Below are 240,678 nucleotides of genomic sequence, written 5' to 3' on the forward strand. Positions count from 1 at the left end.
CATAAGATCAGAACCACTTGTGTTTCGAACATGGTCCTGTTTTATCAATTGCTGTGCTGATCAAGCTTATTACCTCTGTCAAAATAATATGTAGCTTAAAGTTATGTTTGTACTTCTATTTCTTTTTGCAATAAAGTTGAAGATGCAACAATAATACACAATTACAATATAATAATACACAATATAATGATACACATTTACTATATCTAAAAATACATACAGCCAAATTATATATACTGCTCAAAAAAATAAAGGGAACACTTAAACAACACATCATAGATCTGAATGAAAGAAATAATCTTATTAAATACTTTTTTCTTTACATAGTTGAATGTGCTGACAACAAAATCACACAAAAATAATCAATGGAAATCCAATTTATCAACCCATGGAGGTCTGGATTTGGAGTCACACTCAAAATTAAAGTGGAAAACCACACTACAGGCTGATCCAACTTTGACCAACTTTGATGTAATGTCCTTAAAACAAGTCAAAATGAGGCTCAGTAGTGTGTGTGGCCTCCACGTGCCTGTATGACCTCATTACAACGCCTGGGCATGCTCCTGATGAGGTGGCGGATGGTCTCCTGAGGGATCTCCTCCCAGACCTGGACTAAAGCATCCGCCAACTCCTGGACAGTCTGCGGTGCAATGTGGCGTTGGTGGATGGAGCGAGACATGATGTCCCAGATGTGCTCAATTGGATTCAGGTCTGGGGAACGGGCGGGCCAGTCCATAGCATCAATGCCTTCCTCTTGCAGGAACTGCTGACACACTCCAGCCACATGAGGTCTAGCATTGTCTTGCATTAGGAGGAACCCAGGGCCAACCGCACCAGCATATGGTCTCACAAGGGGTCTGAGGATCTCATCTCGGTACCTAATGGCAGTCAGGCTACCTCTGGCGAGCACATGGAGGGCTGTGCGGCCCCCCAAAGAAATGCCACCCCACACCATGACTGACCCACCGCCAAACCGGTCATGCTGGAGGATGTTGCAGGCAGCAGAACATTCTCCACGGCGTCTCCAGACTCTGTCACGTCTGTCACATGTGCTCAGTGTGAACCTGCTTTCATCTGTGAAGAGCACAGGGCGCCAGTGGCGAATTTGCCAATCTTGGTGTTCTCTGGCAAATGCCAAACGTCCTGCACGGTGTTGGGCTGTAAGCACAACCCCCACCTGTGGACGTCGGGCCCTCATACCACCCTCATGGAGTCTGTTTCTGACCGTTTGAGCAGACACATGCACATTTGTGGCCTGCTGGAGGTCATTTTGCAGGGCTCTGGCAGTGCTTCTCCTGCACCCCCTTGCACAAAGGCGGAGGTAGCGGTCCTGCTGCTGGGTTGTTGCCCTCCTACGGCCTCCTCCACGTCTCCTGATGTACTGGCCTGTCTCCTGGTAGCGCCTCCATGCTCTGGACACTACGTTGACAGACACAGCAAACCTTCTTGCCACAGCTCGCATTGATGTGCCATCCTGGATGAGCTGCACTACCTGAGCCACTTGTGTGGGTTGTAGACTCCGTCTCATGCTACCACTAGAGTGAAAGCACCGCCAGCATTCAAAAGTGACCAAAACATCAGCCAGGAAGCATAGGAAAAGAGAAGTGGTCTGTGGTCCCCACCTGCAGAACCACTCCTTTATTGGGGGTGTCTTGCTAATTGCCTATAATTTCCACCTGTTGTCTATTCCATTTGCACAAAAGCATGTGACATTTATTGTTAATCAGTGTTGCTTCCTAAGTGGACAGTTTGATTTCACAGAAGTGTGATTGACTTGGAGTTACATTGTGTTGTTTAAGTGTTCCCTTTATTTTTTTGAGCAGTGTATATATATATATATATATATATATATATATGACCTCCAGCAGGCCACAAATGTGCATGTGTCTGCTCAAACGGTCAGAAACAGACTCCATGAGGGTGGTATGAGGGCCCGACGTCCACAGGTGGGGGTTGTGCTTACAGCCCAGCACCGTGCAGGACGTTTGGCATTTGCCAGAGAACACCAAGATTGGCAAATTCGCCACTGGCGCCCTGTGCTCTTCACAGATGAAAGCAGGTTCACACTGAGCACGTGACAGATGTGACAGAGTCTGGAGACGCCGTGGAGAACGTTCTGCTGCCTGCAACATCCTCCAGCATGACCGGTTTGGCGGTGGGTCAGTCATGGTGTGGGGTGGCATTTCTTTGGGGGGCCGCACAGCCCTCCATGTGCTCGCCAGAGGTAGCCTGACTGCCATTAGGTAGCGAGATGAGATCCTCAGACCCCTTGTGAGACCATATGCTGGTGCGGTTGGCCCTGGGTTCCTCCTAATGCAAGACAATGCTAGACCTCATGTGGCTGGAGTGTGTCAGCAGTTCCTGCAAGAGGAAGGCATTGATGATATGGACTGGCCCGCCCGTTCCCCAGACCTGAAACCAATTGAGCACATCTGGGACATCATGTCTCGCTCTATCCACCAACGCCACATTGCACCACAGACTGTCCAGGAGTTGGCGGATGTTTTAGTCCAGGTCTGGGAGGAGATCCCTCAGGAGACCATCCGCCACCTCATCAGGAGCATGCCCAGGCGTTGTAGAGAGGTCATACAGGCACATGGAGGCCACACACACTACTGAGCCTCATTTTGACTTGTTTTAAGGACATTACATCAAAGTTGGATCAGCCTGTAGTGTGGTTTTCCACTTTAATTTTGAGTGTGACTCCAAATCCAGACCGCCATGGGTTGATAAATTGGATTTCCATTGATTATTTTTGTGTGATTTTGTTGTCAGCACATTCAACTATGTAAAGAAAAAAGTATTTAATAAGATTATTCCTTTCATTCAGATCTAGGATGTGTTGTTTAAGTGTTCCCTTTATTTTTTTGAGCAGTATATATATATATATACACACACACACACCGGTATACATCATTTTTTATAGCAGGACACTGTAAAGTCCATTATCCTTCTGAAGAGTATGAATTAGGCTGTTTGAGAAGGTTTGAATCCTAAGCAACCTGCCTACACATAGGTTGAAGTACAATACCAACCTTGCGACTATAGTAGGTCAAAGCTGTGTGCTGGAAAACCTTGGTAGAGCATGGATGGAATAAGCATTGTAGTGCTCATGTGAATTTCCTTTCTCTTTCGGCTTCAGACCAATACCTAGTTCTCACTTAAAACATCATTTTTTGTTTTTAATTGCCATGGTTTTTACACCGGAAGGTGATTACGGAATATTAATATACAACATTATAATACAGCAATAAAAGTTAAGTATAAGTAAACAATAATAACAAATGGCAACATAAATAATGTAGTTGTTAGTATGTATTTAATATTAACAGTTGATTTTCCAGAGGGAAGCAAAAAAACAGAAACCCATTTAAACCAATATGGAGTAAACTGGAAAAAAACAGATTTGTCTTAAGACAATTGAGCAAGAGCCTTAAAAATACACAAATAATCAACATGTACCCATTAACTATTTACATGAAAATGTACCTTAACGTTTACTGAAGGCCTAGCACTTCATTACCTGTAAACAAAAGTGAGTTATTACTAAAAAATAAAATCTACAACATTCATCAGTTCTTCAGCCATTCTTGAGCCTGCGACCAAAAACAAGCTACATATGGACAGTACCAAAACAATTTATCTCATGATTCTGTCTCTTCACAGCAAAATCTGCAGAGTTGGGATGGTTGTATCCCCCATATATATAACATTCTACTGTTTACAATAATGTTGTATAATAATTTAAAGTTTTGAATCCGGCGTCGTTCTGTGTGTAAGTTCATAAACCATGTGTCATGGAATCAGTACATCGACAATCTCTTCCCAGCTATTTTGCAATCTATATGGCACAGCTGTACATGTTTTGGTCCTTAAATTAAACTGGTGTACTTTTTAATATATCACATTTTTTCTTTAACAAATGTGGTCTTTAATGCAGGGCCAGCAGACAAGTTCCTTACCTCCTCCCCCTTCCACTTGCCTCTTCCATTTTTGTTGTAATGCTGCAATTAGTTGGTTGTAATTTTGTGTAGAGCAGACATATCCATACATTTTTATTAGCCTCATGTGTGACATAACTCCACCAGTCCTATTTATGATATAATTTACAAAGATTATACCGTTAAAAAAGGAAATCCCCAAAAAGTATGTTTTTTTTAATCAATTAGTATATTGGAGTTTAAACATAATATTTGTTCTGTCTTTTCTGGTTGATTAAACTGAAATTGAAACCAGCTTTCTTTGGCTTGTTTTAAAAAATAGCGATAAAACAACCGAAAGCGAAAGGTTGTAATCTGAATAAAGGGGAAAAGGCCATTCTTGAACATGGGGTTAGACATTCTTACTAATCTGCTAGAGAAACAGTTCAGATTTATATTTCACTTTTGTATGACTGAAGCCTTTAGTGAGAGGTCTAATGCTTTAAATGTAATAATTTCTGCCCTCTGAATTAATATTTATTATATAAATAGACCCGTTTAATTTTGTCTGGCTTGCTGTTCCAAATAAAATGTAATATTTTTTCATATAATCATATAATTTCAAAAACAAGTCGCAAGGCGTAGGCAAGGCCATAAGCAAATAAGTAAACTGGGATATGACTAAAGAGTTAAATCAGGGTGATTTTTCCATAAATAGACAGGTAATTTCCTTTCCATGGTAGTAAGATCTTATCTTTTTTTGCTAACTTTCTATTAAAATGTATTGTAGTGAGATAATTTCTTTCTTTTTATTGGTAAACGACACAGTAATGTAAAAGTTACATTTTTTTGTGATCCAATACGTAATATAGTACACATCATTTGGTTGTAATCCTTGAGGTTAGAAAAGTTATCTAGATCCTCTATGAGGCTGTGGAGGGATCCAAATTGTGGATTTAAAATAAAACATGAATCATCAGCATACAATGATACATTTGTTTTTAAGCCCTGGATTTCTAGCCCCTTGATATTATTGATGGATCTGATTTTAATAGCTAACATTTCGATGGCCATAATAAATAGATATGTCGATAGTGGACAACCTTATTTCACTCCTCTTGACAATTTCTGAGAAGTAGACATTATTTACTATTTTACACCTAGGATTACTTTACATAACGTTAACCCATTGTATAAGATATTCCAGGCATTTCTACATACATTCCAGTCGTACTTTATCAAAAGCCTTTTCAAAGTCAGCTATGCCTGGTTTCCCCGATTTTTCATAAAGTTCTATTGTTTCCAGTATTTGTCTTATATTATCTCCAATGTATCGTCAATGTAAAAAACCTGTCTGATTAGGATGAATATCCGACAATACCTTTTTAATTCTATGCACTATGCATTTTGCTAGATTTTTTGCATCACAACACTGAAGTGTAAGGGTTCTTTATATTTACCACTTGGGTCCTGTTTCAGTAAAAATTCAATCAGACCTTCTTCTTGAGTATCTGATAATCTACCATTTTTATAGGAGTGAATACAACATGCTAATAACTGTCCTCTGATTACAATGCCACACAGTCAGGTCAATCAAGGTGTGGATGGAGGACCACCAGATCAAGACCCTGTCATGGCCAGCCCAATCTCCAGACCTGAACCCCATTGAAAACTTCTGGAATGTGATCAAGAGGAAGATGGATGGTCGCAAGCCATCAAACAAAGCCGAGCTGCTTGAATTTTTGCGCCAGGAGTGGCATAAAGTCACTCAAAATCAATGTGAAAGACTGGTGGAGGGCATGCCAAGACGTATGAAAGCTGTAATTGAAAATCAGGGTTATTCCACCAAATATTGATTTCTGAACTCTTCCTAAGTTAAAACATTAGTATTGTGTTGTTTAAAATGAATATGAACTTATTTTCTTTGCATTATTCGAGGTCTGACAACACTCATATTTTTTTGTTATTTTGACCAGTTGTCATTTTCTGCAAATAAATGCTCTAAATGACAATATTTGTATTTTGAATTTGGCAGAAGTGTTGTCAGTAGTTTATAGAATAAAACAAAAATGTTCATTTTACCCGAACTGTGGTCTTTTCTGTTTTTCTAAAGCTGTATATCTCACTAGGTCAGGATATTTAACCCTTCATGTATCCACTAGTTCCAATATATCCATGATATTTGTGATGTCCTTAAGTTCTATGAGGGTGATAGTTTGTACCGTGATTTCCTTTACGGTTTATTGAGGTATTTAAAACCGTATTATAATCTCCCACCATAATAATAGAGTCTTGTATTGTTTGTAGGCTTGACAAATTATTATATATATTTTCAAAGAAGCGTGACTCATCATAATTTGGACCGTATAGATTAATGAGCGAAATCTGTATGGTCCAATAACATATTTAAAAGACTCCATATACCTTGCAGAGCTGTTTGGACAATTCGCACATTCGCATCAAAATTACTGTTAATTCATTTCTTCACCCCTTTTGAGTTTCTTTTCCCATGGGAGAATTATATTTCATCCCCCCAGTCCTTTTTCCACACAACTTCATCTAAAATTGTTGAATGACTTTCCTGTAAACAATAGATATTATATTCCTCTTTTAGCCAGGTAAATACTGATCGTCTTTTCTTATTATCTGCTAAGCCATTACAATTATAACTGGCTATACTTATTTCACCACTTACCATAATGAGATACAAGTTTCAATTATATTTATATGTTTGTAAACTTACCAATAATAAGTACCATAACGATTGAGTGTCCATATAGCTGTATGATGATATTTGCACTGCTACTGAGTGAACATCCAATTGTTCTCCACTATTCCACCCGCTAAAACCTTCCCCCATCCCAAGTCGGGTTGTCGTCCCAGTGACGGGCATACCACCCCTGTCCACCTGGATCCTAGGGCCTTTGAGAGATTGGGACCCATCCTTTAAAAAGAGCACACAGTGCCACCCACAGAACAGAAGCAGATTAACTGCCAAAAGCATTTCCAATGCCCTCACCTCGATTCTATTTTATAGTTATATTATATTTCCATAATTAACAAAATAATATATGTAATAATGTGAACAGTTCATACGAAGGATTGTTACCTATAACCGGGATTGGCATTACAAAAAAAAATACATTTTTAGCAAGCAATTATTATTTTGGCAAACAATTATTGTGATTTATCCTATATTGTCCCTAACATCATTACCCCATAGCAACAGATGTGGGACGCACACGCACACGCTTCCCCAAAAACAACCACAAGTACAGATGTTCAACAGTTGTTCCACCCCAGAGCCCAACTCAAGAGAAGACTTGATGTGCGAATGCATATACAATTGTAGCTGTTTGAGAAGGCATGCACAATTTTGCAAGAATGGGGAGATTTGATTAACCAATGTCAAGTCCTAGCTGATAGAGCTCAGATACACCCCTTTCCCCTGAAACACGCTGGTCCCCAGTTGTGACCCTTTTCCCAAGCATCTCTGTGCAGTTGGACCTTTTGATTATTTTGTGCCACCAGGGCAGGGGCACAATAATTTGCCCCCTCTCTGATTGGCCGAGTGTGACCACCTCCCAATGGGTTACTACAGCTATTGTTGCCAGCACTGCCACTACCTGAGTGGGGGCACCCCACCAGAATTCCCACTGGCTAGGTACAAGGTCGTCAAGGTTCTCATTAGCAGCTTTGAGAAATGTCTTGCATATTATGCTCACCCATCCGTGGGCTTTGGCTTTGTTGGACCAACCCTGCCAGGCAGGCTCAAACTCTTGAGGGGGTGGTGTTGCTTTAGTGGGTATCTTATTGTGTTTATCTTTCTGTCTTGGCTGCGTATAGGATACTTGCAGTAGGCCTATAAAACAGATAAGGACTTCTCCTTAGTGTGTGGGTCGCTCAGGTGGGTGTCAAGGGTACAGGTGTGGGGACTGTTCCATCATGATAGGACAATAAATAAATAAACTATATGTGACCGACAGCCTTGATTCGGTCTTATGTAGCAAAATTTGAAATTGTGTTTTTTACGTTAGATAAAAGCAGAGACACAGAGCTACAAAATGGCATATCATACACTGCATCTGAGGAACAATGGGAAAGTAATTATGCTTTGAAAGTTGATAAACTTGTAACCTCACTTTTGGAAAATGGCCTTTGGATATTTTGGTACTTTCTGGAGAGCTCTCCTTTGTCTACACCCATTCAGCATTGTTCACACCCTCTTAAGCCAGCCCCACACATCTCTTTAAGAATTCACATGTGAGGTCATGTGCTAAACAGTGAGTAGTGTAGTAAAGATTAAGAATAAAAGTAGTAGCCTACAGTGGTTCTTCCTGTAAAAGTTGTGTCATACTGCAGTACACCTGGCTGGCTGCCGCAGAATTATATGGCAAATTATTTAAGTGTCAGCCATTGTTGCCATTAATGCTAGTTAGTGCTAGTTTGACCACCAGAGGGTATCTTTGAAAAGCATTTGACTTTTTGTTATATTACTGTACTAGAGAATTTAAAACCTTTTTTTGTAAGAACATAGTATATGGGATTGATTTTAAGAAATGTAGCTTAATTAATTTGATTGATATTATGGTGTTTCTATTCCAAGAAAAATGAAAAATGAAACCCTCAGGTTTACTCGTGACTGGTCGGGAATAGGTTAGTAAGAGCAAAATAATCTTAACATTTCTACACCCTAATTGTAGGCTAACCAATACCCAAATGGAGATACAGTGAAAATAAAAATCGAATTGATTTATCAAGACCAGTCCCCACGCTTGTCCCAGAGCAGTGCGAAACGGTGCTGAAATAGCTGACCACATACAGGTAGGCTATTGCTTCAAATCCTATTGCTTCTGTCTTCAATACGCTTTAACCTCTAGGGGACCCCTTCCCATTCTTATCCCGTTAACGGGATTGATTTTGACAACAGCCAGTGGAAAATCAGAGTGCCAAATTCAAAACAGCTATTATCTCATAATTCCATTTTCTCAAACAATCAACTATTTTACACCATTTTAAAGATAAGACTCTCGTTAATCCAACCACACTGTCCGATTTCAAAAAGGCTTTACAGTGAAAGCATACAATTAGATTATGTTAGGACAGTTCCAACACAAGAAAAACCACACAGCCATTTTCCTAGCAAGGACAGGTGTCACAAATACCAGAAGTTCAGCTAGAATTATGCACTAACCTTTGACGATCTTCATCAGATGGCACTCCTAGGACATTGTGTTACACAATACATGTATGTTTTGCTCAATAAAGTTAATATTTATATCCAAAAACAGCATTTTACATTGGCGCGTAATGTTGAGAAATCTTTTTCCTCCAAACCTTCCGGTGAATGAGCACAATGAGCACACATATTACAGAAATACTCATCATAAACTTTGATCAATATAGAAGTGTTATGCACAGAATTATAGATACACTTCTCCTAAATGTAACCGCTTTGTTAGATTTCAAAAAGGTTCACGGCGAAAGCACAATTTGCAATAATCTGAGTACAGCCCAGAAGACACCAATAACAACCAAACAGAAACCCGCCATCTTGGAGTCAATAAAACTAAGAAATTACATTATAAATATTCACTTACCTTTGATAATCTTCATCAGAAGGCACTCCCAGGAACCCCAGCTCCACAATAAATGTTCGATAAAGTTCATATTTATGTCCAAATAATCCATTTTGTTTGCGCGTTAGGTTCACTATCCAAATCCACAACGCGCATGCTTACTTAGTCCTAAGTCACTGTATACAGTCAAGGCAATCACTTGAAAAAACTACAACCTCAGATTTTTCACTTCCTGCTTGACTTTTTCTCAGGTTTTTGCCTGCCATATGAGTTCTGTTATACTCACAGACACCATTCAAACAGTTTTAGAACCTTCAGAGTGTTTTCTATCCAAATCTAATACTAATAATATGCATATTGTAGTATCTGGGCCAGAGTAGTAACCTGTTCAAATTGGATACGTTTTTCATCCGGCCGTGAAAATGCTGCCCCCTAGCCCCAACAGGTTTTAAATGCCACAATGTCACAAATATTTGAACACACACAACTCTTATAAATTTGAGAAGGGTAATAGGAGGTGATCTGCACATTAAACTGACATTCTTATTGCTATATTCCACGCATTACTGTGTGTGTGTTTCGATCTTCTCTCTCTCACACACGTGCACGCACTTGCTGTCTTGACCTCTGAATGCTCGGCTATGAAAGCCAACTGGTGTTTACTCCTAAGGTGCTGACCGGTTGCACCCTCTGTAACCACTGTTTATATTATTTGACCCTGCTGGTCATCTATGAATGTTTGAACAGCATGAAAAATTATCTAGCCTTTATGGCCATGTACTCTTACATTCTCAAACTAGTTCGGATTTAAGTATAACTTTTGTACGACTGACGCCTTTAGTGAGAGGTCTAATGCTTTCATATTTATGTCACATCTGCTCCTGCTCCTCCCCTCCGGAGTACGACATCGCCAGAGTACTGACCACCAATCCTGGGATTCATCATTACGCACACTTGGCGCTCATCATTACGCGCACCTGTTAATCATTATGATTCATACCTGGACTCCATTACCTTCATCAATTCCTCCCCTTTATATCACTCTCCAATGTTCACTCACCAGTTGGCATTGATCTTGTGTATCGGTGTTCTGCCTTATGTTAGTGTCGTGTTCTTGGTTTTGTTGTTTTATTAAAACGTTTCACCTGCACCTGCTTCAGACTCACCGCCGCATCATTACAGAATACAGAATCATTACAGTGGAGTGAAGTGCTAATATTTATTAAAATTTACAGATATTGAATATTACGTTTTAACTTGAGGAATTCTTACGGCATTCTGCACCGCTGTCTTTAATCCGTCATTTTCTGCAGCTGGTTTGTTTGTGGTGCGCGCTTTGTGCATATTTGTTTGTGCTCTGATTACATGCAAGTGTCTAGGACAGCAGTTTACACATGATGTCTTTGGCCTTATATGAAAAACCTTACTTGGCAAAATATAGCTAGCTATATAGCTAGCTTTCCTTGCTTGTTGGTTAGCTACCTAGCCAACGTTAGTTCTCATCTGACTGGTATAACATTACATTAGCTAGCTAGATAGCAAGCTAGCTATCTAACTAATCAAAACAAAACCACATTAATTGGCTAGCTACCTTTCTTTGCCTGTTTGTTAGCTAGCTAGCTTTCAGCTGACTGGTGTCAGTTTGTTTGTATTCATTGAATAAACTCAGCTTGAATACCACCATATAGCTAGCTATCTACAACAGCCTAGGTTAGTTCCCCATATACTTCTTATGACTGGCAGCCTGGTGCAAGCAGCTGTGTTGTTGCAGAGCAACTGACCCGGTGTTAAAACTCTGAGCTTTGGCAAAAAAAATACGTTAACATTGTCAGAAATGCTACAAAAAGGTACCACATCATTGGTTCTTAATGAACAAAAACAAGAATGTGAGAGCAATAAATTATACAAACGTATTCAGTTCGAAAGGTGGCAAGTCTAAAGGTCACACAAGTCTAAAGGTCTCGTTCTTATCCGATGCCTAAATATTGAGCTAGTTCTGGGAGAGAAAAAAAATGGTTAAAAATCAGGTAATGGTTCTCGGTAACGGACATATGGCTCATGAAGAGAGGAGGGTAGTGTGCTGTGTACCTTCAAATAAGTTGATTTTTAATCGAGATTGGTATCATATTGGCTTAGATATGATGGTATTGCCCCCACAATAATGTGTATTAGCACCAAATCCACAAATTCTGTTTTGGTTGCTATGGAGATACAAGACAAAGAAAAAACTATTAGGCTGTCAAGCTGTTAATTAAAACCCATGAATGTGAATGAAGACATCAAGACAATAGATAAACTAGTTACTGCAACCTGGCTACATCCAAACCAACAGTCCTGAGCTATATAACCCATGACAAAATCATAATTATAAAAAAGGGGTGGTTCGAGCCCTGAATGCTGATTGGCTGAAGGCCATGGTATAAGAGAAAATTATAAATTGTCTCCACCAACACTGTGTATAGACAGCCGAGCCAGAACAATACCTACTTATCCAGTCACTACCTTGCCACCACCCGCTGAGTTCCTCCTGTGTCCTCTCCTCTCTCTCTCATTGCTAGTACAGTAGACTGCTTTCCACATTGCTAAAGACTGATTTGTCATTAATAATGGGTTGGTGGACTCCCTGACAAAAGCGCTGGAATTAAGAACTATAACTGCATAGTGGAAGGGATGCACATCCAATCTACAACCCTCCAAAGAAACACACAGCATCTTTAACCCAGATTCCTGGTCAGATTAATTGTGGAGGCTACTGCATGGCTCTGAGTTCCAAACTTACACTGAGAGTTTATCCTCTGAATATGAAATGGGTTAACTTCTCCCCAGTAATTGCGAGCCGTTCTTGTGAGGAAACACGACGCAACAATTAACCCGGAGAGTCAACCGCGCTGCCCCCTCTCGCAAGAGGCCCCTTGGATAGGCCTGTCTTCCACATGACACAAGCTAGCAGGCCACGATGCAACTAGCCAGCAGAATACTAATGTGACTCGATGTGAAATAGGGCTTCCACAAAGCAGGACACTTCATCTCCCACAACATTACTCCAGTACCTTCGTGACCTACACTTCACAATGTGTCACAACATCTTGGTTCCTCTACTTTAAGGAAATACAACTATAAAGAGTGACTCTTCACAACAGCAATCTTTAATTTTCTTTATTTCATGCAAAAGAGAATACAAGATAACTGACCCTTCTGTTCTGACAGCCCTCTCCTGGAAAGTAAAAATATGTCTGTTATTCATAATTTAGAACAAAAACATTACCATGTAAAGCTCTATGGCTGCAAAGCCAAGGGTTAGTTCTTTAAAATTATTATTATTATTTTTGTGTAATTTTTACCCACTTTTTCCTCCCCTATTTTGTGATTACGATCTTGTGTCATCACTACAACTCCCCAACGGGCTCGGGAGAGGCGAAGGTCGAGTCATGCGCCCTCCGAAAAATGATCCGCTTCTTAACACCCACGTGCTTAACCCGGAAGCCAACTGCACCAATGTGTCGGAGGAAACACTGTTCAACTGAGGTCCAAAGTCAGCCTGCAGGCACCCGGCCTGCCACAATGAGTCGCTAGAGTGCGATGAGCCAAGTAAAGCCTCCCCAACCAAACCTTCCCCTAACCCGGACGACGCTGGGCCAATTGTGTGCTGTGCTATGGGACACCTGGTCATGGCTGGTAATGACACAGCCTGTGATCGAACCCCAGACTGTAGTGACACATGAAAACACTCCGATGCAGTGCCTTAGACTGCTGTGCCACTCGGGAGGCCTAAGGGTTCGTTTTTATTCATTAGTCTCAATGTTCACCTGTCTTGAGGAAATATTTTTGAACTCTTCACATTGTATCCATTGAGTTTATTGAATGTACTTACGATTCAGTTTACCTGTTAAAACACACCAGTAAGGCAAAATATTATAACTACTATTACCCTACAACTGGGAACAAGGCTAAATAAAAACCATAGAGCCCATTAATACAGAGTACCTATTACAGCACCATTATATAACTGATAAAGTAAATGTTTGATGTAAAAAACTGTTTATATCAGGTTGCCAATGGTTGGCATTGGTTGCCCAGGTACAATAAACGTAATGACATATTTTTGTTCAATCTGGTGATGGGAGCACGGTTGTCTTCAGCATGAGCTGCTTGTTAAACTGTTTTTGTTCAATGTTTTGTTGATGCTCATTGAAATTAAGTGACACTTTTTTTTTGTAGTGACAAGCATTTAAACAAAAATAATGACTTGTTTTCGAGTAAAACACAAGTGAACCAAAAAGCGTGTGGATAGTGGGATAACTTTTGGAGGAACATATCTATAGCATACAAACAAGTTGCATCCCCGTAAAAAATATTTATAACTAAATGTACATTAGTATAACAATTATTTCATTGTAAAACCCCATATGAGATTTATCCTACATCATGATCAAAGAACCCATTTAAGTATTAAGAACGATTAAAGTATTAAATTCATATATTTTTATTTGTGTGATCATCTAATGTACATATTAATAGGGAGCTTAGTTAAGCACCAACATTTGCATTTTTCAATCTCTCTGGGTTGCCTGTTTGCTTATCTGCCAGTCTGCTCCATTCCTTCATTAATTTATAAATTTACTCTGCTCTACTGCAGATGAAAAAAATAAAAAAATCCATACTTAATTGTCATATTATTTTTTTATTCACCAGAGACCTGGCTAGAGCCTCCTGAGTCCCATTCTTACTGGCAAGCGTAACATTCCTCATCATTATGGGTTAAGATCACTTGAAAATATATTTATCTTCTTTATATATTAACTTTGAAGGCATCTGGGTTTTCATTTCTATCATTTTTGTTCCGGCATGGTAGAGCATCTGTTGCCCCGACAAAAATGGACAGAAAGAATGCCCTCATTTAAATAAAGGGCATCTCTCCAAGCTGCACTTTGGAAAAGGGCAGAGAGTTGGAAGCTACACTAAATAACTAGTGAACTAACAAACTGTTAACATACAAATTAATTAACTAACTAGCTAACAAATGAAATAACTAACTAGCGACTAACTAACTAACTGACTGGCTGACTTACTATTTTCAGCACTATGGAATTTTGCTGGCTTTAATTCATCCAGGTTTACTATGTTTGTTTAAACTTCATGCAGTATGAGTTACTGCTTATGAGATAGAGCCAATGAAAAACATGACGCAAGAATATTTCTAAAAGAGGATTAGATGGCTGAAGGACTGGGAAAAAGGCTCTGTAGGCACAACAACCACTAGAACAGTCCCCCTCAACGTTACAAATATTTCCACCTGACCCTCCCCTTGAACTGTAAAATACATTGAACACCCTCCCCCCATTTATAAACACAGCGACCCTGTGTTTATAAACGTCGATATCTACTATGCTTTTGTGGCACAGTCGATGCCACGCAGGGCTATGGGCCAGAAGGTTGAGGGTTCGCCGACCACCACAGAGGAGCTCACTCACTCTCCCTGCCTGTTTTATTAACTTACTTCACATCAGAGCCAGTTGCAGACAATTATGAGCTAGGAGGAAGTCTGATTTTTAACATTTTGATGCCATATTTAGAATTATCTAAAATATATGCAACAAATTATTCAGCAACAGGTTTCTGTGCCAATGCACCACACAACAAATAAACAAAACATACCGACTTCGGGCACTTCAATATCATACTTTGTATTTTCAACACCGCAATGAATATACTGTGTCAATCTCAACAACAACAAAAGAAAACACAACCCTCCCTACCTTGTAGGCTTACCCAGTATTGAAGGCTTGGCTTGACATTCTCTGAATGTCATTAAATGTGTTGGTATTTGTAACAGATGTCTCTTTCCATTCATCAAATTGCTGCTGCAGCTTGGATTGATTAATTGGATTTGTCCGGGGAAAAAAATACATACATTGCCTTCGGAAAGTATTCAGTCCCCTTGACTTTTTCCGCATTTTGTTATGTTACAGCCTTATTCTAAAATGAATTTAAAAAAAATCCTTAGCAATCTACACACAATACCCCATAATGACAAAGCGAAAACAGGTTTTGAGAAATTGTTGCACGTTCAGTAAAAATAAAAACAGAAATACCTTATTTACTTAAGTCTTAAGACCCTTCGCTATGACCCTCGAAATTGAGCTCAGGTGCATCCTGTTTCCATTGATCATCCTTGAGATGTTTCTACAACTTAATTGGAGTCCACCTGTGGTAAATTCAATTTGATTGGAGATCATTTGGAAAGGCACACACCTGTCTATATATGGACCCAGTGCATGTCAGAGCAAAAACCAATCCATGAGGTCAAAGGAATTGTCTGTAGAGCTGTGAGACAGGACTGTGTCAAGGCACAGATCTGGGGAAGGGTACTGTGAATAGGTAGTGCACATAAAAACAACTTTTAAGGTTAAATTCCAAAATAAAAGTTAAATGGGTTTCCATCCCATTCAGTTAAACGGGTTTCCATCCCATTTTCAAGTCTAGGCCTACTGAAGGTTTTGTCACAAACATTTTTGCAAAGGTATAGTGAATGTGCTAACTCTGGTATTGGCACGGGCAGTCACACCAACCTTCGCTTTGGCTCCCCCCACCAGTCCAGCTCAGGCATTCGGCGTCACCGGCCTTCTAGTTGCTGCCAAACCTGCTGCTGGCAAACGCCCTTCACTCATCAATCCCGGATTTGTCTCGTCATCATTACACACACCTGGTCTCAATCCCCACTCTATCACTGTATATATACTCCCTCTGTCATTTGTCTTTGTCGGTCATTATAGATGTTGCTTGTTTTCAAGAGATGAATCTCTCCTACTATTTTCTGAGTACTTTATTATTTTGCACTTTGGGATTCGTCCCGCTTTTATATATGGTGCTTTAATAAATTCAGTAGTTCTAAACCTGTGACTGCCTGCTGCCTACTCCTCTCTACACTTGTGACAGAATGACCGACCCAAGAGAACAAGAAGTAGCAGGACATCCCGACCTCTCCGCTTTAGGAAGTTCCTATAGTACGACTCGTGCCCGGAGCACCTCGGGACTGCCATGGACGAGGTGCTCCGGACTGTACGCCAGCTGCTGGCTACACCATCACCTTCCCAGCTCCCCGCGGTCGTTCCAGCCACCCCACCACCATCTACATCACCGGTCCAATCAGCAACGTCCACCTGTCCCTCCCGGAGCTGTTATACTGCACCCCAGCTAACTGTAGGGGGTTTCTCCTGCAGTCTGACCTCCACCTTGCCCGTCATGCCGGGACAGCCTCCGAGAGGGACAAGGTGGCCTTGGTGATCTCAGTGCTGACAGGCGGGGCTCTGGAGTGGGTGCACGCCGTCTGTGAGAGGGACGGTCAAGAAATGCAGTCCTATGAGCGCTTCACCCAACTCTTCCGTGCCGTATTCGACCACCCTACAGAGGGCCGAGAGGGAGGTGAGCGTCTACTCCGTCTATGCCAGGGGTCCAGGACAGCGTCTGAGTACACTCTGGATTTCAGGACGGTGGCTGCGCCCACTGGCTGGAACAACCAGGCCCTGTTGACGTTTTTCCGCAGTGGGCTACAGGCGGATGTCCAGACCAAGCTGGCCTGTCATGATGAGGACCTCACGCTGGACCAGCTCATCGTTTTGGTCATCCGCCTGGATAATCTCCTGCGTGCCCGTCGTCACCCATCCCGGGGGTTCGGGTCTCTCCCAGGAACCTCCAGTGAGACTGAGCCCATGGAGGTAGGCACGACGCACCTTCCCCCAAAGGAACGTCAACGTCGCCGTCAATAGGGTCTCTGCTCCTACTGCGGGGAGTCGGACCACCCCTGGAACACCTGTCCCAGAAGGAGAACCAGGCGACAGGCCGAGCAGCGCACCTGCACCTTCTCAGGTAGGCGTGGACGTGCCTTACTCCTCTCTGTCCACCCAGCCAGTCCTCCTTCCTGTCACCTTCCCGGACTATCCTGGCCCCCCACTGAGAGGAGGTTGTTGGGTTGGTCGCAGGAGTGTCAGGGGAGGTGTCTCTCTGTGTCTATCTGTGCCACCTCCATGGAAAGTCCGGACCAGGCCACCCACGTCCCTATCCCGGAGGAATACCAGGACCTACAGGTAGCTTTTTTGAAGACTCGTGCCACGTGCCTGCCCCCTCATCGCCCATGGGACTGCACTATCGACCTACTCCCTGGTTCTACCCTCCTGCGGGGGCATATCTACCCTCTCTCGCATGCAGAGACCGAAGCCATGGAGGTCTACGTCCAGGAGGCGCTGGCCCAAGCATTCCTCCGTCCATCCACCTCTCTGGTCTTCTCCAGCTTCTTTTTTGTGAAGAAGAAGGACGGAGGTCTCCGCCTCTGTATCGATTACCAGACACTGAATAAGGCAACTGTTAAATTCAGTTATCCCCTGCCTCTCATATCCACTGTTATCAAACAGATGCACGGTGCTCAGTACTTTACCAAATTGGATTTACGCAATGCCTACAACCTGGTGTGTACCAGGCACTACAAATACAGGGTATTGCCCTACGGCCTGACAAATGCACCCTCTGTGTTTAAATCCTTCATTAACAAGGTGTTTAGAGACATGTTGGGTCACTGTGTAGTGGTGTACATAGATGACATCTTGGTGTACTCCACTACATGCGAACAACATGTCCCTCAGGTCAGGTCCGTTTTGGAGAGGCTGTACGCCAAGGCGGAGAAATGCCTTTTCTTCCAGCAGGGGGTCCCCTTCCTGGGCTATCGGATATCCACCATGGGAGTGGAGATGGAAGAGCAGAGGGTCAGTGCAGTACGGTCGTGGCCTGTTCCATCCAACATAAAGGCGGTGCAGGGCTTCCTACGTTTTGCCAACTATTTCAGGCGCTTCATTAGGGGTTTCAGTACAACGGTGGCCCCTCTCACCTCCCTCCTGAAGGGAGGTCCTCGACAGCTGTGCTGGACTGAGGAGGCCAACGAAGCCTTCCGTGCGCTCAAGGAACATTTTACGAACGCACCTGTTCTGGCTCATCCTGACCTGTCTCTGCCCTTCATCGTGGAGGTGGATGTCTCCAAGGTTGGAGTAGGGGCTGTTCTCTCCCAACGCACAGGATCACCGCCTAAACGCCATCCATGCGCCTTCTACTCACAGAAGCTGTCTCCTGTGGAGCGGAATTACGACGTGGGGGATCTTGAGTTGCTGGCCGTCAAGAAGGCGCTGAAAACATGGCGGCACTGGCTGGAGGGTGCTTAACACCCATTCCTGGTTTGGACGGACCACCGGAACCTAGAGTATATTCAAGCAGCAAAGTGGCTGAACCCACGTCAGGCCAGGTGGGACCTATTCTTTGCCAGGTTTGACTTTACCCTCTCCTACCTGCCTGGATCTAAGAACGTCAAGGTCGATGCGTTGTCCCGGGTGCATGACACAGAGCATTGGAGGGAGAAAGTGACACCCATTATTTCCCCTGTCCCAGCTCCTGTCGTGTGGAATGTGGACGCAGACATCCATTGAGCCCTGAGACAGGAGCCCTCACCTGCCCACTGTACCGAGGGACATACCTACATGTCCTCTGATGTGCGGGCTATACCCGGGTGCCCCAACACAGGTGCTGGGTGTGCTCTTGCCTGGGCACACACAGCACCTGTGTCGGGGAACCCAGGTATAGCCCGTACTATTGACTGTTTCTCCGCCAAGAACTGGTGGCCCACCTTGGCCCAGGATGTCTGGGTTTAAGTCTCTTCCTGCTCCACCTGCGCACAGAGCAAGACACAGAGACACCTCCCCTATGGCAAACACCACTCGCTGTTGGTTCCACAACGACCCTGGTCCCATCTCTCCATGGACTTTGTCACAGACCTTCCCCCTCGCAGGGGCACACAACCATCCTGGTCATTGTGGACCGGTTTTCCAAAGCCTGTGGTTTGATTCCTCTGCCTGGTCTCCCTAAGGCCGTGGTCCTCAGTTCACCTCCCGTGTCTGAAAGGCCTTCATGGAACGCCTGGGGGTCACGGTCAGCCTCACCTCCGGGTACCGTCCCCAATCTAATGGGCAGGTGGAAACGGTAAATCAGGAACTGGGTAGGTACCTTCCTAGGTACTGTCAGTACCGGCCAGGGGAGTGGGCTGGATTTCTGCCTTGGGCAGAATACGCACAAAACTCCCTCCGTCACTCTTCCACTAACTTAACACCCTTTCAATGTGTTCTAGGCTATCATCCAGCCCTGGCACCCTGGCACCTGTGTCAGATCGAGGCTCCTGCGGTGGACAATTGGTTCTGGTGCGCCAAGGAGGTATGGAACACAACGCATACCGTCTCCAGCGCGTCGTCCTCCGGCAGAAGGTGCAGGCCTATCGTCCCGCAGTGTGGCCCCGGTATTTCACCCCGGTGACAGGGTCTGGCTTTCTACGAAGGACCTGCCCCTCCGCCTGCCATGCCGGAAGCTGAGTCCGTGGTTTGTGGGTCCGTTCAAAGTCCTGAGGAGAGTCAATGAGATGACGTACAGATCACAGCTCCACGTCAATTACCGTATCTCACCCTCATTTCATTTATCTCTCCTCAGGCTGGTAGCATCTGGTCCCTTGGCTAGTGCTGGACCCCACGACGCACTTCCCCCTCCCTTGATGTCGCGGGGGCCTCAGCGTACTCCGTCCGCAGCCTGTTGGACTCACGGCATCGTGGGGGGTCGCTCCAGTACCTGGTTGACTGGGAGGGGCACGGTCCCGAAGAGCGGTGCTGGGTTCCGGCGCGGAACGTCCTGGACCGTTCTCTCATTCAGGACAACCACAGGCATCATCCCGACCGACCCGCACCGCGTCTCCAGGGTCGTCCCCAAGGTCAGCGGCGCCCTGCTGCTGGAGCAGCGCCTCGGGGTGTACTGTCACACCAGCCTTCGCTTTGGCTCCCCCTCCTGTCCAACTCAGGTGTTCGGCGCCGCCGGCCTTCTAGCTGCTGCCGAACCTGTTCACTCATCAACCGATTATTTTTATTTGTCAAATGGCAGCCAGGCATGGATCATCTTGTCAGCAGAATATGACCCTCGATATTTATTGAAAGAAGCATCAACCTTATCACTGTGCACTTTCACCACCCCGTGAAATTCATCATAACTTATTTCATCTGTAGTCTAATAACTGCATGCTTTCCCATGTGGTGCCATTTTGTATCAGATATGTAGGCTACTTCAATCACATAAAAAGGTTGGATGGAAACTTGGTTAATGTCAAGCCATTTTGAGGATGCTGGAATTATGCAACATGTGCACACCTACAGGAGACTTTTGAAGTATCCTAATCAGATTAAAACATTGTGACTAGTTGTGGTTATGCCTCATATAAAAGGTAATACATTTTAAAAGTTAAATTATAAATATCTACGCTATAGTGAAGCGATAGGTTCTAGGTGCGAGAGGAATAGAAACTCAGGCTGGTGAAGAGGCAGAGCATGTCTTAAGCTTTCCTGAATAACCGAGCCTGCCGGGAGCATATGTGGCCACATTATTATAGGACGATTTGGGAAAATGATGATCTGCAACAGACAGCACATACAGTATCAGAAGTAAAAATACATCCAGACTGGCTACTGTGCCTTTCTAGACATTATAAACTGTACAGAGTAGACCCACAACTGATCCAAATCAAATGAAACATTCAAATGTTTTGCATTGTTATTCAAATGACATTTCCACTGTAGCCTAGAGTAGAATGTTGTACTCACTTGAAAACAATAATGCAATTATTCATTGCATTGTGGTGTTGTAGGTCGTCTAGGTAGGATAATTGTATTGTCCCTAAACAAGATCAATAAGGGAAATTTTTTAGCTGTGTGTCTCATGTCTTCACTGTTCTTTCATGCGCAATGATGCACCTGGCCTCTCCGCTGCCTATCAGCTATTCCTATTTGTTCTTGTCAATTCATATTCAAAGTTAATTCAGCTTTGAATGTTTTTATGCATGGTATGATTACTAGTTAGCGTATTGCAGATCTGGACAAACGATCCACCTACCACTGTTGTCACTCTGAATGGTGGATAGAGGGCAGGATAAACTGTTACACTGGTAGACTATACTGACCTGTGATATAGTAAAAGTTAGTACATGGAAAAGCCTAGTGCATAAGGGAAATACCAAAACACCTTGATATAGGGGAGGCGCATGCAAGCACATGAGGAAATTTGGTTAGGATGGAAGAAATGTTATAGCCTAGTAAAACCTGCAAAAGAGCTAATGTAAACCAGGGAAAAAAACTCACTACCCTCCCTGTGCCCAATAAAAAAAAACACAACCCTCCAAGCCTAGCATATTTCGGACCCCCCCAAACAGTTTTTATTTGTGGAGGGCTGAAACAAATACAGGCTGTGATTCAATCCAACACAGATTAACGCACAGTAGACTTTTAAAGGCGATTTCCCACATGTTCGCAGAGATTACACTCAATGTAAATGTTGGGGTTGCCGGCTCAAGCAGAAATCACCTTTAAAGCAATTGCAGTGCACAGGTTCTTTATCTGCGTTTGTTTAAATCTTGGTGTGCGATCTATCTAGGGAATCTTATTTAAATAATTCATTTATAATCAGAATACCTGCTTTCAGTGTAGAACCATTTTGCAATGGATAACAGTAACATTAAATAGTTATATGCATTACGGGGATTTTATCATTGCTGTGCTGGTCAACAGTATTATTTTAGCTTCACCCTGTGCCTTTGACTGCATCACAACCGTGCTTAAGTCCCCCACAACGCACACCTTCTCGTGTCCCATTGCATTGTCAAACTTTAACTATATACTGAACATATTTTCAAGGAGAGTCGTTGCACAATTTGGAGCGAGAGGTTCTCTGTGTCCATAGCCCCCACAACATGGAGGTGAAGGAGGTGAGACATTCATTACTATGCGCCATGGAGAGGCTTTTGGAAAGGCTTTTGGTTGACTACTGTGGTGGTTTTCATCTGAATGCATGTAATCCCTGCAGCTTCCAGACCTCTCCCTTCAGTATGGTACATCTATTGAATGAATGATGGCTCCCTGCACCCTTGATCAAAAACTCTCGATCCCTAATTAAACCTCCCCTACTTGCCACTCACTCTGAAAACTCCACCACTGACTACATACGCAGCTGTGATATTATTAAGTTAAGGAATAGTTTCATTGGAAAACACTTAGTGTTTGGTTTCCCGAACCCAGATTGAGCCTGCTCCTGAATAGGCAGCATACACAATGGAGAATCTCCACTGAAAGTGCTTTATCTAGGTGCTCTGAATATCAGGGTACAGGAGCTTTAGGGTTGGGCACAAATGCTTAACCACACCTGAATGCCCTGCTGTGTTACAGGATGCAGGCTTTCAGTAAAAAATGGAAGTGCTGAGGCTAGATTTCTGCTACTGCTGATACACTCCGTTTGTTTTGGCTAGGCAATGAATTATGACTTGGATGCAGGCTAATTATATAATCAAAAATGTTCCCAGAATCAGTTTATATGGTGCTCTAGGGAATATGGACAATCTATTAAAGCAGGTTTTGCATGTGATCAATAAAGCCTTTTTTTTTTTTTTACACACTCCCTTTTCAATGTTAGGTCAATTGATGATTGATGCGTCTGTTAAGGTACACCGCTATCAAAGCACTATCAACATGCCTAGATTATGTTATGCTGGCTCCAGGGTTGAGCAAGTATCTAGACATATGCTTTTTGCTACTGAAGCATTGAGGCTGATTAAAGGTAATTGGACAACAGAGGGGAAAGAAAATGACTAAAATAAGGAGTCTTCCACCCTATGGACTATTTGTGAGGTGAGAACATAATTGACATTTCACTACTGCATGTATTTAATTGTAGCTCTTATTCTAAGGTATTGAAATACATTAAGTTCTACCTGGTCTCATGTCTTGTAGTCAGTCCTATATTGACCTCAAATTCATACTATTTTCCAGATAATTACTTTTTGGTAAAATATCACAAAGGCACATTTCTGACAAAAGACAAGTAAATAATACGTTATTATTGTGAAATGGCCATTTTACTTTGTAAATTTTAAGCAAATACATGGACTATCGTTGAAGCATACATCCCTATCATCCACTGTACATTTTGCTTCTTTAGAAACACAGCGTAGTGGACGTTTCCTTCCATTTTCACCGACCAATACTTTGTCATGCACTGGCTGACCATGGTATACTGGTGTTATCAGGGGTGAAAGTATATTTAATTTATTACCCGTACGTGACACCCAAGTGCGCGCACGCATTTTTTTGAATACTACAAAAATGACAGGCTAGCCTATCTCTGCTGACACTGACAAACAGATCAATAAAAACGATGTTGTCTGAGACATATAATCGGCCTACGAAAAGGGGAGACACAAATACAATATGACGTCCATCTAACCTGAAGGAGGAAATTATTGTCCAAAAACAAACAAAAGTGGCACTGACCCAATGATGAAGACAGTGAATATGCACACTCCCAGGGGATATGGCAGATGTTCTCCGCTGGTGCAAATAAGTTAATAATTTTGATAGGCTAGCTAAAAGAGATTGGAGTCTTTATAGTGTCGTCTCTTTACAGCAATAGCCATTTGCTTTCCAAACAGTTTTTTCCGTAATTGTACTGTATTTTTTAATATTGCGGTATGCCTGTGTGTTGGACAGGCCAACAATTTCACACTCAAGCCTGTCTCTGATTTTCACTGACAGTTGCAACTCAACAATCATCTATTTGCGCGCTGCCCAAAATGCGGGCCCTTCTGACCAATCGTGTTTTTTCTTTAAGCTAATGATCCTCTGTGGACAAATCATGCTTTCTGGTGTAGTAGCCTATTTTGAATGATTTTATTTATTTCTGTAAAGACATAAGCTAATTAGGCCATATAATTTTGCCAATTTAATTACATTTACTTTAGGGAAAGCTTCCCCTAGCCTTAAGCACACGCCGCCTAAGCCTTTCAATGTGGCATAAACCCAACCAGTCAAACAATCACTTAACAAAGGCCCTCATGTAGGCTACCCGCGCACATTCTGTATTAATTGTGATAATCTCACGTTTTACAGGTATGGAGTAGCCCCACTATTTATTTTGCCAGGACGCTGTACCAGACATTACCGCCTTACTTTCACCCCTGGGTGTTATCATTAATTGACAACTGATAGGCCAAAATGAATGGCATTACTATAAAATTAGCACCATTACACTCAGATGCAAGAGGATTTCTCTTTAGTGTTAGTAGGCAAATAGGGCCCATGTTATCATGGATGCTGTTTCAGCGTTCAAATCTCTCTCTCTTTCCCCCTTTCTGTGTGGCTGTCATTAAACATGCTCTTTCTCAGCCATCTTTTCTTCTCCATGTTCACTGTCAAGCAGGCATGACATTGTCTTGTGCAAACGCCTTTCAAATATAGATGTTCATCTGCATCAGAGGTTCAAATAAGTATGTGGCACGAAAGCCCTACGACAGGGAATGAGGGGTTGAAAGGGTCCTGTCGATGTGAATAACCAAGAACTGCCCGTTCCCTCCCCTCACTAATAATTCCAAAAGAAACCAACTCATGTATCTGCTTTCCTAAAGGGCTTGGGTACAGTAGTAGGACTACTTAATCTTGTTCTGGGATCAACAACTTCTCTGACTTCTTCCTTGACCTTTGTATTTTTGATCAGAGGGCAGGTTTTTCGATATGTCTCAGCATAATCTACGGCACCTCAACAGTTAGGAATAGCAATGAGGCAGGTTTCATGGTCATGTCTGACGGCACGTTGACTCAGCTCGTCTTTGAAATCCATTCAGCCCTTTGAGTTTGACATTTAATAAGCCAGGTCTTAAATTAAAAGCCTGTTAATGCCACTTAATCGGCCTTCTTCCCATTCTCTCACAGCCGTCTCTCTCCTTCCACAGCGGATTTAGCCGGACTGGGAGTCAGTGCGTGCGCGTCTTACTAAAGGTATTCACACGAAAACTATTAAAATAATGGCCAGCCATTTACATTGTCTGGCCTTACCTTGAACAGTAGTCTGGCTTCAATGCAGCCAAATATTTTCAAGACATACTGGGCCAGAATCATTTTGTACGGAAGTGTTTTCTAGTGTGGGTAGTTTGTCTCAAGAATGACAAAGTGTCGCTCTGCCCATTGTTTCAAAATACATCAGAGGATGATAATACATTGTGGCAGATCCAATTTGTCAATGTGCAGCAAACATTTCAACAACTTCAATAGCTGTGCTTCCACACAGTGTTTCGTGATATGATTCAAAATAAAACAAAGTAGATAATGCATGGGAAGAAAAATGGATCCTGTTTTTAATTATGTCCATTGGTCAGAAATTGACAGGTATTCCAGGCCCAGTTTACTGAGTTAAGTTCTTTCAGAAACAAGGACATTTCTAAATGACCCCAAACTTTTGAACGGTAGTGTATGTAAATGTGATATTGCAGTTGTTTTTTTATACCTTTACAGAACATTCTAAAAACCTGTTTTTGCATTGTCATTATTGGATATTGTGTGTAGATTGATGAGGGATTTTTTTAAAAATTAAATCAATTTTAGAATAAGGCTGTAATGTACCAAAATGTGGAAAAAGTCAAGGGTTACAAATACTTTCTGAATGAACTGTACATATGGGTTAAGATGTTTGAGAATTTCTTAAGCTGAATAGAATACTAGTGTAGTGTGTGTGTGTGTGTGTGTGTGTGTGTGTGTGTGTGTGTGTGTGTGTGTGTGTGTGTGTGTGTGTGTGTGTGTGTGTGTGTGTGTGTGTGTGTGTGTGTGTGTGTGTGTGTGTGTGTGTGTGTCACTTTCCATCCATTCAAATTTCTACTATTTTCTCCATCTGTGGTTAAAACACCTGTTATGAGGGCAGGATGATAACACAGTAATTGATCAAATTCTTAAGGTACTAAAGGGGGACTAACTGTTCTCACCGTGTAAAAGTTAAAATTAGAATAAAAGAGAATGTCAGCGCTAATAGCCTTACCACATGTTTTAAGCCATTCAACTGCTTGTTGTCAGAAAAATGTCAGTCCGAGTATCTCCTCCCAGTTTAGACATTAAGGGAAATCATTTGAATAGAAGAGAGTTGGGGGATTCTCCCAGTACTTTCACAGCACATTTCACAGCATCAGAACTGCCTCAGGGCATGATATTGAAAATGGCAGACAAGCAAGGCTCTCGTGGAGCAGATAAGGTGAACCTGAGTCTGGTTAAGTGCATATAATGACTTTCTTTTGACACACTGTGAATACGAGATCACATCAGGGCTAGGCAACCACTTCCTGAGTGCCATGATTCCTTGTCATATACTATAGATTTTATCTATAGGGCCCTTTGTTTTTGGCATATACAGTTTCAGTTGTGCAAGGCAGGTCATTACACTCTTTGAAAAAAAGGTGCTCTCTATGAGTTCCAAAAAGGGTTCTCCTATGGGGACAGCTGAAGAACCCTTTTGGAACCCTTTTTTCTAAGAGTGTAGTGATCCGTGTCTCATTCCCCACTGCACCTGAAAAGGACGGTAAAGCCTATTTAGGCTCTTGGGAATATTTCATCTCCATCAGAGCTCAGCAACTTGCACTTGCCGATATTGAGCAATCTGCTCAGCCAATAAAATGGGAGTTGTTCAGTTATTTGCCTTGATTTATGCCCTGCAAAGTTATCCACCCTCCCTTTGGCAACAGCTTTGTCATAAGTTCAATAAAAGCTTAATTTCTTTTCACGAGATCTATGGACATCAACCTTGAAAACACCAAAATACAACATTTGGACCAGGAATTTATCTCTTAGTTTCCAATTAAATGAATTTGCTCATCAACAAGCATCAACTTCAATAGAACTGAAGGGAGTGGTTTTACCGATGTAACAACAGTCTTTAGTGGTCGTCTACTGATTTTGACTAAAGGCTCTGAGTGACACACATGATTGAAATATATCAGATACAATTTTGAAAGGTAACGGACAAAACCAAAAATATTAACTGATCGAATTTCCGCTTTTATTAATCGTCCTTGTGAATCAAAAAGCTGGCATGAATAAACTTCAGAGCATATGTCTCAATCTAGTTGCTCATGACAGTTTCCCCTAAATATCATGATTTGGATAATGAGTTTGATTTGTAATGTTGCAATTGAAACTTTGTTATGATTTAACTAATCAAAAGTGTGTTGTTTTGATTTGATAGGGCTTTGTTTTGGAAGAAATCACCAGCTGTGTGCTGATGAGTTCTGCAGTAATGATGATGTCAGTGCAACAGGGGAATGAGCTATACTTACTCGGGACACTACTACCATTGTTTCTACTCTAGCATAGTATAACAACTAAAACAACATGGAGAGCTCTCCCAAAATGGGTTGCACATCTTAGTATTGATAATGAGGAATGAGTCATCTTAGTATTGATAATGAGGAATGAGTCATCTTAGTATTGATAATGAGGAATGATCATTGTTCATCAGTACTGTATTGAACCTTGCCTAGGCAGACCTGCTAATCACTGCTCGGGGGGCGGAAGGTAGCCTAGAGGTTAGAGCCAGTAAATCAAAAGGTTGCTAGATCGAATCCCCACGCTGACAAGGTAAAAATCTGTCATTCTGCCCCTGAGCAAGGCGGTGTTCCCTGTGTGCGGTGGATGTCGATTAAGGCAGCCCCCCCGCACCTCTCTGATTCAGAGGGGTTGGGTTAAATGCGGAAGACACTTTTCAGTTGGAGGGGATTGTAACATTCCTACCTAGGCAGTGGTTGCAGTACTACTTATCTTGCCAGTATCTTTATCTTGCCAATTCCATATGCAATGGTATCCCCCTTCGGTGTCCCCCAATGGTATCCCTCTTTCCAATAAGGGTTAAACCTTTTGGGGGTGGTTGTAACATTCCTACCTAGGCAGTCGTTGCAGAACTACTGTATCCTTATCTTGCCTGTATCTTTATCTTGCCAATTCCATATGTAAGGGTATTTATTCATGTTTTTAATTTTATTTGTAAATGTCCCATCAATGCCTTTTAATGTTGCAGCAGTAATAAGATATTTTTTTATATTAATATTACTAAAGAATTTGAAGCCAATTATCAGCCATTCATACATCATTTGATTTTCTCTCATTACAATGTAGTGAAATAAATGATATATACAGTACATACTGTACATTTCTGTTCTGTGGGCTGAGTTAACAGGGAACTTTTGAGATCCTCCCAAAGAAAATGCATTGGCTGGAGGTAATACCTAGCTCTAGTTAGAACATCAGTGAAGCATGGCCATTGATAATATGCTACCCTCTTCTGTTACCTCCTCAGTGACTTCCGTAACGTCTGCTGTTACATGTGGTATTACAAATAAATGGGGCTTATAATAACTTCTGTGAAGAATAACGATCTCTACCGTATGAAATCACGACAAACAACAGCAATGAACGAACACTGGCAAGAGACAATTATCACCCTATAAAAAGCCTATTCATTCACCCTTGTAATTGTACAAACAAAAGGTGTGGATTTATATTCCAACTTTGAAAACACTGCAATTAAACGATGCTTTTGAAATTAGGAAGTTAGTATTAGTTCTAAAATCAATTAAGGGGAATTCAGTTGGAAAATGAGAAGGCAGTTCTAAGGGGTTAAACCATTGATCTGTTGTATTTGTATTTTTGCCACACATAATGGAACGCACTCTGCACAGACCATATAATGGTGGTGTCAGAGCTAGTGCTTATGGATGATTTAAAACACTGAGTCAAAAGACTATCTAATTTTTAATGTTATAAATCAACTAAAACGTACAGCCTGTAAGACAACTGATATTGCTGCTCATGGGTTATGGTGAGCTTGTTGTCAGGGGCGTCGTAAAGGACAGACCAAGGCGCAGCGGGTATCGTGCTCATCTTCTTTTTTATTTCGAGTGAACACTTAAACAAAATATACCAACGCCAAACGACAGTTCCGTAAGGACACAAGGACTATACGAAAAACAACCACCCACAAAACCCAAAGGAAAACAGGCTGCCTAAGTATGGCTTCCAATCAGAGACAACCAAAGACACCTGCCTCTGATTGGAAACCACACTCGGCCAAACCTGGAAAACGGAACATAGAAAATGAAAACTAGAACCAAAATCCCCTAGACCAAAACACACAAAACAAACACCCCCTGCCACGCCCTGACCATACTACAATGACAAAAGACCCCTTTACTGGTCAGGACGTGACAGTACCCCCCCCCCCCCCCCCTAAAGGTGCAGACCCCGACTTCACCTCAACAACAAAAAAAACAACACAAAACAACCCCAACCCTAAAGGGAGGGAAGGGAGGGTGGCTACCGTCAACCACGGTCCCTGTGCTACACCCTCCCTTCCCAATCCTCCCACTACGGAGGTGGCTCTGGCTCTGGGCGTAGCTCCCGTTCAGAAGACTCTGGGCTGCGCGGCATTGCTGGAGGCCCCGGGCCGTGGAGGCGCACCAGCGGTCTAGAACTCAGGGCTGACACACCCCGTCCTGGCTGAGTGGTCACTGTAGCCCGGCACGGGCGGAGCGCTGGCACAAGGCGAACTGGGCTGTGCGTAGAGCAGGCGCAGGGTAAGCTGGACCAAGGAGACGCACTGGTGGCCAGATGCGCTGCGCCGGCTCACTTCTCCCTGGCTGCCAGCCAACTCTCGCCCGGCAACGCTGCGGAGCCCGTACTGACCGCACCGGACTGTGCGTGCATATGGGCGACACCGTGCGCATTTCTGCGTAGCTCAGTGCTCTCCTCGTCACCCGCTCCCCATGGTAAGCACGGGGAGTTGGCTCAGGACTCCACCCTGACTCTGCCCAACTCCCTGTGTGCCCCCCCATATTATTTTTTTGGGGGGGCTGCCTCTCAGGCTCCTCTAGCTCCCTTAACTTCTCCTCCCAGAATCGCCGTTCCGCCTCCCAAGTCCATTTGTCTCCACGCTTCTCCTGCTCCTTACCCCGCTGCTTGGTCTTCTTTAGGTAGGTGGATCTGTCAGGGGCGTCGTAAAGGACAGACTAAGGCGCCCCCACAAAACAAACACCCCCTGCCACGCCCTGACCATACTACAATGACAAAAGACCCCTTTACTGGTCAGGACATGACACTTGTTATGAAGCCAAGAGTGCTTTACTGTGTTTCACTGCGGTTGGGCTAGAAAATGTTGGCAACTCAGTACTTTCCAGGACATCACCGTTATCTTATGAAACTTACTTGTCAAAACGTATTTCTCATCCCATCCCCAGAAACGATCTATCTGAAAGTACAATTCTCCCGTGCTACATGCATATTTAACAAGGAAGCAAAACATTTAAGAAATTGGTTTACCTGTCTGGTGAAATGTTTATTCTATCTACGCAGGCCTAATACTTACTTGCGATATGCATGTGTGACTAACTCGAATTTTCATGCAAATCTCCCATTGGCATCTATGCATGATTTATGTGAAACAGTGAAAGTGAGAGTTGCACGCATGAATCTCAAGTTAGAATGTTGTCCCTGTATGATCTAAGAGAAAGTTGAGATGTGTGCATGCGTCGCAAGTTAAGATAACGGAGAGTAAAGCTTTAGCCTACCATAAAGTATTTGGGGTACGCTTGATGTTTAGTTTCACTGGATGTTAGAGTTTCATACAAAATATTGGACTTAGCAAGCTGTGGGGGAAGAATAGCCACAGGTCACTGAACTCTACTGAATCCCGGAAAAAAATATATTTTTTAATACTTTTATTACGGAGGGGCATTGCCCAGGAAAAACATTTTATTTCACAATTACAGCATCAATTGTCATTGAAATAGTTAATTAAATAAATGAAACTGCATATCTCTTGGGCTTATAAGGGTGAACTCTGGTATTGTGTTTTATCCATGCAGTCACAAATTAACACTTTTAACCCCTTTGGACAATTAAACAATTACATTTTAATAACAAATGTTTTAATTGTTAAAATGTAATGCAGTTTTATGAGTAACTTTGATTCACTAGGCTTTTTCCAATATGAAAATACTGACGTTGAAGTTATCATTTGGACGTTGCCATTATAGTCGGTGTAAAGTTATTATTTGGAATGCATTCTGATTAAGTTAATTTTTGAAATCAGACCACCTCTGTTATGCTTCACCCCCAGTTAAAATTATTAATGTTTCTAGCTTACAAAACTGATACTTTTTAGGGAACAGCAAATACTCATGAATAATTCACACACACTCACTGGCTCACAAGTAACAGCTTGTCTGTATTAAATTGTTTAGAACTTGGCGCATAATGTACTGTTTGAGTAGTCAAAAGTTTCCATCAGGTATGGGTTTTTGTCAAGTGTTTTTGCTGCAAAGCTTGTCAATTTCTTATTTTGTAGGTTTAATATTTGAGAAGAATGTCATTTAATTGTCTGTATATTTCTATGTATACTGAACAAAATATATAAACATAACATTCAACAATTTCATTGATTTTACTGAATTACAGTTCATATGAGGAAATCAGTCAATTTAAATAAATTCCTTAGGACTTAATCTATGGATTTCACATGACTATTGGTCACAGATACCTTAAAAAAAAAAATGGGCCTCACAATGGGCCTCAGGACCTCATCACGGTATTTTTGTGCATTGAAATTGCCATCAATAAAATGCAATTGTGTTCGTTCACCGTAGCGTATGCCTGCCCATACCATAACCCCACCGCCACCATGGGGCACTCTGTTCACAATGTTGACATCAGCAAACCGGTCACCCACATGATGCCATACACGTGGTCGGCAGTTGTAAGGCCGGTTGGAGGTACTGACAAATTCTCAAAAACAACGTTGGATGTGGCTTATGGTAGAGAAATTAACATTCATATATCTGGCAACAGCTCTGGTGGACATTACTGCAGTCAGCATGCTAATTGCATGCTCCCTCATGACTTGTGATATCTGTGGCATGGTGTTGTGTGACTAAACTGCACATTTTATAGTGGCCTTTTATGTCCCCAGCACAAGTGCACCTGTGTAATGATCATGCTGTTTAATCATCTTCTTGATATGCCACACCTGTCAGGTGGATGGATTATTTTGGCAAGGGAGAAATGCTCACTAACAGGGATGTAAACAAATTTGTGCACAGCATTTGAAAGAAATAAGATTTTTGTGATCTTTTATTTCAGCTCATGAAACATGGGACCAACACTTTACATGTTGCGTTTATATTTTTGTTCAGTGTAGAAAGGCAGCAGAAGTCACAATGCTGTTGTGTTTTAATATTGATTGTAGCTCTAAAGTGCATGGAAATACAATATAGATCATAAGCCATATAGCATTTAGAGATATGTGTGAAATTCCATGTTTCTAGGCAACATGAGTGTTATTTGAATTAATTGCTCAATTATTACTGTGGAGTTGATATAATTACAAATACAACAATACATACTACACATTTCTATGTTGTTTCCTATGCAATTTATTCCCCCTTTATTCTGAGCAGCAAAGTGCTACTCCCTGCTTCTTACTGTACTTGAGTCCCTTGATATCAATGGTGTTCTTGTTGACATGGCTTAATACATCATCTGCTTCTATAATAATTGCTTGGGCCAGTGGAAACATATCATCTGTGATTTGAGAAGACATGTACAAAACCTTGCATATTTTATTCACGATAGCCTCACACCAGACAATTAAATTGTCAAGTGATACAATTGAACAAGTAGCCATCGCTGTCATTCTTAACACCTGCCCATAATTAAAACAAAGTGTGTTGTTTCAAAAACAGCCCCATGGAGCAGTATTTCCATGTCATCAGCATGCTCAGTGTTTTTGAAATAATGTGACAGCAGTTAATTTTTCGCTTACTGGTTGAGAGCCTTGTCCAACAACAAACCCAGCACAATAAAACCACTTTAAGGCCTGACAGAAAGCAGTGCACACATGCTGGGGCTAAATGTGGCGCGCACAAATCAGGGTCACGCAGTGTAAGAGAGTGCGTTGAATCAGGGTCACGCAGTGTAAGAGAGTGCGTAACTGGCGGCAGGGAAGTCAATGGAGCAGTTTTATTCATAAAACCACCGGAAACCAGAACAACAAACAAATGGGTACAAAACCCGTCGTGCACCAGAGAAAACGTGCACTTACAATAAACAATTCCGCACAAAGACATGGGGGGAACAGATGGTTAAATACACAACATGTAATGAGGGAAATTGAGACTAGGTGTGTGAGAAGACAAGACAAATAAAATGGAAAATGAAAAGTGGATCGATGATGGCTAGAAGACCTGCGATGCCGAGCGCCGCCCGAATAAGGAGAGGAACCGACTTCGGCGGAAGTCGTGACACGCAGAGTGTTTCTTGGTAGTCTTAAACAAATCTACTTTGACACAAAAGTATATACCTCTCACACATGGTTATGGGAACCTGTACCATGTCAGATATAGAGTTGAAATGTATACAATTTTGAGTTTGCATCCCATTATTACACTTTATATACATCACAGAAGACTGAAATATAACAAAACCATTTGACATAGAAACACCAGCTTTTCTGAGTTTAATTTCTTTTAATGTTTATTAATAATAATTATGAAATTATGAAAAATATTATCAACATTCAACCCATGAGGCCACTAGGTCATTTGACTGCAGGAAAGGGCTACCAAACTCTGCTTGAAGTGAGCTGCATTTGAAAAAGATTGTTGAGTAAAATTACAAATTCATGTGTGCCTTTGGAAGGCAACACATTTTTCTAAACTAATCGAATCTGTTAGTAGTTGGATTTTTTGCATCCGTTACTGAGATGACTGTTCCAGTTTACATGATTTAGGCGGTCTCAATAATCAATCTTCGCTACCCTGGCAGTCATTCTCAATGCAGGTCGTGTGTGATTGAAAGTTCAAACTGTTGGATATCCTCACTCTGGCTGGATTCCAATGGGAATTACATATCACTTTTCAAGCCAGCGTAATGTTACTTGCAGGCTTGATGTGGCCTGTAAACCAGGAGTTTCAGACCATTGCGTTAGGGTTTAACTAGGCTATTCATGCTATTTTGTTGAGCAAACACACAATCCTATTGCAGCTTATTGCCTTACAAATTATTATTTTTAATAGAAATGTGTGCCAATGTAACAGTATGCTGCTTATAGTATATCTTCCTCTACTGTTTCTGTCCCGATACAGGGCTCAAACTAGTGATCCTCTGTTCACAAACGAACATGACCGCCTTCCTCGACAACGTGCAAACCGAGTGAGTTATACAAAAGGGACCAATTGGATAGCTCCATCAGCAACATTTCAAGTTAGCTGTGGAGTGAGCATAACTCCGTTACACCAAGCCAATGTAGAGAAATTACACATTGGTGGGGAAAATGTCAGCCTGCTCAACTCCTTACTTGGAAGCTATCATTCACCCTGTGTAGTAATTGTGCTAAAGCCCAAAGTGAACCTGATGCTGAACCATTGGAGTAGATACGAGTAGGTTAGATTCTGTGCTACTTAGAATAAGCAGGTCGTTCATGGGAGAATCCATTTTCCACCAGGTACTAGATTACGGGTCATATTTGGGTCACAAACAAGATCAGGGAGAATGTTTGGGACACACACACTGGAGCAGGGGGGGGGGAATGTATTTGTTCAACCATCCGTCAGAGTGGCACTATCACAGTGAGGATCCATTACCATGGAAGAAAGCGGGCCGTCTGGCATTCTCTAATTTGTCACTTGGCTTTTCGACGACGGCGGAAAGCAAACCAGGGCGTTACAGAGTCGGCAGAAATAAATCTGACAGTGAAATTAAATGTTCCAGATGTTACATTTTGGATCCATGAATAAGCAAAGGGATTCAGGGCTTTTGGCACAGATCTCCCCATGTTTGGATGGCCTCATTGGAATAGGCCAAGCAGTGTGTCATCATGTCTGTCTTGAGAGTTTGGACTAAAAATAGTGACATACCGAAGAAAAAATTTAAACAAAGACCTGAAGAGTGTCCTCATGTAACCGATGTGAAATGGCTAGTTAGTTAGCAGTGGTGCGCACTAATAGCATTTCAATCGGTGACGTCACTCGCTCTGAGACTTGAAGTAGGGTTTCCCCTTGCGTTGCAAGGGCCGCGGCTTTTGTGGCGCGATGGGTAACGATGCTTCGTGGGGTGTCAGTTGTTGATGTGTGCAAGGGTCCCTGGTTTGAGCCCAGGTTGGGGTGAAGAGAGGGATGGAACCTATACTGTTACACTCATACAAGGCCACAGATATTAAGGATTGGCTCAGGTGTTCAGAAGTTCCACAAACTGACTTCTCACACTGCAGAACTAGCAGGCCAATAATTTACTGGTTCCTTTTTCCCACCAACACATACCAAGATTACAAGTGGAAAAATTGTGCTGGCATTGCAGCAATTCATCAAGAGTCCTGTAAAGAATATTGGTTTGGAAGAAGTTGGTCAACTGCAGCATATGCACAGCTGTAAATCCAAGCTGTTATTTTATGTGGGGAAATATAACAAATGGGCAGTGGTACGATAGCGAGAGGGGTACCAATATTCATGACATTGAAATATAGTCGTTATGCATGCATCCACTGGGGCCACACAGTTAGCGACAAATGCACCCAGCTGTTGTTAGGTGGGAAGAATTTGTTAATTTAATGTTTGGCCCCTATTCAATTAAACATGGTCTCCAATTTAACCCCAAAACATGATTAATCTAGCACAGGCAGCAGTAATAAATGTGTAGACACATGTAGACAAACAGAACAACATTTACAGTCATTACGGGAAACCCAGCCGTGAGCTGCCCAGTGACGCGAGCCTACCAGACGAGCCAAATCCCTTCTATGCTCGCTTCAAGGCAAGCAATACTGAACCATGCATGAGAGCACCAGCTGTTCCAGATGACTGTGTGATCACGCTCTCCATAGCCAATGTGAGTAAGACCTTTAAGCAGGTTAACGTTCACAAGGCCGCAGAGCCAGACGGATTACAAGGACGCGTACTCAGAGCATTCGTTAACCAGCTGGCAAGTGTTTTCAATTACATTTTCAACCTCTCCCTGACCAAGTCTATAATACTTACATGTTTCAAGCAGACAACCATAGTCCCTATGCCCAAGAATGACAAAGTAACCTGCCTAAATGACTATCCACGTAGAATTCACATACACTACCGTTCAAAAGTTTGGGGTCACTTAGAAATGTCCTTGTTTTTGAAAGAAAATCAATTTTTTGAGTTGCAAAGATAAAGCCATATCTCAGACTGGCCAGCATCCCGGAGTCGCCTCTTCACTGTTGACATTGAGACTGGTGTTTTGCGGGTACTATTCATTGAATCTGCCAGTTGAAGACTTGTGAGGCGTCTGTTTCTCAAACTAGACACTCTAATGTACTTGTCCTCTTGCTCAGTTGTGCACCAGGGTCTCCCACTCCTCTTTCTATTCTGGTTACAGCCAGTTTGCGCTGTTCTGTGAAGGGAGTAGTACACAGCGTTGTACAAGATCTTAAGTTTCTTGGCCATTTCTCGCATGGAATTGCCTTCATTTCTCAGAACAGGAGCAGGTCAACATCATTAGGGACCTATCATGGTCCAAACACACCAACACACGACAACACCTCTTCCCCCTCAGGAGGCAGAAAATATTTGACATGTGCCCTTAGATCCTCCAAAAGTTCTACAGCTGCACCATTGAGAGCATCTTGACTGGCTGCATCACCGCTTGGTATGGCAACTGCTTGGCATCCGACCGTAAGGTGCTACAAAGGGGGGTGCATATGGCCCAGTATATCACTGGGGCCAAGCTCTCTGACATCCAGGACCTCTATACTACTAGGCGGTATCAGAGGAAAGCCCTAAAAATTAGCAAAGACTCCAGCCACCCAAGTCATAGACTGTTCTCTCCGCTACCACACAGCAAGCGGTACCGGACCGCCAAATCTGGGACCAAAAGGCTCCTGAACAGCTTCTACCCCCAAGCCATAAGACTGCTGAACAGTTAATCAAATGACTACCCTGATTATTTGCATTGATCCCCTTTTTATTTGTACTGACTCTCTTGCACTGGCTTTATGCACACTCAGTGGACTCTACCCACACACTCACACATATTACACTGACACTCGAACACACACACACGCACACGCACACGCACACACACACACACACACACCACACACACACACACACACACACACACACACACACACATGCATATTGACGCCACACACACAAACACACACTCACTTATAGACAGAGTTTCACACTATTCACATACACTGCCGCTGCTCTGTTTATTATCTATCCTGATTTCCTAGTCACTTTTAACCCTAGCTACATGTACATATTACCTAATTTACCTCACTACCTTGTAGCCCTGCACATTGACTCGGTACCGGTACTCCTTGTGTATAGTCTCGTTATTGTTATTTTATTGTGTTACTATTTCCTTTTTAATTTTTTGCAAATGTTTTTTTAACACTGCATTGTTGGGAAAGGGCTCGTAAGTAAGCATTTCATGGTAAAGGCTACACCTGTTGTATTGGGCGCATGTAACAAATACAAATGTATTTTATTTGATCTATGGGCATATTGGCTTTGTTCCAATGCGCTTTGATACAGTAACTGTAGTAACTGTCATTCCTTGTCTCCTCTCCTTTGATATTTGATCTCCTGACGTTTGATCTTTTGATAGCAATATGGTGGAGACCTATCCATGAAAAGGAGGCAAATTTTGCATCATTGACATCCTAGTTCATGTATTGTCTATTGGTTGAAAATTGAGCACTTTCAGGCCTTTATTAGTCTTCAACACAGTAAATGCAATTACAGACCTCCTGCCTGACTTCTCCATAGATGAGAGATGTACATGATCATATGCCTTTTAGATGGTCAGAGATATCTTAGACAGTGTGTTAATGTGTAGTGTTTCTCAGTTTCGCAATGACTTGCATAAAGCCAATGATCATATGGATCCCACTGTTGGCTAGTTTATATGACTGTGAAAGGGATCACATGCCTTTCTTTTCTCTCTCTTACGTACAAGCGCACGCAAGCGCACACACACACTGCCATGGTACATCCTGCATGCAACCACTTCTGTCATGGGGGCGCTCTGTTCCACACACTCCTCTCGCCAAGAAAACTCAGAAACAACATAAGCACAGGAAATGATGCAATCTCACTGACACATTCACCGATAGATGTTGAGATTGGAGAAGGCAGCCGCCTATTTTCTTGCTCAACAGAACCACGCCTCCTCTCCTTCTTCTCCCAGGTTGGGATGATGATGGCGCGAGCTATAAAGGCTGCTTTGAATAAAAAGGAATATGAAAAGGAATTGGATATAAGGCCCCGTGAAGAGAGGAGTGTGGAGATGGAGAGCTCCCCTAAGCTGTTGTATAATTAGATAAAGGTAGACGCTGCGATGCCTGTCCAGTCCTGTCGAGAATTCCCGTGACCCCGCAGGTCAGCCTGGAGATAGAGCTGTGGGGAATCGCACAATGTTGCTTGATATTTGTCAAGGTGACATCACCTCACAACAATTAGGGGGAGAGAAATAAGTGCCTTGAAAATTCTCTTTGAGTAATCGACCGCTGTGTTCTATCATGAAAGATACATCTATGCGGTATGGTTGTTAAAACATACACGTTCCTAGCTACTCTCTTCACACCTTCCTGCTTGCAGCAGAGCTACATGTCCCAGTTTGCTTAAAGCCATGTTGGGAATAGCAGAGTATATGTTAACTCATTTGACGGGGAAGTTTATATGCTTTTATCTGGTACTTTTATGAATACCTTTGTTCCAGTGCTGTAGGTAGTGATAACAAAGTGAATCAAATCATTTGTGCTTTTTGTATGAAATAACTACTAAATTAAGTGAGGAAATACCATGATATTTGTTTCCATAGTACACTGCTATGTAGAACCTAAAACGGTTCTTCAACCCAATCACTGAAGCTTCGTAATGGCGTATAACTCAACCATTTGAGCTATTCAGTATTTGTCACATCATATCATACTGTGGTCTTTTCCAAGTCTCATCAAACCATTGTTGCGTTATAGAATTGAATTCCAATCTTGATTCCTAATAATTTACCCCACCTATAACTAATGCCCAAAATTCACATTTGATATTATATGTACATAGTACCTGTATACATATTATTTTAGAAAAACCCTTTGAAGAAACCTTTTTGGTTCCGGGTAGAACCCTTTTTGTTCCAGGTAGAACCCTTTTGGATTCCATGTAAAACCCTTTTCCACAGAGGGTTCTACATGAAAACCAAAATAGTTTTTCTACCTGGAACCAAAAAAGATTTTCCTATGGGGACAGCCGAAGAACCCTTATGGAACCCTTTTTTCTAAGAGTGTAGATACTTTTAGTTGCTGGAATTGATGTTCTGGACTTTCTTGTTCTATTTGGACATTAAGGCTGGGATTCAATCTGAGCCGTGTTAAAAGCGCAGGTCACTATACAGCCGACAATGCAGCTTAAATGCTTTTTCCCAGAGAGATTAAATTTATGGTACATGCTGCCTATAGTCAGGTCCAAAATTATTGGGATCCTTGATAAAGTTGGGTAATGAATACTATAAAAGAAATAAAACAAATACTCAGCTATACTGTATGTAAAAAAAATGGGGGAAATTATATTATTGTCTACTAATACAATTGCTCAAAGAAAGAGATTCTGTAATAAATTAAGAATAATTTGCGCCTCTTTTTTTCAATGCCTTTCAATACCTCACCTTGTACGGATAACGGCACTGAGCCTTTTTCAAAAATGTTTTATGAGATTGGAGAACAAATTGGGAGGGATCTTAGACCATTCCTCCATACAGAATCTTTCCAGATCCTTGATATCCTTCATGTATGCTTATGTACTGCCCTCTTCAATTCAAACCACAGGTTTTCAATGGGGTTCAAGTCCGGAGACTGAGATGTCCATTGCAGAATGTTGATTTTGTGGTCAATTAACCATTTCTTTGTAGATATTTTTTATTTTTGTAACTAGCTTTTTATTTAGTTTATACATTTTTCATTAGGGGGTTACAGGTACAGGTTTAACATTCAACATAATATTAATTCAGATATATTCATACATTCAGTTATTTGCATTTCTTATTTCATACTTTCCTGTACCTGTGGACTGACACTCGAAATAGTCCCCCTCCCACCCATCCAGCTCCTGAGTCTCTCCTTACATTCCCCCCAATCCCCCCACTCTCACCCACAACGACGAGAGAACTCCCCAAACCCTGCTGGCGAGAAGCATACCCATAACATGATGCCACCACAATACTTGAAAATACAAAGGGATCAACAACATTGCATTCACTTGACATTACTGGCCTGTATGTGAAAAGAAGGAAGCCTGTGCTAAAAAATCCACTCCAAATCATCCATTCTGTTTTCAACAAGGCTGTTAATTAATACTGCAAGGCAACATGGCAAAGGCATTCACTTTTTGGGCGAAATTAAAAACTACAGGTTAGGGTCAAATCTAAAACAACACAACACAGAGTGAAACCCTCTGTATTTTCAAGTATTGTGGTGACAGCATCATGTTATGGTTATGCTTGTTATCAGCAGGGGCTAGGGAGTTTGTCAGGATCAAAATAAATATGAAAGGAGCAAAGCCCAGTTAAAAAGTTAAAGGAAAGCTCGCCTCAGTCTTTTGAAAACCTAACCCTGGGATAGAGTTTTTTATTTTTCAGCAAGACAATTAAACACATTTTTATGCCAAAGGAACAGAATGGCTTTCCATGAGGTGTTGAGTGTTCCTGAGTGGTCGAGTCTGAGTCCTGACTTAAAGGTTTGAATATTGCTGTCCATCAATGATTCTCAAACAAATGTACATAAACAATGGGCATAGGTTGCCCTAAGAGTTGTGCAAAGTTGGTAGAATATTATTCTAAATGATTTATTGATATAAGTAATACCAAAAATGCTTCCACATAGTAGTAACTTTGGAGTGTGAAGACATACGCATTCAAAACATATTTGTTTTTTTAATTAATTTTGAAAATGTTCTATAGGCCTCCTGAGTGGCGTAGCGATCTTAGGCACTGCATCACAGTGCTAGAGGTGTTACTACAGACCCGGGTTAATTCCCAGGCTGTGCCACAACCGGCCGTGGCCGGGAGTCCCATAGGACGGCGTACAATTGGCCCAGCGTCGTCTGGGTTAGGGGAGGGTTTGGCCATGGGGGCTTTACTTGGATCATCACACTCTAGCAACTCCTTGTGGCGGGCCGGGTGCCTGCAGGCTGACCCCGGTCGCCAGTTGAACTGTGTTTCCTCCAACACATTGGTGTGTCTGGCTTCCGGGTTAAGCTGGCGGGTGTTAAGAAGCTAGATTAGGCGGGTCATGTTTTGGAGGACGCATAACTCCACCTTCGCCTCTCCCGATCCCGTTGGGGAGTTGCAGCGATGAGATAAGATCAAAATTGCGGAGCCAAAGGGGGGTCAATGGATACAGTAATAATAATAAATAAATAAACATGTGGAGTAGGTTGTGTAAATCTGTAGGAAATGTAAACCCTTTTTTTAAATTAAATTTTAAGATGTAAAGACTGTGCAAAGGGTATATAGACTTCCACTAAGCACTGTACCTCAAATAATTGAACACAATAGGTAGTGGTAGGCAGCAGATTAAAGTTTTTCTTATTCCATCTTGTTCTAAGGGCAGCTCAACCTCAAGGCAAGAAATTAATGTAATTGTTTAAGTAAGCAATTTCAGCACATCACAGTGGTGAGAGAATTCACGTGGCCAAAGGCCCAAAATAAAATCTTCAGGATTTTCTGACAATTACGTATCCCCCACCACTCTGACGGTTACCGTGTCACTACACCACAGAACAAGTTGTCCTATTATGCAGATGATGACAAAACGATAATATTAGCATTAGTCTTCTTTAGTAGTTAGTAATGCCATAAGTGCTACATACCCACCTGGCTTTCCAGTTATAGTAGCAGGAAAAATGTGCTGCAATTTCATGGCTTCTCCTTGTCCTCACTGTGTTGGTTGCTATGAAAGCTGGTTAAAGTTTTTGTCACTTCTCTTGCTACTACTACTACAAACTACAGTTACTACAAACAAATTCTGTCTGCCTAGTAACGCAATGACTGCTACACCTATGTGGTTAGCTAGCCACAGTAGCGGGACAAATTGTCTGCAGTTTGAATAATCCAGTGCTTCTTGGGCTGATCACACAATCACGATTAGTTGACTCACTTGGCTGCTGCCTTGCCATTGAGCCAGCATCCTTCTAAAGCAGTGCCCAGTGGGTAAACTAGCTATGAGTTGAACATACAATATTTGTATGAAATAGTCGGCAGTTGTTGCTTCCCATGGTGTGTAAATATACAGTTGAAGTTGGAAGTTTACATACACTTAGGTTGGAGTCATTAAAACTCGTTTTTCAACCACTCCGCAAATTTCTTGTTAACAAACTATAGTTTGGCAAGTCGGTTAGGACATCTACTTAGTGCATGACACAAGTCAATTTTCCAACAATTGTTTACAGACAGATTATTTCACTTATCATTCACTGTATCACAATTCCAGTGGGTCAGAAGTTTACATACACTAAGTTGACTGTGCCTTTAAACAGCTTGGGAAATTTCAGAAAATTATGTTATGGCTTTAGAAACTTCTGATAGGCTAATTTAAATCATTTGAGTCAATTGGAGGTGTACCTGTGGAAAAAAAAATTGTAGACCTCCACAAGTCTGGTTCACCCTTGGGAGCAATTTCCAAACACCTGAAGGTACCACGTTCATCTGTACAAACAATAGTACGCAAGTATAAACACTATGGGTGTCACGTCCTGACCAGTAAAGGGGTTATTTGTTATTGCAGTTTGGTCAGGACGTGGCAGGGGGTGTTTGTTTTATGTGGTTCGGGGTTTGTTGGGCTATGTACTTATGTAAGAGGGGTGTTTGTTTTATGTGTTCCGGGGTTTTTTGGTCTATGTTCTATGTTAGTGTATTTCTATGTTCAATCTAGTCTATCTATTTCTATGGTTAGTTCATTGGATTGACCTTCAATTGGAGGCAGCTGTTCATCGTTGCCTCTGATTGAAGGTCCTATGTATAGGGGTGTTTTTGTAATGGGATTTGTGGGTAGTTGTTTCCTGTTTTGTGTCTGTGCACATGACAGTACTGTTTAGTGTCGGTCGTTGTTTTGTATACGTGATTTGTTAGTTTTTTCCTTCTTTTGATTTAATAAAGAAGATGAGTATACACGTTCCCACTGCACCTTGGTCTAATCCTTACGACGCCCGTTACAATGGGACCACGTAGCCGTCATATCGCTCGTGAAGGAGACGCGTTCTATCTCCTAGAGATGAACGTACTTTGATGCAAAAAGTGCAAATCAATCCCAGAACAACAGCAAAGGACCTTGTGAAGATGCTGGAGGAAACAGGTTCAAAAGTATCTATATCCACAGTAAAACGAGTCTTATATCGACATAACCTGAAAGGTCGCTCTGCAAGGAAGAAGGCACTGCTCCAAAACCGCCATAAACAAGCCAGACTATGGTTTGCAACTGCACATGGGGACAAAGATCGTACTTTTTGGAGAAACATCCTGTGGTCTGATGAAACAAAAATATAACTGTTTGTCCATAATGACCATTGTTATGTTTGGAGGAAAAAGGGGGAGGCTTGCAAGCTAAAGAACACCATCCCTACCGTGAAGCACGGGGGTGGCAACATCATGTTGTGGGGGTGCTTTGCTGCAGGAGATACTGGTGCACTTCACAAAATAGATGCCATCATGAGAAAGGAAAATTAAGTGGATATATTGAAGCAACATCTCAAGACACCAATCAGGAAGTTAAAGCTTGGTTGCAAATGGTCTTCCAAATGGACAATGACCCCAAGCATACTTCCAAAGTTGTGGCAAAATGGTTTAAGGACAACAAAGTCAAGGTATTGGAGTGGCCACCACAAGCCCTGACCTCAATCCTACAGAAAACATGTGGGCAGAACTGAAAAGGCGTGTGCGAGCAAGGAGGCCTACCAACCTGACTCAGTTACACCAGCTCTGTCAGGAGGAATGGGCCAAAATTCACCCAACTGGGAATTTTGTGGGAAGCTTGTGGAAGGCTACCCGAAACGTTTGACCCAAGTTTACATTTCCATTTCCATTTCCGTCATTTAGCAGGCCCTCTTATCCAGAGCGACTTACAAATTGGTGCATTCACCTTAAGATATCCAGTGGAACAACCACTTTACAATAGTACATCTATATATATTTTTTGGGTGGGGGGGGGGGGGTAGAAGGATTACTATATCCTATCCCAGGTATTCCTTAAAGAGGTGGGGTTTTAGGTGTCTACGGAAGGTGGTGATTGACTCCGCTGTCCTGGCGTCGTGAGGGAGCTTGTTCCACCATTGGGGTGCCAGAGCAGCGAACAGTTTTGACTGGGCATTACATTGTTTAAGGCAATGCTACCAAATACTAATTGAGTGTATGTAAACTTCTGACCCACTGGGAATGTGATGAAAGAAATAAAAGCTGAAATAAATAATTCTTTCTACTATTATTCTGACATTTCACATTCTTAAAGTAAAGTGGTGATCCAAACTGACCTAAGCCAGGGCATTTTTACTAGGATTAAATGTCAAGAATTGTGAAAAACTGAGTTTAAATGTATTTGACTAAGGTGTATGTAAACTTCTGACTTCAGCTGTAGCTAATCAGCTGGCTGTAGGCCATGTACCCAACAACAGCATAAACTCAGAGTCCAACTAAATTAGCTTGCTAGCGTTGTGAATTAACCAGCAATAACCACTGCACCATGCAGACCTTACTTGCTACGAAGTTACAGAAAACTGAACCAACAATCAAACAAACCAAAATTGGATACATTCTAAATGCAGGACCAACGAGGGAAATTTAGCTAGCTAGCATTCCTTAGTTTATGCAGAGACATCTTTGTTGCAACATCTTATGGTGAGTGATAAGTTTGTGGTTACTACTGGTTATGGATCCAAGACGAGATCCATTTTCTGCCATGTTTTTTTGTTTTGGTCAGGACTTTGAGTTGGAATATTGATATTATGAAACCTGGCATAACTTCCATAGTGCGGATAACATGGAATTGTCAATGGCTTGGAACCCCATTTCAGTCAATCACATGGCAGATTTTCTAAGTTTAGGCAAGTTATTCCAGTTGGTTAAGGTTAGTGTAAGGGGTTGGGTTAAATTTACTTGCAACCAGACTTTCAGATAATTATTAATAGATTCTTGAATTGAATCCCAAAGAAACAAAAAAACACCTTTATTTCATGATACTGGACATACTATTTTTCCATGCCATTTCAAAAATACATATCACTTTAAAAATGTAATCCGGGAAATTATGTTTGATGTCGCAATCATGTGTTGTGTGTAGACAATGCAGCACTCTGGAAACTTGTTATAAAGACAGGGTTTATCTGCTGAAGGGTTGCAGCACTTTGTGGGGAGGCTAGAACTGTGGGTTCCTGTTTCCATGGCAACCATGTGAGTGAGTGTGTGTGTGTGTGTGTGTGTGTGTGTGTGTGTGTGTGTGTGTGTGTGTGTGTGTGTGTGTGTGTGTGTGTGTGTGTGTGTGTGTGTGTGTGTGTGTGTGTGTGTGTGTGTGTGTGTGTGTGTGTGTGTCGTTCAGCGGATGCCTGAGGTGAGTTCAGGATGCAGAATCATTTGAACCATGCAAGATTTTCTATTAAATAATCTGCACTGTTTATGTCATTTTAGTACTGTGCCAAATCCCTCTATGGTATCTTATTCAGAAAATCATGGCTTGCGTGGGACCCACCCCCTGAGCTGTTCGCTAACCACTAAGTACAATAAATGTGGATGGATACAGTGATGAAGGCAGACAGACTTCATCTACTTTTTTGGTATATCCTTATTTTGGCCAGCAGGCCATGAAGCATTCTGTACTGTCACCTTAAATTAAACATTTGATCTCAAATACAAAATGCTGGAGTATAGAGCAAAGTTGAAAATATTTGCTTCGGTGTCCAAATACAAATGGAGGGGAGGGGAGTGTAACCTACTGTATGAACACAGATAGAAACGGTATGAATGTGGTAACTAGTATCTAAATATTCATGGTAAATTGATCGCATAATATATATTGCACCTTTGCAAGTCCAACACAACATTTTCACCCAGTAAGGCCTTAAGGAACAAATGTCAGTTTTAATTGTGAGTGTGCATAATAAGATTTGTTTTAGTGACATACTTTTGCGCCTTGATCACGTTTTATTGGGTAATTAGTTCGCAGTGCCAGTGCCTTTTAACCTTTGGCTAGTGTTACTCTGTAACCATGTAGTTTCAAGTCTGGTTCCACCATTGTTTTTGTTCATGCATACAGGAAACAGCCCACACAACAAAACACCACTGAATAGAAGAGGCGAGGAGGGCACAGGCTCTCGCAGGCCTGAGGGAACATGTGGAAAGATATGGCAACCACAGTTTCCCCTCCAACTAAGTACTTGTGCTTTTCTATTATTGACACCGCATGTTCTCGACAAAAAGTGATCTTCCGAAATGAACCACAAAAAACATATAATGGATTTCCCTTCTCTGGTGGCCATTATAACCTAGAATAGCCTTTTGGCTAGAGGTGGAAAAACAAATATTTCCTCTACCACTACTCCTTCTTGGCCTCATTATAGGCAGATCTCAACTTTATGGTTTCGGAGGTAATAACACTGCATGTCAAACAGGACCTGAGGTTGGGAAGATGCTCAAGGCATGTTTTGAAAATTCCATACATTTCTAAGGCCTCTATTAAAACAAAACCTGATAAGGGATGAGTTTGCAATGTAAACAAACAATAGTTTTCAATATAATTGGTTCTATTCCATGTGATGTATTCCAAGGTCTCTTCTCACGGATCGATTTGATTTAGGCAGTGGTTGCCCAGCAAATATGAACTTGACATCCTTGTTCGGGCGGCGTTCAGCGGTCGGCGTCACCAGTCTTCTAGCCATCGTCGATCCATTTTTCATTTGTTTTGTCTTGTTTTCCTACACACCTGGTTCTCAGTTCCCTCATTAAGTGTTGTGTATTTAACCCTCTGTTCCCCCCATGTCTTTGCGTGGCATTGTTTGTTGTAAGTGCTTGTGCACATGTTTACTGGTGCGCGACGGGTTTTGTACCCATGTTTGTTATTCTTATTGGCGTTGGTTTTGCAATTAAACTGCTCCGGCTATTACCTAGTTCTGCTCTCCTGTGTCTGACTTCCCTGCCACCAGTTACGCACCCCTTACACATAGGCCTATGTCTAGTTACATACTTTGTTCCACATATGTCTTTATTTAGGACATCAATGTTAATTATTCATTTCTCATTCTCAGAATTCTTAAAAGAAGACGAGGAAGATCAGAAGTGTTTCTGGCTAAGCAATTAAACTAATAATGACATTTCCTTCTCTTAAAATGTCCCACTTTTCTTTTCACTAGTTCACCAATTAAAATGTTTCTACGCAAGTCTACTTTTCGTCATATATCTGTCATTTTGGGAAGAAAACAGATATTCTCCTCATTATCTCTTAAAATGAAACAGTATTTGGGCACAAATAGTGCCAGTAGTTGGAGTTTCAAACACAAGGTTCAGTTTTCTTCCATCAATTAGCAGTTCCGCTGTGCACTATCAATACCTCTGAGGCTGTATTGTCATGCGGCTTAGTTGACAGGCAACTTTTTCTTCCCCACACAATAATGCTCTTGATATGTGATAGGATCTGTGTTTTGTGATGCTATGCTGTTTTTCTTGTTGTAATTCTTCTTCCATACATTAAAGTCACAAGACCTTCAACATAGACTTTTGACTTTTCAATGGTGCAATTTTCCATAAGCAATAGCAGTACTGTTAATGGCGTTTCCACTTTCGAGGCCAAGACACCCAAAACAAGCCTTGTGAAAAATTCTGTGGGCCAGAAATAATCATGCTATGCTTTCTACAGGAACACACATGGTAAATGGCAACAACAGCTAAAATGGCCCAACATGATAAAACTAAATGGTTCATGTTTATTATTTTGATTTTGCGTATCACTCATTTCTATTTTTGCATATCACTCATTTCTGTCCTGCTTAGATTCAGGGGGATAAGGGTAAGGATGTATGTTTATTTTATGTGCTGTTGTGGTCCATAAACAAGAAATTATCAGCTCTTGATAAAACCTAATGGTCATATTGTAACCCCAAAATATCCAATATACTAAAGTGCTAATATACTAAAAGAGGCAAGACAATTTATCGGATTTGAATGCTGGCCCTACCTGGTCCAAACAAGAACGACAGAACAAGCTTCTGCTGTTAAAAATGGATTGTCACTCACACCGCTCATGAGAAATCAGTATGCAGCGGAGTGAGCGGACTGTGTCTCTAAAGCAAGTTCAGCAGAGGACTCTCTTTTCACCAAGCCTATAGGGGAGGTAGAGTGTTTGACATTCATTTTTGCCTGAAGCTTCCACCGAGAGTGACTCGCAATTACTGAACGCAATTGAGAGTTCAAGGAACGCGTGAGTGCTCAGTTGATAGTTTCATCAGGGATTTTGCAAGCAGGTGGAAAAGGAACAGACAAAAATGCCTTCTAAAGAAGGCTTCAGTGGGGGCCGCTCACTAACTAGGCCTAACCAGTATTCAGGCCATGCAGATTTTGTATCTAATCTCAGGAAAGTGGGAAATGTTTTTCTTCTTCTTCTTCAGGTTTTCAAGTTTGTTGATAACTAGGTGAAAGCAAACAGCAGCTTGCTCCTGCCAAAACAAATGATTACTAATTCACTTTTAATATGATATGACAAGCCTATAAGACGGCGTACTTATAAAACCATAACTCTTAATTAGTGTAAAGTGGTTGAAATGACCTATAGTGATGAGACATTCAAGCCATGACAAATAATGTAAATGCTGAAGATCTGTAAATACTGAAAGTACAAATGCTTTCTTACATTGTTGGTGATCGTTTGATATCTGTTCATATTTGATCAACGTATGACAAAATTACAGACCTGGAATGGAAGTCACTAATAATATTCTTCCCACACAGTGACAATGTTGAAATTAATATGGAGTCAGGTTTCTATTTGTTTTTCATTGAAAACATTGATTCTTTGAGTCACGATGGACATTAGTGCAGCACAGGGGGACTGATGCTTTGATTCTGTCTGAGAGCCTAGTTTACTTTCTCCTGATGGATCATGCTCTCTGTCTGTGGTACAGGCATTTTGTGTTGGTTTGTCATGGGGTTTGTGACATGCGTTATTTTGCATGATGTGTACAGCATGATCAGAATGTGAGCTGAGGTAACGGCCAAGTGTTCTGAATACACTCATTACACATGAACGTAATGTAACAGAATACAATTCGGTTCTTCCCCGAGGGGGGGCTTGACCTCAGAACCTTCTGCACGTCATATAATCAAATTTCAAGCCAAATATCTTAGCCAACAGAGCAAGAGACATATCTGCCATTCTGTGAGCTACAGTTGGCTTTCGGATCTCAGGGAGGGTGACGTCACTGATGTACTCCAGCCAACATGCTATGGGTAAGATTGCAGTTAATGAATGCAATTGAAGGTTTGTCCAGAAGTTGGAGGACAATACAGTATGTTCTGATTGTATAAGATTGGGCTTGGATACATTTTCGAAAAGTTTTGTGAATAAGCTGTAAAAACGTAGTTTTGGTGTCTTTTTGGTGTCCATCAAGTCTGTTTAAGTGTACTGTACTTCATTCAGAGTATTTTTGTCCTGAAACATGATGCTTCGGCAAGGTTAAATATTGGGGATGCAACATTTAAAAGAAAATGTTGAGGTTGTGACTTTTCAAAAACAAGGTTTGAACAAGCATTTCAGGTGCAAGTCCCAAGAAATGTTTATTCCGCATTGCCAAATGTATGCTGAATTCTGCTACAGGATGACAAAATCTGTCTCAAAGAGATCTGAAATATATTCCCTCTCTGCATAAGCAGCGGAAAACACTGTCACAAAGTCTTATTTCTCGTGAGACGATGAAGAGAAACCCCTTCTCTGAGGGAGCTTATTGATGTCTCCCCACATCTTTAATGTGCTATTCTAAAAAGGCCTGTCTTGTACCTGGAGTGACATTTCTGCTGTCGCTAGTCATAATGTGCACATACACAGACTAATATCGAAAATATGAATGTACAGTAGAGAGGAAGGCCAGCTGCAATTCCCATGTGTTCCTCCTCATTTGACTTGAATACCAGAGAAAAAAATAATTACTATTCTACAGTTGCTGAATACTGTCCATAGTAATAGCCTAGTAAGTGATAGAGTGCAATGCCGGAGCATACTTAACATTGTAAGTGTGTGAACTGCTGAGACTACAATGAAAATAAGGCAATCTATTAGCATTCTACATAAAAAAAACAGCACTGTTATTTTGTCTCCTAAGCAATTTTTTTGGTGACAAATCGGTGTTTTGCGATCTGGAAAGTAACTTGTATGCAGTGGAATGGAGAGGAAGGTTCACAGAAGGCACACAGCATGTGGGCTACTGATTAATAAAACATGTCAGTTTCACTGATGATCACATTGGGCCACAATAATGAAATATTAACAGGAAATTTGTATCTTGTTATGAAATGTTTCTTCAGTTACATTGTAGGCTACTTATGAGTTAGACGTGCCACACAGCAATAATTTTGCAGAAAAAGGAAAACTGCTTACTAAAGTGTCGATTGCTTTTTTTTTAGACAAACTAAGTTTCTTGCTCTTTAAGGAATATGAAATGCAGCTCAATGCTTTTGGTAACATTCAATACTATCATTTTCTTTGTCACCCACACAGTGAAATAGACTTCATTTTCATGTAGTGTGGGGAAAGAATTCTTAAATACCAGTGGAAGTGGGACTGTTAAAAAGAATTACCAGCAGACAGGGGGCCAATGTTTTCAGTGCCAACTCTTTTTTTACATTTACATTTTAGTCATTTAGCTACAGAAGAGTATTAGGGCCAAGTAAAATCAAAACGGTGATGGATAGTACTTCAAAACTCGAAATACTTTGAGAATAAAGAGGACATTTTGAGAACAAAGTCAAAATTTAACTTAAAAATATTTCAAGAAAAAAGTTGACATTTCATTTAGAGAATATTCACAATTTTGAGAATAAAGTCATCATATTGACAAAGTTGTAATTATATTTCTAAATTAAAGTAGGGGATTTGGTTTATAACTGTAATTATAAACTGGGTGTTATGTTCTTATTTTTATTTTATCATACCAGTGCTATACGGTCTGATATACCACGGCTGTAGGTAAATCAGCATTCAGAGCCCTGAATGCTGATGGGCTGACAGCCATGGTATATCAGACCATATACCACTGGAATGACTAAACATTTATTTTTTTCTTTGCTGCCCACTCATTTTCTTTCCTCTTTTCAGAAGTAGGAACCAAACGGACTTGGATGAGGTATTTCATCCAAGTCTGTGTGGTTACATACATAGCTATAAACGGTTGGGTTTTCTGTGTATGCAGGTGTGTGGAGATAAAAAGTAGGGGGAAAAACTATACTTAGTATACTGAAAAAATGATAAATGCATCATGCAACAATTTCATTGATTTTACTAAGTTACAGTTCATATGAAGAAATCAGTCAATTGAAATGAATTCATTAGGCCCTAATCTATGGATTTCACATGACTGGGCAGGGGTGCAGCCATGGGCGCCCTGGGAGGGCATAGGCTCACTTACTTGGGAGCCAGGCCCACTGGGGAGCCAGGCACAGGCAATCAGAATGAGTTTTTCCCCACAAAAGGGCTTTATTACAGACATAAATACTCCTCAGTTTCATCAGCTGTCCGAGTGGCTGGTCTCAGACGATCCCGCAGGTGAAGAAGCCGGATGTGGAGGTCCTGTGCTGGCGTGGTTACACGTGGTATGTGGTTGTGAGGCCAGTTGGACGTACTGCTTATGGTAGAGAAATTAACATTTAATTATCTGGCAACAGCTCTGATGGACATTCCTGCAGTCAGCATGCCAATTGCACGCTCCCTCAAAAGTTGAGACATCTGTGGCATTGTGTTGTGTGACAAAACTGTACATTTTAGAGTGGCCTTTTATTGTTCCCAGCACAAGGTGCACCTGTGTAATGATCATGCTGTTTAATCATCTTTATATGCCAGCACCAGTCAGGTGGATGGATTATCTTGGCAAAGGAGAAATGGTCACTAACAGGGAACAAATTTGAGAAATAGCGTTTTGTGTGTATGGAAAATGTCTGGGCTCTTTTATTTCAGCTCATGAAACATGGGACCAACACTTTACATGTTGGGTTTATATTTTTGTTCAGTATACTTTACATATAGTGTTTGTAGACTCCCTCAGGTTGCGCCTATTGTAGTGCGCGTATTGATCTATTTGCGTGTCATTGAAGCAAGAATTACATGCCTGCATCATAATACAGCTCCAACTCCGAGTCTTGTTTTATTTAGTTGTGTTTTTATGACTTCAAACACGACAAATTGGCGACGAGATTGAACCTGCGTTTTACCGTTGTGCCACCCTGATCTGAGATTACTGCAAAACTTGGAGGAGAGGACAGAAAAGTCGAGAGGAGCGAAAGGATGCATGTACTGTCAGAATGTGCCGTCTATGTTAGTTAGAGGGATGCGTGAGTCAATTGAAAAGGCACAGAATGACTTTGCATGAAAGTTAGCTAAGGAATGTGAAAACACTTACTTTAATACAAATGTTGGGAAATATTGGAACTATTGGACCTATTGGGTAACCTATATTGAAAGAGTGGAACTTTATTGTGACGTTAACGATGTGGATTGGAAGAAAGTTTCCGTTGTGCTTTAACGTTATTGTTGCAGACATACTGCCTGCTACGCAGCTTGTTAACACCAGAAAAGCCAGCCGAAAGACATTGTTGACACATTACAAAACCATTTAAGCCCAAAACCTTTTGTAAAACAGTAGCAGAGAGATTCTGATTCCATAAACGGAGCCAGTCAAAAAAATGAGACCATATCAGAATACATTGCAGAGCTGAGGAAATTATCAGAATATTGCCAGTTTGGCGCAGGCCTGTCAAATGCATCGAGGGACACGCTTGTATGTGGCATCCCCTGTTTTGAGCCTCACAATTTTAGCCCAAAAAATTAACTATATATTTTTTTTTTTGGGGGGGGGGGGGGGGGCTTGCCTGTTTTGCATGTTGTTTTGGCATTAATAGGTGTCACATATCAGTTTGCGAACAATGTAAAAAAAAATATATCATTGAGTTAATAAAGCTGCATACAAACATGGTCTCTTTTTTGTTTTCTTGAGTAAGGCAGCTCCAAAATGCAGGTGTTTCAGCCTAGCTCAGTGCTTTCTGTGGTGGTGGGGCAAGCCAGCAGAAAATAACTCGGAACTCTGAAAACTTGACTTCAGTGAGTTCAAGACAACTGGAAAGTCGGGAATAAACATGCTCCGACTGGGAAAATATGTTTTGAACGGTTATCCAACTCGGAATTGTAAATCCGGCCTCTTTCTAGAGCTATGACCTGAAGATCAATGACATCATGATTCAACCTTGTTTTTTTTTCGAGGTCCAAGTTGTTTTGAAGGCACCATAAATCCAGAGAATGCCAGACTTTGATGACAAAATTAGCTCACGAAAGACCTCCGCTTGAACCTTCCTGTTCAAGTGAGCACAGCATAACAAGGTGAGTCCAAAAATGTATTGTATGCTGCTGCATAAATTATGTAATATGCCAGGGAGATATGTATACTGTAGCTAAGAAAGTAATACTACGTGTATGTTGTGTAGTAAGATCTTAGTAGCCCATGTGCATCACCCTAATAATTTGGTCTATTTACCCCTCTTAATTTCGCCTACTGTTCTGACTTGGTGATGCACATGTAGCCTATAACCTGTTTTAGAGAAATGTAATCATCGAATATTGTAAGAGCTTTCATTGTCTGCTTATATGACCCTTTATTTATCCTACTGTTCTGACTTGGTGTACAGCGAGAACACTGTAAGAACGGCCCATGTTCTGAATTCTGTCGCTGTACATTTCAAAAGTGCTAAACAAATAGTTCTATTGACTACGTCCGTCCTAGCTCGCTCATTAATGTCTTAATCGAAATTACGGATTGCCTCTTATCCGCTTGTCATCCCCTTATGTCATAGTTTGTACATCTCAATTGTCATTAAAAAAACACATTTGTTTAAGCAAGTCAGCCATATCAGCTATGTTTTTTTTAAAGGCAGTAAATGAGACTGAATTAACTGTTTCGCTGCCAAACAAGGCTCTGCTGATAGCCAGGTGTAGCAGTGGTAAGATTTTGGGCCGACAATAGACAATGGACCTGATCGGACAGCTCAGAGCTTCTGCTCTTTTCTGTCCATAAAAACAAAAGGATTGGTGGAAGAGGCAGGGCAGGCCAGGAGCAAGGAAGGAGGGTGTGATCAAGCGAGGCTAAATGACCTAAGGTTTTTATCAGAACAGGCGTAGATTAGTTTCACCTTTTTTCTTTTCCCGACATGAGTTTGATGTGTTTGGGACTGCTGTTGGGAAAGCTTTATGTAGGCCCTAACAGTTTGTGGGTACTGTTTGTCACCATTATAGAGCAATTAATGTATTGTTTAGTGTTGTGTTGTGGCTTTGCTGGCATGCATCCCACTTTATTTATTTTTTACCCCACCAAGATTTACATGCAAAAATCGCCACTTGTGGCATGCATAGAGAGAAAGCACACAAAAGAGGTTGCTAACAGAAAAGGACTTGACATAGAACGTGCACTGAGCATTACAATTTCAATGGCGAGTGCAGCAAACGATGCATCTGAATTGCAAAGAAAGGGATTGAATGTGCAAAAAATAAAATGTAATTTAAAATATAAAGAAAGAAACATGTTTTCACTGTGCCAAGACATCACATGATGCAAATGACTGTTGGTTGAAAGCAGTGGTCAACAACCGGTAGATCGCACTCGACTGGTCGAACTCCAAGGCTTTCCTATTTGATCGCCAAATGTTCCTGTAAAAAGCGTTTCTTGGAGCAGGTTAGCAGTAGGTGCACTCGATTAAGCTGCCCTGTGCCCTGAGTAGTCGAAGTTCCCCCATTTTTAACCATTTCATGTGTCTGAAGGTACAAACTCCGCCTACCTGGCGGGCCCGGAGAGCAAATCAAGTGCATCTATTGGTCTACCGCTGACCAATCAGATAGCTTATTGCACCATGTCTGCAGCTTCCACGAGCCCACAGCAAAGTTGATAGTGGACTACTGTGTGACTCAATAGAGACGAATAGACTACAGCAAAGAGCTGCTGTTTTTATTAATTAGTTCATGTTTAAGATTTTATTCAGCACTGACAACACTTTATTCAACACTTATAAGCCATCATTTTAAAATGGTCTGAGAAGAACAACTTGGGCAGGGCAATTCAAGAATAACCAATATGCAGTGATAATGTATGTATTGAACTATAGCCTACTGCACAAACCTCATTGTTACAAAACTGGTTTTAATAGGTTAATGTTGCATAGGCTTACATTTTTTTTAAAGTCATGTTTAATACAGAATCTGAATTCTCTGCCTGCATTTTGACTAAACGTGATCTTGGTTGGTGACCACTGGTTTAAAGAGAAAGACTGTATCAAATGCCACAAGCAAGAGAGAGTGTGTAAAGCAAATAAACAGCACACACACATAGCAAACAGAAATCGCATAGAGAGAAACGCAAAACTACAAATGTACACAAAGTGACTGAGAGTCAGACTCAACTGGAAACAACACAAACTCATAGAAATATGTTCTGTCATGCCTTGAACTGCATAGCATAGCATTACAGAAACAGACCACAGAATAATATGGATTAGTCCAGAGAGCTGACAGGAATCAACTTGAAAATGAAGTTAGATCAGCGTTATCAGTAATCTCAGCAACAGATTACAACAGACTCTTTGCAAAACTACCATTACAGAAGAGAACAGTGATGCTCAAAACACACACTGTGGAAAAGGTTTCTCATTTGGGCAAAATAAATGTTTATTTTACAAAGGCAAAACACAGCAGCTAGACATGTATGTACTACAAAATGGAGGACCAGCACAGCTTGGATGTGAATGGATGTGAATGAAAAATTCAACTGGACTGGCACACTATCAAAGCACTGTACTGAATGTGTCATCACTAGGCAGCAGCAGCAGCAGAGCCACTGCTAAGAGACTATCCAACTGCTCACAAATTCCCAGGAAGTTTTCGAAAAGGGAATTAGAAAACAGAAAGGAATGAAGGCCAGGATTGAGATAGATTAAAAGGCTACTCCAAAATTTCACAAGGCCCGTCCTGTGCCATATACAATCCCACCTAAAGTGGAGGCGGAGTTGCAGAACTTAAAGAATTCTGGGATTCTGTCCAAGGTGGAGTGGAGTGAGTGGGCTACGTCCATTGTGACTGTTTTGAAGAAAGGGAAAGCTGGAAACGTAAGCATCTGTGGGGACTTTAAAGTGACAGTCAACCCTGTACTCCACACTGTTCAGTATCGACTGTCTCGCTTTGAGGACACATTTGCTTCCCTATCAGGAGCGGGACGCTTCATGAAGATAGACCTAGTGCAAGCTTACTTACAAATGGAAATTGAGGGCTCGTCAAAGTAGTTTTTGACAATCAACACACAAAGGCTTATTCTAGTACAACCATCTTGTTTTCGGGATAGCCTCAGTTCCAGCCATCTGGAAAAAGAGCAATGGGCCAAGTGCTTCAGGGGATACCAGGTACCCAGTACTACCTCAAACATAATAGTTACAGGAACGGATGACGAAGATCACCTAAACAACTTACAGAGGGTGCGCACTAGGCTATGTGAGTATGGACCAAGGTTATTATAGTTTTGTGATTTTATTTGATATTCAGTTTAGTTTCAGTTAGTTTTCTGATTTGATTTACTCGTTTTTATGTTCTTTCAGTTTCATAAAATGAATCCATAGAATTGTTATATTATATAGTTGCTGAGGCTGCTGAGGGGAGGACGGCTCATATTAATGGCTGGATCAGAGCGAATGAAATGGCATGGACCATGTGTTTGATACCATTCCACCTATTCCGCTCCAGCCATTACCACAAGCTCGTCCTCCCCAATTAAGGTGCCACCAACCTCCTGTGGGACAGAAGGTAGCGTATGCGTGGGAGGATAGGAGCCGTTTATGTGTTGTAGGCTTATAGTTTGTGTTTTTTTGGGATGTCACTTCATGCCACTGGGGAACAGTAATAAGGTGATGGTCATAGGTTTGGTTAGGTTTAAATTATAAATCAATCTTAGGCCGTGTTCCAGAGCTTGGATGTTGCTGACGCCTTACAGATCTTACAATGCCTGGATAAGTAGTTTAATTATCAGCTAACCACATCATATGTTATAACATTTTGTCAGTCGATGACACAGACGATGACGAGGCACGCAACCATTGGTTGTTGCGTGGCCTTACCTTAGCTGTGGAACGCACCCTATATGTGACTTGGGGAGCATTCCTCTGCTTAGACGTTGCTGGCACCTGACAGATCTTATAACGCCTGGATAAGTATTTTAAGTATCAGCTAACCACATCATATGTTATTGCGATCTGTCAGTTGATGACACAGTCGATGACATGGCACGCAACCATTGGTTGATGCATGCAACGTCTGAGCAGGGGACCATTGTTTGCTTATGGTCCCCGTCCCGCAGAGGGTGTGCCCCAGAGCGAAACATGCCAGTGAGATGTTTCGCTCTGGGGCACCCCCTCCGCGGCCAGGGGCAGTAAGCAGACCAGAGTGGCCCCACCCTGACCAGAAAGAAATTAAGGGTTGTCTTGGTTTCTCTACTGTCTCTGCCTCGGATTTCTTCCCTGTTGTTTGCTAGCGATAGCAAAGATTATCTATTATATTGACAAGATATATTGACAATACATGTCCTCAGAGATTGAAGCCCAGGAAGGAGGAGACGGGATCAGGTGGGACCATTCTAACCAATGAGAGGGCGGATATGCGTGTTAACCACAGGCACAACTAAGTCGTTTTTCTCAAAGTTACCGAATGCCACGTACGTCCACATATATCAGTACATTTGTAACAACCTAGACATTACTTTATTTGGTCAAATAGGCCTCATGTAATTTGACACACTCTCATAGACCTCCATGCAAAATGGTCTGCTTATCTTGTGGGGACAGATTTTGGGTGGAGATAATCCTCTTGCTCGCCTCTTCCTCTCTGGTGGTAGCCAGTCATAGTGATGCACACCCTAGGTCTATTTTAAACATTGCCATCTATAAAATGATGCCAGCTGATTTATGATTTCGACTGTCTGAGAAACGCTGTCTGTCTCATCCCGACTCCCGACACGTTCATTACTGTGGAACAGCTGGAGATCGAATTTGAATATTGAAACAATGTTGCAAATGTTAGAGACAGACAGCAACGTTTATACACATCCCCGCTGTTGAAAACTAAATGGCCGTCTAAAAGAAATGTGAGATAATGTCTAGATACTTTTTATAGTGGAGGTCAAGTTTATAAATGCCTTTCTTGGCTGATGTGACAGTGGATTACGCAGTCAGATGGATCAGAGTAAATAGGCATTTTAATGTCATAGATTTAGCTGGTGGTAACTGTGGAATATACACTGGTTGGGATGTGGTTTTAACCAATCAGCATTCAGGATTAGACTTACCCGTTGTATAAAAGGGTACAAACACGACGACGCCATTTAAATCCCTGCTAGGATACTGACGTGTTCATTTTTAAAAAATGTAATAAAAATGTGCCAATTGGTAAACTGTAGTTTTTGTAAACCTGTCAAATACTTTGGACTAAACTACAGCATGATTCTCAGAGTACAATAATTATTTCTCTCTAGCAAAACACATGGAGAGAAATAAATACAAATGGACAAATTGAAGGGAAAAGTTCTACATGCTTCAGTACCTTTCACAGCCTTTGTTTTGCCATGCTTAGGGCAATGGACAACACCAATCTACACACATACAATTTGAACTGCTGTTAATGTGAACAAGTGGGAGTTGATAGTGATTGTATGGTACACCCACCTAACTGTCCCCCAATTGAATCACTTGCCCTCTCAGTGCATTAAGCTTAGCTTAAAAAACTGTGGATAAATAGTGGATGAAGTGGGCAATCTCAACACACTCTCCTGCACACTCTGTTTTAAAGATTTTGCAATTGCTCATGCATGCCTAGTTTGAGTATCACTGTCAGCTGAAGTACAAAAAAAGAAGCTGGGGGAAGCTGTGTAATTAATGTGAGTGTTTAATTAGGCTGTCTGTCTGGTGTACCAAATGCTATTCACATGGATAATACCGCTGGCCTTCAATATCTAATGCGGGCATCCCTTCAATTTTCTATTGTGTAAGGAACTTGAAAACGTCACAATTGGTCGAAAGATTCTTTAACAGTGTTTGTAATTTTGACAGTTGGCTGTCTGTCAAATAGAAATGCACTATCTTGAAGTGGCACCGTAAAGCCTCCTTAATACAAATGTATTTAATTACAAAAGTAGTTATGGCGTAATTATTACATAGTGCACACAACAGTCATACCTGTTTGCAGTTTGTTTAATTACACTTTTGTATGAACATTTGTATTGCATTTCATTTACAATATCCTATGCATGAAAAACATCTTCTTTTTTACAATTGTCTAAGCAACCTTCTAAAATGCTAAGCCTTGTTTATATGTCCTTTGTCCTGATCTTGCCCTCATTCTGATTGTACCCACAGTTTCAGAAATATGTCTTTCACGTGGCTCATATCCGTCCACTGGGTCTGTATTGTGACCATTTTTCCTGTTCCCTCCCTGTATGCAAATTATTTGACATCTATTCTTTCAAAATAATATGATTTATTTATTTGAAGACACATATTGATGCCATAAGGCAACGGTGCCACCTGTCAACGATTTAAGAAGGTGGGATAAAGATGATTTTAAAAGGTTTCACTGTCCAGATCCGTCTACACTTGTGTAAGACACAATGCGTGCCAGACTTCCTCCGGGGGTGGTCAAGACCTGATCACAATCAGACCACAAAGAGTCTTTTAATTGTCTACGCCTGTCTGAAAATGTGGCCACAATCAAAATGTGGACAAGATCAGGACAAAAGATGTTAGATCCAGAACGGGGCATTAGATCACTCAATGTTCAATCTCAATGGTGAGCTTTTTTGAAAATCACTGTTATTGTGGATGCTGGAAACAGGAACAACATGTACTATGGTACAGTATGTAACAATCTTATGTAACTACCACGTTAGTGCATAGGCATTGGGCGACCCAAAAGTAAAATCTGAATGTGCTACTTTTGTTTAGCATCTCATTGCATGACGTATGGGTTGCAACTATTGTTTCCTTAGAAATGACATAGTTACACCAGCACTGCCTTTGCCCTAAGCACTCGTGGAATCAATCCTTGTCCAGTCAAATCATTGGGAAGGGCCCTTGTTGCTTTGTTGGAAAGCTCTCCACTAGACCAGTAGGATATGCTATTACTTGCCACAAAGAAGGATTAGAGGACCAAAAAGACACATAACACCTGTCTTCCCATATTTTCCTGCTCGGACACCCTCGGATCCTGCTGACTGTACCAAATGTCACAGGGAAGGGATTAAAAAACAAGTATTAAAAAAAGATGTCCATGTGATACATTAGGCCTACTGTGTCCAGTATCACAATTACTTACAACTAACTAACTATATACTTACTTACATACATACTGTTACGAACTATCCAATAAGTTACTGATAACCAAAATTAAAGAGGTGGGATTTTAAAATGGGTTCCGAAAGGGCCTACTGAGTGCTGGCCAAGCAACTCCAGTTGGGTCTTAAAAGATTCACAGGTTAGGGCAGGGGGCCCTCCATGGGTGTCCTGGGGCCCTCCCTGGGGGCACGTTTAGTTTTTTTGCACTAGCACTACACAGCTGATTCCAATAACTCATCATCAAGCTTTGATTATTTGAATCAGCTGTGTAGTGCTAGGGCAAGACCAAGTTTGGGAAACCCTGGATTAGGGAGTAAAAATAAAAGTGAAACAAACCCAAGCAGGAGAAAACACAGAAGCAAAGGCTTTGTTCAATAACCGAAAGTGGAAGATCCAACGTGAAGTGGTAGCTCTCCCAACATCTTTTGCCAATTTATGCACTGGCCCAGCAGGTCTTAAATATCAGCTGGGCCAGCACATATGAAACACCTGACTAACGAGACGACAGGTGAACCACATCCTTACCAACGAGGATAATTCCAATTAGTGCGCGTGCCACACCCTAACAGAACCAAACTCAAAATCAAGAAAAAAAACAAAGCCTGTAACACATACATACGTACTTATGTCTCATAATGGTTAATGTAATTCCCATTTGAATGATTAATATATTTTCTTTATTACTTTTGACAGTCCTCATCACCTTCAATTGACAGTCCTCATCAGCTGTAAACCGATTTAAAATGTCTTCGTGACCTAAATTACACAATGGTTCATGACACCGCTATTGAAATATATAGTTTGCTTTAAAAAGGTGTGTAATACAAAAAAAAGCAAAGCTATGCTATCATTTAAAGTTACACACCTTTTGACATTCGTAACACATCTGTTGTGCATCATTCTACTTCCTTTAAAGTGACACACATACATACATTCATAACAGATCCATGACTGCTGCTGTATCATGTCAACAAGAGACTCCCCACAATCTGTTCACTTTGTTTTTAAATTAGCCCCCCAAAAGTATATTTAAATGGATTCCTAATGATTAATAGCTCTAGATTCCTTGCTGTCTTGTTTTTATTAATTTGAGAAAGTAAAATAGGGTATCTGGCGCATGTTGTCGCTAATGTCATTGGTCATGGATATGCTAAAAAAGGCGATGATGGTAGCCCTATAATGGTAGAGGTATTAGCATATTATAAGCAGTATTTTTATGAATCATTACGTTCCGGTTATATTAACCAGCCAAACATAGCCTTGCTAAAAAAAAAAAAAATCGCACCAAGACTGATTTAAATACTGGACTGCTTTACTTTTCTTTTTAACTCTGCTCCTTTATAAAGTCTGGAAGAATTATTATCGGTCCTCCTTTGAGATTTCTTCCATACTGAATTAGTATGCAACTGTCAATGTTGGAGTGAACAAAACCTGAATAAATGGCGTTTAAAAACAAATGTTATTTTGGTGTTCAGCAACAAAAGAGTAAGTATTTGCTTTAATGGCGAAGGTTTTTTTTTTTTTTTGAACGTCACATAAAACACAAAAAAATATCTGTTGCAGTATTTTCTTCAGGTCCTATTTTACATTTCATTGACCTTATGCCATACCATTATAAATACCCTTGGCCTAAAAAACATGATATAGTAGCTACTGTGATGCCTAGTTGAAGTTTCTGTAGTTAACACATGTCATTTGTACACATAATAGATTGCCTAGCGAACTGAAATATATTGTTCGATTCTCCCCTTACACTTCAGGCTACCCGCGCTGCAATTACATTGTACTTACAAGGGTGTGATACATTTTTACTAATGTGGCATAAGGTCTACATTTTGTAAATAGTTCTTCTTCCTTCTATAGGTTAAAAATAGACCAGTCGATTCATTTTCTCCACAAATATCCATTTAATCTGCACACATTTACTGAAAATCACAGTTTATTGAAAGAACACAGAAAGGTCAAATAACACAAATAAATGTATCTAGGAGTAACTACTCAGTGCATGGCACATTCTCAGGGAGACGACTCATTGTGAGTCTTTGGCTCTTCACCTCTAGCGTGTTAAAGGCAGAAAGAGCTCTGAAATATTAAATGTTGAAAGAAGTTGGCCAGCCAACTTGAGAGCCTATATAGTTCAAAATATGGAGGAGAGAGTAAATTAACCTTGCTACAATGAGTGACAAACCATTTTTGTAAGTTTGGTGTTACAGCAGTTTTTGATAATGGGAGTACTTATATTACAGAATATCATGACCTTACCAGTGCAAAGGGATTTATTTAGAAATAACACACATTTACTGTAGAAAGTAGTGTCCTCGCTCTGACAAAAAAAAACTATGAACAATCATAAAACAAGTTACCAGTGCCATTGCTACCTTTAAAAGAAGTCTAGAATGCATGCCATTTTATTATGCAGGTTTTCAATCGAGAAAGTTCAAAGTTTGTTTTCGTCCAACAATTCTTGTGTCTCGTCTGCAAACAGTGTGTGTGTGTGTGTGTGTGTGTGTGTGTGTGTGTGTGTGCGTGTGTGTGTGCACAAGTATGTGCTCTGAAAAAGATCTCCAGATTTTCTGCATCGCCATTGATATCCCATCCATTCAGTTGTTTTTGTGTAGTTTTGTGTTTTTGCTGCCTCCCTCTACATCCTCCCTGTCATCTGAAGGCTTTGCATTAGATTTTCCATTCTGCGCTGCGGTCCTTTGCTGTTGACAATACAAAAGACAAGAATGTATAGCTCATAAACAACAGTGGCAGAGTAATAGTGAAACAATGGGCTACTGTGCAGAAACAATACTGGATTGATGACAGCAGTACTAAAAATACAGCAGTATTACAATCTTACTTCACACTCATGTTGATTAGCCTATCCCTTCTACTGTGAATATATACACTCCACACCCACTTACGGCTGGGACGATACCAGTGTCATGACGTTGCCCTCTTTGAGTACAGGGAGGACAGTTGACCCCCTCCCCCTTGCACCATCCCCCAACCTACCTCCCCCCACCCAGGCCCTGTGTGAAGGGGTGGTAAAATTCTAGAGGAGAATCTCTTGCCACATGGCCCAGTTGAGACACAGGAAATTCTTCCAACTCACAGAATTGGGGAACCGAACGACATTTATGTTCTGGAGAAGGTATAAAAGATTGGTGAAGAATCCAGCTACGAACTGGTCCGCTTGGTACAATTTTGTGATACTCAGAAGAGACAAAATAGCCATATTACCATAAAACTGTTTATATAATAGCCTCAGCTATGGGACTTGCATCCAAATGGTTGTATAAAATGTATTAATAAGGATAAAGCTATTTGGAATACGTTGAGATGCCATGTACTGATGTTAATGTGATAGAATGTATTTCTGTTCAAAGCATCGGCACACCCCCCCAGGGACATGGACAGGACAAGGCGTCATGTGACAAGCCTGTTCTATGTTCACGTATAAAACCCCACCCTGATTTACTTTCTTCAGACCAGCTTACCTCAGAAGAGAGAGCCAAGGTTTGACCACCCAATTCCTCTACTGAAAGTTACCTATACCACGTGGTTAAACTTTTAGACTATCGAGACCGACAGAATAAGAACAAGTCTGATATTAATTATTAGTCTGCAGCTAAGTAAATTATATCATTGAACGCGAAGACCAACGAAACATCCATTCTATAACGACATTAATGAATGTCGCTTTGAAAGATCCATTCTAACCGAGAGAGAGAGAGAGAGAGAGAGAACTCTCCAACAGAACGACTCTCCAACAAGGATCCCGACGACACACTGAGCGTAAATATATATTGATTGCAATTGTTCCCGAATGAGTGAGCGTTCATGTGCAAAGGGTTAGCATATCAATTGTTAATATTAATGAACTCTGTGTGCCTCCTAAGCTGCCCTTTATGACCCTTTGTTTAACAAGACACCAGCCATGCCTGTTTAGCCCACTAGGGCACATTACTCTACCAATTCTTTGTGACGATAATTACTGTTTGTATGCTTTCTGTGAATTACTTAGTTTAGTAAATAAATGATTTTAAGACAATTGATGTATGGATGACTTTAGTAAAGGCTGGATTCGTGCAGATACAACAACTTACGACGTTTGGAATGAGACTGGACGCGAGGTAAAATACACCATTTAAACCAGAAGATAATCGGCCTATACTATAATAGAATATAATATATAATGTTATAATATAGGAAAATTATATTAGGAAAATTATAACTTTGTAATCTGAATATTTTCCTTGGTGCCCCGATCTCCTAGTTAATTACAATTAAACGATTAATCAGTTTAATCGCGTGATAATAATTACAGGGAGTTAATTGATAAGCATGTCTTCAGTTTAATGGTGCCCCAAAGACACGACACCAGTATCACAATATTTTTTTTAGAAAACTTGAAGATGCCCATACACTTGTCCTTAAAAAGCTGCTGTAAGTAAATTATTGTGCGATTTATAACTACGTTTCTATCCACAGTTTTTATGCAAGTAAAGTCATACCGTATAAAAAAAATCATGACAGCTGTGATAGAAACAGGTAGTTTCGGGATACAATTTTATAAATGCTGACCAATAATTTGTTAGTTTGACATGGGGGGATTTTTTTGCATCGGTTCAATTAATTATGTGAGAAACGGTGGTGGAAACTCTTTAATTCGCAAATATTGATATAATAACTAGAGCTGAGCATTAACCAAAATTTATTTTTTAAAACAACTAATTGACCAACATCAGTTCAATTATTTTAATTCCATTTCATTATGGGGGTTTTTCTGAGCTGAATGCGCAGTTTCTCTAAAGATGAATTAGATCAAGCCCGAACTGTGCAATGTAGTAGGGGGTTGTAGTTTCCGAAAGGCCAATATTCAACATAGTTTTAGCGTAGAAAACATGGTAATTAATATCAATGACCATAATCTAATGCGCTCCTACTTGCCCAGTCTGTGTGGGCACGGAGACAGAGAGAAGAATGCATGATCGAGAAGGATAGAGAGCAGTTGCTTTGCGAGGTATCTGTACCTGAAAATACATCATCTAAAGTATTCCTTATTTACTTTGGGAACTAATAACATTTTGATTTTGTCAGACCGCATAGGCAGCAGCTCTATAAAGATGAGATGATGACTTGGGATGAAATAAAGTCAGCTAGCATCTGTTTAGTGTTAACCAATGTCACATTGCTGGATGCCTTGAAGCTTGCCGAGTTCTGCATGGCGTTGGGCCAGTAACCGAAAGGTTGCTAGATCGAATCCCTGAGCTGACAAGGTAAAAATCTGTCGTTCTGCCCCTGAACAAGGTAGTTAACCAACTGTTCCTAGGCCTCCATTGTAAAAAATAATTTATTCTTAACTGACTTGCCTAGTTAAATAAAGGTTAAAATAAAAAATAATAAAAAAAAAAATCACACTGTCAGTGGCCAAGCCTTTCATTGCCTGAAGTAAAGCCAATACAAACAAACAACAGATACTAGTTAAATAAAGGTAAAAATATATATACACTGCTCAAAAAAATAAAGGGAACACTTAAACAACACATCCTAGATCTGAATGAAGGAAATAATCTTATTAAATACTTTTTTCTTTACATAGTTGAATGTGCTGACAACAAAATCACACAAAAATAATCAATGGAAATCCAATTTATCAACCCATGGAGGTCTGGATTTGGAGTCACACTCAAAATTAAAGTGGAAAACCACACTACAGGCTGATCTAACTTTGATGTAATGTCCTTAAAACAAGTCAAAATGAGGCTCTGTAGTGTGTGTGGCCTCCACGTGCCTGTATGACCTCCCTACAACGCCTGGGCATGCTCCTGATGAGGTGGCGGATGGTCTCCTGAGGGATCTCCTCCCAGACCTGGACTAAAGCATCCACCAACTCCTGGACAGTCTGTGGTGCAACGTAGCGTTGGTGGATGGAGCGAGACATGATGTCCCAGATGTGCTCAATTGGATTCAGGTCTGGGGAACGGGCGGGCCAGTCCATAGCATCAATGCCTTCCTCTTGCAGGAACTGCTGACACACTCCAGCCACATGAGGTCTAGCATTGTCTTGCATTAGGAGGAACCCAGGGCCAACCGCACCAGCATATGGTCTCACAAGGGTTCTGAGGATCTCATCTCGGTACCTAATGGCAGTCAGGCTACCTCTGGCGAGCACATGGAGGGCTGTGCGGCCCCCCAAGGAAATGCCACCCCACACCATGACTGACCCACCGCCAAACCAGTCATGCTGGAGGATGTTGCAGGCAGCAGAACGTTCTCCACGGCGTCTCCAGACTCTGTCACATCTGTCACGTGCTCAGTGTGAACCTGCTTTCATCTGTGAAGAGCACAGGGCGCCAGTGGCGAATTTGCCAATCTTGGTGTTCTCTGGCAAATGCCAAACGTTCTGCATGGTGTTGGGCTGTAAGCACAACCCCCACCTGTGGACGTCGGGCCCTCATACCACCCTCATGGAGTCTGTTTCTGACCGTTTGAGCAGACACATGCACATTTGTGGCCTGCTGGAGGTCATTTTGCAGGGCTCTGGCAGTGCTCCTCCTGCTCCTCCTTGCACAAAGGAGCAGGTAGCGGTCCTGCTGCTGGGTTGTTGCCCTCCTACGGCCTCCTCCACGTCTCCTGATGTACTGGCCTGTCTCCTGGTAGCGCCTCCATGCTCTGGACACTACAATGACAGACACAGCAAACCTTCTTGCCACAGCTCGCATTGATGTGCCATCCTGGATGAGCTGCACTACCTGAGCCACTTGTATGGGTTGTAGACTCCGTCTCATGCTACCACTAGAGTGAAAGCACCGCCAGCATTCAAAAGTGACCAAAACATCAGCCAGGAAGCATAGGAACTGAGAAGTGGTCTATGGTCACCACCTGCAGAACCACTCCTTTATTGGGGGTGTCTTGCTTATTGCCTATAATTTCCACCTGTTGTCTATTCCATTTGTACAACAGCATGTGAAATTTATTGTCAATCAGTGTTGCTTCCTAAGTGGACAGTTTGATTTCACAGAAGTGTGATTGACTTGGAGTTACATTGTGTTGTTTAAGTGTTCCCTTTATTTTTTTGAGCAGTATATATATTTTTAAATCACACTCTGTCAGTGGCCAAGCCTTTCATTGCCTGAAGTAAAGCTGATACAAACAATCAACAGATACCTGTAGAGATGTAGGATCTTAATTTGATCACCCTGTTGCAGTGTATTTGAGGTTTAAAAAGGGTTCTGAAGTTTGTAATTTACAAATTTTTCACTTACGAAACATGTATCAACCACTACAAAAATGTACATTCCTTTTAATCCACACAATAATTCACATTTCCTGTTGCTGCAGGATCATTTTCCTGCTGTAGCAAACTGGCAAAAATTAAATCAAATAAAATGGTATTTGTCACATTTTTCGTAAACAACAGGTGTAGACTAACAGTGAAATGTTTACTTAAGGGCCCTTCCCAAAAATGTGAGAGAAAAATCTATAAAAATAATAACACAAAGAATAAATAAATAAGAAGTAAAGATAACTTAGATATATACACAGGGTACCAGAACCGAGTCGATGTACAGGGGTACAAAGTAATTGAGGTAGATAGGTCCATATAGGTAGGGGTAAAGTGACTAGGCAACAGGATAGATAATAAACAGTAGCAGAGAGTTAGTGCAAAGAGGGTCAATGTAGATCTGGGTAGTCTGGGTAGCTATTTGGTTAACTATTTAGTAGTCTCATGGCTTGGGGGTAGAAACTGTTCAGGGTCCTGTTGGTTCCAGACTTGGTGCATCGGTACCGCTTGCTGTGCGGTAGCAGAGAGAACAGTCTGACTTGGGTGGCTGGAGTCTTTGACAATTTTTAGGGCTTTCCTCTGACACTGCCTGGTATAGAGGTCCTGGATGGCAGGAAGCTCGGCCCCAGTGATGTACTGGGCCGTACGCACTACCTTCTATAACGCCTTGCGGTTGGATGCCAAGCAGCTGCCATACAAATCCGTGATACAGCCAGTCAAGATTCTCTTAATGGTGCACTGTAGAGCCTTTTGAGGCTCTGAGGGCCAATGATAAATCTTTTCAGCCTCCTGTGGGGGAAGAGGCATTTACATGGCTTCTTTACACCTGTGTTGGTGTGTGGACCATGTTAATTCCTTAGTGATGTGGACACCGAGGAACTTGAAGGTCTAAACACGCTCCACTACAGCCTCGTCAATGTAGATGGGGGTGTGCTCGGACCTCCGTTTCCTGTAGTCCACGATCAGTTCCTTTGTTTTGCTGACCACACTGCCAGGTCTCTGACCTCCTCTCTATAGGCGGTCTCATCGTTGTTGATGATCAGGCCTACCAACGTCATGTCATCAGCACCCTTGACGGGCCCCCGTGTTAAGGATCAGCATGGTGGATGTGTTGTTGCCTACACTACACCTGAGATGCGGCCCATCAGTATTCAGTCCCAGGGTCCTGAGCTTAGTGATGAGCTTAGAGGGCACTATGGTGTTGAACTCTGAGCTGTAGTCAATAAACAGCATTCTCACATAGATGTTTCTCTTGTTAATGTTGGAGAGGGCAGTGTGGAGTGCAATAAAGATTGCGTCATCTGTGGATCCGTTAGGGCGGTATGCGAATTGGAGTGGGATGATGGTGTTGATGTGAGCCATGACCAGCCTTTCAAAGCATTTCATGACTACAGATGTGAGTGCTACGGGTTACCTTGGCATTCCTGGGCACAGGGACTATGGTGTTCTGCTTGAAACATGTACTGTAGGTATTACGGAACCGGTCAGGGAGATGTTGAAAATGTCAGTGAAGACACCTGCCAGCTGGTCAGCGTATGCTCTGAGTACATGTCCTGGTAATCTGTCTGGTCCCGCAGCCTTGTGAATGTTAATCTGTTTAACACACATTGGCTACGGTGAGCGAGATCAGAGAGTCATCTGGAACTGCTGTTGCTCTCATGCATGGTTCAGTGTTGCTTACCTCGAAGCGAGCATAGAAGGCATTTTGCTCATCTGGTAGGCTCAAGTCACCGGGCAGCTCATGGCCGGGTTTTTTTGGTAATCTGTGGTAGTTTGCAAGCCCTGCCACATCTGACGAGCATCAGATCCGGCGTAGTAGAATTAGATCTTAGTCCTTTATTGACAATTTGCATGTTTGATGGCTCGTCGGAGATTGTAGCAGGATTTCTTATAAGCGTCCTGATTAATGTCCCGCTCCTTGAAAGTGGCAGCTCTAGCCTTTAGCTCAGTGCTGATGTTGCCTGTAATCCATGGCTTTTGGTTAGGATATGTACGTACGGTCACTGTCGGACGACTTCGTCGATGCACTTATTAATGAAGCCGGTGACTGATGTGGTAAACTCCTCAATGCTATCGGATGAATCCCGGAACATATTCAAGTCTGTGTGTGCGAAACAGTCCTGTAGCTTAGCATCCTCTTCATCGGACCACTTCCGTATTGAGCATGCCACTGGTACTTCCTGTTACAGTTTTTGCTGGTAAGCAGGAATCAGGAGTACAGCTTTATCGTCAGATTTGCCAAAGGGAGGGCCTTTAGTGCGTTTCTGTGTGTATAGTAAAGGTGATATCGAGTTTTGGTGCCTCTAGTTGCACAGGTGACATGCTGGTAAAAATTAGGTAAGACGGATTTCAGTTTCCCTGCATTAAAATCACCGGCCACGAGAAGCGCCGCCTCTGGATGTGTCCTTGTTCAGACACGACTCTGAGAAACATAGGATAGTCTTGAATGGAGCTCTTCCAGTTTGTTCTCTAGTGATTGTACATTGGCCGACAAAACAGAGGGCATGGCAGTCTAGATGCTCACCGAGGTAGTTTAATTATGATGCCACCTCGCTTACCTCTCTTTCGCCACCGCTTCCTCTTTTCAAGACCTGGATGATCAGGGCCTGGTCCGGGGTAAACATAACGTCCAGAGCTGCTGACTTATTGAATTAGAAATCTTCCTTCAAATTGAGGTTAGTGATTGCTGTTCTGTTTCCAGAAGCTGTTTTCAGTCATAGGAAATTATGGCAAAGAAATTTAAGATCAGCATAAAAAAAACACATAAAATAGCAGAATTAGTCAGGAGCTCATAAGACGGCAGCTATCCACTGCAGCGCCATCTCAGCAATCACAGAGCCATCTCAGCCAAATTAAGATCCTACATCTTTAGGCTACATTTATCCTGCCAGCTTTAGTGACGAACAAACTAAAATCAGTCTATCAAGCAAAACACACCCTGAAAGAAATATACATTTAAGAAAAGAAAAAAAAAAAAAATAGTTGTTATTCTCAGTCTTTTTGAATGGTGACTACCCAACATGGCAGTGGAATTTAGGGTGACTTAAGGTCTCTTTCGCTCCCTCAGTCAGGCTGTTTAGTATCACATGCTCTGGGTGGCTGGCTACCACATGGCCCTATCAGTGAGGGATCAGCCCCTTTGTGAGCACCTCTCCATTTTTATTAGTCAATCTGACAATGACCACAGGAGGGAGAAAGCACTGGGTCTTCGCTTTTCCAAAGCTTGCCTGTGACCTAATAATATTGTCACTTCCATTCTATTTAACCTTTTCTCGTCCCAGGTTAGTCTCTATTGTAATATAATCTCTTTTACCAGGGACCCTGGTAACAGAGATCATACTGTAGGTAAGGTATAGGTATAGACATTTCCCCTGAAAATGGTTACAGAATTGATGGTAGCTGAACATATTTAAGCATGACAGAGATGGAGAAATCCCACTTAAAATGCATGGCAGCGGCTCAGTTACACAGTGTAACACTACATTGCAATGGGATCTGTAGTTGCTATACCATCTGCCACATTCAAACAGGCGTGACACTGTTTCCTTATGATTGAGCGAGCCAGGCTTGGATTAGTTTGGCAGAGTGCAATACAATCAATATAATAGTTCAGTAGATTGTGGTGGCATTTGCTGTAACAATATGTATGTACATGCAATGTATTCATTTCACCATAATATCCCACACAGTGCACATTGTCACATGTGGTTTAAGAGAAATTAGAAAATTCACATGGGGAGAAATGTAAGAGGCACCTTGTAGAATGGGTATTATGTTATGTACATAAACATTTAAATGCTAACCTGCTGTTCAAGTAGCTTTTTACTGTCGGGAGAGGATTCTGTCTCCGTCTGGTTTTGGAAGCAATCCCCGCCAATCTGTTGTGAGACAAAGAAACACAAACTTCAATGTATTTATTTATGTGACTGGGACAGTGCACATTAATCAAAATGTCAGTGTAAATCTATGTAAATGTCCCAGAGTTAGCTAAACAGATAATTTCATCCTAACTTCATAAGGCCTGATCAAACAAGCTGGTCTAATGAAAATGCATGAGATGAAAATAACTATTTTACTAAAGATTAAAACAATTTTCACTGTGTGTGTCCATGCATTCATGCGTAAAAGTCATACAAGGACATCATTAGCGCCAGCGTGATCATTTCAAAGACAAAACTTGAATATACAGAGGTGGGATCCAGGTCTCTCACAACTTGTATCCTTTCATTGTTGGATGAAAGTAGAATCCAACATTTCCCTTTGAACAGATCTACTTTACTTGTTACACCTACAGTGCTGTACTGTGGCTAAACTACCACAGATAATATAAAGACATACACATCAATCTCTGTTTCTACCCTCCAGTGTGGGTCCTGGCAAATAGTATTTAATGATGTTGTGACTGCCCCATCGTCTTTGCTTTCGTGGACAGTTACCATAGAATTCATATAGCTCAGTGGCAGTTACAGTTGAAGTCGGAAGTTTACATACACCTAGGTTGGAGTCATTAAAACTCGTTTTTCAACCACTCCACAAATTTCTTGTTAACAAACTATAGTTTTGGCAAGTCGTTTAAGACATCTACTTTGTGCATGACACGACAATTTTCCAATAATTGTTTACAGACAGATTATTTCACTTATAATTCAGTGTATCACAATTCCAGTGGGTCAGAAGTTTACATACACTAAGTTGACTGTGCCTTTAAACAGCTTGGAAAATTCCAGAAAATTATGTAATGGCTTTAGAAGCTTCTGATGCACTTCACAAAATAGATGGCATCATGAGGGAGGAAAATTGTGGATATATTGAAGCAACATCTCAAGACATCAGTCAGGAAGTTAAAGCTTGGTCGCAAATGGTCTTCCAAATGGACAATGACCCCAAGCATACTTCCAAAGTTGTGGCAAAATGGCTTAAGGACAACAAAGTCAAGGTATTGGAGTGGCCATCACAAAGCCCTGGCCTCAATCCTATAGAACATTTGTGGAACTGAAAAAGCGTGTGCGAGCAAGGAGGCCTACAAACCTGACTCAGTTACAGCAGCTCTGTCAGGAGGAATGGGCCAAAATTCACCCAACTTATTGTGGGAAGCTACCCGAAACGTTTGACCCAAGTTAAACAATTTAAACATTCTTAAAATAAAGTGGTGATCCTAACTGACCTAAGACAGGGAATTTTTACAAGGATTAAATGTCAGGAATTGTAAAAAACTGAGTTTAAATGTAGTTGGCCAAGGTCTATGTAAACTTCTGACTTCAACTGTACATTTCCTAAGAGTCACTCCTCAGTTTACACAAATGTTTCAGCAACATTTAGCTAGGGCTCTATCATTATGGGGACCATTAGCAAGATTTGGTTGGGGGCCTCCTGACCTTGCAGGAGAAACATGTTAATGGCCTACCAGCTTGGTGGCGGAGAGAAAAAAATGCAGCTTTAATGTTAATGTCCTGCAATTCTACACATTTTAACATGGGGCGTAGAGATAATGTTGCAGTTTTAGAGCACATTTTCTGCAATTCTACTCATTGTTACATGGGCCAGAGAGAATATTTAGTCGTTTTAAAATACATTTAATGCAATTTTACTTATTTTTGCCATGGGCGGAGAGAAAACGTTGCAATTTTTAAGCAAATTTGCTGAAATTCTACACATTTTGCAAAGGGGTGGAGAGAAAACATTGCAGTTTTAAGCAAATGTCTTGCAGTTTTACAAATTTGCCATGGGATGAAGATAGAATGTTACAGTTTTATAGCAAATTTCCTGCAATTCTACAAATTTTCCCATGACATGCCATGTTAATATGCTACACGTATCTGAGTATGCATGCCTTGCATGCCCAGTCAGTAATTTGGCCATGATTACTACAAGGTTTAGATACCTGGCTAGATTAATTTACCTAGCAATCTATAAAATGCTAGTTGACATGGGCTAATTGTTATGTCAGTCACTGTTGATGCACTACCAAATGTCAAAATTACACCTTCTAGAACTTGGGACCAATGTTCCCTCAAATGTTTTCTGTCACTGAGCAAATTTCAGATCTGCAGAGTGCAAAGTTGAACATTGTGAAAATTCTGTGCAACTTCCGGCGTGACTTTACTGTGAACACTGACGCTGTACCTGCTTTAATTTACTGTTTTAACAGCGGCCAAGTAGGCTAATCTGGCTATTTGATCATAATGTAGGCCTACCAGAGTGGCCTACCATAAAAAACTATGGAGAAAATGCATCACATAACATTTTAACATGGAAATAGCGGTACTATCTTTCAGCCTACAGCCAATGTGTGTGTTCAATGAGACTTTTGAAACAAACATGCAGGGCTTGACATTAACCTGTTTATCCACAAGGAGGTGACTGAACATTTTGTTGTGTTGATAGATGCACTTCACAAAATAAAATTAATTATTATTCTCATATCATTATTAGAGAGAATCAGACAAAACAGCTACCCTCTGCCTATTGGCTACTTAGCCTATTCAAGCCTGTCTCAAAATACAACACTGCCCCCTTTTATTTTTTTACTCATCCCAATTTCGATCTTGTCTCATTGCTGCAACACCCCAACGGGCTCGGGAGAGGCAAAGGTCGAGTCATGCATCCTCCGAAACATGACCCACAAAACCGCGCTTCTTAACACCCGCCCGCTTTACCCGGAAGCCAGCTGCACCAATGTGTCGGAGGAAACACAGTTCAATTGACTACCACAGGCAGCCTGCAAGCGCCCGGCTCGCCACAAGGTGTCACTAGAGCGCGATGAGACAAGTAAAGCCCCCCATGGCCAAACCCTCCCCTAACCCAGACGACGCTGGGTCAATTGTGCGCTGCCCTATGTGACTCGTGGTCACATCAGGTTGTGACAGAAATGTGCGCACGTGGCTCCATGCAGCTCTCGCTTTAGGGGGGTGCATTTGCAGATACAGTACAACCTTATGACTCTGAAATGTCAATCTGGGTTCAGAATGTACAGATTATTTCAATAGAAAAGTACAGACATTTATTATTACATAAAGATAATACTCTTCCTTCTTTCTAATCACATCATCAAATATATTAATTAATGTTCATCACACATTTGTTAACGCGAAAGTTCCCTAAAATGACAAATGCTCTATATCCTATGGATGGATATCTAGCAACATTGCTAAAGCTTGTGTCCGTAAAATGTATATCGGTTCAGAACTTTTGTGATACAGCGCAGTTAAAAATATATGGCAAATAAAAATCTAACTGGATCATCTTTAGAGATACCGTAGAGGGAGGGGTTGAGGGTAGCTGAAGGACGGGATTAAAAACAAACAAAATATAACTATTGTAAAATACATTGTGTCCGTAAAATGTATATTGTATGTATAAGATGGAAGTAGAAGCCCAAGTGTTGTTGTCAATTAGTTTACTCCAATTAGGGGAGGGGTGGTAAGGTTAAGATAAAATAATAACGGAAAACATATCTTTTTTAATATACAGTACCAGTCAAAAGTTTGGACAGACATACTCATTCCAGGGTTTTTCTTTATTTTTACTATTTTTTACATTGTAGAATAATAGTGAAGACATCAAAACTATGAATTGACATATATGGAATCATGCAGTAACCAAAAAAGTGTTAAACAAATTAAAATATATTTTATATTTGAGATTCTTCAAAGTAGACACCCTTTGCCTTGATGACAGCTTTGCACACTCTTGGCATTCACTCAACCAGCTTCATGAGGTAGTTACCTGAAAGAAATAAACATTTCTTAGGTGTGCCTTGTTAAAAGTTAATTTGTGGAATTTCTTTGAGTAAATCAGTTGTGTTGTGACAAGGTAGGGGTGGTATACAGAAGATAACCTTATTTTGTAAAAGACCAGTCCATATTATGGCAAGAACAGCTCAAATAAGCAAAGAGAAACGACAGTCAATCATTACCTTAAGACATGAAGGTCAGTCAATCCGGATAATTTCAACAACTTTAAACGTTTCTTCAAGTGCAGTCGCAAAAACCATCAAGCACTATGATGAAACTGGCTCTCATGAGGGCCGCCACAGGAAAGGAATACCCAGAGTTACCTCTGCTGCATAAGATAAGTTCAGTAGAGTTACCAGCCTCAGAAATTGCAGCCCAAATAAATGCTTCAGAGTTCAAGTAACAGACCCATCTCAACATTAACTGTTCAGAGGAGACTGCGTGAATCAGGCCTTCATGGTCGAATTGCTGCAAAGAAGGTCCCCAAGAAAACAGTGGCCTCCATCATTCTTAAATGGATGAAGTTTGGAACCACCAAGACTCTTTCTCAGCTGGCCACCTGGACAAACTGAGCAATTGGTGGAGAAGGGCCTTGGTCAGGGAGGTGACCAAGAACCCGATGGTCACTCTGAAGGAGCTCCAGAGTTCCTCTGTGGAGATGGGAGAATCTTCCAGAAGGACAACCATCTCTGCAGCACTCCACCTGTCATAATCCGTGTATGTAGGTGGCAGGGAAGTCAGGTGCAGGAGAAACCAGAGTGGTTTAAAAAATGGAGTATTTATTAACAAAAAACTAACTCCAAAACCAACGTAGAAAAATAATCCGGGTAAACAAATAACCCGTCGCACACCGATACATAAACAACACGTACATAACATAACAAACAATCACCGACAAGGATATGAGGGGAAACAGAGGGTTAAATACACAACATGTAATTACTGGGATAAGAAACAGGTGTGTAAGGAGACAGACAGACAAAACCAATGGAAAATGAAAAACGGATCAATGGTGGCTAGAAGACCGGTGATGTCAATCGCCGAGCACCACCCGAACAAGGAGGGGCATCAACTTCGGTAGAAGTCGTGACACCACCAATCAGGCCTTTATACTAGACTGGCCAGACGGAAGCCACTGCTCAGTAAAAGGCACATGACAGCCCGCTTGGAGATTGCCAAAAGGCACCTAAAGACTCTCAGACCATGAGAACCAAAGATTCTCTGGTCTGATGAAACCAAGATTGAACTCTTTGGCCTGAATGCAAGCGTCACGTCTGGAGGAAACCTGGCAGCATCCCTACGGTGAAGCATGGTGGTGGCAGCATCATGCTGTGGGGATGTTTTTCAGCGGCAGGGACTGGTAGACCAGTCAGAATCGAGAGAAAGATGAATGGGAGAAAGTACAGAGAGATCCTTGATGAGAGCACTCAGGACCTCAGACTGGGGCAAAGGTTCACATTCCAACAGGACAACAACCCTACGCACACAGCCAAGACAACACAACACAGGAGTGGCTTTGGGACAAGTCTCTGAATGTCCTTGAGTGGCCCAGCCAGAGCCCGGACTTGAACCCGATCTAACATCTCTGGAGAGACCTGAAAATAGCTGTACAGCGTTGCTCCTCATCCAACCTGACAGAGCTTGAGAGGATCTGCAGAGAAGAATGGCAGAAACTCCCCAAATACAGTTGTGCCAAGCTTGTAGCGTCCTACCCAAGAAGACTGTAATCACTGCCAAAGGTGCTTCAACAAAGTACTGAGTAAATGGTCTTTATAGTTATGTAAATGTGATATTTCAGATTTTTACTTTTAATAACATGTTTTTCTTTTGTCATGATGGGGTATTGTGTGCAGATTGATGAGGGATTTGTTTTTAATCCATTTTAGAATAAGGCTGCCATGTAACAAAATGTGGAAGAAGTCAAGGGGACTGAATACTTTCCGAATGCATTGTAGGACCGAATCCAGGTGGTCGGTCACAAATGAGATCCCCAGAAAAGACACAAGGGGATAGAAGGTTATGTGACATTGAATTTCACCTAATATATATATATACATACACCTCTAGGAACTATACTGCATATGCCTATTTCTTCACAGTAAATAACCTTAAATAAGACCTAATAACATAACACCTACAGAACATGTTTTGGCTGAAGCCGGTCAGTAAAACCAATTATTCTAGTCTTCTGGTCTTTTTTTCGATTCTCAAATAGCTGATATGTCTCTAACACTAGCCTGACCAACTATACCAGCCAACACAACTGTCCACTGAAGCTGATTAGGTTAGTACAAATACATCTTACGACATTACCTGTGTGCAGAGCTTTGAGCACTCCGGAAAACACTCATCGCTTCACTGAAAACATCACAGAATTTGTTGAGTTAATTGTCTGTTTGGATAAACATGATGTGCAAAAATGTTTATTGCTCTAGGCATCTTTTGCTGTTAAACTATGTTGGAATGCATGTTCTTAAACTCAAACTTTGACTGGCTAGAAGGATCCTAAAAAGAGATTATAGTTGTTTCATAACACCATTTTGCAATCCCCAAGCTCATTAATTGTGTATGATACAGGACTATTAAAAGTGCTAAGGGTGGTTGGTGAAGCTGCCTATAAAGAGGAGATTTAAGGATGGCAGTAAAACAATTTCTAAATGTGCACATTGTAAGTGAACACATGGTAACACTCGCGCGCGCCCACACACAGATGATGCCTTATAAATGCATTTATCATGCCTTGATGTATACTTATAGCGCATTATAACAGTTTCTGTCAACTGTCATAACTCATTTCTAATCTCTCTCCATCTCATCTAATCATGCAGTGGAAGACACGTAGAACTTGAGGGTGTCCTTGGGGGACAGGTCTCTTTGCAGCAGGATTTCCCCTTTTACGGTGCCGCCAAAATGATATCATCAATAACACGACAGGAGCGAACATTGTTTTTGGCACGGATTCATTACGGGACTATCTTTTTGACACGTTTCTCCATAGAGGGTAATTTTCTGTCTGGAAAGGATCCCTCTGGACAGTGCACTGTCTCTCCCCAGCGTCCCCCCGCCTCATTTCTGTCATGGTTATTGATAACCACATGTCAAGAAGAACCTTCCTCCCTGGAACTGTCCCTTCCCTGCCGCCCAATCCAATAGAGTTGGGCAGTCATATTCGGCTTCCTTGTCCAGGCATCATAAACATACATACAATGCAGACCGTGAGATCCCATTTGTCTATCCACTTGTATCTTCAGCGAAACGTGCAAGTGGCCGGCTGTGTATTTCTGACTTCTTGAATATACAAAATGTTACAACATTATGATTTTTCTCCAGTTTCTCCAATGACATTGAAAGCCTGCCCCGAGCCTCACAGACTAGTCTTTGATTGACCCAGATCCTGTGATCTGAAATTAGCCGCAGTGGCGGTGTAACACTGTGAAACGGAAAGGCGTTTTGGGGTAAAAGACTGAAAGATTAAAATGAATTTAATGAACAGATGAAGCTGCTGGATTGGGGCCTGAGGGTCACAAATAGGCTATTACAATTTAATTAGTCCAAAGGCTCACCTTTTCCATCTGGCAGTCCTTGACTCCGGGATTACTTTCTCTCCTCATTACCCCAATGTTCGCAGGCGATTTACTGGCTGTGATGATTCTCTGAACTTTTGGGATATCCTTCGAGAAAGAAGTGCGGGAGAGAAAAATGAGTTGTTTAGGAATTCTAAATATGGAAGGTGGAACATGACAGGTATGGGTAAGGTTTGTATAAGCCATGACACATAGTGCAGCTCTGTAGAAATAGACCATGACAAGAGATTTGGTCCTGAGGTGCATTTAAAGCGGTTTGTTTTTCATTGAACTGGACAGCCCGGTGTATTTTATTTTGCTTATACCACAGCTACTTTCCATAGAGAAAAATACAGATTTTTTATTAGATATGTGTTCACTTCATAAAAAGGTATTTTGAATTTGCCTCTTGTAGTGACCTATTTAAATGGACGTCCTATGTATTATTTCAGTGCTTTTTGACAGTATCCATAAGGGCCAGGACAATTCTATTGAACGGCGATGGGGTATGAGTGCCTGATGAAATGGTTTTCTGCGCCCAACGGTCCTGCTACTCAAGGAACACAAGAGATGCCATGTCATTAGAAATTCATGCATGGATGGTTGTTCTGTTCTCTGAACAGTTCTCACAGCACAGAGATCTGACCTGAAATATGAACAAAAACAACGATAACATTTCAAATAGCAGAAATATGCAAATTGCAGAGATCTTACCCAAATCAACCAAAACATTTAACATAGTTTTCTGAATACTTCACTCCGTGCACACTTCCCTTTCAATCTGCATTAAGTATTCCTGTCCATCTCATGGACTTTGTTAAAAGAGAGATTTAAACTCATTCAAATGAACGTTGCATATTTTAAGAGATCCAATGTGTTCTGGCCATAGCAATACTTCTCTACACTGTAAAAAATACAAAAAAATAAACTCACTGTTTACCCCCGCAACTGATTTCATCTGGAGAAGCCATCAACAAGTCAAAAGGGAAGTTCAGAGAGGAAGCCAGCAAATAAAGATCCGATTTCCCCCCCCCCCCCCCCCCCCTCCGGCAGTAAATTACTGCCCCAAGCATTCCACAGAATCCACATTCCACACATCATCTCCCATTACTTTGATGAAAATTGCATGCTATCACCACCACAAGACTTGGCTTCCTCCCTAGGCCTGTTAAATATGAAGAGACTTTCACCCTGATCTTGCTGATCCCGGCAACCTCTCACTAATGAATCTTTCACCGGCAGGGGATTGTGTCTGCAGCCGAATACTGGAGTCTTATCTAGTAATGGTTGTTTAGTGGAGCTTAAGGCCCATTATGTTAGGAACTCAAATACCAAGCATAATGTTGAGAGGGTAGCTGGTGCACACAAATATCCCAGATCTTAACCACTTTGGAATCCAAAGACAGCAAGAGGGCGTTAGCATAAGAGTGCTTGCATAAGCGTTATATTTTGTAAAGCTGTAGAGAAAATAATGGTAGGCTTTTAAACCTTTCTCATTTCAATGATGTAACATTATATTGTTTTCTGTGCAAAATAATTGCCTTTTGATCACAGACAATAATGGCCCTCGTCGGGCTAGACAGGCATACTAACAAACATCAGCATGTCCAACAGAATGTGTTTAGTAGCTATTCATTTCTATGAAATACCTAATAGATAACCAAATATGCAACGGAAACCGGGCCATGAAAGGGCTGATGGAATACATTTGATTACATTTGTAAGAGGCCCGGCTTGCCTTTAGCATATTGAGTCCTTTCGAGTTCTCCTCGCGGAAAAGGAGGAAACACTGCATGGCGAATCGACAAGCGAAATGTGGGGTGGTGTTACGGTTGTCAGTGGTCCCCATTTTTTGGCCATCTTTGACAGTGATTTATATTACACGTCGGCCCCTTCACATTGAACAGACAGTGACAACAGATGGGGAGGACTAGTCATCTTTACAGGGAGGAGAACCATCTTTGATTCACGCCGCAGACAGTATCCGTGGATATAGCAGCGGATGGCCAAAGTGACTGCGCAGGATGGAGTGCAGCTATGTGTATGCTAATCAAGTGAGAAGTAAAATCTTGATTTGCATAAGCAGATCAGATCCCTTGCTACCTATACATATGTTTTCCCTCTGTCGTCTTTCCTTTTGTCAGATCCGCTACCCTCCTTCACACCCGACCCGCAACCCCCGCTTGGAACATGAGATGAGGCCCAGCACAATTCACTCACATCGGCTGTAATGGAGTCATCTTCTGCCGTTGTGAACATTGACTATAGTTTATATAGGTAATGTTGTCAGTCTGCTGTAGAAGGATTGTTCTACTCAGTTATATCACCAGCTGGGTGTTCTGTGTGCAAGGAGTTTTGAATATTTGTTTTATTTCCTGGCCATTACATTTCTTGTTTTATGTGGTACTTCCGTATGGAGGGGTTATTGGAGCGTTCTCTGAAAGAGCTGTAAAGTCCTCTGGGTGGCACATAGCTAATGTCAAGGCTCTTAGCTTGACACCCAACACACGAGAGGCAGAATGACTTCTGACTGCGTCAGGGAGAAAAGCCTCTTAGAAACAGGATTGCTCACTAGGATCAGGGCCGATAAGAAACTACAACACAGCTGTGATTGACTTTGATATTCTGATTTTGATATGACTGCAGTAGTTGACTGATATAACCTGTGATTAGGTCCAACATGACTTTGAGCAGCGTATAAATAAAGTGAATGGGGTGTAGTTCAGAACAGATGAATGTGATGGAAGAATTGAGCTCAATTTCGGGTTTCATGTGAAAAAGGCCATACATCTTTTTATTTTTTTAAATCAGTGCCCTCAAAGGGTTCATCCTCTTTGCAACGCTGCTGACAAACTTTGCTACATAACCTTGGGCAGAGCAATGATTTATTTATTTATTTATTTATACTCTTTATAAGGTAAATCACTTTTCTATTTACTGTGGAAAGCTACTAATGATAAGCTACCAATGATCTAGAAACCTACTTCATTGCAATTCATATTTCTTTTTCGTATCATCCATTTTTGGGTGGGTGGAGGATGTTAGGCCTATATCTTGTGACAGTACTTACCCAACTAATCAGAGTGACAGCCAGGTGTCAGTATAACAAATCAGCTGTCAATCCTGTACGCTAGTTGCTAATAGCGCCCCTCAAAATAAATGCTTACTGCTCTTATCTATACATCACTCACAACATATCCACCTTTGAGTTATTGTGGCTAGTTGGTGTTTCACTGTGCACTCTATCATAGTGACCGTTTTTTTAATGAAAACTTGCATATAGAGGTTCCCCGGGTTAGTCCTCTATAGTTATAATCCTGTTTTCACTAGATAACTTTTCCCTTACCACTGTCACCCTTGGTTTGCTCTCAGGGGATTAAGTCCTTGGCCTTTTGTTAACTGCTGTATGAAGATGACTTTGAAAGACATTCAACAAAGAAAGTGTCACATTTAATTATAATTTTGATTGAAAACAAGTGCCAATCGCACACCCTTACAGTGAAAATAATTGGGTCTTATTTTCCTGGCAATAGAGTGTGAAGAGTAACATAAATTACACAAACGCCTGCTGTATTTAGACATGTTATTATTTTGAGCAACTTCTGCAATCCTATTTGCCCGACTATTGTCTTTAGTTGTAATTATGTTCGGAACGACTCCTCTCCAGGGAGTGACACTAGGGGCATTTGGTTGAGAAATCGGTACTTGGCTCTGTGATTGTCACCCCGAAAATCTAAATTGATAATCTGCTGTAAAGTTTATGCCCATTGCTGTTCCTCTTAACTGGCGGGAGTTGCATGGGGTCAGAATGTGCATTACCTTGGCGTGTGGCTGCTGAAAGGTGACTCTGGAACTGTTGACGAGTGAGGAGTATCTGAACAAGTGGGTGGGGGTGGCGGGGAACCTGTGGCTGCTGGTGGGCTGGTTGTGCAGAACAGCAGAGAAGCAGATGTGCACTGTGTCCTTCAGTGCCTTCAACTGAGACTCCTGTTCCAAGCAACAGAAGCAAACAGATATGAGTCTTTTGACCATCCATCCATGGTAACAGTAAATAACAATCACTGGGGCTTCCCTTTCTACATTCATCTGACAATTCCCTAAATTACACACCAATTATTGTATATCCACCCAGTGATAAAATGTAACCGTTATCAAATCAAATTGTATTGGTAACATGCGCCGAATACAACAGGTGTAGACTTTACCGTGAAATGCTTACTTATGAGCCCATTCCCAAAAATTCAGTTAAAGTAAGACAAATATTGGCTAAATAAAAAAAGGAAAAAGTAACAATAAAATAACAATAACGAGGCTATATACAAGGAGTATCAGTACTGAGTCAATGTGCAGGGGTACGAGGTAGCTGAGGTAATTGAGGTAATACAGTGTGTATATGTAGGTAGGCGTAAAAGTGACTAGACAAACAGGATATATAATAAACAGAGTAGCAGCAGTGTATGTGAAGACTGTGAAAGTGTGTCTATGTGCGAGTGTGTGGCTTCAATATGCATGTGTGTTAGCCTATGTAGTGTGTGTTGGAGTGTCAGTGTAGTATGTGTGAGTTTGTGAGTAGAGTCTAGTGAGTGTGCATAGAGCCAGTGCAAGAGAGTCAAGGCAATAATAAAGGGGGTCAATAGAAAAACAGTCCGGGTAGCCATTTGATTAACTGATCAGCAGTCTTATGACTTGGGAGTAGAAGCTGTTCAGGAGCCTTTTGGTCACCAGCCATTCCACAATTATGCATTCATCCCTACACCTACTGTAGAATAGCACAATGAAGATCCTTCTCCGAAGCATCCATAAATATAAATAGAGCCGAGAAAACTGTAGGGCATAAGGATACTCTCACGCCATCCATTTATTCATTTAGTAACTCAGGAGTAAAAAGCACCTCTCGGGCCTCCCGAGCAGCGCAGTGGTCTAATACACTGCATCACAGTGCTAGCTGTGCCACTAGAGATTCTGGGTTCAAGTCCAGGCTCTGTCGCAGCCAGGCGCGCGCTGGGAGACCCATGGGGCGGCATACAATTGGTTCTGTGTCGTCCAGGTCGAGGGAGGGTTTGTCCGGCAGGGATGTCCTTGTCCCATCGCGCACTAACGACTCCTGTGGCGTTCCGGCGCAGTGCACGCTGACTCGGTCGCCAGAAGTGTACGGTGTTTCCTCTGACACATTGGTGCGGCTGGCTTCCGGGTTAAGCGGGCATTGTGTCAAGAAGCAGTGCGGCTTGGCTGGGTTGTGTTTCGGAGGGCGCACGGCTCTCGACCTTTGCCTCTCCCGAGTCTGTACGAGAGTTGCAGCAACGAGACAAGACTGTAACTACCAATTTGGATATCACAAAACTGTGGAGAAAAAGGGGTAAAAAAATAAAAATGCGCCTCTCAAAATAGTTTGCCATCGCAAAGCACTTCAATAGGTCAGACCGAGAACATTACCCCCGAGAAGAAACGAAGAGGAGAAACACAATGCAAACAAGAAACGACAAAATATCAAAGTGAAAGACTAAAAAGTGATGGATTACGATGAAGTAAAAGTTTAATGACATCCACCTTGTCCAGTGCGGCCTTTTCCAACTCTTCTTTGGCAAGGGTTAACTTGTGCTCCAGATCCATTAGCTGCTGTCCCTGTGGAAAGACAAGATACTTGAGCTGAAACAATTGAACTGTTGTACTCTTGCAAACACAGCAATTTCCTAACCTACCATGTCTTGACTACTGAATATATATTATGCGGTCACTTCAGTCAGAGGCGCTTACTAAGGCTAAGTGTAAGACTTGCTCTGCGTGGGTCTTCACTTTTGGCTGAAATCTAAGTGATTGTGTTCTTCTCAAAGGCATTACCCCAAAAGCCTACATTAAAAACATAACAGAATCAAGAAGATTTGATTGCACATGGCTCAATTGCAGTACATACCAAACTGTTTGAGCAATAAGGTGAATTGGGATAATGAGTGGTACTTTAATCGACTGATATATCACAAAACTACCTTTTTACAAACCATGAAAAAGGCAGAGTATTTATGCAATTGCAAGTTCCAGTATTCCAACAGTTAGAGTCCAACAGACGGAAGATGTAGCCTACAGTCTGGCTTTTAGGAATACCAATACCCTTCCGCTTTTAACTAAATATAAAACATATCCACAACTTATCCCTGTATGATGTGGTAACTGTAAGCCAAGCTATAGACTGCTAGACACTTTATCCTCAAAAGCAGCTCAATGTGTAAGCCAGTATATTTCACGGCTCAAACTTTAGGGTTACATACTATAGGAGGATAAGGGGGAGTAAAGGGATCAACCTGGATTTATTCAAGACCGTCTCGACTAAAACAAGATGGCTCTTCACCAACGGTTTGATCTTATCAATGAAAGAAATGGCACCGGTAAAACAATCAAGCGTGCTCGAGAGCAGGATGAGGTCAACTCTATCTCAACTCAATTAAAATTCAACCCATAAATTGGACATTTCAAAAAGGCTTGTTTTTATTCGCCCTATGAACAAATGTAATCTGATTCATTATGTGAATTGACTGAGTTCAAATGAATTGACTCCCGATTCTAGAAGGACTCATTACAATATTGAGGAACTCATCAGGGAGGGAGGACATGCTTAATAGGAGGGGATTTACAGAGAGGGTGTGTAAAACGGCCCGGGTGATGGACTTCACATTGTGAAAGTTTATGGTGCGCTTTTTACAGGGCTCTCCGAATGATATACTGTACAGGCATACGTTCGCAAATTACAAGGTCAACGTCTTCTGGCATGAACAGTGTCAAGACCCATGGAAAAAGCTCAGGTCTAAATGTTTGTCCATGAATATGTGTAGGAGACTATATGTGGGGGTGTCAGTTCACGTAAGACCTATGGCTATTATGGCGATGTGTAGTGTATTCTGGCTTGTTGCTTGGTGTACATAACATACATGCTACATCAGACTACAATCGAAAATGTACTAACATATGTCCAGGGACGGTGTAAAGATTTTTTCATAGGGGTGCAGGATTTTTTAAAAGCCTACATAGATATCATGCTTATCATTTCAGAGATTTGGGAGGCTACTTATTACTCAACGTTTAGGGACCAGGGAGAAAATCTTAGAACAGGGGAATGAATATTTCCATGCTAATGGGCATCAGTTTAACTGCTTTTAAGGAAATGAAGGCTGTGAAAACTATCCAACGTGTTTCTGATAAGATTGCAGTTCGTCTTGGATGCATAATGTTATGTGATGTATCTTCCCCTCAGGAGACTGAAAGATTTGGCATGGGACCCCACATCCTCAAAAAGTTCTACAGCTGCACCACCGCACAGCAAGCGGTACCGGAGCGCCAAGTCTAGGTCCAAAAGGCTCCGAATCTACCCCCAAGCCATAAGACTGCTGAATAATTAATCAAATGGCCACCCGGACTATTTGCATTGACCCCCCCTTTGTTTTTACACTGCTGCTACTCACTGTTTATAATCTTTACCCCTACCTACATGTAAAAATTAACTCAATTACCTCGACTAACCTGTAACCAGGCACATTGACTCGGTAACGGTACCCCCTGTATATAGACTCGTTATTGTTATTTTATTGTTTGACTTTTTTTTACTTCAGTTTATTTCGTAAATATTTTCTTAACTCTATTTTCTTAAAACTGCATTGTTGGTTAAGGGCTTGTAAGTAAGCATTTCCCAGTAAGGTCTACACCTGTTGTATTTGATTTGATTAAATATTTCTCCACTCCTGTTCCCAAGACAAAATTTACATTTGCAAGAAATACTTAATTTTGCACAAGTTCATTTTATATTTGGCTACATGTGAGAGGTTGGCCTACAGTAATTGTACAGTTCAGTTACTATTCCATTTAACCCACCCTTTTTGGTTTCAAGTTGAACCCTTTTGGATTCCATGTAGAACTCTCTGTGGAAAAGGTTCTACATGGAAACCAAAAGAGTTCTACCTGGAACCAAACATTTTTTTTAAAGGTTTCTCCTATGGGGATAGCCAAAGAACCCTTTAAGGTTCCAGATAACACCTTTTTTTCTAAGAGTGTGTAACCTTTCTGAGTTGTCTAGTGTCTGAATGTATCCTGTAGTTTCCTGCTCTTGCCTAGATCATACAAGGATGCTTACACCTGATTTCATGTTTCAACTGTCATTGGCATTGTAAAGGCGCTTTGAACTGTCATAGTGGCTGGTTTTCATTTGAATAGGAATGCACCTGTGTTGTGTTGATTATGTGACAAGGTTGGTTTACATCCTCCTTTGTAGTACATTTATATGTTGGGTGTTGCATTAGCAACATTGTGTAAAAGTGAAATACTCAAATTCAGAGTGCTGCTGAGATCACCCAATTGATCCGATCAAAAAGAAGAAGTAGTCCTATTTTTATTTGTCTTCACATGGTAAAAAAAGAGGAAGTACACTCACAGAGACGTATAAGAAACACATACGCATTCCTCATTGTCTGTTTTTGTTAGTCAAAATCTCAACTCATCTCAAACTTTTTAGTGCAAGATGCAAACGTACAAAGGTGGACATCTTGGCTGTTTTTTTGACAGGCAAGCGTCTCTGTTGTCCAGCATCCGTCAACTGAAAAACTATTGGCTAAATACATTTTGGTATAACATAAAATCTCTATGTGGCTGTACTATTGTCAAGTTGTTTCCAGGTGTCAGTGAGCGAGCAAGGACATTAACTGTTGTGCCATTGAAGGCATCACTGAGATGTAGCAAGTCAGTCTTTTGAATGAGGCATTGCAGTTTTGTTTTGTTGTTGCAGTGGGCTGCTTGCAGAGCACAGTCATGGACAGAACTGTAATTCAGAACGAACCGTTTGCACAGAAACCAAGGAATCAATTTACTCCGCTGAGGTATTTCTACATTATGAGAAGTGAGACTATCACACAAAGCCATTTGTAGCTGTCCGACTGTATTTGAGAGGGAAACCAAAGTAATAAACTTTCCGAAGCAGTTCTTTAATCACAGGTATAAAGGCTTGTATATAATTTCCCCATATCAAATGACGATTGAAAAGGCAGAGGTATTCATTGCTCCCTACACTAAATTGCCCTGAAGAAGATAGAGGAGAAAGTGGATACTGAAGTGCTTACAAATGATTCAAAGCGGTCCTTTTCAAGGTAATTGGACAGAAAATATAGAGGAATTCTAAAGCTCTCATTTCAAATGGACATTCTTATTATTATCAAACGTCGCTGGTCAATATTCAGCCGGGGAAGAAATGGGGTTCTAAACACATCACCACAAACATACATGAGAGGCTGGTAATGGTTCTTTCAGCAATGGTATGTAGCCTACAGTTAAATAACAAGTGGGGTTATTGTAATGCTGTAAACATATCAGTTGTAGATGCAATGAAGGCTGTTTTCTTTTTACGTGGGCTATACAGACACAATTTGAAAATGTCAATATACATTACCAGTCTAAAGTTTTAGAACACCAACTCATTCATGGGTTTTTCTTTATTTTACACATTGTAGAATAATAGTGAAGACATCGAAACTATGAATTAACACATATGAAATAATGCACTGTAGTAACCAAAAAAAAGTGTTAAACAAATCAAAATATATTTTAGATTTGAGATTCTTCAAATAGCTACCTTTCGCCTTGATGACAGCTTTGCACACTCTTGGCATTCTCTCAACCAGCTTCATGGAATGCATTTCAATTAACAGGTGTGCCTTCTTAAAAGTTAATTTGTGGAATTTCGTTCCCTCTTAATGCGTTTGAGCCAAACAGTTGTGTTGGGACAAGGTAGAGGGGTACACAGAAGATTGCCCTATTTGGTAAAAGACCAAGTCCATGTTATGGCAAGAACAGATCAAATAAGCAAAGAGAAACAACATTACTTTAAGACATGAAGTTCAGTTAATTGGGAAAAATGCTAAAACTTTGAAAGTTACTTCAAGTACAGTCGCAAAAACTATCAAGAGCTATGGTGAAACTGGCTCTCATGAGGACCACTGCAGAAATGGAAGACCCAGTTCATTATAGTTACCAGAAATTGCAGCCCAAATAAATGCTTCACAAAGTTCAAGTAACAGACACATCTCACCATCAACTGTTCAGAGGAGACTGTGTGAATTAGGCCTCCTGGTCAATTTGCTGCAAAGAAATCACTGTTAAAGGACACCAATAATAAGAAGAGACTTGCTTGGGCCAAGAAACACGACCTAAAGTACGTTCTGGGAACTTTCACAGAACCAATTTTGGTTTGTTGGGAAGGCTCTCCCATTGAAACCTGTCACGCCCTGATCTGTTTCTCCTGTCCTTGTGATTGTCTCCATCCCCTCCAGGTGTGGCTTATTTTCCCCAGTGTATTTATCCCTGTGTTTCCTGTCTCTCTGGGCCAGTTTGTCTTTTATGTTCAAGTCAACCAGCGTGGTTTTCCCCGTGCTCCTGCTTTTCTATTATCTTTTACAAGTCCTCCCGGTTTTGACCTTTGCCTGTTTTTCTGGACTCCATTCCTGCCTGCCCTGACTTTGAGCCTGCCTGCCATTCTGTACCTCTGGAACTCTGAACTGGTTTTGACCTTTTGCCTGTCCATGACCATTCTCTTGCTTACCCCTTTTGGATTGTTAATAAACATCTTGGACTCTAACCATCTGCCTCCTGTGTCTGCATCTGGGTCTCGCCTTGTACCCTTACAGAAACCCTACAGGTATCATCAAATTAAAATTGTGTATCCTGAAGAAGCCAGGTTTTTTCCTACCTGGATATACTGTAACTTATTTTAATGCCTGTAATGGCTAGATACATGTGCACAATCTTCTAATCCTGTCAGGGAAGCCATGACCTTATAGCTCTCTATAATACACTCAGTGGTGGCATGTAGAATATTCTCCCTTTTGTGACTTCTTTAATATGCACAATTCAACATGTATACAGTTGGAATTTTACATACACCTTAGCCAAATACATTTAAACTCAGTTTTTCACAATTCCTGATATTTTAATCCTAGTAAAAATTCCCTGTCTTTGTTAAAAAATTACTTGTGTCATGCAGAAAGTAGATGTCCGAACTGACTTGCCAAAACTCTAGTTTTTTAACAAGAAATTTGTGGAGTGGTTTAAAAACGAGTATTAATGACTCCAACCTAAGTGTATGTAAACTTCCGACAACTGTTTGTTGATAGTATGACCATCTGCAGAGCATCTACAGATGGAAAATCCAGACTATCCAAATAAAGTGTGTCCCGTTCTTGTAACATCAGGTGAATGTTTTTTGCACCCAAACGAAACATTGTAGAATCATCCACACAACTGGACAGTTTTTGTATTTTGGGAACATATCTTTTGTGATGTCCCCACAATGTTCTCACCAGACTGTTCCCACAACCTAATGAAACGTTCTGGGAACCTTTAAAGAGCTGATTAAATGTCTTATAGGAACGTTCTTGCAACATCAGGCAAACGTTTTATGCAAACATTCTATAAACATCACCACGAATGGACAGTTTTTGTGTTATGAGAACATTTGCCACGACCTAATGAATGTTCTGGGAACTTTCACTGAAGCAATTTTGGTTTGCTGGAAAAACATTACTGGTAAATTGTGTTATTACATTACTTGGAAACCTAATAAATGTTACTCTCTGAATGTTTTTTTAGATGTTATCATCCTAATGTTAGATAAAACCCCAACTAGAACTTAATGGGAATCTTAGCTAATGCTCTGGGAATGTTCCCGGTTTGTTGGGTTACTCTTGGAAGCAAACCATGAAAATGAGCCACACAATTGGAATGGTGTCTTCTCATCAGTCAGAATAAAATGCTATCATATATGAATCATGTGAAGTATTAGCAATAAAGTATTTTTAGATTTCCACATAAAAATGGCCAACATTTGTATCTTTGATTTTATGAGGTGGAAAATAATGGTTGGTCATGTTTGTTGAGAAGAAATAGAGGTTTATATGTTATATTTACTGCAAAAATCAATGCAGTTATATAACAGTCACATCCAGTAGCTTATTGGTAAAGTCATCCATACCTACATTGATTGATTATGACCTATAGCTGACCTCAGCATCACCACTGCAAAGCTGAAAAAACAAAGTCAGTGTTTACCTCTTACTTTCCGTTGAAGTGAATACATTTGGTCAGGTCTTACACATCACTGCCAGTTCCGATTGCTCACTGTGCCTCATTTGACTAAACAGGAACTGAAAACTGGAATTAAATCAAATTAGCCTCTTTTGCCTACTATATCACCTGCGTTTAATCTTCTAAAACCCATTTCTTTAGGGTGTAGAGTTGAAGAATTCAGGGAGCTTGAAAAATAAGGTTGTTCTGGATGAGCACCCCTGAGAGATTTGGTGACAACAATTTACAACCTGTGACACGATCCGCAAAAAAAGTCCATGCATCCTTGAGATTGAAATTGAACGGTCGAGAGACACAACTGGACAATATATTCAGACAATTTTCTATAGGAAGCATTAAACTCAGTGGGGAGGATTGAGCCCTTTTCTAGCCACTGTCATTATTCCATCTGACAGAGCTTAAAAAATGACAGGTCTGAGGGATCAAATCTTGCATTTGTGAAATGGTATTAGGAGGCACTGTGGCAGAAATGTCAACTGACATTTCCCGACCCAGCCCTCCAAACAAGAACCGAAAGGTCAGCCTATGTCTCCGTATATATGCCAATGATTATTACATGAATTCTTAGATACAAAAAATACAACACTTAAAAAGGTCAATTCTTCCAATTAGAATGGGATTATAATGTGTAGTTGTGTGTAACCATATAGTTTACTTTATGTGATAGACCTGTGGATTTTATTCACTGCTGGGGGTTACATTTTATTGTAGTTGGTTTATCATACCAGAGCTTGCAGTCTTGTCCAGGTCTCCCTTATCTCAATAGGTCTTAATGGATTGCTTAAGGATTCAATTATATATTTAACACCATATATTGATTTATGCATAATACTTTCAAGGAATTTGTGGTAATGCAGCATAGATGTGACTTCACTTTCAACAATATCTCAGAAAAGGTTTGACATTGGATAATGTACTTATCAGTAACGGTTGTTGTATCTATAACCTCCTTCATGCTGCAAGTGTGGAAACAGATGCAACACATGACAAATTAGACGTCTTTTTGGAAAGGGGCTTGTTCACTTTGGGATGTGACAACAGTGTAAATAATGTGTGGCATGTCAATGACCATAGGAGTTGACAAGACAGCATGCTATCTGTCCAAAGCTGTACATAATCATGAAACCAAAGGAAACCTTCCAGGGTGGTAATAGAATAATGCAGGTTGCACTGACTACAATATAAGAGGGGAAAGCAATGGTGCAAAAGCCTGTGAGCCCTCTGTGTACTGGCCATCCCTTCCAATGGGGACTTACTAATTAAGCCCGGATAGGATCATCTTTTCAAGGTGGACTGGAGCACCTGTTTACTCCTGGTTTGGAACCATAATAAAGCATCCCCCTTCACTTTGCGCTTACCTTGAAAATTAAATCCTTTTTCCCGTACCGCAGCTCTTTCAGTTGAGCCTGGATTTTTTTGGACTGCAAGGAGAAGATAAGAAAATAAGTGTTAGCTTATTCAAATAGTGAAATTGGTTTTAGATCATGTAGCAGGATTTTGCCGGCTGCAGCAGAGCACTCCTTTGTGCGTGTTCTTTGGGCAAAGCTCCAGCTCAAAGGAGGGACCTACAGAGAGCAAGAAAATTTAAAATCTCCCATTCAGTGAACTGCAAAGCCCACACAATGATTCAGTCCTGCACTGGCTACTTGCCCACTGTCTAAAGCCCTATTCTCACTCCCACTCCACTCCACTCCACACAACCACTACCACACATACAGTTCCCTGGTAGCACCCCTCCCCTCTCGTCTCGATGGCCACACACACACTCACACATACAGACACAAACACACAGAGCTCAGAATGCATGGCTTTCCCTGGCCTCCGATCATAACTGCAGCACACGTGTGCACAAACACACAGTGCACAGCTCTCCCTGACATTACTATGGTTACACATCAGTAAGCTCATGGAAGCACATGGGGGTTGGCTCCCTGATGCAGAAGATACAGTCAGTCCTCTCAGTCCTCTTGGAACCTTTGCACCAATGAGAGTTTAACAGCTGTTTACATCCCCCCGGGGAAGTAACTTCTTTAAACAAAAGGTGGATAACGTGAAAGTTAGAAATGCCTATTTTAAAAGAATACATTAAAAAAAGCCCAAGTTTAAAAAGAATACATAAAAAAGTGAGAGTGAAATGAGGTTAGGGACAGATCAACATTTACTAGGGGGAGGTGTGGTCCAAAATAGGGGAGAGTTGTCAAACTTTTCTTTTTGCTTTACGGAGTGTTGTGTGTTTTTTGGGGGTTCAGGGGGGAGGGTAGTGTGTTTTTTCCCAGCTTTACTTTGCTCTTCTGCTCGTATTTTCCCTATAAACAATGGCTTGACTTACTTTCGATATTACCCTAATAAAGTTTAGAAACATTTGTGAAGGTTTGGTATGGTGTGGCTATCATTAAGCTTAAGCTACTGCAGGCCTATGATATGAAGGCAGTGGGCCCCAGCGCCCCAACTGACTCCGACAGATTAACTGTTTCAGGACTATCAGAGTTACTCCTATAATCTAACAATATAATGCTTGCCTTTTTACAAAATATTTGGATATAAAATGTACAAATTACCCTCCATCTATAGGTCTATATCTGTATAGTAGCCATCTGACGTAAAGAAATGCATGTCGGTGTCGTAGCATGCCACCGGCATATCTCTATCTCTCCGGGGATAGGCTTAAGCTTCTCTTCCTTTATATAGGCTGTATACAGTACCAGTCAAAAGTTTGGACACACCTACTCATTCAAATGTTTTTCTTTATTTTTACTATTTTCTACATTGTAGAATAAGAGTGAAGACATCAACATTCTGAAAAAACACATGGAATCATGGAGTAACTAAAAAAGTGTTAAATAAATAATAGATGTTAGATTCTTCAAATTAGCCACCCTTTGTCTTGATGACAGCTTTGCACACTCTTGGCATTCTCTCAACCAGCTTCATTTGGAATGTTTTTCCAACAGTCTTGAAGGAGTTCCCACATATGCTGAGCACTTGTTGGCTGCTTTTCCTTCACTCTGCGGTCCAACTCATCCCAAACCATCTCAATTGGGTTGAGGTCAGGTGATTGTGGAGGCCAGGTCATCTGAGGCAGCACTCCATCACTCTCCATCTTGGTCAAATAGCCCTTACACAGCCTGGAGGTGTGTTTGGTCATTGTCCTGTTGAAAAACAAATGATTGTCCCACAAAGCGCAAATCAGAAGTGATAGTGTATCAAGGCACAGGGTGGCTACTTTGAAGAATCTTTGAAAAATTAAAGGAAAGCCGCACACTAGGAGTTCAGATGCAATCATTTAATAACCTAATGTCCAACGTTTCAACAGACAAGCTGTCTTCATCAGGGTATAATGACAAACACTGCGGGGTGACTAGTTTATATACACTGCGTGCACAATTATTAGGCAAGTGAGTATTCTGATCTTATCATTGTTTCTATTCACATTTTCGAACTCCAAACCATATAAACTTCAATGCTTATTGGATTTAATCATTTTCAGGTGATATGTATTTGTGTAATGAGGGAGGGTGTGGCGAAAGTGAATAACACCTTATATCAAGGTGTGCATAATTATTAGGCAGCCTCATTACCTCAAGTAAAATGGGCCAAAAAAGACATTTAACTGACACTGAAAAGCCAAAAATGTAAAATGCCTTTCAGACGGATGCGACACTCTTTAAATAGCTAAACTATTGAGGTGTGACCATCGGACATTCAAACGTTTTGTTGCGAATAGTCAACTGGGGCGCAAAAAACACATGGGGAAAAAAAGGCGCAAATGAACTGCAAAAGACTTGAGAAGAATTAAACGTCAAACTACCAGGAACCCATTATCCTCCAGTGCCACCGTATTCCAGAACTGTAACCTACCTGGAGTGTTCAGAAGTACAAGGTGTCAAGTGCTCAGAGACATGGCCAAGGTCAAGAAGACTGAAACAAGACCACCACTGAATAAGATTCACAAGTTGAAGCGTCAAGATTGGGCAAAGAAATACCTGAAGACAGATTTTTCAAAGGTTTTATGGACAGATGAAATGAAAGTGACTCTTGATGGACCAAATGGATGGGCCCGTGGCTGGATCAGTAATGGACACAGGGCACCACTTTGAGTCAGGTGCCAGCAAGGTGAAGGAGGGGTACTGGTATGGGCTGCTATCATTGAGGATGAGGTAGTTGGACCTTTTCGGGTTGAAGATGGACTGAAACTCAACTCCCAAACCTACTGCCAGTTTCTGGAAGATTCTTTCGTCAAACAGTGGTACAAGAAGAAGTCCTCAGCATTCTAGAAGGCCATGATCTTTATGCAGGACAATGCTCCATCACATGCGTCCAAGTACTCCACTGCTTGGCTAGCCAGCAAGGGCCTCAAAGATGCCTGAATAATGACCTGGCCCCCTTCCTCACCTGACTTAAATCCTATTGAGAACTTGTGGGCCCTTCTCAAACGTGAGATTTACAGTGATGGAAGACAATACACCTTTTTGAACAGCATTTGGGAGGCTGTGGTTGCTGCTTCAGTGAAAATTGATCGTAAACAGATCAAGAAACTGACAGTCTCCATGAATGGAAGGCTCATGGCAGTTATTGAAAATAAGGGTGGCTATATTGGTCACTGAATATTTTTGAAAGGCCAAAAGTGTTATATAATTGTAATTTTGTGTTACTTATCTGTTACACTTACTCTAAAAATTGAGAATAAACAAGTGAGTGGAGAGAAATTATTTTTGTAATTTAGTTGCCTAATAATTCTGCACACTAATAGTTGCCTAATAATTGTGCACACTTATATATTTCCCTGAGAAAGACAAAACTCACTTTTCCTTTGTTAAACATTCAGGTTTGAGGTTCAATAACATTTTGGATTGACTGAGAGCATTGTGTTTGTTCAACAATAAAATTAATCCCGAGGAATACAATTTGCCTAATAATTGTGCACGCAGTGTAGTGTCAAAGGACACACACAGGTGTCTGTAATCATGGCCGGGTGTGGCCTGATATCATTGGATAATTCTCATATATTAAAATAGCATACAAAAAAACATAAATGGATAGCATATGATCATAGATACAATTTGGCTACATAGGCCTACAAACATATACAATAGCAAAATCACAAAATCACAAGAATGGCTTCAGATCAAAGTCTACGTTGAGACCGAAGGGAGCAAGGGTCTTTAAATTACAGATCCAGGCAGCCTCTCGTTTTAACAATAAATTATCAAGGTCACCCCCTCTCCTCGGGAGGGTGACATGTTCGATACCAATATAACATAGGGACGGAATCGAGTGGTTCTCTTCCAAAAAGTGGGCCGCAACTGGGTAAGTCGAGTTTTTGCACCTAATGGTGCAACGATGCGCCGAGATTTTTGTACTTTTATTTCGCCCTTTGTTTTACCCAACATAATTTTTACTTTGAAGAATCTAAAATCTATTTTGATTTTTTTCACACTTTTTTGGTTCATACATGATTCCATATGTGTTATTTATTCCAAGTCACTTTTGTGCATATACTGTATGCATTCTTTTAACTGACAAATAAAATCAATCACTCAATCAATCCAAACTGTACAGCGGCCAGTTGATGAATGGAAAAACACATTGGTTACAAAACATTAGTTTTGTGCCCAAAATCGGTATGCTTTGTTTATTGGTTGTGTGGTGCGTTGGCACAGAAACCTGTTGGTGGAAAATTTGTTTCCTATATTTTATATAATTATAAATATGGCATCAAAATATTGAAAATCTGATTTCCCCTTAGCTGATCATTCTCTGCAGCCGGTTCTGGTCATACTGTAATGAAACAGGCAGGGAGAGTGAGCTTGTCTGTGGTGGTCGGCAAACCTTCAACCTTCTGGCCAGTAGCCCTCCGTAGCATCGACTGTGCCACAAAATCATGTGCCACAAAAAGTGGCAAACTCGATATCCCCCTTTATGAACACAGGGTCGCTACAGCTACTGTTATTTGTGGTCATAAACATTATTTTGAGTTTATTCTATGAGGGGGGAGGGTGTTACATTTATTTGACAGTACAAGGAGAGGGTAGTGTGAAAAGATTTTTCACTGTGGTGAGGGGGCTGCATCTTCAAGTTTGTTTCGACTTGAATAAACTGGGCACTGAGTGTCACAAGTGAGTGCCCCCCCCCCCAAAAGTGGAATTGTTATCAAAAGAAATGGGTTCTCACATTTTCCTAGTGGTAAAAAGAACAGAAAATAATATGTATCTTTTTCATTGAGCACTGTTGAAATGGTAACCCAAGCACAGTTAACTTGTCACTGGTCTTAGATGTTATATCACTTGCGTGATCGTTATTAACAACCAATGTTGTTAATCCATTTTGGAACATGTCGAAGTGCATGAGCTCACTCAACCCATGGCAACAAAACAGCTATATGGTTTATGAGTACTATAAAACTAATTCTGAGTTTCTTTATCTTATTATCCCTATTCCCATAGTAGTTGGGACATCCCAAGACAGCCATGTCACATCCATTTAACACGCATATATCCTAAAATCTCCCATAAAATATGGAGGTTAAATAAATATCTGAGCAACTTTCAAACAACTCCATTCTGGCAAGCTCTATTTTCTATCACAGGTTGATGTTTATTGTCATGAATCTTCCCCTGGAGGCAGAACTGAGCGATTTCTGCTAGACCCACCTGCCAGCTGCAAAGTCAAAATTGGCTATATCGTAAAAATTCATGAAAACAAAAATGTAAGGTTAGGGTTAGGCATTAGGGTTAGCAGTGTGGTTAAGATTAGGGTTAGGTTTAGATTGTATGACTTTGTGGCTGTGCCAGCCAGTGACCACTATGCAGGGCTGCCTCCAGGACAACATTCATGGCAATAAATGCCCACCAGCATTTTCTATCAGGGTTCATTAAACTTGTTTAGGTGCGAGCTGATCATAAAGTGAAATGTGCCTGAAACGAATGAATTTGGATCAAGAAAGTGGAGTGGAGCAATAAGTGTGGAGCAATAAGTGGAGCAATATTAACTGGTGCATTTTGTTATCCTAACAAAATACTCAAGCCTTGGCTCACTAACTGCTGTATTCAAATCTAAAGTCAAGGTTGGATTCACTTGCTTTGAGAGGGACAAGTAAGCTATGAATGGGTCATGCCAATATGCAGATGAGGAAAGCATGACCATTATGGGTAAACAATGAGAGAATCAGAAGCACTTTTATTCGCCAAGTACATTTACACATACACAGAATTTGCCTTGGTGAGAAGGTGCTGCCGGCCATAGACAATTTACAAACAGAATAAAGACAACTTAGACATCATACAGAATATAGAATATCGGAACAGTAACCATAAAACTCTGGAGTATAGGCTGATTAGTGGGAATGTACAATTTACAGAGGGGATATATCTACAGTACATTCAGAAAGTATTCAGACCCCTTGACATTTTCCACATTTTGTTACGTTACAGCCTTTTTCTAAAACAGATGTAATATTTTTTTCCCCCTAATCAATCTACACACAATACCCCATATTGTCATTATGGGGTATTGTGTGTAGATTGATGAGGAACATTTTTTATTTAATCTATTTTAGAATAAGGCTGTAACAAAATGTGGAAAAAGTCAATGGGGTCTGAATACTTTCCGAATGCACTGTAAATAAGCAGAGGAAAGGATGCTACCATGGTAAATATATACAGTGCATATACAGTGTTGTGCGGAGGTGTACATAGTGCAAATGCAGTATAGTGCAGATTACTATTTGAGGTCATTGATGACAAGGTGCAGTAATCAGCCCAATGCAAAGTCACTTAATCCCTATGAGCCCGATGGCTGGTGGATGAGGGCCACAGCATGGGGAAAGAAACGGTTCAGGTGGCGGGCGGTTTTGGCCTTGATTGACCTAAACCGTCTGCCAGAGCGGAGTCTTTGAAATATGGGGTGTCCGGGGTGAGCGATGACCTTACCTGTACGCTTCCTTGTCCTGTAGGCAGTGGTAGAAAAAGTACCCCAGTAAAATACTACTTGAGTAAAAGTCTAAAAGTATTTGGTTTTAAATATACTTAAGTATCAAAGTAAATGTAATTGCTAAAATATACTTAAGTATCAAAAGGAAAAGTATAAATCATTTCAAATTCCTTAAATTAAGCAAAGCAGATGGCACCATTTTCTTGTTTTTAAAATTTACAGATAGCCAAGGGCACACTCCAACACTAAGACATTATTTATAAAAGATGCCTTTTTGTTTAGTGAGTCCACCAGAACATAGGCAGTAGGGATGACCACGTGTTCTCTTGATAAGTGCGTGAATTTCACAATTTTCCTGTTCTGTTAAGCATTCAAAATTTAACGAGTATTTTGGGTTGTCAGGGAAAATGTAGGAAGTAAAAAGTACAATATTTTCTTTAGGAAGGTAGTGAAGTAAAAGTAGTCAAAAATATCAATGGTAAAGTACAGATACCCCAAAAAACTACTTAAGTAGTACTTTCAAGTATTTTCACTTAAACACTTTACACCACTGCCTGTAGACGTGCAGGTCCTTGATGGAGGGCAAGTGACAGCCGATGACCTCCGCAAACCGGACGATGCACTGCAGGTTGCCCTTGCAGCTGGCAGACACAGATCCAAACCAGAAGGTGATAGAAGAGGTGAGAATGGACTTAATGATGGACGTGTAGAACCAAACCAGAAATGTCTGAGAGAGTTTTGGTTTTCTCAGCTGGTGCAGATAGTACATCCTCTGTCGAGCCTTCTTGGTCATTACTGTGATGTTGTACTCCCACTTGAGGTTGTGGGGGATGATGGTTCCCAGGAATTTGAATGACTTGGCCATGCTGACAGCTGACCCATCAATCTCGAGGGGGGAGACCCTCATTGTGCCAACCTGTTTTATACTTATGCAAAAATATTTATTCTATTCTACTGAGCCATTTACTTTATGTATTCTAATCTTCTATTATTTCTTATTGTTGTTGCATTGTCGTGAAGGAACCTGCAAGTAAGCATTTCGTTGGACGGTGTATACCATCTGTATCCCGTACATACGACTAATACAACTTGAGAGATGTTGGGGGTCATTTCCTGTAGTTGTCACGTCCTGACCAGTTTAGGGAGTATTTGCTATTGTAGTTTGGTCAGGACGTGGCAGAGGGTATTTTGTTTATGTGTTTCGGGGTGGTGGTGTATGTAGTAGGGTGTTTGATTTATTATTTCCGGGTTTTTGTCTATGTTCTATGTTTAGTATTTCTATTTTCTTTCTGGTTTGTTGTATTTCTATGTTTAGGTTGATGGGGGGTTGGACTCTCAATTGGGGGCAGGTGCTTTCTCGTTGCCTCTGATTGAGAGTCCTATATATGGGTAATTGTTTGGTTTAGTGTTGTGGGAGATTGTTTCTTGTTTTGCCTGTGTGAGCATGACAAGACTGTTTTGTTGTTTGTGCGTTCTTCGTTTTGTTATTTTGGTGTTCTCTTTATTTAAAATAAATAACAAGATGAGCATCCACATTCCTGCTGTGTTTTGGTCCTCTATTCCCGACGACAACCGTTACAGTAGTCAACCACCATCTCCATGGTTTTGACTGTGTTGAGTTCCATGTAGTTGCGACAGCACAAGGTCACTAGACGGTCAACCTCTCCATATTACTTGGACTCATCGCCGTCGGAGTTGAGATTGACCAGGGTGCTGTCATCAGCAAACTTGAGTAGTTTGACAGTGCGATGTTGGAGGTATTCTTTTTGGTATTTTATTAGGATCCCCATTAGCTGTTGCAAAAGCAGCAGCTACTCTTCCTGGGGTCCACACATAACATGAAACATAATACAGAATGACATAATACAGAACATCAATAGACAAGAACAGCTCAAGGACAGAAAGGTGCAGTCATTGGTGTAGAGTAGTGGGGAGAGCATGCAATCCTGCGGCACCCCCATATGTAGACGCCACTTGAAATGAGTGGATTCGGCTATTTCAGCCACACCAGCTGCTGACAGGTGTATAAAATAGAGCACACAGCCATGCGATCTCCATAGACAAACATTGGCAGTAGAATGGCCTTACTGAAGAGCTCAGTGACTTTCAATGTGGAACCACTAAGATCACCATGTGCAATGCCAAGGCGTCAGCTGGAGTGGTGTAAAACTCACCACCATTGGACTCTAGAGCAGTGGAAACGCATTCCCTGGAGTGATGAATCATGCTTCACCATCTGGCAGTCTGACGAACGAATCTGGGTTTGGCGGATGCCAGGAGAACGCTATCTGCCCCAATGCATAGTGCCAACTGTAAAGTTTGGTGAAGGAGGAATAATGGTGTGGGGACGTTTTTCATGGTTCGGGCTAGGCCCCCTTAGTTCCAAAATCAAATAAAATCAAATGTTATTTGTCACATGCTCCGAATACAACATGTGTAGACTTTACCGTACCGTGAAATGATAACCTACAAGCCTTAACCAACAATGCAGTTTTAAGAAAATAAGAGTTAAGAAAATATTAACAAAATAAAATAAAGTACAAAGTAACACAATAAAATAACAATAACGAGGCTATATACAGGGTACTGGTACTGAGTCAATGGGCGGGGGTACAGGTTAGTCGAGGTAATTTAGGTAATATGTAAATGTAGGTAGGGGTAAAGTGACTATGCAGATAATAAACAGCATGTAGCAGTGGGGGGGTCAATGCAAATAGTCCGGGTGGCCATTTGATTAATTGTTCAGCAGTCTTATGGCTTGGGGGTAGAAGCTGTTAAAGAGACTTTTGGACCTAGAATTGGCGCTCCGGTACCGCTTGCTGTGCGGTAGCAGAGAGAACAGTCTATGACTTGGGTGGCAGGAGTCTTTGACAATTTTTGGGGCCTCCCTCTGACACCTTCCAGTAGAGAGGTCCTGGATGGCAGGAAGCTTAGCCCCAGTGATGTACTGGGCCATACGCACTACCCTCTGTAGCGCCTTACGGTCTGATGATGAGCAGTTGCCATACCAGGTGAGGATGCAACCGGTCAGGATGCTCTCGATGGTGCAGCTGTGGAACTTTTTGATGATCTGGGGACCCATGCCAAATCTTTTCAGCCTCCTGAGGGGGAATAGGCATTGTCGTTCCCTCTACACTTTGTGTGTTTGGACCATGATAGTTCGTTGGTGATGTGGACACCAAGGAACTTGAAGCTCTCGACCTGCTCCACTACAGCCGCATCGAAGTGAAAGAGGGTGTGTTTGGCCCTCCTTTTCCTGTAGTCCTCGCTCACGTTGAGCGAGAGGTTGTTGTCCTAGCATCAAACTGCCAGGTCTCTGACCTCCTCTCTATAGGCTGTCTCATAATTGTCAGTGATCAGGCCTACCACCGTTGTGTCGTGCTTGGCCACAGAGTCGTGGGAGTACAGGAGGGAACTAAGCACGCACCCCTGAGGGGTCCCCGTGTTGAGGATCAGCGTGGCAGATGTGTTGATGCCTACCCGTACAAACTGGGGGCAGCCAGTCAGGAAGTCCAGGATCCAGTTGCAGAGTCCCAGGGTCCTTAGCTTTGTGATGAGCTTTGTGGGCACTATGGTGTTGAACGCTGAGCTGTAGTCAATGAACAGCATTCTCACATAGGTGAGGTGGGTAATGGCAGTGTGGAGTGCAATTGAGATTGTGTCATCTGTGGATCTGTTGGGGCGGTATGTGAATTGGAGTGGGTCTAGGGTTTCTGGGACGGTGTTGATGTGAGCCATGACCAGCCTTTCAAAGCACTTCATGGCTACAGACGTGACTAGTTGTTATTTAGGCAGGTTACCTTGGCGTTCCTGGGTACAGGGACTATAGTGGTCTGCTTGATACATATAGGTATTACAGACTCAATCAGGGAGAGGTTGAAAATGTCAGTGAAGGCACTTTCCAGTTAGTCCGCGCATGCTCTGAGTACACGTCCTGGTAATTCTCTTATGCATGCTTCAGTGTTGCTTGCCTCGAAGCGAGAATAAAAAGCATTTAGCGTGTCTGGTAGGCTCACGTCACTGGTCAGCTCTCGGCTGTGTTCCCTTTTGTTGTCCGTAATAGTTTGCAAGCCCTGCCACATGTGAAGGGAAATCTTAACGCTACAGCATAGAATAATATTCTGGACAATTATGTGTTTCCAACTTTGTGGCAACAGTTTGGGAAAGGCCCTTTCCTGTTTAAGCATGACAATGCCCCCGTGCACAAAGCAAGGTCCATACAGAAATGGTTTGTCGAGATCAGTGTGGAAGAACTTGACTGGCCTGCACAGAGCCCTGACCTCAACCCTATCAAACACCTTAGGGATGAATTGGAACACTGTGTCCGACCTCACTAATGCTCTTGTGGCTGAATCGAAGTAAGTCCCCGAAGCAATGTTCCATCATCCAGTGGAAAGCTTTCCCAGAAAATTGGGGGCTGTTATAGCAGCAAAGGGGGGACCAACTCCATACGAATGCCCATAATTTTGGAATGAGATGTTTGAAAAAAGCAGGTGTCCACATACTTTTGGTCATGTCGTGTACGTTCAGCTGAGTGGCCATTGAAAGTGGCCAATGACCAGCAGGATCAAGATGATAGGAAGTGTATTTATCAAGCTCTCAAGGGTTTTGGTTTCTCTTCAGTGAACATGTCACTGAGGGAAAAAGTATTTGTGTTACACCTCAATCAAATGACTGGAGAAAGAGCTGCTGGTACTTGAAAAAACATTGCCTTTTTGAATAGACACAAATATACAAATTTAGTGCAGGGAAAAGCCAAATTGCACACAACATAAAGTCTTGTGTTTTTTATCGTCGGCATCCTTGTAAAACCTTGTATGTTTACATTTGGCAATTTATTTCCTTTTTACATAGATTGAAATTAATAATTCCCCTCCATGTACTGTGAAAATTCTGACTCTTGGACCAATCAAAGTCATTCATAATATCTTGGAAACCTACATGACTACACCACTGCTTTTTCAATTGCTGAAAAGTTAACTGTTTTGGGGTACAAAGTTATCCAAGGCACCAACAGTTGTTTTTGCTGGGTGGGTTGTTCTAATTGGGCTTGTATGCCGGAGAAATTCAGCCACATGGGGGTACAATTAAAGTTAAACAAAAAGTGATTATTTATTATTAAAGCCAAACGTTTTCGTCAGCCTTCATGACAAGCACTCTTATGAAGGCTGCAATGCCAAGATTGGTTTTAACAATATATACATGAGTAGAGCAACTTCATGTAAAGTGAGGGCCAGTCTAATCAATAAAGACTTGGGCCCCAATGCAATCCAACTGAATTATGACCATCTTTCTTCCCCCCAAGGCCCACTGTTCAGCAGTGTGATTCAAAAGGCTTACCTCTTCTGCATGGACATCACACAGTTTGTTGCCAGATAGCAGCTTATTTTTCAAGCTCTTGTTCTGCAAATAAAAAAATAAAATAAAAAAGGTGGTATTAGATAAGGGTTGATTGGAGAAAATCATTGATAACATGTAGTTCTGAAGCTTGCACTGCTTTTCTGTTTTATCTGCAGTGACAAATGTAATTATATTAGACGATCATACAAGCCAGTTTCGATTCATCAGGCCTAAGTATTGACTCCGGAACACATGTACAACATTAAATGAGTTAATCAATGATATAATTAGCTAATCCAAAGCCTATTATTCAACCACTCTCTGTTGAACACAAGCAGTATGAGAATAGCACGACTAAGCATTGAATAATCGCTAATGAACATGAATCAATAGAAACCGCTGATAGCATGAGAGAGACATATACAGGTGCACTATTGTACGTCTATAGCTTAATTATTCCTTCACTCACACAGATGCATCAGAACAACATGTGCAGGGACACAACACAGAGCAGTGGTGCTGACTGACTGGCATGCGGTAAGATCTGAGAGGTGGCCTTACAAAGCACAGGTTTTCTGTACCAGCGAAGAGCCCTTTTCATGAGAATTGCTACATTGGAGGCTTTCTATGTTGGTCAAATAAATATTAAAAAAATGCTGGTTCCAATTTTGGTTCCATGCACTTTATCATAACTGTCCCTATGCATAACTATGCATGTACATGGTACTGTAGTTACATAGGAAGGTACCTATTTGCATGTAATTACAGTGTAGGCAAGCACAGCTCAAGTGTAATTTAGTAAGGACCAATAGCGTATCAAAAGACAGCATGAAGTTTTTTTTTTTTTTAACTATCTCTCTCCCTCTTTTCTCTCTCACACACGGAGTTAATGAGGTGGAATGACAGCACTATGTGACTCAATGAGCTAGAATTGGCCAAGCATCCATTCCAGACACTAAAGAAAGAAGAGAAATGGCAGCTGTCATACAAGGTGACGTGTGCCTGCCAGAGAACAGACCCACAGGGAAATTTAGATCCAGTAGATCTCATATGTCATGGTGTATTATGCTAAATGAGATCCAGTGAACCGCAAATGTCATAATATGTTATGGGCCAAGTGTTGCCATATTGGGAGCTGTTAGGTTCTTATTTTTCAGAGTAAATAACTCACAGACACTAGAGAAGCTTAACCAAGTTTAATTCTGCCCAAAGGGTCTTTGCAGCTGTAATTCAGACAGCCAAACATTTCTCACCGTCACAGGTATATATATCCCACTTAAGACACCCCTTCTTCCCAATCCTTACATCTTATGGTTCCACAGGAAGAGGGTAACAGGATACTAAACCCTTATTACTCCCTTCAGGGGATCTGACCTCACCTCCTGACCTCAACCCCTCCTTTACCCTAGTCCACAGATGTCCATCTGCCTCCCCTATGGTATGGCTACTGAACTTTAAGCAGCCAGAATGATGACAGCAACACTTGCTACGTTTTGCATTTAGGATGTAGCCTACCTTATAGGAGGACGATTTGCAGGCAGAGACAAATAAATGGGTAATCAATACAGGGCTTGCACACTATTACAGACTACAAAGGGAAGCACAGCCGAGAGCTGCCCAGTGACACGAGTCTACCAGACGAGCTAAATTACTTCTATGCTCGCTTCGAGACAAGCAACACTGAAGCATGCATGAGAGCATCAGCTGTCCTGGATGACTGTGTGATCACGCTCTCCGTATCCGATGTGAGTAAGACCTTTAAACAGGTCAACATTCACAATGCCACGGGGCCAGACGGATTACATGGATGTGTAGTCCGAGCATGCGCTGACCAACTGGCAAGTTTCTTCACTGACATTTTCAACCTCTCCCTGTCTGAGTCTGTAATACCAACATATTTCAAGCAGACCACCATAGGCCCTATGCCCAAGAACACTAAGGTAACCTGCATAAATGACTACCGACCCATAGCACTCACTTCTGTAGCCATGAAGGCTGGTCATGGCTCACATCAACACCATTATCCCAGAAACCTTAGACCCACTCCAATTTGCATACTGCCTCAACAGATCCACAGATGATGTAGTCTCTATTGCACTCCACACTGTCCTTACCCACCTGGACAAAAGGAACTATATGAGAATGCTATTCATTGACTACAGCTCAGCGTTCAACACCATAGTGCCCTCAAAAGCTCATCACTAAGCTAAGGACCCTGGGACTGAACACCTCCCTCTGCAACTGGATCCTGGACTTCCTGACCGGCCGCCCCCAGTTGGTAAGGATAGGTAAAAACACATCTGCCACGCTGATCTTCAACACGGGGGCCCTCAGGGGTGCATGCTCAGTTCCCTCACGTGCCTGTATGACCTCCCTGCAATGCCTGGGCATGCTCCTGATGAGGTGGCGGATGGTCTCCTGAGGGATCTCCTCCCAGACCTGGACTAAAGCATCCGCCAACTCCTGGACAGTCTGTGGTGCAACATGGCGTTGGTGGATGGAGCGAGACATGATGTCCCAGATGTGCTCAATTGGATTCAGGTCTGGGGAACGGGCAGGCCAGTCCATAGCATCAATGCCTTCCTCTTGCAGGAACTGCTGACACACTCCAGCCACATGAGGTCTAGCATTGTCTTGCATTAGGAGGAACCCAGGGCCAACCGCACCAGCATATGGTCTCACAAGGGGTCTGAGGATCTCATCTCGGTACCTAATGGCAGTCAGCCTACCTCTGGGTCTGAGGATCTCATCTCGGTACCTAATGGCAGTCAGCCTACCATGACTGACCCATCGCCAAACCGGTCATGCTGGAGGATGTTGCAAGCAGCAGAACGTTCTCAACAGCGTCTCCAGACTCTGTCACGTCTGTCACGTGCTCAGTGTGAACCTGCTTTCATCTGTGAAGAGCACAGGACGCCAGTGGCGAATTTGCCAATCTTGGTGTTCTCTGGCAAATGCCAAACGTCCTGCACGGTGTTGGGCTGTAAGCACAACCCCCACCTGTGGATGTCGGGCCCTCATACCACCCTCATGGAGTCTGTTTCTGACCGTTTGAGCAGACACAAGCACATTTGTGGCCTGCTGGAGGTCATTTTGCAGGGCTCTGGCAGTGCTTCTCCTGCTCCTCCTTGCACAAAGGCGGAGGTAGCGGTCCTGCTGCTGGGTTGTTGCCCTCCTACAGCCTCCTCCACATCTCCTGATGTACTGGCCTGTCTCCTGGTAGCACCTCCATGCTCTGGACACTACGCTGACAGACACAGCAAACCTTCTTGCCACAGCTCGCATTGATGTGCCATCCTGGATGAGCTGCACTACCTGAGCCACTTGTGTGGGTTGTAGACTCCGTCTCATGCTACCACTAGAGTGAAAGCACCGCCAGCATTCAAAAGTGACCAAAACATCAGCCAGGAAGCATAGGAACTGAGAAGTGGTCTGTGGTCCCCACCTGCAGAACCACTCCTTTATTGGGGGTGTCTTGCTAATTGCCTATAATTTCCACCTGTTGTCTATTCTATTTGCACAACAGCATGTGAAATTTATTGTCAATCGGTGTTGCTTCCTAAGTGGACAGTTTGATTTCACAGAAGTGTGATTTACTTGGAGTTACATTGTGTTGTTTAAGTGTTCCCTTTATTTTTTGAGCAGTGTATATATATATGTATATAAAACAACACAGGATTAAAGACTTTGTGCTTTTCAGCTAAAATTATTATATAGAATTCTTGCCACCAACAAAATATTGAATATTTGGGGCGTACAATCATCGAAGCTCTGAAGATTTTGTTGTGAGGATAGAGAATCAATAGACCATTTATTTTGGTATTGCCCTCAGGTAGCCTGTTTCTGGTCTCAGGTTCAGGAATGGCTGAAAATGCATAACATTGATCTAAAATTGACCCTAGAAATAGTACTGTTAGGAGATCTGGAGTGACCAGGTCAGTCAATTACTAATATACTAATACTCTTAGTAAAAGTATTTATCTTCAACTCGCAATCTGTGGATTCTATTCGATTAGATAGATTGAAATTGTATGTTAAACATCACAGCATAGTTGAAAGATATGTGGTGCGTAGATATCCGAAGAGGGCGGCCAGCAGAGATAGGTGGGATGGGTTGAGGGAAGCTGACGGTTGGGATGTGGAATTGGAGACGAGTGGGAGTGGAGTTGCTGGGCGGGGGATAGAATGACGGTCAAAGATAAAAGTCAAAAAATAAAGTCAAAATAAAACATTACAATCTTGGAGGGCTGGTGGCCTGGCGGTTGGGAGCTGGTGGCTGATGGATTGCTTGTTCGGTTCCCCGTTTTTGACCTTGTGGGAGATCTGTCAACGTGTCCTTGAGAAGGGGGTTGACCCTGGTTGCTTCTGTGAGTCGCTCTGGATGGGAGTCCGTTAGATGACTAATGTGATGTAGTTGATGAGCGGCTTCACTGCAAGTATATTGCATGTTTTAAATATTCAATAAAAAATAAACAATAAAAAATGTAAAACTATCATGTCCAAACACACCTAGACAGTCGTGTAGAGGACATGACAAAGCCTATTCCCCCTCAAGAGACTGAAAAGATTTGGCATGGGTCCTCAGATGCTCAAAAAGTTCTACAGCTGCACCATCGAGAGCATTCTGACTGGTTGCATCACTGCCTGCTATGGCAACTGCTCAACCTCAGACCACAAGGCACTAAAGAGGGTAGTGCATATGGCCCAGTACATCACTGGGGCTAAACTTCCAGCCATCCAGGACCTGCATTGCCCCCCCCCCCCCCCCCCCCCTTTTACGCTGCTGCTACTCTCTGGTTATTATCTATGCATAGTCACTTCAACTCTACCTACATGTACATGCACATTGACTCTGTACCGGTACCCCTGTATATAGCCTCGCTACTGTTATTTTACTGCTGCTCTTTAACGATTTGTTATTTTTATATTTACTTTTTACTTATCTATTTTTTACTTAACACTTATTTTTCTTAAAACGGCATTGTTGGTTAAGGGCTTGTAAGTAAGCGTTTCACTGTAATACCTGTTGTATTCGGTGCATGTGACAAATACAATTTGATTTGATTTGTATGCCTAGTTATTTTCCACGGCTTCTACTCTCTCTTCTACTCTCCCCTCTGCAGGACAGAGACCCTCTAAAATCAGTATGTCTACTGAGAAGGGCTCAAGTTATTTTAACTGCCAGTTTATTGTTTTTCACTGTACACTTGGCATTTTAAATGATTTTCTCCCTGTATGAATAAATTAATACAGTTTGGTTTGACCTTTTAAGCTGTTCAGTGTGCTTATGTACGGGTCATCAAGCTAGCAATGCAACATGAATATTTGCAAAGCACAATGAAGACATGCCATTAATAAGTGCTTTAGGGGTGTCTGTCCAAATTATTCTGACAATTTAGTGAATGGGAGGGTAGATAAAGGACCACATTATTTTCTACCTCTTCAGTGAATTAAAGGAATACTTATGGATTTTTACAATAAAACCCTTTAGCTACTTCCCCAGAGTAAGATCAACTCACTGATACCATTTTTATGTCTCTGCATGCAGTTTGAATGAAGTTGCTAACTAGCGTTAGTGCAATGCCTGGATGTCTATAGTAAATGCTAGCATGCTAGTAGATACCATAGACATCCAGGCATTGCGCTAACGCTAGTTAGCATTGGCTTGCAAAACTACCTGCAACTTCCTTCTGCAGAGACAGACAAATTTTATCCATGAGTACATCTGATTCTGGAGAGGTAGATAAAGGGCTTCATTGCCAAAATCCCCAAGTATCCCTTTAAGGTTTTATACACAATATGACAAATTCTGGGATCAGATTTGACATTTGGTCCTTTCATTTTTATTTATTATCATTCACTACAATGACAAAGTTTGACGGTCAGGGAATCCAGGCTAATCAGAAAAAGATGGCTGCTTAAATGCCTCATCGTATATCTCTTCAACTTGTTAAAGTTGCAGGTGCAGATGCTTGCTAGAGGATGATTGGAAGAGACACGTGTCACCTTCATCTAAATGATCACCAATAAAAGCATCATATTAAACTTCCATTGATCCTCAGAACTTTTCATACCCCATTTCCACCTGTCAGAGTGATCTCCTTCACACTCACTGCAAAGAGATTGAGCAGCTCATTGATCAGCTGTCTCCTACAGAAGTTCCACTCTCATAGACTGTCATATCACAGCAGAAACGGTGTCTGTGTCGATTGCTCAATCCTTTTCTAGCCTTAATCCCAAAATGCACATCCTCAGCAAATTGCAGCCATAAAGATTTTCTGGTGACATGATCGGTTGAATCTGATACTTGGAAGGGCTGATGTCAAAGGAGCATGGTGCAGAGTTATCTGCACATGCAAATGACCGCATCACACCCACCGACAACATATTTTAATTCTGTTTCAGTGAACAATCGATCCAAACTCGAGTCAAAGTCTTAAAAAGTTGTTAAAGTCAAAGAAGAAGACTAAGAAGAACAAGAATAAGATCAAGAACAAGACCTCTGTGGGCTAATATTTTATTCAAAAAGGAAAAACATGTAGCTTAGCTAAGGTCTGATTCTAATTGGAGAAGAAAGCTTCTAACCTTGTAAGGGAATTGGCGGAGTTAAGGTCTTTACAAAGAGCTCATCAGAGCACCGGATCAAGTGGAAACCCAGAGGTCTGAGTGTCCTGTCTTCATGGCAGACATGGCAATAATCTTACCAGGTCACTTAACAAATCAGGCAGTTTCAGAGAGAAATATAAAATGGTCCCACTTTACACTAAGGGGTGGTTTCCCGGACACAGATCAAGCCTAATCCTCAACTAAAACACACATTTATTGGAGAATCTATTATTTCTTTTTAGTAAGAGGAAAAGCTGATGGCCTTCAATGCCAGACCTTTCTAGCTACAGTGTCAACAGAGTCCCTGCCTACAAAGTTTAACTAAGGAAGTGTCCCTGATATTGAAGAAAAACAAGGCTCAAGATGAATCAGCATCTGCAAGGCACCATATTACATATTAATGTGCCCAGGGAGATTCTATCCAGAATGGTTGGCAAACAGAATGGGGATGTAAACAGTTAATTCTATCCCCATTCAGATGTGTTTCATTTCGAGGGGTACTCTCTTTCAGTAGGGATAACATGCTCAATGTGTAAGTTTATATAATGTGGATGAAGAGTTACTTGTCTAACAGAACACAGAGGGTGTTCTTTAATGGAAGCCTCTCAAATATAATACAGTTAGAATCAGGAATTCCCCAGGGTAGCTGTTTAGGCCCCTTGCTTTTTTCAATTTTTACTAATGACATGCCACTAACTTTGAGTAAAGCCAGAGTGTCTATGTATGCGGATGACTCAACACTATACACGTCAGCTACTACAGCGACCGAAACACTCAACAAAGAGCTGCAGTTAGTTTCATAGTGGGTGGCAAGGAATAATTTAGCCCTAAATATTTCTAAAACTAAAAGCATTGTATTTGGAACAAAACACTCACTAAACCCTAAACCTCAACTAAATCTTGTAATAAATAATGTGGAAATTGAGCAAGTTGAGATGACTAAACTACTTTGAGTAACACTAGATTGTAAACGGTCATGGTCAAAACATATTGATGCAGTAGTAGCTAAGATGGGAAGAAGTCTGTCTATAATAAAGCGATGCTCTGCGTTCTTAACAACACTATCAACAAGGCAGGTCCTACAGGCCCTAGTTTTGTCGCACCTTGACTACTGTTCAATCATGTGGTCAGGTGCCACAAAAAAGGAGTTAGGAAAATTGCAATTGGCTCAGAACAGGACAGCACGGCTGGCCCTTGGATGTGCACAGAGAGCTAATATTAATAATATGTATGTCAGTCTCTCCTGGCTGAAAGTGAAGGAGAGATTGACTTCATCGCTACTTTTATTTATGAGAGGTATTGACAGGTTGAATGCACCGAGCTGTCTGTCTAAACTACCGGCACACCCAACTACTGGCACACCCAGCTCGGACACCCATGCATACCCCACAAGATATGCCACAAGAGTTCTCTTCACGGTCCCCAAGTCCAGAACAGACTATGGGAGGCACACAGTACTACATAGAGCCATGACTACATGGAACTCTATTCTACATCAAGTAACTCATGCCAGCAGTAAATTAGATTTAAAAAACAGATAGATAAAAAAACGTATGGAACAGCGGGGACTGTGAAGCAACACAAACATTGGCACACACACACACACACACACACACACACACACACACACACACACACACACACACACACACACACACACACACACACACACACACACACACACACACACACACACACACACACACACACACGGATTTAGTACTGTAGATATGTGCTAGTGGTGGAGTAGGGGCCTGAGGGCACACAGTGTGTTGTGAAATCGGTGAATGTATTGTAATGTTTTTATAATTGTATAAACTGCCTTAATTTTGCTGGACCCCAGGAAGAGTACCTGCTGCTTTTGCATCAGCTAATGGGGACCCATAATAAATACAAATACAAATATTGACTCCAGACTCGATTGAGAGGCCTTATTATATCTGCTGATGACATTGAATGGAAGTATTTACTTATTGCCTAGTGTCGCTTTGGGCTTTGTGATAACTTGAGTCCATTTGACATTCAAGTTATCTATCAATCGCTTCCAGGTGTAGGGTGTTAAATTAGTCTTGCTCCCCCTCCGGTAATAAGGACAGAAGCGCAAGCCAGGGTGGCCCACTATCTACTCTCCTATTTGCATATTTATCTCAAGCCCCTTACTGATTCAATAAGGTACCGATAATAAGGGAATTTAAAATAGTAGCCACAATCCAGTTATCTATGCAGATGACATTTCATTAATTATAACAGGACTGGAAGGACATATCTCTGTTCTGTACTGTAATTGATAAAAAAAAATGGCTTTCAGCAATTTCCCCAGACTTAAGACACATCCTAATAAGACTGAGGAACTTCTGTTATTATACGGTTATTTTAGACATACATTTGTTTAAGCCTTTAGAAAGTCAATGTCAATGGTTTGACACAGTGAGATTAGAATGCATCTGAAATCTAAGCAAACTACTTCCATCTATCCTCAGTGGCATTGCAGAGTGAGTAAAAGCAATACGAGTGGGAAAATGACATATATTGTCTGATAGTATATGACAAAACTAGGATACCTCTCTGACCTACACAGTAGGAATGCACAACAGGTGAAACCTCTGTATCTAGTGAAAAAAGACACCCAAAGATGTCAAGATATTTTTCATGATACATCTGGTGTAGGATATGGCCAAGACTTGAAATGTCAAAGCTACAGTCGCCAAAGTAGTTCTCAGACGCCACTATCTACTACTGATGACCCCTCTGTATCAAGCTACAAAGACACTCAAAACTGGAGAGATAGATCTGGCACAGGAAAAAGCCAAGACTTAAAATGTCAACGCTACAGCGACCAACTGATAGTGGAGCGCTGGCCCTACATAATGTACTTTCAAAGTGTTCACAGAGCCCATCTACAGTGCTTCTGACTGCCAGCAGAAATCTCAGAGTTTCTGCCCAAATACAACTTCAATGAACTGTGAAAAACATTTTCAATTGTAACTCTCCCAAATAACCAATGTGTATTTTGAGTCTGATTACAGTACAATTTGACTCACTCCTACATAGGTCAGACTACCGGAAGCACTATTTAACAAGCCTTTATTTGGCATAGTGATTGGTATGATTGTGTGCCTTGCAAGTATTTTTAAAGACGTGATCAAGGATTTATACTGAACAAAAATATAAATGCAACATGTAAAATGTTGGTCCCGTGTTTCATGAGCTGAAATAAAAGATCCCAGAAATGTTCCATGCGCACAAAAAGCTTATTTCTCTGAAATGTTGCGCATTCATTTGTTTACATCCCTGTAAGTAAGCATTTTTGCTTTGCCAAGACAATCCATCCACCTGACAGGTGTGGCATATCAAGAAGCTGATTAAACAGCATGATCATTACACAGGTGCACCTTTTTCTGGGAACAATAAAATGCCACTCTAAAATGTCTCAAGTTTTGAGGGAGCGTGCAATTGACTTTTGGCATGCTGACTGCAGGAATGTCCACCAGAGCTGTTGCCAGATAATTTAATGTTAATTTCTCTACCATAAGCCGCCTCCAACGTAGTTTTTGAGAATTTGGCAGTATGTCCAACCGGCCTCACAACTGCAGCCCACTTGTAACCACTCCAGCCCAGGAACTCCCCATCCGGCTTCTTCACCTGCGGGATCGTCTGAGAACAGCCACCCGGACAGCTGATGAAACTGAGGAGTATTTCTGTCTGTAATAAAGCCCTTTTGTGGGGAAAAACTCATTCTGACTGGCTAGGCCTGGCTCCCCAGTGGGTGGGCCTAGGCCCACCAATGGCTGCCTGCCCATTCATGTGGAATCCATAGATTAGGGCCTAGTGAATTTGTTTCAACTGAATGATTTCCTTACATGAACTGTAACTCTGTAAAATCATTGAAATTGTTGCATGTTGCATTTATATTTTTGCTCTTTTCTAAATTACCAGCTAATTATAGTTTTTTACTTAGAGCTGTGGCACACAAAGGACTGTATCCTTTCATCTCCATGGTGACCACAGACAAGAATCTTGTATCTTCCCTCCTCTCATCTCCAAGCTTGCTCTCTCACCATAATGAACTTGGTGTTTGAGGTTTGAAGACCATCTAATTGGTCATTATGTAGTCCAATCATTCCCTCATTTACAGGTAATTTAGACCAATCTGTTGTACAACATCACAGCCATGTCCAATGTTACTCTCTGATGTGAAAACATCAAAATTGACTGCAGTACTCCTAGGTTTGTTGGGGTCGCTTATGTTGCCTCTAGAGTTTGCTCTGGGAGTTTGGTGTGTAGTCACACACCCCTGCACTTTATTTCCCCCTTTTTGGTTGAGTAGAGCTAATAATGTCATAGAATGTTCTCTGACCTCCCTCGGGCAGTGTGAACTCTCTACCTCTCACCTGACTTTTTCATTGAATATCGTGGTAGCTTCTCATTTCTTTACCCAGGTTCTATCATGCTGCAAACTGTTGTGACTCCATTTCTGATTGATTACTTTCTTCTCCTCTGCCCTGGGGCATATGCCCTTAAACTATAGGATCTTGCGCCAGCCACGCTGCAGCCAGTAACTGCCCCCAGGTTAGCCAATTAGAAGGTCCCACGACACCAGCCCAGTTCAAGGCCCCGAGGCTCTGACGAATTCAGTGTATCCAGTGGTATTAGTGCTCATAATAGGCCTCTCCACCAATACGTTCATTCAACATCGACAGAATAAGGCCCTCAGTTGCCAATGGCTATCTGTGACCTTTGCAATCCAAAATGACAGCACCATATAGATTTAGAAAAAATTATATCAAAACCCATTACTAGTTCAAGTGATGTCGATGACCATAGATATCATATGATATGATTACTAAGGCATTTATCTTATGACTGACATTAACATAACATTTACAGGTCACGGTGATCATGAATTAGAAATGAGTCAGCCATGAGTCAGTAGGTGGGGAGAACAAAAGTACCTCCTGTTGCAGGTCCTTGATTATTTTGGTCTTTTTCTCCATCTCCATCTTGAGGAACTTGATCTGTAGGCAAAATAAATCAAATGAATGATATATGTTTTCTTACAGACTGTCCATTTTTTACAGACTGTTTCTTACAGACTGTCAATTACATCTAAAATGTGACATTTACATGAAGGTATCATGAAGGTAGTAACTATCATCAACCATGCCAGCTATTCCTGCCTGCACTGGATTTCATCCTACTGCATGTTGTTGATGTGCTTGCTCTATCTTCAAAACAGATCTATACATCCCAAGGTCAAACAACTTAAAATGATTCTCTGCCTTTAAAGCAGACTTCCTGCTAATGCTCCAAGTACCTCCATATGGTTATATTACACCGTTTTTACTGCTTATTTTAGTTAGCTTCTAAAGATTTACAAAAACACGTATAAAACTACGTAAAACATTATGATTCACTGCTGGTTTTGACTACGATTTATCGGAAATGGGTGTATCTAGAATAGGTGGGTTGACTGTTGGTGGGGTTGCTGTTTCTCATATTGGAGGCATTTACGCCCACAGTGGGCGACTGACTATTTTCCACTGTGTGATTAATATAATAGCCCATATGCTCATTGTGTCAGAGTGATATCTTTGTTTATCACAATCTTTTTATCGCAAGCTTGGCATGTCTCTTTAGTGCAGCCATTCCTCGTGTCCTGTATTTAACAAGCAGTCAGGCCTCAAACGGCTGATGCAGATGACGGCCCACCCCAGTGAAGGACTACATCTAAAAGACTGGATAGCGGTGGGGGGGAGGAAGAGAGATATTCCAAATCCGATTCTGTTTTCTGTTTCACCTCTGCGACGAAGGATTCTAAGGGAAATGTTGTCCTTCGATGAGGTCATTGAGATTGTCCCAGGGAGAAAGGGGAGAGAATTCATGGCCCAGGTGACCTCAGCTCTGAAGGCACCCGGGGGACTTTAAACTATGGCTAGGTGGTTGACACACTAATAACATCACAGTTCATGTTGGTGCATTTGGAGTTCATGCCTCTGCCCATGGGTAGGTCGATAACACATCCCAGCACAACGTTCCCTTTGGGTTGCGGCACGACACACTGAAATGATGGATGTAAAATATAAAACTGTAGCATGCTACATTGTTAACATTTGACATTTTCAATTGTGTTATTACAGTATAATTAATTCATATGACTTACTGATAAATCAGAGCAATAAGCCTGAGCAATGTTGTAGAGTTTGTGTTTCCAGAGCTATTATACAATTCAACTGTATATTGCAATGCACAGCATTTGCAACTAGTGTTACAAGTATGATGCCATATTTGCTATGATAGTGATGAAATAACCAGGCCAATCTTTTTCATCATGTTGTAATACTTTTTTGGAATGGCATGCCTCCCACTGGGAAATTCGATCGTACATTTTTGTGTGTGGTTTATCTATTGGAGTTTGTGTACCTATTTTCTTGGTCTACCTAAAGCTGTTTATATTTTGAAGTCTATTTACATGCAGCATCACTCCTTAACTTTACTGATGTCCGTTTTGTAGACTAGTCATACAGAGGTAATACAATTGGATCTGTCTTTTATTGACAAGCACCCCAGAACCTTTTTGCTAAGACAGTTATGGGTTTTGGGTCATCTAGTGTTGTTGCTACTGTCTTGTCTAGAGTACCATTCATCCATGAATGGTTGTAATTTTGGGGGAAAATTCATGAAAGGTGGGCCTAATGTTCAATTATGCAGAGCAACTTACACATTGGCGTAGCAGAAATCAGCTCTGGGGGCCCATGCGCCATCCATCTCACACCTAGAGTGCATTTGGAAAGACACCTTGACTTTTTCAGACCCCTTGACTTTTTCTACATTTTGTTACTGTCACGCATGTGTGTAGAAACGGACCAAGGCACAGCGTGAGTATCGTTCCACATCTTTAATATATTGTGAAACGGAGCCAAACAAACACTAAACTATAAACAAAACACAAACCGTGACGACAGAGGTGCAACATGCACTAACTCAAAATAATCTCCCCCAAACACAGGTGGGAAAAACAACTACTTAAATATGATCCCCAATTAGAGACAACAATGACCAGCTGCCTCTAATTGGGAATCATACAAAAACCCCAACATAGAAAAAAGAAACTAGAACACAACATAGAAAAAATAAACTAGAGCACAACATAGAAAACATTAACTAGATAAAACCCCCAGTCACGCCCTGACCAACTCTACCATAGAAAATAAGAGCACTCTATGGTCAGGACGTGACAGTTACGTTACAGCCTTATTCAAAAATTGATTAAATAGTTTTTTTCCTCATCAATCTACACACAATACCCCATAATTTCAAAGCAAAAACAGTTTTTTAGACATTTTTGAAAATGTGTTAAAAATGAAAAACTTAAATATAACATTTACATAAGTATTCAGACCCTTTATTCAGTACTTTGTTGAAGCACCTTTGGCAGCGATTACAGAGTTGAGTCTTCTTGGGAATGACTCTACAAGCTTGGTACACCTGTATTTGGGGAGTTTCTCCCATTCTTCTCTGCAGATCCTCTCAAGCTATGTCAGGTTGGATGGGGAGCGTCGCTGCACAGATATTTTCAGGTCTCTCCAGAGATGTTCGATCGGGTTCAAGTCTGGGCTCTGGCTGGGCCACTCAAGGACATTCAGATACTTGTCCCGAAGCCACTCCTGCATTGTCTTGCCTGTGTGCTTAGGGTCGTTGTCCTGTTGGAAGGTGAATGGTCGTGCCAGTCTGAGGTTCTGAGTGCTCTGGAGCAGGTTTTCATCAAGGATCTCTCTCTAATTTGCTCCGTTCATCTTTCCCCCGAACCTGACTAGTCTCCTAAGTCCGTGTCGCTGCAAAACATCCCCACAGCATGATGCTGCCACCACCATGCTTCACCGTAGGGATGGTGCCAGGTTTCCTCCAGACTTGACACTCTGCATTCATGCCAAAGTGTTCAATCTTGGTTTCATCAGACCAGAGAATCTTGTTTCTCATGGTCTGAGAGTCCTTTAGGTGCCTTTTTTTTGCAAACTCCAAGCGGGCTGTCACATGCATTTTACTGAGTTGTGGCTTTCGTCTGGCCACTCTACCATAAAGGCCTAGTTGGTGGAGTCTTGCAGAGATGGTTGTCCTTCTGGAAGATTCTCCCATCTCCACAGAGGAACCCTAGACCTCTGTCAGAGTGACCATTGGGTTCTTGGTCACCTCCCTGACCAAGGCCCTTCTCCCCAGATTGCTCAGTATGGCCTGGTGGCCAGTCTTGGTGGTTCCAAACTTCCATTTAAAATGATGGAGGACACTGTGTTCTTGGGGACCTTCAATGCTGCAGACATTTTTTGGTACCCTTCCCCAGATGTGTGTCTAGACACAATCCTCTCACGGAGCTCTACGGATAATTCCTTTGACCTCATGGTTTGATTTTTGTTCTGTGGGACCGTATATAGACAGGTGTGTGCCTTTCTAAATCATGTCCAATCAATTGAATTTATCACAGGTGGACTCCAATCAAGTTGTAGAAACATTTCAAGGATGATTAATGGAAACAGGAGGCACCTGAGCTCAATTTCGAGTCTTATAGGAAAGGGTCTGAATACTTATGTAAATAAGGTATTTTTTATTTTATTTTTTATTTGCCAAAAAAATCTAAATCTTTTGCTTTGTCATTATGGGGTATTGTGTGTAGATTGATGAGGGGAAAAAATGTATGTAATCAATTTTAGAATCAAGCTGTAACGTATGAATACTTTACAAATGCACTGTATGTCTAAATTATATTAATTTTGTAAATAAATCATTTTGACAGTAACCCTCCTTTTTAATTTCCACATGTAGCAAGCAAAGTGTTTCTATTGTCCAATCTACATGGTAGTAGGTGAGTCAGAAAGACAATATAGTTTTCATGCATCTAGTTAGCCTATTTTTCAGCCCGCCTCGGCCTCCTCACCTAATTGGCTATCAAGTTTTTAAAAGTTTGGTGAATCAGGTTAGACTCGGATGGAGAGTGAGTGCGTTTTTCAAGCTGAATAAACAAAAGTCAAGACCAAGTTGTGCACAAAAACGCCCTAAAAAAGCTTTATCTGATCAAGCTCGCGCCAAATTCCTGAAGATAATCACATCACCAAAACTACCAACTCCTCGACTGATGAAAAACCATTGAAGGTGGAAGCTAGTAGGCCTATTTATGCTGCAGCTAGCACTAGCAGCATCCCAGTCTCGACAGAGACCTCACTGCCCAGGCCCAGAAATGACAGTGGCCTTGCTCCTCCTCATCTACCCTGCTCTTGAGAATAGTGACATTTCCTCTAGTGAGGGTGCTGGCCATCCTTCTCCTCCTCCTCCTCTCCCAGAAAACCAAGATGACAACTGCCAGAGACCCAGCGGTGCTCATGAGAGCGACCCCCCTTCTGGGAACACTGGTAAGCCTACGAGTGATGAAACGGATCGCCCCGACAGCGTGGAGTCCGAGTTCCAATGTGTAATATAAATAGGCTACCAACTAAATACTGTATATAGCTAAAGGTAGGCTAGACCAGGGTTTCACAATATATTAAAGATGTGGAACGATACTCACGCTGCGCCTTGGTCCGTTTCTACACACATGCGTGACAGACCATGCCAGGGAACTTACATTGAGTATGTGAACCCAAACAGGGCTTCTGAACCACACAATATGAACATTTGAATGAAATTTAAATAAAATAAAAAGGGATCTTTTGAGTGGAACCACAATGCTCTACATGTTATAGGCATTTATGATGAGTATGTGTTTCCCATCGCAAATGATTTCCTGTTGTGCATTTCAATTTCCAAGTACAGCTACAGCTGTTCGCTGTATGTGGTCCACTGGGGGTTACTAATTGATAGTTTTTGCGTGTAGGGAAAAGGAAGATACAGATTCAGCTCCTAATTGATTGAAATAAGGTATTCCTTTTAACACCGTATTGATAATTGATTATCAGTTTCACTAATTTCATCAATTCCAAATGAGGCAACCCAAGATGATGAAATGTTTCAAGTGAGAACAGCTCATTGAAACATAAGCACGTTTAATGATAACGTTGGTGGTTTAGTGCAGTGTCGTCCCAAACCAAATTCATTTGACAGTGCTTGTTACTAACCCTGGTTTCCACTTTTTTTGCTGCTTAGCAGGTTTAGAGAAAACACTCTAGAGCTCCCTAGGGGCAGAGTGCAACACCAATCAAACAATGTTTTCTACCCAATGCCTCACATCAAATTCGCCCAGCTACGGAGAATAACCTCAACTCACACTCAGTTTCTTCGCCTCGAGCTGTAGGAAATGGTCTCAATTGAAAATAAAAAAAACTCGACCTTATTACAAACAAGACAGGTATTCATATAGCATCAGCGTGCATTTCCCCAAAACCCCATTAGTACACTGAATAGTGGCAAGAGCAGAGTTATGCTGTACATAATACAACCAAGAAACTCAACTTCACAACACTTTTTTGTGCTATTCCAGAAACGTAGTAACCGGCTGGTAACCGGCTGGTAACGTCATAAAAAAAGTTCCCCTTGTGAAAAGACAGGCATTGATTTGATGCATTGCAGTAGCCAATACAATTTCCTTTAATAAAGACCATCATTATCTCCCTACACCAGGGATTTGTCACTCATCTTAACATGAAAATGTCAACAACAACAGTTTGATTATTGGCTAGCAACATCAGCCACCCTTGTTCTGTACTTTGAAAATAAGACAGATGCCCATTTTAAGACGTCCACACTTGTTTCAGGCCATGTTGTTCTTATTAGCAAATATTGAATATCTCAAAAGCATTTCACGGTCTGTTTGGGACATTAATTAGGCCTCCCGTTGATTTTCTGATCATTTGTTTTGAGGGGGAATTAGAGGTTCGCCAGATAGCCATAAGAGATGCAGCAGTAAATATCTTTGGGAAGTGGGAATAAAAACAGCTAGGGTCTAATCTATACAGTAGGTATGAAAAAGGCTCCACATTAGTATAATGTTAATTACTGGTGTTATAACAGCTTTTGTAGCTGTTATAAAAAGCTGTTATAAAGGCATTATGGGGGCATACAGTAAATGCATACATAGGAGACCTACAGTAAAGTGAATTTATACATAGGGGACCTACAGTAAAGTGCATTTATACATAGGGGACTTACAGTAAAGTGAATGTATACATAGGGGACGGGACCTATAGTAAACTGTTACCTATAGGTCCAATTCATACAGTAGGTATAAACATGACTGCATGTGTGGTATCGGAGTTCATTTGTAGCTTGCTATTCTCAGACGTCTGAATACCTTGGCAATGTAATACAACTTGAGTAGAATAGAATTTATAGTAGAATGACAGCCAAGTACAACGGAAAAAGGACTGAGTAGCGTGATGGATAGAGGCCTGGAATACTCGGCGAATGAAAAGCAATGTTTATGACAAGATAACAAAAGGAAAAAAATATATAAAAGGCACCTGGTCTATTAAGTGTTTCTTCTCGTACTCTACAGGTGTATTTCATTTAAATTATTCATCACCATTATGGAAAAACATACTCCATCCTGTCAAGTTTAGCTTTTACAAAACGAATAATTTTATCAAAAACCTGTCCTTTAAGGAGAGAGTGGAGAGCAGAAGGACCTCCGTCACTATGCTTCCTATTTCTGGGTTCCACCTAGCTCTCTCACTCTCCCAGACTGGTTATTAAGTGGTGGGAGGGAGGGGGCCAGCCAGGAGAGATGGCTGCTGGGTAATGAGATGGGTGACAGACGCCCACAGGCCCGGGTGACAGGTGACAAGGGGGAGGTTAGAGGAGTGAGGTGTAGACAAGGTGAGGACGACTGAGGGCTCCTACTCACTGCGGCCTGCTGTTTCTCGGCTAGCTCCGTTGCCTCGTCCAGCTGCTTCTGCAATGCAGTCTGGAGGGACTTCATCTCTTCCCTGTTGAGAGGAAAGGTGAGAAATACTCAGTTAGCACCTATCCTTCTCCTCTCCAACTCTTCTCTGACTTCTCGCAGTGGCGTGGCAGTAGTAATAGTATCTCAAGCACTGAGTGACTGACTGAGCACTGACTAGGATCAAATCATCAAATCAATTCATGCTTATTTTTTCTACCAAACATTTGTGATAGAATGCGTGACGAAATACCAAACTTAAATCCAGAATGTCGGTATACGATTACAGCAGCAAATAATTATTCCCTTTGACTGGGCTTAGTGTAGGTTTCGAGTTTAACTACATATGACATGGTCATGGTCTATCAATTGTGCAGTCGAGGAGCAGCATCTGCAGTCAACAGCACTGTGTGTCAATCTCAGACGGAAAAGTCTCTCTTCACTGCTGCGATGCCCTGTCGTATTTCACATGCCAATGATTGTGTCTGTTGGCATGAGCCCAGCCAAGCAAACATTTTTATTTTCCGCTACTTGGGATTTCATTTTTCTGATCTCACACTAAAACCAGCAGTATGACGTTTTAAGGGGAGAAGGAACACATTTTAAGAAGTTAGCGTGGAATGAATTTGAGGTTGACATTTAAAGGGAGCCCAACAACATTTGGTACTGTAAATAAGCTTCAAGTCAACACATTGAGTCAACATATCTTCACCGATATTTAGAGACATTTGCCTATGGGCTACAAACAACCCAAAGTTATTCTGAGTGACATTTTCCTCAGGCAACACAGCACTGGACTGTGTATAAAATAGTGCATAACCCATTATGGGTATTTGTGGGAAGGCAGTTATGGTGTCTGTGGGAAGGCAGTTATTTACTTTAACCAGAGCACAAAAGTTAACCGGACAGAATGTTTGACTTTTAGTACTGTCTTCCCCCACCCCTCTTTATATTTCATTGGCCCCTCAAGTTTTCTGTAAATTTGCAGTTTAAATATAGTAATTGGTTATGTACATGATTAGGTAAAATGTGGTGGTAAGGACGAGGGTTAACGTTTGAGTTTTTTCATGTTGCTGACTACAATATGTCTGTTTTCAGCTTTTATAAAGGCTACAGTGTCTAATTAAATAACATTTCTAAACCTGGAATGACAGCATCTTGTAACTCTGACGTTTGTAACCTTTCGACATGTGTTGACTTGAGGATGTGGCTACCATGGTTTCACATTAAAATAGTTGCTAGTTATTACTCCCCCAAAGCAATCAAAAACATGATTGAAATGTGTCAAAAACACATGATTTTCCATAACTCAGCTGCCTGGATATCTCGTGATGAAGTCATTTGATAATCATTCATGGCAATGGAACGAATCAAATGCAGGATTAATCGGATTTAAAGTGGAACGCAGGTGGCTGCTCAAATCGTCTGTGGACCAGGAGCCATTGCTCCAATAAAAAATTGTTTTATGGTTTGTTTATGATTGTCATGTGTTGTTGATATGTTGGTTTGCTATTTATAAAGCAGTAGGGTATAAGTATATACTGTGTATACTAAAGGCTGAATTGCAGGTAAAATCACATTCTTCTTGCACCATAGAAGTAATTAAAAGTAATGTTGCTCTTCAAAATAATCCATATGGTAGCAATGTGCAACAGCAAATGGTTAAGAAGGTTAGAGCTACCTCTGCTTGTGGCTGAGTTCCAGGATTCTCTGGACATCCTTCTTGGCCACGGAGTCATCATTTTTCAGTGTCTAGAAGTGAGGAAGGAGAACTTTTTAAGTCTCACAAGAGAAATTGGTTTATTACATGACCACTCACAGTCTCACTCCAACACTCCAAAGTGAAGGAGCTGATTCAAAGCCCTCATACAGTAGGAACGGAAAGAAAACAACAGTGCTCCTTTCGAGTGTAAATGCACACGTTGCTCCAAGCTGTCATACAGTCTATACTCAGGCAAAAAAAAGATGTGAATTATGTTTTTATTTTTCGTCCATATTGTGTAACCCCCTCATAGATTGATGTGTATGCTTTTATGAGGGTAGTCGAAAATACTTATTGTAATACAACAAGTTGTAGTTTATTTGTAAGCTTGTAGGAACTCATATAGTTCATATTCAGGTTGGAGTGTAATTATGAATCTGACACTTTTTGGGGAAGAAAACTCTGGCAGAGACAAACTTTTGAATACAATTATAGAAAATTCAAGTGGTACAGTATCTTGTTACTAATACATTTGATTCTCATTTCCATAAACACAATAATTGGAGTTCAATAATTGCAGCTCTGCGAGATTACAGAACGGTTTTAAAATGTACTTCAGTATAATGAGTAGAGACATTCAGAAAAATACCCATATTTCTGTATCACCAAAACTTTAATCCGGGTGCATCCCATCAGGGTTCGATTTAGAGAGGTGCTGACACTACCATAACAAACCGGGGTACCTCCATAAGCAGTTGAGGTGCGAAGGAATGGCCCCCATTAAACCCTATACTAGCACACCACAGAGCAACTGCCAAGAATCAAAGCTCTATCAGGCAAAGTTTAATTATGAAGGGTTGACCCAGCACCCAAGGGATGTCTAATTAAAATAATAAACACTTAGGTCAGTAAATCTCCACCAGAAAGGTTACTCGGTTACGCATACATAATATATTACTATAAAAAGTTACGGTTGATTGTTTTCCCCCCTTTTTTATAAGAGATCCATCCACCCTCGCTTCTCCCTTAATCTCCCACCGCCTGCTTTGCCAGGTACATTTGTACAAGGCACAGGGGACACTGCCATCCAAGTCTGCACATAATGTACAGTAGCTAACTGAAATCAAAGCCTGCCCCGAGGACAGTGGTAGCTTAGACAGACACACAGTGCCAGCCAGACCCGACCAAGGGACAATGGATTCCACCGAAAACTGTCAGGAGGACAACACCATGATCCCAGGCTGGCCAGGTGTAACGGGTACACTAGGAGTCGGGAAGCAAGTACAGGGAGGGAATTTAATAAATAAACGAAACATAGAACAAAACAAGAAACACGAGTAGTGTACAGACATATAACACAGGAACAGAATCAAAAATGCCTGGGGAAAGAACCAAAGGGAGTGACAGACATAGGAGAGGTAATCAGGAAGGTGATGGAGTCCAGGTGAGTCTCATGAGGCGCAGGTGCGCATAACGATGGTGGCAGGTGTGCATAATAATGAGTAAACTGGCAACAACGAGCGCCAGAGAGGGGGAGTGGGAGTAGACGTGACAGTACCCCCTCCCTGACACGCGGCTCCTGCCGCAGGACGCCGACCAGAGGGACGGTCCCGAGTACCAGGAGCGGGCCAGTCGCTTCTGCTGAGGTGCGGGAACCTGTAGACTCAGCTGAGGCACGGGAACCTGTAGAGCCAGTTGAGGCGCGGGAACCTGTAGAGCCAGCTGAGGCGTGGGAACCTGTACAGCCAGCCGAGGCGTGGGAACCTGTAGAGCCAGCCGAGGCGTGGGAACCTGTAGAGCCAGCTGAGGCGCGGGAACCTGTAGAGACAGCTGAAGCGCGGGAACCTGTAGAGCCAGCTGAGGCGCGGGAACCTGTAGAGCCAGCTGAGGCGTGGGAACCTGTACAGCCAGCCGAGGCGTGGGAACCTGTAGAGCCAGCTGAGGCACGGCAACCTGTAGAGAGCTGAAGCGCGGGAACCTGTAGAGCCAGCTGAGGCGCGGGAACCTGACGAGCCAGCTGAGGCATGGGAGCCTGACGAGCCGGCTGAGGCATGGAAGACTGATGAGCCAACCAAGGCTTGAGAACCTGTCGAGCCAGCTGAGGCATGGAAGCCTGATGAGCTAGCTTCGGCAACCCGGTAGCTTCGGCAATGGAAGCCTGACGAGCCAACCGAGGCTTGAGAACCTATCGAGCCAGCTGAGGCATGGAAGTCTGAGGAGCCAGCTGAGGCATCCCCTTTTGCTTCGGCAGCTGCCCTTGGACCCGACGTCACCAGTAAAAAAGCAAAAAAAAATCCCTGTTGTTTCCCTTTGGTGATGCGTACCGGGTATGCAAAGGGAGAACCAAAGGGAGTGACAGATATAGGGGAGGTAATCAGGAAGGTGATGAGGTCCAGGTGAGTCTCATGAGGCAGAGGTGCGCGTAACAATGATGGCAGGTGTGCATAATAATGAGTAAACTGACGACAACAAGCGCCAGATAGGGGGAACAGGAGTAGACGTGACACCAGGTTACATGTCATACAAGTTCACAGGGTGTAATTGGGAAGTCATTGATTAAAACTGAAATGAAATTGACCCCCTGACCCTGACTGTTCCAGCCCTCCAAATCAGTCAGAGGGGCTACAGCCATCCAAGCCTACTAAAAAAAACACAGTGGCCCAGACAAACCCAAGGGACCCCTGCCACCAAAGTTGGCAAGAGAGATTCCATTCAAGACTGCCTATGTGACAACGGTACTCTGGCTAACATCTGAGAGACATATTTGTGTCTGCTGGTTCTCTGTGGGACACAGGATGTTGAAAGTAGAATTTGGACTGAAAATACTCATACAACCTAAAGTCTTTTTCAATCTATTTGTTCAATTCAATTCATTCGCTACTTGTTTGATGAGAACTGAAATGGAATCGACTGCAGCCCCGATCAGTGGCGATATACAGATGTATCAGAGAAAAATGTATTGCCTTGCAGCAGTATACAATTTAACAACCAAATTACACTGGAATCTCAAGATCTAGGATTAACTATGTTTATGTGGTCTTCCATCCAAGCTATGCATTTACCAATTCCCATGAATATATTCAACAGCATCCACTATGGGAGTGATGATCTTTATCATACATTTCCATCTTCTACCTCTCATCACCTGTCATTCCCCATTCTGTCATTCATATTCTGCACTGTGCTCACAGGAAAGAGTAACGTTGTAACGTAAATGTACATACAACATACTGTATACACAACATTTGCAGATCTGTATGTCAAAAACAGATTACATCGACCTGTGGTAGATGTCAAGGGTAGAAGCATAGATACCATTTAAAGTAGACCTGGGGGTGAAATCATTCAAATAATTTCAGTGTTTGCTTGAGTCCGCCTGGAGTTCCAGGCGGAGTTCCAGTTCCAGGTGAACTATTCCATTGGTTCCATTGAGCCAGGCAATTTCAATCACACACATCTAAGGTATTTGAAAGATGTCAAATACAGTACTGAAGTAAAATAATGTAATATAAACATCCTCCATCAGCACCACACGTGCACGTCCTGTCGCAAAAAGTTACTTGATCATATCATTAAAAATCCTCTGCAAACTAGAACCTGAAAGGGTTCTTCGGCTGTCCCCATGGGATAACCTGTTGAATAACTTGTTGGGGTTCCAGGTAGAACCCTTTTAGTTCCATGTAGTACCCTTAAAGAGGGTTCTACATGGAACCAAAAAGAGTTCTCTTATGGGGACAGCTGAAGAACCCTTTTGGAACCCTTTTTTCGAAGAGTGTAGAGCCAGATTTCTCAACACTTCTACCTTGGAGTAATTTTCCAGTTTTTACAACTGCACCTCAACTACAGGACTTCCACTTCCAATTCGTATTTATATCAGGTGGAGGGGTCGTCAAAACACAGAACATATTGCTTATTTGCTTTTAATAAATGAGGCCCCAGGTATGTAGTGGCTCATTATACCCCAGGACAGTGGATGAGAAAAAGTGAATCAGAGGCTGAGCTGAATTTTTAAGCCATTTTTTAAGCTCTTAAACACAGCCTTTCGAAATAACCCCATGATTCCAAAGGCACTTAAAGCCATCCACCTTTCTTTAACATCCCACTGTAATCGGTCAGAAAAGAAACAGTGGGGCTCTAACCTGAAGGTTGCCTTTTATGCTGTCCAGTTCCTTTGTAGTCTTGGAGAGTTGACGCAGGATGCCAGTCCGCTCTGTGAAGACCTCCTTCAGCTTCTGCTCCAGCCCCTCATAGCCTTGTCTGTCAAGGGAGAGAGAGAGAAGAGAGAGAGATGTCACTACTTTATGTCTGCCGCCTGAGAGAATCCCTCTTTATTGGCACCCTTGGGAGTAGGAGACAGTGTTAAAGCGGATTAAAAGTGTTGTGTCATTAGAGCAAAAGGGTAAAGAAGTACAGACACACTAATATCTACTCAATGCTCAGTCCTTGGTTTCGAGATAAAAAAAAGCACTTCAATCACCTTTGGGAAAGTGTTTTACTCCAATGTGTCATTTGACCAGAGGTCCGCCTCTGCATTTCTATTAAGTACAAATAATCCAACTGTCAAAAAGACTGAAATATCCACAGCACCCATTTGTCAAATGCCTTTTCTATATCTTTATATATTAAACTTTTGAAATGTAAATGAGCACAATTTTTTATGGTGACCTTGCCAAGAGGCAAACATTACTTTTCGTGCAAATGTGCATCAAAATTTGGTCATTACAGTCTTGTCTGAGAACTCTGAATGAATTCATTCCATATGATGCAAACCGGGAACATTCCAGAACATTAGCTAAGATTCCCATTAAGTTATAGTTATGGTTTTATCTAACATTAGGATAATAGCATCCCCAAAAACACAGAATGTTTTGGAAAACAAGATTAATTTTTTTCCAGAAAAAAAATATCTATATAATAGCCACCATAGAACATTCTGGGAAAGTTCTGGGAACTTTCACATAACCAATTTTGGTTTGCTGGGTATACTGATAAAAGATTCCATTCGACTTTGTCCATACCCTTTGCGTACTATTTTAGGGGTTTGCGTCTCTTACCTTACTAGCTTACCTATTGATAAAACAGACATGTGGCTCTTGAAAGACAAGCATACACATCAGCCAAGTGAAGTAGAGTTAGGGGACCCAGTGGTTGGAGGAGTAGGGAATAGAGAGTGAAAGCTCAGGAGTGGCAAATAAAGAGCTGAAGAAGAAACTGACAGCTCTGGCCTTTTGGGGATACGGTTAGCCATGTGAGCTCTTCCTCTCTCCTCTCTCTCTTCATCCCTCGCTCTCTCTCTCTCTTTCTCTCTCCCGCTCTCTCTCATCTGTGGTCATAGATAAAGACATTGCAGCTTGCCTACATCTTCCCTAGTGCCAACTGCCGATATCAGATTGAAAATCTATTTTTATTGAACGCAACACCCTCATTTACAAACAAAAATAAATGAATGAATCTTTTGGAAACTTCCTCAAGATCAAGCTGGTCAGCTAGTGGTTTTCAACGCAACCGGTCGTCAATTTTATATCGACATGCTGTTCATCATTGATTGCTTTCAACCCCCCAGAAAAATAATTAATGTTACAAAAACATTAAACATTTCACTTTAACCACTCCCCTAATTTGACATTAATTTAAGGTGGTAAATAGACAATGAAAGCTCTATCTCTACAAGTCACAAGAACATCAAGGGCCCTCTACAATCAAAACCAAGAACCAGGAAGTGTAGGGGAAAAACAACATCCTTCCAACACCACAGAAATGCCTGTAAGACAAACACCCAAATGGCATTGGGCTAGAAGCTCCAGAGGAAAGAGTAGAGCCCCAAGTGCAAGACAATGTTACTTAACATCTGGAGAAAAACAACAACCCGCCACGCAGCTTAATGAGCTTTACTGTAAACCCCTCTGAGAGTGAATTTTGGGGACCAGGTGTGGAAAAATAAATATACTGTGTCATTTCTTTGTGCTTTTGAATGCAACACTGCTGCCCACCATATTCGGCTGAATCTGGGAGGGCTCCCCACCCGTTCGACCTGGGGCCTTGTTCCAAAAGTCTCATGCACCTCATGTCACAAATCCCATCACCGGATCAAGCACAATAACACATAAATCAGTAATAGAAAAGCAGCACCTAAGAAATAAAGAAATAACATGCTGTAATGCATCCTGCACATGAGTTGCCACCGTATGGCATCTGTGAAATCTATCGCAGGCTCACGCAACAGAGAGAGATGGGGAAATCACTCCCTGTCTGCCAGCTTATTCATTACCCAATGGAATTGCCCCATCCGTGGGAGTGAAATGAATAAGACTCGTAATTTGAGGCCCACAGAAACAGAACTAGCTATATCACATGAAGAGTCACAGATAACGGTAAAAAAAAACTTTGCGCATGGTCCGACGTAAATTGTTAACTACTGCCAAAAATGGAGGCAGATTCATAATTATGTCATGACCTTTCCCCGGCACCAGCGTCCTGGCAACCTCGCGGTTTCACGGATCTGTTGGATGAGAGAAAAGTGTGCTAATGAGAATCGGGTTGTCTGACAAACAGTCTTATGATCAGATACGAGGCCGCTGTCCTCAGAATTCTTCTGCCGGTGATCACATAATTAAATATTTTTTAGTTGGGACAGTAAAACACGACCGGCTCGAAATAATGAAAAGTGCCACACGCAACAACAAAAAATGAAGATGAGCTTTCTCCTATATGAAGAGCAGCATCATTTATTGGGGAAGCCTGCATTAACTTCTTGCGGACAAACATTTCTCTAGCCTTGAAATCACAGCAAGTTTCTGAGTTATATGAGGTTGACCCTGCCATGTAAAAGAGAAGTGCTGAGCCGTGGGCCTGGAGAGGGAAAAGTGCTGAGGTCTACAATCAACAGCGAAACAACAGCTCAATAAGGGGAAGGAAGCAAGGCCATGCCACTTTCCCTCTCTACCTAGAGAGCAGCTGCAGAAGCAGCTTGGTCTTCAGTTCAGTTGACAGGGCTGGCCTGTAACCGCTCTATCGTAGCACCGGTTAACAGCTATTGACCCGGGCCTTTTTTTAATAACAGCTAATAGCTTATGAGATCATTCAGGCTCTCTGGGCGACGCCACAGCAGTCAAAATGTGGAAATGATGTGAAGGAGGTGACGGAGTGAAGCCTTCTGTGAGTGTACATAAAAACAGTATGTAGGCCTGTCTCGCTTATACACACCGGTGTAAGTAAAATCAAGACTGTGCACGCTTGTTGCGTGCACAGTTTTCAGTTGCGATTCATACATGTGGCTATGTCCTACTAGAGGGATTAAAGGAGAACCAAAAATAAGTGTAGCTTATTTGATGTGGATACTTTCATCCAGCTACCGTGCGTTGTAGATTGTTGACAAAAAAAAAAAGACAATTAAGTACATCCCTTTTAATCCAACTTTGTAACACAATAAAACTTGAAGAACTACTTTTGCAAGACACTGTACTGTAGCTGGCAATGTTTCATACTAATCAATGACCTATTCACAATTCATAAATCTTTGTTTTAACATAAACAAGGTATTCATTGATATTATTGGATGTACTTGAAAGGATCCTACTCACACCAGACACACCAGTTGTAAGGATGTATGATAATACAAGGAATCTGAATAATAAGGAATTCCCATGGTGGCCCATGTGAGGACAATCTGTAGATAGTATATAAACACAAAACTACACTGAGTGTACAAAACATTAGGAACATCTTCCTAATATTGAGTTGCACCCCCTTTTGCCCTCAGAACAGCCTCAATTTGTCGGGGCGTGGACTCTACAAGGTGTCAAAAGCGTTTCACAGGGATGCTGGCTCATGTTGACTCCAATGCTTCCCACAATTGTGTCAAGTTGGCTGGATGTCCTTTGGGTGGTAGACTATTCTTGATACACATGGGAAACTGTTGAACATGAAAAACCCAGCAGCATTGCAGTTCTAGACACACTCAAACCGGTGCGCCTGGCACCTACTACCATACCCCGTTCAAAGGCACTTAAATCTTTTGTTTTGCCAATTCACCCTCTGAATGGCACACATACACAATCCAAGTCTCAATTGTCTGAAGCATTAGAAATACTTCTTTAAACTGTCTCCTCCCTTTCATCTACACTGACTGAAGTGGATTTAACAAGTGACATCCATAAGGGGATCATAGCTTTCACATGGCTTCACCTGGTCAGTCTATGTCATGGAAAGAGCAGGTATTCCTAATGTTTTGTAATCTCAGTCTTACTGATCATAGACTACTTTCGCATTGTTTCTTAGTAAATATATTTAGAAATGCCTTCATTATGATTTATTAAGCATTGCCCGGTAGCTGGATGGAAGTATCCCCATCAGATAACCCATATTTAAGAACGCACTTTGAAACCAATATTGTGTGGCAAATAAACTGAAGGGGAACATATTTTACGACGAACAAGCTACAAAACCAACAGCAGAAGTTATTTGTAAGTGCTAGCATTTAACCCGTCAAGTATAGAAGGAGTTTATTTGCTGTCATGCAGATTATGAGGAGACAGCGGTTTATGTAGTGCCTCCAAGTTCAGGCTGGATTAATTGTGTCATTAAGAGGGTGCAAATAAATAGTTGTAATAAGGGGGACTGCCCAAGGCTTGTCGAAAAATTCATTTATTTCTCTACCCAAGCGTGACTACCACCCAACACCTGTGACAAAATCAATCTGTCATGTTTACTGACTCTTGTCTTGTATAAACATAGCAGACAGCAGGGAATATTAATTGCGTTGTCAGGCTATTTAGCACAAAATATTCTTTAATTGTTTGGTTTGACGGACATGGTAAAACAACGGGTTTAAAAGAAGCTAATTTGGCATCAGATGTTGGTAAGACAACACCTAAGAATTTTGGACACAGCGTGACACAGTCCAAAAGCGTAATATATCCCTGAAAAATGATAGCTTGCTCATATTTGAAAGTATATTGATCCATGGCATATTCAGTGACAGTATCCAATGCCAGCTAACCGAGTTGTTTGATATGAAATAAAATATCCAATTGTATCTCCCTCCAAGGTCTTGCATGAGATGAATGTTCTCCATTTCATATTGATTTGATTAACTTTGTGATTTATATCTGAAATTAAAGAGTGGGGTGTTCCGAGACTAAACGAGACACTAAAATGTAAATGTGCATGCTTATGAAGAAAAAAACAAATCAGCTTTTTAATTGATGAAAATGATTTAGGAACTTTCAAAGTGGTGTGTTATTTTATGTGTGTGCGTTTTTGTAATGCGATCCACTACCCAATAACTTTGTCAGTGACCTACTATGAACGGGCCTGAAAACGTTCGATTAATTGATTAACAAATTGACTGATACATTTTTCACAGATACAGTCTTCAACAGTATTCTGATGATATTCCGTAATTAAAATGTTATTAGCTGTTCCAAGAAATATGTTGAAAATGTTCAACTATCTTTACCAGGTAGAAATAAGCACATTTTACTTTCATTTGTGTTAACATTGCTGACTAGTTTTTAGAGCAGAGAATGAAATATTTGACCTTTCATTGGGAATGACAAGATTGTAGTGTCAGTTCCATTGGTTGACTTGCCATGGTCTGCGGCCCCCATACAACTGTGACAAGACTAAACGAAACTTGAGCTAGATGGAGTATTCTATTGAGTGAGTCCTAGATGACCTAGTTAAAAAAAAAAATCTTATTTTCCCTTCAAGAGGCCACCCAAATAAGTTCCCTGAGGTAATTCTGTGTGTCTGTGTCTGTGAGTATGTGTGTAAAATCCAGGCTGTATCACATCTGGCCGTGATTGGGAGTCCCATAGGGCGGTGCACAATTGGCCCAGCATCGTCCAGGTTTGGCCGGAGTAGGCCGTCATTGTAAATAAGAATTTGTTCTAAACTGACTTGCCATGTTAAATAAAGGTTACATTAAAAAAATGTCAATCCCCTGACTGAACTGACTTGGCCTGCATCTTCGATGATCAACCGGACCAAATGATCTTAGGGTGGATCTTTGGGGACCAGCACGACCCAAAAATGGCCCCTGATTATCCATGTGTAGGATAAAGATGCATTGCAGATATATGAGACCATTTTCAGTGCCACCCAACCCAAGCTGGTGCATACCAACTGATACAATGGACTTTATTGTGGAGAAGTTTTACAATACACTGAGCAAGGAAGTGAAAGCCCCATATTATCTGAAGTGAACAGGAATCTCTCGCCATATGCTTCTTCTTTCACGCATCAAGGCCAGCTAATTCGTTCATCACTTAAATTGCCTAATATTCTACAGTGTTCAGATTTGAAGACATTGAAATAGAAATACTTAGCATAATAAATTAATAATTCAATAATTTATTGCAGGCATTTACGTGCATAAATGTATGCCAATTACTTCCCTTGATGTTAAACACTCCATCATTCTGTTATTCCCTATGTGAAGACAGTATTATTTTGGGGGTATTAATTTACATACTGTATATGAATAACACAATAGTTATAAATGGATGTAATGACATTTAAAGGACAATTCCACCCCAAAACGATCTTTTGGTATTTGTTTCATTAGTCCATTGTTGATATAGTCCCAAAATGTTTTGCATGTCAGCAATCAAGTTTTCAAGATATGTAACTTTCAATATATAGAAATACAGCCAGCAATTTCTCAAGCAAGAATTTTGCTAGGACTGTCTGGGTGTGGTCTGAGTGGGGAGGGGAAAACTAAAAACTATCTGTTATTGGCAGAGAGGTTTGAAACTCTCTTTCTTATTGGTCTATTAACTATTTTACTGCCTGGTGATGGCACCAGGCAGGCCAAAACTCCATCCCACCAAAAGAGCAGCCTTTTCAAACAGCTTTTACACTAAAATTGCATTATCATAATATTTACAATCTCTCAATATTATTCCAACCTCATAGTGTGGATGGATGTGGCTGTTTCACCATTAAGGATTCCAGGTTTAAGCCTGTCTTAAGGTAAACCAAATGTACTTGCTTGGAGGTGAGAGCTTGTCAGCATTCCGTCTGCTCTCCCCTCGGTCATGCCCACTCTGAATCGTTTTCACAGTAGACGTTCAACATGAAACCATCCTCCCAGCTGTGGCCACGTCTCAAAACGGCATGCTTTATTTAATAACACTTGGCCCGAGCCGTCTAGACGTGCAGCCTGCATTAAAGTGTGATCCGGCGAAGGGGGGGGGGGAAAACCCTAGGAGGTATCGCTTTTTCTGGCAAATTTAATATCCAAACTGTATTTGTGCGCACCATATCACTTCTGTGCCTTTAATAAATACGCCCTAGAACACAAAGAGACAAGGAGCGCCTTGCTCCTTCCCGCCTGATTTACAGACGAGTTGTGACTCACTCTCCCTTCCTGTCATAGCATGCAGAAGCTCTCGACTGGGGCCTATTTTACAACGAGGGTGTTAAAAAGATATCCCTAGATTTGACCAAGGTTGCCAGCTCCAATTAAATCTTTGATATGGAGTGTTTTGAATGCAGCGCCCACCAACATCCAGTTCCTGTAATGGTTTGTGTTGTGAACCCCTGTGCAATTCTTGTGTTCCAATCAAGCTGAATGCCTTTACTCTTCTCTTTGAAAGGCACACCTGCCAAACATCAAAAGCTACAAAGTATCTCTCTATTGAGGCTATAGATAATACACTTCCATTGTGTGGGAGAGAGAGAGAACACCACCTTTTCAGTCAAAGAAAATGTGGGTTGCTGAAAAGGCAGTACACACCTACAAACCAGGCAGAAATGTGTAGGAAGAAAAAGTCATAGTGTGAGTGACATTCAGCCCCGTTCAAAAAAAGAATTCAACATAACATCTTATATTCAGTTGAAATCCTTATATTCAGTTGAAATCCACTGATATTGTTTACTCTTATTCATTTAGAATGCTGTTACGGCCTTGTAAAACATGCGCCATATAGAATAGACTGTGGTATGATTCTTATATACTCTTTCAAATGGTTGTATGATATCAATATCTCTCAGTGTGCCAATGTAGAAAGGAAGCAAACAACAAACAAACGCATATGGACATGCGAGGCTTGCCAGAGCAAGAGTAAATATTTGACTTTGCATGCCTTTCGAGTTAAAGCTCACATCTTTCACTCCTACTAATGGAAAATTGTTTCCTGCTGTCGCAGAATGAAGATAAGTGTGTCCATGAACCCAGATACACAATGGAAAACGGCATAATATGAAATGCGTTATTTGAGAATGGTGGACTGAATGATGGAATGAGTCAAGTCCTAACGTGATTCACTAAACGGGTTGGATAGAGCACTATAACAGAGCATCGGTGTAATAGGCTGTAGTGGTAAGATGGGATAAAAAGGGGATGATGCGAGCAACCAAAGCTCAGACCACATGAGAATTTCTCGGTTAGTAAATAAGTAAAGACTGTATAATCGCCTTAGACACACACCACAATGAGCAGACGTGTTTGGAAGCAGCACTACATCTAGAGAAACAAAAATTCCCCTCCCATGAATTCTGTTTCATTGCAGAGAGAGTGGAATAGCCAGGAAAAATACAATGCATTGTGTTCCTGTCTAATCACATGTAAGTGTGGAATAATGACTGATCAAAGATGTGTTTTGAGACCTACTACATTGCACTGGGGTTTTACAGAATCACTGATCTACAAATCACAATTCTGCACCTCACCTTGCTCAAACTGATCCTCTCAAGCACGCCGGTTATCTATGGCAGTGGTTCTCAAACATCTCCTCGGGGACCCGCAGCCATTCCATGTATTTGATCTATTCTATGTTTTCGACTTGTCAACTAATCATCAAGCCTTTGACTAGGTCAATCAGGTGAGCTAGTTCAGGGCCACAACAACACTGTGAAATGTCTGGGGGTCCCCGAGGACACGTTTGAAAAACAATGATCTATGGGAGCTTTAGTGGCTCTGTGGGTCCGATTCCCCCTTCTGACAAATAAGCGAAGGAAAAAGTGAAGTTGGCAATAGGCAAGCACATGCACCTGATTCACATCAAGGGCAATCAGTAAAGCTTCTGCCCCACTTACAAGTGTAATTCTGAGAGAGAGAGAGAGAGAGAGAGAGAGAGAGAGAGAGAGAGAGAGAGAGAGAGAGAGAGAGAGAGAGAGAGAGAGAGAGAGAGAGAGAGAGAGAGAGAGAGAGAGAGAGAGAGAGAGAGAGAGAGAGAGAAAGAGAGAGAAAGAGAAAGAGAAAGAGAAAGAGGATTTGGAATTGGATGAGACTTGATTACTGGTTAACTACCCTGCTGGTGCTCCATTCAGTTTTGGATGAGGAATCCTCTGGCGGTGGGATGATCAATTTAGAGTAGGCAAGACCCTGTTTGATTCCATTGTTTGGGCACAGGCAAGCTGTCAGTCGGGCCTGTGTCTGGGAGTGCTTTGAGTTTGTTTTCTGTCTCTTATTTGCTACAGTGATTTGCCACTTCACCAACTCCTCAATAAAATCCCCAATCAGGCTTTTCATTAAATTTGTTTGTGTTCTACTGGTCTACTGTGTAGAATACCATAGCAAGGTTAGATGTCTCTTCTCCATACTATCTTGTTACAGGGTTAGATGTCCTTTCTCCACACAACTTGTTACAGGGTTAGATGTCTCTTCTCCATACTATCTTGTTACAGGGTTAGATGTCTCTTCTCCACACTATCTTGTTACAAGGTTAGATGTCCTTTCTCCACACAACTTGTTACAGGGTTAGATGTCTCTTCTCCACACTATCTTGTTACAAGGTTAGATGTCCTTTCTCCACACAACTTGTTACAGGGTTAGATGTCTCTTCTCCACACTATCTTGTTACAGGGTTAGATGTCTCTTCTCCACACTATCTTGTTACAGGGTTAGATGTCCTTTCTCCACACAACTTGTTACAGGGTTAGATGTCTCTTCTCCACACTATCTTGTTACAGGGTTAGATGTCCTTTCTCCACACAACTTGTTACAGGGTTAGATGTCTCTTCTCCACACAACTTGTTACAGGGTTAGATGTCTCTTCTCCACACTATATTGTTACAGGGTTAGATGTCCTTTCTCCACACAACTTGTTACAGGGTTAGATGTCTCTTCTCCACACAACTTGTTACAGGGTTAGATGTCTCTTCTCCACACTATATTGTTACAGGGTTAGATGTCCTTTCTCCACACAACTTGTTACAGGGTTAGATGTCCTTTCTCCACACTATCTTGTTACAGGGTTAGATGTCTTTTCTCCACACTATCTTGTTACAGGGTTAGATGTCCTTTCTCCACACAACTTGTTACAGGGTTAGATGTCTCTTCTCCATACTATCTTGTTACAGGGTTAGATGTCCTTTCTCCACACAACTTGTTACAGGGTTAGATGTCTCTTCTCCACACTATCTTGTTACAGGGTTAGATGTCCTTTCTCCACACAACTTGTTACAGGGTTAGATGTCTCTTCTCCACACTATCTTGTTACAGGGTTAGATGTCCTTTCTCCACACAACTTGTTACAGGGTTAGATGTCCTTTCTCCACACAACTTGTTACAGGGTTAGATGTCTTTTCTCCACACTATCTTGTTACAGGGTTAGATGTCCTTTCTCCACACAACTTGTTACAGGGTTAGATGTCTCTTCTCCATACTATCTTGTTACAGGGTTAGATGTCCTTTCTCCACACAACTTGTTACAGGGTTAGATGTCTCTTCTCCATACTATCTTGTTACAGGGTTAGATGTCCTTTCTCCACACAACTTGTTACAGGGTTAGATGTCTCTTCTCCACACTATCTTGTTACAAGGTTAGATGTCCTTTCTCCACACAACTTGTTACAGGGTTAGATGTCTCTTCTCCACACTATCTTGTTACAGGGTTAGATGTCTCTTCTCCACACTATCTTGTTACAGGGTTAGATGTCCTTTCTCCACACAACTTGTTACAGGGTTAGATGTCTCTTCTCCACACTATCTTGTTACAGGGTTAGATGTCCTTTCTCCACACAACTTGTTACAGGGTTAGATGTCTCTTCTCCACACAACTTGTTACAGGGTTAGATGTCTCTTCTCCACACTATATTGTTACAGGGTTAGATGTCCTTTCTCCACACAACTTGTTACAGGGTTAGATGTCTCTTCTCCACACAACTTGTTACAGGGTTAGATGTCTCTTCTCCACACTATATTGTTACAGGGTTAGATGTCCTTTCTCCACACAACTTGTTACAGGGTTAGATGTCCTTTCTCCACACTATCTTGTTACAGGGTTAGATGTCTTTTCTCCACACTATCTTGTTACAGGGTTAGATGTCCTTTCTCCACACAACTTGTTACAGGGTTAGATGTCTCTTCTCCATACTATCTTGTTACAGGGTTAGATGTCCTTTCTCCACACAACTTGTTACAGGGTTAGATGTCTCTTCTCCACACTATCTTGTTACAGGGTTAGATGTCCTTTCTCCACACAACTTGTTACAGGGTTAGATGTCTCTTCTCCACACTATCTTGTTACAGGGTTAGATGTCCTTTCTCCACACAACTTGTTACAGGGTTAGATGTCCTTTCTCCACACAACTTGTTACAGGGTTAGATGTCTTTTCTCCACACTATCTTGTTACAGGGTTAGATGTCCTTTCTCCACACAACTTGTTACAGGGTTAGATGTCTCTTCTCCATACTATCTTGTTACAGGGTTAGATGTCCTTTCTCCACACAACTTGTTACAGGGTTAGATGTCTCTTCTCCACACTATCTTGTTACAGGGTTAGATGTCCTTTCTCCACACAACTTGTTACAGGGTTAGATGTCTCTTCTCCACACTATCTTGTTACAGGGTTAGATGTCCTTTCTCCACACAACTTGTTACAGGGTTAGATGTCTCTTCTCCACACTATCTTGTTACAAGGTTAGATGTCTCTTCTCCACACTATCTTGGCAGAGTTGCAAGATTAACATTATGAAATGCAAAGTCAAGCATGCAATATGGGGCTTTTCACAAATCGCAGCTTAACTAAGAGGAAATGCTCAGGATGATTGACACACTGAAATGAAACTCTTGACAGGTTTGAAATTGACATTCATACATCAACAAAAAATGTGAAATATGAAAATCAGGGAGTAGTGAGCTGCGACGAGACACTATACATTACTGTTATGAAGAAAAAATGAGGTTATATTACATTGATATGTGATAAAAATTGCTGTTCAGCAGTGACCCAACCCCTCAAACAAACCACATCTTTAATACCTGCCCTACTCATGTTTTTCTTATAACTTCAAGTATTCCAAGAGATTGCTATTTTACATGCTCAGAATACAGCATATTCTGCCACCAGTTTTTAAGCAGCTGTGTGACTGTTGTGTAGTTTCTCTTTTACATTGCATGGAATGTGACCTAACAGGAATTAAAGCCAAAAACAACAATAGATACAGTACCAGTCAAAAGTCTGGCCACACCAATTCATTCAAGGGTTTTTCTTTATTTTTACTATTTTCTACATTGTAGAATAACAGTGAACACATCAAAGCTAAATTCAGCAAAAAAAGAAACTCACTGTCAACTGCGTTTATTTTCAGCAAACTTAACGTGTAAATATTTGTATGAACATAACAAGATTCAACAACTAAGACATAAACTGAACAAGTTCCACAGACATGTGACTAACATAAATGGAATAATGTGTCCCTGAACAAAGCGGGGGTCAAAATCAAAAGTAACAGTCAGTATCTGGTGTGGCCACCAGCTGCATTAAGTACTGCAGTGCATCTCCTCCTCATGGACTGCACCAGATTTGCCAGTTCTTGCTGTGAGATGTTACCACACTCTTCCACCAAGGCACCTGCAAGTTCCCGGATATTTCTGGGGGGAATGGCCCTAGCCCTCACCCTCCGATCCAACAGGTCCAAGACGTACACAATGGGATTGAGATCTGGGCTCTTTGCTGGCCATGGCAGAACACTGACATTCCAGTCTTGCAGGAAATCACGCACAGAACGAGCAGGTGGCATTGTCATGCTGGAGGGTCATGTCAGGATGAGCCTGCAGGAAGGGTACCACATGAGGGAGGAGGATGTCTTCCCTGTAACGCACAGCGTTGAGATTGCCTGCGATGACAACAAGCTCAGTCCGATGATGCTGTGACACATCGCCCCAGACCATGACGGACCGTCCACCTCCAAATCGATCCCGCTCCAGAGTACAGGCCTCAGTGTAACGCTCATTCCTTTGACGATAAACGCAAATCTGACCATCACTCCAGTGAGACAAAACCGCGACTCGTCAGTGAAGAGCACTTTTTGCCAGTCCTGTCTGGTCCAGCAACGGTGGGTTTGTGCCCATAGGCGACGTTGTTGCCAGTGATGTCTGGTGAGGACCTGCCTTACAACAGGCCTACAAGCCCTCAGTCCAGCCTCTCTCAGCCTATTGCGCAGTCTGAGCACTGATGGAGGGATTGTGCGTTCCTGGTGTAACTCGGGCAGTTGTTGTTGCCATCCTGTACCTGTCACGCAGGTGTGATGTTCGGATGTACCGATCCTGTGCAGGTGTTGTTACACATGGTATGCCACTGCGAGGATGATCAGCTGTCTGCCCTGTCTCCCTGTAGTGCTGTCTTAGGCGTCTCACAGTACGGATATGGCAATTTATTGCCCTGGCCACATCTGCAGTCCTCATGCCTCCTTGCAGCATGCCTAAGGCACGTTCACGCAGATGAGCAGGGACCCTGGGCATCTTTCTTTTGGTGTTTTTCAGAGTCAGTAGAAAGGCCTCTTTAGTGTTCTAAGTTTTCATAACTGTGACCTTAATTGCCCACCGTCTGTAAGCTGTTAGTGTCTTAACGACTGTTCCATAGGTGCATGTTCATTAATTGTTTATGGTTCATTGAACAAGCATGGGAAACAGTGTTTAAACCCTTTACAATGAAGATCTGTGAAGTTATTTGGATTTTTACGAATTATCTTTGAAAGACAGGGTCCTGAAAAAGGGATGTTTCTTTTTTTGCTGAGTTTATGAAATAACACATAAGGAATCATGTAGTAATCAAAATATATGTCATATTTTAGATTCTTGAAAGTAGCCACCCTTTGACTTGATGACAGCTTTGCACACTTTTGGCATTCTCTCAACCAGCTTCACCTGGAATGTTTTTCCAACAGTCTTGAAGGAGTTCCCACATATGCTGAGCACTTGTTGGCTGCTTTTCCTTCACTCTGCGGTCCAACTCATCCCAAACCATCTCAATTTGGTTGAGGTCGGGGGATTGTGGAGGCCAGGTCATCTGACGCAGCACTCCATCACTGACCTTCTTGGTCAAATAGCCCTTACACAGCCTGGAGGTGTGTTGGGTCATTGTCCTGTTGAAAAACAATGATAGTCCCACTAAGCGCAAACCAGATGGGATGGCGTATCGCTGCAGAATGCTGTGTTAACCATGCTGGTTAAGTGTGTCTTGAATTCTAAATAAATCACTGACAATGTCACCAGCAAAGCACCCCCACACCATCACACCTCCTTTACCATGCTTCACGGGGGGGAACCACACATGCGGAATTCATCTGTTCACCTACTCTGCTTCTCACAAAGACACAGTGGTTGGAACCAAAAATCTCAAATTTGGACTCATCAGACCAAAGGACAGATTTCCACCAGTCTAATGTCCATTGCTCGTGTTTCTTGGCCCAAGCAAGTCTCTTCTTAGTATTGGTGTCCTTTAGTCATGGTTTCTTTGCAGTAATTCTACCATAAAGGCCTGATTCACTTAGTCTCCTCTGAACAGTTGATGTTGAGATATGTCTGTTACTTGAACTCTGTGAAATATTTCTTTGGACTGCAATTTCTGAGGCTGGTAACTCTGATGAACTTATCCTCTGCAGCAGAGGTAACTCTGGGTCTTCCTTTCCTGTGGCGGTCCTCATGGGAGCCAGTTTCATCAAAGTGCTTGATGGCTTTTGCGACTGCACTTGAAGAAACTTTCAAAGTTCTTCACATTATCTGCATTGACTGACCTTCATGTCTTAAAGTTATGATGGACTATCGTTTCCCTTTGCTTATTTGAGCTGTTCTTGCCATAATATGGACTTGGTCTTTTACCAAATAGGGCTATCTTCTGTATACCACCCCTACCTTGTCACAACACAACTGATTGGCTCAAACGCATTAAGAAGGAAATAAATCCCACAAATGAACTTTTAACAAGGCACACCTGTTAATTGAAACGCATTCCAGGTGACTACCTCATGAAGCTGGTTGAGAGAATGCCAAGAGTGTTCAAAGCTGTCATCAAGGCAAAGGGTGGCTACTTTGAATAATATCAAATATCAAATATATTTTGATTTGTTTAAAACTTTTCTGGTTACTACATGATTCCATATGTGTTTTTTCATAATTCTGATGTCTTCACAACTATTTTACAATGTACAAAATAGTACAAATAAAGAAAAACCCTGCAATGAGTAGGTGTGTCCAAAATTTTGACTGGTCTTGTCCATTGATTAGTCTGGTCTGACAATTTCTAGTTGAATACAGATGTTTTGGGCATCGATGTCAATTTCTGTCAGATAACTTTTTTTTCTGTCATACATTTTCTCCAGGAATACGTCAATCCTAACCCCATCCTTCACCTCAACAACCACAAACTTGAATTCATTATCATAAACCTTACAATGATGAAAATAAGATGAAATTGCAGGGTTTGATCAAATTGTCAAATATGGCATACTCAGTGCTTTCAAAACGTCAATATGAGACGTTGGTCTGTCCAAATACTTCACATTTATCTGACCTTCGCCCAAAATGTCTGAATGTAATGAAAAAGGTATCACACCAAAAAGCTATTTTATTTTTTCCTCTATAGCCCATCAAAGTCAGTTCAGCCTGGAACATAAAACAAACCAAAATTGAAAGATTCACAACATTCTTCTTAAATAATTCCAATTGCTTAATTTTGAACGGCATAGAAACTCTGACTACACTAGCACAGACTGTACCATGTCTAGACATACAGTCTGACCGTACCATGTCTAGACATACAGTCTGACCGTACCATGTCTAGACATGCAGTCTGACATACATTTGATTCATTTATTGGCTGATGCGTTGCTTTTTGTTTCACAACATTGATTCCTTGTTAACATGAATCCAAACACGTAACAGTGTAACAACACAGTCATTTTATTCTAAAATCTAGTTAATAGATTTAATAAGAACCTGGACAATAGGAAAAAGTCACATCCTATCTGCATGACATTTTTATAACAAAAGACACAGACATACTCTTCCAGCGCCACAAAACATCAAGCCCCAGGCGTGTTTTGATTTTACACCACGCTGTAAACATCCTTAATTAAATAGATGAAGGAATCCATACACCCATAGAGTGGAAGTGCCCATTATGTTTTCAAAGTAAAGGAAAGATATAACCCCTCAATTGAATTACAGTTCTACAAACTCCTTGCATCCTGAGAATCAACATTTATAAACAGTGGTATGCCAAGTGTAGAATTGCAAAAGCTTTCGATCTTGCTGAGAAACCTGGTTTTGATGTCTCTCATGTATAGCTGGTGTATTATCACAATAAAGAGAACCAACCATCTGGGAAGTTTACATTAGAGGAGATGTTTGCATTTGAGTGACTCACATTTTTTGTTTATTTTTGCTGTATGGGATTCATCTTGCCTTGGTGAGTCCTCCTTCTGGTGCAGCAGCAATGCAGCAGCAATGCAGCACCCACATTTTATTTACGCCAGATAGATACCAATAACAAGAGTCTTTGTTTCATTTCAAAGAGCATCGAAACATTCAGAATCAATCCAAATTAATTACACTCGGGCACCTGCATTGACAACTGCATGGGGTCCTGGCTGACGAGAGAGATGACAACGGGCAGCAATCTGACAGAAGCATCCAAGTCAAAAGAATGACCTCTCGATTTAGCTGTGCGAAGCAGGCTAAAATGTAGCTGTAGGTTGCTCCACACTCCCTCACAAAGCAATTTTCCAAGGACCAAATCCACTTGCGCCCAGTCAAGCGTTCATGAAAACTGGCTAATGCGTTGTTACCTTGCGCCAACCTGGGCTAACCTGTTGGCAAAATTAATTGGATTTCCACATCGAGTTAAAGAAAGGCATTACCATTGGGGGAGTAGGGTATTGACAGGGCTCAACATTGATGTTTGTTCTCTTGTCCGGGACAAGTAAAAAAAAATGTTTTGGGCCAAACAGAATATATATTTACTTTGATCAGAATTGGATCAGTGTCCTCTGGATGGAGAGTTTTGTGCACTGTTCTCCCAATTTATGCAGAGCGCATCGGAGTAGAATTGTATTGCATTAACAGGCATGGGAGGTCCTTTTCAATTACCTTCTGAGATCAAAGTGCAGAGCCATGTGAAGCCTTGTGTGCACATTTGCTGATATTCCTTGCTAGTTTGTGAATTGTTTGCCCAATTAAAGCACATTTTTGGTCAGCAAAAAGGGTTCGTACGGTCATGAATATCCTGGAAAACTCATGTGTGAATCACATGCTTGTGTGCCAGTGCGTGTGGGCCTGAGGAGCGAGAGAGACATTGCAGCAGCAGGTAGCCTATAATAATGATAGGCAACAGACAATTAGATTTCAAAACATACTGTGTTGCCTGGTTAGTTATCTCGGTAGTTAACTTTTAAGCTATTAGCATATACACTGAATACAAATATAAATGCAACACGCAACAATTTCAAAGATTTTACTGAGTTACAGTTCATATAAGGAAATCAGTAAATTGAAATAAATTCATTAGGCCCTAATTTATGGACTGTTGGTCACAGATACTTTCAAAATGTTAGGGGTGCGGATCAGAAAACCAGTCAGTATCTGGTGTGACTACCATTTGCTCAGTACTTAATTTGTAAATTGGGAGGTGCCTGAACAAAAAGTGAGCGCGAGAGTGGAGTGACCTGGGGAGTTCTGAGGTACCGGAACGCATGAGGGGGAAAAAAATCACCTTTATAATAAAGCATTACATGCATATCATAACATTTACGTAGTGGCATTAAGCAGTAGAGTAGAGGCACTTATAGGAGTTGCACACATGGGGAAACATTTTAGTAGCCTATGGTCTGGCAAAAATGTTGGCCATTTCATGCAATTCTACATCATTTTAAATTAACATTTTTTAATACCGCACACATGATCGAAATGGCAGGTTACTTTGACACTGACAAACTGAGAATCTGAGATCAATAAAAACGGCCTTGTCTTGAGTCCATCAATGACCTAGGTCTAGATGTGTGGAAAAACATATTGTAGGCTACAATATGAGGAGGAAATTATAGTCCTAAAAATGCTTTCCAGTTGCACTCTGTCACCCAATGATGCACAGCTCACTCGCTGGTGATGGCCGATGCGCTTGTGCCAAAAGCCTATCTCTCTCTCTCTCTTTTTTGTAAAACAATATTTGGAAGTTGATCAAAAGTTTGGTAGTCTACAGCCTAGTCTTCTCTTTTCAGCAGGAGCCATTTGCTTTCCAACCTATGTTTTCCCTTGATTGCATTTTAAATATTGCGAAAGGCCTGTTTTGTCTGCGTGCTGTTTTTTCACTGACAGATTTGCCACGCATTCCCGACTGTAGGCTATTCCTTGTTATTAGGCTACAATCCACAGCTCTGTCATTAAATTATAAGCCTTCTCATGGCATAGTAGGCTATTCTGAATTATTGAATTTATTTCTGAAGAGACAGCAGTAATTCTATAACTTTGGCAAATGTATTTCAATTTATCAGGGGTGCTGCAGTTCCTTCAGAACCCTTGGCGCGGCTATGATTCTACAAGTACATAAATGATGAAGCGCAACGCTGGAGAGATGAGAGTTGCAGGCTCATGTCTATCAGAGCAGAGAGGGGTCATAGGAAGTGAATCTCATTCTAATTATGTGAGACATACTGCCACAATTGTCACACAGCCACTTGTTGGTCTCAAACATAGGTTACAATGTTACGCAAACCATAAACCCAGGCCCGCCCAACCCAAATCAACTCTTAGAATATTAGGCCCGGGCTGAAAATCTACTTTTCATTTGACATTTTTTTGTGGGGAAAGGAAAATTAACTAAGAGGCAACTCGAATGAACTTTGATCGCTTTTACTATACATTATATTTTATGCCAGGAGAGGTAGCGGATCCAACCAAATAGGTTCCGTAACAAAAGTGCGGGATCCTGTTCCGACAGGAACACTGGCCTCATGCAGGGTGACATATCTCCTTTGCGTAGAGTTAATCAGGCTGTTGATTGTGCCCTGTGGAATGTTGAACGGCACGACAATGGGCCTCAGGATCGCGTCACGGTATCTCTATGTATTCAAATTGCCATCGATAAAATGCAATTGTGCTCGTTGTCCATAGCTTATGCCTGCCCATAACATAACCCCAGCGCCACCATGGGACACTCTGTTCACAACGTTGACATCAGCAAACCACTCGCCCACATGACACTATACATGCCGTCTGCCATCTGCCTGGTACAATTGAGCATTTTCCCACTGAAGGCGTTTATGATGCCTGCAATCAAGTCAAGACCCTGGTGAGGACGACGAGCACGCAGATGAGCTTCCATGAGACGGTTTCTGATAGTCTGTGCAGAAATGATTTTGTTGTGCAAACAATTCCATCAGCTGTCCGGGTGGCTGGTCTTAGACAATCCCACTGGTGAAGAAGCTGGATGTGGAGGTCCTGGGCTGGCGTGGTTAAAACTTGGTCTGCGGTTGTGAGGCCGGTTGGACGTACTGCCAAATTCTACTGAACGTTCAGTTCTCTGTCAACAGCTCTGGTGGACGTTCCTCCAGTCAGCATGCCAATTGCACACTCTCTCAAAACTTGAGACATCTGTGGATTTGTGTTGTGTGACAAAACTTCACATTTTAGAGTGGCCTTTTGTCGTCCCCAGCACAAGGTGCATCTGTGTAATGATCATGCTGTTTAATCAGCTTTGTGATATGCCACACCTGTCAGGTGGAGGTGAGAAATACATCTGACACTGTGGGAGAGTTGGGATTCCCCTCTATTCATCATTGACCATGTCATTCTGATATTAAAAATATTCTTAGAATAGCAAATAACTCACATGCTGTCAATAGATCTCCCGGAAACATCAACATTTTTAGCCATACGAGGTTATGGATATTTTTAACTAGGCAAGTCAGTTAAGAACAAATACTTATTTACAATGACGGCCTACCAAAAACGAAAAAGCCTCCTTCGGGGACAGGGGCTGGGATTAAAAATAAAAGTAAAAATAAATCAAATAAAAATATAGGACAAAACACACATCACGACAAGAGAGACAACACTACATAAAGAGAGACCTAAGACAACAACATAGCATGGCAGCAACACATGACAACACAGGATGGTAGCAACACAACGTGACAACAACATTGTAGCAACACAACATGGCAGCAGCACAACATGGTACAAGCATTATTGGGCACAGACAACAGCACAAAGAGCAAGAAGATAGAGACAACAATACATCACGCAAAGCAGCCACAACTGTCAGTAAGAGTGTCCATGATCGAGTCTTTGAATTAAGAAATTGAGATAAAACTGTCCAGTTTGAGTGTTTGTTGCAACTCATTCCAGTCGCTAGCTGCAGCGAACTGAAAAGAGGAGCGACTCAGGGATGTGTGTACTTTGGGGACCTTTAACAGAATGTGACTGGCAGAACGGGTGTTGTATGTGGAGGATGAGAGCCGCAGTAGATATCTCAGATAGGGAGGAGTGAGGCCTAAGAGGGTTTTATAAATAAGCATCAACCAGTGGGTCTTGCGACGGGTATAGAGAGATTACCAGTTTTCAGAAGAGTATAGAGTGCAGTGATGTGTCCTATAAGGAGCATTGGTGGCAAATCTGATGGCCGAATGGTAAAGAACATCTATCCGCTCGAGAGCACCCATACCCGCTGATCTATAAATTACGTCTCTGTAATCTAGCATGGGTAGGATGGTCATCTGAATCAGGGTTAGTTTGGCAGCTGGGGTGAAAGAGGAGCGATTACGATAGAGGAAACCAAGTCTAGATTTAACTTTAGCCTGCAGCTTTGATATGTGCCGAGAGAAGGACAGTGTACGGTCTAGCCATACTCCCAAGTACTTGTATGAGATTACAACAGACAAGTTGTAATCGTTAATGTAAACAGTAAAAATTACAGGACCCTAATTCGACCCCTGCAGGACACCTTTCGTGCACATTTCCAGATATCATCAACAGTAATACAATCAATGCACGGCAGAGGACAGGGAGAGCTCTGCAGTGTCGATTTCTGACATCTGAATGTGCATCAGATGGCAACAAGATCATATTGTACAGCAATTTCATCAAGTAACATGAATACAAAGCTGGTGAGAGGTGGTTAGAATAGGATGGGAGGCCAAGAGTCCGTGTAACCAATAGCGATTCAGAGTCCCGAGTGTGGGAACAAACATAGTCTGTCCCACGGTTGTGTAAACAAGAAAGTTCATAGTCAACAAAGCATGCAGGAATCATGACGCAAATAGCAATATAGCAAAATGCACAAGAAAAAAATATATAACGACTTGGGGCTAGCCACTGTAAGTTCAGAGTCACTCACCACTCGCCAACAGTGCCTGTGTGCTGGAGGTGAGCGAAAGCTCGGGAGAGAGGGGGGAGTGTGATGGGGGTACCTGTACCAGACAGGGGGAGACAGGCCAGGGCAGACGGTGAACAGATCACCAGGTGGAATCCAAGCAGCAGTGCAGCAGGCAATGGGAGTAGGTGTCACACCCACTTGGGAGAAGCTTTTTTCTGGAGACAGATTTCTTGTAGAAAATGCCGGTCTCTGAACAGCAGGAGGGGGCTTCAGGGCCTCTGGATTTGGATTTGGGCCTGCCATTTGTTGGGCTCAAAGGCTTTGACACCTCTCACTTCACACGTCAGTGCTAATTAAAGTTGAATCTGGTCTGTCTGGTCTGTCTCAGTTCCAGGTTGGATGGTAGCTTAGTAGTATTAATCCTTCCAGGCAATTTTGTCCAAAATTAGGTTGTAGGTTTGGAGTTTTTATCTGGAGTGAAGGTTATGCTGTGTAGGGTAGCATCCTGCATATGTCCCTTTCTCTAACTCCAAATCTATCTTTTTGTAAAAAACATGTTGAAAAATGTGAGAGCTCACATGCAGCTCTGTCTCCCTCTCCCTCTCAAACATGTCTTAGTTAGTTACCTTCCTTTGAAGTAGTCTAACTTAGACATTTGATCCCTGATTATTAAAATTTGATGAAGACATAAAAAGTATTTGGTTGTAATTGTAATGTTGCCATATTTTATAGGCTACTAAGGGTGACCAACCATCCACCAATAGAGCCTTAAAGTGGTTCCTTGCATCATACAGTGATACAGACCATATTTTGTGACTTGAGCTTTCGGACAAGTAAAAAATCAGTCCTACTTGTCCAAGTGGCTTAAAAAGTTAATGTCAAACCCTGATTAGGCATTAGTGTAGATTTACTGTTGAGTAATTAAGTCTTACATGAACTAAATTGCCTAAGCTATCTTATCAAACTCAAGCTTATTTACACGATTAACACTTGAATATTATATTATATTTTATTTGTATTTAACCTTTATTTTATCAGGGAGTCATACTGAGACCAAGGTCTCTTACAGATGAGCCCAGAATTACATAAATTACAGAAAATACACACATCAAAATATAAATACAAAATGCAAGCAGAAAGGAAAACACGGTCATAAAAAAAACACATTCATCAGTAATAAGGTCCTCAATCAGCTTTCTGAATTACCCTAAAGGGACCAAAACATCAAATTTAAGAACATTTTGAGGATTTTTCCACAAATAAGGTGTAAGAAAACAAAAAGCTGATTTACCTAACTCATTTGAGAAGAAAGGAATTTCCAGAGTTAGCCATCCCTGTGACCGGGTGTGGTAATTTGTATCTATAAAGTTTAGTAATGATGTTAGGTACAGTGGGATTTTTAGTAAAATGTCTTTATAAATGAAAACATAGCAATGTATAAACCTATGTGATATCCAAGAGGGCACACCAACTTCCTGGTAGGGAATGGAATGATGTGTAGTAAACTTGTCACCTGTAATAAAGAGCAGTGCGCTATGATAAACGGCATCTAACGGCTTTAATGAAGTGGCAGCTGCTTTCATATAGATGATCTCGCCCTAGTCTAGGACCGATCGGAACGTCGACCGAATAATCTGCTTTCTTCTATTTAGCGAGGGAACTTTTTCTATGAAGACCATTTTTATTCTCAGCTTCTTTACTAAATCATCAATATGCTTTTTAAAATACAGATTTTCATTTATCCAGATGCCTAGATATTTGTAAGCACAGCCACGATCAATACGGACACTATTTGCTTAAATCATCAGACTAATTTTTATGCGCTCTAGAGAACAACATATACTTAGTTGTAGCTGCATTCAGTACTCGGGTCAATAAAGTTTTACTGTAATACAATGAAGGCAGACTGTAGTTCAGATAGAGCCTTATCAACCGTGGGGTCAATAGCATACACAACCATTTTTTACAGACAAGTTGTAATCGTTAATGTAAACAGTATAAATTACAGGACCCTAATTCGAACCCTGCAGGACACCTTTTGTAACATCCAGGAAACCTGATTTAACACCATAAGTAGTTTTACATTAACTTCTATCTGTCAAGTAATTTTTAAACCAGTTATATGCAGCCTGGTCTAGGCCAATTGAGGAAAGCCTCTGAATTAGACCAACAGTATCGAAAGCTTTTGGCAGGTCAATGAAGAGGGCAGCACAATGTTGCCTTTTATCCCTACGGTTAACCACATCATGTATAACTAGGGATGCAGCAGAGATAGTGCTATGACCTGGTCTAAAACCCGACTGATGTACATTTAGAAAACATTTCAAAGATAACAAAGATATTAGCTGAGAATTAACCAAGGATTCAAATATTTTAGCAAGGCAAGACATTTTAAAAATAGGCCGATAAATATTTAGGTCACAATGGTCACCACCTTTGTGAAGGGGGATTACATGGGCCGCCTTCCAAACTTTGGGGAGAGTACCAGATATAATAGTCAGGTTAAAAATATGGGTTCATGATTGAGCAATCAGGGGAGCAGATAGCTTCAGCAAAAATGGATTCAAGCATATCAGCTCCAGTGGATTTTTTTTATAGCAATCTTAAGCAAGGCATCTAGCACATCACAGATAGTAAATTGTTGAAATGAAAACAAAGATTCAATAGAAGTTGGTGGTTAAACCGTCGAGTCAGCTAGAGGCTTGCAGAGTGAAGAGCAGTCAATTGACTGTCCAGGGTCAACTACACCACTGTCTCAATCAAATAAAAAGCTGAGATGATTCATGATAATTAAAAGCATAACTTATCCCATTCTTCTCAGTTATGATACCAGAGTCAGACAGAACTTTCTTAGGCAGGAAAGATATATTAATTTGTACAATTCAGTGCATTTACTGTTTTCAAAATGTATGAGGATCACCAGCAGAGTAAGAGATAGAGCTTAAAAAGTAGTTTGATTTAGCTTTCTTAATCGAGATAGATCTCTCTGTACTTTGCTCCGTTCATCTTTCTCTCGATCCTGACTAGTCTCCCAGTCCCTGCCGCTAAAAAACACCCCCACAGCATGATGCTGCCACCACCATACTTCACCGTATGGGATGGTGCCAGGTTTCTTATTTGTAATACATTAACTAAAATGTCTAAAAACCTGTATTCGATTTGTAATTATGGGGTATTGTGTGTAGATTGAAGAGGAAAAAAAATTATGTAATCCTTTTTAGAACAAGGCTGTAGCGTAACAAAATGTGGAAAAGGGAAGGGGTCTGAATACATTCCCGGATGCACTGTACACTTACATTGATAACCAATCCAAATTCAAATCCCCTAAAATGACCAACTCCGAGGACAGAAAAGGTGTTAATCCCTCAGATATAGCACCAAAAGCATCCATCATGGCTGCAGGGGGGCGGTAAATCCCAGCAACAAATAAATGTGTATTCTGGTTTATGGACACATCTACAGTACAACCAGGAGCTAAAATTTATTGGGAACAGAAATATTTAAAGATTGGGACGCCATGAAAATAGATTTGACATACACTACCGTTCAAAAGTTTGGGGTCACTTAGAAATGTTCTTCTTTTTGAAAGAAAAGCACTTTTTTGTCAATTAAAATAACATCAAATTGATCAGACGGGTGACGTAGGTTGACTATTGAGCTGGAAACGGCAGATTTTTTATGGAATATCTACATAGGCGTACAGAGGCCCATTATCAGCAACCATCACTCCTGTGTTCCAATGGCACGTTGTGTTAGCTAATCCAAGTTTATCATTTTAAAAGGCTAATTGATCATTTGAAAACCATTTTGTAATTATATTAGCACAGCTGAAATCTGTTGTTCTGATTAAATAAGCAGTAAAACTGGCCTTCTTTAGACTAGTTGAGTATCTGGAGCATCAGCATTTGTGGGATCGATTACAGGCTAAAAATGGCCAGAAACAAATACATTTCTTCTGAAAGTCGTCAGTCTATTCTTGTTCTGAGAAATGAAGGATATTCCATGTGAGAAATTGTCAAGAAACTGAAGATCTCGTACAACGCTGTGTACTACTCCCTTCACAGAACAGCGCAAACTGGCTCTAACCAGAATAGAAAGAGGAGTGGGAGGCCCCAGTGCACAACTGAGCAAGAGGACAAGTACATTAGAGTGTCTAGTTTGAGAAACAGATGCCTCACAAGTCCTCAACTGGCAGCTTCATTAAATAGTACCCGCAAAACACCAGTCTCAATGTCAACAGTGAAGAGGCGACTCCGGGATGCTGGCCTTCTAGGCAGAGCTCCTCTGTCCAGTGTCTGTGTTCTTTTGCCCATCTTAATCTTTCCTTTTTATTGGCCAGTCTGAAATATGTGTTTTTCTTTGCAACTCTGCCTAGAAGGCCAGCATCCCGGAGTCGCCTCTTCACTGTTGACGTTGAGACTGGTTTGCAAAAGGCTTTTCTAATGATCAATTAGCCTTTTAAAATGATAAACTTGGATTAGCTAACACAACATGCCATTGGAACACAGGAGTGATGGCTGCTGATAATGGGCACTGTACGCCTATGTAAATATCCATTAAAAATCTGTGGTTTCCAATAGTCACTTACAACATTAACAATGTCTACACAGTATCCTACACAGTATTTCTGATCAATTTGATGTAATTTTAATGGACAAAAAATGTGCTGTACTTTCAAAAACCTTGGACATTTCTAAGTGACCCCAAACTTTTGAATGGTAGTGTATATGGCCACTCCTCCCCCTTTCTGTAATCTGTCACATCTAAATATATTATAATAATTTACATCCATGTCTTTATCACAGAACCATTAACCATGTTTCCGAGAGAACCAGAATGTCAGGACATGAGTCCTGTACCCAAATGTCAATTGTGTCCCCCCCAAAAAAACTTCTAGTCAGAGGGAGTATTAAGCTCATTTCTATGTGAGCTAACAGGCATATTAAACTATTATTACTAAAATTAGGCGCTCTCTTTGTTTTGAGTTATGTCATAATCGGACCTTATGAGATTGTAAAACGTACAAATGTTGCCACAACCATTTTTACAAGTATGATTATAAAAAATTATCTAAACTCTTCATTGCAACCTGACCTGGAGTGTGCTCACAAAAGATTATAAGAAAACAACATCAAACCACCATCAAGTGTTTAGTCAGTGTACAGTGAGCAGGAAAGCTGTGTAGCGAATGCCAAGACTAGCTACTAAAACATGTAATGCACTCAATGAAGGTGACTCAAATCCACTCTTTTCAAGTGTATCACCACCTAACGCTATTAGCATACGTGCTAATTGACTTGATCGTTGTTGATCTGAAATAATCTGAACACATGTTTGGATAGAGAAAAAATGGAAGAGATGTGGATGAGTACTTGTTGCTGAACCTACTTCTGGACCCAGCCCCTAATTTCTGAAGAACATTGAAGATACATCTAAAACACAGAGACACCTCATTGAGGAGAACCGAATGAGTGCAGATCCTCCAAAGGATTGGGATGAGAGGGCTAATGTTGTCTCATGAGAGCTTCAATCAACGATTAAATGGAAAATTCGATCTCACCTGCGTGTACTGTCCAAGTGTGTACACAGCATAGTTTACAGGAGGGGTTCCCAAACATTTTTGGCCCGCAACCCCATTTTAATTCGATTTTATTTTCGTGACCCCACCATGTAAAAAAAAGTGATGTAATCAACGGCCAATGTTTACATTTTTAATTATGACTATGAAAGTCTATCACAAATCAGTCTAACAGTACTTTTGACAATATTTCAGTCTGAAAGAAGTATGGTTTGAAGTGACTGAAATGCATCAGAAAGCTATTGGGAAGTTCAGAAGATCATCAGGCAATAATTTTGTATGATCTTCTGTGTAGAAAATAACTAACGATGTCGTCGCCCCCACACCAGTCTGATTGCCTGTGTCACGACTTCTGCCGAAGTCGATGCCTCTCCTTGTTCGGATGATGCTCGGCGGTCGACGTCACCGGTCTTCTAGCCATCATTGATCCATTTTTCATTTTCCATTGGTTTTGTCTTGTCTTCCTACACACCTGGTTTCAATCCCATTAATTACATGCTGTGTATTTAACCCTCTGTTTCCCCTCATGTCCTTGTCGGAGATTGTATGTGGTTATGTGTTCGTGATTTTGTATAGGTTTGCGACGGGTATGTTTACCCATGTTTATTTTTATGTACGTTGGGCTTTTTTGGAGTTTGTTTTATAATAATTAAACTACTCCAGTTCCACCAAGTTGGTTTCTCCTGCGCCTGACTTCCCTGTCACCTACACACACGACAATGACAGCCTGGTCTTGTCCACTCTATTCTAATGAGTCCTGCGCGGCTTGTGGCATTATAGAGGGAAGACAAATACGTGTTTGCGAGAGTCTTATCTTTCAGTGATGGGATCATAATATTTTGTAGCTTAAACCGTTCAAAAGATAGAGCCACATTTGTAGGGAGAAAACAGAAACCGATCTGTTTATTACAACCACATCTAGCAGCTGCCGGAGGTTACTGACTTAACCCCGGTTCTATGAACCAAGCACTATTTATTTTTTTATTTTTCCAGAGTTTCTCGCACAACCCCATTTTCAAATCGTGACCCCTAATTTGGGAAACGCTGGTTTAGACTGTAGGAATTCCAGAGAGTGCTTTACCTCCTTAGGGCTGAGTAATTCTCACCTCTCACAAGGAGTTTTTTTCATTCAGAATAATAAATAGCGGTTTGAAAGACAGACGCTACGCTCACTTTTTGACAAGCGGTATCCAAACATTTCCTTTTCTTTTGAGTTTTGAGAGCAGACTGTGCACTTTTCCCATGTTCATTTGGTTCTATTTCCACGTTGTGCAGTCTGAAGAGAAAGGTTAACTCTTAAGTCTCTTCTTCTGGCTTAGCATCAGCCTGTCTCCTACCATAGCCGCTGGAACTTTAGAAGCATGCAAATGAAACAAGAGGGAAAGTTAACACTCACTCATATAATTCTCAGCTCATGCATAATAACAGACTGTCTCAAAGGACCTTGCCGTAGCCTGACATAACTGTCTTTCCTGAGCTACATTGTAATGCGCAAACACTGTTTCTTGGTTTGATTCCCCCAGGCATTTGGATGCACTAGCTGTGCTCTCTACCAATCTACCAGTATTGGTACTAGGAACCAGGATCTCTTGCATGTCGTACCTGTTTCAAACTAGTTTCCATAATTTCACTGCATAATTTCACATCTCACATTTCACACCCCACTTGCGTTGTTGTATTGTTTGCCGTCTGTAGTTGCTCTAAAGTTGCTCTTAAATTGCTTGTCTGATGAATAAACCACAACTTGATTATGTTTGTTGAGGAAGGGCCATGCTCTTGCACTCCCTTTGCCCCGAGGCACAGGAAGGTTTTAAATGTGGTTCATCATTCATTTCACGGTCTCTCGCAAATACTTGTCAATGAATATTAATGGTATAAGCAAACATTCATATCTCTAAGCCAAATAAGGGTGAAGATGCTTTTGAAGTGACCATTTGCATAGTGGGGTGAGGTGAGGTTGGGGTGCCGTGCGCAATCCCTAATTTAGTATAAAATATGATTATGCAGACAAATTTCTAGGCGTATGCTTTGTGTTCATGGCAATTTATGGGATTGCAAAGCCAGTATTTAAATCCACACTTATATGGTTATTGAGGGGGTTCATATGTTTACGGGTAGCTATCGACTCCGGAGGAAATAGGATTTCTGCAATGATGATCTGTCTGGGTCTAATTAAGCAATATGGTCCGGGGAGGTGTGGTATATGGCCAATATACCATAGCTAAGGGCTGTTCTTATGCACAACGCAACACAGAGTGCCTGGACACAGCTCTTAGCCGTGGTATATTGGCCATATATCACAAACCCCCGAGGTGCCTTATTGCTATTATAAACTGGTTACCAACGTAATTAGAGCAGTAAAAATACATGTTTTGTCCTACCCATGGTATACGGGCTGATATACCACAGCTGTCAGCCAATCAGCATTCAGGGCTCGAACAAAGATGACATTGACTCAAGACAAATATGCATATGGACTTATCTTGAATGTGTAGGTTTGGCAATTTAGTTCAAATCTCAACGTCATTTCACACATTTCCAATCAAAAAATCACTCCACAAGATGTCCATGTGCAGAAAGTCTCTCAGTGCAGGAAACAAACACAAACGGAATATCGAATGATGCATCCCAGCAGGTAAAATTTGGCTGAAATCCGATTTTCTGGCTAGATTTATGTCAATGAGCCAGATTACAACCAGGTAATGACGTCTTTGGGTTGTTATTTGGGTGTTGTTATTTGATCAGCCCATGACATCATAAAATATGTCAGCCTTACGTATTTTAAACCAGTTTTGCATTACAGGGCTTGATTGATAGAGCCCGTGGAGTTTCTCAATATTAAAAAACAACCAGGATTTTTTTAGGGCTCAATTAGGTTTCACAGTAGGCTATGACGTCAAGCTAATATCAATCTACTACACTTCCATCACTTCCACACTTCCATCAAAAGTCTATTACCGATTGTTTAAACCCGGCAAATAAAAGAAACCCGAAGTCATTTTTATTAGGAAGGAGCCAGGTGTTTGAACTCTTAAGACAATTAGTATGTTTAATGACTAAACTTAAACTTTAATGTATCAATTAAGTGTCCGGGAGAAATGAAAAGCAGCATGACTGCAGAATTCAAGGGCCTGAGTTTTTGAGGCCTACCCTCTGATATAGAGAGAATAAAAACATTTTAGAGTGTACTGTCCTTAGATTGATGTACAATGAGGTAAAGACGCATGGCACAGTCACACCAGTGTGAAACGCTGATCAAGCACAACTTTTATCACTTAGAAACAATTCCAAATTGAGTGCTCTTAAAATTCCAATATGGGGAACCTGCTGGTCCCTGATAATTCTGTTTTTATGCTGTTCTAGTATTATCAGGCCCAGGGACCATTGAGTGTTTAAATGGAGCATAGCAAAGACAAGATTCCTGTATGTTTGAGTTTGCCTCTTCCCATCTCATCCTGCCTCTTATCTTTTCTGACGCTACCAGCCTGTGGGGTTTATTCACAGACTAAAGTAACTTAACATGCAAGTTGGTAACTTCATATCTACTTTTGTAATTACACTGTAATTGCACAGTAATTATTGTCCCACATACAACGAGAAGTGGACAACTTCATTTGACTCCGTATTAACTGTAGATATAGTTACAACGCAGTCACAGGTCATTAATTAACAATGATTTACCTTGATTATAATAGATAATTCGATTGAGAAACACATTCTCATTTACAACAATGACATGGGGAAGAGTTGAAGTGGAGAGGAGAGGGGTTCAATGAGCCAGTTGAAAGCCAGGGATGATTGACTGGCCAGGCAAGTATAAGGGGCCAGGTTGGAATGTAACCAGGACACAGGAGTTACACCTTCATTCTCGTGAGACGTGCCATGGGATCGTCTATAATTGCTGAATGGCAAGAGCTCAGCACATCTCATCTCAAGGACAGATCACCAAGGCCCATGTCACTGCTGGTATCACGGCAACTTCACATAGAGAAAGATCAAAATAATGATATTGAAATATCCTTTTTTTGTAGTCTCTCACATATCGTTGCTTTAATTACAAAAAGACAAAATTGGTCGAACATAATGCCCACACATCCATTTACAGTATCAATATTGTGCCAACGTTTTCAAATAAGGACTTTGATCCAGAGATTAAAACGGAATAAATACATTCTGAGACGGGTGGCAAAAATATGGGCACTAAACATTTGAACATACACTGCCGTTCAAAAGGTTGTGGTCACTTAGAAATGTCCTTGTTTTTTAAAGAAAAGCAATATTTTTTTGTCCATTAAAATAACATCAAATTGATTCGAAATATATTGCAGACATAGTTAACGTTGTAAATGACTATTGTAGCTGGAAACTGCTGATTTTTTTATGGAATATCTACATAGGCGTACAGAGGCCCATTATCAGCAACCATCACTCCTGTATTCCAATGGCACGTTGTGTTAGCTAATCCAAGTTTATCATTTTAAAAGGCTAATTGATCATTAGAAAAGCCTTTTGCAATTATGTTAGCACAGCTGAAACTGTTGTGCTGATTAAAGAACTCTCGGATGCTGGCCTTCTAGACAGAGTTGCAAAGAAAAATCCATATCTCAGACTGGCCAATAAAAGAAAAGATTAAGATGGGCAAAAGAACACAAGACACTGGACAGAGGAACTCTGCCTAGAAGGCCAGCATCCTGGAGTCTCCTCTTCACTGTTGACGTTGAGACTAGAGGTCGGCCGATTATGATTTTCTTTTTCTTTTTTCAACGCCGATACCGATTATTGGAGGACCAAAAAAAGCCGATACTGATTAATCGGACGATTTGTTTTCGATGTATTTATTTATTTATTTGTAATAATGACAATTACAACAATACTGAATGAACACTTTTATTTTAACTTAATATAATACATTAATCAAATCAATTTAGCCTCAAATAAATAATGAAACATGTTCAATTTGGTTTAAATAATGCAAAAACAAAGTGTTGGAGAAGAAAGTAAAAGTGCAATATGTGCCATTTAAAAAAGCTAACGTTTAAGTTCCTTGCTCAGAACATTAGAACATATGAAATCTGGTGGTTCCTTTTAACATGAGTCTTCAATATTCCCAGGTAAGAAGTTTTAGGTTGAGGTTATTATAGGAATTATAGGCCTATTTCTCTCTATACCATTTGTCTTTCATATACCTTTGACTATTGGATGTTCTTATAGGCACTTTAGTATTGCCAGTGTAACAGTATAGCTTCCGTCCCTCTCCTCGCTCCTACCTGGGCTCGAACCAGGAACACATCGACAACAGCCACCCATCAAGCAGCATTACCCATGCGGAGCAAGGGGAACAACTACTCCAAGTCTCAGAGCGAGTGACGTTTGAAACGCTATTAGCGCACACCCGCTAACTAGCTAGCCATTTCACATTGGTTACACCAGCCTAATCTTGGGAGTTGATAGGCTTGAAGTCATAAACAGCGCAATGCTTGGAGCATTGTGAAGAGCTGCTGGCAAAATGCACAAAAGTGCTGTTTGAATGAATGCTTACGAGCCTGCTGCTGCCTACCACCGCTCAGTCAGACTGCTCTATCAAATATCAAATCATAGACTTAACTATAACATAATAACACACAGAAATACGAGCCTTAGGTCATTAATATGGTCAAATCCGGAAACTATCATTTCGAAAATAAAACGTTTATTCTTTCAGTGAAATACGGAACCGTTCCGTATTTTATCTAACGGGTGGCATCCATAAGTCTAAATATTCCTGTTACATTGCACAACCTTCAATGTTATGTCATAATTACGTAAAATTCTGGCAAATTAGTTCGCAATGAGCCAGGCGGCCCAAACTGTTGCATATACTCTGACTCTGCGTGCAATGAACGTAAGAGAAGTGACAAAATGTCCCTAGTTTAATATTGCATGCTAACATGAATTTCTTTTAACTAAATATGCAGGTTTAAAAATATATACTTCTGTTTATTGATTTTAAGAAAGGCATTGATGTTTATGGTTAGCTACATTCGTGCAATGATTATGCTTTTTTTGCAAATACGCTTTTGTTAAATCATCCCCCGTTTGGCGAAGTTGGCTGTCTTTGTTAGGAAGAAATAGTCTTCACAGTTCGCAACGAGCCAGGCAGCCCAAACTGCTGCATATACCCTGACTCTGTTGCACAGAACGCAAGAGAAGTGACACAATTTCCCTAGTTAAAATAAATTCATGTTAGCAGGCAATATTAACTAAATATGCAGGTTTAAAAATATATGCTTGTGTATTGATTTTAAGAAAGGCTCTTTTTTCGCGAATGCGCTTGTTAAATCACCCATTTGGCGAAGTAGGCTGTGATTCAATGATAAATTAACAGGCACCGCATCGATTATATGCAACGCAGGACAAACTAGATGAACTAGTAATATCATCAACCATGTGTAGTTAACTAGTGATTATGTTAAGATTGATCGTTTTTTATAAGATACGTTTAATGCTAGCTAGCACCTTACCTTGGCTCCTTGCTACACTCGCATAACAGGTAGTCAGCCTGCCACGCAGTCTCCTCCTGGAGTGCAATGTAATTGGCTATGATTGGTGTCCAAAAATGACGATTACTGATTGTTATGAAAACTTGAAATTGGCCCTAATTAATCGGCCATTCCGATTAATCGGTTGACCTCTAATTGAGACTGGTGTTTTGCGGGTACTATTTATTGAAGCTGCCAGTTGAGGACTTGTGAGGCGTCTGTTTCTCAAACTAGACACTCTAATGTACTTGTCCTTTACTCAGTTATGCACTTGGGCCTCCCACTCCTCTTTCTATTCTGGTTAGAGCCAGTTTGCGCTGTTCTGTGAAGGGAGTAGGACACAGCGTTGTACGAGATTTTCAGTTTCTTGACAATTTTTCATATGGATAAGCCTTCATTTCTCAGAACAAGAATAGACTGACAAGTTTCAGAATAAATGTTTTTGTTTCTGGCCATTTTGAGCCTGTAATCAAACCCACAAATGCTGATGCTCCAGATACTCAACTGGTCTAAAGAAAGCCAGTTTTATTGCTTCTTTAATCAGAAAAACAGTTTTCAGCTGTGCTAACAAAATTGCAAAAGTGTTTTCTAATGATCAATTAGCCTTTTCAAATGATAAACCTGGATTAGCTAACACAACGTGACATTGGAACACAGGAGTGATGGTTGCTAATAATGGGCCCCTGTACGCCTATGTAGATATTCCATTAAAAAAACAGCCGTTTACAGCTATAATAGTCATTTACAACATTAACAATGTCTACACTGTATTTCTGATCAATTTATTTATGATCAATTTATTTATGTTATTTTAATGGACAAAAAATTTGCTTTTCTTTCAAAAACAAGGACATTTCTAAGTGACCCCAAACTTTTGAGCGCTAGTGTATATTTGAATATACAGTGTATCAAAATGTAATAGCACTGCATAGCATCAGTATGTGCATCAGCACTCCAGTGTAAATTAGATCCTGTACCCTTTGATGGTAGCGCATATGTTAATTCTGACACAAACACATGCATATAACATGAGGAATCCATGGCGGGTAAATGTGTGACTGAATTTTAATTCACAAACTGTATGCAGTGTCATACTTGAGTTCTATAAAAAATCTGCACAATGAATGATGTCTGTTGTCTGACTGCCTTGAATATAAACAGGGCAGAGTAGAAGGTTGCACTGAGCTGTGCATTCACACATAAACAGATAAACCATAAACATCACCAACATATAAAAGTTACAAGTCGCAATATAGTATATGTAAACAACAGCTTTGTGAATTCAATCAGGTGGTTTCTGTACTGCCTGTGCCATTAAACCCCTACAACTCATCCAGAACGCCGCAGCCCGTCTGGTGTTCAACCTTCCCAAGTTCTCTCACGTCACCCCGCTCCTCCGCACACTCCACTGGCTTCCAGTTGAAGCTCGCATCTGCTACAAGACCATGGTGCTTGCCTACGGAGCTGTGAGGGGAACGGCACCTCCGTACCTTCAGGCTCTGATCAGGCCCTACACCCAAACAAGGGCACTGCGTTCATCCACCTCTGGCCTGCTGGCCCCCCTACCTCTGCGGAAGCACAGTTCCCGCTCAGCCCAGTCAAAACTGTTCGCTGCTCTGGCACCCCAATGGTGGAACAAGCTCCCTCACGACGCCAGGACAGCGGAGTCAATCACCACCTTCCGTAGACACCTGAAACCCCACCTCTTTAAGGAATACCTGGGATAGGATATAGTAATCCTTCTAACCCCCCCCCCCAAAAAAAACGATATAGATGTACTATTGTAAAGTGGTTGTTCCACTGGATATCATAAGGTGAATGCACCAATTTGTAAGTCGCTCTGGATAAGAGCGTCTGCTAAATGACTTAAATGTAAATGAACTTATAGAGTATAGGCTACAGCATGTGTAAATCTCATACCCAGACCTTGCAGGGTTCCTTGAATCAAAACATTGTCTCTTGCTGTCTTGTCACATGGCTAGGGTTTACAGGGAGGCGTTATCACGCTGTCTTGGCCAGCCTCCACCGAGAGCTGCACTCCATGCCCTCCACCTAAATAGATGTGATGCATGCTTGACCAGGAACATTCGCCCTACCAAATTGAAAAAATTAAAGGAGAATAGCGAGTTGCCCATGAGAGACAATTTCATCAAAGGCCACTCTTAAATGATATTTCATCTGCATATTTTCAATTTGAGCCGAGCGCAAAATAGATCACCAGTCGACTCAGTTGATATGAGTCATATTAAATTAATGGGGAGAGTTATGAGCACTCATTTGGGTCTGTCACGCCTTCTTCAAAATGCTGTCATTTTGTCTATTAATTAATATTACAGTTATCGCAAGTTCTTGTTAAACCAAAAGGGAACAAGTGAGCGTAGTAACCTGGGGTTTTCCATTTCTCTGTGGACTTGAGATAAAAGTGTTTAGTTTAGTAGAGGGGAGAGACTTTGTTGTTGTCTGGAAGGCAAGAAGAGGCAAAGATGAAAAACAAAACATGGAATTGACTTTTTCTAAGAATCTGTTTGCTATGACATATTGGGGGGGACAATCATTTGAGCTTTTTCCAAGCACCCGTAAGCAAGGCACACTACATATCCCATTTAAATCCTCTTTTACAGCTCTGTTGATTTGATTATTGATGGCTCAACAGCTAACTGCAAAGATCATAACACTCCAATGAGCTCCAAATCATACCATGCAGAGCAACAGGGTTATGAGCCTCTTGGCCTGTGTTGTAGTATTTGAGTTCAGGACTCTGACTCAAGTCACGATTTTCTGAATACAGCTATATCTACAATATCTCAATATCCAACTCCCTACCGAATAGGGCTTCTGGAGCAGTTTAGAGTTAAGTGTAAGGGCATAATGGTGGTGGCACTAGCCCCTGAGATGCTAATGAGGTTCCCAGCTCACATCCTGCCAGATATTTCCAATCAGACCTGGGATTTAAACCAGCAACTTCTAACCTCTAAGCTACCTGCCACTCCATGAAAAGTTGTTCACACGACACATATACAAATTGGAGACATTGTGAAATCCACATTTAAACTGTGGCTATACAATGCCTTTCATAAAGTAATGTGGATTATATCATACATCTTTAATTACTGCAAAAAGCTTCAGTCATTAACGTTGTCAATTGCAATAATTAGACGCAACACAAGACATTCGTTAAGACACATTCATCTAGCTTGATTAACCCAAGCAAAACCCCAGGTCGTAGAACATGCAGGTCCCTGCTTATTGCTGACAAGCCCTGTGTATATTATCGTTGCATAAAACATGTCTCCGTATTGTTTTTACATGTAAATTAGTAAAGTGTTTGAAGTTGATATGCTGCATATCGGGCAATACGCAGTCACAATAATTAACATACTGTATACCCAAGCAATCTTTACATAAGTGCAGTAATCATAGTCAGTCTGCTTGATAAGCTAATGAATGTAAGCTTGACCCTAGACTTCAGGAAATTGGCCCGGCCAACGACAACACAGGAGCATCACTGTCGCTGCCCATCCGACCTTATAAGGCTTGGATAAACTCTGCTTTAGACTGGAGGCTTCAGCGGCATAAAATGAGGCCTCTGATGAGACGAGACAGAAACTGGTTTAAAATCACGCTTGCTTAGGTGCAGGAGTGTTACATTTGTCTCTCTGCATTTACGTGCACTTCATCTCTCTGCAACGACGGCATGCTAAAGGCACTGGGTCCCAACCACCCCCTTTTCCTCCTCCCACCCCCGTCCCTGATATGACAATGTAGAAAGCATGGGCCCTTCTCACTCCCTTCTCCCTCCCTGTCACCCCTGCTATCCCGTCTCTTTGTATGGATGTCAAAGTCAGGGGGATCCCTCATTCCTGCTGCTTTGGGCCTCAGTTCATTCATGACCTTTTCAGAATAAAGATGAGCGACAAACTCTTATCTTCGATTCAACCCTCTTTTTTTTGCACAGGAGGTTTTGATGAAATATTTAGAATGTCCCACTTTTAAGCACCTTCAAATGCCAATGTGCCAATTAACCATTATATTCTGATTAATAGCACTGGGTGCGAAGGAGCTGATTCAAAAAGCTGTGAACTACTGACTTTGTTATAAAAAAAGTGAGGATGGCATATTCCCCTTATTCACAGAAAAAAAAGAAAAGCTCTTGCTCATTTAAGGCTGCACACCTAGTTATATCAGTGGACCAGTGACTTAAATGGATAGTTCACTCCAAAATCAAAGTGTAGCAAACATTTTCATACTTCAATAGAGGTCAAATGCCAAGATGAGTCCACTTCCGATGCCAACTTTTGGTGCAGCTATACAGTTATACAGTAGGCCTCAATCCAAAAGTAATGGGAAAGATAGATACCATTTGAAAGATGAAACTAGATGGGGGGGCATTTTACCCATTGTTATGGAATGTAGGCATAACTGGATTTACACCAAATACTGTATGATAGGAGAAGTGGACTGATCTCAACACTACACCACTTTTGAGGTCTTGAAAGAGCTTTAATTTTGGAGTGAACTATCCCTTTAAACTGTAGTTTACTCAGTTTGCTCTAGTACAAGCTGAGTAAACTACAGTTTATCTCATTAATAAATGGAAATCTTTTAAATGGTATACATAGGGAGTAGGCTATACTATCCAGCGCTGCAAAATACAAGATAGTAAACCTTTCAGAGCATTGGTTAGTTTTCTACACAAGTTGTTGACATTTGGTCAAGTGTTTGTAAGCTCAGTAAGATAGAGAGCTAGTTTGGTTTGTTCATATTTCCACTCATGTTCTGAGTTTACACACAAAATGCTAACAAGCTAGCTTGCAACACAAGACATTCAATCTTTTTTTGCAATATACTTTTATTTGATTTACTACCTTAAAATGAAAGGAAATGGACCCCATGTATTGTTGTGATTCATGTGCAATGGAGATATGGCCTCCCAGCGTAATTGATTAAGTAATTTAACCACATCACCCAGATTGCATTGACATAAGCACTGTTGCACATTCAAGGTCTCATAACCATTATAAGACCATGAAAGCATGACAAATGTCACATTTCCTAAGCAAATGAACGACACTGAATGTACAATTCCACAATTCCAGAACAAAGATTTACCGAACTGAAACTGATACGCATGCAATTCTGAGCTGATAGGTCTGAGCTCTAGCAATTGTTAAGCTAACACATCCGCTGTTTGATCGTCGAAACGGTGTTAAGTGTTCGGTCAATTACTCGCTGTACTCCCACACACAACCCCATGTGTTGTTTAACCTTGACCGTGAATTCCATCTTGACCTGGTCTATCTCTCCAACTCATCTGCCTAATAGCGCGTTTCAACTCCACTTCCACATTCATTTCCAAACAGCCATTTGCTGAAATATGCACCACTTCTTATCATATATATATATATAAAAATTAAAAAAAAGGAGATTATGTATTTTGCATGAGTAGCAAGTAGCATACGGAATAGATCCTAATGAAAGACAATGGCATTAAAAAAAGAATTGAGCTTTTAATAGGAGTTATGAATTTGGAATGCAATCGTGTTCAGAATGTGTCTAAGGGGTTAGAATTGCACTGCCTAAGGACGTCAGATAGACTTGAAGTCGAAAAGTTCTTGGAAAAGTGGAACAGTAGTAATAAAATAAAGCACCCGTAAACGAATATATTTCACTTGATCATTATGGCATGTGAGGTAAAGCGGGACGCCATATAAGGGTATCCAGCTCTAGGGAACTTACTTTTTATAAAATAAAATAAAAAATAGCCATAATGAGAAATTCCTCTACTACTGCCTCAAATTACGTGAATACGGGCCAGAGATTGCGTGGGTGTACGGTATGGTGCTATAGCCAGAATACTGAAATCACAGCCACCGTGCTCATTGGTACATAAGAGCATGATAAACAACATGTGAGGTGCGCAGTCCATTTATTACAGTGTATTAATGGGCCTGGAGAAATAAGGGAATTCTGCTCGGCCCCATGTGTTCTCGCTCATTTGTAACCTTGTGGGCACTGATATAAAGGGTGGGTGTATATAACAGTGCTGGTTGTGTACGACAGTATACGCTACCTAGGGCTTAGTGTCGTTTCAGTGATGTTCCAATTACAAAATGCATGAAAAATGTGGGTGTGCTGATGAGCCAGTGTTGAGGACCCAGCTTGTAGTTGCGTTGATTACGTTGTGGAGGGATACCGTAGGGCAGCGTTTCCCAAACTAAGCTTGACGATCAGTTGATTATTTGAATCAGCTGTGTAGTGCTAGGGCAAAAACCAAAATGTGCAGCCCTTTGGGTCCCGAGTTTGGGAAGCTGTGGGATGCATTGTTTAAGAGATCAGGCTTTAGACAAGGAAGTGATATGACAACTTGTAATTATACAGACGCTGTCTGCCAATCCCAGTCAGCCGGCGTTGTTGTCATAGCATTGCAGCAGAGGGGCGGACTCACTGCAGTGCACAGGGGGAGACTGACTGGGGCCACGCTCATTAATGCTGCTCCTGAGTGCTCTTCTCCTGACATTGGCGATTTACTGTCTGGTGTGAACTCTCAAAATTGAATGTTGGGTGGCTTTCCCCCCCGAGACCCAGAACAACGAGCAGCCTCTAATGTGAAGTGACGTGTGTGCGTGTGCGTATGCGTGTGTGTGTGTGTGTGTGTGTGTGTGTGTGTGTGTGTGTGTGCGTGTGTGTGGTGGGGGGCTAGGTGAACATCAGACAGCTGAGTGACACAAGGATCACCTCCTTATGGGGTGACTGGTGAGAGTCTGCACTGTGCATTTCAGACCCCCCTCCATCCACCAGCAGCTCTAAGCTAAACATATTATGTAAAACTGCACAGCACGTGAGTCAAGACGCTTTGCCCAAAGTCGCATTGAGGATGCTCTTCATGCTTAGAAAAACCCAATTTTAAGCTCAGTGTGTCTGGCTTTCTCCTTTGAGGACAAGCTCCAGGAACATAATCATCTTTGACATTGAGTCTCTTCCTCAAACTGCCATGTCTCATAACATAGCACAGGTAGTGCGCATCTAACTGCCTCCTCTGGGGGAGGAGAGAGACACAGAGAAGGAAGAATAAATTGCACAGTCCCAAACATTGAATACATTACACTCATGTCTAAAATTATAGCAGAAATAATGATGGCTGGGAACCCCAAGGCACAGATGGCTCAACCTAAAATGGGGGCGGGTGCATTTGCTGTAAAATAACTTCTGTTGCAATGCAAGTAGAAAAGTAGAAAACACAGCCCAGTATGAATGAATGTTTTGATCATTGAACATGCTAATTTGCTGCAACGATGCTGTAGTTAAGACTTATGTTTCCATTGTTCATGGTTATTATAATGCCAGTGAAGGAACCACCTAACAATCTACAATAGAGTAGGAGAAACATCAATTTATCACAGTTGGTTGTGTACAGTCAATGTACGATTTGCCAAAGATGGTAAATACACAGCGTAGCACAACCACACATTCAGCCAATGACCACATTCTGATTGGTCAACGAGAGGTCATCTCCACATCTACTGTACAGCATATCTATTTATCCAAACCCAATCTTTCAACGCCACTGAAACCAAGCTTTTATATCCATACATCTATTCCCGCCAGGAAATTGCTGAATGATTTCTGACATTACCTCTGAAAGTTAAGATTGACCATTGCTTTTGCAGAACTCAACCCCCCAAATGTGTGAATGCTGAGTACTGTTTGGGGGAGGTCTAGCGGTGGTTGAAATGGACAAAACATACCGAGGACATTCAGCTAAATGAAGCCTAGAGATAGTTTGATCTTTGAAAAGCTCACATGGATTGACACTGACGCCCACACAGATCAAGGCCTCATGAGCTGAATCTGTGTGAGTGTTTGCTGGAACCTCGGCCTTTAATGTTTGTTGTCTCTAGACAGTAATCGTCTATCACAGCTGGTGTGACGCTGCATGAATCCCATGCCCTAACTCCAAAATCCCTCAAAGTGATTCGCCATTAACCTTGCAATGGTGACAGATTTTTAGTAGCTCGCAGGGTAAGCTGGGCCATTTCTCCTGCTTGCTGTTTGATGAAAAAGTAACGGTCGGGATTTCACATGCAATCCATCACTGTACAAGAAAAATTGTGAGATCGTGAGGATCTATAACTCAGAAATTGGCTGAGGACATTGGCAACACTTAAGCACAGTTCCATTACTGCACCTCAGACTGAGTCAGGAGGACTCGAGATGTCGTGACGATACGAGCGAGATTGAACCGTACAATTCGGGTGCCAACCTTTGGCGACCTTCAGGATCAAGGTCTGCACATTCGAGCAGGATCATTTTGGGACGTGTAATACCCGTGCTACGCAATGGGCGAAAGGAAATAATATTTCATGTCACATTCGAAAAGGACACCTGGAGATCAAACAAGCAATAATATGTTTTAAATCAATGCTCAGCGGCCTGTTGAAGAGTTCCCCTGAAGGTCAACTTCACTAAGTCCAGGAATATGAATAGTCTGACCTTCTCAGCTGCAGCAGAATCAATAGAAAATTCAATCAGGTGGTGTCTGCCTGGAACTCAAAAACCAAATGATGTCCAAATCAAGTAGCTAGAGATCCCTGGTCAACATGTACGATGGAGACAGAGTGCTAAGTACAATCTCATTAATTGGCCAACGCTTTCATGTTTGTCCGCTCTCCCCTTACCACACATCTTGTTGTAATTATATTTTTGGACCCCTCTTAGTCTCCTGAATGACTGAATAACCAACAAGCATAAATGCTAATTAAAGGCCCAATGTAGACGTTGTTGTATCATATAAAATAATTTCTGCGTTAACAATTAAGTACCTTACTGCAATAGATTTCTATTAAAATGGGCAAAAATAGCAAAAACTATTTGTCAAGCACGGAATTTGCTAGGACTGTCTGTGAGTGGTCTGAGTGGAGAGGGGAAAAATTACAACAAACTGTTATTTGCAGCGAGTTTGAAACTCTCTTTGATATTGGTCAATTAACCAATTTATCGCATGGTGATGTCACCATGGAAAGGCGAAACTCCAACCCATGCAAACCTGCTGATTAGAAGGTTCTGTGTAGATTGTATTTTCAACCAGCAGCTATCATGAAATAACACTGCTACATTGTTTTCAGACTTTTCGTTTCATCGGCTGTTGTACAATATAATATAAAACACGGGGACAACTGAATTTTGACTGCACTGTGCCTTTAATGTAGGATTACACTTTCCGAGAAACCAAAGCTCTTTTCCAAGCACTCCTATGCAATACTTGTAATTGTCAGAGGATTCTTATTTAACAGAAGTAAGTTTGTAAAATATCTAATAATTAATTACTATACTTAAAAATAGCGTAGTTTACTTTGTGAATCATACAGCCAAAGTGATTCTACAGTCCTCTCATTGTTTAATAACATGTTATAACATGCACTAAATTGTTTTAGTTTACTCCAATTAAGGGAGGGGTGGTAGGGTTAGTGGAAAATAATAAAGGAAAATATATTTTAAAAAGATGTGTATTTATATATGTATTTTATACGTATATACAGTACCAGTCAAAAGTTTGGACACACCTACTCATTCAAGGGTTTTTCTTTATTTGTACTATTTTCTACAATGTAAAATAATAGTGAAGACATCAAAACTATGAAATAACACATATGGAATCCCGTAGTAACCAAAAAGGTTTAAAACAAAACAAAATAGATTTTATATTGAAGATTCTTCAAAGCAGCCACTCTTTCCCTTGATGAGAGCTTTGCACACTCTTGGCATTCTCTCAACCAACTTCATGAGATAGTCACCTGGAATGCATTTCAATTAACAGGCGTGCCTTGTTAAAAGTTAATTGTGGATTTTCGTTTCATCTTAATGCGTTTGAGCCAATCAGTTGTGTTGTGACAAGGTAGGGGGTATACAGAAGATAGCCCTATTTGGTAAAAGACCAAGTCCATATTATGGCAAGAACAGCTCAAATAAGCAAAGAGAAACTACAGTCCATCATTACTTTAAGACATGAAGGTCAGTCAATGCGGAACATTTCAAGGACTTTGAAAGTTTCTTCAAGTGTAGTCGCAAAAACAATCAAGCGCTATGATGAAACTGGCTCTCATAAGGAATGCCACAGGAAAGGAAGACCCAGAGTTACCTCTGCTGCAGAGGATATGTTCATTAGAGTTACCAGCCTCAGATTGGAGCCCAAATAAATGCTTCACAGAGTTCAAGTAACAGACATATCTCAACATCAACTGTTCAGAGGAGACAGCGTGAATCAGGCCTTCATGGTCAAATTGCTACAAAGAAACCACGACTAAAGGACACCAATAAGAAGAAGATACTTGCTTGGTCCAAGAAACAAGCAATGGACATTAGAATGGTGGAAATCTGTCCTTTGGTCTGATGAGTCTGAATTTTAGATTTTTGGTTCCAACCGCTGTGTCTTTGTGATACGCACAGTGGGTGACCCGATGACCTCCGCATGTTACAAACCCACCGTGAAGCATGGAGGAGGAGTGTGTGATGGTGTGGGGCTGCTTTGCTGGTGACACTGTCTGTGATTTATTTAGAATTCCTGGCACACTTAACCAGCATGGCTACCACAGCATTCTGTAGCGATACGCCATACCATCTGATTTGCGCTTAGTGGGACTATCTGTCACACCCTGATCTGTTTCCCCTGTCTTTGTGCTTGTCTCCACCCCTTTCCAGGTGTCGCCCATCTTCCCCATTATACCCAGTGTATTTATAACTGTGTTCTCTGTTTGTCTGTTGCCAGTTTGTTTTGTTCGTCAAGCCTACCAGCATTTTTCCCCTTGTACCTGTCTTTTTCTATTTCCTGTTTTCTAGTTTTCCCAGTTTTGACCATTTCTGCCTGCCCTGACCCTGAGCCTGCCTGCTGTTCTGCACCTTGTCACACCTCTGCCTGCCCTTGACCTGTCATTTTGCCTGACCCATGTTCTATTAACAAACTTCTGTTACTTCGACACTGCATCTGGGTCTTCTCCTGAAACATGATACTATCATTTGTTTTTCAACAGGACAATGACCCAAAACACACCTCTAGGCTGAGTAAGGGCTAAGGGAGTAAGCGGGCTGGCATGTGCCTTTTACTGAGCAGTGGCTTCCGTCTGGCCGCTCTACCATAAATTCACCTGAGCTCAATTTCGAGTGTCATAGCAAAGGGTCTGAATATTTATGTAAATAAGGTATTTCTGTTTTACATTTTTATAAATTTGGAAACATTTCAAAAAATCTGTTCTCGCATTGTAATTTTGGGGTATTGTGTGTACGACTTAAAGTGGTCCTATGGACAGATACTCCAATCTCTGCTGTGGAGCTTTGCAGCTCCTTCAGGGTTATCTTTGGTCTTTTTGTTGCCTCTCTGATTAATGCCCTCCTTGCCTGTTCCGTGAGTTTTGGTGGGCGGCCCTCTCTTGGCAGGTTTGTTGTGGTGCCATATTCTTTCAATTTTTTTATAATGGATTTAATGGTGCACCGTGGGATGTTCAGTTTCTGATATTTCTTTATAACCCAACCCTGATCTGTACTTCTCCACAACTTTGTCCCTGACCTGTTTGGAGAGCTCCTTGGTCTTCATGGTGCCGCTTGCTTGGTAGTGCCCCTTGCTTAGTGGTGTTGCAGACACTGGGGCCTTTCAGAACAGGTGTATATCTACTGAGATCATGTGACAGATCATGTGACAGATCATGTGACACTTAGATTGCAAGGTGATTGGTTGCACCAGATCTTATTTAGGGGCTTCATAGCAAAGGGGGTGAATACATATGCACACACCACTTTTCCATTATTATTTTTTTTAGGATCTTTTTAAACAAGTTATTTTTTTAAATTTCACTTCACCAATTTGGACTATTTTGTGTATGTCCATTACATGAAATCCAAATAAAAATCTATTTAAATTACAGGTTGTAATGCAACAAAATAGGAAACATGCCAAGGGGGGTGAATACTTTTGCAAGGCACTGTATGTAAAAGAAAATATATATATATATGGGGGATTATAAATGATGCAGACAATTACATTGATGGAAGCTACAATCTATCTGCAATATTAAAGCTGATCTACACCCAAAAACAATAAAACATGCACCATATTCCCAAAGAATTTCCTCAAAATTAGAAATGATTAAGTATTGAGTTATAATTCAGAGTTACATTACCTGCACAGTGTGGCAGTTAATAAATCAGCAGTTTACCATCAGTGCCTTAATAATGACTTAATTAAAGTACTTTTGAGAGTCAAATCAGAATTTGAGTGGTTTTCCAGGTTTATCTTTCAGAGGAAGGGAGAAACGACAGACAGTAATTTCGCCCACAGAGTAGTGCATTGGCGATCAGACAGACACCACATTCAGTCAATTACTTTCTCAATTAAAGTGTCACCTGTTGAGAGGATACAACTGTGAATCATCTGTGCCGACAGTTGTTCAATTAAAAATGTAATCTTGACTTTCCGTCAGAAATGCGTTGCATTTCAGATGTAAAATTGAAATCAGATCAATCCATTCATCTGGGATTATAAAACACACAGGATACGTAAAAAAAAACCCACCTCTTTAAATCCAAGATGGAAGGAGGATTGTCTCTCCCAAATTGTATATTTTACTATTGGGCCGCAAACATCCGCGCTGTTACGTTTTTGCTGGATGACGCACTTCCGTCATCCGGCTGGCTTCGTATGGAGCTTGAGGAGTGTCACCCCTTCTCTATTGGCGCTGTGATTTTGTCACCTGTCAATCTGGAGATGTCACTTTATAGTAACAATCCTATTATACATAGCACAGTCCGAATCTGGAAGCAAATTAAAGTCCACTTTGATCTTAGACCAATATCATTCATGCTCCCTGTTGCGAGGAATCCCTCCTTTGCCCCGTCTAACCTTGATAACACCTTTGAGCGATGGGGAGAGCTAGGGTTAAATACCATAGGGGATCTATATATTGAAAGGACCTTTGCCTCCTTTGAGTTGCTGAGGGAAACTTATAATCTTCCCAGAAGTCACTTTTTCAGATACCTACAAATTATAGACTATGTTAGAAAACACCTCCCGACATTTGGGAATGCTAAACCTTCCATGTTTCACGGAGGCATACAAATATGCCCCACCTCAGACAAACTGATATCTCGTCTATATGACGCTTTTCAATCTGTTAGCATACCTTCTACAGATGCCATTAAGGCAAAATGGGAGGAAGAACTAGGGACTGACATTTCTGTGGCAGACTGGGAAGTTGGCTTGGAGTATATCCACACCTGCTCCATTAACTCCAGACATCGTCTCATACAATTCAAGGTATTACACAGATTACACTATTCCAAAACCAAACTGCATAGGATATTTCCTGATACATCCCCTATGTGTGATAAATGTTATGCTGCGCAGGGTACACTACTCCACTGCTTTGCCCTATGCTCTAACTTGTATGGTTATTGGTGTGGAATTTTTTGGATCCTCTCTGAAGCTCTGGAGACTTCAATAGACCCAGACCCGCTTCTGATAATCCTGGGAGTGTCTGATTCCCTAAACGGATTAACCAACCCACAATAACAACTCATCTCTTACAGTCTCATTTCAGCAAAAAAGTTAATCTTGTTGTTTTGGAAAAGGAGGGAAGCTCCCTCTACCAAAGTATGGCTCAGCGAAATGGCAAACACTGTATATTTAGAAAGAATTAGATATATTCTGAACAATAAATGATCAACATTTGATCAAATCTGGCAGCCTTTCCTCTCTTACTTGGACCAGTTGGCGCTGTGAATTTGTACATTTTAACGCACTCTCAATTGTAATATTTTAATCTAACTTTGTGCAGCATGTGCCTGCCCCAGCACCTGAGCAGTTGGGGCAGTCCTTGTTCTGTATGTCTTGTTTTGTATTATTTGTTTTATACCTAGAACTCTGGGTCTTGCTGTTTCTGTCTGCTCTTTTAAGTTTAGATAAGAATTGCATACTTCTCTTTTATACCTATACACCATTCTTGTGTGTGTTCAATAAAAAATATTTGAACGGCAAAAAAAAAATATATAAAAAAAATGAAATCAGATTCAAAGACTGGTAAAACAATATACTTAGGTACTGAATCATCAATGCAACCAGGGGTTAACAAATGCCATGGTAGCAAGGATTGGGAAATGCTTAAATAAAATAGTTTCTTCATTTTCTCAAAGCTTTCTCCAGAGAAGATGAGAGAGACACTGCATGTGAAACTAGAGATGGATTTAGGAGAAAGTATAGTGCAATTTGAATGATTAGATACGTCGATTCAATGTAGTAAGGCTGCATGGCCATACAGCTCGATTCATGATGTCTTTATGGGAACAAACTCCCTCAGCCTTGAGTTAGCCTACCTCCCAACCTGGTCTCAGAACATTTTGTATTATTCTGTACGTAAGCCGGAGACACTCCATTTAGTATGACATTTTACGTTTGGTATGGTTACATAGGACATATTGTCACGCCCTGACCTGAGAGAGCCGTTTTTCTCTGTTTGGTTAGGTCAGGGTGTGACATGGGGTGGGCATTCTATGTTTTCTATTTCTTTGTGTTTAGCCGAGTATGGTTCCTAATCAGAGGCAGCTGTCTATCGTTGTCTCTGATTGGGAATCATACTTAAGCAGCCCTTTTTCCCTCCTTCGGTTGTGGGATCTTGTTTTTGTACAGCTCAGTAAAGCCTGCAGAACGTGACGTTCGTTTTCCTTTGTTTGTTGTTTTGATTTAGTGTTCTGAGTTATAATAAATATTAATCATGAGCACTTACCACGCTGCACCTTGGTCTCCTCTTTAAGACGGTCGTCACACATATGGTATAACGCGAACGTCTAGCAATCCAAAGGTTGCGAGTTCGAATCTCATCACGGACAACTTTAGCATTTTAGGAAATGTTTTAACTACTTACTACTTTTTAGCTACTTTGGAACTACTAAGCATGTTAGCTAACCCTTACCCTAACCCTAACCTTAACCCTTTTAGATAACCTTAACCCTTTTAGCTAACCCTTCCCCCAACCCTAACCTTAACCCTTTAACCTAACTCCAAAATGTAATCCTGACCTTAACCTTAACCCTAACCCCTAAACCTTAGCCTAGCTGGGAAAAGAAAGGTTGGGGGTGAATGCTTCATGATTAATGACTCATGTTGTAATTATAACAACATACAGGAGCTCAAGTCCTTCTGCTCACCCGATCTAGAAATCCTTACACTCAAATGCCGGCCTTATTACCTCGCAAGAGAATTCTCGGCAGTTATCGTCACAGCTGTGTACATTCCCCCTCAAGCAGACACCAAGACGGCCCTTAAGTAACTTCACTGGACTCTATGTAAACTGGAAACCATATATCCTGAGGCTGCATTTATTGTAGCTGGGGATTTTAACAAAGCAAATTTGAGTACAAGGCTGCCTAAATTCTATCAGCATATTGATTACACTACGCGCGGGGGTAATACACTCGATCACTGCTACTCTAACTTCCGTGATGCATACAAAGCCCTCCCCCGCCCTACCTTCGGCAAATCCAACCACGATGCCATCTTGCTCCTACCGTCTTATAGGCAGAAACTCAAACAGGATGTACCGGTGACTAGAACCATTCAATGCTGGTCTGACCAATCGGATTTCACGCTTCAAGATTGTTTTGATCACTCGGACTGGGATATGTTCCAGTCAGCCTCAGAGAACGACATAGATCTATACGCTGACTGTGAGTGAGTTTATAAGGTAGTGCATTGGAGATATTGTACCCACTGTGACTATTAAAACCTACCTTAACCAGAAACCGTGGATGGATGGCGGCATTCGCGCAAAACTGAAAGCGCGAACCACCGCATTTAACCATGGAAAGAGGTCTGGGAATATGTCTGAATATAAACAGTGTAGTTATTCTCTCCGCAAGGCAATCAAACAAGCGAAATGTCGGTACAGGGACAAAGTGGAGTCGCAATTCAACGGCTCAGACACAAGACGTATGTGGCAGGGTCTACAGGAAATCACGGACTACAAAAAGAAAAACAGCCACGTCACGGACACCGACGTCACGCTTCCAGACAAACTAAACACCTTCTTTGCCCACTTTGAAGATAATACAGTGCTACCGTCACGGCCCGCTAACAAGGACTGCGCCCCTCTCCTTCTCCGTGGCCGACGTGAGTAAAACATTTAAACGTGTTAACCCTTGCAAGGCTGCTGGCCCAGACGGCCACGTCCTCAGAGCAGGCGCAGACCAGCTGGCTGGTGTGTTTACAGACATATTCAATTGGTTCCATGCTTCAAGATGGCCACCATTGTTCCTGTACCCAAGAAGGCAAAGATAACTGAACTAAATGACTACCGCCCCATAGCACTCACTTCTGTCATCATGAAGTGCTTTGAGAGACTAGTCAAGGATCATTTCACCTCCACCTTACCGGCCACCCTAGACCCACTCCTAGACCCACCCTAGACCCACGTTTGCATACCGCCCCAACAGGTCCACAGACGATGCAATCGCCAACACACTGCACAATCCCATCTGGACATAGTACCCTCCAAGCTCATCATCAAGCTGGAGGCCCTGGGTTTCAACCCCGCCCTGTGCAATTGGGTCCTGGACTTTCTGACGGGCCACCCCCAGGTGGTGAAGGTAGGAAACAACATTTCCACTTCGCTGACCCTCAACACTGGGGCCCCACAAAGGTGCGTGCTCAACCCCCTCCTGTACTCGCTGTTCACCCATGACTGCGTGGTCATGCACGCCTCTAACTCAATCATCAAGTTTGCAGACGACACAACAGTAGTGGGCTTGATTACCAGCAACGACGAGACAGCCTACAGGGAGTAGGTGAGGGCACTCGGAGTGTGGTGTCAGGAAAACGACCTCTCACTCAATGTCAACAAAACAAAGGAGATGATCGTGGACTTCAGGAAACAGCAGAGGGAGCACCCCCCTATCCACATCGAAGGGACAGCAGTGGAGAAGGTGGAAAGTTTTAAGTTCCTCGGCATACACATCACAGACAAACTGAAACGGTCCAAACACACAGACAGTGTGGTGAAGAAGGCGCAACAGCGCAACAGAGCCTTCAGCATCTTCTTCAACCTCAGGAGGCTGAAGAAATGTTGCTTGTCATCCAAAACCATGACAAACTTTTACAGATGCACAATCGAGAGCATCCTGTCGGGCTGTATCACAGCCTGGTACGGCAACTATACTATAACTCAACCGCAAGGCTCTCCAAAGGGTGGTGTGGTCTGCACAACGCATCACCGGGGGCAAACTACCTGCCCTCCTTGACACCTACAGCACCCGATGTCACAGGAAGGCCAAAAAGATCATCAAGGACAACAACCACCCGAGCCACTGCCTGTTCACACCGCTATGATCCAGAAGGCAAGGTCAGTACAGGTACATCAAAGCTGGGACCGAGAGACTGAAAAACAGCTTCTATCTCAAGGCCATCAGACTGCTAAACAGCAATCACTAACTCAGAGCGGCTGTTGCCTACAGTGACACCCAATCACTGGCCACTTTAATAAATGGATCACTAGTCACTTTAAACAATTCCACTGTAAATAATGCCACTTTAATAATGTTTACATATCTTACATTACTCATCTCGTGTATATACTGTATTTTATATAATCTATTGCACCTTGCCTATGCCGCTCTGTCATTGCTCATCCATATATACATATTCTCATTCACCCCTTTAGATTTGTGTGTATTAGAGAGTTGTTGTGGAATTGTTAGAATACTTGTTAGATATTACTGCACTGTCGGAACTAGAAGCACAAGCATTTCTCTACACTTGCATTAACATCTGCTAACCATGTGTATGTGACCAATAAAATTTCATTTGATTTAAATTGAGGACGGGCCATTGAGAAGCCCTAACGTCTTCATGTCCTATATGTTCAATGCGCTTACAAGTGTCTTTGCGATCTCTTACCGCCTACTCCCTCTGTTTTTTGCAGAAAATTCTAAAAACCTGTTTTTACTTTGTCATTATGGGGTATTGTGTGTAGATTGTTGAGGGGAAAAAAACATTTAATCAATTTTACAATAAGCCTGTAAAGTAACAAAATGTGGATAAAGTCAAGGGGTCTGAATACTTTCCGAATGAACTGTACATTGAATACATGGAGCAGGGTAGAAAAAAATTGCAATAAAACACAATTTAAATGTATTTTCAGAATGTGTCACCAATGTCTCTATTAACAGGCCTACCTACTCTACTAAACTATAGTAATCTTACTGTATTTCTACAATGCCATCTTTTTTGCAACGAAACTGTCGATGTTTGAAAATAATTTAATCTGAGATGTCATTACTTTCAGAAGTTGATTTTCCACCCCAGACATGATGCCCGAGTTGAACGCAGAAAGGAGGTAGGCCTATTTAAGGAATCCATGGTGACAGTATAGAGGAAATAACTATACCGACAAATGGATAACATAACTATACCGACATGGATAACATAATTGCGTCTGTCAAACAGGTAAGCCCACCTCTTATTTCTTAAATAGTGCTCCAACAAAGCCCTCTTAAATTTGCTTCCTTAACTTTCAGCATCGGGCGATGTCTATATTGATTTTAGAAACAGCGTTCCACGCACGAGTGGTGGCTGCATCTCAACGAATCTTTTTTTCTAATTTATCCAATTATATTCCATTCTCTTGTTTTTGTCATGGACATATTCCCACTAATATTCCTTTATGTAATCAAGCTTTCACATGTGTGTTTTAATCTTTTTATCAAGCTGTTGGCATTCAAACGTGTCTTCTTTCCGCATTTAACCCCTCTGAATCAGAGAGGTGCGGGGAGCTGCCTTAATCGACATCCAAGTCTTCGGCGCCCGGGGAACAGTGGGTTAACTGCCTTGCTCAGGGGCAGAACGACAGGTTTTTACCTTGTCAGCTCGGAGATTTGTTCCAGCAATAGAGAAGATCATACCCATCACATCCCACATTATGTTAATGAAGTCACCATATGTGTGTAACTCAAATGTGTGTTTGGGTCTGCATTGGGAAGGTGTGAAATATCAAAGAGAGAAAGAAGCCAATCAATCTTATCGTAGAAGTTCTCTCCAGTTTATAGCTATTGTACTGATCACGCAATGAAAGAGAAAATAATACCAGCATTACATTTTGATACATTGATTGAATTAAACTATGTCAATGCATTTGAATCATAATGGTCATATGATGGAAAAGTGAAAACAATTCAGATTCACGTTTGCCCTACAAGAAGAAATCTTAGCAAAGACTCACACATCACATACAGTTGAAATCGGAAGTTTACATACACCTTAGCCAAATATATTTACTCTCAGTTTTTCACAACTGACATTTAATCCAAGTCAAAATTCTTAGGTCAGTTAGGATCACCACTTTATTTTAAGAATGTGAAATGTCAGAATAATAGTAGAGAGAATGATTTATTTCAGGTTTTATTTCTTTCATCAGATCCCCAGTGGGTCAGAAGTTTACATACACTCAATTAGTATTTGGTAGCATTGCCTTTACATTTTTTAACTTGGGTCAAGTTGGGTGAATTTTGGCCCATTCCTCCTGACAGAGCTGATGTAATTGAGTCAGGTTTGTAGGCCTCCTTGCTCGCACACACTTGTTCAGTTCTGCCCACAAATTTTCTATGGGATTGAGGTCAGGGCTTTGTGATGTCAACTCCAATACCTTGACATTGTTGTCCTTAAGCCATTTTGCCACAACTTTTGAAGTATGCTTGGGGTCATTGTCCATTTGGAAGACCCATTTTCGATCAAGCTTTAACTTCCCAACTGATGCCTTGAAATGTTGCTTCAATATATCTACATCATTTTCCATCCTCATGATGACATCTATTTTGTGAAGTGCATCAGTCCTTCCTGCAGCACAGCACCCCCACAACATGATGCTGCCACCCCCGTGCGTCACGGTTGGGATGGTGTTCTTCGGCTTGCAAGCCTCCCCCTTTAACTCCTAACATAACGATGGTCATTATGGCCAAACAGTTCTAGTTTTTTTCATCAGACCAGAGGACATTTCTCCAAAAAGTACGATCTTTGTCCCCATGTGCAGTTTCAAACCGTAGTCTGACTTTTCTATGGCGGTTTTGGAGCAGTGGCTTCTTCCTTGCTGAGCGGCCTTTCAGGTTATGTCGATATAGGACTCGTTTTACTGTGGATATAGATACTTTTGTACCTGTTTCCTTCAGAATCTTCACAAGGTCCTTTGCTGTTGTTCTGGGATTGAATTGCACTTTTTCACATTATCTCTAGGTGTAACGAGTGTCGTGTGTTGAGGACCAAGACGCAACAGGGAAGTGTATACTTACCTTCTCTTTTTAATATATAAGAAGGAGAAACAAAATAAACACGTATACAATTAACAGAAATGACACTAACAGTTCTGTCAGGTGACAAGCACAAAACAGAATACAACTACCCACAAACCACAATACAAACACACCCCTAATTATAGGACCTTCAATCAGAGGCAATGATAGACAGCTGCCTCCAACTGAAGGCCCCAACACCAATTAACTCAACATAGAAATAAACTAACATAGAACAATAACCAAAACCCTGGACTAATAAATCAAATACCCCTCTCTACATGGACACATACACACAACCACCCTGAACCACATAAAACAAATACCCCGTGCCACATCCTGACCAAACTAAACACTAACAAATAACACCTTTACAGGTCAGAACGTGACACTAGGAGACAGAGCGCGTCTCCTTCCTGACGGCTGCGTGGTCCCATGGTGTTTATACTTGCATACTATTGTTTGTACAGATGAACGTGGTACCTTCAGGCGTTTGGAAATTGCTCCCAAGGATGAACTAGACTTTTGGAGCTCTACTATTCTTTTTCTGAGGTCTTGGTTGATTTCTTTTGATTTTCCCATGATGTCAAGCAAAGAGCAAGAAGCAAGGTCTTGAAATACATCCACAGGTACACCTCCAAATTACTCAAATGATGTCAATTAGCCTATCAGAAGCTTCTAAAGCCATGACATCATTTTCTGGAATTTTCCAAGCTGTTTAAAGACACAGTCAACTTAGTGTATGTAAACATCTGACCCACTGGAATTGTGATACAGTGAATTATTTGTGAAATAATCTGTCTGTAAACAATTGTTGGAAAAATTACTTGTGTCATGCACAAAGTTGATGTCCTAACCGAGTTTCCAAAACTATAGTTTGTTAACAACAAATGTGTGGAGTTGTTGAAAAACTAGTTTTAATGACTCCAACCTAAGTGTATGTAAACTTCTGACTTCAACTGTAGGTCTAAACAAAACATAAAGAAAACACAGCAGGAAACAAAAAACAGGAACAGTCAGACAAATACCTTTCCTACCCTGCCATTCCATCCCACCCTACATCTGCCCATATGGGGAGTTGTTCATAATGGTGACAGCAACTGAGATGAAACTCCTCCCAAAGAGCTTTAATGCAATTTTTCAACTTGCTCCATGTAGGCCTACTGCATTTCAAATTTGACTAGCAGTGCGACCTTTCTTCCGGCATATTGTGACGCATGTGGCAGTTCCTTCTCTGTATGTCCCTAGACCACAAGTAAGCCATAAATTGCATCTGAGGTTGCTACTGATCTTGACATAATAGATGGCTATGATGATATTAATAATACATTATTAACACACACTGAAAAAAAGTGTTATTTTATTAAAACCTATTGCTCAACATAAAACCACTTTAATGCGATATTGATAAGTCTGTTATTGCAGATTTATGAGCAGCGAAAGATATGAAAATGGATAGTAGCCTTCGTAAATGGCAAACAGGCTGGGTCTCTTAGGACACTATTAAACTGTGATAATGTACAGATATCATTCAATTTTTAATAAAATAAAAAATGGCCTTTCATTATTACCCTATCAAAAAAATCAAACAGAGAATGAATGTGAGTGTAATGTCTTAGAGCTGTGTTTTATATAGTTTTGTCGACCCACATAGGCCTCGTGGGTGTCGCTTCCGTTTCTATCATTTATAATGTAAGATGTAAAATGTCACTACTTATAATGTTTTACTGTTAAATTGAACATGAGGCCCCATGAGAGAATGTGCCACTATCAATCAGATGATTCTTTCCTCTTACTGGTGTACTCCTTTTCCTTGGATATTAAGTTATTTTTGTCATGTAAATAGGCCACTCAGTAAAATCCAATGAGGTTAGAGTGTGCTCTTACAATCACTTCAGAACTCTCTGCAGGAACTGATGGCCAAACAAAATCAAAGTCACTTCTCCTGTTGTTACATCTTGCAGGTGAATCACACTTGTTTTGAAGAAAACACGCACACAGACACAGGCACTTGCGCACGCACACACGCGCACACACACACGCGCACGCGACACGCCGCACGCGCACACACACCACACACCCCACCACACACACACACACACACACACACACACACACACAGGGATCATTCCTGTGGTGGCACCCTGTGTTACAAAAGCAAGGAGACACAGGGAACATTCGAAGTAAAAGCTCTCAAAATACCACAGCCCCTAGGAGATGGATATTCCACCGGAATTCATTGTTTTTCTTAACGTGAGATTACTAACAGGAACTTATTGCAAGGCTACCCAAACATGTAAAAAAAAATTAAAGACAGCAACATGCTGTGACTGCAAATTCAAAAGAGAGAGCCAGGAACAAACAATATGCATTGAACAAGTGAGTAAGACATAAAAAAGAGCCAGTGAAACAGCAATCAAACCGTCCTTGAAATATGACACTTACCATTTCAGTAAACATTGCTAAATGTTGTACAAAACATGGTTGTCCAGTATTTGCAGCACAATCCATATAAATCGATTACATGCCCTTATTCTGTCCGTCAACACTCAGGGTTCCATTTCGCACCCTGAATTCATTTTTCAGGATTATGAGGCAGACCTAACCTCTAGCGAGGCTTCGATGATGTGCCAAGCACAGGCTAGGGGATAATTAACTCTGCTTTACAATTAGGACCAAACAATCCATTTAGAATACAACAAGTGGACAGGAATAAATACCCTGAAATCAGTAAGGCAGAGGAAGAAGGATAGGATAACTGCCGAATAATCAGAGAATACATATACAAAGGGCAAGGTTAAAGATATGTGGTCAAATGCCAAAGCCGGAGATTGACGTTATATTGGTATAGTAAAATATTGTGCTATTTTGATGGCATCAACAGCTCAATCATCTTGAATGTTCTTTCATTCTTTTGAGATTCTTCACTTGGGCTCCATATCTGATGTAGTAATGTATGTCATTAGGTGACGTGTTGCAAAATTTCATTAAAGGCTCAACGTGACTTTCCTGTGTTTAATATACAGGTAACTGCCAAAATAAAGGAAACACCAATAGCCAAAACTGCTTCAATGCACCTTGGCATAGATTCTAAAAGTGTCTGGAGCTCTATTGGAGGCATTCTTCCACGAGAAATTCCATAATTTGGTGATTTGTTGATGGTGGTGTAAAACGCTGTCTCAGGCACGGCTCCAGAATCACCCATAAGTGTTCAATTGGGATAAGATCTGGTGACTGAGACGGCCATGGCATATGGTTTACATCGTTTTCATGCTCATCAAACCATTAAGTGACCATTCGTGCCCTGTGGATGAGGGCATTGTTATCCTATGGGGTCAAAGCCATGGTAGCCAAAATAATGCCTCCCCCAGAAACAAAAAAAAACGATTTTATAATAAGACAATGGGCTCTCACCTGATAGCCAACTATGGGAAATTACCAAACTGAAGTATTTTATACTTGCAGTATTTGTCTGGATTATTTGCCCTATTATGTGGCAAACAAGTGCATCATTAACATCAAGGGGATGTCCCAGGTGGTACATTGACAAATTCACAAATTGGAGACTATTACAAGCGCCTAACACTCAATGAAAGAGTTGACATCCAATCATCCTAGCATTTCAGATAGTACCACATGAAAGCAGAAGCACATTTAAAGATGCACTATGCAGAAATCTCTCCTCCCTTTCCTGGTTGCTAAAATTCTAGTAGTTCACCTAATTTCTGTTTATGTGACAAAACAAGCAAGTATAGTGTAGAGAATCATTGTACCATCTAAAGCTCTGTGAAATATATTTTCCATAAGCAAACATATTTTATTTTATTTTCAGCAGTTTGAATCTTGTACACAAAGCCAAAAGTGAAAGACGCAAAAACGAAACTTAAGAACGGGAAGCATAGAAATAGCACAGATAAAACAGATCTACCGCTTCTTAGACGGGCTTTCAATGGCAATTATTGATCTTTAACACACATTTCTATTTGAACTTGGTTGTGTCGCCCGAAAAGTTACATATTGCAACTTTAAAACATCTTCCACCACATTCAATATCACATGTAATCACACGTACAGTTGAAGTCGGAAGTTTACATACACATAGGTTGGAGTCATTAAAACTAGTTTTTCAACCACTCCACAAATTTCTTGCTAACAAACTATAGTTTTGGTAAGTCGGTTAGGACATCTACTTTGTGCATGACACAAGTAATTTTTCCAACAATTGTTTGTCATTGGAGTCAATTGGAGGTGTACCTGTGGATGTATTTCAAGGCCTACCTTCAAACACAGTGCTTCTTTGCTTGACATCATGGGAAAATCAAAAGAAATCAGCCAAGACCTCAGAAAAAAAAGTGTAGACCTTCACAAGTCTGGTTCATCCTTGGGAGCAATTTCCAAATGCCTGAAGGTACCACGTTCATCTGTACAAACAATAGTACGCAAGTATAAACACCATGGGACAACGCAGCCATCATACCACTCAGGAAGGAGACGCGTCCTGTCTCCTCGAGATGAACGTACTTTGGTGCGAAAAGTGCAAATCAATCCCAAAACAACAGCAAAGGACCTTGTGAAGATGCTGGAGGAAACGGGTACAAAAGTATCTATATCCACAGTAAAACGAGTCTTATATCGACATAACCTGACAGGCCACTCAGCAAGAAAGAAGCCACTGCTCCAAAACCGCCATAAAAAAAGCCAGACTACAGTTTGCAACTGCACATGGGGACAAAGCTCGTACTTTTTGGAGAAATATCCTCTGGTCTGATGAAACAAAAATAGAACTGTTTGGCCATAATGACCATTGTTATGTTTGGAGGAAAAAGGGGGAGGCTTGCAAGCCGAAGAACACTGTCCCAACCATGAAGCACGGCTGTGGCAGCATCATGTTGTGGGGGTGCTTTGCTGCTGGTGCACTTCACAAAATAGATGGCATCATGAGGTAGGAAAATTATGTGGATATATTGAAGCAACATCTCAAGACATCAGTCAGGAAGTTAAAGCTTGGTTGCAAATGCGTCTTCCAAATGGACAATGACCCCAAGCATACTTCCAAAGTTGTACCAAAATGGCTTAAGGACAACAAAGCCCTCACAAAGCCTTGACCTCAATCCCATAGAACATTTGTGGGCAGAACTGAAAAAGCGTGTGCGGGCAAGGAGGCCTACAAACCTGACTCAGTTACACCAGGTCTGCCAGGAGCAATGGGCCAAAATTCACCCAACTTATTGTGGCAAGCTTGTGAAAGGCTACCCGAAACATTTGACCCAAGTTAAACAATTTAAAGGCAATGCTACCAAATACTAATTGAATGTATGGAAACTTCTGACCCACTGGGAATGTGATGAAAGAAATAAAAGCTGAAATAAATCATTCTCTCTACTATTATTCTGACATTTCACATTCTTAAAATAAAGTGGTGATCCTAAATTTTTACTAGGATTAAATGTCAGGAATTGTGAAAAACTGAGTTTAAATGTAGTTGGCTAAGGTGTATGTAAACTTCCGACTTCAACTGTAATCACTCGACTACAGAATCAAGTACAGCTGAAACGTCAGAAACCTAAACATTTTGATAAAACTGGAGCAACCTTGCTATTTTTGGAAACATTCATTAGCATTGCTAACAAATAAATAAATTGTGAGAGGTAACAAAACAAACATTTTGCACCGCAGTTAGCTACCTAGAGATATATTTGCTATAAGTTCCCACTCTTTTTTATTGCTACGCAAATACTGCTCCAAGCCTCCAAAAACAACAAGGTGGCTCCCATTATGTATGTTATATTATGGTTTGTGACAAACCGACTTTCATAGTGTATACAAATGAAGCCACTTCTGAAACCAAGAAGTGTTGTACGATAAGTTTAACGTGTTGAACACATACAAAGAAATGTATTCACTACGAACAAACCTCCCAAGGACATCAAATATAATGTAAAGGACATTTTTTCCCCATCTCGCACAAAATGGGTTCTTAGAATCCACTGCAACTGAAAAGTCTTAGAAATACCACATGGCTTTGGTGGGCTTCATTGAGGAAGCAAGGTCATTGAGGATTACTCATACTGTACTTCTCTTACAGACAACAGTGTACTACAGACCTGAATGAAAGCAATATATAAGGCTTCTATTTTGATACACGTGTGTCAGGGCCGAAGAACTGCAATAACACTTCATAAAAGCTTTCCAGGTTGAGATGAAACCATTTCTGACCTGGCAATGCCATGAAATAATGTTTGTGTTCAAATAGTCTCTGTTGGGTTGACTCTGTAAGCGTTGCCTTATTAATTGCATGATTAATACTCAAACATGTATTCTTGCAGTATATTGTGTTTTTCTGTTTTGTTACTCCAAAATCTTGATTACCTGAGCTGTCTAAATGTGCAAACAAAATGAAGTAGCCTAAATTACATTTTTAGCCAGTCGTCATTGTCTACAACATCTCCCTTTACAGATCTGATTCTCCAATTCTCACATATGGAACACATGCAAGTGGGTATAGAAGAGAACAACTTATACAGGTACAGAATACACTGAATGTACAAAACATTAAGCACACCTTCCTAATATTGAGTTGTTCCCCACTCTTTTGCCATCAGAACAGCCTCAATACATCGTGGCATGGACTGTACAATGTCTCGAAAGCGTTCCGCAGGGATGCTGGCCCATGTTGACTCCAATGCTTCCCACAATTGTGTCAAGTTGGCTGGATGTCCTTTGGGTGGTGAAACCATTCTTGACACACAGGAAACTATTGAGCGTGAAAAACCCAGCAGCGTTGCAGTTCTTGACACAAACCAGTTCGCCTGGCACCTACTACCGTACCCTGTTCAAAGGCACTTAAATCTTTTATCTTGCCCATTCACCCTCTGAATGGCACTCATTCACAATCCATGTCTCAATTGTCTCAAGGCTTAAAAATCCTTCTTTAATCTGTCTCCTCCCCTTCATTTACACTGATTGAAGTGGATTTAACATGTTTTGACCATGACAGTTTACAATCCAGGGTTACTCCAAGCAGTTTAGTCACCTCAACTTGTTCAATTTCCACATTACTCATTACAAGATTAATGTTTGGGTTTTAGGGTTTATTGAATGATTTGTCCTAAATACAATGTTTTCGGTTTTGAAATATTTAGGACTAACTAATTCCTTGCCACCCATTCTGTGAAACTGACTGCAGTTCTTTGTTAAGTGTTGCAGTCATTTCAGTTGTTGTAGTAGCTGACGTGTATAGTGTTGAGTCATCTGAATACATTGACACACTGGCGGCATGTCGTTAGTAAAGATTGAAAAAAGTAAGGGACCTAGACAGCTTCTACTAAAAAACACCCTCTGTGTTCTGTTAGACAGGTAACTCTTTATCCAAAATATAACAGGAGGTGTAAAGCTATAACACATATGTTTTTCCAGCAGCAGACTATGATCAATAATGTCAAAAGCCGTCTAAAAAAACATCCCCGCAATCTTTTTATTATCAATTTCTCTCAGCAAATCATCAGTAAGTGCTGTGCTTGGAGAATATCCTTCCATATAAGCATGCTGAAAGTCTGTTGTCAATTTGTTTACTGTAAAATAGCATTGTATCTGGTCAAACACCATTTTTTCCAAAAGTTTCCTAAGGGTTAGTAACAGGCTGACTGGTCGGCTATTTGTGCCAGTAATGAGGGCTTTACTATTCTTAGGTAGCGGAATGACTTTTGCTTCCCTCCAGGCCTGAGGGCACACGCTTTCTAGTAGGCTTAAATTGAAGATATGGAAAATAGGAGTGGCAATATCGTCCGCTATTATCCTCAGTAATTTTTCATCCAATTTGTCAGACACCGATGGCTTGTCTTTGTTGATAGACAATAATAATTTTTTCACCTCTTCCACACTCACTTTGCAGAATTCCAAATTACAATAATTGTCTTTTGTAATTTGGTCAGTTATTTGTGTAGTGTTGTCATTTGTTGCTGGCATGTCATACCTAAATTTGCTAATCTTCCAATGAAAAAATCATTGAAGTAGTTGGCAATATCAGTGGGTTTTCTGATGAATGAGCCATCTGATTCAATGAATGATGGAGCTGAGTTTGCCTTTTTGCCCAAGATTTCATTTAAGGTGCTCCATAGCTTTTTACTATCATTCTTTAAAAATGTATCTTTCTTTTACAGTATAGTTTCTTCTTATTTTTATTCAGTTTAGTTATCTTAGCTGATACAGGATAGTTCCTTTTTAAATCCACCACCAGTATGCTATAACTCTCTGTGATCGCTCCATTCCCACCCTTCTTGAAATGAAATTCCCCATGCACTGTAAATGCCTTGTATGGATTAACATATTATTACCTGCCTCCTCGCAGATTAAATAATTTTACATTTGATCACAGCGTCTTTTGTAAACCCATTACCAAGTTGACACAAAGCTGCGCACTTTGAAGCAGTGCTATTTTGGTAAATTCTACCACAACAGGAAGTCACTATCTGAGTAGCTACTCTTCAGAGAGAGGTGAGAAGTGGAGGTCAGAGATAGCAGGAGTGACATGACAGCAAGACAGAGGGAGAAAATGGAGGTTCAAACTCGCAACCCGAGGGTTTGTGCTGTGTGACAAACTGTCAGGGTCTATTGTTACACCTATTAGTTGACAGTGCCAAGCGGCCATCGTCATTTAGAGCATGTCATCTGTGACTTTGGAAATGTAAATTGTCTAATTCTTAAATGTTAAGCACACAACCACGATGTTGTGACAGAAGAAGGAAAGCATCACATTAGATTTGAGAAATGTCACAGGACAGTGATCAATGATGGGGAGGCGTTTTCATGTTGCCATCTTCACACCTAATCATTAAGTGTTACCCAAACCCACCAGATTCATTATTGTAGTGTAAAATTGACCAAATTTAGTTTTAACAGCATTTGGTGGGAAATGGGCCGCTGTTTTACCAATTCCGTGTGCCTCAAACTGGAAAGATGCCACAAACCGAGAGTCAATCTTTGAAGGAGATGATCCACCATCTTTTTTGGAGGCATCAAATTATATTGTCATCTGTTAAAATGCGAAAGGAGTAATGTGTGCAAATGTTCTTATACCTTTGTTTTAGGACATATTTTATTGCAGACATTGATTATTGATGTGTTGCTAACGTTACTTGTCTTTCATTGCATTGTAACATGCTGCTAGCTAGCTAGCTAGTTCATTCAGCTAGCACTACTCCGGTGAGACTTGCTAGCTTTTGCCCTCTGTAAAAACTAAAAAGCGACAATCGTGCTTTTACAGTTTTCACAGTACACTTTACTGAAGAGCACGCGTATCGTTGTGTACACTCATTGAACTGTCTTTAAATGTGTAGCTAGTTCATTTAACTGCATTTTTGCACGTGCATATCGACGTGTGTGTGTGTGTGTGGCTCATGTTAGAGAGCGGAGGGAAGAGAAACACGAGGTTAGCTAGCTAGCAAAGTGCAGCTGGTTATATGCTACCTTGTAGGAAAGTTGTTCATATGCTGAAGTGTAGTTCTTACTGCTGTAGCCTATCTTGTGTTTGGTACCTAGCTAGCTAACGTCGTCGTTGGATATTCAGTGATGACATGATAGCTAATAATATCACACCCAGCCAGTCAGCATGCTTTGTTTTCCAGATACATGTAGCTAGCTAAGCATAAGATAATGCTGTTTTTATGCATTGTGACGATTTTTGGCAAGAAAGAATATCACATAGCAGTTTCCTGTTACCTAGGGATAGTCTGCAATTAAAATCTAATCAGAGCAATTGGACTTGGCTGAACTAATCCTTTTTGTCCTGTTACCATTTTAACTAGACATTGGAGGGACAGTCAACCCCAAATTGAACATTTGTTTTCAGACCTCAAAACTGAGTGTGGTGTTAAAGTAGTTGACATGATACACCATGCCACTGCCTATTTCATTTGTTTATTTAGTAAACAAGACAGCTCATAATCCAGTGCCTTTATCACAGTGCACATACCTACCTATATTTGAGCTTTAATTAGCTTATAAAAATGCTACATTTTGTTGATGTGATTGGTCTCTCAAACACAGCTGTTCCTCACACTACATTTTCACCTCAAGGAGCCACTCGTAAGATGTGACACGTTAGTATCTGCACTTCATCAAGTGACCATGGCGTTTTATTTCCCCATTGACAGCATTTTATCTTCCCTCTGTTCTATGGCAGCATTTTTTGGGGTCACCGGGTCACGTGTGTTAATAACAATATTACATCCACCATCCTCCCCTGAACCTGAATATATATAATCAAGGGCGGTACCAGCCGCCATAGCTACCATAGAATCACTGTCGAGGGTTGACAGTTCACCTCAATGGCACCACACATTCAACGACATGTACCAAAGCAAGCTCCTTATAGCGCCATGAAGAATGGTGGGTGTGGAACTGTGGATATCTACTGTATATAGGTCAGCGAGAGACTATGGGAGTTCCCATGGTGATGAAGCTGTGTAAATCTTTGTGGCTTTCACACTGCCAAGCCACACAGAGTAGTCCCCAGAGGACAGAAGCCCTGAGAGCAAACCAGAGACTAAGACATGAGAGCAAACCAGACTTAACCAGAACAAGACTTAAAGGCACAACTTGGAAGATATGCTCTGTTCAATGTTCATTTAAATGAATGCTATATAAAAGTGAAATAAAGATTTTGATAATACAATATACGGTATGTTATGATAGGTGAGCGGTATAGGCCTACTTTGAAATTAATTATATACCAATCAGTTCTTGAAGAATATAACTAATATGCCTTATGAGTATAGTACAACAGCCTTACCATGATCCTAACCCCCAAAATCTACGTGGCTTTGATGCATATTTTGACATTCATATTAGCGTATATGAATATTATTTCCCTTTGCTGATTTTACTAACCACTGTTTCCTATGTGTTGGAATTCTGTTTTTAATACTGTTTCACGGGGTATTCTCACCCCTTCCTCGGCAGTAAGTCTGTGTGAGACCAAGTTGTTGCTCCAGGACATCAACATTGTCGGGGTGCCAACAAATAGGTGTTTATTGCTTTCAGGCCAAAGCACTCAGCGGGGTTTTGACATATCCCGGCAGTCCTTTTATTGAGCTCAATATTAAAAGTCTGGCTAGCAAAACCCTCTCAACCTTGCCTGGGTAAGTGGACTGAGTGAGTAGACATGCCAGTCAAGGTTATGTAGCATTTAGTTATTGTACAGAGTAGTGAAGGAGTAGGGATTCTGGTATATCCAAGAAAACTGTATTTATCCCCTCAGTGGCAATTAAGAGGGTATTGCCAGGTTAGAAATTATATAACATCCTCATGTCGAGAACATACATACTACATTTTAAACATATGGCTTTATGTGCAATGGTAAAGTGCCATAGCTTATTGTATAGTTCTGAAGTAGAACAATTGAAAGGAGTAAAGCCCTGGGTATAGAAGTGTAATATTATGGTGATTTGGATGGAGTTAAATGCGTGAGGGAATTGGCTGAGTGTTGTTACATGTTGCCGGTTGGCCTTAGGGATTAGGGATACCTTGAGCAACACAATTTTGAGTTTGATTGACAGAATATGGGTGTCACCAAATAAATGGAGTCAATGAAATAGCATTTTGAAGAAAATGTTGTATATGAATAGGAGTGAGATGTGATTTACAGAAACAAATGTTTGTTCAGCAGCTGTTGCTAAGTATAGCATACATTAACGTAAGGTCAGTTACATTGTTTCGTATACAGCATTTTATATGTCATATTTTCATGATAAAGTGGCATTGTTAATATTGCTTTATGCAAATGTCTCCCACTCTAGATAGTAGTTTTGCATGTAATACAATGTAAATGTGTGACATTTCCACTTATCCCTGTAGCATTATGGTATGTTGAAGTAAGGTGATTTAAATGCCAGGCCAATGTGGAATAATTATTTCCAGTAAACGTTTAGGCAGGTTAATGGGATAATTCAGACAAATTGTTTCCTTGAAAGTAGTCTATGGACAAATAAATACTGCAATCCTACTGCTAATAATAGTATTTTGTAACCAAAAAAGGTTAGCATGCTTTAAATATCATACCCTGATAGCATGTTTTAAATGTCATGCCCAATTTATCTCTGGATGGGATTATGTAGCTCAATGACCTGTGGTGTAAAGTACTTAAGTAAAAATACTTTAAAGTACTACTTAAGTCGTTTTTTGAGGTATCTGTACGATACTTTACTATTTATATTTTTGACAACTTTTATTTCACTACATTCCTCAACAAAATGATGTACTTTTTACTCCATACATTTTCCCTGACACCCAAAAGTACTCGTTACATTTTGAATGCTTAGCAGGTCAGGAAAATGGTCCAATTCACACACTTATCAAGAGAACATACCTGGTCATCCCTACTGCCTCTGATCTGGAGGACTCACTAAATACAAATGCTTTGTTTGCTTGGTTTGTATATGATATCTGAGTGTTGGAGTGTGCATCTGGAATTGTGCCATCTGGTTTGCTTAATATAAGGAATTTGAAATGATTTATACTTTTACTTTTAATACTTAAGTATATTTAAGCAATTACATTTACTTTAGAAACCTAAGTATATTTAAAACCAAATACTTTTAGACTTTTACTCAAGTAGAATTTTACTGGGTGACTCACTTTTACTTGAGTCATTTTCTGTTAAAGTATCTTTACTCTTACTCAAGTATGACAATTGGGTCCTTTTTCCACCCCCGAGGTCAAGCTTATCAACTAATTCAAGGTGAATGTAGATTTTGAATACAAGAAAAGCTGATGATGTGGGCAGTTTAGAAGCCTCTTTTGGGAGGGCCAATCTTCACTGTCAAGCCCTCTCACCGGCCCTCTTCATGACAATATTCTTAAGGACAGCTGTCCACTGCAAAATAAATATGCACCCTAGCTCCCTTAGGGGTCAATGTAATCAATGTCCCCATGTGAGTTGGCTGTCACATTAGATATAGGGGTGAAACATATACTTAAATAAATAGAGTGGAGTGGTTGGAGTAGCTCAGAAGGGGCTCAACAGGATTTCTTTCTCCTGAGGGATGAGAAGAATGTCAGCCATGCAGTCAATGGTTGGTTGGGAAACGTCAATCAAGCCGTGCACATAGCACGCCAACGTCCCTTTCACTGAATCACAGTAATCCCTGAGAGATAACCAAAGAAAAACTCACCCTCAGCAACGTGACCAACCACGACTGCTCTGTCTACTGCGTGCACTTCAAATATACTGGCAGATAACTGAAAAACAACGCAGCTCGGCACGGAGCGTATGAACTCTGTGTACACTCTGAAAATAGAGCTTGTTGCGTGAAAGGCAGGGAAGGGAGCGAGGCGCCATATGCGCTTGCTGAAATCGGAAGAGGGCAATGTACCCCTGTAGGTATACGCGCATCTGAGCTGAGTATTGGCCGCTGTGCTTCCAGATCATTTCTTCATTGGGTTGGTGGTGTCGGAACACTCTCCCGCCGCGTGTGCTCCTGTGAAGCGTTTGGACCCTGTCGGGTAGGAAACTGGCTCAGAGAAACCTTTTCCGCATCCCTGGAAGGTACACATATGTCTACCTGTCTGGTGTGGCCACAGCAGCAGCAGGCATTGGTTTATTGGGGTCCCGCTATTTCACATGGGCATTGTTCCGGCAATTGAGGCACTAGATATGCTAAAGGTCCTATTTGCATGATACACAGCTCATTTCTTACTGCTCGCACAAACCCACAAAATCCAATTAGCTGAAATGACAGAGTCTCATACACATTCTCATATCTAATCTTATGCCCAATAAACTAAAGAAGCAGTTCCCTCGTGCACTGGGTATTTCATACCTCAGTGAAGTTTCCCTAACATTAACCTCGTTAGCCATTGTCTGGTGACAAGTTATCTCCAACAGGGATAATTACCGAGGTGTGGAGTTAAGGAAAAAGAATAGAATGTGGTCAACTCTAACAACACGTTATAGTACTATCCATTTCATATCAGGAGGATCTAGCCATCTCATGTCAGCAGTAGCTAGCCATTTCATGTCAGTAGGAACTAGCCATTTCATGTCAGTAGGAACTAGCCATTTCATGTCAGTAGGAACTAGCCATTTCATGTCAGTAGGAACTAGCCATTTCATGTCAGTAAGAACTAGCTATTTCATGTCAATAGTAGGACCTAGGCCTAGCCATCTCATGTCAGTAGGAACTAGCCATTTCATGTCAGTAGGAACTAGCCATCTCATGTCAGTAGGAACTAGCCATCTCATGTCAGTAGGAACTAGCCATCTCATGTCAGTAGGAACTAGCCATTTCATGTCAGTAGGAACTAGCTATTTCATGTCAATAGTAGGACCTAGGCCTAGCCATCTCATGTCAGTAGGAACTAGCCATTTCATGTCAGTAGGAACTAGCTATTTCATGTCAATAGTAGGACCTAGGCCTAGCCATCTCATGTCAGTAGGAACTAACCATTTCACATCCGTAGGAACTAGCCACTTCATGTCAGTAGGAACTAACCATTTAATGTCAGTAGGAACTAGCCATTTCATATCAGTAGGAACTTGTCATTTTATTTCAGTAGGAACTAGCCATTTCATATCAGTAGGAACTTGTCATTTTATTTCAGTAGGAACTAGCCATTTCATATCAGTAGGAACTAACCATTTTATTTCAGCAGGAACTAGCCATTTCATGTCAGTAGGAACTAACCATTTTATTTCAGTAGGAACTACCCATTTTATGTCAGTAGGAACTAGCCATTTCATATCAGTAGGAACTAACCATTTTATGTCAGTAGGAACTAGCCATTTTATGTCAGTAGGAACTAGCCATTTTATGTCAGTAGGAACTAGCCATTTCATGTCAGTACACATTCTCATATCTAACCATTTTATTTCAGTAGGAACTAGCCATTTCATGTCAGTAGGAACTAACCATTTTATGTCAGTAGGAACTAGCCATTTCATGTCAGTAGGAACTAGCCATTTTATGTCAGTAGGAACTAGCCATTTCATGTCAGTAGGAACTAACCATTTTATTTCAGTAGGAACTAGCCATTTCATGTCAGTAGGAACTAACCATTTTATGTCAGCAGGAACTAACCATTTTATGTCAGTAGGAACTAGCCATTTCATATCAGTAGGAACTTGTCATTTTATTTCAGTAGGAACTAGCCATTTCATGTCAGTAGGAACTAACCATTTCATATCAGTAAGAACTAGCTATTTTACTTCAGTAGGCCAGATTACTGTGTACCTAGAGTTGGGCGATATGGATTTATATTGCGATAAATTGACAAATATTTTTTAGATAACAGTAAATCAGTGATAAATTATGATAAACCATTTGGGGGGGGGGTGCTAATGCTGGGCGATATGGACAAAAAGTCATATCGCGATGAATGTAACTATTTTGCTAGATAATATCGATAACACAAAAAAAGATAGAATGGACAGTTAATTTACATTAGCAGCAGGGCTCTAGACCAGTGGCAAGTAAGCCAATTTAGATGGTAGCCTATGACTAAAAAAGTAAGCTATTTCATCTAATCTATCTAGGAAATGCATGATTGATATTTTGATGTGCAACCTGTCAAAATAGGATCCAGAATTATCCTAATTATTTTTGTCTTTTCAGAGAATTTGCTGACATCTATAGGCTATATTATTCACCACCTTTGAAAGTCAAAACACTAGCTAGATTGCTAACTCTAAATACAATAGTTGCTAGATAGCCATGTAGGCTAATTGATTAATCTATCAGTAAATGTAGTGTCTTACAAAAACTTTCCAGAGCTAGACTTAGGCTACTTGATGTAGGTGCCGGAAATTACACCAGCAGCATTCAAATTTACCGGACACATTGAGATATTTACTGGAAATGTACCATATGCATTGGGTGCATAATCTGATTAGGGCGTCCACCCACAGTGCTCAGAATGACCAAATCACATTTAGAATATGGTAATTCATCTTAACAGAAGATTTAGAACTCAAGGATGCAATGCCGCGAGTCCTTCTTATCGAATTCCAATGCACACTTTAAAGATGTTAGAATAACTGCCCACATTTACTTTTCCTCAGCCAACAAGACAAATAACGAACAGCAAAATCACTAGCCTATGTCAATCTGCTATCCCTCATAGTAGAAAAGTTGACCTATTCTATTAGTCAGCTTATCGTTCTGTGCGAGAAAAGATAAAGAAAGCATCACCTGTCAAATGTATTTCCATCGACTAGAATTTCCATCAATGAATAGGCTAAAAAGCATTATTTTGCAATGGGACTTTTTTTCTTTTCCCAGACCATTGGCCAGTGCCTATTTTATTTATCTGCTTTTCTTTTTTGTTACTGTGAACCGTGAAACAGTGAAACGGGGACAGGCAGATACTTTCATAGCAGGAATCAACATTATGCATAAGCTATTACTCTTTTCAAAATAATGGTTTTAGAACAATCTACAGGAATGTTGTGTAGCAAAATAACAGAAAACTACCAAAGTAAGTCAAATCGTCCGAGCTCTAAGTGCTAGGGAGCTCCAATTAGGACATAGAACAACACCATTTTTCACATCACCAGCAATGGTCCATAGCCTCTGAGGCCCTTTGATGTGGCTTTTTCCTCATTCAAGGCTCCCCAACAACATAGTTTGACATGTTTTTTTTGTGAGCATGATAGGTACATAGTAGCTGAATTTCAATCAGCTATTTGGGTGTGACACATCCCTGTGCCTGATAAACGATGTGTCCAAAAGTAGAGGCAACTGTCAATCAATAGCTTGTCAAGGAGCGATGTCGACTATGTCATTCCTCTCGACTCAGTGATAGGTCAATAATACAATTCCAGCAACCTACAGAAGTCAGTGTCTGTTGTCAAAATGATGGCGAGACATATAATGGAATTAATTTCCGGTGGGTTTCCAATGTAAAGAGTGCATTATTCTAATATCACAAGAGAACAAGAGTGGATGAACAACCCTACTGTGAATGAAAATACTTTCACAAGACAATTAAGTAGCCAACTGTGATCCTATAGTGCTACAGTCAGAATGGTTCCTCTCTAGGTTTCTTCCTAGGTTCCTGCCCTTCTAGGGAGTTTTTCCTAGCCACCGTGCTTCTACATCTGCATTGCTTGCTGTTTGGGGTTTTAGGCTGAGTTTCTGTATAGCACTTTGTGACATTGGCTGATGTAAAAAGGGCTTTATAAATACATTTGATTGAACTGCTTCCCCACTGGGCACACACTGGTTGAAACAACGTTGTTTCAATGTAATTTCTCAACGTATTGTGACGTGGAATCAACGTGCAAAATACATTGGATTTGAATAAAGTCATCAACCAGTACTGTTTTCATCTCATTTCAACCAGCATTGTAAACAATGAAATTGGGGTAAAACTTAAACTTAAATACATTTACTTAACCTGACTAACAGGTTGTAACATCAATTTAGATTTTTGTCACTGGCCTACACACATTAACCCATAATGTAAAAGTGGAATAATTTTTCATTTTTTTATCAATTAATTCAAAATGAAAAGCTGAAATGTCTTGGTTCAATAAGTATTCAAGCCTAAATAAGTTCAGGACTAACAAGTCACATAATAAATTGCATGGACTGGGTAAACATTAAAATAGCATGGTGAAGCATGGTGAAGTTATTAATTACACTTTGGATGGTGTATCAATACACTCAGTCACTACAAAGATACAGGCATCCTTCCTAACTCAGTTGCCGGAGAGGGAAAGGAAACCGCTCAGGAATTTCACCTTGAAATTGGCCAATGGTTACTTTAAAACAGTTACAGAGTTGAATGGCTGTGATAGGAGAAAACTGAGGATGGCTCAACAACATTGTAGTTACTCCACCATATTAACCTAATTGACAGATTGAAAATTAAAATATTCCCAAACATGCATCCTGTTCGCAACAAGGCACTAAAGTAACACTAGAAAAATTTGGCAAAGCAATTCACTTTTTGTCCGGAACACAAAGTGTTATGTTTGGGGCAAATCCAATGCTACGCATTACTGAGTACCACTCTCCATATTTTCAAGCATAGTGTTGGCTGCATTATGTTATGGGTATGCATGTAATCGTTAAGGACTGGGGAATTTTTCCGGATAAAAAAAGAAACAGAATGGACTAAGCAAAGGCAAAATCATAGAGGAAAACCTGGTTCAGTTTGCTTTCCACCAGACACTGGGAGATGAATTCACCTTTCAGCAGGAGAATAACCTAAAACACAAGGCCAAATCTACACTGTAGTTGCTTACCAAGAAGACAGAGAAAGTTCCTGAGTGGCCGAGATACAGTTTTGACTTAAATCTGCTTGAAAATCTATGGCAAGAAGTGAAGATGGTTGTCTAGCAATGATCAACAACCAATTCAACAGAGCTTGAAGAATTTTGAAGAACATGGGCAAATGTTGCACAATCCAAGTGTGGAAAGCTCTTAGAGAATTATCTAGAAAACAGCTGAAACTGCTGCCAAAGGTGATTCTAACATGTATTTACTCAGGGGGTTGAATATTTATATTAGTGTTTTATTGTTCATACATTTTTTACAAATGTTAGAATTATTCTTCCACTTTGAGTATTTTGTGTAGATCGTTGACAAGAAAATACAATTAAATCCATTTTAATCTCACTTTGTAACAAAACAAAAAAAAGTGGAATAAATCAAGGGGTGTGAATACTTTCTGAAGGCACAGTAGAAATGTAAAAAATGTAAAATTAACATCCTGTATTCATATATTGGGTGGTTGAAATTATGTTGAACTGTAGATTTGATTAGAAATATTTTTATTTGACCTTGTTTCAATGTTAATAGTGAAATGCTATGTTTGAATCAATGCCATTGTTTAAACGCCATGCTATCAACCTAAATAAAGAGGTATATTGAAATAAAATGCGAAGACGCAGTCCCAGCGATTTCTGCCTGATCAGTAACACCTACTGGTATATGAGGGGTAATGCACTTCAGTGAGAACAAGCCTAACATCCAGATGCCTACCTCTATGTACCCTGATTAGCTTTGGAAACACGCTGGTTTGTTTCAGCTGAGCTATCCTGTCAACACATTTAGACATGGATCAGCTTCCATACTCATTTGCATAGAACACCTATATAACATTGAATAGTTCAGAGTAACTCTAACTTTTCATACATAACCTGTATATGAAAGTCAATTCTGAGTGAAGTTGGATTTACGTAGGTTACACTGAGATCAGATTTGCCCAATAAATATAATCATTTCAATGTGTAGCTAGGTAAACTATCATTCATCCATGGTTGATTGGATCTGTGGAAGTTGAGAAGTTAATTATTTAATTGAGACATGAATCCAACATATCTATCATTCATTTGTAGACAAACTGGACATTGAATTGTGAATGCAACTAAATATCAACATTTCAAGATAACGCATCTTCTGCTTGGATAGTATACAATGCATTCGGAAAGTATTCAGACCCCTTGACTTTTTCCACATTTTGTTACGTTACAGCCTTATTCTAAAATGGATTAAAGGGTTTATTTTAGCATCATCAATCTACACACAATACCCCATAATGACAAATAAAAAAACAGGTTTTAGAAATGTTTGCAAATGTATTACAAATAAAACACGGAAATATCACATTTACATAAGTATTCAGACCCTTTACTCAGTACTTTGTTGAAGCACCTTTGACAGCGATTACAGCCTCGAGTCTTCTTGGGTATGGCGCTACAAGCTTGGCACACCTGTATTTGGGGAGTTTCTCACATTCTTCTCTGCAGATCCTCTCAAGCTCTGTCAGGTTGGATGGGGAGCGTCGTTACACAGCTATTTTCAGATCTCTCCAGAGATGTTGGATTGGGTTCAAGTCCGGGCTCGAGCTGGGCATTCAGAGACTTGTCCCGAAGCCATTCCTGCGTTGTCTTGGCTGTGTGCTTAGGGACTATCCTGTTGGAAGGTGAACCTTCACCCCGGTCTGAGGTCCTGAGCGCTCTGGAGCAGGTTTTCATCAAGGATCTCTCTGTACTGTGCTCCGTTCATCTTACCCTCAATCCTGACTAGTATCCCAGTCCCTGCCGCTGAAAAGCATTCCCACAGAATGATGCTGCCACCACCATGCTTCACCTTAGGGATTGTGCCAGGTTTCCTCCAGACGTGAAGCTTGACATTCAGACCAAAGAGTTCAATCTTGGTTTAATCAGACCAGAGAATCTTGTTTCTTATGGTCTGAGAGTCTTTAGCTGCCTTTTGGCAAACTCCAAGCGGGCTGTCATGTGCCTTTTACTGAGGAGTGGCTTCCATCTGGCTACTCTACCATAAAGGCCTGCTCGGTGGATTGCTGCAGAGATGGTTGTCCTTCTGGAAGATTCTCCCATCTCCAGAGAGGAACTCTGGAGCTCTGTCAGAGTGACCATCGGGTTCTGAACAAGGTCTTTCTCCCCTGGCCAGCTCTAGTAAGAGTCTTGGTGGTTCCAAAGATCTTCCATTTAAGAATGCTGGAGGCCACTGTGTTCTTGGGGATCTTCAACGCTGCAGAAATGTTTTCGTACCCTTCCCCAGATCTGTGCCTCAACACAATCCTGTCTTGAAGCTCTACGGACAATTCCTTCGACCTCATGGCTTGGTTTTGGCTCTGACATGCACTCTCAACTGTGGGACCTTATATAGACAGTTGTGTGTCTTTCCAAATCATGCCCAATCAATTGAATCTGAAAATAAGGGACAGCCGCACACTCTAGGAGCTCAGATGCAAAAATGTAATATCCAACGTTTCGACAGCCAAGCTGTCTTCATCAGGGTATGATCACAAACACTGCGAGATGACTCGTTTTTATTGTGACAAAAGACACACAGGTGTCTGTAATCATGGTTAAGTGTGGCCTAATATCATTCGTTAATTCTCAAATATAAAAATGGCATACAAAGAACAGCATACAAAAAAATAAATGGGTAGCATACGGTCATAGATTCATTTTAGACTACACAAGCTTACAAACAATTACAATGGCAAAGTCACAATAATGGCTTAAGATCAAAGTCTATGTTGAGGCCAAAGGGTGCAAGGGTCTTTAAATTAAAGATCCAGGCAGCCTCTCGTTTTAACAATAAATTATCAAGGTCACCCCCTCTCCTAGGGAGGGTGACATGTTCGATGCCAATATAACGCAGAGACGAAATCGGGTGGTTTGCTTCCAGAGAGTGGGCCGCAACTGGGTAATTCAAGTTTTTGCACCTAATGGTGCTACGATGCTCTGAGATACCTACTTTTAATTCACGCTTTGTTTTACCCACATAATTTTTACCACAAGGACAAGTTCTAAGATAAATAACTGCCTTAGTGGAGCACGTAATAACACCTTTGATTGGGATCTGTTTCCCTGTTTGGGGGTGTTTGAAGGATCTACATTTATAAGTGCCATTGCATTGAGCACAGCCATTACACTTGTCATTTCCATCCAGTAGGGGCGCAAATAGACGTTGTTCAGGAATATCTTGGGGTGGTAAATCAGAGTGTACCAATTGGTCTCTGAGATTTCTGCCCCGTGAGAATACAACCAAGGGAAGGTCCGAAAACACATTACCGAGACTATCATCGTATGTACCAATGTTTGTGAACGATTCCCTTAATTTGTTCAGAGCGCTTTGAATAGCGGGTAGTTAGAACGCAAGAATGCATCTTTTTGCGAGACTGACCTTGAAAAAGGTCATGTCTCGTTTTGTTTTGAATTTTATCAATGGCAATATTAATCTGATCATTTGTGTACCCCCTCTCCTTGAATTTTCTTTGCGTCTCAGCCATATTTCTGTCGAAATCTGATTGTTTTTTGCAAATTCTTTTGATTCGACAGAATTGGCTGTAGGGCAAACTATTTTTCAAGGGAAGTGGGTGACAACTGTCAGCCCTCAACAAACTGTTACGATCAGTAGGTTTCCTGTAAAGATCAGTGTATAGAACATTATTTTCACACAAGATCACAAGAAAACTGATTTGACGTGTATCAGATTGCATAGTAAATCTCAAATGTTCAGAACAGGAGTTAAGAAAAGCATGAAATGCCTGGAGCTGTTTTGCATCATCCCTCCATAGAACAAAACTATCATCAATATACCATTTCCAAATAGTGATGTAAGGCAAGAAGACATTTTTGAGAGGATTGAAAATAGACTGTTTCTCCATGTAACCCACATACAAATTAGCATAGTTAGGAGCCATGGGGGATCAATTGAATTTACCACAGATGGACTCCAATCAAGTTGTAGAAACATCTCAAGGATGAATGGAAACAGGATGCACCTGAGCTCAATTTTGAGTCTCATAGCAAAGGTTCTGAATAATTATGTAAATAAGGTATTTATTTTTATTATTATACATTTTGCAAAAAAAAAAAGTTTTTGCTTTGTCATTATGGGTTATTGTGATTCGATTGATGAGCCATTTTTTTATAAATAAAAAAACAAGGCTGTAACGTAACACAATGTGGAAAAAGTCAAGGGGTCTGAACACTTTCCGAATGCACTGTATGGCCTCCCGAGTACTGCAGCGGTCTAAGGCACTGCATCGCAATTTGTCCACATACTTATGGTCATGTAGTGTATCATCGCGTTACTCTAAGTTTGCATTTTTTATCCAACATGTACTTTACTCACATAAAAAGGTTGGATGGAAACCAGGGGCCTCATTTAGAAAACAGACTTACGATCAATTTTGATCTTAAGTATGACTTACGCAGAAAACCACGTATAAGTAGTTATTTATAAAACCTGTATCTTATCTTGACGCAAAGTCTAGACTTGACATAAGTGATTTTCCTGCTGGTTATGTATGGCCAGTTTAAGGTCAGACCATTTCTTTTTCACATCAGCCCCAGTTCTGTCTTGCTGCCCCACCTCGTTCACTGCAGCGGCGACACATTCCCAAGCTACCTGTTTGGCTTTGTTGGTCAACCCACTATTTAGTCCACCGAATATATATATATATATATATATATATATATACGTGATCCACCATCCCCGTGATCTCGTCTTCCAAAAATGTTGCTTTTCTCTTTTGGTCCATGGCTATTCCTGACTAAACCCTCATTTGTGCTAGCATTCTATAAGGGGAAATCACTGATTGTAAGGCACGTTCAGGTGCCGTCAATTTTAAGTTAATTTGAGATTTATAGATCACAGGTGCGTAAGTTACAAATGGCCTTCTTAGAACTTGCGTAAGCAAGGTTTTTTATGCTCAGTATCTTTTATGAATCGAACGTAAGCACACCGTCGGAAATTATCTTACGACTAAGTTCAAGTATAAATCTAAGATTTTTTTAAATAAAAGAGGCCCCGATTACTGTCTTGTTTTTATTGTGGCAGTTGTTAGTTCTCAAGATTATCTTATTTCAAAATATATATCTCCATTATCTGGTTTTAGTCATTTAAGTTTACACTGAAAATGTTTTCCCCTATGAATATAGGGGAAACACTGATGAATCTGGGTTTGAAAAAACTCTACAACAGTGTGTCTCATTAGCGTTTTCTGCCTGGCTAAACATGTAGCTCCAGTAGCTTCTTGAGCTCCAAAACTTTACTGAGCTCAAATGATCCCTGTGAATTGATATTAACAAAAATGTGCAAGTTCATACTATGAACTACGCATATTTAACTTTTTGAATAAGCATACACTAATGCATATTAAATGCATACAGCTAACCTACATTTCGGCTTCTTTTGGTGGGTTGGAGTTTTGGTCTGCCTGGTGACATCGCAAAATTCTTGCTTGAGAAATTGCTCTTTTCTAAGAAGCTATTTTTGTTTCTTTTTGACCATTTTAATTGAAAACAATCACAGTAAAGTACTTAATTGTTAACCACAAATGATTTCATATTGAGATAAAATGGCTACATTGGACCTTTAATGTTTTTATCATCAACATAGGCCTTCTTCATATATACAACTTAAAATGAGTAAATACTACATCATTATCAGTTGGAATTATTCAAGCTATATTTCATAGTTATTTCCCGATTATTTCACTGTATTATAACAGTTTCCAACTAGATATGGATACGCAACTACACACGGATCAGAAATACATTATCGGAAGTAAATTCCTCTGTTTCTTAGAGCGTCCCTTACGATTCATTATTGTTGTGCATTATAAAGAATCAAATTCTTCTACAGCACCATTTTTTTTTCATTCAATGTAATGCAATAGAACAGTTCACCCTGTATCTTAAGGCTACTTTGATGGCACAGGCTTATGTAAAGCCTTTTCTGTGGGGGGAAAAATGTATTGATTCAAAGCAAATAAACTCATAATTATTTCACTTACTTCCCATAACTTTGAGTGACACATTTTTACTAGTATTTTATTCTAGGCTTTTAAAAGTATAGAACCCAGGTTTTGGAATGAGGAGGATGGGGCTTTTAACCTTCAGGGTCACACAGTGTTTCTTGGTAGTCTTAAACCAATCTACTTTGAAACAAAAGTATACACCTCACACGCATGGTTATGGGGTTTAAAAAAAAGAAAACAGCTGTACCATGTCAGATATAGAGCTGAAATGTATAACATTTTGAGTTTGCATGCCAATATTAAATGTTATATACACTGAACCAAAATATAAATGCAACATGCAACAATTTCAAAGATTTTACTGAGGTACAGTTCATATAAGGAAATCAATTGAAATAAATGATTTAGGCCCTAATCTATAGATTTCACACGACTAGGAATACAGATATGCATCTGTTGATAACAGATACCTTAAAAAATAGGTAGGAGTGTGGATAAGAAAACCAATCAGTATCTGGTGTGAACATCATTTGCCTCATGCAGCGTGACACATCTCCTTCGCATAGAGTTGATCAGGCTGTTGATAGTGGCCTGTGGAATGTAATGTTGTCCCACTCCTCTTCAATGGCTGTGCGAAAGTTTCTGGATATTGGCAGGAACTAGAACACGCTGTTGTAAACATGCTCAATGGATGACATGTCTGGTGAGTATGCAAGCCATGGAAGAACTGGTACATTTTCAGATTCCAGGAATTGTGTACAGATCCTTGCGACATGGAGGCGGATGAATGGCACGACAATGGGCCTCAGGATCTCGTCACGGTATCTCTGTGCATTCAAATTGCCAATGATAAAATGCAATTGTGTTTGTTGTCTGTAGCTTATGCCTGCCCATTCCATAACCGCACCGCCGCCATGGGGCACCCTGGTCACATCGTTGACAGAAAACCTCTCGCCCACACAACACCATGCACATGGTCTGCGGTTTTGAGGCCGGTTGGACGTATTGCAAAATTCTCTAAAACGATGTTAGAGGCGGCATATGGTAGAGAAATTAACATTAAATTCTCTGGCAACAGCTCTGGTGGACATTCCTGCAGTCAGCATGCTAATTGTAAGCTCCCTCAAAACAACATTGTGTTGTGTGACAAAACTGCACATTTTACAGTGGCCTTTTATTGTCACCAGCACAAGGTGCCACTGTGTAATGATCATGCTGTTTAATCAGCTTCTTGATACGCCACAATTGTCAGGTGGATGGATTATGTTGGCCAAAGAGAAATACTCACTAACAGGGATGTAAACAAATATGTGCAATTTGTTTTGATAAATAAGCTTTTTGTGCTAATGGGATCTTTTATTTCTGCTCATGAAACATCAGACCAACACTTTACATCACAGAATACTGCAATATATCAAAACCGTTTGACATAGAAACACCGGATTTTCAGTTTAAAAAAATAATATTGTTGATTATGAAATATTAATAATGTAACGAATTGAGATGATTTGGGATGAGTCGGACCGCAGAGTGAAGGAAAAGCAGCCAACAAGTGCTCAGCATATGTGGGAACTCCTTAAAGACTGTTGGAAAAGTATTCCAGCTGAAGCTGGTTGAGAGAATGCCAAGAGTGTGCAAAAGCTGTCATCAAGGCAAAGGGTGGCTATTTGAGGAAATTTGTTTTACACTTTTTTGGTTACTACATGATTCCATGTGTTGTTTCATAGTTTTAATGTCTTCACTATTATTCTATGTAGAAAATACTAAAAATAAAGAAAAACCCTTGAATGTGTAGGTGTTCTAAAACTTTTTGGCCAGTAGTGTAAATGTGCATCTTGCTGAGTGCTGCTTCCATTCCAAACTATTAGGTTGATGAAAAACTGTGGCTGACATGTCTATGTGTGTTATTGCAATAAGAACCATAGATATTGGTCAGTTAGACCTTAAAATGTCTCCGTTTAACGGTAAACATGTTCTCTGCTGTCACCAAGTTTGCTTGGGTGTCACAATGCATTAGGTGCACTTCTAGTCTCTTTTTGAGTAAGGTGCTGGTGTTAACACATATCAACAGCCAAAGCCTCTTTTTTAAAGCATACTATTTTCTTTCACCCTATCTGTCCAGCGTGCGTAATTCGCCCTCGGTACACAATGCGGCAAAGTGAACGCGAGTTGCTTAAAGGCTTTGTACATAAAAGGCATTTATGTCGAGAGGCAGCTCAACAGATCCCTAAGAGCACATGACCATTACTAATCCGGTTAGGTTAGAAGTAATGTTTTATTATTAGTCCTATCCATTTAGATAATGGGATTCCCTTCACCATGCTACCAGGCTCTATATTCAGAATGCTGTTGTTGTCAGGTCGGCTTGGTAGTTGGATTAATGGAAGTTGTATAACGCATTACACAACCTTTCAGTCACTTAACGAAATTAACTTTCAGGGGATGGAACACGAAATTCTGATAAACAAGCTATAATGAAAATCCTTTTCAAAGATCCATGAAAGCAATACTCAACTGAACTGTTGATATTAAATAATAGATTTGGTAACGTAATACTATTTATGACAAAATTTTATAATCTTTTATTGAAAGTGAATTAACTCTCCCATACAAGATGATAACTTCCTAAAGGCCTTTTTCTGAAGTTGAATTACTAAAGTTATCAATTAAATAGCGTTAGCTTATTGTTAATTTACATAGGCAGGATCTGTCATGATGCAAGTCAATAGTGGGAAAAGATTCTCTCACATTCAAGGACAGGAAGGAAACAAGGAAGAACTGGCCAGCTACAGAGTGTGAAGTCAATGCCCATGGCAAGTGACATGGGGGATCCTTTGTCTGAATGCTGCCTTATAAGGTAGAGAATTTGTGACGTTCACTGGAGACATTTTGACCACTGTTGTGTTGAAAAATACCAAAGCTCCACACATCAGCGTTTCACAGACTGCTCAGGGTTTTATTTTCTGGCCTTACATTTATTTTATATCTTGCATTTGGGTAGTTTATGGCCTTAACATATTATTAGGACTTTCATGGTCATGCTGCTCTTCTGTGGGCACAATGGCCTTTGTGAATACCACCCGTTGTCAGAGGAAGGCCCTAAAAATTGTCAAAGACTCCAGCATGGCAAGTGGTACCGGAGCGCCAAGTCTAGGTCCAAGAGGCTCCTAAATAGTTTCTACCGCCAAGCCATAAGACTCCTGAACAGCTAATCAAATGTCTACCCAGACTACTTGCATCCCCCCTCTCTTTTACGATGCTGCTACTCTGTTTATTATCTATACATAGTCACTTTAACTCTACCTACATGTACATATTACCTCAACCGGTGCCCCCGCACATTGACTCTGTACCGGTAGCCCCTGTATATTGCCTCACTTTTGTTATTTTACTCCTGCTCTTTAATTATTTGTTACTGTTATTTTTATTTGTTTACTTATCTAATCTTTTTTCACATATTTTTTCTTAAAACTGCATTGTTAGTTAAGGGCTTGTAAGTAAGCATTTCACTGTAAGGTCTACACCTGTTGTATTCGGCACATGTGACAAATACAATTTGATAGAAAGAGGAGTGGGAGGCCCATACTATTTGCGGGTACTATTTAATGAAGCTGCCAGTTGAGGACTTGTGAGGCGTCTGTTTCTCAAACTGGACACTCTAATGTACTTGTCCTCTTGCTCAGTTGTGCACCGGGGCCTCCCACTCCTCTTTCTATTCTGGTTAGAGACAGTTTGCGTTGTTCTGTGAAGGGAGTAGTACACAGCGTTGTACGAGATCTTCAGTTCCTTCGCAATTTCTTACATGGAATAACCTTCATTTCTCAGAACAAGAATAGACAGATGAGTTTCAGTAGAAATGTATTTGTTTCTGGGCATTTTGAGCCTGTACTCGAATCCACAAATGCTGATACTCAACTAGTCTAAAGAAGGCCAGTTTTATTGCTTCTTTAATCAGGACCACAATATTCAGCTGTGCTAACATAATTGCAACAAAAAAAAAATTATATATATATATACATTTTTTAATTTCACCTTTATTTAACCAGGTAGGCAAGTTGTGATCAAGTTCTTATTTACAATTGTGACCTGGCCAAGATAAAGCAAAGCAGTTCGACACATACAACAACACAGAGTTACACATGGAGTAAAACAAACATACAGTCAATAATACAGTACAAAAATAAGTCTATACAATGTGAGCAAATGAGGTGAGATAAGGGAGGTAAAGGCAAAAAAGGCCATGATGGAAAAGTAAATACAATATAGCAAGTAAAACACTGGAATGGTAGATTTGTAGTGGAAGAAAGTGCAAAGTACAAATAGAAATAATGGGGTGCAAAGGAGCAAAATAAATAAATACAGTAGGGGAAGAGGTAGTTGTTTGGGCTAAATTATAGATGGGCTATGTACAGGTGCAGTGATCTGTGAGTTGCTCTGACAGCTGGTGCTTAAAGCTAGTGAGGGAGATAAGTGTTTCCAGTTTCAGAGATTTTTGTAGTTCGTTCCAGTCATTGGCAGCAGAGAACTGGAAGGAGAGACGGCCAAAGGAGGAATTGGCTTTGGGGGTGACCAGAGAGATATACCTGCTGGAGCGCATGCTACAGGTGGGTGCTGCTATGGTGACCAGTGAGCTGAGATAAGTGGGGACTTTACCTAGCAGGGTCTTGTAGATGACCTGGAGCCAGTGGGTTTGGCGACGAGTATGAAGCGAGGGCCAGCCAACGAGAGCGTACAGGTTGCAGTGGTAGGTAGTATATGGGGCTTTGGTGACAAAACAGATGGCACTGTGAAAGACTGCATCCAGTTTATTGAGTAGGGTATTGGAGGCTATTTTGTAAATGACATCGCCGAAGTCGAGGATCGGTAGGATGGTCAGTTTTATGAGGGTATGTTTGGCAGCATGAGTGAAGGATGCTTTGTTGCGAAATAGGAAGCCAATTCTAGATTTAACTTTGGATTGGAGATGTTTGATGTGAGTCTGGAAGGAGAGCTTACAGTCTAACCAGACACCTAGGTATTTGTAGTTGTCCACATATTCTAAGTCAGAACCGTCCAGAGTAGTGATGCTGAACGGGTGGGCAGGTGCGGGCAGCGATCGGTTGAAGAGCATGCATTTAGTTTTACTTGTATTTAAGAGCAGTTGGAGGCCACGGAAGGAGAGTTGTATGGCATTGAAGCTCGTCTGGAGGGTTGTTAACACAGTGTCCAAAGAAGGGCCAGAAGTATACAGAATGGTGTCGTCTGCGTAGAGGTGGATCAGAGACTCACCAGCAGCAAGAGCGACATCATTGATGTATACAGAGAAAAAAGTTGGCCCAAGAATTGAACCCTGTGGCACCCCCATAGAGACTACCAGAGGCCCAGACAACAGGCCATCCGATTTGACACATTGAACTCTATCAGAGAAGTAGTTGGTGAACCAGGCGAGGCAATCATTTGAGAAACTAAGGCTATTGAGTCTGCCGATGAGGATGTGGTGATTGACAGAGTCGAAAGCCTTGGCCAGGTCAATGAGTACGGCAGCACAGTATTGTTTCTTATCGATGGTGGTTACGATATCGTTTAGGACCTTGAACTTGGCTGAGGTGCACCCATGACCAGCTCTGAAACCAGATTGCATAGCGGAGAAGGTGCGGTGGGATTCAAAATGGTCGGTAATCTGTTTGTTGACTTGGCTTTCGAAGACCTTTGAAAGGCAGGGTAGGATAGATATAGGTCTGTAGCAGTTTGGGTCAAGAGTGTCCCCTCCTTTGAAGAGGGGGATGACAGCAGCTGCTTTCCAATCTTTTGGAATCTCAGACGACACAAAAGAGAGGTTGAACAGGCTAGTAATAGGGGTTGCAACAATTTCGGCAGATAATTTTAGAAAGAAAGGGTTCAGATTGTCTAGCCCGGCTGATTTGTAGGGGTCCAGATTTTGCAGCTCTTTCAGAACATCAGCTGGCTGGATTTGGGAGAAGGAGAAATGGGGAAGGCTTGGGCGAGTAGCTGTGGGGGGTGCAGTGCTGTTGACCGCGGTAGGGGTAGCCAGGTGGAAAGCGTGGCCAGCCGTAGAAAAATGCTTATTGAAATGCTCAATTATTGTGGATTTATCGGAGGTGACAGAGTTTCCTATCCTCAGTGCAGTGGGCAGCTGGGAGGAGGTGTTCTTATTCCCCATGGATTTTACAGTGTCCCAGAACTTTTTTGAGTTTGTGTTGCAGGAAGCAAATTTCTGCATGAAAAAGATAGCCTTGGCTTTTCTAACTGCCTGTGTATATTGGTTTCTAACTTCCCTGAAAAGTTGCATATCACGGGGGCTGTTCGATGCTAATGCAGAACGCCACAGGATGTGTTTGTGTTGGTTAAGGGCAGTCAGGTCTGGAGAGAACCAAGGGCTATATCTGTTCCTGGTTCTAAATTTCTTGAATGGGGCATGCTTTTTTAAGATGGTGAGGAAGGCATTTAAAAAAAATAACCAGGCATCCTCTACTGACGGGATGAGGTCAATATCCTTCCAGGATACCCGGGCCAGGTCGATTAGAAAGGCTTGCTCGCTGAAATGTTTCAGGGAGCGTTTGACAGTGATGAGTGGAGGTCGTTTGATCGCTGACCCATTACGGATGCAGGCAATGAGGCAGTGATCGCTGAGATCTTGGTTGAAAACTGCAGAGGTGTATTTAGAGGGCAAGTTGCTTATGATGATATCTATGAGGGTGCCCGTGTTTATGGATTTGGGGTGGTACCTGGTAGGTTCATTGATAATTTGTGTGAGATTGAGGGCATCAAGCTTAGATTGTAGGATGTCTGGGGTGTTAAGCATGTCCCAGTTTAGGTCACCTAGTAGCACGAGCTCTGAAGATGGATGTGGGGAAATCAGTTCACATATGGTGTCCAGAGCACAGCTGGGGGCAGAGGGTGGTCTATAGCAGGCGGCAACGGTGAGAGACTTGTTTTTAGAGAGATGGATTTTTAAAAGTAGAAGTTCAAATTGTTTGGGTACAGACCTGGATAGTAGGACGGACCTCTGCAGGCTATCTCTGCAGTAGATTGCAACACCGCCCCCTTTGGCCGTTCTGTCTTGTCTGAAAATGTTGTAGTTAGGCATGAAGATTTCAGAGTTTTTGGTGGACTTCCTAAGGATTCAGACACGGCTAGGACATCCGGGTTGGCAGAGTGCGCTAAAGCATTGAATAAAACAAACTTAGGGAGGAGGCTTCTAATGTTAACATGCATGAAACCAAGGCTATTACGGTTACAGAAGTCATCAAAAGAGAGCGCCTGGGGAATAGGAGTGGAGCTAGGCACTGCAGGGCCTGGATTCACCTCTACATCACCAGAGGAACAGAGGAGGGCTAGGATAAGGCTAAAAGCTATGAGAATTGGTCGTCTATGACGTCCAGAATAGAGAGTAAAAGGAGCAGGTTTCTGGGGGCGATAAAATTGCTTCAAGGTATAATGTACAGACAAAGGTATGGTAGGATGTGAATACAGTGGAGGTAAATCTAGGCATTGAGTGATGATGAGAGAGATATTGTCTATAGAAACATAATTGAAACCAGAAGATGTCATAGCATGTGTGGGTGGTGGAACTGAAAGGTTGGATAAGGTATAATGAGCAGGGCTAGAAGCTCTACAGTGAAATAAGCCAATAAACACTAACCAGAACAGCAATGGACAATGTATATTGACATTAAGGAGAGGCATGCTTAGCCGAGTGATCATAAGGGTCCCGTGAGATTCAGACAGCTAGCCGGGCCATAGGTAGCAAGCTGGCAGAAGATGGAGGGAGCTCTGTTTTTAGCCACCTCGTGCGTTTCCGACTGTAGATTAGTGGGGTTCTGTGTGGTAGGGGGGACCAGTCCAATTGGAAAAATAGTTATAGTTATAGTGGCCCAAGAAAATTGTCCGATAGACCTATTCAGATAGCAGCCGATAAGACAGCTAACGATTAGCGGGCCGCAGATGGGCGTTCAGGTTACATCGCGACGGAGGGGCAAGTTGGATAACTCCCTCGGGCAGATAACGTCGGTAGTCCAGTCGTGAAGGCCCGATGGGGCTTCGCAACGGCAGTAAAACGGGTCCGGATAGGTGATTGTAGCCCAGGAGTGGCTGATGGAACTCTTCAGCTTGCTAGCTCAGGAATAATTGATGTTAGTTCCGGGACCGACGTTAGCCAATAGTCACTCGGGTAGCAGCTAGCTAGCTGCAAGATCCAGGTGTAAATGTCCAGAGCCTGTAGAGTAGAAATCCGGGGATATGGAGAGAAAAATAGGTCCGGTATGCTCTGGTCTGAGTCGCGCTGTACAAAACTGGCGATAGCTTTTCGAGCTAAGGGATAGCTGATGACCGCCAACCGTGGCTAGCTGAACTCCAACATTAGCCAGTGAACTGGCCAGCCTCTGGCTAACCTCTGGCTAGCTTCTGTTGTGGATTTCAGATTTGAGGTAAATAATACTTTTTTTTTTTTTATTGGTGAGGCGGGTTGCAGGAGAATGTTTTGAGGTTGAGTTTATAGAAAAAAATATATAAAAAGATATGCGAAGAAAATATGTAAATATATATATACACGGGACATGACAAGAGGAGGACAGCGGACGTCTGACTGCTATGCCATCTTGGAAGATCCTTTCACTTACACACTACACTTACATCCTTTCACTTACACACTACACTTACACACTGCACTTACATCCTTTCACTTAGTCTAATTGTACATTTAAGTATTTGATTTGGTCTTGTTTGAATTTAAAGCCTAGGATCTATGTACTTAGGGGAGGGTGTGGGGTCTTGGCTTCTCCATTAACTGGACGTTTAAAGACCGTAAGACCTTGGTGGTTGGGTTTTCTAATGATCAATTAGCCTTTTAAAATGATAAACTTGGCTTAGTTAACGCAACGTGCCATTGGAACACAGGAGTGATGGTTGTTGATAATGGGCCTCTGTACACCTATGTAGATATTCCATAAAAAATCAGCCATTTCCAGCTACAATAGTCATTTACAACATTAACCATGTCTACACTGTATTTCTGATCAATTTGATGTTATTTTAATGGACAAAAAAATGTGCTTTTCTTTCAAAAACAAGGACATTTCTAAGTGACCCCAAACTTTTCAACGGCAGTGTATGTATGAATATTGGGACGGAACCAGAACAGAACCCAAGAATCCAAAATGTTGCACTACCTCCACCCTACCGGGGCATTTGTCAAACTTTCAAATCCACACACCTCAAACCGCTACTTAGCTTACCTGTATACTCAAGCAGATTGTGTGGTGACTCGATAGACAAACATTTAAGGACAAGCACTGTTAAACCAACTCCATCCACTTAAAGTGATTGCATACAGGATTAAGGCTGATCTAGTTCTTAGATGATCTAGTTCTTTACTTGTCATTCTACCTGGTAAACCTCAACAGTCTCCGATTCCAACAACATTTATTCATAAAAAGCATTCATATTCATAATGTGCCCCCTATTATAAAGATTATAAGATTATAAACACATTAGAAAGCTTCGCTAATCCTCCATGTCAAATCAGAACATTCGACTAGGCTACCTCCCGAAAATGTTTTATAGGAAGCTGCAGAATCCCAAAGTGCTGTGTCAGTAGTTAACATGGACCAGTTTCCTGGGAAAGCCCTATTTTTTATTCCTGATCTTGTTGTTGAGCACCCGTCCTACGTTCCTTTGTTTGCTGAACTGTGGAGGCCTAGCTGAGCTAATAACAATGCTGTCACAATTGTAAAATGTTTGAGTGTTTGTATCAGTGCATTCAATCTTCAGAATCACTGCAAATTATATAGCTAATCATTTGAGAATGTGTGTGTGTGTGTGTGTGTGTGTGTGTGTGTGTGTGTGTGTGTGCGTGCGTGCGTGTGTGCCCCACAGCTCCACAGAGCCTGCAGCCTGCATTGCTCTCTCTACACATAGCATCACTGCAGGTCTGGCAGAGTAGGGAGCCTCTATGCTCCCTGGGAAACAGTGCTTGCATGCCAAATTGACATTCACTGGAGTATGCTCCCTCCTGTCATTTTGTCAACACCGTCACTGTGTGGAGCGCAGCCAAGCAAGCCTTCTGACAGACAGGCAAATGGGAGGAGGTGGACTTCAGCAACATAACACCCTCTCACCACCCCTCAGCCCAGTGGCAGGGTTCAGTGCACACGCACACAAACACGCGAGCATGCGTGTGCACACATGGCTTTTTTGCCCGCCAACATCCAACGCTTTTCTTGGACACATCACAAATTATCTCTAAAGTACTATTACCAAGCTATGATTTGCCTCAATGACTTTCCATTAGCCCAGATTTAGGTAAACTTGCACATAGAATTCAAGGATGCCACAAATGTGTGGCAAATACCAATGGCCTCTGTTTTTTACCCCCTTCTGTGGCATTCCCGGAAGTACTTAGCTTGAACCTATTCAGTTTGCCTAAATGAAGATCGTACAATCGATAAGGTATTCGAAAGGTCACCATGACAGTGTTGTTGTGTAGGAAATACAATCTTGAGGCTGGGCCTTGAATAATTAAGAAACATCGCTGCCTCTTCACCATTCCAATAATCCAATACTCAATTTGCAGGGAATATAATAGGCATGGTATCTGAAGCGCCAGCATATTGCTGAATTCTCCGCCGGGCATGAAGGCACATTGAAATAAAGATAAACAAACATGGCCGCCGCCAAAGATAAACTACCTCCACAGCATCATTGAATGGTTTATCCATTTCATTTGCGCAGGTATCCCATGCAAAACACTCCCTCTCCAAATACACAGGAGGATGCACTTATTAGGAGTCAGGTGTCATGGCAAAACACCGGCGGAACACGGGAGATAGGGACTCAAATGGAACCAGTACTTGTCAGCCAAGATGGATCCCAGACACCGAATAAGCTTAGGGAGAAGAGATTAGATAAAAATAACAGAATCCATCCAAACGTTGGCAGAGGTGTGCCGGTGGCTGATAAAGGATTCAAATGTATGTAGCCCTACCAGAGGAAAAGAGCAAATATAATGTTGCCTGAAAATGAATGCAGGGCACTGGCAGCGTGTATGCTCAGTGGAGAGAGAGAGAGAGAGAGAGAGAGAGAGAGAGAGAGAGAGAGAGAGAGAGAGAGAGAGAGGAGAGAGAGAGAGAGAGAGAGAGAGAGAGAGAGAGAGAGAGAGAGAGAGAGAGAGAGAGAGAGAGAGAGAGACGAGGGGTTAATACAAGGCAGGAAATGAAAAATGAGCTGTCTGTTGTGACTAAACGTGACCCATAAAATCTATTCTGTTATTTGAGTTTTCGCTCTTGCATGGAGTGAGAGTTTCTGTTTGTCCTTCAACATTTGTCCCGCTACTGAGCTTGCCACCTGCCTTTGTTCCCAGATATAGATCTCATGATACATCCCCCCCTAGTGGTACCAAATCCATCTGGGGTGTGGTCTGAGTGGGAAACAACTCTTATTTCCCCCCCCATCATTCAGAGGCGAATAGTCAGAATCAGAGATACGTAGCTGGCGATAATAAATGAATAAATACAGGAGGAAGGGGGAAAAAACGATACTATAAAAACACTCTGCTTTAATTCTAAGCTGTATTATTTATGATTCAGCTCTTTTGTTCATGCCCAGACCCATCTCTCTCCACACACTCCGATCTCTCTAATAATTTGTGAGTAATGCCTCTGAGCACTTTGGTTTGTCCATAGGGTACCAATTATGGGCCATTAGAAAGCCACAAGAGAAAAAGGGAGAATAAATAGATGCAGAACCCAGGGAGTGGGAGACAAGAGCATCCTTCAGATAACTCAGATATGATACCGTAGGATGCTGCCGTACTGTCATGATTAGGAGGGTAGATAAAACCAGTGGAGTAGTGATTACTGAAATAACCATCTCTGTATGTTGTATGATTTTTGATCGGGACCATCGTGTAACCTGTATATAGCCTTCCCTGTAGCTCAGTTGGTAGAGCATGGTGTTTGCAACACTAGGGTTGTGGGTTCGATTCCCACGGGGGGCCAGCACAGAAGAAAAAAAAAAAAAAAAAATGTATGAAATGTATGCATTCACTACTGTAAGTCGCTCTGGATAAGAGCGTCTGCTAAATGACTAAAATGTAAAAAAAAATAACCTGTATATTTGAACTATTCCCAAATGTGTAACATTCCAATAATGATAAGAATAGTAATTATAGGGGTGGGAGAGAGTTGATCAGACCATGTCATGCATTATATTGGGATTCCATCTCTCCTCATTTCTCTGTCGTTTCTGCATATTGACGCTTGACACATCTACTCAGATCCTCGAGGTCTACAAACTCCAAACGTAAAAGAAATGTAGGCGGTGCTCCTTTGAATTGTCTGTCTTTTTCAGCTACTGCCAACTCTAAATATTTTTACTTGAAGCAGTTTTTTGTATTTAATATATAAACATATGCAAAACACACAGTCTCCATAACACAGCTTTTCCCTTCAGGATTCGACACAGTGGAATGACATTAAGCGTCACGCCGAATGTCAGGAAGTGCATCCACCCTCGCGGGGCCTCTGGAGTGACATTGATGGGTTGATTGATGTTAGACTAAAAACAACCAACGACCTGCCTGTGTAGTCACTCGCCCCTGTGGTCTTTGTACGCTGCCATGAGACTTGAACGATCTGAGCGACGTACTCTAACAGACAAAGACATGTAACAGTGTCTTGAAGGAGTCAAGGCTGTCTAAATTCTCCCACCGTGCGAGCACAATGGGGTGGGAGTCGTTATTTCAAAGTCACCTGCTCGTCAAATATGACAGCCGTGACGTGGTTATACTTATAAATATATTATCTTCTATCTTGACAGCTAAAACTACGAAACAGACTGTCTTAACTTTCACTACACATTGTAAGGGTATATTGAAGTAACTGTACATGAGAGGGCCGTTTGCGCGGCCGTCTGGCTGTGCTGCGGTCGTAGGTACGAGGCGATAGCCGAGTAATGTAGGGTTGGTAAAACCTTTTCAGTGTAAACTTAAACAACTAATATAAATGTATGCAGAAATGATAATGGAGCTATATATTTTTTAATAAGATCATCTTTGAGAACTAACAATAACCAAATTAAAAACTAGACAGTCTGGTATTGATTTTGTTATAATGTTCGAGTCACTCAAATAGCATAAAAACATGTCAAAAGCCATGGCAAAATATGTATAATTGCAGGAAATTAGCTTTAAAAATGCATTTTTGGTCACAGTACCATGGCAAAATGTATAGAATTGCAGGAAACTATCCTTAAAACTGTAAAATGTTGTCTGTCCCATGGCAAAATGTGCAGATTTGCCAGAAATTGGCTTTAAATCAGAAAAAGGTCCCATGTGGCTCAGTTGGTAGAGCATCGTGCTTGCAAAACCAGCGTTGTGGGATCGATTCCCATTGGGGACCAGTACGGAAATGTATCCACGCACTACTCTAAGTCGCTCTGGATAAGAACGTCTACTTAAAAAAATCATTCCCCGGCAAACTGCACAAACCTGGCCACGCTTAATGTATCAAACTCTTGCCATGCCATTGTTATGAACGTTCTAAAGAATACAAAAGAAAAATACTATTTGCCGGTCCCACTCGACGTGTCACAACTTTCCTTCCCTGGCAATAGATAACAGTAGAACTCCAGCCAACATGTTTAAAATGAATCATTCCCCTCTTTTGCATAGCTTTTGTTTTGCCAAGATTTAATTTGAAGCAAAGCTTGACATTAGCAATATTCTCCTTGAGCAGGGCTCTTCAACATTCCATTTTGAATGCACCATTCACGGACTTCGAGGGAAATCTCCCTGCATATTCTTTCCTCCCTTTTTGCCTGCTTGCTTCCATCTCTCCCAATAGAAAATCCTCTGACTTATTTATTTATTTGACCCTTAAAATCCCATTACTATGTTATTACACTCAGCAGCAGCATGGAGAGGACAATCCTGCTCTATAATGTGTATTGATCTTTGTTTATACCTTCACCAATAAAGCCTGCTTGGCACTTCTGTATAGTTCACATCCATACTTCAACATCGAGCTCACAAGAAAACATCATTAAGGCTATCTTAGACGCAAAAGCAGATAACATTTGACGGGAAAACTTCTCGTTTCCCGGAACTAGATGAAGACCAAAGGAGTTATTCACTGTAACTTTATTTGAGTAACAAAGAAGTGGTCATATCAAATGTCTTGCAAGAAGATTGGGCGCAAACAAACTTGGTGTGTTACATCACGTATGGCCTTGAATACCAAATGACAGTATCATGGTGTCCTCTAATTAATTTCTCATTGGACGAGAGCTACCAAAGGTTCTATTTATTGTGGCCCACTTCATTACTGTCATGTGGCCAATGTGGTTGCCATGGCACACCAATTACCCCGTGTCTTTGAATTTCAATTATCATTCACATCTTGCCTCACACTATAAGGACATTACTGTCTTACACAAATGTCATTTTTCTCATCTCGGGGCTCGAGACCTACCCTGCCTCTGCATTTATGAAATCATATGACGACAAGAAGAAAAAAATCAGGCCGGCCGTCTCAAGCTGTGGCATGGGGTTAAAAGCTCTTGGGCTTTGTTTACAATGGTAATGATGGAGGTGCATTAAAAATCTTATCATGGAGGCAATCTTCAATCGAATTAACCCTCTACCGCATGCATTATAATAGAACCATGCAAAAAAGTTTTCCTCAATTAAAATGCCCCAAATTACATTTTTGGAGAAAACATTTTTTAAAGTGTAATTTTGGGATTTTTGCCGTATGGCAATATGCAACTACTAAAAACATAAGAAATTCGTTTTTCTTATGGAAATGTGCTGTTTGAGTTATAATTGTATTGTTTTTAATTCATTCACACTATCTGAAATTATGTTTTCTTGTAAAAAATGTTTTTTCTTTTTTCATAAATAATATGATCATTATTATAATGTTATGAATATTAAACATAATTGTTTAATCCATGCATACATAACAAATATTGTTATGATTATGATTTCACTGTAATTTGCCTATGACCAGGCCCCTCCCACTTGAATTGCAGTTCCACTATCATCTGCCTATGCCCCCCCTCCCCCCCACACACACACTTCTGTAAAAAGTAATTGTGTTTGTATTTTTTTCATTTTTGCCATATTGCAACACCATGCAGTAAAGGGTTAAAAAATGATCTCCCCATTCAACAACTTATCAATTGCAACAGGTGACTTCCAACACCGAACAGTTCCCTATGCAAGCTGTTACTTAACGGTAGTCTTTCCTTCAGCGCGTAAACCCTAGTCTATTGACGCAACGGTGTCTCAGTCTTAGAAAAGAAAGGTGGAAACCTTTCTACAGAGGATTCTACCTGGAACCAAAAAGGGTTATCCTATGGGGACAACTGAAGAACCCATGTGTAAGTAACATAATAAAAAAATCCCCATGAAATTCTGTAAATTTAAGCAACATTTTGCATGGGCTGCGTCTCAATCCACCACATCGGCCTATGTCGCCCTTCTAGATCTGCGATGGAAAGTGGCAGAGCTACAACGCTGTTTGTCAGACCAGGAGACATCCCAAAAATCGGTCTTCTCACGTAAAGTTCTGTAGCATCTGAACGGCCTATAGAAAGTGGAGACTCTCACGATGGTGCTCTCCATTTTTCTCTATGACCCACACAAGTGTCACGGTACTCGTCTAAAGGTAACCCATACAAATGAATGGAAGTATGGAGGTACATTTGTGCCAAATAAAAGGGGTTAAATATGTGAGCTAGATATAGGACAGAAACGTCAAAACCTTATTTCTTATGATACATTTTTGACTGTCTTTTTTTGCCATTTATTAATGTGTTATTCAATGTAGTTATATGGGCTATAGTAGTAAAGGCCAAATTCAATATATTATCAAATCATTAAAAATATATATTTTTTCTACCTAAAGAGGTCCTAAAATTCCAAATCAAATAGCAAAATTATCCATGGTATGAGCTTAAAACAATTAATTATGTCAACCAAGAACCCCCCCCCCCCCCCCCCCCCCCCCCCAACGGCTTAGACTTTTAAGAATTAATTTGTCACCATGACCAACCACCGGAAAACGTCCACTGTTGTCCCAAATTGCTACTGTGCAAAATACATGAGTGTTTGAGCAAGATGTCAATCCAACAAACCAGTCTCCAAAATGCTTGTGTTATAAATCAAGCATAGCATTTAATTAAAATAATGATGGACCCTTCACGCCGTAATCACAAAGAGCCAACTTAACTACTTGGCAGAGGAGCCAAAGCCGCTTCCTGATGATAGACAAAGTGCAAGCTAGCAAGCACCACTACACTCACATTTACCTTTCAATACCTCAGGTGCTGAACAATAGCGGTGGATTAGACGAGATGATCTCATTGGTCATTACCCCCGGCCAAGCATGCACAGTCCATCAATGCATATAATTATTATCATTACCATCTTGCCGCTGTCAATAGTTCAGTCTAATTCCCAGGATGCCCTGCACTTGACCCTCTGGTCTAGTCAATCACTGCTTTTCTTCTCTGTCAAACATTGCTTAGAACTACACAAAGGGCCCAATTCGAACAAAACCCATACACAAGAGTTAAGGGGGGAAAAATATTTAAAGCATTTAAAAAAACAAAATAACATTCTTGGGGTTGATTCTTTACCATGTTGCAAGAAGGGATTGTTTCTTTTAAGTCGTAATATGTGATTGTTTTATAAAATTACTTAATAGGTACCTATATAATACAACTGATTATCTATAGCACAATTCCAGATAAGTTCAAACTTTGTATAAATAAGTAGAGCTAGCTGGGGGGGTAATCAAGGATAGGTTTTGGAAACACTGCTTTAGAGAGTAAATGCTTGCTGTTAGCCATGAGCATGACGCATGGAACACATACAGTTGGAAAACAATTAGCTATGAAATAAGCTGTAAACCAAAGACAAGCAGGCCTAAACAGAATATTATAGTCTAAATGTTTTGTTAAATAAGATTTATCTCCGTTATATGACCTCAATATGTATGACGCATTCCACAAATATGGAGGAATCTGTAATGGTTTAGACGACCATCAAGGGTTTTTGAGGATTAATGACGGGCAAATTGGGGCTATTCTCGGAAAGATATCAATTTTTCAGAGATACAGAAAGATTACACTTCTTATCCACAGGAAATACTGTATCTTGGCAAATTAGAAATGTAGCCCATCATTTCAATGGGAAGCTTCTGATACCCATCAGTTGAGTAGCCACCGACTGTCATGTATAGCTGCTAGGTCATTATGCTCTCATTACAAAAGGACCTATTCAATTCCCCATCACCTTTCAGCAAGATGACCTACTGGATATTAGCATGTATTATCAGGCTATTACAGCTATTGCCAGGCTCCCATTGTTAATCTTAGTCATAAACCGCGTGCCTCTTTAATGCCCGACCCCATCCAACATCAAAGAAAGAATTTCAAATGCAATATGTTTAGTATTTACAGCCAGATGTGAAGAGACTAAGCAACGCAGGCCCTGGCTTTGTGATATGTACAGTATCATCCAAGGATTTCGGCAGTCTTTAATTGCGGGCCAGTAGCTAAATATTTAATGTTATGGAGGTCCCAATGGCCACCGGTATTTACCAGACATGGTTGCCTAGGTAGGAAACATCAAAGTTAGTGTCAATAATAAAGAACATTTGTGCAAATCCCATAAAAGAGACTTTGCTAAGACATGAACGGCGAATAGGCTAGACTGCATTGTAGTGAGTAGTGAGCAGCCACAGGCGCTCATGCGTGCACATACACTCACACACACACAAGTACACACACACACACTCAGAAACAGCCACAGTACTCTAAGCCTAATCAGATGCATTGAGGAAGTGTGGCAAAAGTGGGTTGAATTTCCCCTAATCAATTCTATACAGTTACTTTCGCCCTGGTCAATTATGCGCCAGTTTTGACATCAACCAACAACTCAGCTCCATAGAATCGTTGAGATATCCAAAGTACTCTCATATAATTCTGTCTAGAAAAAAATATTATGTTATAGGTGGATGGCCATCAGAATCTTAAAGCTACATTCTGGGAGGGAAGCTTCGGAAGCTTTTAAATTTTTCAGTGGTCATGTCACGTCCTGACGAGTATAGAGGTTATTTGTATTTGTAGGTTGGTCAGGACGTGGCAGAGGGTATTTGTTTTATGTGGTTGGGGGGGTTATGAGTATTGTAGAGGGGTGTTTTATTTATGTATTACGGGGTTTTGGTGTATGTTCTGGGTTTTGTATTCTAGGTTGGTTTTCTAGTTTGTTTATTTCTGTGTGGTCTGTGTGGCTCCCGATCAGGAACAGCTGTACGTCGCTGTAAAACTGTCGGTTTGTCGTTCTTTGTTTTCCATGTTCACATTTATTTAATAAATTATAATGATGAGCACGCAACCCGCTGCGCCTTGGTCCTCTCTACCCAACGACACCCGTTACAGGTCATTTCAGTCCTTGATACCAAATAATTATAATTAGAACTTGTTTTTTGCTAAAACAAGTGTGTAAACAATGTATAGCTTCAAAATATGTTTAAAACTATTTATTGGGTGTCATGGACTGTCAGTTCTTCCATCTAGACCACTGCCTATGAAATTGAGAGGGGTTACATTTCCCTAGCCCCATCCCTCAGCTGTATAACAAAACAACTGGTGGGATGGCCGCTTTGTTGTTTTTAAATCTGAGAATGTAAACGTCCTCTCACGGTCAACTGCGTTTATTTTCAGCAAACTTAACATGTGTAAATATTTGTATGAACATAACAAGATTCAACAACAGACATAAACTGAACAACTTCCACAGACATGTGACTAACATAAATGGAATAATGTGTCCCTGAATAAAGTGGGGGTCAAAATCAAAAGTAACAGTCAGTATCTGGTGTGGCCACCAGCTGCATTAAGTACTGCAGTGCATCTCCTCCTCATGGACTGCACCAGATTTGCCAGTTCTTGCTGTGAGATGTTACCCCACTCTTCCACCAAGGCACCTGCAAGTTCCTAGACATTTCTGGGAGGAATGGCCCTAGCCCTCATCCTCCGATCCAACAGGTCCCAGACGTGCTCAATGGGATTGAGATCCGGGCTCCTCGCTGGCCATGGCAGAACACTGACATTCCTGTCTGGCAGGAAATCACGCACAGAACGAGCAGAATGGCTGGTGACATTGTCATGCTGGAGGGTCATGTCAGGATGAGGGAGGAGGTTGTCTTCCCTGTAACGCACAGCGTTGAGATTGCCTGCAATGACAACAAGCTCAGTCCGATAATGCTGTGACACACCGCCCCAGACCATGACGGACCCTCCACCTCCAAATCAATCCCGCTCCAGAGTACAGGCCTCGGTGTAACGCTCATTCCTTTGATGATAAATGCGAATCTGACCATCACCCCTGGTGAGACAAAACCACGACTCGTCAGTGAAGAGCACTTTTTTGCCAGTCCTGTCTGGTCCAGCGACGGTGGGTTTGTGCCCATAGGCGATGTTGTTGCCGGTAATGTCTGGTGAGGACCTGCCTTACAACAGGCCTACAAGCCCTGGGTCCAGCCCTCTCAGCCTATTGCGGCCAGTCTGAGCACTGATGGAGGGATTGTGCGTTCCTGGTGTAACTCGGGCAGTTGTTGTTGCCATCCTGTACCAGTCCTGCAGGTGTGATGTTCGGATATGACGATCCTGTACAGGTGTTGTTACATGTGGTCTGCCACTGCGAGGACGATCAGCTGTCCGTCCTGTCTCCCTGTAGCGCTGTCTTAGGCGTCTCACAGTACGGACATTGCAATTTATTGCCCTGGCCACATCTGCAGTCCTCATGCCTCCTTGCAGCATGCCTAAGGCACATTCACGCAGATGAGCAGGGACCCTGGGCATCTTTCTTTTGGTGTTTTTCAGAGTCAGTAGAAAGGCCTCTTTAGTGTCCTAAGTTTTCATAACTGTGACCTTAATTGCCTACCGTCTGCAAGCTGTTAGTGTCTTAACGACCGTTCCACAGGTGCATGTTCATTAATTGTTTATGGTTCATTGAACAAGCATGGGAAACAGTGTTTAAACCCTTTACAATGAAGATCTGTGAAGTTATTTGGATTTTTACGAATTATCTTTGAAAGACAGGGTCCTGAAAAAGGGATGTTTCTTTTTTTTTGCTGAGTTTAGCTTTAAAATACGAAGCCCCAAATGTATCAAGACCTACTCTTCATAATAATCCAACACACATTGTGGGCCACTTGGGCCAGGTTTAGGGCTAAAGACTAAACATATAGTGTATGTTACTGACACACATACAAACTGTAGTCCTGGTCAGGACATTATTAACCCTATGGTGTCCATATTAGGATAGCCTCAATCTCAGCAGGACACTACTGTATACTTATAGTGTGAAACACTTGCATGAACCACATCCTCTCAAGCAGCAGTAATGTACTGTAAAGTAGCAATTAGAGGTCAGTAAAGCTGCATAAGCAACTGGTCTGGATGTATTTGATCATAAGAAATCCACCAGTGGTGTTTGTTTGTGGGGAGGTTTAGCAATAAGGACCTTTATGAAAACATTATTACGATTTTTTGCGTTTGTTTACTCTATAATAGAATGCTACAATATAATACTTCATGCACACATCAATGTACTTCAATTCATTTTAGAAACCAAAAAGTCAACATGACACCTTTCATGTCAATTAGCAACCAGAATAGAATTCCTTTGGTACCATTACTCAGCATATTGAGATCAGTTTATTCAGAGGTTGTGTCCACACTTGACACTTACATTTGACTCCTGCTTTCAGAATACGAAGATAGCATTGAAAAGACGGGTCTAGACTCACAAAAGTCGCTTCGTGGTCTGATTGTGTTCAGATCTGGCTGACCCCTTCAGGAGGTGGTCTGGGAAGCATTGTTTGCGGAGTTCTCCTCAGTATGGACGCAATCAGGCCACCGAAAGCGCATTCAGTGGCTGACATCATCAGCACTCCTACCACAAGTCTCCAGAAAACTTGTGTTTTGGGACCGAGAGGCATCTTTTCCTTATAACATTTGGAGGAAATACGTTCCTAGAGTGTGAGGAACATGCTTACTGGCCTCAAATATTTACAAAAACTATTATGCTAACCCGTTTGTAATCCCTTTAGCGTTGCTTGCTAGCTTGCTGGCTTGCTACAGAGGTTAGCTGGCTAGTTTGCCACAGTAGTTAGCTGGTGCTATCAGTTGTTATTGTGTTATTATTGTTGTGCACCTATTCCACCATTTGTAGAATGCATACTGGAAATTGAATATAGCGTGGGAAAAGGGAATCCGGATGCACAACGTAGGTGTAGATAGATGCGTTCAGAATTCCATGATCAGAACTCTATGATGAAAATACTAAAGCTGCATGAACTATCAAGTCTAGACACGGACAGATTTGTCTAGTAGTGATACCTGCTTAGGGACCACTGAATTAGTCTAGGTCAGAGCCATATACAGAAATGGACTGGCCATAGGGTAGTTCTGGCAAATCCCAGATGGGCTTCATCTTTAGCAGAATGTGCCTGTCAAAATTGAGGCTATTGCGCAAAATGGTAATTATTTGGCCAGTTATGGAGGACTCTCAAGGGAAGAAAAGGGCATGGTGTCAGGGCCTCGAGGAAAAAAAATTGCTGCCCAGGTCAATTTCTGGTCCCAGTCTGTCCCTAGCCATATACAGTATATAGACACAGTTGAAGTCGGAAGTTTACATACACTTAGGTTGGAGTCATTAAAACTCGTTTTTCAAGCACTCCACAAATGTCTTGTTAACAAACTATAGTTTTGGCAAGTCAGTAAGGACATCTACTTTGTGCATGACACAAATCATTTTTCCAACAATTGTTTACAGACAGATTATTTCACTTATAATTCACTGTATCACAATTCCAGTGGGTCAGATGTTTACATACACTAAATTGACTGTGCCTTTAAACAGCTTGTAAAATTCATGGCTTTAGAAGCTTCTGATAGGCTAATTGACATAATTTCACTCAATTGGAGGTGTACCTGTTAATGTATTTCAAGGCCTACCTTCAAACTCAGTGCCTCTTTGCTTGACATCATGGGAAAATCAAAAGAAATCAGCCAAGACCTCAGAAAAAAATGTGTAGACCTTCACAAGTCTGGTTCATCCTTGGGAGCAATTTCCAAACGGCTAAAGGTACCACGTTTATCTGTACAAACAATAGTACGCAAGGAACGCTCAAGGAAGGAGACGCGTTCTGTCTCCTAGAGATGAACCTACTTTGGTGCGAAAAGTGCAATTCAATCCCAGAACAATAGCAAAGGACCTTGTGAAAATGCTGGAGGAAACAGGTACAAAAGTATCTATATCCACAGTAAAACAAGTCCTATATCGACATAACCTGACAGGCCACTCAGCAAGGAAGAAGCCACTGCTCCAAAACCGCCATAAAAAAGCCAGACTACGGTTTGCAACTGCACATGGGGACTCTGGTCTGATGAAACAAAAATAGAACTGTTTGGCCATAATGACCATCATTATGTTTGGAGGAAAAAGGGGGAGGCTTGCAAGCCGAAGAACACCATCCCAACCATGAAGCACAGCTGTGGCAGCATCATGTTGTGGGGGTGCTTTGCTGCAGGAGGTACTGGTGCACTTCACAAAATAGATGGCATCATGAGGTAGGAAAATTATGTGGATATATTGGAGCAACATCTCAAGACATCAGTCAGGAAGTTAAAGCTTGGTCGCAAATGGGTCTTCCAAATGGACAATGACCCCAAGCATACTTCCAAAGTTGTGGCAAAATGGCTTAAGGACAACAAAGTCAAGGTATTGGAGTGGCCGTCACAAAGCCTTGACCTCAATCCTATAGAACATTTGTGGGCAGAACTGAAAAAGTGTGTGCGAGCAAGGAGGCCTACAAACCTGACTCAGTTACACCAGCTCTGTCAGGAGGAATGGGCATAAAATTCACTCAACTTATTGTGGGAAGCTTGTGGAAGGCTACCCGAAACGTTTGACCCAGGTTAAACAATTTAAAGGCAATGCTACCAAATACTAATTGAGTGTATGTAAACTTCTGACCTACTGGGAATGTGATGCAAGAAATAAAAGCTGAAACAATCATTCTCTCTACTATTATTCTGACATTTCACGTTCTTAAAATAAAGTGGTGATCCTAATTGACCTAAGACAGGGAATTTTTACTAGGATTAAATGTCAGGAACTGTGAAAAACTGAATTTAAATGTATTTGGCTAAGGTGTATTTAAACTTCAGACTTCAACTGTATATCTTTATAAATATCATTATAAGCTTAACACATCAGTTGAGCCTATGACACATTAATGCCACTTGTTACATATAAGTTATTAGCAAAATCTATCAATCAAGCAGCCAGTCAGTCAGTCACTCAATCATGACTTCAAGTGTCTCAATGGGGTCATTTACACTATATATCACTATATATACAAAAGTATGTGGACACCCCTTCAAATTAGTGGATTAAGCTATTTCAGCTACACGCGTTTCTGACAGGGGTATAAAATCGAGCACACAGCCATGCAATCTCCATAGACAAACATTGACAGTAGAATGGCCTTACTGAAGAGCTCAGTGACTTTCAACATGGCACTGTCATAGGAGACTCTTTCCAACAAGGAGAAAGCTAAATGCCCCAATGGATAGTGCCAACTGTAAAGTTTGGTGGAGGAGGAATAATGGTCTGGGGCTGATTTTCACGGTTCAGGCTAGGCCCCTCAGTTCCAGTGAAGGGAAATCTTAACGCTACAGTATACAATGATATTATAAACGATTCTGTGCTTCCAACTTTGTGGCAACAGTTTGGGGAAGGCCCTTTCCTGTTTCAGTATGACCATTTTTGTATTTTTTTATTTAACTAGGCAAGTCAGTGCCCCTATGCACAAAGCGAGGTCCATACAGAAATGGTTTGTCGAGATCAGAGTGGAAGAACTTGACTGGCCTGCACAGAGCCCTGACCTCAACCCCATCGAACAACTTTGGGATGAATTGGAATGCCGACTGCGAGCCAGACCTAATCACCCAACATCAGTGCCCGACCTCACTAATGCTCTTGTGGCTGAACGGAAGCCTTCCCATAAGAGTGGAGGGACCAACTCCATATTAATGCCCATGATTTTGGAATGAGATATTCGAAGAACAGGTGTCCACATACTTTTGGTCATGTAGTGTATCTCATTCAACTTCGTAAAACACAATCCAAACTTCGAACATTCATCAATCATATTCATAATACAATATAAACTGTGCTTTCAACAGAATCTCCAGCATCATCAAATTAGCTTATTCAAATCTCTCAGGGCTCTGCAAAATGTGCCAATGCAATGATTGTCTATGTGCATGTGTATGTCTCTGTGCACGCATCTTCTGCCACTACATTCATCACTTAGGAGCACACTTGTAGAGAGGTCTACCAACCCAAGCTAAAATTCCATCAGGTCAAAGTAGACAAAACTGCAATGAGAGGAGTGCAAGTTTTATAATGTGTATCTGTCATTAAGCCATATTTAAGACTCTCTGACAACCTTGGCTTTTCTTTCACAAAGACCCCAGTAATGGGAGTAGTGTTCAGGCACTCGTTTGAATGAGGAATGATTTTATCAATGGTTTAATTAATCATTAAAACCTCCCTCCTCACTGCACGTCGCCTCATCTCTCCATTTCTCTTGCCTCTCCTCCTCCTCCTCATCCCCTCCTCCTCCTATTCCCCTCAATGCATTATTCTGCACACACACACACTCTCTCTCTCAAGAAATTGCAATATTCTGGGCAGCCCAGTTCCTTCTTTAGTTCCTTCTCTGACTTAACTTGCTCCTTTCCAGCAAGCAGGAGACAAGACCTGCCGCAAATCCCAAAGGCATTTTTAGCCAGTGAATTTCACCACCAAAGACACATCTCTTTCAGTTTAACACAGAATAGTTCAACAGATAAACCTTTATTTTGCCTTCAGTCTACACTCTCAGAACATCATGCTCCGCACACATGCATCTCCCGCCAGAACCCAGGCTGCCTAACCTATTTCGCAGGACTGGCCGGAGCTAAAGATTAGTATTTTCTATGATTAGCCATTGTGCATTCACCCTCCCCCTTTCTTTCAGAATCATTGAAGGTGAAGTAAGAATAATAGACCATTCATATTTTCGACTTACCTAGTGTTGAGGCTCAAAGCTGGACAAAGAAGCAGGAGGCATATAGCTCGGATTAATTTCATAGCTTTGTCTTGCACTCGCACTCCGATTCGCTCTCTCCCTCTCGATTGCTTTCTTTTTCCCTTTCTCTCTACCTCGCTTGCTCACTCACTGGCTCGATCGCTTGCCTGCGCGCACTCACTCAGGCACACACACACACACACACACACACACACACACACACACACACACACACACACACACACACACACACACACACACACACACACACACACACACACACACACACACAGAGAGAGAGAGAAGCAGATAGATGCAACCCAGTGGCTCTAACAGAGCAAGGGAGGATCTCTGGCTTTAAATAACACAGTGACACAGACAGACTTACTAATGAGGAAATGAATGGGGGTGGGGGGGGGGGGGGTAAGACTGGCAGAATCAGACTGGAGAGATGAGAGCAGCTCCCACTGAGCATAGCAGGGGCGTAGGCATGGGTAGGCTTTGGTGGATGCTGGCCCACCAACTAGGGAGCCAGTCCCTGCCAGGCCCACCCAATTAGATTTAGCAAAAACAAATCAAAAATACATTATTTTTACAAAAATACTCATCAGTATTTCTGGCTACACAGACTTCAGTTCAATGTCTATTTTTGATTTACATTTGGCTGAGTTCAACGGGAAATCCACAAAGAAATATTACCATGACATTGGATTTAGTTTAAAAGTTGGTCGAAAAAATTACGGAATTCCCTTATGTTGAGAACTATTTGCATATCCAATCAGTTTCCCATGTTGGTTCAACGTCATCACATTTTTTGTTGTTGTTGAAATTACGTGGAAACAACATTGATTCAACCAGTTTTTGCCCAGTGGGCTGCCACTGGTGGTGAGAGCTGAGAGGCATTCTTCCTCATTGTGGCTTGAAGAATCCCTAGCAATGCAGCTCCCCCGCCTTTCACTCAGCACCTATTATTGCCTGCACTCTAAGGGACTACAGGAGCAATTATGCGAGGATGGCAGCAACAGGGTCACCAGCATAACAAACACAGGGTTCACCAGCAGCCTCTGTGATTCATCCATAATGGGATGTATTCTAATTAATCAGCTTGCTGAATATTATACCTGTAAATATACCTGTAAATGCTACAAACAAATGGTCTAGAGTTTAAGTGGCTTTTTGATAGAAAGGGGGATGGAAATATCAAGTGATAAATGTATCATTCCTTCAACCCTGTTTCACACCATCCTTTCTTCATATTTTTGGGGTGTCTGTTTGACCTCATCAAAGATTTAGTGAGATGGGTGCTCTTCAACATGATGTAGAGGATTTTGTGCATGTTTTAAATTAGGCATAGAGCGGTGTGAAATACGGGCAGAATATTCAACACGACAACACAGAAAGGTGGAGGTCATACGCCATAGGCATGATAAATGATTTCCATTAAGGATTTAAAAGAGTTTGGAGTCCATTGTGCTCGGGGTAGTAACCTACACCTCGTTCTGTAGGACTTCCGCCCATTTATTGGGGTCTAATTAGTCCAAACCCCATGCATGGAAACACACAGTGACCAGTTCTCAATGAGAGCTTTGGACCTCGGCATGCTTTGGTGACAGGAGAGTGACCTAAAAGAGGCACCATAATCCGTCTCAATTATGTAGCTTATCAGCCAGAAAGCGGACGTCCCAATGGCAGTGAACGTGAACCTGTTTCGGGCATTATTATGGGAAAATTAATGCAATGCCGAAGAGTTAATTGTATGTTATTCATAATTACTTCATTACTATAATTGTAAATGTCACACCCTGACCTGTTTCGCCTGTCTTTGTGCTTGTCTCCACCCCCCACCAGGTGTCTCCCATCTCCCCTCATTCTCCCCTGTGTATTTATACATGTATTCTCTGTTTGTCAGTTGCCAGTTCGTTTTGTTAGTCAAGCCTACCAGCGTTTGCCCCCTTGCTCCTGTCTTTTCTATAGTTCACGTTTTCTAGTTTTCCCAGTTTTGACCATTCTGCCTGCCCTGACCCATGCTTGTGTTTCTAGCTCCAACAGTGCAGTAATATCAAACAAGTAATATCTAACAATACACACAATCTAAAGTAAAGGAATATAATTAACAATATATAAATATTTGGATGAGCAATGTCAGAGCGGCATAGACTAAGATGCAGTAGAATAGGATAGAATACAGTATATACTGTACATATGAGATGAGTAATGCAAAATATGTAAACATTATTAAAGTGACTAGTGTTCCATTATCAAAGTGGCCAGTGATTTCAAGTCTGTGTATATAGGGCAGCAGCCTCTAATGTGCTAGGAATTGCTATTTAACAGTCTGATGGCCTTGAGATAGAAGCTGTTTTTCAGTCTCTAGCAGAGACTCCCAGCTTTGATGCACCTGTACCGACCTTGCCTTCTGGATGATAGTGGGGTGAACAGGCAGTGGCTCGGGTGGTTGTTGCCCTTGATGATCTTTTTGGCCTTCCTGTAACATCGGGTGCTGTAGGTGTCCTGGAGGGCAGGTAGTTTGCCCCCGGTGATGCGTCGGGCAGACTGCACCACCCTCTGGAGAGCCATGTGGTTGCAGACGGTGCAGTTGCCCTACCAAGCGATGATACAGCCCGACAGGATGCTCTCAATTGTGCATCTGTAAAAATTTGTCAGGGTTTTAGGTGCCGAGCCAAATAGAGTTAAAGTGACTATGCATAGATAATAAACAGAGTATCAGCATCGTAAAAGGGGGGGGGGGGGGGGCGCAATGTAAATAGTCTGGGTAGCAATTTATTAGCTGTTCAGGAGTCTTATGGCTTGGGGGTAGAAGCTGTTAAGAAGTATTTTGGACCTAGACATGGCACTCCGAAACTGCTTGCCGTGCAGTTGCAGAGAGAACAGTCTATGACTTGGGTGGCTGGAGTCTTTGACAAATTTTAGGGCCTTCCTCTGACACCGCCTGGTATAGAGGTCCTGGATTGCAGGAAGCTTGGCCCCAGTGATGTACTGGGCCATACGCACAACCCTCTGTAGTGCCTTGCGGTTGGAGGCCAAGCAGTTGCCATACCAGGCAGTGATGCAACCAGTCAGGATGCACTCGATGGTGCAGCTGTAGAACTTTTTGAGGATCTGAGGACCCATGCCAAATCCTTTTAGTCTCCTGAGGGGAATAGGCTTTGTCATGCCCTCTCACGACTGTCTTGGTGTGTTTGGACCGTGATAGTTTGTTGGTGATGTGGACACGAAGGAACTTGAAGCTCTCAACCTGCTCCACTACAAGCCCGTCGATGAAAATCTCGGTCCTCCTTTTCCTGTAGTCTACAATCATCTCCTTTGTCTTGATCACGTTGAGGGAGAGGTTGTTGTCCTGGCACAACATGGCCAGGTCTCTGACCTCCTCCCTATAGGCTGTCTCATCGTTGTCGGTGATCAGGCCTACCTACCTATCATGTTGTGTCATCGGCAAATTTAATGACGGTGTTGGAGTCTTGCCAGGCCATGCAGTCATGAGTGAACAGGGAGTACAGGAGGGGACTGAGCACGCACCCCTGAGGGGCCCTCGTGTTGAGGATTAGCGTGGCAGATGTGTTGTTACCTACCCTGGGGGCGGCCCGTCAGGAAGTCCAGGATCCAGTTGCAGAGTGAGTTTAGTGTTTAGTCCCAGAGTCCTTAGCTTAGTGATGAGCTTTGAGGGCACTATGGTGTTGAACGCTGAGCTGTAGTCAATGAATAGCATTCTCACGTAGGTGTTCCTTTTGTCCAGGTGGGAAAGGGCAGTGTGGAGTGCAATAGAGTTTGCATCATCTGTGGATCTGTTGGTGTGGTATGCAAATTGGAGTGGGTCTAGGGTTTCTGGGATAACGGTGTTGATGTGAGCCATAACCAGCCTTTCAAAGCACTTCATGGCTACAGACGTGAGTCCTATGGGTCGGCAGTCATTTAGGCAGGTTACCTTAGTGTTCTTGGGCACAGAGACTATGGTGGTCTGCTTAAAACATGTTGGTATTACAGACTCAGTCAGGGACAGGTTGAAAATATCGGTGAAGAAACTTGCCACTTGATCAGCGCAAGTTCGGAGTACACATCAGTGATGTGTACGCTGAGGAATGTGAAGCTTTCCACCTTCTCCACTGCGGCCCCGTCGATATGGATAGGGAGGTGCTCCCTCTGCTGTTTCCTGAAGTCCACGATCAGCTCATTTGTTTTGTTGACGTTGGGTGAGAGGTTATTTTCCTGGCACCACACTTCCAAGGCCCTCACCTTCTCCCTATAGGCTGTCTCATCATTGTCGGTGATCAGGCCTACCACTGTTGTGTCATCGGCAAATTTAATGACGGTGTTGTAGTCGTGCCTGGCCATGCAGTCATGGGGGAACAAGGAGTACAGGAGGGGGCTGAGCATGCATCCTTGTGGGGCCCCAGTGTTGTGGATAAGCGAAGTGGAGGTGTTGTTTCCTACCTTCACCACCTAGGGGCAGCCCGTCAGGAAGTCCAGGACCCAGTTGCACAGGGCGGGGTTCAGACCCAGGGCTTCGAGCTTAATAATGAGCTTGGAGGGTACTCTGGTGTTGAATGCTGAGCTATAGTCATTTATTACAAAGACCATTTAATTACACGTAGGTCAAATCAATATACACTGTGACTATTTTATTTTACATGAGCAACATAGGTTTCCAATGACCTTCACACAGTGTTATATTCATATCAACCTCTAGTTGAGTTTCTGTATTACATTTTTCAGATATCTTGAAATGACTCAGAGCTCTGAATACTACACACTAAAAAAGAATAGTTCTTAAAGGTACCAGATAGGGGTTACTTGGCTTGTAACCATAGCTATCTATAACCCTTTTTTGAAGGTTCAATAAAGAACCATGCTCATAAGGTTCTAAATGGAACCTGTCTATAAAGAACCATTTCCTAAGGTTCTATAAAGAACCATTACAAAAGGTTCTATATAACACCCAAAAAATAATTGAGAAGCACTGACTGATTTAGTCAAGTGTTCTCAATTGACCCAAGGCCATGTGTGAGTCTTTAACAAGACACCCTCGCTGTCCGTAGCCATATATAAAATGTAATGGAACAACACAACACATTAGATAAACTGGAATGACACACCACTCATCGTTTCTGTGCGCAAACCACGCTCCAAAATATTCTAATGAGCCACCTCCCCTACATTGAAATGATCACGAAAAAAGCAAATATACCTTTTGTGAACTGTAAAGAACCATTGAAGAGCTTAAAGGGTTCTTTGAGTCATTATGGTTCCTTCCACATAGAACCATCACCCTTACAAAATAATCCTTGAGGAACCCTCATTTGTTGTGTGTAGTCATAGCCTCTAAGTGGCTGGGGAAACAGACATCTTACACATCTTTTTTTAACCTCTACGGGATAGGTGTCCCTAAACCGGGACAGTTGTTGTTAACGTGCGCTAATGTGACTAGAATTATGTTGTATACAAAAGCCAACTTTCTGGGACATAGACATGTCTTATATGGGCAGAAAGCTTAAATTCTTATTAATCTAACTGCAGTGTCCAATTAACAGTAGCTATTACAGTGAACAAATACCATTCTATTGTTTGAGGAGAGTGCACAACAACAAAATACTTTTATCACGGCAACTGGTTTGATACATTCACCTCTGAAGGTAAATAATGTACTTACATTCAGTAGTCTTGCTCTGATTTGTCATCCTGAGGGTCCCAGAGATAAAATGTAGCATAGTTTTGTTTGATAAAATCTATTTTTATGTTCAAATGTAGGAACTGAGGTCTACAGTTTGACCCCACTGCTGTCTCTGGCTCCACACCAACCCCGCCCGGCCATCTAGATGTGTGAAATTAGTGTAAAAGTTAATGATCCATCATGTATGAAATTCCTGGGAGTGTGTAAACTTAAATGTTTTATTACCTTATCATTTTTGTATGTTCTCTATAGTTACAGAGGCAAGAGAAAGTATGTGAAAACTTTGGAATTACCTGGATTTCTGCATAAATCGGTCATAAAATTTGATCTGATTTTCATCTAAGTCACAACAATAGATAAACACAGTCTGTTTAAACTAATAACACACACAAAAATATACATTTTCATGTCCTTATTGAACACACCGTGTAAACATTCACAGTGGAGGGTGGAAAAAGAATGTGAGCCCTTAGATTTAATAAGTCCTTTGGCAGCAATAAACTCAACCAAACGTTTTCTGTAGTTGCGGATCAGACCTGCACAATGTTCAGGAGGAATTTTGAACAGTTCATCTTTACAAAACTGTTACAGTTCAGCAATATTCTTAGGATGTCTGGGGTGAACCACTCTCGAGGTCATGCCACAGCATTTTAAATCGGTTTGAGGTCAGGACTCTGACTGGGCCACTCCAGAAGGCGTATTTTCTTCTGTTGCAGCCATTCTGTTGTTGATTTACTTCTGTGTTTTGAGTCGTTGTCCTATTGTATCACCCAACTTCTGTTGAGCTTCAATTGACGGACAGATAGCCTTACATTCTCCTGCAAAATATCTTGATTAATTTTTCCGTCGATGATAGCAAGCTGTCCAGGCCGTGAGGCAGCAAAGCAGCCCCAAACCATGATGCTCCCTCCACCATACTTTGCATTTGGGATGAGGTTTTGATGTTGGTGTGCTGTGCTGTGCCTTTTCTTCTCCACACACATTGTTGTGTGTTCCTTCCAAACAAATCAACTTTAGTTTAATCTGTCCACAGAATATTATGCCAGAGGCGCTGTTGAACATCCAGGTGCACTTTTGCGAACTCCATGGACTGATGAACATCAAGGCTTTTCTTAATCTTAGGTCTTCTGAGATCTCTTTTGTTCGAGGCATGGTTCACATCAGGCAATGGTTTCCGTGAATAGCAAACTCAAATTTTGAGTTTGTTTTTTTATAGGGCAGTTCTAACCAACATCTCCAATCTCGTCTCATTGATTGGACTCCAAGTTACCTGACTCCTGACTCCAATTAGCTTTCAGAAAAGTCATTAGCCTAGGGGTTCACATACTTTTGTTTAAATGATGCATTCAATATAGACAAGAAATATACAATCATTTGTGTGTTATTAGTTTAAGCACACTGTGTTTGTCTATTGTTGTGACTAAGTTGAAGATCAGATCAAATTGTAATTTATGCAGAAATCCAGGTAATTTCAAAGGGTTCACATACTTTTTCTTGCCACTGTATGTACTTGAAAATGTATCAATTGAACAAGTCGGCACATTTGGGCAAACTCCTGGCAGACTTGATACAAAATATTGTGCAGTAATGTAATTCTTCACTGGATCAGTCTGAAACTTTGCACACACACTGCTGCCATCGGGTGGCCAAAATCAAAATAACTCCAAGACTCCTATCTTAAAGTATAGCCTTTCTCTTGCATTTCAAAGATGATGTTCATTCTTTTATCAGATCTAATGTGTTATATTCTCCTACATTAATTTAACATTTCCACAACCTTCAACGTGTTTCCTTTCAAATGGTATAAAAAATATGCATATCCTTGATACAGGTCCTGAGCTACAGGCAGTTAGATTTGGGTATGTCATTTTAGGCAAAAATTGAAAAAAAAGGGGAAGATCCTTAAGAGGTTTTTAACATAGAGTTCTAAAGTAAAAAAGTATGAGCCCTTTCTTTTCTGTTGCCATTTCTTCATAACCGTTTAGTATCTGCTCGGATACATTAGGACAGAATCTGAGTCAGTCAGGGTGCAACAGCATCAAAACAATGCTGATAGATGCACAATAATGTTAGCTTTCACTCAAGATTTGTTTTTAGCTTTCAGACATTGCTAGTTGTTTGTTTGAATGAGGAAATGTAAACAACCCCAAAACCCAATCAGCTTGAGATCCACTCGAAATTCATCACCGAACCATGTGGGGGAAAACATGGTAAACGTTGTCGGAATGATGGACCCGGTGTGATCAAAGCACCATAGTTCCCTCTGAGGATTCTACATCTGCAACCTCCTCTTCAGCAGCAGAAGAAGGAGCTACAGCCTCTACTGTAACTGCTTCTACAGCTCTCACTGACCCTACAGCGTTGGCCCTCACTATCCTAACCCCTACCTCTCCTGCCCCACAATCCCTCCAGCCTTCAGTACCCCTACAACGATAAATGTA

At 41.3% G+C, this 240,678-nt stretch overlaps 1 protein-coding gene across 1 annotated transcript; it reads right to left on the reverse strand.

The window, feature by feature from the left end:
- Positions 1-63,550: 63,550 nt before the first annotated feature.
- Positions 63,551-232,785, reverse strand: LOC106587094 (leucine zipper protein 2). The gene is made up of 12 exons (XM_014175054.3): positions 232,552-232,785; positions 129,340-129,457; positions 125,180-125,250; positions 123,463-123,544; positions 116,591-116,653; positions 105,033-105,095; positions 93,122-93,184; positions 85,200-85,274; positions 83,472-83,639; positions 79,653-79,760; positions 72,160-72,234; positions 63,551-63,785 (listed from the first exon to the last, which is right to left on the reverse strand). The coding sequence occupies exons 1-12, from the start codon at positions 232,611-232,613 to the stop codon at positions 63,681-63,683; spliced, it is 1,053 nt and encodes a 350-aa protein (XP_014030529.1). The 5' UTR covers positions 232,614-232,785; the 3' UTR covers positions 63,551-63,680.
- Positions 232,786-240,678: the final 7,893 nt, after the last annotated feature.

The sequence above is a fragment of the Salmo salar genome, chromosome 26 (genome assembly GCF_965601325.2).
Source record: "Salmo salar chromosome 26, fSalSal1, whole genome shotgun sequence".
Classification (NCBI taxonomy): domain Eukaryota; kingdom Metazoa; phylum Chordata; class Actinopteri; order Salmoniformes; family Salmonidae; genus Salmo; species Salmo salar.

Excerpts from the sequence above, each read along its gene's own strand:
- LOC106587094 (XM_014175054.3), bottom strand. The coding sequence starts at position 232,613 with ATGAAATTAATCCGAGCTATATGCCTCCTGCTTCTTTGTCCAGCTTTG. Across the intron at positions 83,640-85,199 it reads AAAAGGCCGCACTGGACAAG|GAGTCTCAGTTGAAGGCACT; the intron begins GTGGATGTCATT and ends TGCTTGGAACAG. Across the intron at positions 79,761-83,471 it reads TTCAGCAGCCACACGCCAAG|GATATCCCAAAAGTTCAGAG; the intron begins GTAATGCACATT and ends TCTTTCTCGAAG.